The sequence below is a fragment of the Puma concolor genome, chromosome C1 (genome assembly GCF_028749965.1).
Source record: "Puma concolor isolate L17-30 chromosome C1, mPumCon1.1.hap2, whole genome shotgun sequence".
NCBI lineage: Eukaryota > Metazoa > Chordata > Mammalia > Carnivora > Felidae > Puma > Puma concolor.
The window spans coordinates 184,247,319-184,526,020 of NC_141674.1; the positions used below are offsets into that span (position 1 = coordinate 184,247,319).

General features: G+C 37.2%; 4 protein-coding genes, 1 non-coding gene and 1 pseudogene across 13 annotated transcripts in view; 1 reads left to right on the forward strand and 5 right to left on the reverse strand.

The window, feature by feature from the left end:
- The first annotated feature begins 1,616 nt into the window (after positions 1-1,616).
- Positions 1,617-101,867, forward strand: CCDC150 (coiled-coil domain containing 150). 8 transcript variants are annotated; one of them, XM_086719197.1, is made up of 27 exons: positions 1,617-1,806; positions 9,215-9,378; positions 10,598-10,818; positions 11,692-11,870; positions 13,697-13,765; positions 22,570-22,686; positions 23,320-23,449; positions 26,318-26,361; positions 28,088-28,180; positions 31,747-31,854; positions 36,712-36,836; positions 37,079-37,256; positions 37,809-37,877; positions 54,299-54,412; positions 60,731-60,814; positions 74,673-74,780; positions 81,295-81,423; positions 82,776-82,945; positions 85,507-85,600; positions 86,392-86,561; positions 87,725-87,851; positions 96,920-97,114; positions 97,517-97,585; positions 97,680-97,841; positions 98,763-98,849; positions 100,982-101,101; positions 101,489-101,867. In XM_086719197.1, exons 1-27 carry the CDS (start codon positions 1,795-1,797, stop codon positions 101,618-101,620), a joined length of 3,270 nt encoding a protein of 1,089 aa, XP_086575323.1. In that variant the 5' UTR covers positions 1,617-1,794; the 3' UTR covers positions 101,621-101,867. The 8 variants fall into 8 exon arrangements, 7 of the variants coding, with proteins under 7 accessions (XP_086575323.1, XP_086575319.1, XP_086575318.1 ...); XM_086719193.1 differs by having other exon boundaries at positions 101,512-101,867; XM_086719192.1 differs by having other exon boundaries at positions 1,645-1,723; positions 101,515-101,867.
- LOC112871807 (ubiquitin-ribosomal protein eL40 fusion protein pseudogene) lies at positions 34,771-35,407 on the reverse strand (annotated as a pseudogene).
- On the reverse strand, positions 94,586-94,656 carry LOC112849146 (small nucleolar RNA SNORD56). The gene has a single exon (XR_003222574.1). It is a non-coding gene; the product is annotated as a small nucleolar RNA SNORD56 (small nucleolar RNA).
- A 22,410-nt stretch (positions 101,868-124,277) lies between the features above and the next one.
- GTF3C3 (general transcription factor IIIC subunit 3) lies at positions 124,278-163,336 on the reverse strand. Its single transcript, XM_025935098.2, has 18 exons — positions 163,137-163,336; positions 162,179-162,290; positions 159,371-159,561; positions 158,367-158,490; positions 150,539-150,730; positions 149,844-150,009; positions 147,140-147,287; positions 146,519-146,591; positions 142,327-142,430; positions 140,824-140,995; positions 138,556-138,758; positions 137,906-138,007; positions 136,702-136,837; positions 134,103-134,340; positions 133,305-133,495; positions 131,144-131,268; positions 127,549-127,701; positions 124,278-125,655 (listed from the first exon to the last, which is right to left on the reverse strand). Exons 1-18 carry the CDS (start codon positions 163,236-163,238, stop codon positions 125,533-125,535), a joined length of 2,655 nt encoding a protein of 884 aa, XP_025790883.1. The 5' UTR covers positions 163,239-163,336; the 3' UTR covers positions 124,278-125,532.
- A 5,110-nt stretch (positions 163,337-168,446) lies between these two features.
- On the reverse strand, positions 168,447-174,613 carry CC1H2orf66 (chromosome C1 C2orf66 homolog). Its single transcript, XM_086715287.1, has 3 exons — positions 174,079-174,613; positions 172,388-172,586; positions 168,447-169,717 (listed from the first exon to the last, which is right to left on the reverse strand). Exons 1-2 carry the CDS (start codon positions 174,361-174,363, stop codon positions 172,407-172,409), a joined length of 465 nt encoding a protein of 154 aa, XP_086571413.1. The 5' UTR covers positions 174,364-174,613; the 3' UTR covers positions 168,447-169,717; positions 172,388-172,406.
- Positions 174,614-207,642: 33,029 nt separating this feature from the next.
- Positions 207,643-278,702, reverse strand: part of PGAP1 (post-GPI attachment to proteins inositol deacylase 1) — an 85,813-nt gene continuing 14,753 nt past the window's right edge. Inside the window, exons 4-27 of one of the 2 annotated variants that reach the window (XM_086719199.1) lie at positions 265,328-265,499; positions 261,928-262,085; positions 258,683-258,735; positions 257,810-257,876; positions 254,185-254,290; positions 253,188-253,243; positions 250,161-250,244; positions 246,220-246,266; positions 245,781-245,832; positions 240,385-240,462; positions 235,948-236,023; positions 232,837-232,910; positions 232,682-232,733; positions 232,132-232,198; positions 231,606-231,714; positions 229,917-229,955; positions 224,609-224,702; positions 222,706-222,796; positions 221,696-221,893; positions 220,459-220,594; positions 219,173-219,223; positions 218,509-218,696; positions 216,706-216,810; positions 207,643-215,378 (exon numbers count right to left, since the gene is read on the reverse strand). In XM_086719199.1, coding sequence (XP_086575325.1) covers positions 215,240-215,378; positions 216,706-216,810; positions 218,509-218,696; positions 219,173-219,223; positions 220,459-220,594; positions 221,696-221,893; positions 222,706-222,796; positions 224,609-224,702; positions 229,917-229,955; positions 231,606-231,714; positions 232,132-232,198; positions 232,682-232,733; positions 232,837-232,910; positions 235,948-236,023; positions 240,385-240,462; positions 245,781-245,832; positions 246,220-246,266; positions 250,161-250,244; positions 253,188-253,243; positions 254,185-254,290; positions 257,810-257,876; positions 258,683-258,735; positions 261,928-262,085; positions 265,328-265,499 — 2,292 coding nt within the window. In that variant the 3' untranslated portion in view covers positions 207,643-215,239. The remainder of the gene's footprint in view (positions 215,379-216,705; positions 216,811-218,508; positions 218,697-219,172; positions 219,224-220,458; positions 220,595-221,695; positions 221,894-222,705; positions 222,797-224,608; positions 224,703-229,916; positions 229,956-231,605; positions 231,715-232,131; positions 232,199-232,681; positions 232,734-232,836; positions 232,911-235,947; positions 236,024-240,384; positions 240,463-245,780; positions 245,833-246,219; positions 246,267-250,160; positions 250,245-253,187; positions 253,244-254,184; positions 254,291-257,809; positions 257,877-258,682; positions 258,736-261,927; positions 262,086-265,327; positions 265,500-278,702) is intronic. The other variant, XM_086719200.1, reaches the window with a different exon arrangement.

A 278,702-nucleotide genomic window follows, 5' to 3' on the forward strand; every position in this document is an offset into this window, starting at 1 on the left:
AACACATGGGGTTTCAGGGCCACTAACCCCCATGTTGTTGTTGGGCCAACTGTGATTTTTAAGATCACTTTAGCAGATATATAAAGGTTGCATTAGGAAGGGTGATCAGAAAACCGATTAGAAGTCTAATGTGGTATTTTAGTGAGAGAATATATGGTTTTCATGGAATCTCAAGCTTTCGATGACTGAAAAGACTTTTATCAATGGGTCAAGACATATAAAAGCCATTTATCACTTGAAAATCAAGAGTGAAATCAGACAAAATCTTAGGCACTTAAAAAAATAAAAACAGACTTTTTATATAATGAATTCTCAGGTATCCAAGACTGATTCTCTAGCAGATGAATTCGTTTATTGAAGAATTCAGATTCTGTTCTCTAACTTTGTAATTGCTTAAGTTCTTATATGGTTTTCCAGGTGGTAGAAAGAGGAAAAGAAATGAAAAACAGTAAATTTAATCAATTGGCTCCCTGACTGTTGCTTAATATGCAGATTCAGGAAGGTGAAAATGCTCATTACATTGAAGTGTGTGGATATCTGTGGAGGGCATACACATATAGCTCATCTCCGCAGATAAATCAGACATCATTGAAAATGTACATACTGAGAGAATAATTGGCTCTTTGTGTTGATGCTCTAAAGTACTCTCCCACTTTTCCTATTAAAAGCTTTATTTTGTCCCTCCACCTGAATAATGTATGCAGGGCTCATTTCTCTTTTACCAGACGGGCTCACAGTTTAATGAATACATCTTACAGCTGTGGTTTGATAGACATTCTTTCTATCTCATGTTGAAGCTTGGCTATCCGAATTATCAAAATAGCCAGATCATTTCAGTCAGGCACTTGCTTAGCAAATGAGGACTCATCTGGAATTTGACTGCATTCATTTGAGGGCTAAAGTTATTCTCAGCTGCGCCCCCAAGGAGATAAGAGAAACGCCTTAATTGCCCTGATGGTGGTAACAGGTGTTCTCTTCAGCTACCTAAATGCAAAGCCATGTTGTCTTTTCACTGGAGGCTTCTCGTCAAGTGTGAGTTCCCAGTCTTACAGCAAAACAACTCTAAAACGGCTGCAGTATTATTTTCAAATCTTTCTTCTTTCTTAGCTATTTATAGCCCTATTTAGAAATACCTATTCACTTCCCGGTTGACAAGGCAAGAAATAGATTATGCTGATGAAACAAAAGACAAGCGAACAGAAAACATGACTTTTACTCTCCGTCTGGCCATGGACGAGGATGAAGAAGCCCTTGGGTTTTCCTTCGAGAGAAGAATGTTTGAGTTTGTATTTTTAACATTTTTTTAATGCTCATTAACAAAGTCTGTTGTATTTTCTTATCGTTCAGAAGTTACTTGTTACTTTAGTCCTCCTAAAACTAAAATCATTTTCTAATCATGGATTTCTCCTGTTACAGGGTATGTTTGCCAAATTGCCTAAGTGCCGCCGGTTCACCCGGGTAGAACCAGTAATTCTGCCAAGTAGACAGGACAATCCGCGAGGTTGAGTGGGAGGAAACTACATATCCCGGCATGCCTCGCTCGCGAGCACAATGGAGCCCTGTCGTCATCCGGGGTCACGGGGCTGAGCGTTCCTTACGCACCGCCGGATTCCGGCCTGGGTCCCGCCCCGGGCGGAGGGCCCTCCTGGGCCGGGAAAACTGCAATTCCCGGCATGCGCTGCCACGGATGCGCCTGCGTACAGGAGCTACCGCGCCGGAGCGGGTTGGTTTAAAGCGCGTTTAGTTCCATGGAACCCCGCCTACCTGCTGCGGGACAGAGTTACAGGCGGATCGATGGACTGTGGGGTAAGGGTGACCGTGCAGTGGACCGGTTAATCCGGGAACGGAGGTGCTGGGCCCGCGGGGGAGAGCTGGCAGCTCACATAAAACCACCATCACCTGTCCCTTTTGCCCTTTCTCCTCCCTGACAGAGTTTAGTCTCGTCCTCTGGACGTCGGGACCCTGATTTACGGCGCTTCTGTGCTTGACGCGAGTGAAAACCGTTTAGGAGCCAAGTTTGCATTGGCCTGGCTCTAGCTGAGGGAAGGAGGATGGCTACCAGAGAGGGCCTCCAGATGAGCCCCAACACCACCTTTTCTTTATGTTTGGCTGGAGGTTATCGGTTCCTAGAAAAGCCATTTTGACGTTTTTGTTTGTTTGTTTTTAATTATAATTAATTATAACACCGGTTATATTCCCTGATCTGTTTATTAGAATGCAGGTGTCAGGAATTGGCTTTCGTTCATTGAAGTTTCCTCAGTGCCTGGACAGAATACATGTTCGTTAAATTTTTCCGAAATTTCCTCCTGTTTGTTTGCCATCTGCAGTGTCCCATGCACTGTGCTAGGCTCTGAAGATAGAGAGGGATTAATTTGACCCTACTGGGGAGAAGCTCACGATCTGGCTTGAACACCCACCCACTCCTCATGTCCCTGACTTGTGAGTCTTGGAGCACCCAGGACTAGATCCCTTAATCCTTTCTGTTATCTGTTAGGCAGTCTTGTGCCTTTACACACTACATGTGTGTTGAGAATTTAAGAATTTATATCTCCAGTCCACAACTCTCCCTTGAACTCTGTATCTACAAGTTCAGTCGTGTTGGTCGTCTTTCCGGTTTTAAATTTTACATTTCCAAAACAACTCAATCTTCCGACTAAAGCTAATTCTTCTGAAGGGCTTCTATTGTCTAAATAAATGGCAGCACCGTCTTCCAATTGCTTCCTTGCTCTCATGTTTTATATCTAATTCATTAGCAAAACCAATCTTTAAAATATGGTTGGACTCTGACCACTTCTTACTATTGTGTTGCTATCTATCACCCTGGTCCTATCCAGTGGCACCACCTGCCTGGATTATTGTAGCAGCTTCCCAACTGGTCTTCCTACTTCTGTGGTTGTCCTCCTACCATCGTGGGAGGGTATCCAGAGTGATCCAGTTAAAGTAAGTTAGATCACAGCACGCCTCAGCTCTGTACCCTCCAATGGCTCTGAGAGTCACTGAGAGTAAAGACCAAATCTTTCCAATAGCCTTTCAGGCCTAATATGATCTGGTCCCTTTATTACCCTCTGACCTCACCTCCTGTAGTTCTCTACTTCACTTACTCCTCTCCAGCCAGACTGACCTCCTTACTGTTTGTGAAGATCTTTGTACTCATCGTTCACTCTTTCTGGACTTCTCTGTCCCCTAGATGTTTACATGACTCACGCCTCCACCTCCTTCACAGGTCTTTGCTGAAATATCATCTCAGTGAGGCTTTCTTTGATCAGTCTGTTTAAAATGAAAGCCAGCACCACAGCTCTTATCGTATCCTCTTTCCTACTTTATTTTTCTCCATTGCACTATCAGCAATAAACAAACTATGTATTTTACTTAATGTCTGTGCTCCTTAGTTGGAATATAAGCTTCACTAGGGCAAGGAATTTTGTCTGTTCACTACTGTATTTCCCAGTGCCTATAACAGTTTCCAGCTCATGGTAGCATTCAGGAAATATTTGTTGGCTTTATGAGTGAATGAAGACAGTATTACTGAACACATTATTTTCCAATGGTTGTGATAACATCAAGTCCCTAGCCTGTTATTTTAGAACCGACAGCATGTAGTTGTACCTATTGCCAGGTGTAGGAATGGAGCCTATGTCCACTGAAGCAAGTGTCCATATTTTTTTTTTTTAAGAATTTATTTTTCAGTTATCTCTATACCCAATGTGGGCTCTAACAATCCCAAGATCAAGAGTTGCATTCACCACCAAGTGAGCCAGTCAGGAGCCCCAAGTATTCCCTTTACTGTCACCTGGCTTATACTAGGATATTACTTATAATATTAGTCTTATTCATGCCATCCTTTCAGTGAGGTAACCTACTTAGAAGCTCCTTAGAAATACTCTCCCTAGAGTGGAAAATGGGTGATGGGCATTGAGGAGGGCACCTTTTGGGATGAGCACTGGGTGTTGTATGGAAACCAATTTGACAATAAATTATATTTAATATAAAAAATAAAAATATGCTTATTTACAGTTATAAAAATAAAATAAATAAAAAAATATTTATTAAAAAAAGAAATACTCTCCCTAAATTAAGTTGATGATAATACATTTTTAAAAGTAGCTATGAATGAACTTTTTTAAAAACTAGAAGTTTATATCTCAGTGATTTTATTACTGTTACAATCAAGTATCAGGACTTAGGTTCAAGACTACAGTGATCTTTTCACCTTTTCAAAAGCAGCAAAGCACACATAAGTCAAGCCATAGTCTCTTTGCTAGAATAGTAGCAATTGGAGCTATATTCTTTTCTTGTAAGACTGTTCTTAGACTATGAGCTTTTGAGCTATAACTTCAGAAGATCTGCCAAGTGGCCAGTGGATTGTGTGTGGGAGCCTGCCAAATAAGGGAAGACAGACAGGTATGAATAACTGTAGTGAAATCAGAGTCTCTCCCAACTCAACAGATTTACTGGATCCCAGGTAGTTACCTCACTCTTTCTTTAACAGGCTGCCAGGTACTCAGGGACTCTCCCTGGTGGATATTAAGGCTGTCTCCCTCTTGCTATTCATCTACCATTGCTTCCTTGGGCTTTCCTGACCTTGACATTTTTTTTTTTTTTCTCTTTCCTATTGTAGGGAAGGTTTGTGGAGGGATGGTTTTCAGCTAATCCTGACACCTGTTTTTAATCATCAAAGGGTAGATTGGCTTGTTTGCTTTTCTAGTCAACTTCTTGGATGACTTGATCATGCTCATGAGTGATTCACTAAGAATATTTCAAGAACGCTGCCATGTTCACTAAGTAGCTTTATCCCTGCCTGCCATCAGTCTGTCCCAGGCACCTCAGTCTTCCCTTAGGGTGAATTTTCTGTAAATCTCTTCCCCCTCAGAGTCTAGGGGCCAAGTTTATTTCTTCCTTTTTGTTTATTTTTTTTCATCTCTGGAAGCCTGAGTAGCTCCAGTGTAGATCAAGTGGGTGTGAGTGATGATGCAAATCAAATTCTTAAACATATATGGACTTCCTCTTTTTTTAAAAAATGAAGCAATTTAATTTGAATTGTTTTCCATTTTGTTTTTATGTCTGAAAGAGCCTACATACTGTAAAATAAATGTGAGCATTTTATACATATAGGTACCTTAGGGACATGTCGGCATAACCGTGATTTTTTTCAACAATTACATGCAGAAATTTTAGGTGGCAACCTATATCCCATTCAAAATATGTGGGAAGCTTGTATTCCATTTCCTGTATTTTTTTCCCCTAAATGGACTAATGTTTGTATTAGTATTTTGTGCTTGGCTTCTGGTATAAATAAATAGGGATCATCCTTTGTATTATAACCGGATACTTCAGCCTAACAAGTTTAACGAAGTTGTCCTCCCCCCACTTCCCAGCACTGCTTGTCTTTTCTTTTATGGCCTCCTTCTACTTGTTTCTCCACCAGCTATTGCCTGGGACTACTGTGTATTAGGAATATCTTGTTGCAAGCAACAGAAAAAAGTGTTTAAAACAAAAAGTTTATTTTTCTTAAATAAGAAGTTTGGATGTTACAAGTTTTGAAAAAAAAAAGGCTAATTTGAGTTTCTCTTGCCTTTTCCTTGTGTTTCTCAGATGCTGGTGATCTCTGGCTGTTTATATCTAAAAGTGAGGTACTACATGACTGACTGAAAGAGAGTTCTCAAAACTCTGGGCTTCATATGGGGAAAGAAAGGACAGGTGCCATCATTTCAGTTTTTTTAATGGCAAAAACAAAACCCTTCCCAGAAGCTCCTTGCAAACTTTGTGCCCAAAGCCTCATTGGCCAGAATGTGTCCTATGGGTGTGCCAGTTGCAAGGGAGGCTGGGAACATGAACTTTTCAGCTTCTGTTAGGGAGAGAACAAAGGAGCCAACTATGTCTACCCCAAACCTTATTAAACACCTTTTACATTTTCTCCTCACTTCAGGCCTAGTTTATCTCTAGGTGGACAGTAAAGAGACAGCAGGTGACAGAAAATGCAATGGAGGGTAAATCCATGTGGTGTTTCTCCATTGTTACCGTTCCATTTTCTCCCTACCCCACTCTAGTGGTGGTTTCCCCAACCCTAGCCCTAGTTTCATGGAGGCTCTTCATTCTGTTACCAGAGAAATACTATCCTGGTTCCTGTGGTAACATGAGCAGGAGTCTCCAAATCTGGCTTTTTTCAGAAACATAGATGAACCTTACTTCAAATCTTTGTATATACATAGACCCCTTTACTACCTATATGTACCTTTGTCTTTCCCTTCAGAAAAATTGAAAGCATGGAAGGAAGTTAATAATGAGCTTCTCTACCCGCATATCCTTAAACTGATTGTTAACAGAAAATCTTTTTTAAAAATTGAAATTATATGTGTCAGAAATGCTTTCTACTTCATAGAGGAGGATAAAAGAGAGAAATCCTGGTCAGAAGCACTAAAATAAGAGTAAAAAGAAAATTTGTACCCTTTGACCTTTATCATTCCTTATCCCTCCCTCCAGACCATTCTATTCTGTTTCAGCCTTTTTTTTTTAATTCCACATATAAGTAATATATATAATTCCACATATAAGTAATACATATAAGTAATATCAGACAGTATCTTTCTTTCTCTGTCTTGTTTATCTCAGCTTAGCATAATGCCCTCTAGATTAATCCATGTTGTTGTGAATGGCAGAGTTTCCTTTCTTTTTACAGCCAAATAATATTTTATTAAGTATACACATCCACACACATCCACATATATATGTATATATATATATCACATTTTTTTAATCCACTTATCTGTTGAAAGGTAAGGGTATATAGGTTGTTTCTCTATCTTGACTATTCTGAATAATGCTGCTGTGAACATGAGTGAGCAGCCACTTCTTCAAAATGATGTCTTTGATTCCTTTGGATATATACCAAGGAGTGGGATTGCTGGACCATATGGTAGTTCTATTTTTAAATTTTTTGAGGAACTTCCATACTGTTTTCCATAATGACTGTACTATTTTATATCCCCACCAACAGTGTATAAGGCTTCTCCTTTCTCCAAATCTTCACCAACATTTGCTGTCTGTCTTTTTGATAATAGCTACCCTAATAGGTGTGAGGTGATACTCATTGTGGTTTTGATTTGCACTTCCCTGGTGGTTAGTGATATTGAGCACCTTTTCATTTATCTGTTGGCCCTCTGTATATTGTCTTTGGGGGAAATGTCTATTTAGGTCCTCTGCCCATTTTTTACTTGGATTCTTTGCTTTTTTGCTATTGAGTTATATTTTGGACATTAATGCCTGATCAGATCAGTGGTATGTAATTATTTTCTACCATTCTGTAGGTAACCTTTAAAATCAGAAGTTCTGAGGATCTAATGTACAGCATGGTAACATAGTGATCTGTTGTATAGTTGAAAGTTGTGAGTGGGTCTTAAGCATTGTTACCCCACAAACACACAAAGTTAACTATATTATCTATGTGGGGTGATGTGTTAATTATCTTGATCTTGGTAACCATTCTACAGTGTATATGTATATCAAATCATCACATTGTCCACTTTAAATATATTCAATTATATTCTATTCTCAGTAAAGTTTAAAAAAAAGAAGATGGAAAAGACAATAGGCCATTCTCTGGGACCTTTGGGAGGAAGATAAAAGGTGATTGGAGAGCTATTTCAGGATGAAGATATGTCGTTGATGGCTGTAGCACTGTTACATTGGCAAGAAGCTCATCCTTTTCATAGCTCCTCACCATAATTCTTGCCCCCTTAAATCTTGCCATCAGTTTTCCCACTTCTTTAATTCTTGCCTTGAGTGATGGAGACGACCTTCAGTGACTGGGACACTTCGACTGCCTGGGAGGTGAAGGGGAGAGATCTAATTATACAGTAAATAGGGGAGAAAACGTGTGTTCCTAATATCTGAATGGGATCTTTATGAACATGTTTCCATAGGGATACCATTGCTAGTAATGGTTAAGGTTTACAGGCTGGTTACTATAGAAATGTCTATACAGGATGGAGTTGCAGGAAAATGTCCTTAAAGTTTCTTTCCATCAATGATCTTGTCATGAACTTTGGGTCCATGATTCACTTATATGTTAAGACTGCTTCTTTGTTAATTCTGTCTCATTTGTCACTAACATTTCAAAAAGTAGTCTCGCTACTCGTTACTCTTAGACAATTTGGGGAGAGAAATCTGGAAATTTTATATCAATAGCTATAGAAGAGTCTTTGCTAGGCTTTGAAGTTAAGTTTGCGAATTATTTTTTAAAATTGCTGCTTTGGTGTAGTTAGTACATTTATTTTATAATAACTGCTCAGAGGGTGCCTGGGTGGCTCAGTTGGTTAAGTGTCCAATTCTTGGTTTTGGCTCAGGTCGTGATCTCACAGTTTTGGGAGTTTGAGTCCCACGATGGGCTCTGCACTAGCAATGCAGAGCCTGCTTAGGATTCTCTCTTTTGCGCGTGCACGCCCTCTCAAGAAAGAGACAAATAAATAACTCAGAAGTCTCAGTATAGGATTTTTTTTCTGATAGGTTGGTTGGAATATGTTTTATTCCTTTTTAAATTTATTTATTTTGAGAGAGAGAGAGAGAGAGGCCATGGGAAGGGGTAGAGAGAGAAGGAGAGAGAGAGAATCCCAAGCAGGCTCTATGCTTCAGTGCATAGCCAGACTCGGGGCCTGATCTCATGAACTGTGAGATCATAACCTGAGCCAAAACCCAAGGGTCAGATGCTTAACTGACTGAGCCACCCAGGTGCCCCAGGTGGGAATGTGTTAAAATGACAGTGGCTGGTAATGAAAGAGTGATAATTCCCTCAGCCAAGTCATAGGTCCTAGTGTGTGTCTAAAAGTAGCAGATAGGATAGACTAGATTATGATGATCGGACTAGTAGTTTGTTACAAAATACTCAACAATCTCAGTGGATGATAACAGCATTAAGTTTATTGCCCATTCACCATGGATGTCACGGACAGGTCATAGCTCTGCTTCATGTCTTCTTCATCTTGGCACAGGAGGCAGGCCCTGTCTGGGTGTTGCCCATCTCATGGAGGGGGAGAAAGGAGATGATGAAAGACAAGTTGGCTCTTAAAGCTTCCACCTGCATTAAATTGACCAAAGCAAAACACATGGCTGTTCCTGAGCTCAACAGGACAGGGATGTATAATTCTCCCATAAGAAGGGGCAGTGACTGTTTTGAACCATAGTAGAACCTACTATACTAATAATGTGATTTTAATCTCAGGTGCATATGGAAACTGCAATGTCCAGACAGGTCCTCTCTCCAACCCACATCAATGCTACAGCTTCTGAAACGTTCACGGTACTTCAACAAAGGATGAGAATAGTTGAGGAACAGACCAGTTCTCTGAGGGATGACCTAATAATGTTGGACTTTGGTGAAAAAAGGTAACACATGGAAAATGAACTAGATCTTTGTAAGTTGAAGAATTTTGCTTCACTGGTTATTAATAAGGAGTCGAATTACAGATGGTTTGGCTGATGAAATAGGTGTTTATGAAAGAATTGAGAAAAAAACAGTTTCCATTTGAACATCAATTAGAAAATATTTGCAAGATAATTGTTATCGTGTAAGAGGTACTACCACTATTACCCTAAATAGATATTTAAATTGTGCTAATTAGGTGCACAAACTTAGATATCCTGTTCACCTTCAAATCTTGATTGAAAACAAACATGGAATTTTTTGTATAATTAGAAAAAACTTGGTTCTTATTTTTTAAATCAGAAATAGTCTTTGATATTAGTTAAGGTGAACATTTAAACTTGATTCATGCCATTGAAATAGTTTTCATTTTCTTTCCCCAGACTTATTGTAAATTAAAAGAAAGGCTTTAAGTCTTTAAAAACCATTTTTCCCCAATGGCTAAAGAAGATATTGCCATTAGAAGTTGGATTATCAATGGCCTGAAGAATCTGGGTGACTTAGCAGCCAATATCAAATTTACTGGTGTGATTTTCTTTAAGATTACGTACATATTTCCTTTGTGTTTCTCTTGAAAACCTGAAATAATTATAATTGGTATTACAGCAACCAAAAAATAATTCTTCACTTAAAGATTAAATCTGTACAGATGTTGAGTATGTTAGAATAAAGTAGGAATGTTTAGGGGCACCTGGGTGATTCAGTCAGTTAAGTGTCTAACTCTTGATTTTGGCTCAGGTCATGATCTCACAGTTTGTGGGTTCGAGCCCTGTGTGGGCTCTGTGCTGACAGCGCAGAGCCTGGAGCCTGCTTCAGATTGTGTCTCCCTCTCCTTCTCTTCCCCTTCCTGCTCGCACTCTTTCTCTGTCTCTCAAAAATAAACATTAATTCTTAGTTTATAGATTCAGCACTTATCATGTTTTAGGTATCACATAAAAGTTTACAAAAAATTACATTAAAAGAAACAACCATTATAAAATCAGTGGTCTTTATCCATCTGATAATAGTCTCATCCTCAATACCTAATGGTGCCTTCTATACTTAAATTTGGAGAAGCTAATGGATGCTTGTTAACTAAGAATCTAATTTTCATTCTTGGTAGAATGTTACACTGACCTGATGGTTGGGATTATCATGGTACATTGCATTACATAATATTGTTAAATTGGGATCTTTGTCCAGAGGCCAATTGGAAGCTCCAAAATGTTTAGAAGAGGCTTTGAGCCAGAACATCATTAGTCCTATCCAAAAAGAAGTAATTTGTTCAGGAAAAACAGATATTCTGTGGAAAAACTGTGAGTTTCTGGTAAATCGAATGTGCCGTCTGGAAAGCCTTATCCAGTCTTTGAAGATGAACATCTTTCGTCTGCAAACTGAAAAGGATTTGAATCCACAGAAAACAGGTACAGAAAGGAGAGCATCATCAGAAATTTGATCCTATATGGGTGTTTAATGAGTTTTTGATCCTTTTCTTTTCCTGATCTTCTTTCAAATGCTTGATGACCTGTTGTAGACTCTGGGTCTGGAGTTCTCTCTTGTTCAGCAAGAAAGCGGTATGCAGGATTAAAAATGCGAGAGAGGCTAATGTCCAGGAGGGAACAAGATCCCTGAGTAAGGGTCCTTTTGCAGTTTTTATTAGGATCAGAAGGCTTACAAGCTTGATGGGCGTGCAGAGAGACGATGAAATTGTGAACATTATCTTACGGGCATGGGGAGAAGGGAATTTTGGAGATTTGTGGTGTTAGGGGTTTGGGTCAATACAAAACAAAATCCTGGTGCTGGGTGGAAAGTCTGTGGGGCAGACATGAGGCCCCACCTCTGTTTGCCTAAAGTGACCTGGGGGACAAGAAGTGCAGAGCATGCTACCTCAGGGCCAACAAGGCACCTTTCTTTTGCTAATTAGCTGCGCTCTGAGCAACTTTGCCCTGCTGTGGCCTATAGCCCTATTTACCTTTTTACCTAATTTGGTCCTTCCTTCAGGTGAAAGCAGCTTTCTGCTATTGTACTAAGTTGGCGGGCATTTCTGCCTGAATACCTAATCTTGTTTACCTCATTTTGGATGTTTTCCTCCTGAGATTTCCTTATTCCTATACCTTTATCCTATACTGGGGGCCTTTGCCCCAATTACCTAACCTTATTTACCTAATCTTGTTTACCCAAACTTGGGTGTGTACATCCTATGGCTTTCTAATTCTTTATGCCTTGTTAACCCATGTGCAAGCTCAGGGAATTCCTAAGCTTATACCCCACAGTGACCCTTCTCTGCTGTTGGGTAGCTCTTCTGAAGGATCAACTGAACGCAATACAGGAGAAGCATACCAAGGACCTGAAGCTGTTGCATCTTGAGGTGATGAATTTGCGCCAGCAACTAAGAGATGTAAAAGAGGAAGAAGACAAGGCACAAGAAGAAGTGCAAAGGTTGACTGCTACCCTGGAGGTTGCCTCAGAGACCAAGGTTTGAATCCAGATTTCTGAAATACAGATTCACTATTATCTGTTAACTGGAGGAGGCAACAGATCCATAAAATTGAGTTAAAAATAGGTGATGTGAGGATTCTTCACATTTCAAAGTTATCTACATTGATAACGTAAACCATTGTGTGCCATCAGTAATGTAATATTTATAGAGCCCTTACCCTATACACATGAAAGTGAAAGTCCAGAGATAGAAGTAGTGTCTCTGCTCTTCAAAGAGCTTACATGCTAGGTGGGAGAACAAGGAATAATGTGAAGTACTAAATAGAGAAAGAATAAGGGCATGGGAAATGATAAAGGGCAGTGTGGGACAATCAGTGGATATTGTAAGTGTTTCACGTTCAGGGGGTTTGAGAGGGTGAGTGTGCCCTATGTAGAGAAGGGGAAACTTCAAGAAAGAGATAAGACATGAGCTGAACCTTTAGAAGCTAAGATAGAGAGGTGAGGACATTTCAAGGAGTACATACTGAGGCAGGAAAGCATATAGAGTAGGATAATAAACTAACAATTTTGTTTAACCTCCTAGGGCTGCGCAGTATCATAGATGGTAAATATGTTATTGTGTTTAATTAAAAAAAAAAACACACATGACATAGGATATTATTGTCCCCATTTTAGTAATAAGAGTATTGGGGCCCAGAGAGAATTCATTTTCTCTAAGATCACACTTCCTTGTCTTCTTACTGTTAACCCAGGTTTGAACTTAGATCTTTCCACTGGTACAGTTAGAGGAAATGCACAAACTAGGCTGACAGCAGTGAGGATTTGTTTGGGGCAAATAAATTGGAACTTAGTTAGAGATCACATGGAGGATTTCAAAATCAAGAATAATCAATAGTTGGGCTTGATCCTATGGAGGGTGATTAACATTTTTGATAAGGAAGAAACATATCAAAAACAGGCAAACTAATCTGGCCAGTAGTGTAGAGTTTTGGGAAACCAGTTAGGAGTCCATTGTATGATTTGGGGCATAAGCCTTATTAGGTGTGACTTAAGGTTGTGGCATTTTGAAAAGAAAGATACTGTGAAAGATACTGTGAAGAAAGATAACGCTAGAATATGGTGCTGGACAGGAGCGGAGAGTAGGAAAGAAGGCAAAGATGACTGAGGTTTTACATCTTGGATTGTGGTGCCATTAATAGTGATGTAAAAGAATAAATAGTGAAAGCTGTGTTTGTTTTTGTTGTTGTTGTTTTATTTATTTTTGAGAGAGAGAGAACACATGTGTGCAAGCAGGAGAGGAGCAGAGAGTTGGGGACAAAGGATCTGAAGCAGGCTCTGTGTGGACAGCAGAGAACCCAATATGGGGCTTGAACTCATGAATTGTGAAATCATGACCTGAGCTGAAGGCAGATGCTTAACCAACTGAGCCACCCAGGCACCCCTGAAAGCTGTGTTTTTGATTCTCAGTTCCTAAGCATGGATAATATTTGAGGCCAGAAGAAATAGAATACTTGAAAAAAAAAGCAAAAGGAATATACCCTGTAAGGAAGAGTTCTATCAATTATACCAGGTTCTCTCATTATTGAGTGTTATGTGTAAAGTGAATGCGAAGTTCACTTTAAGAAGTTAATCACTTCTTTGGTCTAAAAGGGAAAATGAAAGAAGTCATGAATCAAAGTAATCAAATAACCTTCTTTTTAGATATCTTACCATAATTACTTCAGACACAAAATAGGTATTTATAACCATATTCAGAATAGCATTTATAGGTTGTTAGAAAAGAGTCTAGATTTAAACTGATGTGCCTATAGACAGTTTCTATCATTTCAGATTGTTTAGAACCTTTTCTCCTTGTACTTTTAGAAGAATGCAGCCATTATTGAAGAGGAACTGAAGACCACAAAACGTAAAATGAACCTGAGAATTCAAGAAGTAAGATAGAAAAGATGCTAGCGGGTGGAGGGGGCGTTGGAATTACTAAGAGGACGTCAAGAAAGTAGAAAAAATGAAAAACTTTGAAAAAGAAAATGTTACTATGTAGTAGGAAGACTTTTAAAATATACCACGTGAAATTCAAGTGAAAGTGGCTGCCCTTATTTGACACTAAGAATTCTTTTTGCCTCAATATGGTCATACAACCAGAAATACAATAAGTGCTCTGTGAACTACAAAGGAAATTAGTTACCACATATTCATATGCTAGAGCTAAGTGAACACCTTCATACAAAGACCTTTTAAAAAAATTTTTTTTTTCAACGTTTATTTATTTTTGGGACAGAGAGAGACAGAGCATGAACGGGCGAGGGGCAGAGAGAGAGGGAGACACAGAATCGGAAACAGGCTCCAGGCTCTGAGCCATCAGCCCAGAGCCCGACGCGGGGCTCGAACCGTGAGATCGTGACCTGGTTGAAGTCGGACGCTTAACCGACTGCGCCACCCAGGCGCCCCTACAAAGACCTTTTAAACTAAAGTATTTAAAACAAAAAGCTTTTAAGAAGCCTGTTCATCTAATTTTACCTTGAAACCTCCATTTCAACCTAAGTTTTAGTAGATAACAGATTGGGAATTGTGAAGTAGGTGGCTGCTAAAAGTTGCTGGACTAAAAATTGGCAGCTGAAAACAGTAGAAGAGTCAGGAGAATTAGTAATCCAACATACCCTGGCCTAAAAACCTCAATATTCCCTGACAGAATAATCATTTATGTTAATGCAAATCAAGAGGGTCAAATTATATTTAAAATATTCTATTACATAAAACAGAGAAGTAGATACACTTTTTAGGAAAAATTTCAAGAAAAGTTACTTTTTTATTTTTTTAAATGTTTATTTTGAGAGAGAGAGAATGAATAAGTAGGGGAGGGGCAGAGAGAGAGAAAAAGAATCCCAAGCAGGCTCTGTGCAAGCGCGACGTGGGGCTCAATCGTAAGAACCCGCAAGATCATGACCTGAGCTGAAACCAGAAGTCAGACGCTCAACCTACTGAGCCATCCAGGCACCCCTAAAGTTAATTTTTAAGTTATGGATTTTAGTGCTTACAGTGAGAAGTATAGCTATCTGAAAAATTCTCTTATATATATTTTATTTGCTACTAATTATTGATAAAAGCATGATTGTTCATAGTTCAAATGTGTTATGTTTAGCATATTTTTAGTTTTCAGATATTTTAGTAGACTATTTTTTAATGTGATTTTTTTTTTTTTTTTTTAATTTTAGAGAGGGAGAGAGTATGTGCAAGTGGGGGAGTTGGGCAGAGGGGGAGAGAGGAAGAATCTTGAATCTTAAGCCAGCTCCTTACTGAGTGTGGAGCCCGATGCAGGGCTCGATCCCACCACCCCTGGGATCATGACCTGAGCCAAACTCAAGAGTCAGACACTCAACCAGCAGAGCCACCCAGGTGCCCCAGTAGACTTTTTTTTTTTTTTTAAGAGAAGTTTCACATTTATAGAAAAATCACACAGAAAACAATTCTCATAAACCTGTTCTTCCCATCTCCACAGTTTCCTCTCTTATTAACGTCTCACATTAGTGTGGTACATTTGTTACATTTGATGAACAAATATTGATAAATCATAATTAGCTAAAGTCCTCAATTTATTTTAAATTCACCCTTTGTTGATTACAGAGGATTAAAAACGGCCCCCCTCTCTTCCTGAGCCCCTAGCAACCACTGATCTTCTCACTGTCTGTCGTTTTGCTATAGTTGAAATGATTCCGTGTGTGGTTATTTTGGACTGGCTTCTATCACTTAGCACATGCTTTTAAAGTACCTCCAAGTCTTGTCATGGTGTGATAACTCATTTTATTGCCTAACAATATTCCATTGTATGGATGTACCACAGTTAGTTTATACATTCATCTATTGAAGTACACCTTCGTCGCTTCTAAGTTTTGGCAATTGTGAATAAAGCTACTTGAAACATTCATATGCAGGTTTTTGTGTGGACATGTTATCTACTCATTTGGATAAATACCTAGAGCACAATTGCTGGATTATATGGTAAGCTTTTGTTTACCTTTGTAAGAAACTGCCAACATGTCTTAAAAAATTACTGTACCATTTTGCATTCACACCAACTAGGAATGAGTGCCTGTTGCTCCACATTCTCATCAGCAGGTTGTCAGTGTTTTGAATTTTTGCCATTCTAATATGTATGTGGTGGTATTGGTGTCTTGTTTTACTTATAATTCTCTAATGAAATATGATATTGAGTATCTTTCTATATGCCTGTTTGCCACCGTATATCTTATTTGGTGAGGTATCTGTTAGATCTTTTGCTTATTTTGTAGTTGGGCTGTTTGTTTTCTTATGTTGAGTTTCAAGAGTTCTTTGTGTATTTTGGGTATTAGTCCTGTATCAAATACATGTTTTGCAATTTTTCTCCCCTTCTGTAACTTATCTTTTGCAGAGCAGAAGCTTTTAATTTTAATGAAGTCCAACTTAACTTTTTTTTCTTTTGGAGATTATACTCTGGTGTTATATCTACTAAGTCATCACTGAACCCAACATCACCAAGATTTTTCTCCTGTGTAATTTTTGGAAGCTGTATAGCTTTTAAATGCTTGTTTGTGTATGTATGTATGTATTTAGAGAGCAAGTGGCGGTGGGGGGGGGTGGGGGGCAGAGAGAAGGAGACACAGAATCCCACACAGGTTCCTTGCTGTCAGCACCGAGCCTGATGTGGGGCTCAAACTCACAAACTGCAAGATCGTGACCTGAGCTAAAACCAAGAATTGCACACTTAACTGACTGAGTCACTGAGGCACCCCACAGAAACCTTATAATTTTGCATTTTACATTTAGATCTGTGATACTGATGGGGTTTTGGAGTGCTGGAGGGGCTCTAATTGTCATAGCCATTAACCCAGGAAATAAATGAGGGAGAAGCCCTCACATCTATTAGGAGGAAGAACAGTAAGAAAAAGTCTATGTCCCTTTTGTTAGGGATGGCCTGTCTTTCCTTCAGAAACCTGAGTTCTATCAGGAGGAGGCCTGTTTAGACATGCAGTTTGTTAGGAGGGAGTTTCCTAGTCAAACATGTTTGGGCCAAACACATTCTGTAAGAGACCTTTAGCTCCAGGTCCTGATTTAGAGTCATGAAGGCCTGGACCTAGGGTAACTCCATTTATTTGCCCTATTTCCTGCAGGAGAGATCTGTTAAATCCTACTAAAGCCATGCAATATTACAGGAGATCAGTCCTTTCTTAAATTTTGCAATCTGAATTATTTCCAGTGGGTTGAAAGGGCATCCCAAGAAAGAGTCCTTGAGGACTGTAGAAGAAGTTCCCATGTTCCCAGACAAGTAGGGAAGGACCATTACTAAAAAATCCCCTGACACCTGGGTGGCGTCCGACGCATAGGATATGTCAGAGGTTCCTGAGGTGTCAAAGCGACCTGAGGCATCCCTCGAACGAAATCACTATGGCCACAATATTACCTTGCCACTGAGGGCAATACTCCCCTGGAACGCCCCATAAAGGGCCCCCAGTGGAAGGGATGCCAGCATCCTTCCACTTCCCTGTTGCATCCTAGGCTACAAATGGGTGCCCGGTGTATGGACCGAAATACCATACCCTGAAGGCTGTGCCCTAAAAGGCCGTGCCTTGAAGAACATGCCCTGATTGTCATGCCTTGGTTTACCTGATCTTTGAAGAGCATGCCACAGAAGCTATGTTTTAGTTTCTTGAGGAAAACTGCTGTTTTTAACCCATGGAAAACACTAGAAAAGTTTTACAAGAGGCAATTACCCAATTTTGTAATTTAGGTAGTTAGTAGAGGACATTGACTAAAAACAGTAAAGATAGAAATCCGTCATGCTTTAAGTGACATTCAAACACATACAGTCTTCACAGCCAACTTCCCTAGAAAATGGTCCCTGTTGGGTTTTAATTCATTCGGGTACTGATTTTAGCCACCTCCCAGTGGAGGTCACGTGGCCAGAAGTGGCTAGACCAGAGATGTGGAGGGGATCACATTAGACCAGTGAGGAGGAAACCTCACACGGGAGTCTTAAGATTGGCAGCCATCTAGGTGGCTGTCCTGTGCTCAATACAGACAACTTTGTATAAGGACAGGAATAAGAGAAGGCATCAAGTTTCTGGGTCTCGTTACCATCCCAGCCAGGGTACTAACTTCCAGCCAGAAGGCAGGCTTTCTCCTCCCTGTAGTCATGGGCTAGAGGATTGCAGCCTGAGCAATCAACAGGAAAGTGTTCCAGTAAGATGATACTCCTCGAAAAGCCTCTGAAATTAAAGTAAAGGAGGAAAAGAGAAAGTACTCAGCAACTTTGCACTGAAACTCAGAATCTAGATGAAAAGAATCAGCCCTGTGTTCAGGCACCAAATGATGGGATTTTAGGGTGTTGGGGGTTCAGAGTCAATGGCCAAGAAAGAATTCTTGAAGACGTCTTTGGTGCAAAAAGGTGATTTTATCAAAGCACAGGGACAGGACCTGTGGGCAGAAAGAGCTGCACTGGGGTTGTGCAGAGTGACTGATTTATATATTGTGGAGTCTGGAGGAAGGTAAAGTCCAGAGGAAGTTTCTTAAAGGGATTTCCATATGCTGAAGAGGATTTACAGATTATTGGAGGCCTACCTATTTATTGTCAAGCTAAGGTTATTTTTCCCTGTAGCAAAGCATTATCATTAAGATAGTAGGAAGTTCCTGATGAGGCTATTGATGAGATATTTGTAAACTGATGGAGATTATCAGTTTAACCTTTTGTTTTCTGTCCTTTCCTTTGTTATTGGGCAGCCAGGAGTGCCTGAGGAATGTCACACACCCTGAGGTGAGGGGAGAGGGGAAGTTGATTGTGCTAACTTGTGCTTGGCCCTCAGCTTGCCTTATGGTCCCTCATCAATACATTTTGAATTAATGATGTGAAGTTTGTATCTAGATTCTTAGTGTGTGTATGTCCAGTTGTTCCAGCACCATTTGTTTAAAAGATTATCAGTGATTACCATTTATTATTAGTTTTTATTAAGACAGTCTTATTTCTGCTATTTCTGGTATAAGACAATCTTATTTCAAGATAAAATCTTGAGTTTTTATTGAACTCTGTCAAGAACCCATAGGACTGTCCTAGTCAAAATGCATTTTCATATTCGAGCAGAATGGGTGTAATAGCTTGCTAGTGCTGCAGTAACAAAGTAGTACCACAGACTGGGTGGCTTAACAACAGAAATTTCTTAAAATATTTCTGGAGATTTGAAGTCCAAGAGCAAGATGTCAGTAGGTTTTTGGTTTCTCTTGAGGCTTCTCTACTTGACTTGCAGATGGCTGCCTTCTTACTGTGTCCTCACATGGTCTTTTCTTTGTGCATATACATCCCTGATATCTGTTTATGTGTCCCAATTTCCTTGTCTTAGAAGGACACCGTTCAGGTTGGATTAGGGCCCACCCTAACAGTGTCATTATAGTTTATCACCTCTTTAAAGGCCCTGTCTCTAAATACAGTAACATTTGAGATACTACTGTTAGAGCTTCATTGGAGTAATTTGGAGGAATACAGGTTAGCCCAGATCAGAGGGCTGTATAAAGACAGAATAAATGTGGTATATATCTTCCTAAGAGATAAAATATATAAAATCTAGTTCTGATAAACATAAAGCTAATAGCTTTTAATAATGCTTCAGAAATACCTCAGTAGTATAATTATCAAATAAAGATTTCCTCTCGGGGCCCTTGTGTGGCTTAGTTGGTTAAGCATCCAACTCTTAATTTCAGCTCAGGTCATGATCTCACAGTTCATGAGACTGAGCCGTGTTGGGCTTTGCGCTGACAGCACTGAGTCTGCTTGGGATTCTCTCCCTCTCTCCCTAACTCGTTTTCTTTCCCTCTCTCTCTCAGAAATAAATAAGCAAACATTAAGAAAAAAATTTGCTCTACAAAGGACTTAAATTAGATCTTGAGTATATTATACTATATAATTTGATCCAGAATTTAGAAAAATGCAGCAATCTACCAAATGTAACAAAATAATTATAATCTGACAGTATAGTTAGTATCAGATTATTAATATAGCCAAAACCAAAAACTATGGCTCATTCTTACATAAGATTGTAATACTTAACTGATATAGAAGGAATTTCTAAACTTGAAGGGACAGAATTATAAAAAGTAGGATAGATTTGACCACATAAGAATTAAAAATTCTACGTTTAAAAAGAGCAAAAGCAAAACTAATAAAACCCAGCAAAACTAGATAGAGTTAATAATCTTACCTTTTAAAGAACTTAAAATTGGCTAAAAAAAAGACAAACAATATGAAAAAACAAAAACAGTGGTCAACTAACAGGTCAGAACATGTACAGAGCTTATAACCATATTAGAACATATTTAACCTCAATAGTAACCAGAGAAATGAAAAACTGTCAAGATGCTATTTTTCATTTATTAAATTAGCAAAGATTTAAGAAAATAATAATACATACTACTGATGGGATTTATTATTAATGCTATTGATAGGTGGCTAATATCTGAAGGAAAATTATATATCAAATATATCAAAGGTCTAAAAATTGTTTATACCTTTAATCTAGTGATTCCTCTTGTAGGAATTTATCCAGAGGAAATAGAAATGCAGTGAAAGATTTATTCACAAGCATGTTTAGCAGAACAATATTTAGAATAGTGAAAAACTGGAAAAACCTAAATGTTTATTAGGGGTATGATTAAGCATATTAATAAAACAACTCCAAAATGGGCTATCTTATAACAGTTTCATGCCAACACACTTTTCATGTCTTTCAACTGTTTTTAGAAACTTTTTAAACATTATAAGATATGTCATTCATAGAGAAAACACATATAAAATATATACAGTTTTGGGAAGGGCTATAAAGGCCTCTTTACTGGGGCTTAAAATAGAATTTCTTTTAAGTCATCCTCACTGGGGCTCAAAAATAGAATTTCTTTTAACTTAACATCACTTCGCAAAAGGAATAGCATTTTGCAAATCCCATTTAAGTTTAAAAGGGTCTCTTTGCAGGGGTGCCTGGTTGACTCAGTTAAGTCTGACTTCGGCTCAGATCATGATCTCATGGCTCATGGGTTCAAGCCCCATGTCGGTCTCTGTGCTGACAACTCAGAGCCCGGGGCCTGCTTCAGATTCCGTGTCTCCCTTTCTGTCACTCTGCCCATCCCTCGCTTGCACTCTGTCTCTCTCTCTCTGTCTCAAAAATAAATAAGCATTAAAAAAAAAAAAAAAAAAAGGTTCATCCTGATGGCCAACAGACACATGAAACGATTGATGCTCAACGTCACTCATCATCAGGGAAATACAAATCAAAGCCACACTGAGGTACCACCTCACACCAGTCAGAGTGGCTAAAAATGAACAAATCAGGAGACTATAGATGCTGGCAGGGCTGTGGAGAAACAGGAACCCTCTTGCCCTGTTGGTGGGAATGCAAACTGGTGTAGCCACTTTGGAAAACAGTGTGGAGGTTCCTCAAAAAACTAAAAATAGAACTACCCTATGACCTAGCAATAGCACTGCTAGGAATTTACCCAAGGGATACAGGACTGCTGATGCATAGGGGCACATGTACTCCAATGTTTATAGCAGTGATTTCAACAGTAGCCAAATTATGGAAAGCCTAAATGTCCATCAACTGATGAATGGATAAAGAAGATGTGGTTTATATATACAATGGAATACTACTTGGCAATGAGAAAGAATGAAATCCTGCCATTTGCAGCAATGTGGATGGAACTGGAGGGTATTATGCTAAGTGAAATAAGTCAGAGAAAGACAAATACCATATGTTTTCACTCATGTGGATCTTGAGAAACTTAACAGAAGATCATGGGGAAAGGGAAGAGGAAAAAAAAAAGATACAGAGAGGGAGGGGGGCAAACCATAAGAGACTCTTAAATACAGAGAGAAAACTGAGGGTTGATGAGGGGGGTGGGGGACAGGGAAAGGTGGGTGATGGGCATTGAGGAGGGCACTTGTTGGGATGAGCACTGGCTGTTGTATGGAAGCCAATTTAACAATAAATTATATTTTTAAAAAAAGGTTCTCTTTACCTCATGATAAAAGAGATTCTTTTGTAACTTTATCTGACTCATCATTTATTGAGAGAAAGTCAGTGTACCCCAATTCTTGAGTGGTAGTTTATCTGCTACTTAAGTTACTTTATTATTTGTTTAGACCTTTAAATTCCAAAACAGAATTGGAACAGCTTTTAGAAGTATGTTTATAATACTATGGGATAAAAAATATATAGATGAAGTAATGAAATACAGAAAAATGAGACTTAAAAATGAAAGCCAGGAAATTCAGAAAGTACATGTACCAAGGTATGATAATAGTGTTTTTCAGTCTTCTTTTTGGTAATAGTCCATTGTAAGATGTATATTTTATACCAATGCACCATACATAAATAATACAGACATTTCATGAAGCATTACTTACCCTTCCTTATTACATGCTGTGTGCTCTGATATTTTTTTCCCTTTTTCAAGTGCTGCTTGCGGCTTACTAATGCGTCTTGACCCACAATTTGGAAAAAAGACTTATACAATGGGAAGACAAGGGCAACAGATTTGACGCCTCATTTCTTAGTAGTTTATCCCTTAGGGGGAAACAAAAGCATGTTCCTGAGTAGTCATAAATGAACGAAGAATGGGAGTAAGGTGGCAAAGTGTCTGGTAAACTTTTCTTGGTGACTTTGATCTTTGGCAAACTGCTGTCATGTTCCCTTGGTCTTGCCTAACTGCAACTTGCTCTGTAGCTAAGGAGACAGCTGTCTCAGGAGAAGAACCTCAGGGAATCTCTTGAGAAATCTGGATCAGCTATGCTATTCAAAATACAAGAAATGGAATCAACAGTGGAGGTGGAACGGAAACAGGTAGATTTTTCTCTCCTTATTTGTGTCAAGGAAGTGAAACCAAAAGAGAAAGCTGACATACCTTGAACCCTATGGTTTTGCTAATTTTCTCTAGATTTACTAAATTTTTGCCTGTATTATTCAACATACCTACATGTAATTTAGACTATTCAATTCTAAGTATTGAAGGAAATTAATTAGTAGTTCCAAATTCTAATACCTGTAATTGGATTACATAATCTTTACTATTTTAACCAGTGGCTGTCCTTCATAACAGAATTAATTATGAAAAAGATCCTACTTAAAAAATTTGTAAATGATAATTTATTACTTACACTACCAGTATAGTAGCCACTAGCCACATATGGCTATTTAAATTTAAATTAGTTAAAATTAATTCAATTCCTCACTCACTCTGGCCACATTTCAAGTTTTCAGCAGTCATTTGTCACTGGTGACTGCTGTGGTGGGAGAGTGCATAGAAAGTTGTGCTGGATGGCCCTACTGTGAAACACTGCATCCTGTTGGGATCTTTAACCGTGACCTAGAAACTTTTCCCTCTAGTGATGTTAAGATTTGAAAATGTTCCTTACTGTAAGGTAGTTGGGTAGAAATTTGTACCTTAAAGAAAGGAGTTTTTCTTCTACATTCCAGGTGCAAATTTTGCAGCAAAACTGCATTGCCCTACGCAGTCATATACAGACCACCCAAGAACTACTGGCACAGGAGCAACAGAAAAAAAGAGAGTTGGAGACTACTATCTCGCAGCTCAAGTCTAATCTAAGTATGAAAATAGGTGCTAGAAATTACATTTGTTAGCTTTTTTGAGATTTCATGCAAAAACTCTTAAGATCCCAAATTTTTGAAGTGACTGTTACCGATATTTACCACAAGACTGAATATAAAAAATTGCTGATTTCCTTTCTGTCTGTGGCACGGGGAGAAAAAAAAAGAGTGCTGGTAATAAAATAGAATTTGATCCTCTTAACTGTGAACTATTCTCTATTTAGATTTTTTTTTCAGGTCTATTTAAGTGTTTGTGGACTTAGGAACATTGGGTTTCTAGAAATCTAGATTGACTATTGGATACTAGATATTAATAAGGAATTAAGGCCTTTGATATTTGCTTATCTACTGATTCTAGCCATTTATCATGTCAGACTCTCCATTTTTCAGGTTACCAGTCTATTGTCCTGAATTTGTAGCAATGGATGGTTGTAAGTTACCTTAGAGCTTAAAGTCCTCATTTTACAGATGAGTTAACAGAGTCCTTACAGGTGATTGAGCTAGGAAGTGGATGAGTCTAGATTTGGTCCCATGTTGTTCAGAATCAAAGTTCTTCCAGCCCCTGAGCCCTTACCATATTTACTGTTGTTAATATATAGTTGTAAAGCAATTTTCAGACAGTATCAAATAGATCACAAAGAATTATGGTGCATGGCCCCACATGAGTAACACTTCATGGTTTACCTAAGGCTTTCACATAAATGATCGCATGCAACATGCAAAACTATCCATACTTCCCAAAGTTAAAGCGAATAAATGGTGAAGTGAGGCCTGAACCTGTGTCTTCTAACTCCAAACGCAGTGTTCCTGCCAGTGTGCCTTCTGTATCTGGCTGTAATGAGGGTAGGGAATACCAAAAGGGAAATGAAAATTATAAAAAGCATACAGCAAAGAGTAATCATTCAATGTTTTGACCTACTGCTTTTAAGAGAAAGTACTCTTTTTCCTAATAGTTGTTAAGTAGTGAATTACTCTGGGGAGCTCTCACTGATAAGGCCCCAAGATAATTTTTTGTCTTCCTGTGACTGGGACTACAAAAATACATATTATATTTTATGGTGCTGCCACATTATCTCATTTGAACCTTACAACCTTGTGAGAAGATGAGAAAATATACTCCATTCTGTAGAAGAATAAAAAGATCTGTATCCACGGATCCACTGCAAATAGTATAGCTGGAACTAAAACACAGATCTTTCTGTCAGTAATTTTTTAATGTTATCTCTCATTGGATTAATGCTGTAGTTTCGAATTTCATAAAGAACATATGAAAGACCATTAAAATATAACAATTATACAACAGTAATTAAAAGTAACACGAGGAAAAGAAGCCTGCCTGAGTACCAACCATGTGCTTCTTATTGAATAGTAGACTCCTTACATGCATGCAATTTGATTACTATAAGGTACAAATAGTTAAACTAACTAGATGAGTAAACGGAATGCCTTTGTATATTTGCTGTAATGAATTTAAAAATGTAATTGTTTATTAGCAATAAACATTTGTATACACACCCACTAATTAAAGTGCTTAAATTATTCTTCCAAGTAAGATAAACATTCTCCTTTCATTCTTTTTTATTTATTTATTTATTTAAAAAAAATTTTTTTTTCAACGTTTTTTATTTATTTTTGGGACAGAGAGAGACAGAGCATGAACGGGGGAGGGGCAGAGAGAGAGGGAGACACAGAATCGGAAACAGGCTCCAGGCTCCGAGCCATCAGCCCAGAGCCTGACGCGGGGCTCGAACTCACGGACCGTGAGATCGTGACCTGGCTGAAGTCGGACGCTTAACCGACTGCGCCACCCAGGCGCCCCTCTCCTTTCATTCTTAACTTGATCGAGGAATTATTAGAAGAGATCTTATGGGTATCCTTTTTATCCTTCACATATTTTAAATTAGCATTTACTCTATTTGAAATGAGTCCTGGACTTATTCATTCAAAAAGCATAGTTTTTCTGAGTATATTCTACATAAAATGTGAGTTATATGTTTTGTAATTTTCTGGGTTTAGAATATTTAAATGAAACAAAACTGATCTTTGTGAATTGTTCATGAAACCAAAACATTACTCTCAGGGAAGTTTACTTTGGGCTACCAATATATAATGCCAAACTGTTCCTATTTCTGTTTGGTTTTATTATCACTGTATTCTCTCTGGGTAGTTTCACATCTTTCTTTTCCACACAAATCATCTTCCTTCTCCAGATAGTATCTTACTGTCAACTCAACATATCTCAAAACACATGTGAATACTTATCTATTGCAGTCATTCTTACTCATTCTGTCCCCTGAACTTGCCCCTTACCCTGTGTTCCCTATTTTGTTGAAGAGTCTGCCTCCCACCCCATTGCTGACATGTGGACACTAGATACTCTCCTTGACTTATCTATTGCCTTTACCCCACCAGGCAGCCACTGAGTCCTGACAGTTCTCCCTGCTTGTTATTTCATGAGTGTGTTTTCCCTCTGCATCTCCATTGCCAATCCCTTAGAGCCAGGTTTCATTGTTTTATACTTTGAGTACTACAACAGCTACTAAACTCCTCTTTTCCTTATGGAGCCTCTGTTAGAATATTCTAACACAGCTTTTGATCCTGTGCCTCTCCAGCTTAAAATCCCTCAGACGCATCATGGAGTAAAATATGACCTCATTTACTATAGCACATGACTGTGGACTATTTTCTTGATAATTTCATTATTTATTTTCCACTCTATTAAAATATAGTAGAAATACTTGCATTCTCCTCATTTCCACAACATACTAAAAAAAAAAAAAGGAAAGCTCAGGGAAAAGGTAATGTGTTGATCTCAGTTTAGTTGTAGTAAGTTATTATCGTAGTTATGTGGACTCTTTGTTTTTAGTTTCTAGAGATGACCTCATTTCCAAGTTGGCTAAAGAAAATAAGGTAAGTTTTGAGGTTGTAGAGTTCAGAGGTGATCTTTCCTCTCTTCACTAAGGAGTATCTCCTTACTCGTGTTGGTTTACAGTTCCTTTTTTTTTTTTTTTAAGTTTTTTTATTATATTGTGTGTGTTTGGGGGGGGGGGTGTTGCAGAGAGAGAGGGAGAGAGAGAACCCCAAACAGGCTCCGCACTGTCAGCACGGAGCCTGACAAACCGTGAGATCATGACCTGGGCGGAAATCGAGAGGCAGAGGCTTAACCAGCTGAGCCACCCAAGTACCCCTGGTTTACAGTTCTTCTGATTCTCCTAAAATTTTTATTAAAAAAAAGTTGCAGTATAAATAAGTTGTATATTCAGTCCTGTTGCAAACTGGGTATTAAGAAATCATTTCAGGCAGGTTAATATGGTTTGAAAAAAGATGAATTAGCAAAAATAGACTTATCTGCATCTTCTGCTTATTGGCAACTAATTTTTAAAAGGAAAGTTTTTTATAAAATGTAAGAAATACTAGTGATAGTGATGGCTGCACAACAATGTGAATATACTTAATGCCACTGAACTTAACACTTAAATATTTTTAAGTGAACTGTACACTTAAAAATGATTAAAATGGTAAATTTTGTTATTTATATTTTACCACAATAAAAAATGAAAAACAGGAAATATTGTAACTTTTATATCTTAATTCATTTCTAAATAAATCTTAATCCTGTTTGGAGTAATTTTTTCTGGGTTCTGTCTCATCCTGTATTATGTGATGTTTAAATCTTGAGATGCTTCTCAAAAGGGAGTGATTCTGTCTTTGTAGGGGGAGGACTTATCCTTCCCCATTTCAGCTACTACCTGTTAGGGAAAGCCCAACCCACAACTCCCATCCCTGCCACCTTTCTCCCATATTTTATTTTATTTTATTTTATTTTATTTTATTTTATTTTATTTTATTTTATTTTATTTTATTTTATTTTATTTTATTTTATTTTATTTTATTTTATTTTATTTTATTTTATTTTATTTTATTTTATTTTATTTTATTTTATTTTATTTTATTTTATTTTATTTTATTTTATTTTATTTTATTTTATTTTATTTTATTTTATTTTATTTTATTTTATTTTATTTTATTTTATTTATTTTATTTTTTATTTTATTTGCTTTTTTAATGGAAAAAAATTTCTAATGTTTATTATTTTTGAAAGAGAGCGAGCGAGCAGGAGAGGGGCAGAGAACGCATGTCAGGGTCTGTGCTGACAGCTCAGAGTCGAGCCTGCTTCGGATTCTGTGTCTCCCTCTCTCTCTGCCCCTCCCCTGCTCGCACTCTGTCTCTCTCAAAAAAATATTTAAAAATTTTTTTAATGGAAAATAAAGAAAATCACAAGATCTTACTGCTTAGGGAAAAATATTCACCTTAGCAGAATTTTCTTAAGTATGCTAAGTAAATATTTACATTATGGTTTTAGGCAAATTCTTTCTAGTTTGAAACTCAGTATGAGAACATTTTGTAAACAGCTTTTATAATTTGTTTAAAAAGAAGTTTGGGAGTTGAAGATACCAAGATTTTTAAAAATTCTTTGTAAGACACTTGTCTATATTGATCATTAGAATTTGCACTGGTGCTGCTGAAGGAAGCACTAGAACCTGAACTCATACTAAAATACAGAACATGTATTTTGGTAGAGATATATGTAATAGTTCTTATGTGTAAAAAAGGAGAGATTACTGTTTTTTCTCAGAATATGCAGATGTCTTTCAACAAGGAACATGAAGAAAATGCATATTTGAGGACTGAAATACTATCCCTTCGTGAAACATCAGAAAAAGCACAGGTAGATCTTATTGTATCTCTAACTTCTAGAGGTTATTTAATTTTGTTCAATTAAGGAATCAAGAACCAAGATTAACCCTAATTATATAAATTCATACCAACACCGTAGGTATAATTGGCATATAACATTGTATTTCTGGTTTCTGGTATACAACATAATGATTCAGTGTTTGTGTACATTGAAAAATCATCACCACGATAATTCTAGTTAACATACATCACCATGTGTCGTCACAAAAATTTTTTGCTTGTGATGAGGACTTTTAAGATTCACTCTCTTAACTTTCAAATATGTAGTACAGTATTAATGATAGTCACCATGCTATACAGTACATCCCTATGACTCACTTATTATATAACTAGAAGTTTATGCCTTTTGATCTCTATTACCTCTCTCCCATCTCTTACTTTTGTCTCTGGCAGCCACTTACCTCTTTGTATCTGTGAGCTTGGTATTGTTTTTTGGTGTTTTGCTTTTTGAAGATTCCACATATATTGTAAATGAGATTATATGGTATTTTCTTTCTCTGGCTGACATATTTCACTTAGTATAATGCATTCAAGATCTCACCATGTTTTTGCAAATAGCAAGAGTAAGTTCTTTTTTTTGTGGCTAAATAAATATCGATATGTATACCACATTTTCTTTATCCATTTATCTGTCGATGGACATTTAGGTTGTTTCCCGATCTTGTCTATTGTAAATAAGGCTGCAGTGAACATAGGGGTTCATATATCTTTTTGAGTTAGTGTTTTTTTTTTTCTTGAGATAAATACCCAGAGAGTAATTGCTGGATCCTATGGTAGTTTGATATTTAATTTTTTAAGAAAATTCGGTACTGTAATGCACAGTGGTAGTATCAATTTACATTGCCACCAACAGTGCACAAGGGTTCCTTTTCTCCACATCCTCCCCAATACTTGTTATTTCTTGTCGTTTTGGTAATAGCCCTTCTAACAGATGTGAAGTAATACCTTATTGTGGCTTTGATTTGAGTTTCCCTGATGATTAGTGATGTTAACATCTTTTCGTGTACCTGTTGGCTATCTGTATGTCTTTGAAAAATGTCTATTCAGGGGTGCCTGGGTGGCTTAGTTGGTTAAGCATCTGACTCTTGATTTCAGCTCAGGTCATGATTTCAGTGTTTGTGAGATAAAGCCCCTCATCGGGCTCTGTGCAGACAGAATGGAGCCTGCTTGAGATTCTCTCTGTGCCCCTCTCTCTGCCTCTCCCATGCTCTCTTTCTCTCAAAATAAACATTTTTTAAAAATGTCTATTCAGATCTTGGACCCATTTTTTAATCAGATTTTTTTGGGGGGTGCTATTGAGTTGTATAATTTCTTTATATTTTGGATATTAACCCCTTATCAGATATATTAATATATGATTGCAAATATCTTCTCCCGTTCAATAGGTTGCCTTTTCATTTTGTTGATGGTTTCCTTTGTTGTGCGTTTTAGTTTGATATGCTCCCACTTGTTTATTTTTGCTTTGGTTGCTTTTGCTTTTGATGTCAGACCCAAAAAATCTTGCCAAGACCAATATCCAGAAGCTTATCTATGTTTACTTCCAGTAGTTTTTTGGTTTCAAGTCTTACATTCAAGTCTTTGATCCATTTTGAGTTAATTTTTATGTGTGGTACAAAATAATGGTCTAGTTTCCCATTCTTTTGCATGTGCCTCTCCAGTTTTCCCAACACCATTTATTGAAGAAACTGTCTTTTCCCCATCAGAAAAAGCACAGGTAAATGTTCGCATTTCTCTGGTTTTCACATGTTATTTAATTTTGTTCAATTAAAAAACAAAGAACCACGATTGATCCTGATTATATAAATTCATACCATTGCCATCATCCAGATTTTTTATTTTCATGAAATCTATTTCATCTATGAAACATGATCACATTAACTACATCTCCCATTACCAAAGTTCTATGATACATCAGTATATGAGGTATACTGCTAAATAATGCACTAATTTACACTTTGCCTTTGTTTGCTTTATAATTTACCCATTGAATATATATAGTTCTCATCTCGACCTATGAACTTCTAAGCACTTGAGGGCCAGGGCCAATGTCTTACACTTTCCTTGTATCTTTTATAACAAGTAGCACAGTAGGAACCTCATAAATGCTTCCTGGATTGTAGAGTTATGTGTACTTATTTTCTGTGGGATGGTTATTGCCAAATTTAGCGGATGTTACGTGTGTGTGTGTGTGTGTGTGTGTGTGTGTGTGTGTAGGCAAACAGGTTATTTCTCACAGAGCCAAGAAATAGTATTAATCACTTAAAATAACTGTTGCTAGTTCAATTTGGTTACTTCAATGTTGGGATCATAATGTTGCTGTGCTGTCTTTATGATAAAGAAAATGCAAAATAAATGTGTTCTTTTATAAAATAATAATAAAAATTATTACTGCTACTTTTGCTGTAGTAGTGGTAATTAACATTTACCAAACCCATTCTACATTCCAGGCACAATTGTAAGCACCTTATGTTACTAACAAATTGTAATCCTCACAATAGTGCTACTATAGAAACTTATTGTTCTCATTTTAAAGATAAGGAAGTTGATATACAGAGAGGTTTAATAACATAGCTAATCAGTGACAGAGTTATAATTTGAGCTCAAGCAATCTGGCTCCAAAGAAATTAGCTTGTTCTTTTCAAGGTTCAAGAATTCACCTCTGTCTTATCCCACGTATTTCTTGGTGTATAACTTAGAACTTTAAAGTGCTCCTGAACATGTTCCTAACTTGTGTACTATACATACCACTTAGGCTTTCCAGAGAAGTTTTTATTTCTTTTTTGTTACCATTTTTTGAATTTTTTTTAATTGATCCTATAGAGTTATTTGTCCCCATCCTTGAAGAACTTGTTCATTAAAAGATAAGATCCTTAAAAAATAAAAAATAAAATTAAAAAAATAAAGATAAACCACAGCATGTTAAAAAAAAAAAAAAAAACAAGATCCGTGGCAAATACAGTTTGCAAAAATAACTGATAATTAGGATAAATGGTTTCCACAGGAATACAAATTTTACATATCAAAAGACAACAGAATTGTATGAAAGATCTGTTGTACAAAAGAATTTTGTTTTAGTTTGGATGATCTGTCTTGTGAAATGGTACAATTATCTATATTTTGCTTTTATGAATACTGTAATTGGTAGCGAAATAACTTAAAACATTTTGTGTTATTAGCCAAACAATTCAGAATGCTCATCTAAATTGGGGAATGAATTTCTATAATCTTGGCATCAACATTGTAAAGTCCATTCTGTAGATATCGTGCTGTGTCTGACCAGTGTCCAGAATTCTGAAGAAACTATTGAATGCTTCACTTGCTCCACCAGATGAACAAATTTCTCCTTTTGATTTAGAATTATGTGGGGTGTTGATTCCAAATACTGAAAGCATTATCTAATGAAATATCAATTGGAGGTAGGTTAAATAAATTAGTTTCACATACAGAGTGAAATACTATGCCATCATTAAAAATAATGGTTAATAAGTAAAAAATTATTTACTGGAGAGACCTGACATGCTGTACATATCACCTTAGGTTTCGAATGACCAACTGACTAGGAGGTGTTCAGAGCTGCACAGCATGCTTGAGACTGTTAGTATGGAAAATGCCAGAATTATTTCTGACCATCAAGCCATTCTGCAGGTATTCATTTAATACTAGTCCATCTCTGATAGAGTCAACAATAAAACTCCTTGGCTAAGAGATAAGGAAATAAGCATGACCAACTGAATAAATAAAATATTTTAACAATTCCAAGAAATGTTTTTGATTGGCAGTTTTCAGTTTTAATCAAGAGTGGTCATTTAGCCTTATACTCAATACTTTCTTTCTTTTTTTTTTTTTAATTTTTTTTTAATGTTTATTTATTTTTGAGACGGAGAGAGACAGAGCATGAATGGGGGAGGGGCAGAGAGAGAGGGAGACACAGAATCAGAAGCAGGCTCCAGGCTCTGAGCCATCAGCCCAGAGCCTGACGCGGGGCTCGAACTCCCGAACTGTGAGATCGTGACCTGAGCTGAAGTCGGACGCTCAACCGACTGAGCCACCCAGGCGCCCCTCAATACTTTCTTAATGGTTTCTTCTCAAATACTATTACTTTAGGAAAAGTAATTACCTGTCCTATTGTTTATAGAATCATAGAAAACACTATGACTGACCCTAAAATACTTTTTCCTTAAACACCAGTACTTTCCCATTTTGCTTATGCCATATTCCATCTGCTGAGAATGGTCTTTACTTCTTCAGCTATTTGAAATTCTTTTCATTCTTTAAGACTCACCTTTATCAGGAAGCTTGCTCATTCTAACCAGAAGGGATCAATTTTTCTGTTAACTTCTACTCCTGGGACACTAAACATCGTAATAATAGCTCTCACTCTTTTGGGAGTATACTTACTGTATACCAAGCATTGTGCTAAGGATTTTACATATATTATGTCCTTTGATTCTAGCAGCCATTATGTAAAGGAATATTATCTTCATTTTATAAATAAGGAAAATGAGGTTTAGAGAAATGTACAACTTGACGGAAGTCACCTAGCTAGTAAGGGGTAGAGCTGGATTGAAACCCAGGTCTCACTCCAGAGTCAGTGTTTTTAATTGTTACATTATGTTGCCTCTCTGTGCATTCTAGAGCAGTTTATATGTATGGCTCATTTCCTATATAACTTTGTGAGCTTCCTAGAACCAAGGACATTGTCTTCTATATCTTTGCTATTTCCCAGAGTGCTAACCACTGCACAGAAAGATACTCAATAAATATTTGTCATTAATTCAACAAGCACTTAGTGTTTATTCAGTGCAGGTATGATGCTAGGTCTAGATGGGATTATAGTGGTGAACAAGACAAAAATCTCTACTTTTGTGGACTAACAATTTAGTAGAATAATTAATGTGACATATGCAAGTAACACTGTCATAAGCATTTTTAAACTTTGGAATGTTACACATTTTATTTTCCAAAGTGTGAAGGTTTGCTTTGCAGTCAAATATTGTTAAGATAAAAGTGTTTTAAAATATGTTTACAAAAGTAATTATTAATATGTACTATACTTGCAAAAGTTTTGTATATTGTAGGTAGAGGGGATATGTGTAAAAATGTTATGTTTTGATAAGTCCAACATGATGAGCCAGAGAAAATAAATTCTGCAAAACAGTTACAGATATACATTGTGCTTCTCAAGTAATCACATTTTTTACAAATTGAAGGTTTGTGGTAATCCTGCATCTAGCAAGTCTGTCAGTGCCATTTTTCAGTAGCAATTTTCTCATATTGTGCCGTATTTTGTGCTCTGTGTCATATTTTGGAATATCTCACAGCATTTCAGACTTTTTCATTATGTTTGTTCTGGTGATCTGTGATAATTTGATCTTTGATGTATTGTAATTCTTTTGGGACAGCACAAACCATGCCACTATAAAATGGGAAACTTTATAAATGTTGTGTGTGTTCTGGCTTCTTTGATCAGCTATTCCCCCATATCTCTCCCTCTTCTCAGACCTCCTATTTCCTGAGATCCAACAATATTGAAATTAGGCCAGTTAATAATCCTACAATGGTCTCTTAAGTGTTCATGTGAAAGGAAGAGTTGTACATCTCTCACTATAATTCAAAAGCTAGAAATGATTAAGCTTAGTGAGAAAGCCATGTCAGAAGCCAAGAAAGGCCAAAAGGTAGGCCTCTGGGTACCAAACATTTAGCCAACTTGTGAATGCAAAGGAAAAGTTCTTGAAGGAAATTAAAAGTACTACAGTGAACACATGAATGATAGAAAGTGGTAAAAACAGAGAAGAAGGCAAACCGTAAGAGACTCTTAAATACAGAGAACAAACTGAGGGTCGCTGGAGGGCTGTTGAGTGGGCGTATGGGCTAAATGGGTAGTGGACATTAAGGAGGGCACTTGTTGGGATGAGCACTGGGTATTATATGTAAATGGTGAATTACTAAATTCTATTCCTGAAACCATTTTTACACTATATGTTAACTGACTTAGATTTAAATAAAATTTAAAAAAATAAAAATTAAAAAAGAAAGTGAAACAGCCGTATTGCTGGTATGGACAAAGTTTTAGTGGTCTGGATAGAAGATCAAACCATTTACAACACTTCCTTAAACCAAAGCCTAATCCAGAGCAAGGCACTAGTAACTCTCTTCAATTCTATGAAGGCTGAGAGAGGTGGGGAGGCTGCAGAAGAAAAGTTGGAAGCTAAGAGAAGTTGGTTCATGAGATTTAAGGCAAGAAGCCATCTCCATAACATCAAAGTGGAAGCAAGTGCTAACATAGAAGCTGCAGCAAGTTCTCTATGAGATCTAGAAGATGATTAATGAATGTGGCCACACTAAATGACAGATTTTCAATGTAGACAAAACATGCCATTGGAAGATGCCATTTAGGACTTCCGTAGCTAGAAAGGAGAAGTCAATGCCTGGCTTCAAAACACAGCCTGACTCCCCTTTTTTCCCCCACTCAGTGTAAAGGAAACTTTATGGAAGCTCCAGGGCCATAGGACTCAGGCAGGAGTCTGCCCTGCAGGCAAAGGAAGAGCTAAGGGAGGGGCCTTATTTGACCTTCCCCTTGGGTCACAGGTTGTTGGTGTGGCCGCATTTCTTGCAGCAGTTGACTGCTCAGGGGTGCAGGTGAGCATAACCCTTAAAGCAGATAATTTTGTCACAGTTGTATTTCTGAACGAGCTAGAAGAGGGAAAGAAGGCTCAATGCTGTAGCCTACAGACAAAGCACCAAGTGCAGGGTGAACTCTTTCTGAGTATTATAGTGTCAGAGAGTGCAGCCATCCTCTAGCTGTTGGTCTGCAAAAATCAGACACTGCTGGTTACAGGGGATGCTCTCCTTGTCTTGGATTTTGACATTGACATTCCAAATGATGTCTCTGGACCCATTCTAAAGGGTCAGAGTGAGAGTCAGGGTCTTCACAAAAATCTGCATCTCTGCATTTGTTGCTAAGCCACCTTGTTGAAGAGAAAGAGCCAAGCTGACTCTTGTTTGGGGCTAATGCAACGAGTGACTCTAAGTTGAAGCCAGTGTTTGTTGACCATTCCGAAAAATCCTAGGACCGTTAAGAATTTTGCTAAATCGACTCTGCCTGTGTTCTACAGATGGAACAAGAAAACCTGGATGACATCTGATTACAACATGATTACTGAATATTTTTATTTTTATTTTATTTATTTTATTTATTTATGTTTTAGAGTGTGCATGTGTGTGAGCAGGACAGGAAAAGAGAGAGAAAGAGAATCTTAATCAGGCTCCAATGCCCACCACAGAGCCCAAGGGCATGGGGCTTAATTTCACATCTGTGAGCCAAAATTGAGCCAAAATTAAGAGTCAGACACTTAACTAATTGAGTCACCCAGGTGCTCCAATTTACTGAATATTTTAAGCCCATTGTTGTGGCTCAGAAAAAAAATTCCTTTCAAAATATTACTGCTCACTGACAATGCACTTGGTCACCCAAGAACTCCAATGGAGTTGGACGAGATCAATGTTTTCATGCCTGCTTACACAACATCTATTCTGCAATTCATGAACCAAGCAATAATTTTAATTTTCAAGTCTTGTTATTTAAGAAATCTATTTCATAAGGCTATAGCTGCCATAGATAGTGATTACTCTGATGGATCTGGGCAAAGGAAATTGAAAACCTTTGGAAAGGATTCACCATTCTAGATTCCTTTAAAAACATTTGTGATTTGTGGAAAGAGGCCAAAGCATCAACATTCACAGGAATTTGGAAAAATGGATTTCAGCCTCACACAGAGCTCAGTTGATGGTTAACATTTTTTTTAGCAATAAAGTGTTTTTAAATTATGTACATTGTTTTTTAAGACATAATGCTACTGCACACTTAATAGACAACAGTATGGTGTAAACATAACTTGTGTATGCATTGGGAAACAAAATCATTTGACTAGCTTTATTGTAATATTTGCTTTATTGTCGTGGTCTGGAACTGAGCCCATAATATCTCCTAGGTATTCCTATATAGTACTTTTGCTATCATGGTATCTGGGTGCAATTTTAAATATTTTCCAAAGAATTCACACCATATTATTAACATGATTGTCCCTGAAAGTGGGATTATTTGATTGGGGTGGCGGGAGATATAGGTGTAGAGATCTTTTCACTTTATCTGCATTGATATTTTACTTTTCAAAATAATTGAAATTTTTCATATTGAAATTTTAAAGTACCAAAATATTAATAGAATTTTTTATCTAAAAATATGTTCATGTTGAGTTTTACAGATTTTGCAGCAAGCTGGGTAGACAATGCATCTTCACTCTTGGCTGGTAGAGCCATAAAATGATAGAACTGTGGTCAGGTCAGAGTGGCGACAGAGAGAGCTGAGCATTAAGTTATTTTTTAAAAAGGTTTTATTTATATAAAAATTTGTCTTTTGTAAGTTAATTCAGGATGATTGAATGATACCCCATCAAATGACTTTCTGGCATCTCAGCTTTTAATATTACTTTTAAAATTCAGATAGAGCAGAAAATGATGACACAGACATTTCAAGAACAAAACTTCTTGCTGGATGCAGCCCATGCCAGTATCACTACTGAGCTACAGAGTGTTCAGAATCAGAAGACCCAGCTCCAGGCATATCTGTAAGTAAATTATAGACAACTTCTTCTGTATCTTTTATTCTTGCCTTTGTATTTCTTATCTTTAATGAGAACATTTAATTCTGCATTTCTTGGGCCAGACACAAAGGTAAAGACTTTGCCCTCAAGGAACTAGTTCTGTTAGAACATTTTGGTAACTGCTGTCAGGCAGTATGCTCTCCAAGAAATGACTCTATTAAAGAACTCTCATTGAGTGCTCATGTCTCCTTGTTCTCTTCCTACAGGGACCATTTAATCCTTGAGCATAATCAGTGTTTCCAGAAAGCACAGGATGCTGAGAAGAGGGCAGCCTTGCAGAAAGAGCTGCTGGAATCAACTATTGCAAGATTGCGAGGTGAATTGGAAGCATCGATGCAAGAGAAGAAGTCCCTTCTAGAGGAGAAAGAAAGACTTCAGGAAGAGGTAGAAGAAGCAGATTTATATTACCTCCTGGTTGGGGTGGTGATCTTGTTCTAAAACTATTTTCAGTGCAAGATAAGAAAAGAAATACAGCCCACTCAGATGCAGTTTGTCTGAGTTGCCCATTAAAGAAATCTTTAGGTAGCTGATCTATGTTTTTTAGCATGTGGAGTAGTCTGTGCCAAACAGCATGCCCTTATACAGCGTTAGTGAATGTCAACTCATAGTTCACACATCCTCATGTTAGTGAAGGGGTCAGATTTAAAAAATTGATTTCCCCTGAAGGAGTGGACAATGGAGGTTAAGGGGGAACAGCTCTGTCTTCCTATTTAGGAAGGTACCATCAGAGTCTGACATGCAGACGTGTCTTTCTAATTTCAGGGCTATTTGTGAAGTCTGCTCTGCCTCAGAGACTCCCTGAGTGGCCCCTTTTCTGAGAGGATGTTCTATCTCTGCAGTGTAGGTATTAATTAACATGCAGGGTGTGTCTGCTATAGTAGAGACTGTCACCTGCTTTAAAATTGACCCATTTCTTTTTTTCCCCTCCTTGGGCAGGTTAATAAAACAGAGAAAGAAATAGCTCAAGAAAAATGCAGTTTGGAAAAGGAATTAGCTAAAAACAAGGTACTCCACATTTTATTTGTTGACATTTCACCGTATTTTATTTCCTTCTGTACCTCTGCCTCCTGTATCAGCTTATCTTACTGAGGAGATGGGTTATTTTGTTGAATACCAAGATGTGGAAGGACAAAGAAGCCCCTGGGCTGGATGCGACTCAGCACTCCAGGCACTGTGGCACAAGGCTGCTTCCAGGGAGCACTTGTTGAGATCTGGCGTTTGCCAGTGAGTCATGACCACCTCTGGCCCTAGTGTTACTGGGTATTTTAGCCAGGAAGTCCCTTAAGAGTGAGCTAATGGTCCTGTGGGAGGCAAAGAGATAATTGCTGACAGGGCTGGGTTTTTTGTTTCCTAAAGCCAATTGGGCTTCCTAAGTACCTATTAGCACCTGTCACTTCATCTGTGAGATACTCTTTTCTGGGTTCTAAAAAGATAAAATGGCCAGAGACACAATATAATTCTTATTAAAATAAAACAAAAACATAGCATCATTTTGCTTGTCTGATTTCATTTGTCTGAGCATCACCTAAATGTAAGTTCATGGGGCTAAAAGATATTTGTTCATTAGAGAAATTATATTAGGCCAAGTGATCATGCTTATACAGGGTCCTTTTCTTTTTTTTTTTTTGCCTAATTTGATATTTTTCAAATGTGTATTCATTGTAAAGCTATGTTTTTCTAAAGTCAGACCTATTAAGTTATAATATGCATAGTGAAATTCACTTTTTTTTAGTGTACAGTTCTGTGAGTTTTGACAAACACATACAATTATATAACTGTCATCACAATGAAAATACAGAACACTTCTATCACCTCAGGGAGGCCCCTCGTGCCTCTTTGTAATCAACCTCTTCTTCCACTTCCATCCCTTGACAACCATGGATCTGCTTTTCTGTTCCTGTGGTTATGCCTTTCCCAGAATATCATAAATGGAATCATACAGCATGCAGCATTTTAAGCCTGGCTTTTTTTATTTAGCATAAGGTATCTGAAGTTCATCCATGCTGTCATATGTATCAGTTGTTTGTGTTCCATTATATGGATATACCACAATTTCTTTACCCATTTGAAGGACATTTGAGATGGTAAATTTTGGCAGTTACGAATAAAGCCTGTATAAATATTCAAATATGAACATGTATTTTTATTTCTCTTGGCTACTTAACAGAATTTGGAATTCTAGATCCTATGGTAAATATATGTTTGACATAATAATAAACCATTTGACTGTTTTCCAAAGAATCTGTACTATCTTGCCTTCCCATCATTTTCTCTGCATTCTCACCAGCTCTTGGTATTGTTTGTCCTTTTAGTTTTAGCCATTCTGACTGGCATAGGGGGGTGTATTATTGTGGCTGTAATTTGCATTTCTCTAGTGATTAATAATATTGAGCATCTTTTCCTCTGCTTGTCACCCACAACTTGAAGTGTCTCTTCAAATCTTTTAACCACTTTTAATTCAGTTTTTCTTATTATTTTCTTACTGTTGTTTTTTTCTAGAGATTGTAAAACAGTCTTGTATGATTCTTATGTAAAAAATTCTTATTCTTGGGGCGCCTGGGTGGCGCAGGCGGTTAAGTGGCCGACTTCGGCTCAGGTCATGATCTCCTGGTCCGTGAGTTCAAGCCCCGCGTCAGGCTCTGTGCTTACAGCTGAGAGCCTGGAGCCTGTTTCAGATTCTGTGTCTCCCTCTCTCTGACCCTCCCCCATTCATGCTCTGTCTCTCTCTGTCTCAAAAATAAATAAACGTTAAAAAAAAAAATTCTTCTGTGAGACAAAGTACCAGAGACATCACTACAAGCATAAAACATACAGACATCACAATGACTCTAAACCCATATCTTTCTATAATAACACTGAATGTAAATGGATTAAATGCGCCAACCAAAAGACATAGGGTATCAGAATGGATAAAAAAACAAGACCCATCTATTTGCTGTCTACAAGAGACTCATTTTAGACCTGAGGACACCTTTAGATTGAGAGTGAGGGGATGGAGAACTATTTATCATGCTACTGGAAGCCAAAAGAAAGCTGGAGTAGCCATACTTATATCAGACAAACTAGACTTTAAATTAAAGGCTGTAACAAGAGATGAAGAAGGACATTATATAATAGTGACAGGGTCTATCCATCAGGAAGAGCTAACAATTATAAATGTCTATGCGCCGAATACCGGAGCCCCCAAATATATAAAACAATTACTCATAAACACAAGCAACCTTATTGATAAGAATGTGGTAATTGCAGGGGACTTTAACACCCCACTTACAGAAATGGATAGATCATCTAGACACACGATCAATAAAGAAACAAGGGCCCTGAATGAGACATTGGATCAGATGGACTTGACAGATATATTTAGAACTCTGCATCCCAAAGCAACAGAATATACTTTCTTCTCGAGTGCACATGGAACATTCTCCAAGATAGATCATATACTGGGTCACAAAACAGCCCTTCATAAGTTTACAAGAATTGAAATCATACCATGCATACTTTCAGACCACAACGCTATGAAGCTTGAAATCAACCACAGAAAAAAGTCTGGAAAACCTCCAAAAGCATGGAGGTTAAAGAACACCCTACTCACGAATGAGTGGGTCAACCAGGCAATTAGAGAAGAAATTAAAAAATATATGGAAACAAACGAAAATGAAAATACAACAATCCAAACGCTTTGGGACGCAGCAAAGGCAGTCCTGAGAGGAAAATACATTGCAATCCAGGCCTATCTCCAGAAACAAGAAAAATCCCAAATACAAAATCTAACAGCACACCTAAAGGAAATAGAAGCAGAACAGCAAAGGCAGCCTAAACCCAGCAGAAGAAGAGAAATAATAAAGATCAGAGCAGAAATAAACAATATAGAATCTAAAAAAACTGTAGAGCAGATCAACGAAACCAAGAGTTGGTTTTTTGAAAAAATAAACAAAATTGACAAACCTCTAGCCAGGCTTCTCAAAAAGAAAAGGGAGATGACCCAAATAGATAAAATCATGAATGAAAATGGAAAAATTACAACCAATCCCTCAGAGATACAAACAATTATCAGGGAATACTATGAAAAATTATATGCCAACAAATTGGACAACCTGGAAGAAATGGACAAATTCCTGAACACCCACACTCTTCCAAAACTCAATCAGGAGGAAATAGAAAGCTTGAACAGACCCATAACCAGCGAAGAAATTGAATCGGTTATCAAAAATCTCCCAACAAATAAGAGTCCAGGACCAGATGGCTTCCCAGGGGAGTTCTACCAGACGTTTAAAGCAGAGATAATACCTATCCTTCTCAAGCTATTCCAAGAAATAGAAAGGGAAGGAAAACTTCCAGACTCATTCTATGAAGCCAGTATTACTTTGATTCCTAAACCAGACAGAGACCCAGTAAAAAAAGAGAACTACAGGCCAATATCCCTGATGAATATGGATGCAAAAATTCTCAATAAGATACTAGCAAATCGAATTCAACGGCATATAAAAGGAATTATTCACCATGATCAAGTGGGATTCATTCCTGGGATGCAGGGCTGGTTCAACATTCGCAAATCAATCAACGTGATACATCACATTAACAAAAAAAAAGAGAAGAACCATATGATCCTGTCAATCGATGCAGAAAAGGCCTTTGACAAAATCCAGCACCCTTTCTTAATAAAAACTCTTGAGAAAGTCGGGATAGAAGGAACATACTTAAAGATCATAAAAGCCATTTATGAAAAGCCCACAGCTAACATCATCCTCAACGGGGAAAAACTGAGAGCTTTTTCCCTGAGATCAGGAACACGACAGGGATGCCCACTCTCACCGTTGTTATTTAACATAGTGCTGGAAGTTCTAGCAACAGCAATCAGACAACAAAAGGAAATCAAAGGCGTCAAAATTGGCAAAGATGAAGTCAAGCTTTCGCTCTTTGCAGATGACATGATATTATACATGGAAAATCCGATAGACTCCACCAAAAGTCTGCTAGAACTGATACATGAATTCAGCAAAGTTGCAGGATACAAAATCAATGTACAGAAATCAGTTGCATTCTTATACACTAACAATGAAGCAACAGAAAGACAAATAAAGAAACTGATCCCATTCACAATTGCACCAAGAAGCATAAAATACCTAGGAATCAATCTAACCAAAGATGTAAAGGATCTGTATGCTGAAAACTATAGAAAGCTTATGAAGGTAATTGAAGAAGATTTAAAGAAATGGAAAGACATTCCCTGCTCATGGATTGGAAGAATAAATATTGTCAAAATGTCAATACTACCCAAAGCTATCTACACATTCAATGCAATCCCAATCAAAATTGCACCAGCATTCTTCTCGAAACTAGAACAAGCAATCCTAAAATTCATATGGAACCACAAAAGGCCCCGAATAGCCAAAGTAATTTTGAAGAAGAAGACCAAAGCAGGAGGCATCACAATCCCAGACTTTAGCCTCTACTACAAAGCTGTCATCATCAAGACAGCATGGTATTGGCACCAAAACAGACACATAGACCAATGGAATAGAATAGAAACCCCAGAACTAGACCCACAAACGTACGGCCAACTCATCTTTGACAAAGCAGGAAAGAACATCCAATGGAAAAAAGACAGTCTCTTTAACAAATGGTGCTGGGAGAACTGGACAGCAACATGCAGAAGGTTGAAACTAGACCACTTTCTCACACCATTCACAAAAATAAACTCAAAATGGATAAAGGACCTGAATGTGAGACAGGAAACCATCAAAACCTTAGAGGAGAAAGCAGGAAAAGACCTCTCTGACCTCAGCCGTAGCAATCTCTTACTCGACACATCCCCAAAGGCAAGGGAATTAAAAGCAAAAGTGAATTCCTGGGACCTTATGAAGATAAAAAGCTTCTGCACAGCAAAGGAAACAACCAACAAAACTAAAAGGCAACCAACGGAATGGGAAAAGATATTTGCAAATGACATATCAGACAAAGGGCTAGTATCCAAAATCTATAAAGAGCTCACCAAACTCCACACCCGAAAAGCAAATAACCCAGTGAAGAAATGGGCAGAAAACATGAATAGACACTTCTCTAAAGAAGACATCCGGATGGCCAACAGGCACATGAAAAGATGTTCAGCGTCGCTCCTTATCAGGGAAATACAAATCAAAACCACACTCAGATATCACCTCACGCCAGTCAGAGTGGCCAAAATGAACAAATCAGGAGACTATAGATGCTGGAGAGGATGTGGAGAAACGGGAACCCTCTTGCACTGTTGGTGGGAATGCAAATTGGTGCAGCCGCTCTGGAAAGCAGTGTGGAGGTTCCTCAGAAAATTAAAAATAGACCTACCCTATGACCCAGCAATAGCACTGCTAGGAATTTATCCAAGGGACACAGGAGTACTGATGCATAGGGGCACTTGTACCCCAATGTTCATAGCAGCACTCTCAACAATAGCCAAATTATGGAAAGAGCCTAAATGTCCATCAACTGATGAATGGATAAAGAAATTGTGGTTTATATACACAATGGAGTACTACGTGGCAATGAGAAAAAATGAAATATGGCCTTTTGTAGCAACGTGGATGGAACTGGAGAGTGTGATGCTAAGTGAAATAAGCCATACAGAGAAAGACAGATACCATATGGTTTCACTCTTATGTGGATCCTGAGAAACTTAAGAGAAACCCATGGGGGAGGGGAACAAAAAAAAAAAAAAAAAAAGAGGTTAGAGTGGGAGAGAGCCAAAGCATAAGAGACTGTTGAGAACTGAGAACAAACTAAGGTTTGATGGGGGGTGGGAGGGAGGAGAGGGTGGGTGATGGGTACTGAGGAGGGCACCTTTTGGGATGAGCACTGGGTGTTGTATGGAAACCAATTTGACAATAAATTTCATATATAAATAAAAAAAAAAATAAAAAAAAAAAAAAAAAACAAAAAAAAAAAAAAAAAAAAATAAAAAATAAAAAAAAAAAAAAGAGAAAAAAAAAAAAAAAAAAAAAAAAAAAAAAAAAAAAATTCTTATTCTTTGTATATGTACAAATCTTATATGTGCTTTACATATTTTTCTTCCACTTTATGCCTTATTTTTTCGTGCTCTTTCAAAGAACAGAAGTTTTACATTTTGATGAAATCCAACTTATGAATTTTTAAATTTTTGGATCATATTTTTTGTGTCATACTTTTAATTTTGGATCATATCTAAGAGGTTTTTGCCTAACCTACGATCACAAAGATTTTCTTTTTTGCTCTCTAGACGTTTATAGTTTTGGGTTTTAGATCAGGGCTATGACCCATTTCTAGTTAATTTTTGGATATCATACAAGGTATAGTTTAAGGTTCATTTATTTTCAGATGGATTGATTGTTCTAGTCCTTTGTATTATTGAGATAATTAGTATATGATATATTCACCTTCTTAAAATATACAATTGAGCGATTTCTTAGTATATGCACAAGTCTGTGCACACATCATCACTATCTAATTCTAGAACCTTTTTATCACCAAAACAAAACCTGGTACCCATTAGCATTCACTCTCCATTCTGCCCTACCCCCAACCCCTGGCAACTATTGTACTTTCTGTCTCTATGAATGTGTTTATTCTCCCATTTCATATAAATAACATAAAATAGTATGTGGCCTTTTGGGTCTTGCCTCTTTACTAGGTATGATGTTTTCAGGTATGTCCTTGAAATAGTAGTAAATGTCAATATTTCATTCCTTTTAATGACGGAATAATATTATATTGTGTGACTGCACCAAACTTGACTCAGCGATTCATCAGTTGATAGAGATTTGGTTGTTCCCAATTTCTGGCTGTGAAGAATAATGCAGTGAACATTTGCATACAATTTTTATGTGTGTAAGCATATCTTTAGGAATAAAACTGGGTCATATGATAACTATCATTTTGAGAAACTACCAAAGTGTTTTACAAAGTGACTGCACCATTTTGCAATCTCACCAACAGTGTATGAAGATTCATGTATCTTCACATTTTCACCTACGTTTGTTATTTTCTGCTTTTTAAAAAATTAATATACCCATCCAAGTGGGTATGAAGTATCTCACGGTGTTTTTTTTTAATTGAGCTGAAATTCACATAATAAAAAATCAAACACTTTAAAGGGAACAATTCAGTAGCTTTATATATATTTGCAGTGTTATGTAACCACCACCTCTGTCTAGTTCCAAAACATTTTCATCACCCAGAAGGAAACCCCATACCCATTAAGTAATCATTTCCAATTCCCTCTTTCTTCTCCCCCACTGACAGCGACCAATCTGCATTCTGTCTGTATGGATCTGCCTATCTGGATATTTCATAAAAATGTATCATACGATAAGTGATCTTTTGTGTCTGGCTTCTTAGCATAATATTTTTGAGGTTAATTCATGTTTTTGTACATTTCAGTAATCCATACCCTTTTACTCCCTTTTACAGTTGAGTAATATTCACAGTGTATGTGTATGATGTATATATACACATACCACAATTTGTTTTGTTCATCTGTTCATGTGTTGATAGACATTTGCATTGTTTGCACCTTTGAGCTGTTGTGATTAGTGCTGCTATAAATGTACATATGTGTTGTGCATGTATTTGTTTGAGATACATACCAAGGAATGGAATTGCTGGGCCATATGGTAATTTTGTTTTAAGTTTCTGAGGAACCACCAGACTGTTGTCCACAGTGCCAAACTATTTTACATTCCCACCAGCAATGTACAAAGATTCCAATTTCTCCACATCCATACCAACTTTTTTATTTTTTTGTTTTTTAATAATAGCCATCCTAGTAGTTGTGAAAGTGGTACCTTGTTGTGGTTTTGATTTGCATTTCCCTAATGACTAACAACTAAAGATGTTGAGCCTCTTTTTATGTGCTTATTGGCCATTTGTATATCTTCTTTGGAGAAATGTCTATTTAGATCAGTTGCCCATTGTAAACTGGGTTGTTTTTTAATTGTTCAGTTGTAGGAGTTCTTTATACATTCTGGATGGTAGCTCCTTATCAGATATGTGATTTGCAGATATTTTTCTCCCATTCTATGAGTTCTGTTGTTTATTTTTTATTTTTTTAAGAAAGAGCGCAAGCAGGGGAGAAGGGCAGAGGGACAGAGAGAGAGAGAAAGAGAGAGAGGGAGGGAGGGAGGGAAAGAAAGAGAATCTTAAGCAGGCTCCATGCTCAGCCCGGAGCCTGATACAGGGCCCAATCCCATGACCCTGGGATCATAACCTGAGCCAGAATCAAGAGTTGGATGTTCAACTGACTGAGCCACTCAGGCACCCACTATGGGTTCTGTTTTTAAATTTTTAGATTTTTTGACATTCAGTTTACTTATTTATTTTTTTCGTTGTCTGTGCTTTGATGTTACAAAATCAAAGAAACTGGGAAACTGTTGCCTGATCCAAGATCACAAAGATTAACATTTTTTTATTCTAAGAATTTTACAGTTTTTCATATTACATTTAGGTCTTTGATCCATTTTGAGTTAATTTTATATATGGGTTGAGGTAGAGGTTCAACTTCATTATTTTATCTGTGGATATCCAATTGTCCCAGCACTATTTGTTGCAGAGCTGTTCTTTCTCTTGAATAGTGTTGGCTCCTTAGTCAAAACCCAATTTACCATAGATGGATGAATTTATTTCTGGACTTTCAATTCTGTTCCACTGGTTTCTATGTCTTTCCTTATGCCCATACCACACAGTGTTGATTACTGTAGTTTTGTAGTAAGTTTTGAAATCAAGATGCAAGAGCCTTTTTTTGTTGTTGTTGTTAAGATTATTGTGACAATTCTGGATACTTATATTTCTATATGAGTTTTAGGATCAGCTTTTAATTTTCTGCAAAAAAAGGGCAGCTGAAATTTTGATAGAGTTTGTATTGAATCTGTATCTCAATTAAGGGAGTATTGCAATCAATATATTTTTTCTATATAAGAATGTGTCATCTGCAAATAGAGATAGTTTTATTTCTCCCTTTCACATTTTCCTGTCTTTTCTTTCTTTCTTTCTTCTTTTTTTTCCCCCCTTGTGTAATTGCCTTGGATAGAATCTCCAATACAACACTGAATAGAAATGGCGAGAGCAGACACACATCCTTGTCTTGTTCCTCATCTTGGGAAAGCTTTCAGTCTGTCACCATGAAGTATGATGTTAGCTGTGGGCTTTTTCTAAACACTCTTTATCAGGATGAGGACATTTCCTTCTATTCCTGGTTTGGAGAGTTTTTATCATGAAAGTATGTTGAATTTTGTCAATTGCATATTCTATGTCTATCAAGATAATCTTGTAGATTTTGTCCTTTATTACTATGGTATATTACATTGGGTGATTTCAAATGTTGAACCAAGTTTTCATTTGGGGGATGAATTTTACTTGCTCATGATGTATAATCCTTTTATGTTGTTTCATTTGGCTTGCTTGTTGAGGATTTTTGAATTGTTATAAATAAGGGATATTGTTCTCTAGTTTTCTTGTGATGACTTTGGGTTTAGTATCAAGGCAATACTGGTCTCTTAAAATGATTTGGTAAGTGTTCCCACCCCTTCTATTTTTGGGAAGAGTTTTTGAGGCATTGGTGCTAATTCATCTTTAAATGTTTTATAGAATTCACCAGAAGCCATCTGGTTCTAGGTTTTTCTTTATGGGGAATTTTTTGTTTTATTTGTTTTTAATTATTATTACTGATTCAATGTCTTGTTAGAGATCTATTCACAATTCCCACTTATTTTTTTAGTTAATTTCAATAGTTTTGGTCTTTCTAAGAATTTTACCATTTCATCTAGGCTGTCTAATATATTGGCATACAATTGTTCATAGTAGCTCCTTTTCTTCATTTCTTTAGGTTCAGTATAATGTTCCTTCTTTCATTCCTAACTTTAGTAATTTGGGTCTTTCTTTCTCTCTCCTTTTTGCTTTCTTTTTTTTTCTTTTTTTTTTTTGTTAATACAGTTTAAGGTTTGTCAATTTTGTTCATCTTTTCAAAGAACCAACTTTTGGTTTTACTGACTGTCTCTTATTTTTCTATTCTCTTGTTTCTGCTTTAATCCTCATTATTTTCTTCCTTCTGCTTGCTTGGGTTTAATTTGCTCTTTCTAGTTTTTTTAAGATAGCAGCTTAGGGGGCGCCTGGGTGGCTCAGTCGGTTAAGCGTCCGACTTCGGCTCAGGTCATGTTCTTGCAGTCCGTGAGTTCGAGCCCACGTCGGGCTCTGTGCTTATAGCTCAGAGCCTGGAGCCTGTTTCAGATTCTGTGTCTCCCTCTCTCTGACCCTGCCCCGTTCATGCTCTGTCTCTCTCTGTCTCAAAAATAAATAAACGTTAAAAAAAAAAAATTAAAAAAAAAATAAGATAGCAGCTTAGGTTGTTGGTTTATTTTTTTCTTTTTTAACATAGTTTTCTACAGCTATAAATTTCCCTTTAAGCACTGCTTTAGCTGCATACCGTACATTTTGTCGTGTTTTCATTTTCATTCATCCCAAAGTATTAACTACTTTTGTGATTTTTATTTTTGGCTAATTGGTTATTTACAAGTTTTTTGTTTAATTTTCCCATATATGTGACTTTCCCAAATTTCCTTCTTTTATTAATCTCTAATTTTATTTCATTATGGTTGGAGAACACACTTTATATAATTCCAGTCCTTTCAGATTTATTGAGAGTTGTCCTGTGGCCTAACATGGTACATTGTGGAGAATGTTGCATATGCAATTGAGAAAAATACTCAAAAATTGAGTATTCTGCTATTGTTGGGAAGAGTGTTCTATAGCTGTCCAGTTGCTTTATAGTGTTGTTAAAGTCATCTGTCTCCTCTATGATCTTCTAATTGTTCTGTTCATTATTGAAAGTGGGATATTGAAGTCGCCAGCTTTGTTGAATCATTTATTTCTCCCTTCACTTCTATTAGTTTTTGCTTCATTTGTATTGGGACTCTGTTGTTGTTAGAGGCATATATATTTATAAATGTTATATCTTGATGGACTGACCGTTTTTCAATATATAATATCTCTCTTAGGCTCTTAGACCCAATTCTAACACAGCAGGGGTGCCCCCCCACCCCACAACACTGAGCAGTTTTTGGATACCAGCAGGGTGTCTGAGAATTCAACTCAATTCTTACAGTGTCTACCCAGAGATAGCATTAGATTTCACAGATTAAGGGTTCAGTCCTACAAGATTTCTCCCACCCCTGACCTCCCACTTCAGATGCCACTCACAAGCTCCAGGCTCTTGTGCTTCGGACCTATTGACTATAGATTGGAGGTTCCAACAACCTTCTCCTTAGATTCTTTTAATTTGCTAGAGTGGCTTACAGTATTCAGGGAAACGTGCTTACTAGTTTATTAAAGGATATGATAAATGATACAAATCAACAGCCAGATGAAGAAATACATAGGGTGAGGTATGGAAAAAGGACAACAAGTTTCTATGCCCTCTCTAGGCATACCACTCTCTCCAATTTCCATGTATTCACCAACTCAGGAGCTCTTGGAACCCAGTCCTTTGGGGGTTTCATAGAGGCTTGACTGCACAGTTATGATTGACTAGGTCATTGGCCATTGGATGATTCAATCTTCAGCCCTCTTTCCTCCCTGGAGGTTAGGGGCTAGGACTCAAAGGTCCAACCCCCTAATCACTTGGTTGGTCCTCCTGGCAATCAGCCCCCACCCTTGGGTGGGGTTCAGAAGTTACCTTCTTTATTAACAGGACACCCATTTCACCATTATGGCTCTGAAATGTTTTCAGGAACTGTGGATGAAGACCACATATATCTGAGAAATGTATTTTGGTCACCTGAAAGACCAAACATATTTCTTTTTTTAAATTTTTAAAATTTTTTTCAAACATATTTCTTATAAACCATTATATTATACTAGTCTTCTTTGTCTCACACATTTTTTGTCTTAATGTAGTTTTGTCTGATGTTAATATAGCTACTTCAGCTCTTTTCAGGTTATTGTTTACATGGTATACCTTTTTCCATTGTTTTACTTTCAACCCATTTGTGTCTTTGAATCTAAAGTGTGTCTCTTATAAATAGCATACAGTTGGATCTTTTAAAAGATGCATTCTGCCTATCTCTGCTTTTTTTGGTGGAGTGTTTAATCTTTTTATATTTAACATAATTACTGATAAGATAGGATTTACATTTGCTACTTTACTCTTTATTTTTTATGTCTTATATGCTTTTTGTTCCTGTCTCCATTACTGTCTTTTTCTGTGTTAAGTAGATATTTCTGGTGCACTATTTTAATTCTCTTATTCTTTCTTTTACTGTATATTTTTGCATTATGGGTAACCAAGAAAGTTACAAACAAAAAAATACGTATACAAACACCTTTTAGGGGTGTCTGGGTGGCTCAGTCGGTTAAGCGCCTAACTTGATTTCAGCCCAGGTCATGATGTCACGGTTCATGAGATCAAGCCCTGTGTCAGGCTGTGCACTGACAGCGCAGAGTCTGCTTGGGATTCTCTCTCTCCCTTTCTCTCTCAAAATAAATAAATATTTAAAAACCAAAACAAGAAAACACTCTTTTATATATACCTATATTGCTACCTTTATTGTAGCAGCTGTACTATTTATTTCTTTATGTGAATTTCAGTTATTATCTAATCCCTTTTTATTTCAACTTGAAGAACTCTCTCTCATGTTTCTTCTAGGACATTTTTTTCTAGCCCCATAGCCCCACCAGAGAGTGGACCCTGGTCCAGACCTACACAATTTTCATTGAGATTAAAGAGAATTGAGCAATCTCTATCAAAATAACACCAACATTGTTCACAGAACTAGAAAAAAAACAATCCTAAAATGTGTACGGAACCAGAAAAGACCCCAAATGGCCAAAGTAAATCTTGAAAAAGAAAACCAAAGCTGGAGGCATCACAATCCCGGACTTCAAGCTGTATTACAAAGCTATAATCATCAAGACAGTATGGTACTGGCACAAAAACAGACACTCAGTGGAACAGAATAGAGAACCTAGAAATGGACCCACAAACATATAGCTGACTAATCTTTGACCACACAGGAAAGAATATCTTCAGAAAATGGTACTGGGAAAATGGACAGTGACATGCCAAAAAATGAACCTGGACCACTTTCTTATACCATACACAAAAATACACTCAAAATGGTTGAAAGACCTGAACATAAGACCGGAAGCCATGAAAATCTTAGAGGAGAAAGCAGGCAAAAACCTCTTTGAACTTGGCTGCAGCAACCTCTTACTTAACAGATCTCTGGAGGCTAGGGAAACAAAAGCAAAAATGAACTATTGGGGCTTCATCAAAATAAAAGTTTCTGCACAGTGAAGGAAACAATCAGCAAAACTAAAAGGCAACTGATGGAATGGGAGAAGATATTTGCAAGTGACTTATCAGATAAAGGGTTAGTATCCAAAATCTATAGAGAACTTACCAAATTCAACACCTCAAAAACAAATAATCCAGTGAAGAAATGGGCAAAAGACATGAAGAGACACTTCTCCAAAGAAGACATCCAAATGGCCAACTGACACCTGAAAAAATGCTCAACATCACTCATCATCAGGGAAGTACAAATCAAAACCACACTGACATACCACCTCATACCTGTCAGAGTGACTAACATTAACAACTCAGGCAACAACAGATGTTGGCAAAGATGCAAAGAAAGAGGATCTCTTTTGCACTGCTGGTGGGAATGTAAACTGGTGCAGCCACTCTGGAACGTAGTATGGGGGTCCCTCAAAAAATTAAAAATAGAACTACCCTACGACCCAGCAATTGCACTACTAGGTATTTATCCATGGGATACAGTTGTGCTGTTTCAGAGGGACACATGCACCCCCATGTTTATAGCAGCACTATCAACAATAGCGAAAGTATGGAAAGAGCCCAAATGTCCATCGATGGATGAATGGATAAAGAAGATGTGGTATGTATGTATGTATGTGTGTGTGTATATATACACACACACACACATACACAATGGAGTATTACTCGGCAATCAAAAAGAACGAAATCTTGCCATTTGCAACTACATGGATTGAACTGGAGGGTATTATGCTAAGTGAAATTAGTCAGAGAAAGACAAAAATCATATGACTTCATTAATATGAGGACTTTAAGAGAAAAAACAGATGAACATAAGGGAAGGGAAACAAAAATAATATAAAAACAGGGAGGAGGACAAAACAGAAGAGACTCATAAATATGGAGAACAAACTGAGGGTTACTGGAGGGGTTGTGAGAGGGAGGATGGGCTAAATGGGTAAGGGGCACTAAGGAATCTAATCCTGAAATCGTTGTACCATATGCTAACTAATTTGGATGTAAATATTAAAAAATAAAAAATAAAATTAAAAAAAAATAGAACTACCCTGCAACCCAGCAATTGCACTAGTAGGTATTTAACCAAGGGTACAGGTATGCTGTTTTGAAGGGGCACATGCACCTGATGTTTATAGCAGTGGTATTGACAATAGCCAAAGTATGGAAAGAGCCCAGATGTCCATCGATGGATGAATGGATAAAGAAGATGTGCTACGTGTACACAATGGAGTATTACTCAGCAATCAAAAAGAATGAAATCTTGCCATTTGCAACTATGTGGATGAAACTATGCTAAGTGAAATTAGAGAAAGACAAACATATGATATCACTCATATGAGGAATTTAAGATACAAAGCCGATGAACATAAGGGAAGGGAAGCAAAAATAATATAAAAACAGGGAGGGAGACAAAACATAAGAGACTCTTAATTATAGAGAACAAACAGGGTTGCTCGAGGGGTTTGGGAGGGGAGTTGGGCTAAATGGGTAAGGGGCATTAAGGAATCTACTTCTGAAATCATTGTTGCACTATATGCTAACTAACTTGGATATAAATTAAAAAATAAATGAATTACAAAAAAAAAGAATTGACATTTTAGCAATATTGAATCTCATACATGAACATGACATATCTCTCCATTTTATTTAGGTTTTTAATTTCTCTTACCAGTATTTTGTTTTGAGCATATTAAACATTGGACATATTTTAGATTTGTACCAAAGAATTTCATGGGTTTCAGTACTATTACAAATGGTACACTTTTAAGAAATATCAATTTCCAATTGTTTGTTGCTAGTATATAAAAACAATAGAGTTGCATCCTCATATCCTTCAACCTTACTAAAGTCACTTATTCTAGTATCTTTTTTGTAAAGTTTTTGGGATTTCCTATGTAGGCAATCATATTTGTTATAAGTAGAGATTTTTATTTCTCCATTTCCAATTTCTATGCCTTCTATACTTTTTCTTACCTTATTGCTGATAAGGTGCAGATATCCTTGCTTTTTTCCCAGTGTTAGGGAGAAACATTCAGGTCTTTCACTTTTAAGATATTAGTTGTAGGGGTGCCTGGGTGGCTCAGTCAGATGGGCATCTGACTTGGCTCAAGTCATGATCTTACAGCTCGTGAGCTCGAGCCCCGTGTCCAGCTCTGTGCTGGAGGCTTGGCGCCTGCTTTGGATTCTGTGTCTCCCTCTTTTCTGCCCCTCCCCTGCTCACACTTTGTCTCTCTCTCTCTCTCTCTCTCTCTCTCTCCCCTTCAAAAATTAAATAAACATTAAAAAAATTTTACTGATAAATGATATTAATTGTAGGTGTTTTATAGATACACTTGATCAGGTAGAAATGGTTCCCTTTCATTTCCAGATTGCTGAGTTTTTATCATAAATGTTGAATTTTGTGAAATGCTTTTTCTGCATCTTTATAAATTGCCATTATAGTTTTTCTTCTATATACTATAGTCTAATTAATTTCAGGTGTTCAGTAAGGTTTGTATTACTGGGATAAACTTGGTCCTGGTTTGTTATCCTTTTTATATATTGCAAGATTCATTTTACTAGTATTTTTGCAGAGGCCTTCTGCATCTGTATTCATTAGCTTAAATTAATATTTAAGTAAATATCAAGTACCAGAAGGACTTCTACTTCTAGTATATGTGAATTAGGTAATTTGTCATAATCCTCCTGCTGAAGACAACTAGAAAAGCTGAAAAAATGTAAAAGAAAAGGAAAAAAAGTTTAAAAAAATTCTCAGAGCTGTCAGACTACAAATCCCTGCATTTAGACACAGGATAACATGTTCATACAATAACTGCTATTTTAGTTACAAATGTCATTTAAAAAATTTTTTTTTAATGTTTGCTTATTTTTGAGAGAGACAGAGCTTGAGCAGGGGAGGGGCAGAGAGAGAGGCAGACACAGAATCTGAAGCAGGCTCCAGGCTCCGAGCTGTCAGCACAGAACCCGACGCGGGGCTCGAACTCACAGACTGTGAGATCATGACCTGAGCCGATGTCAGACACCCAACCGACTGAGCCACCCAGGCTCCCCACAAATGTCATTTTAAAAGCAAGATAATGCTTTTGGATCTGGCATAAATAGATTTCTTTTCTCCTTTTGTGTTTCAAAGGTAGACATAAATACATTGACCCACAACCTACAGACTTTAGAGGAAAAGAATAAGCACCTGTCAGAACAAATGGCTTCCCTAGAACTTCAGCAAGTCCCTTCTGATTACAATGAGGTGGGTATAAAAAGGTCAGTCTAAATTAGGAATTAGTGACTAGTGTGTTTTAAAAAATCAGAAGTTAGGAGATGGATTTTCTTCATTTGTGTTTTAATAATTATCATTTAGCCCTGAATAACTCGGGCTGACTATGGCAGAGAGCCCTACAAGTGCTCAAACAGTAAAAGATTAATAAAACAAGAATTTAGGGCAGCTAATAAACATCTGCCTCCACAGATGATCTATAATACTGAAAAGTATGAATATTTCTAATGTTTTAAAATACTTCCTATTCCATAAATTATGAGGCAGAAGGCTGTATTTTTCTTTTCCTTTTTTGACATTTCCACTAGGCAATCAGTAATAAGTACGATATCTAAAAGCTGTTTGACACAGTCAGTGCAATACAAATAAATGGTAGAGTTTAGACCATCTCTAAGTGGAGGATATTTATTTATTTATTTATTTATTTATTTATTTATTTATTTATTTTTTAAGTGGAGGATATTTAAAGAGATGATCATTCTGTTAAGCAGCTAGTAAGTTTCCTGTGTGCTTTTGAGTACTTGAAAAAGAATTAGTTACTGCTTCTGTAACATGCAAATCACCTTTGAAAACTGCATAGAAGACCCTGGTGTGAGTCTGTCTTGATCTGAGTTAAATTCTTTCAGACTCTGTCATAAGCTGTACATTACTTCAGTTGTGAAATCCTAGAGAATAATCTAATACATTTTCATGGCCTTAGAGCCAGACGGCCGGCATTTCAATTTTGGCTATGACCTCGAGTGTGAGCCTTAACCTCTCTGAGCCTCAGTTTCTTAATCTGTCAAAGTGGGGGAAGTAATACCATTATTAGGAGGTTGTTGGAGGATTTAGTAAGTTAATACATTAAAGCATGTAGCAGATAACTAACATTTATTGAATTTTTAGTATTTGAACTGTCCCAGAAAAAAGGCTTTTAAGTTCCTCTTATAGCAACAAGGTGCATTAGCTCTAGTTCCTGGTACTATCTCAGACCAACCCTCCCTTCCCAAGATTAAAGATTTATCCATGTCCTCTGCTTGTTGGCCATGTATCAGCTAGACTTATCAGCCTACTTGCTCCTGGTCTTTCTGGAAGACTACATCTCAGTCTCTCTGATTCTTTCAGTGCCCCCCTGCCAGTGAGTAGGCCTGTGGCCTTACCCTGTTAGTGACTTTGACAGATCCTGCTAATGATTTTGTCAGTGTTGATTCTTGCTTTCTCACCACACCTCTTAAGGTCTCCCAATGATAAACCACACCTCAGGTCCAGCTTGTAGTTCTGTGTTTCCACATAGAATTTTCTCTGACCAGGCCTGCCTGGAAGTCCTCCAGTTGGCTGTATGAGTCTTGAGAAATGAGGTTGAGATGTCAGTATTTGTTTTTTAATCTCAGCAATATCATTAAATTTATCACCGTTCAATGCTGGCAGTGTATGTTTGTTCTTTGGGAATTCACACTTGAAATTCTCAATACGAGTTACCTTTCTAGTATAATCTGTTACTGGTTTTTGGAGATATGCTTATGAGTGTATGTTGTGTATGCCACACCACAGATTTGAAGTTCGACCTGGTTTCAACCCTCAAGGTTCCATTTACTGTGTGGCCTGGGCAGGGCTTAAACCCTATGGCCCTTGGGGCTAAGGAAATCTCCCTTAATCACAGCACATATCATCTGCACATATCAAAATGGTAACTTTGTGAATTAGAAATTGACCTGTTGATGCATCTGCCTTCACTGTCTTCTGATGCAAGAGCAGTAGTTACTCATCTTTACACTCCCTTGCCTAGCATAGCACCTAATACATAATAGGTATTTAAAAAATTTTTTTTAATTTTCTAATGTTTATTCTTGAAGGAGAGAGACAGAATGAGAGTGGGAGAGGAGCAGAGAGAGAGGAGACACAGAATTCTAAGCAGGCTCCATGCTCTGAGCTGTCAGCATAATCTGTGAGATCATGACTTGAGTGAAGTCAGTCGCCCAACCGACTGAACCACCCAGGCACTCCCATAATAGGTGTTTTAGAAAGATTGAGTAGAACACAAGGAGGGTCACGTCTGTCTTGCCAGTGCATGAGGATTAAATATCATATTGTGCGTAAAGTACCCATCACAGTGCCTAGCATACTTAATACATGTATAAACATTATTCTCTTTTCTTCTTCACACCAATTTTGGGCTTATTTTTATTATTTCAGCCTTTAATGATGGTATAATTTAAGTCTATTACTATAGTCAGTCATGCAGGGAACCACAGTGAGAAATGATCCAAATGGATTTTTTTTTTTTAAGCTGAGTGCATAGCCCGACATGGGGCTCAATCCCACGAACTGTGAGATCATGACCTGATTTGAAAGCAAGAGTCTGACGGAGCCACCCGGGTGCCCCTTCTTTTGGATTTTAAACATATTTTCAAACAGTAGCACTAAACAGAAGTATAGTTCCCTATGCAACCAGGACTTCAATGATTTGAAATTAAACCGTGAATTAAATGTAGTATTTCTTACACCTAGGATGACATTCAGTGCACACTCATGTAGGTGTCCAAGTTGGCTCAGTTTGCTGTGGCCCATGCAAAACAGTTGTTAAATATTTTGAATAAAATCCCTGCATACAGGGGTGCCTGTCTTAGTCAGTAGAGCATGCAACTCAATCTCAAGGTTGTGAGTTTGAACCCTCACTTTGGGTGTGGAGATTACTTAAAAATAAAATCTTCAAAAAAATCCCTGCTTACAATCTGCTCATAAAATAGCTTTATCAAGATGCTAGTATCTTTTGGTTTCATGTATTCTTCTAATAGCCTTCTAACTTTCACAGCTCATCTTAATTTTGAAAATGATTTTAGAAATCATTTTGTGGCTTACAATTGATCCTTGTCAACCTACCTTTTATTTCTTAAGATAATTTTATGTTTGCTTCCTGCTTTTCCAAGGAGTGATATCTTTGTATATCAATTAAAATGCATATTCTAACAATTAGCATTTTTCTTGGTATTCTAATTCTCAAGTGAGTCTCCAATTTCTCTTTTGCTTGCATATTAATGGTCTTTTTAGTATATTGCCAGGATTTTTTATGCAAAGGTTGATCTCTGGCCTTCCACAACTCAGAATCTGAGATATTCACTCATTTAAGTGCTCTCTAATTTCTGGTCTTCCGTTGATTCTCTTAAATATAAGCCCTATTTAAATAATCTGGACACAATAATTTAAACTACTGCTTTAATATCTGCTTTCCCTTAGCAACTGGAACAACTGGAACAACTTCTTTTCTGTTTGTTGTGAATTTAAATAAGTGACCTTGTGTCAAATATCACATTTTGATTTTGCTTAGACAGTTTACACTATCACTGCGTTAACATTCTCTTAGGTGACCAAAAAAGAGGAAATCATTTTTAAAGTATATTTAAAAGATTAATGGAATTTCTTTATGCCTTTGCCTAAAAGAGGGAACTTTATTGAGGTAAAAAGTGCCATTATTTAAAAATTCCTGGACATCTTTTATAAGAGACCCAGATCATTTAAGTTACTGCGAAAAAAAAAAAAGACTTCATATTCCAAGAAGACAAGCAAAGTTATCTTTGAGTGTTTGTTATAGCTAGCATATTTTAGGTTTAAATCTAGCTCTTGGTATTTTATATTGCACTTTATAGCACATGTGGCACCACAACTTACAGAACTTAGAACTGAATTTTAAATACCTATGCTTTTGTGGTTATGGTATAGTTTTGTTTTTGTAACATCATTGGCCATCCTTGTTTATTTTGCTGAAGACTTGGTCAGAACATTATCCCAAATGTTGTGTTCATGGAATGTTTTTACCTCATAGTTTCCAAAATAGAAAGTATTGTGGGAAAGGGGGACTGTATGTGTTACACTGACAGAAAATTAATTGATGATTAATTTTATGGTAATATGTTCTAACCTCCTATTTATTGATAACAGTCTATATTTCCGTTAGGTTATTTTGTGTGGTTTTAAAAAAAATTTTTTTAATTAAAAATTTTTTAATTAAATATAATTTATTGTCAAATTGGCTTTTTAATTTTTTTAATGTTTATTTAGTTTTGAGAGAGAGAGGTAGAGTGTGAGTGGGGGAGGGGCAAAGAGAGAGGATGGACACAGAATTTGAAACAGGCTCCAGGCTCCGCCTTACCAGCACAGAGCCTGATGCGGGGCTCCAGCCCACAAACAGTGAGATCATGACCTGAGCCGATGTCAGACACTTAGCCTGCTGAGCCACCCAGGAGCCCCACCTTTAGTTTATTTTGAAACCAATACTTTATTGGCCTGAATGCTTTAAAAAAATAATTTCCTTTGCCTTAGTGGGAACCACATATAGTGATTAAAATTGAAAGTTTAAGAAACAATGTATGAATATGTATAATTATGTATGAAAAAAATACTGGTCTGATAGGACAAACACTTAGATGGGCCATAATGGTTAACCCACTGATGCCAAAAATTGGATATAAATTTTTATATTGAATGTGCATAATTTGGGGTGGGTTGTATAGAAGAACTAATCACTCTTTATGGCTTTTCCATAGGTTTTTATCAAGCCTAGAATGTCTAAAATGGCCTAATTCTTCTAGCCAAGGCAACTACCAAAGGGAATACCCTCTTGTAGAACATATGCTATCATGAAAGTATTTTGAACCCAAGAAGAGATGAGTTACATGTTATTACATAGTAATCTAGTTTGGAATGTGTTTTTGCTTTTATTTGGAAAATATTCATAACACTTGAAATAAAGTGCACTACAAAGTGATAACTAAGGAATAGCTATAACAGTGTTGGAGATGGTGAGAATTATCTCTTGTATAAATTCATATCTCTACATATGTTGACATCTTTATTAACTTGCCTAAAGTTGAACATAAAACAAGTCTAAATTCTTTGGATTTAAATGCTGAAAAGGCCTCCTGGTCTATAGTAATTATGTCAATGTAGGATATTTACCAGCATTAATAACACTTCCCTCTAAAGATTTACTGCAAATGATCCATAGTGCAGCTCATTGGCCAATGTGATTAAGAATTTGCGTTCTCTTGGGGCGCCTGGGTGGCTCAGTTGGTTGAGTGTCCAACTTCAGCTCAGGTCATGATCTCACAGCTCATGAGTTCGAGCCCTGCGTCAGGCTCTGTGCTGACAGCTTGGAGCCTGGATCCTGCTTCAGATCTCTGTCCCCCTCTCTTTCTGCCCCTAACCCACTCCCATTCTGTCTCTCTCTCTTTCAACAGTAAATAAACATAAAAAAAAAAAAAAAAAAAGAATTTGTGTTCTCAGTTACATTTGCTTTTGTGTGTATTATTCTTGCAGTTTATTTGTGAAGATGATTTTGACATAAGGCAAATATCAGTATGTCTTGCTGTTAAGATATAACACTGAAATAGATCATGGAAGGTGAAAATTTCCATATTCAATCACTAATATGTAATCACTCCAAATTCAATCACTGGAGTACCAACAAGGACCAAAATTTAATCAAAATGAAACTGTATTTTATACTTATTTTTTCTGAAAAAGTCTGAGGAAAAAGAAATATAAAAAATAACTGTCATTATTAAAGGCTGTTTGAATGATAAAATATGTAATTTCTTGAAATATAGAGCCTTCAGTAGTGTTTCTCCAGGATAACACTGTGTAGAGTGCTTGATCAGACAATACTGGAATTTCCAATAAATGTTTCTTTTGTTCAGAGAGTTTCTTTTTACTCCCTCTTGCATGGTAACTGAAGTGTCTTCTGTCTACACAGCTGTAATGATTTGCAGCTCCTGTTTTCTTAAAGAAATATATAATCTTTAAACTGCATATCTGCAACCGCTGATACAACCACCCCACATCTGGGTTGGATTACAACTACAGGGGCGCCTGTGTGGCTCAGTCTGTTAAGCGTCCAACTCTTGGTTTTGGCTGGCATTATGATCTCACAGTTCGTGGAACTAAGCCCCGCATCCCTGCTTGGGATTCTCTCTCTTCCTCTCTTTCTGCCTCTCCCCCACTCATGCCTGCTCATGTGCTCGCGCTCTCTCTCTCTCTCTCTCTCTCTCTCAAAATAAATAAGTAAACTTAGAATAAGTAAGCAAAAAACTACAAACTCTGGGACATTTAAGGCACTCATACTTTCACTAGCAATCCTTTAATGTTGCATATTAGCACTATGATAAGCTATGTAGGGAAAAACTAAGAGGCAGCAAAGACAAATAAATATGAATCCTGGTTTCATCACTGTAGAAATGATAAGAGTATAAATGCTTGTTCAGAAAATGGTTGTTCCTTTCTCTGCCAAGGTACTGATACCTGTGTTTGCTTTCCCAGCTGGCTCAACAGCAGGTGGAAAAGGTCCTGGGAAGAATTACTGAGAGTAAAAATAAACTGGCCTATGAAAAGGGAAAACTCCAGGTATGAGATTTTATTTTCTGATTTGTGTTGTCTAATTTTTTAATGCCAATTATCAAGCTAAATATAATAAATGATGGATTTTGAGAGGACCTAGCTCTACTAATTCTCTAACTTTGGACAAGTTTTTGAACCCTCCTAAGTTTGTTGCCTCATTAAGTAAAATCAGGTGATTGCTGTTCACATATCTGTAATATAATACTGAAACTAAAATTGTGAAACCAGATCCCATTCTGTAGCTATTGAAAGTTGTATTATGATTGTTTTGTGCATGGCCACTCACTAAGAATGTTAGACAGCTCATGCTCTCTTTTTTGCTGAATTTTTATAGCATTCTTAAAAAGAAATAACCCTGGATATTGGGACTCAAAGGCAATAGACTTGAGTGACTGGGATGATACTATTCTTTTGCTTCCTGTATGTTTTATCTCTATAGTACCTACAGAGCAGGAAGCTGGCCACTGATACCCAACTCCAGTGGAAATGCTAAATGAAATCTAAATCAGTGGTTCACAGCCTTAGCTACACATCACAAATTGAGGAATTTTTTAAATACCTCATGCAGGGCAGTATATGATAGTCGCCATTTACTTGGAAATGAATCAGAAAAAGAAAAAACACTTTGATGGATAGAGGAGATTGATAGATGGATTGATATGTGATGAGCAAGTTTAAAAAAATTAATTGTGGAATTTGGATGGTGAGGGTACGCATATTCACAGTAAAATGAATTTTACTGTATATTTATAAAATACAAGGGGAAAATTCCCCATGGCAAGGCTTGCACCCCAGAGCAATTAGATCAGAATCTCAGGGAGTAGATCCTAGGCTTCAATACTTTTAAGTTCCCCAGTGATTCCAGTATGCAACCATACATGAGGACCACTGGATTCAATGGTACAAAGTCCATTTAGGCTTGGCAACCAAAGAGCTGATTTAATTAAGTGATCTCACTAGAGACATGTAAAACGTGTCAATGTTAATCTCATCTCATCTGCTCAAGGAGCTTATTATAGGGTTAGCAGATGAGATTGGCCTTTATGGCAGGCTATGTGAAAGATGATAAACCATGGTTGTAAACCGTATGTTGGCCACTAAAAACATAAGGCTATTTGGCCACAATTTGTGTGCTTTTAATTAATATTTTCTAGAGCCAATGATACATTTAAGTATAATATACATTTATACTTGTGTAACCTTGGGCGAGTCTTAATTTTCTTGAGTTTCATCTTTTTTAAAAAAATTCAGTTCCTTTAAAATGTTTTTATCAGGGGTACCTGGGTGGCTCAGTTGATTGAATGTCCAACTCTTGATATTGGCTCAGGTCATGATCTCCGGGTCATGGGATCAAGCCCCACATCAGGCTCCGCACTGAGTGTGAGGCCTGCTGAAAATTCCTCTCTCTCTCTCCCTCTGTCCTTCTCCCCTGCTTGCACGCTCTCTGTCTCTCAAAAAAAAATTAAAAAGTTCAATAGTAATTGTGATAATTTAACAGTTGTTTCTTTAGTGGTGCATTCAATAACAAGATCTAATGGTGTTCTTATAAACTCTATTAATTTCAAACTGGTGATAAGCACAAACAGCTTTTCAAGATATTTGCAATAACTATTCTATAATATGAAAATATCTGTGATGTCTATTGGAGACAAAGTAACAGGTTAGACTAATACTACTGTGGTTTATTGCCTACATTTAAAAATTTTTTAGGGGCACCTGGGTGGCTCAGTCAGTTGAGCATCCGACTTTGGCTCAGGTCATGATCTCATGGTTTGTGAGTTTAAGTGCTGCATTGGGCTCTGTGCTGACAGCTGAGACCCTGGAACCTGCTTCGGATTCTGTGTGTGTCGCTCTCTCTGCTCTTACCCCACTTGCACTCTGTCTCTCTCTCTCTCTCTCTCTCTCAAAAATAAATAAACATTAAATTTTTTTTTAAAAAAATAAAAAAATTTTAATTGAAGTATATTTGACATTCAATACTATATCATTTTAGATGTTTAACATAATGAATTGGTAATTATATACATTACAAAATGCTTACCCTAAGTGTAGTTACCATATGTCACCATACCAAGTTACTATAACATTATTGGCAATATTCCCAATGCTGTACTTTTAATCCCTGTCACTTATTTGCACGTCTTAATCCCCTTGACCTATTTCACCCTCCTCCCCTCTGACAATCACCAGTTCTCTGTACTTATGAATCTGTTTTTTTTTTTATTTCTATATACTATTTTTAATGGCTCAAGAGTAGGCTATCTTATGAATGCATCTTCTGAACCATTTCTTGCTGTTCAGTTATCTAGGAATATATCAAGCACTGTGCCAAGTGACAGTACAAGGAGGCAGGTACTGTAATTATGCCCATTTATAGGCAAGGAAATGGAAGCATAAGGAATTCAAGTAATTTTCGAAAGGTCTCACAGTTCTTGTGTTGCAAAGCCAGGATTTAATCTTAGCGGTCAGATTGTAGTCCCTAAACACCAAACAATTACACTATGTAACCATGATTTAACTGCTCTCATATTGTTGGACGTTTACGTTTTTTAATTAAAAAATTTATAAATCCTTGTTTAATCTTTGCATCCATGATGATATTATTAACTAGATTTGCTTTTATCTCATTCTACTATTTTTTTTTAATTTTCTATAATTTATTTATTTTTTTATCATTTACATCCAAGTTAGCACATGGTGCAACAATGATTTCAGGAGTAGATATCTTAAGCCCCTTATCCATTTAGCCCATCCCCCCTCCACAATCCCTACAGCAACCCTCTGTTTGTTCTCCATATTTAAGAGTCTCTTATGTTTTGTCTCCCTCCCTGTTTTTATATTATTTTTGCTTCCCTTCCCTATGTTCATCTGTTTTGTATCTTAAATTCCTCATATGAGTGAAGTCATATGATTTTTGTCTTTCTCTGACTGATTTTGTTTAGCCTAATACCCTCTAGTTCTATCCACATAGTTGCAAATGGCAAGATTTCATTCTTTTTGATTGCTGAGTAATACTCCATTGTGTATATATATATATATATATATATATATATATATATATATACACCACATCTTCTTTATCCATTCATCCTTCAATGGACATTTGGGTTCTTTCCATACTTTGGCTATTGTGGATAGTGCTGCTGTAAACATTGGGGTGCATGTGTCCCTTCAAAACAGCATACCTGTACCAAATACCTAGGAGTGCAATTGCTGGGTCATAGGGTAGTTCTATTTTTAATTTTTTGAGGAACCCCCATACTGTTTTCCAGAGTGGCTGCACCAGCTTGCATTCCCACCAACAATGCAAAAGAGATCCTTTTTCTTCGCATCATCGCCAACATCTGTTGTTGCCTGAGTTGTTAATGTTAGCCATTCTGACAGGTGTGAGGTGGTATCTCAGTGTGGTTTTGATTTGTATTTCCCTGATGATGAGTGATGTTGAGCATTTTTTCATGTGTCAGTTGGCCATCTGGATGTCTTTGGAGAAGTGTCTATTCAGGGGCGCCTGGGTGGCGCAGTCGGTTAGGCGTCCGACTTCAGCCAGGTCACGATCTCGCGGTCCGTGAGTTCGAGCCCCACGTCAGGCTCTGGGCTGATGGCTTGGAGCCTGGAGCCTGTTTCCGATTCTGTGTCTCCCTCTCTCTCTGCCCCTCCCCCATTCATGCTCTGTCTCTCTCTGTCCCAAAAAAAAAACGTTGAAGAAGTGTCTATTCATGTCTTTTGCCCATTTCTTCACTGGATTATTTGGTTTTTAGGTGTTGAGTTTGATAAGTTCTCTGTAGATTTTGGATACTAATCCTTCATCTGATACATCATTTGCAAATATCTTCTCCCATTCTGTTGGTTGCCTTATAGTTTTGCTGATTCTTTCCTTCCCTGTGCAGAAGCTTTTTATTTTGATGAGGTCCCAATAGTTCATTTTTGCTTTTGTTTCCCTGGCCTCCAGAGATCTGTTGAGTAAGAGGTTGCTACGGCTGAGTTGAAAGAGGTTTTTCCTGCTTTCTCCTCTAGGATTTTGATAGCTTCCTATCTTATGTTTAGGTCTTTCATCCATTTTGAGTGTATTTTTATGTATGGTGTAAGAAAGTGGTTCAGGTTCATTTTTCAGCATGTCACTGTCCAGTTTTCTGAGCCCCATTTGCTGAAGAGACTGTCTTTATTCCATTGGATATTCTTTCCTGCGTGGTCAAAGATTAGTCAGCTATATGTTTGTGGGTCCATTTCTGGGTTCTCTATTCTGTTCCACTGAGTGTCTGTTTTTACACCAGTACCATACTTTCTTGATGATTATAGCTTTGTAATACAGCTTGAAGTTGGGATTGTGATGTCTCCACCTTTGGTTTTCTTTTTCAAGATTTCTTTGGCTATTTGGAGTCTTTTCTGGTTCCATACAAATTTCAGGGTGTTTTGTTTTTGTTCTTGTTTTTGTTTTAGCTCTGTGAAGAATACTGGTGTTATTTTGATAGGTTTGCACTGAATATGTAGATTGCTTTGGGTAGTATTGACATTTTAACAATATTTGTTCTTCCTATCCAGGAGCATGGAATCTTTTTCCATTTTTTTGTGTCTTCAATTTTTTTATAAGCTTTCTATAGTATTCAGTGTATAGATTTTTCACCTCTTTGGTTAGATTTATTCCTAGGTATTTTATGGTTTTTGGTGCAATTATAAATGGGATTGAACCTTGATTTCTCTTTCTGCTGCTTCATTGTTGGTGTATAGCAATGCAACCGATTTCTTTGCATTGATTTTATAGTCTTTGACTTTGCTGAATTCATGGATCAGTTTTAGCAGTTTGGGGGTGGAATCTTTTGGGTTTTCCATATAGAGTATCATGCCATCTACGAAGAGTGAAAGTTTGACCTCCTCCTGGCTGATTTGGATGCCTTTTATTTCTTTGTGTTGTTTGATTGCTGAGACTAAACCTTCCAATACCATGTTGAATAATAGTGGCAAGAGTGGACATCCCGGTCTTGTTCCTGACCTTAGGGGGAAAGCTCTGTTTTTCCCCATTGAGGATGATATTAGTAGTGGGTCTTTCATATATAGCTTTTATGATCTTGAGGTATGATCCTTCTATCCATACTTTCTTGAGGGTTTTTATCAAGAGAGGATGATGTGGTTTGTCAAATGTTTTCTCTGCATCTATTGAGAGGATCATGTTCTTGCCCTTTCTTTTATTGATGTGATGTATCACATTGATTTGTGGCTATTGAACCAGCCCTGCAACCCAGGTAAAATCCCGCTTGGTCATGGTGAATAATTTTTTTAATGTATTGTTGGATCTGGTTGGCTGGTATCTTGTTGAGGATTTTTGCATCCATGTTCATCATGGAAATTGGTGTATAGTTCTCCTTTTTAGTGAAGTCTCTGTCTGGTTTTGGAATCAAGGTAATGCTGGCTTGCTGGCTTCATAGAAAGAGTTGGAAGTTTTCCTTCCATTTCTGTTTTTTGGAACACCTTCAAGAGAATAGGTGTTAACTCTTCTTTAAATGTTTGGTAGAATTCCCCCAGAAAGCCATCTGGCCCTGGACTCTTGTTTTTGGGAGATTTTTGGTTACTGATTCAATTTCCTTACTGGTTACGGGTCTGTTCAAATTTTCTATTTCTTCCTGTTTCAGTTTTGGTAGTTTATATGTTTTTAGAAACTTGTCCATTTCTTCCAGATTGCCCATTTTATTGGCATATAATTGCTCATAATATTCTCTTATTATTGTTTGTATTTCTGTGGCGTTGGTTGTGGTCTCTCCTCTTTCATTATTGATTTTATTTATTTGTGTCCTTTCCTTTTTCTTTTTGATCTAACTGGCTAGGGGGTTATCTATTTTGTTAATTCTTTCAAAGAACCAGCTTCTGGTTTCATTGTTCTGTTCTACTGTGTTTTTTGGTTTCCATAGCATTGATTTCTGCTCTAATCTTTGTTATTTCCTGTCTTCTGCTGGTTTGGGATTTTACTTGCTGTTCTTTTTCCAGCTCTTTAAGGTGTAAGGTTAGGTTGAGTATCTGTGACCGTTCTTCATTCTTTAGGAAGGCCTGGACTGCTATATACTTCCCTCTTATTACCGCCTTTGCTGCATCCCAGAGGTTTTGGGCTGTGGTGTTACCATTTTCATTGGCTTCTATGTACTTTTTAATTTCCTCTTTAACTTCTTGGTTAGCCCATTCCTTCTTTAGTAGGATGATCTTTAGTCTCCAAGTATTTATCTTTCCACATTTTTTCTTGTGGCTGATTTTGAGTTTCATAGCATTGTAGTCTGAAAATATGCACGGTATGATCTCAATCTTTTTGTACTTGTTGAGGGCTGATTTGTGTCCCAATATGTGATCTGTTCTGGAGAACATTCCATGTGCACTGGAGAAGGATGAATATTCCGCTGCTTTAGGAAGAAATGTTCTAAATATATCTGTTAAGTCCATCCGGTTCAGTGTGTCATTCAAAGCCATTGTTTCCTTGTTGATTTTCTGATTAGATGATCTGTCCATTGCTGTAAGTGGGGTGTTGAAGTCCCCTACTGTTATGGTATTATTATCAATGAGTTTCTTTATGTTTGTGCTTAATTGATTTATATATATGGGTGCTTCCACATTTGGAGAATAAATGTTTACAATTGTTAGATCTTTTTGGTGGATAGACCCCTTAATTATGATATAATGCCCTTCTTCATCTCTTGTTACAGTCTTTGTTTTAAAGCCTAGATTGTCTGATATAAGTATGGCTACCCTGGCTTTCTTTGGCTGACCATTAGCTTGGTAGATGGTTCTCCATCTCCTTACTTTCAGTCTGAAGGTGTCTTTAGGTCTAACAGTTTTTTGTTCTTTTGTTTTGCCTTTCAGATTCCACATAGAAGTGAATGGTATTTGTTTTTCTCTGACTTACTTCACTTAGCATAATACCCTCTGGGTTTGTCCATGTCATTGCACATGGCAAGATTTCATTCTTTTTTTATGGGTGAGTGATATTCCTGTATGTGTGTACACATTTGTGCCTTCTTTATATATTTTGGACATTTAACCTCTTATCAGATATACCATTTGTAAATATTTTCTACCATTCAGTAGGTTACCTTTTCATTTTGTTGATAGTTTCCTTCATGCATAAACTTTTTACTTGATATACTCCCAATTGTTTATTTTTGCTTTTGCTTCCCTTGTCTGCAGGTACAGATCCAAAAAAATACTGCTAAGACCAATATCTAAGAGTTTACTCCCTGTTTTTTCTTTTGGGAGTTTTATGGTTTCAAGTCTTACATTGAGGTCTCTAAATCATTCTGACTTTATTTTAGTGTATGCTGTAAGAAAGTGGTCCGGTTTCATTCTGTTGCATGTAGCTGTTCAGTTTTCCCCAGTACCATTTAGTGAAAAGACTGTCTTTTCCCCATTGTGTATTCTTGCCTCCTCAGTTATAGATTAATTGACCATATAAGTGTGGCTCTCATTCCATTCCATTGATCTGTCTGTTTTTGTGCCAGTACCATACTATTTTTATTAATATAGCTGCGTGGTATTGTTTAAAACCTGGCCTTGTGGGGCGCCTGGGTGACGCAGTCGGTTAAGCGTCCGACTTCAGCTCAGGTTATGATCTCACAGTTTGTGAGTTCGAGCCCTGCATTGGGCTCTGTGCGACAGCTTAGAGCCTGGAGCCTGCTTCAAATTCTATGTCTCCCTCTCTCTGTGCTCCTCCCCTGCTCGTGCTCTGTCTCTCTCTCCTTCAAAAGTAAATAAAATCATTAAAAAATAAATTAAAATAAGATAAAATAAAATAAAATAAAATAAAATAAAATAACATCTGGCCTTGTGATACCTCCAGCTTTGTTCTTGTTTCTCAAGATTGCTTTGGCTATTTGGGGTCTTTTGTGGTTTCATATGAACTTTAGGATTATTTATTAAGAGTTCTGTGAAAAATACTATTGGTATTTTGATAGGTATTACATTTAATCTGTACATTGGGTAAAATGGACATTTAAAAAGAATTTTTAAGTTTATTTTGAGAGAGAGAGAGCATGTACTCACAATCCGGGGGAAGGTGGTACAAAGAGAAGGAGAGACAGAATCCCAAGCAGGCTTCACATCATCAGCACAGAGTTTTCTCTGTGTTTTTGGGGTTTTGGGGGTTTTCTATATATTGCATTATGTAATATGCAAATAATGGCAGTTTACTTCTTCCTTACCAATTTGAATGCCTTTTTTTTTTTTTTTTTTGTCTGATTGCTGTGGGGTATGACTTTTATTACTATGTTGAATAAAGGTGATGAGATTGGATGTCCTTGTCTTGTTCCTGATCTTGGAAAGCTTTTAGTTTTTCACCATTGAGTATGATGTTCACTGTTGGTTTTTCATATATGGCTTTTATTATGTTGACGTATGTATCCTCCAACCCTACTTTGTTGAATTTTTATCACGAATGGATGTTGTATTTTGCTTAATGCTTTTTTCTGCATCTATTGAGATGATCGTATGGTTTTTATCCTTACTCAATGTATTGATGATATTTTTAATGTGTTGTTGGATTCAGTCTGCTAGTATTTTGTTGATGATTTTGGCATCTGTGTTCATCAGAGATAATGGCCTAGAGTTTTGTTTCTAGTAGAGTCTCTGTCTGGTGTTGGTATCAGGGTAATGCTGGCCTTGTGGAATAAATTTGGAAGTTTTTCTTCCTCTTCTATATTTTGGGGATAATTTGGGAAGGAAGAAGAGCCGTAAAAAAAGGATGAAATCTTGCCATTTGCAATGACATGGATGGACCTAGAGGGTACTAAGCTAAGTGAAATACATCAAAGAAAAACAAATACCACAGGATTTCACTTCTATGTGGAATTAAAGGCAAAACCAAAGAACAAAAAACTGGAAACAGATTCATAAATACAAAAAACTGGTGGTTGACAGAGGGGAGAAGGGTGGAGGAATGGGTGACATAGGTGAAGGGGGGATTAAGAGATATAAACTTCCGGTTATGAAATAAATAAGTGACAGGGATGAAAAGTACAGCATAGAGAATAATGTTATAATAACTTTGTATTGTGACATATAGTAACTACACTTATAGTAAGCACTTTGTAATATATATAATTATTGATTCACTGTGTTGTACCTCTAAAATTATATAGTATTGTATGTCAACTATGCTTCATTAAAAAATTTTTTTAAATGTAGGGGTGCCTGTGTGGCTCAGCCATTTAAGTGTGTGACTTCAGCTCAGGTCATGATCTCACGGTTTGTGAGTTTGAGCCCCACGTCAGGCTCTGTGCTGACAGCTCAGAGCCTGAAGCCTACTTCAGATCCTGTGTCACCCTCCATCCCTGCCTCTCCCCTGCTCACACACTGTCTCTCTCTCTCTCTCTCTCTCTCTCTCTCTCTCTCTCTCTCTCAGAAATGAATAAACATTTAAAAAAGTTTTCTTTTAATGTAGTTAATGAAACCACAGTAGTATTAGCAGAACCTGTTACTTTAAATGTTTAGAAGTCATCTATGAAGCCATCTGATCCTTGACTTTTATGTATTGGGAGGTTTCTTTTTTATTATTATTACAGATTCAGTTTTATTACTAGTAATCAGTCTGTTCAAATTTTCTATCTCTGATTCAGTTGAGGGAGATTGTATGTTTCTAGGAATTTATCCACTTTTTTCTAGGTTGTCCAATTTGTTGGCATTTAATTTTTCATAATGTTGTCTTATAATCATTTGTATTTCTGTGATATGGTAGTTATTTCTTCTTCATTTCTGATTTTATTTGAGTCTTCTTTTTCTTGATGAATTTGGCTAAAGGTTTATCAGTTTTGTCTGTCTTTTCAAAGAACCAGCTCTTGGTTTCATTGATCTTTTCTATTCTTTCAGTCTCTATTTTGTTTATTTCTACTTTAATGTTCATTATTTCCTTCCTTCTGCTGGCTTTGGGCTTTGTTTTTCATTTTCTAGCTCCTTTAGGTGTAGGGTTAGGTTGTTAATATGAGATTTTTCTTTTTCCTTGAGGTAGGCCTGTATTGTTGTACACTTCCCTCTTAAAAGTGCTTGTGTTGCACCATGTGTCATTTGATTAGAGCATTTAGTCCATTTACATTTAAAATAATTACTGATAGGTACTTATTGGCACTTTGTTCATTGTTTTCTGATTGTTTTTGTTTGAGGTTCATCTTATTCACCTATAAACTGAGGAGGGGAAAGCATACCTCTCATCTACTTTTCACTAGGAAAGCTAGTCAACATTACAGACTAGGTATATAGATTATTACAGACACAGAAGAGCCTTCTCCTTTGTGAAACTAATGATCTCATAAAAACTGTGACCAATGATTTTGACCTTTGTTTCTCTTTCCCAAGAGAAATTAAATGTATTGTTAAGTATATAAGAAAAAAAAACAAATGTTCATAGCCAACTTAAAGCCAAATTTTGGCTGGGAATAGGATACATTTTAAAATTAATTAGTGAGCTGATATCTATTTAACCTTTTAGACCTCAGTTATAACCTTAGAAGTTATCCTCAGAATCTTAAGGAAAATATTACTTTCTACTCCTATTCCTACAATAAGGGCTTAAAATTTTTGATAGTCTTTGAAAGCTGAAACACTTGAAACTATTGACTCACTGGTGTTTTTATGTCATACCTTGGGTTGGCACATTCCAGACTGACTTCATCAACCCAAGGGAAAGTGCTCTTAAAGCATAATACCCTTGCAATAATTTAAAGGAAGAGCTGCATACTAAGCATAATCAAAATAGTCTGCTGTGTTCTCTCTAAATTGAATAATTGATTAAAAATATTACCTATGAATCATTTGATAAAAGATTACATTTTAGAATTGACTTCATGATTGGTATAAACACTTGGTTTCAGGAGTTAATGTAGACTGTGTCAGAAACTGCTTTCCCTATTCAAACATGGTGTGAATTACATTTTCAGTGCTATATTCTATTCCATTTTATAAATATACCAAAATAGATTTATCCTTTCTTCTGTTGATGGATATTTAGGTAGTTTCCAGTTTCTTACAAACAACACTGAAATGATGAACTGTTGTACAGGTCCCCTTGTATTCATGTAAAAAATTCTCTAGCTAGTATAATTCTCAGAAGAAGAATTACTAGGTTGTAGGATTTACAGATCTTGAATTTTACTGGAGTTTATTTAATTTCTCCTGAAAGTAGTTATATCAGTCTTGAAAGCAGTCTTTTAAAAAAAAATTTTAATTATTATGTTTATTTACTTTGAAAGAGAGAGAGAGAGACAGAGTGTGAGTGGGGGAAGGGCAGAGACAGAGGGAGACACAGAATCCGAAGCAGGCTCCAGGCTCTGAGCTATCAACATAGAGCCCGATGCAGGGCTCGAACTCACAAACTGTGAGATCATGACCTGAGCTGAAGTTGGACGCTTAACCAACTGCGCCACCCAGGTGCCCCAAAAGCAATCTTTGAGTATAGAGTTACGTGTGCTAACATACATCAATTTTTTTTTTTAACATTTATTCATTTTTGAGAGAGAGAAAGAGAGGCAGAGTACAAGTAGGGGAGGGGCGGAGAGAGAGGGAGACACAGAATCCAAAGCAGGCTCCAGGCTCTGAGCTGTCAGCACAGAACCTGATGTGGGGCCTGAACCCACAAACCATGAGATCATGACCTGAGCCAAAGTCAGCTACCTAACCAACTGAGCTACCCAGGCGCCCCTAACATAGATCAATCTTATAAAATAATACTGTACACTGTTTAGGGATACATTTATGGTAAAATTATTAAAAAGGATTAAAAATGATGAACAAAGGACCTTGACCTAAGTTACTGCAGTTCCTGAGACTGGCTGATAAGCTAATAATGGAAGTTGCTTGACTTTTAATGACACAGAAAAACCAGATCTCTGAGCGGCAGCACGATTTATTTGCTTCTGTGTTCTTTCCCATGTGAATGTCCTGAATTAGAAATCATGCCAAATAAGACACTCAATACAAAATTTAAAGTGCTTGTAGATGAGAACATCCCATCTAAAACGTTTCAGGGCATTTTACTGTGTGCCCAGAGGCTGAGTTAGGGCAAATTATCTGAGAAATATTGTAGAATAAGGATATTCTCTTTGCTTGAAGAAAAGCAAATCTCAAAGTCTTCAGAGTTATTCAGCCCATTTTCCATTAGATTCTATGGGTTAACAGCAGCTTGCTTGTTTAAAATGAGAATAATTGTTGCATGAATACTTCCCTTTAGAGGCAGTCATTTTAATTCTGAACCTTAAGTGAAAGTCATGATTAACTTTTACTGATGGCTTTAGGGAGCCATAGCACACATTTTATAATGTACACTGTGGAAAAGAGCAACAGAAACAGGCAGAGATAAAAGAAGGATTCTGCTTGATAGAACAAGAGAGATTTCCTGAGACAAAATGTATTTTTATGCAGTCCTTCAAAAAAAAAAATACTAATATTAGCAATCAAAATTTAACAGTTCCTGAAAGTGTGCAGTAACTCCAGCCAAGAAGTGTTTTCCCTCCACAGGTAGGAAACAAGACACAGAGAAAGGAAAAAGTCGATTTAAGTAAAAAATTTTGGATGACATTTTGTCTGATTCAGGGATTCATTGTTGATTTGTATGAAAGGGTTGGATATAAAGGGAAGAAAATGTGGGAAAACACAATTTGGAGATTAGTGAGTAAATATTAATGATTTCATTCCCCCAAATGATCATTTTCTTTAAAGAGAAAGCCGTAATTATCTTTCTCAGTTAAAGTATAATTCATCATATAAGAATTTCATTTACTCAGATTTTATAATTCTGTCAGTAAAACACAAGAGTCTGTGTCATCTACTTGCACGTTGACAATTCTAATTATCCATAGCCAAAATGGTTTTTGAATGTTAGGTATCACAATTTTTTTTAAGTTGAAATTATTACCCCCAAAGTCTCACTGTTATATTCATAAGTCATGTTAATTTGGAGTTTCTAAAAAAATTCTTGAATGGGGGCGCCTGGGTGGCGCAGTCGGTTAAGCATCTGACTTCAGCCAGGTCACGATCTCGCGGTCTGTGAGTTCGAGCCCCGCGTCGGGCTCTGGGCTGATGGCTCAGAGCCTGGAGCCTGTTTCCGATTCTGTGTCTCCCTCTCTCTCTGCCCCTCCCCTGTTCATGCTCTGTCTCTCTCTGTCCCAAAAATAAATAAATGTTGAAAAAAAAAATTAAAAAAAAAATTCTTGAATGTTTATTTTTGAGCTAGAGAGAGAGAGACTGAATGTGAACAGGAGAGGGGCAGAGAGAGAGGGAGACACAGAATCGGAAGCAGGCTCCAGGCTCTGAGCTGTCAGCACAGAGCCCGAGGCAGGGCTCAAACTCACAAGTTGGGAGATCATGACCTGAACGGGAAGTTGGATGCTTAACCAACTGAGCTACCCAGGTGCCGCTGGAGTTTTCATAAGCAATAGAAACCAAATGAGTTATCTCAGTACGTATAAATGGCTATAGCCTACTTTTAGCTATTGAAATAGCTCTGAGAGTTGAAATAGCAATCTTTACATGATTAGAAAAACTTAGGATTGCTTCTACAAGTTTTAAGGATTCTCTGTGATTTTTCCAAACTCATGACATCTTTTTCCTTTTAAAATATGTAAATATATGGGGCGCCTGGGTGGCGCAGTCGGTTAAGCGTCCGACTTCAGCCAGGTCACGATCTCGCGGTCCGTGAGTTCGAGCCCCGCATCAGGCTCTGGGCTGATGGCTCAGAGCCTGGAGCCTGTTTCCGATTCTGTGTCTCCCTCTCTCTCTGCTCCTCCCCCGTTCATGCTTTGTCTCTCTCTGTCCCAAAAATAAATAAACGTTGAAAAAAAAAAAATTTAAAATATGTAAATATATATATAATTACTCCTTATTTTATTATTCTTCTGTTTTATCCTAGATAAAAGTTAAACAGTTAGAAGAACAACTACATTCTTTTACTGAAACCAGTTCACAGAATGACCATCTACGCAAGTTGAACAAGGCTCTAGAGGGCAGCTATATGCAGGTGTGATTAATAGCTATAAAACAAATTGCTGTTATATTGTTTTAATTAGGGTTTAAGAAATTGATGGCTTTCTCTCCACCTTACCATACAGTCCCAGAAAGATGAATATTCTTTCACTTGACTCAATTCAACAAACATTTTTTAAACACCCACAATGTACAAGGTTTTGCTAAACTGTAGAGAAATAAGCATACCTGAAGCAGGATTGGGATATTCAACTTATGTTCTAATTGGAGGCTTAAGAATATACTCATAAACTTTATTATAGATTTAGAAGTTAAGTCTTTCAGAAGCAAAATAGAGTGAGCGTTCATAGGGAGCATCATTATAATGAAAGCATTGAGAAACACTTTCATAGAGGAAATGGTTTTTTAATTATAGGCAAACTTAGAACTCAGTGGCAACAAGATAGAACTGCAGGAGACAGCTCACTTGAAAGAGGTGTTAGTGGTATAAATGCTTACTTGTCATCAGGGTGACTGCTGAGGCTACAATCCTTTTGTAAGTCACATAACAAACATTTTAACAAATGAATAGAGAAAGTTAGACAAACAAGATACAAAACATTTAGTGAAGAAAATAATCCAAGAATGTGTAACCAAAAGAAAGTGATTCATTTCAGTGATTTACAAATTTACCATGTGTGCATTTTTTTTTTTTTTTTTTTTACTCAAATATGTTTGACTTCTATTAGCTATACCCTTGGTAACCAAGGAGCTAGAATGTGTCTTCAAATAGAATACTGTTAGGGTTCTAACCATCTGACTACTGGAAAAGAGGGCCTCATTAGATATACTCTCCTACAGGGAATTTGATTTAAGGAAGGCTTGTTTCTTCACCAGGACGACTTTACAGTGTGATTTCTTCGTTCTGAAAGCAAAGGAACACATTTTCAAGTATATTTTCTATCACAGCTTCATTAGAACTTTGTGTTGTTCCTCTTCATAAAAGGAGCGCTCATTGAAAAATAACTCTAGGTTTAGTTGTTTTACTGTTTTTGATTGGTGATGCCTCCAAGAAAAAGGAAATCTCCGGAGAGGCCTGCATCTTCGAAATTCTTTGAAGGCTATAGGCCCCATGTAAACAATATAAAGGAAAGAACTTCATCAGTTGGTTTACCCAGTGTTATTCCAAACTCTGCACGCCGTGTGACCTTTGCATCTAACCTCACTTCTTTGAGAGCTTCTCAGGAGATTGGAGACTCTAGAATCTCTCTAAAGACTCTTTTGAATGCTATTAAAACCATGGAGGGAAGACTGGAAGGTAAAATAGACATTCTTGCTTCAAGACCATTAATAAATGAATCACCAAATTTTCTTAAACAGGATTCGGTAAGTGGAGACCACAAACTAAATCATAAGGAAATTTCAGATTTATACAACAATGAAGAAAAGTAGTAACAATTCAGAAAGATAATATATGGAGGTATGAGTAACAAGAAAGTTAGGTTCTTCACAGATAAGAAAAATTGACAATGTGGATTGAAACCATTATTTTGGTTATCACATGGTTAATTTTTAGACATAGGAAGATTTTGATTAACAGTAGCCATTGAGTTTTTTTAATATGATTTTGAGTTTTTACAAATTCAAAACATCCACCTGATCTTTTTTCTTAATAATCTCTCTTTTTTTTTTTTAAACGTTTATTTATTTTTGAGACAGAGAGAGACAGAGCATGAATGGGGGAGGGTCAGAGAAAGGGAGACACAGAATCTGAAACAGGCTCCAGGCTCTGAGCTGTCAGCACAGAGCCCGACATGGGGCTCGAACTCACGGACTGCGAGATCATGACCTGAGCCGAAGTCGGCCGCTTAACCAACTGAGCCACCCAGGCGCCCCTCCACGTAATCTTAATATTCATGGTAAAATGTTTCAAGCCTGATTTTAAAATAGAAATACATTAATCAAAGCCCTAAGAACTTGAACATTGGAGAAAAATTTTTTTGAGTATTATCTTAGTTTTAGGTTGTTTTTAGATGTGAACCTTACAGTATAGTCTGAATGCCTTAACCAAGTTATTGGTGAAAATTATCATAATAAAATTGAAAACAACAACTGCTTAATAAGAAAAGCATGAACCAACATTTATTGAGAGCCTATCATGTCTCAGGCTTTTCTTTATTTATGAGAGAGCATGTGAGCGGGGAAGAAGAGCAGAGGGAGAGAGAGGGAGAATCTTAAGTAGGCTCAGGGCAGAGCCCAATGTGGGGCTTGAACCCATGACCCTTGGCCAAAATGAAGAGTCAGAGGCTCAACTGACTGAGCCACCCAGGTGCCCCTAGAAATTATTTTTGAAAGAAAACCTTTGAGAGCGTACATCTTTACTTGATGTTTAAAAATAGAAAGTTCTGTATCTTGTCTTCTAGAGTTGGTGGCTATTTAGATCTTTTCTCCAAACATTTTTGCTAGTGACATTTTCATATGTATCTTAAAAACCCTGGTAAAAGTATATATCCTTCCTTGTGTCTGTTTCTAGAACAAAATTCTGTAGGTTTTCAGAGCCTATGAATTGGCATCCTTTGTAATATTCTTAGATCCTTAAAGAAAAAGTATTTCAAATGTTACAGGTAAAAAGTTTTAAGGAAGTGTAATGTTGAGGAAGATGTGGGGAAAACATATTCTTTGTTGTTGCTGTTGGAAGTGTAAAATGGTACAACTTCCTGTGGAAGACAGTTTAATATCTATCATTTCACCCCACAATCGTACTTCTAGGACTTTCTCCTTCAGATATACTAGCTTATACATATGACATGTTTACAAGATTACTTATTGAAGTATTGCTTGTTAATAGCAAAAGACTGGAAGTAAGCAAAATTTCATCAATAAGACACTAGCTAAGTATATCATGGTGTATTCATGGTTTGGAATACTGCTCGAACATATGTATATAGTATATACATACATATGTATGTATGTATTATTAGGTTAAAAGAACCAAGGCTCAGAAGAGTATACATAATATTTTATTATTTGTAGTAGAAGGGGTAGGAGAATAAAAAATATATCCATATGTGAGTACATATAGATATTTTCAATTATAATGCATAGAATATCTCTATCATGGATAATAATAATATAATAATAATAATAATTGGCAACATTATTTTTGAGGAGGGAAACCAGGTGACTGGGAAATTTTCCACTTTACCCTTTTGTATCTTAAGAGTAATGTGAAGGTGGGACACCTGGTGGCTTAGTTGGGCAGCCTGCTTGGGCTCATGTCATGATCTCATGGTTTGTAAGTTTGAGCACCACATTGGGGTGTGTCAGCTGTGCTGACAGCTCAGAGCCTGGAGCCTGGTTTGGATTTCATGTCACCGTCTCTCTCTGCCCCTCCCCCACTTGCGCTCTGTCTCTCAAACATAAAAATAAACATTAAAAATAAAGAATAATGTGAATGTGCTACCAATTCAAAATCATTTAATGAACATTTCATTTTCAACAAAAGTGAAGGTAGAGAAAGGATGATCTTTTCAACAAATGGCACTGGAGCAGTTGGATATCCATATGCAAAACCAAAAAACCTTTGATCCATACCTCACACTATATATAAAAATTAAAATGCATCAGAGTCCTAAATGTAAAATCTTAAGCTGTAAAACTTGTAGAAGAAAATGTAGGAGGAAATCTTTGTTATCTTGGATTACTCAGAGATATCTTAGATTTGACATCAAAAGCATGATCCCTAAAGGGGGGAAAAAACGGATGCACTGACACCTTATGCTCTTTAAAGTGTTAAGAGAATGAAGACACAAGCTATAGACTGGGAGAAAATATTTGCAAATCACATATCTGATAAAGGCATTGTCTCCAAGAATGTATTAAACTCTTAAAACTCATTAAGAAGAAAACAACTCCATGGAGCACGTGAGGGGCTCAGTTGGTTAAGCGTCTGACTTCGTCTCAGGTCATGGCCTCATGATTTGTGAGTTCAAGCCCCAAGTTGAGCTCTGAGCTGATAGCTGGGAGCCTGGAGCCTGCTTTGGATTCTCTGTCTCTCTCGCCGCCCCTCCGCTGCTTACGTGTGTGCTCTCTCAAAAATAAATAAATATTAAAAAAAAAAAAGGTTACAAAAAAGAAAACAAACAAAAAAAAAGATATTTGGATGATAAATAAGTAGTTGAAAAGATGTTAAACATCAGTCATTAGGGAAATGCAAATTAAAACTGCAGTGAGATACACATCTATTAGAATGTATAAAACTGAAAAACTGTTCATACCAAGTATTAGTGAGGATGTAGAACAACTGGAACTCTCATAACACTGCTGAAGGGAATGTCAGATGGTATAACTGCTCTGAAAAATGCTTTGGTAGTTTCTTTAAAAATAAAACACTACGTATAACCCAGCCATTCCACTTCTAAGCAAAGATAAATGAAAGCATATGTCTACCCAAGACTTGTACACAGCTCTTCACAGCAGCTTATATCTTAAAGCCGGAAGCAACTCAAGTGTTCAGAAGGTGAATGGATAAGTAAACTGTGGTATGTTCTACAATACAACACTCTTCAGCAACAGAAAGGATTGAACTACTGCTACATCAAAATTAATCTCAAAATAATTATGCTGAGTGAAAGAAGCCATACAAAAAAAAAAGAGTACATACAATATAATTCCATTTATATAAAATTCTAGGAAAAAAAACTATTGTGACAGAAAACAGATTAGTTGTGTAGAGGTGTGGGAACAAGGAGAGACAGAAAGGAGAGATTACAAAAAGGCATGAGGGAACTTTTTTTTTTTTTTTAATGTTTATTTATTTTTGAGAGAGAGAGTATGAGGGAGAAGCAGAGCGAGAGACACAGAATCTGAAGCAGGCTCCAGGCTCTGAGCTGTCAGCACAGAGTCCACTGCAGGCTCTAACCCACCAAACTTGAGATCAGGATCTGAGCTGAAGTCAGATTCTCAACGGACTGAGCCACTCAGGCGCCCCCATGAGGGAATTTTGAGATGATGGAAATGGCTTATCTTGATTATGGCTTCAAGAGCTTATACACGTCAGAACTATACTTTAAATATACACAGCTTCTTGCAGGTCATTTTTACCTCGGTAATGCTGATAAAAAAGAATAGTGTGAATGTATTACCTATACAAAAGTTAATTATATTAAAACGTTTAACATTTTTAAAATGACAGAACTGTAGAGATTTAGAACAAATTATTGGTTGCCGCAGGACTGGGGATGGGTTTGGGAGAGTGTGTATATACACAAAGAAGTAGCAAATGTGAATTCTTTTGTGGTGATGGAACGGTTCTGATTGTGATTGTGATGGTTCGTGAATAATGTGCACAACATCAGATTACATACAGCTATGTGCGCGCTCAGAGATGAATGCAGGTTTTTAAAAAAGTGGTGAAAACTGTGTAAGTTCTGTGGGCCAGTTAATCTAGTGAACAGTAATGCACCAAAGTCAGTTTCCTGATTTTGATGTTTAACTACAGTAGTGTAAGATGTCTCCACACCATTAGGAGCAGGGTGAAGAATACATGGGATTCTTTTCACTACTTTTGCAACATCCTGTGAATCTAATTATTTCAAAATTTTTAAAAAATAATATTTAAAATACTGTGATCATTTGAATGTGTAGAAAAAAGAAAAAAAGTATTTCAAGGATATAAAATTCTCATACTTCTAATTAGGATGCATTCTTCTATAACAGTATTTTCTTGACGCTACTTATTCATCTTGGCTTTTGTTATATTCTTTCAGTTGTTATACAGTAAAACCTTGGATTGTTCTGCGAGTGCTCTGCAAGACAAGCAAACATTTCTAAAAATTTTAACTTGATAAAGGAGCGATGTCTTGCAATATGAGTAGTGTGTGACGCCAGACATCACATGATCACAACTGAGCTGATGGTTCTTGAAATTTGCTTTGAGGGGCGCCTGGGTGGCTCATTTGGTTAAGCGGCCGACTTCAGCTCAGGTCACGATCTCGCGGTCCGTGAGTTCGAGCCCCATGTCAGGCTCTGTGCTGACAGCTCAGAGCCTGGAGCCTGCTTCCGATTCTGTGTCTCCCTCTCTCTCTGCCCCTCCCCCGTCCATGCTCTGTCTCTCTCTGTCTCAAAAATAAACGTTAAAAAAATTTTTTCTTTTTTAAATTTGCTTTGATACACAAGTGCTTTGGATTACAAACATGTTTCCGGAATGAATTATGCTCTCAAATCAAGGTTTTACTGTATTTTTAAATTCCAGGATAATCAGTCCACCACCCCCACCATTTTACATCTAACCTTCATAGTCTTATCTCCTTTATCACTTACCCTGTATTTTCATGGAGATTGACATATATTAGGTTTGCTCATGTTTATTCACACAGATTTTTTTTTTTTTTGCTTTGTAGTTTTCTTTAAAGGGAAAAGTAGCTAATAAAGTTGTTTTTTTTATTATAGTGGATGAGCATATTTAATTAAACATTTTAAGTTCGGTGTCCAAGTTGCTTTTTCTTATTCTAATTGCTGATTTATAGTGCTTTAGACAAATTATTTATCATTCCTTGTTTTCTACTAAGGTGAAATCCATTCTTGAAAAGAATGAAGAGGAGCTTTCCCGAGCAGTGAAGTGTCGTGATGCAGCCCTAAAAGAGAGTCAGAAGTTGAAAGGGGACCTTGAGGCTTTGGAGGACAGAGAGAGCAAGAAGGCAAGGCATCAATCCTTTTTGAAAGTTTGTTATTGAAATGAGGTGCTTAAGAAATCTTGCGCAAGTCAAGTCGTATTCCTTCATTTCTTGTTACCTTTGGTAAGAACAAGGATTGATCAGAGGAGCTTTTTTTTTTTTTAAGATAACTTCAGAAAAGCTGTAAAATATTTTCCTTAAAAATACGTGATTTAATTCCCAATTGTTTTTGTTTTTGTTTTTTATTATTTTTTTAAACGTTTATTTTTGAGAGAGCACACGAGAGCAGGGGAGGGGCACAGAGAAAGGGAGACAGGATCCAAAGCAGGCTCCACCCTGACAGCAGACAGCCCCACTTGGGGCTCTGACGCATGAACTGAGACCATGACGTGAACCACAGTTGGACGCTTAACAAACTGAACCACCCAGGTGCTCCTGTTTTTGTTTTAGAGAGAGAGGGAGCATGTGTGTACAAGCAGGAGAGAGGGGCAGAGGAAGAGAGCAGGAGAATCTTAAGCAGGCTCCACACTCAGTAGAGCCTGATGCAAGGCTGGATCCCGCAACAGTGGGTTCCTTACCTGAGCCGAAATCAAGAGTCAGACATTCAACCGACTGAGCCACCCAGGCGCTGCTAACTGCTGTTGGTTTTGGTTTTTATTTTATTTTATTTTATTTTATTTTATTTTGTTTTGTTTTGTTTTGTTTTATTTTATTTTATTTTATTTTATTTTATTTTATTTTATTTATGAATGAAAGAAAGAGAGTGAGCGAGCACAGGCTGGGGAGAGCCAGAGCGAAAGGGAGAGAGAGTATCTGAAATGTGCTCTGCCTTGACAGCAGGGAGCCCAGTGCGGGGCTCACACTCAGAAACTATGAGATCATGACCTGAGCCTTTTTTTAACTTCCAGTCTTGAAAGTCCTAATGTTTTCTATTGAAAATCATCTGACCTTGGTAACAGTAACCTTCCTACTATGTGTAACTAACATGTTCCTGATTCTGATGGGCTTCAGGTATGTTCTCTTCTGTCCCATGATAACTGATCAGGGCCAGAGCAGACCAGCCTGGGACCACATCTAGAACCAGGAAGTTGTTGATCCCATTGTCTGCAGTTAATACAGATGTTATGACATGACAAAAGTTGGGAAGTGCTGCAGAGTTCTCCACAGGGTGGCGGTGGGGGGCAGGGGCTAGTTTTCTTTTCTCAAAGTCACAATAACTTAAGATCTTAACAATAAAATACAATATGCTTCAATTATTCCTCTTAGCATTTTGCCATGCTTGGTTTCCATATTCTTGCCTAGAAGTAATGGGACTCAGCAGCAGTGGAATAAGGAGAAAGGATCAAATATCTTTGTATTGTTTCATTTTCTGTTAGGTGGGAAACTTTCAGAGACAACTGGCAGAGGCTAAAGAAGACAACTGCAAAGTTACAATTATGTTGGAAAATGTGCTGGCTTCTCACAGTAAGATGCAAGGTGCTCTGGAAAAAGTACAAATAGAGCTTGGGCGGAGGGATTCAGAGATTGCAGGCCTCAAGAAAGAAAGGTACTGGAGATTTTTTTTTTTTTTTTTTTTTGTCTTTGTGCATGTAATGGAGCATGTCTGCTCCATTATAGTAAGGAGTGGCATGCAGTCAAGAAACAAAGTCACTTCATTTTTTAAGTTTATTTATTAATGTTTGTTTATTTATTTTGAGACAGCAAAAGCATGTGAGTAGAGGCGGGGGGGTGCAGAAAGAGAGAGAGAGAGAGAGAGAGAGAGAGAGAGAGAGAATCCCAAGCAGGCTCTGTGCTGTCAGTGCAGAGCCCGACGTGGGGCTCAAACCCATGAACTGTGAGATCATGACCTGAGCTAAATTCAAGAGTCAGATGCTTAACTGAGCCACCCAGGCACCGCGAGAAACAAAGTCACTTTAAAATAAAGATCTAGCCCCTGTTTGGGGAAACATCTTAGGAATTTGACTGGAAAGCAAGGGATTTTGGTGAATGCACTAACCTCTGCCTCTAGACTTCCCAACCTGCTCTTCCCTGTAGATCCTGTACCTGAGCTGCGGCCTCCAGTGGGGTTCCCAGCCTGTAGCCCAGCCATCCCTGCTGCAGACTGCCTGTCCCCACAGCCCACACCCCTCTGTCCTGGCCATTTCTTCCGCCTAATGGGGTTTTGTGCTATTCGATGTTCTTTGTAAACCCAAGTTCTTATTTGTATAGTCTTTATTCAAGGGGAAATTTTTGTTTGAAATCAAGGACCTCCCTTCAGTCCTGAACAGGTTTTTCCTCCAATTCCAACCCAAAGGTTTACATATTTCCCTCTCCCTGTTTTACTACTCACTAAATGTATGAATCTGACAGTTCACCCCCTTTACTCTGTTGCTCTCTAAAAGTCCTCTGTTTTAGCTTGACATTTCAGAAGTAGTGAAATGTAGACCTATTCAGTAAAACATGGTATTATAAAAAAAATAAAGATCTAGAAAATTAGGGAGTATCTGGAAGTAGAAATAAACATGACTTTCAAAAATTCAAAATTCCCATATTTTGTAATGATGTAAAGGAGTATGTATTCTAGAAATTCATGTGCTATATTACTGCTACCCTTTAAACCTGTCCTTGGGTCTGCAGACTAGTAATTATCTAGATAATTGAAGCTCCATGCCTAGTTGAGTTTGAATTATCTATTTATTAGTATCCTATTTAAAGATTAATATTTTTAGATGAATCATTCTGAGACCTACTTCTAGCCATGTTTTAGAAGTAAACTCCCGGGCGCCTGGGTTGCTCAGTCGGTTAAGCAGCTGACTTCGGCTCAGGTCATGATCTCGCAGTCCGTGGGTTCAAGCCCCGCGTCGGGCTCTGTGCTGACAGCTCAGAGCCTGGAGCCTGTTTCAGATTCTGTGTCTCCCTCTCTCTCTGACCCTCCCCCGTTCATGCTCTCTCTCTGTCTCAAAAATAAATAAACGTTTGGGGCGCCTGGGTGGCGCAGTCGGTTAAGCGTCTGACTTCCGCCAGGTCACGATCTCGCGGTCCATGAGTTCGAGCCCCGCGTCAGGCTCTGGGCTGATGGCCCGGAGCCTGGAGCCTGTTTCCGATTCTGTGTCTCCCTCTCTCTCTGCCCCTCCCCCGTTCATGCTCTGTCTCTCTCTGTCCCAAAAATAAAAATAAAAAACGTTGAAAAAAAAAAATTAAAAATAAATAAATAAATAAATAAACGTTAAAAAATTTTTTTTAAAAAAAGAAGTAAACTCCTTCTTTGAAAGTTTCAAGTTGCATAAAAGTTTCCCCTTGAGGTTAATGAGCAAATGGTTTCAGTTTAACGGGTCCTCTGAAATATATTGTGATGGGTGTATTAGTGCTTATTGTCTCTCTGCTATGGGAGAACAAGTGCCAGTTTTATATTCTCCATTGTGCTTATCTTTGTTTTTTGCATATTATAAACGTGTATTGCCTCTGAACATAAAAAAGTCAAGGGGATGGTACTGCAAATTGTTCACCATTCACAATAAGATTCTGGGTAGCTATTGTATTTAGAAGCAAAATCTCAACAGCAGGCCCATCCATCTAGAAGCAATATATTTTTGTACTGGTGATATATGTATATAGTATAAAATTACCAGCTCATAAGTTAGTCATTGACAAGTATTGATAGCTAATGTATCAATCCAAATTGAATCATAGATGGGACAAAAAAAATTTTTTTTGATGTTTATTTTTAAGAGAGAGAGAGAGAGACAGCATGAGCGGGGGTGGGGCAGAGAGAGAGGGAGACACAAAATCGCAAGCAGGCTCCAGGCTCTGAGCTGTCAGCACAGAGCCCGACATGGAGCTCAAAATCACAAACCACAAGACCATGACCTGAACGGAAGTCAGACGTTCAACTGACTGAGCCACCCAGGCGTAGATGGGACAACTTTTTAATCCTTCGAGTCTTAGTTTCTTAACCTGAAGCTGAGGCTACTAATTGTCACCTGCCAACTCTAAGATATTCTGAGCATCTGTAGTTTATGACATATGCTATTTGAGCTTCTTGGAAGAAGAGTGCCCTGTAGCTCCCAGTGGTATCCTTCCTAGATGGTTCTTTTCTGTAGTCACTCTTTCTGTGTCTCCCATTTTCAGGGCTCTAAATCAACAGAGGGTGCAGAAGCTGGAGGCAGAAGTGGACCAGTGGCAGGCGAGAATGCTTGTTGTGGATGCCCAGCACAACAGTGAGGTAAAGGCCATTATTATAGATGAGAATATTGATATTTTTGGTTTTATTGGGACATTGCTCTTTTAGGAAAATGGGGTAAGTAATCAGGTAAATCTCTTTTTCATTCAAGTCTGAGTTATGTTTACAAATGGGAAGTGGGCCTGTAACCTTACAGTGAGTCATTTATTGGCAAACCAGGACCACAATTATGCCTAATTCTCTCTCTGATATAGTTTACTTCTTTTTACTTATTAATGCATAAATGATTGCAGAAGTTAAAGGCTTAGGGAATAATTTGTAATTTAAGTCAGAAGTAGCTGGAGTGACCCCACTATTAATAAGGAGACACACTTACATGTGTGTGCTCATGGATATATGCACACATGAATTTATAAGTATATATGCACATATATTAAAAAGTCTTTGATATTTCGTATAAATAAGCTTTTTCTGGAAGGACATACAAGGAATAATTTCCAGTTCTTCTCTCTTTAGGTAGTGACACCAGAAGTTATAAGATTGGAAAGGGGAATTTACTTTAAAATTTTTAAAATAAATAAGTTGGTTCCATTTTTCAAAGCTCATAGTAATCAGCAGAGCTTGCTTTTCCCATTGCTTTGTAAGAGTCTCCTAAGCAGTGTCTGCAGTAAATTCTCACATCTATATCCCAGGCATCTGGAATCTTTAGTTCTGGTTCTATCCAGTTATTGTCTCAATGGCATTTGATAAAAAAGTGTAAGGAGTATATAGTGTTACCGACTTCTTGAATCTATCTGTGACAGTAGAATTAAAGAGCGTCTTCTCTCTTTCAGATGGAGCCTCTACAGAAAGCTCTAGATGTAGCTAGAGAAGACAACAGGAAACTGGCTATGAGCCTGGAGCAAGCTCTCCAGACAAATAATCATCTACAAACAAAGCTTGATCATGTGCAGGAGAAATTGGAAAACAAAGAACTTGAGCGACAAAATTTGGAAACCTTCAAGTAAGGGCAGTAGCGTCACAGTGAAATTAGGGAAGAGCCTCTGGGAGAGTTACGTCCGGCTCACTTACCTAAACTGGTTAGGGGAGCCTGGGTGGCTCAGCTGGTTGGGCGTCCAACTTCAGCTCAGGTCATGATCTCAAAGTTCGTGAGTTGGAGCCCCGAGTTGGGCTCTGTGCTGACAGCTCAGAGCCTGGAGCCTGCTTCAGATTCTGTGTCTCCCTCTCTCTCTGCCCCTCCCCACTCATGCTCTGTCTCTCTGTCTTAAAAATAAATAAAAACATTAAAAAAAAATTTTTTTAAAAAATGCTCATCTTCTGCGTGGAACTAGTACTCCAGCAGAACTGTGTTAGGAACCAGGCATCCTGAGCAGCAGCAGCCGCCAGCAGGCTGGGGAATGCTCATGTGAATCTCCTTTTCAGCTCTCCCTTCATCTGGTGTCAAGCTGCTGCTCCACATGAAGGTAAAGCCAACATTTAAAGAATGTTGTATGTTTCTGCCAAGCCTTTTCTATCAAAAGCTAATGTGTCCGTTAGAAGCATGATTTGGAAAAGGAATAGCCTCAGCCTGGATGGGAAGAACCCATGGAGGAGTGGGATGACTCCACCCAGGCAGATCTTTAACCATTGTTTTCCTTTTGGGCCTAAGATTAGGTCAAATGCATCAAGTTCAAGTCAGGCCACCAGAGTTTTTTGTAAACTGCACCTTGGTAAATAGGATTTAGATATAAATAACGTTCCATGGAAACTTTTACCCAAGGGAAATGCAGTGTGCACGTAGACCTTTATGCCTTTCAGGTCATGAACATACGGATATGAGGAAGGTATAAGCTAAAGCAGAGAACGCATTTTTTCCTGTCCATGAGCTGTGCAAATTTTATCTAGTGAAATATTGCTGGCTCAAGACTGGTTGCTGGTTAAAACAAGAGTGTGTGTTTCACTCTTGGTTGGTTTTCTTGATGTTGAAAGACTTCTTGGCTTTTAATGCTACAGGTAAATGCTTTTCTTCCCTTTGTGTTAATGGGCTCCAGACCAGTGAGTTTCACCTGGTGCCTGATGTGCTTCTCATGTGTAAATCATACTTTCTGGACAGCTGCCCATGATCGTCCAGGCCTTCCTTACCTGCTAAGATGATTTCTAAGAGTGACTTATCTTTTTTTTAAACAGAGAACGGATGACTGAGGAATCCAAAGTGGAAGCAGAAATGCATGCTGAACGCATAGAAGCCCTAAGAAAGCAGTTTCAAACTGAGAGAGAAACGGCAAAGAAGGCAGCGCAACGGGAGATGACTGAGGTATGCAGTCGAGTGACAAAAAGGTTTCTAGATGTGAATCTTTTAAGAGGAGAACCAGTCGCAGGATTTCCAAGAATGGCTGCAGCTGTTCTTTGGCCCTTTTCATTCCTCTTTGACCAATAAGCCCAAAGTGATCAAACCATCTCTGTGCTCTTTGTAAATCGAAACACAGAAAGTTTCTGATAGACAGTTCTCTGCCCAGCGAAGGAATGTCTCAATGACAGCTTTTGCATTGGACAGTGATAACTGAGGGCTAGAGGAAGGAAGTGGCCATTGGGAGACATCCAATCATCTTGTCCCCTCAGTTCGCTTCACCAGCACCCATCACTCATCTACCTTCTCCTGAGAGGCATGTATGGTCCATGCTCTGGTGCGTGCTACATGACCTTTATTTCATTATGATCTCCTCTTTACAAAAGGAGACAAATAGTGTAAACAGCTGAGGACTTCTGTTGAGTAACTAGAGGCTAGGTACAATCTTGAAGGAATTCAAAGCAAGGGAAAGTTGGGGATAGAAGAAGAGAAATGAAAGTACACAATTGAGACAGAACCAGCAGGGCTGGGACACCCAGTATAAGGGGATGACCAAAGCTTAGAGAAATGAACAGGATGTGTGACCGAATGAATAGGATTTCTCTCTTGATCAGAGCAGACTTTGGGAAGTGTCTAAGAAAGAGTGGTCAGCTGAGATGGTACCAGCTGACCTTGACTGTCAGAATGGTAGAGGTGAACTTTCCAGTCAAAGTGGAGCCCCGTGAGTTTCTGAGAAAGGGATAGTGCACTGTAAGCACAATTTTAGGAAGGTTAGTCTGGTGGTAGTGGAGAATAGGCAAGAATGAAGGAGAAACAGGAGATAGGAAGACTCGAAACCAGAACAGTTATTTTGGGCTTTAGAAGACTAGGGCCAAGCAACATGGCTCAGGTGAAAATAGAAAACAAATCGAAAGGCAATTTTAATAGAAAAATCATTAAACAGACACTAAATGTTGTATCATCAACAAAGGAGAAGGAAGAATTGCAAATTACAAAACACTATGTAAATATTAAAAAGTTAGAAAGAGGGGCGCCTGGGTGGCTCAGTTGGTTAAGCGTCCAACTTTAGTTCAGGTCATAATCTCACAGTTTGTGGGTTCAAACCCCGCGTCAGGCTCTGTGCTGAGAGCTCAGAGCCTGGAGCCTGCTTCAGATTCTGTGTCTCCTCTTTCTGCCCCTCCCCTGCTCACATTCTGTCTCCATCTCTTTCTCAAAAAATGAGTATTTTTTTTAAAAAGTGTTTTAAAGGTTAGAAACAAAATTCTGTGGGAAACAAAAATGTGCCCTGAAATTAAAGGCACCTTTAATCAGAGATAGTTGTCAGAATACCTATAAAATGTAGATCCTTTTAACAAGGATCACTGGAGATTGTGACCTTGTGAGGAGACCAAGGGCAGAGTGAGTGTGTGATATCAGGGGTAGGCTCAAGGCATACCACTTAAGAGTCCCAGTTCTGCCTCTTACTAACAATGTGTACATTTACTGTCTGCAATAATTCCTGAGTCTATTTCCTCAGTCATAAAATGGAAATCATCATAACTACTTTTTGTTTTTAAGTTGGAAAATATATGTAAAGTCATTGTCACAGTGCCCAAACATATTAAATACAAAGTAAGTGATAGTTGTTAGGGCTTACCCAGTTTTGACAAAGCTATGATTAAAATAATGGCAGAATAGCTAACAAGAAGTTAGTTGAGTAGTAATAAAAGACCAGCACTGTGTCATGAAGTTAGTATCAGAAACAATGAGTTTGTGTAGAAAGAAAAGATACAAACAACTTTGCACGTTAAACACTATCACCCATTCAGAATACTGTGTTCTTATCTTCTCCCTTCTCTGCTGCCACCTTTTCCTAAAAATCAAGCAGCACTAAGGGCACTGGAGGAGGAAGGGAGCTCTGTAAAATGATTTAAGTAATGTTAAAAGGTAAACTGAGGCATATTTAACATTTTAAGAGTTTGAGCAAAACTCAATTCGAATCAGGTAGTGTCCAATCTAGCAGATAAAAAGGAGCTTCAAGGAGCTGTACAAAATGAGAGGCTTTCATTCATGGAAGGGAACAGGAACAACTTACATTAGGTATAAAAGCAGGTTGGTTACTGCAAAGTACTTTCCTCTAGGGGATGGCAGGTCTTATACAGGCAGATGACCTAACTGGTACTGATCAAACAATTCCTGATGGACTGGTTTAAGAGTCCATTTCTGGAATCGCTGAAGCATTAAGTCTCAGTTTGGTGACAGAGAGCTGACTCCATTTTGGGCCTGTTTTTTTTGTTTTTGTTTTTGTTTTTGTTTTTTAACAATTTCCCCTCCCCTTTTTAAAGTTTATTTATTTATTTTGAGAGAAAGGGAGAGAGAGAATCGCAAGCAGGCTCTGTACTGTCAGCGTAGAGCCCGATGTGAAGCTCAATCTCACGAACCGTGAGATCATGACCTGACCCAAAACAAAGAGACACTTAACCGACTCAGGCACCCTGACAATTCCCCCTTTTGATCAGACTCTCAGCCTGAGAGAGGTCATTAAAGTTTAAGGCATTATCTACTCCCAGCTACTACTCGGGAGTTCTTGAAGTTTTTTTGCTGAATTTCTGTGTGGTATTCATAGGTCATGCTTTTTGTTGATATTCTTCGTGGCATTCACAGGCCATGACATTTTAGATTCACATTTTTTAAGTCCGTCATTCTCTTCATTTCTGTTCTGACGTTCTAGTCTTAGATCATTTGCTTGGTGGTTAGCAACTGTGAACATGTGTTTCAAGGTTTTGAGAGAATACAGCACACTTAGGGAGACCACTGAGTTTATTATAAGCATGATAATTCCCAACATCTAGAGTGTCCTTTGGAGCCTTGGTCCCCAAGACCCAAATCAATCAGACAGTCAAATAAGTGAAGGATTCTGTTGAAGGAGTCCCTTTCTCAAGCCAACTAGCTTAGCTTGTTCAGCGATCTTACATAGGCGAGTCCCAGCCTCCCCAGAAGTGTCCGTCTGAGTACAGCATGTGGTGTTGTACACAGAACAAACACCTCTGTGTTCAACTAAAAGCTGATAGGGCTGTCCTGTTATCCAGAACAACTTCAGACAGTCTAGTGGTTTTTGTTGGGCAGCTGTTACTTTATCAGTAGATTCCGCAGTACCTTCAAGAGTTAAGGAGAGGTTTCTGATGGTATTCCCATTTGTACTTACTCCTAGCCAAGACAGTAGGGATCTGCCAAAGGAAGTGAATTTTGGATCATGAGCGCCTCCTGTAAGTCCTGATTTCAGTCCATGGCTCAGGATTAGAAAGGCGACAGCCATGAAAGCCAGTAAAATTCACGAGTCTGTAGACCACAGACTGTGCCCTTGCCTATGTCCGTTTCTTTATACAGAGCTTGGATACAAGATTCCCCTGGTTTGGAGTTTTTAGCCAGAGGCAGAGAAATTGACCCCTAGGAGTAGGGAGTATGATACAATGGAGAGGGAGCAGTTTGGTACAGAGAAACAAGCATTGGAAGTCAGGGAGAAATGTGTGATGGGCAGAGCTATAGAATTACCAGCATCATGGCAAATCCACCAGTTGTTTGGAGGTTACATTACCCCCTTTGCAATGGCATCATCTTTGCAGGCCAGAGCAAGGCAAAACATGGGCAAAACAATCATAAAGACCTTCAGGATATAAGAATTAGGATAATGATTGTCAGAGCAGCAAGAATAGAAAGAAACAAATAATTTTTGATCTGACGTCTTGGGAGGAAGCAGTCTACCTCAATGTCAGCTACTTGTCAGTTTGATTTTGAGGCCTCTGCAATGTCTTTACATAGGACCACATGTCAGCTGGGCCTTCTTCAGTTGTAAAATATGCACCCAAGGTTTGATACCTACTGATATCTACTGATACCTACTACGGCAGGGATGTCAGTGGTCAAGAGTACCTAGTAGGCTCCTTCCCAGAAATCTCCCTTTTGCAAAAGTATCAGAGTATAACAGTAGCTGTCTATAAATGATAAAAAAAAAAAACCTTAATATGCTCATGTTTAAAGATCTGATGAGAGTTCATTATAATAGGATTGACAAGGAAATTTGGTTATATCCATGATATACAACATTTGAAGATAAAAACTGAAATTATGACTCAAAAGGATATATCAGATTTTTAGGAATTTCCTATGTTTTCTAGAACACATATTAATAACACACATTGTACGAATATTATGTAAGGTTTATCATCACTTGACAATGCTTCCCATGTAATTTAGCATACCAAATAAGCCTGATTAGTTTAACATTTTTCTCTTACAAGGTGAGACACAAATCCTTTGAGATTTTCCAAGGACTATCTGGGAAATCTGCAAGTTGCTTTGAGATCAGAAAGACCCCATTTAGAATTTGATTTGGGGAAGTTGTCAAAACATTTGAACATGTGACTAAATAAGATCACAAATTATTACGAAGTATTAGTTAAACTGATAATGGAAAATTTTAAAGGCAAATACAGAAGGTTACATGGTTGTGAACAAAACTTAGCTCTTAACATTGACAAGACTAGGTTTTCTTAAGTAATCACAGACTTAATAAAAGACCATGTGAAGCACGGTAAATTATTGTGCTCAGTTGCAAAATCTTTATCTTTCAGGTAGATTACCCAAAAGGTTAAAAAAACACTTTCATAAAATCTTATCAAGAACAGACCAATAGTCCAAGGAAACTTTGTCTTTACAATGAAGAAAAAAACCAAATTCTAATTTTGCACCAAATTCATTCCTTAGAAACTTGAATAAACCAGTTCTAACTTAGCCACCTTGATCCCACAGAAAATTCCTTTCTTAAGATTCCTTTTCCACAAATCTTCAATTTTTTCTTTTATCCATTCAGATTTTGTTTTGTGTCTTTTCCTCTTTCTCATTCTAGAACAGTCCATCATTTACTTACTACTTTTCATACACAGTTGTTTCCTTTCACCCTTGTTATTTCAAAGTAATTATAATTACATATATTGATTAGAATTCTTAACCCTTACAATCCTCATATCTAGTAAAACCTAGGAAGTAAGCAGTTGTGGAGTGTGTTACACTAACATTCTGTGGGTTGGCCAGTCTGTAAATCCATTAATTTCTAGAAGCCTATTCTTCTTCATAGTAAACTTCTAATGTAGCACAAAACAGCTTTACTAACAGACCCAAATACCTTTAGTTCCTCTGTGAAAGGAAGCCAAAAGTGGATAAACCTGTGTTTAGTTATGTTTTGGTATTTTATCTTACTTGGAATTAATCTAGATATTCAGTGAGTACCCATCATTTCATTTATTTTAGTGTGATTTAAAAGTTTTCAAAAAGATTTTGGAAACTTATCCTCCATTTAACAATTACATTTAGATTACTCATGAAAATTTTATGAGACATGAAATCATCTAACCATGATCTTAAATTATCTTTCTTGCCGACAAATTCTGTGACAGACATAGATAAGCTTCTTTGACTTTTAGTAAACCTGGGTAAAATGGAAGTATTACAGCTAATGTTGATAATTCTTAAGACATGGATGTTTTAATTAAAAGGTAGCTTCAGGGGCACCTGGGTGGTTTAGTCGATTAAGCATCCAACTTCAGTTTAGGTCTTAATCTCACAGTTGGTGAGTCCAAGCCCCGCATTGTGCTGTCTGCTGTCAGCACAGAGCCTGCTTCAGATCCTTTGTCCCCTTCTCTCTCTGCCCCTCCCCTGCTCATGCACTCTCTCTCACAAAAAAAAAAAAAAAAATTAAAGAAGGAAAAAGGTAGCTTAAGTTCATTGTTTGATTTGTTGATGATTATCCTAGATCATGTGAACTTGAAAATCATATGGGTTAGATTTTCTATTTCTTAGAGAACACTGAATACGTATAAATACTTGTTTGTCTTTAAACCAATTAAATAGAGCTCTTTACAAAGTCATTTTGGCAATACCATTCAAAGGTAGGAAAAAAGTCTCTAATATGTATAAAAGACATACAAACAGGTCTTACAGGTTTCATTTTATAATTTTAGTCTTGAGACAGGTACAATACAAAACTCACTAGTTGATAAAAGAACAGTTAGATCCAAATTGTGTTCTTGGCAAATGGAATAAAATTAAGGTTATTTGTTCAGATGGCTAAAGCTTTTAACTAATATTTTTAAAGGTGACAAGATTTTCATGGGCCTAGTTTTCCAAATATCTTTTCTCCCTACCCCCCACTCATACGAATGGTCTTCGTTCATGGAGAAGACCAAGTAGAACACTTTTATCTCAAAAGGCACAGAAAAAGGGAACAAAAGTCCCCTTGGTGGAACTTGTATTCTAAGTCCAGATCTTTTACACTATCTGCAAACATTAGATGAATAGAGAGGTTTGGGGATCAGTAAAAAGAACAAGAGGGCTTTGAATTGTTTTTAGAGCTGAATTTCTGTTCTTGTACACTTGATTTATAAGACAAGTACAGTTTTTAATTTCTCAAAGAATTGGGTTGCAACCTTTAATTCGTGGGCTGGCCCACTCACCCAACTACATTATCTTTATTTGCTTCTTTACACCAGGGAGAAGATCTTCAACTAAGGTGGAAGTCAAAAGATTCTTAGGTTCTAGATTCAGAGCTGTGTGTCTGGAATGTCTAGTAAATCCTTCCCCAGAGGCTTTACAATGTTTCTCTTTCTCTCTGGGTACATAGTTTCATCTTAGCTCAGGGGAGAAAACTTTTTTTTTTCCCCTCATCTTCACTCAGACCCAAAGGATCAACAAGCAGGAGGTGAACTGCTGTTGACCAGTAATAGTGTCATCATTGCAGAGAGGAGAAAGGAATTTTTAAAAGTCTGTCAGGCTCGGGGCGCCTGGGTGGCGCAGTTGGTTAAGCGTCCGACTTCAGCCGGGTCACGATCTCGCGGTCCGTGAGTTCGAGCCCCGCGTCGGGCTCTGGGCTGATGGCTCGGAGCCTGGAGCCTGTTTCCGATTCTGTGTCTCCCTCTCTCTCTGCCCCTCCCCCGTTCATGCTCTGTCTCTCTCTGTCCCAAAAATAAAAAATAAACGTTGAAAAAAAAAAAAATTTTAAAAGTCTGTCAGGCTCTGGATATGGCCATCTTCTGACCATAGAACTCCTTTAAATTCTTTCAGATATCTTGCCAAGTTTCAGCCAGGACAAACAGTAAATATTCCTAGCAGTATTAAACCCTTGAATATAAGAGAGATCCCCAAAGAGCACAAAAGATACTACCCTCCCAAGATCAGAGCCACTCCCAAAGTAACCAAAAGAAAGAGAATTGTGTTGGGGGTCAGTAGGTCCCTAGCCATGAATGGGATGGCACCCCTATTTCTATCCAGCCTCTGACCCGATGGTTGCCTTGCCAGGTTCTCAGGACATAAAGCAAGATAAACAAGAAGGCAGTAGCTGTCCCTGGGTGAGAAAGGATCAACAACCAGTGGGTACCCAAAAGCAGATTCACAAGATACAATTCAAAGATTAATTCTTACAGCTGTTTTTTGCCTATCAATCTGAATTTGGAAAGGAAAGGACAGTGTGAATTTTTTTACTTTCTTCTCTCAGCCAGACATCACAGACATCTGAGAAAGCTGACTTTGCTGAGAATTCTCACTCTTTGTTAGCTTCTGCTAGTTGTCCCAGATCCCATCTGGAGGCTCGTGTTCCAGCATATCTCATTCTAGTCCCCAGAAACCACAGAGAAAGGAAAATAATTTTTCTTTTCCCTTTATGAGTGCTTGGCTTTGCTTTTCTAGAGCACCTTCTCTAGAGCACCTCGTACATGGATAAGCATATTTAGGTTAAAAGTTCTCCACTATAGCCATTGTAATTCAAAAATATCTGTTCAGCCTTAAAAGTTTTATTCACCTGAGACCTCACACTGGAGCGACCCAGTCCAGAAAATGGAAGGCTTAACGTCTGAAAGCTGCTAACTCGAAAGCTGCAGAGCCAGGATCCAAGAGAGATGTAACCTGTGGCCTCCAAGGCAGTGATGGAGCGGGGAGCTCAGTGGGCACTTACACCAGGCAGCTCACTGCTCCTGGGGACCAGTGCTGTCCTTCAGTTTAACAGTTCTGGAATCAGAAAAGTTTTAATATGCCTTAGTTTATCTTTTAAGAGTTTATTAGAATGCAAATTTGTTCGAATGGGGCATCATCTAGTCTAGCAGATCAAGAGCTCTAAGGAGGTGTACAAAATGAAAGCCTTTTTATAGCAAAAGGGAGCAAGAACAAGTTCTACTAGACCAAAACTTGAGTTGGTTATTGCAATTTCTTTCCTTTTAGGGGATGACAGGATCAGGCAGATTACCAAACTACTGCTGATCAGGTAATTCCTGATGGACTTGTTTAAGAGTTCATTTCTGGGAAAGCCAAAACCGTAATTCAGTCTCAGTTTGGGACTGAGCATAAGGGACTCCATTTGAAATTGTTGTCTGGTTTTTAACAGTAAGCACTATGCTGTTTTTCCACTAGACAATTTTATTAAAATCTTTAAAAACTAAAAGCAGTATTCTAAAAATATATGCAGTGGTAGTAACTGGCAAGTATTTATAGAAATTACCATATAATTTTCAGTTGCCCAGACATGAGGTCACAAGTGACAGGAAAGAAAAGTTTAATGATCACTGAGAAATTACCATATGCCAGGCTCTGCTTTCTTTCTCTACTTTGTCTTATTTAACTAGGAACCCTATGAAATAGGTTATGTGCATACTTTGCCAATGATGAACCTGAGGCTTAGGGAAGTCGGTTATCCAAAATTACTTGGCTAGTAAGTGCTAAAGCTGGGATTTGAACTGGGGTTGGACTCCAAAGTCATGCTCTTGAAAAGAGAATGACGAACATTACATACATTCTGTTCTTTAGTGTTAATAGTTATGAAAACAAAAGATGAAAACCACTTAGTGTGTTGCTCCACAGGTCTTCTTAATCAAACGTCATTATTATTGCCTCACTTTCCCTTCTTGTTAAAAGAAAGTTCCAAAGAGAAGGAACTAAGTATGGGGACAGACCTACTTACAAGCTTCTCTTAATGAAAGGTAAAAATGGTTGAATTTTCCCTTTGTGTTCCACAGCTGAAGAAAGCCCTTGACGAAGCCAACTTCAGATCAGTGGAAGTAACCCGGACCAACCGAGAGCTGCGGCAGAAACTCACAGAGCTAGAGAAGATCCTGAACACTAGCAAGGAGAAAATAAAGAATCAAAAGGCCCAAATTAAGCTCCACTTGTCGACTAAGGCGAATAATACTCAGAATGTAGAGAGGATGAAGGTTGTATGAAAAATGCTAAGTCTCCCTTACTCCCTGTTATCTGATGAGGATCCATGCAGGCTGTGGGGTCTGGCGAAGATAGTTCCAGAGTACTAACAGCAGCATGTGTGCTCCGGGAATTACAGCCACACCTGGGAAGTGGGCAGATTGCAGGGGGGTGGACAGACTGTCTTTCTCCAGCAGAGAGAGACACTGCTGTGTCAATGTTTGATTTCTCTTCAGCTGCCATGTCACCTTCTGGCCCCCCCATCTGCCTCTCCCACAGTGATCGTACAGGATTTTGCTCTTTCAGGGTCAGTGGGCCAGACGGGAAGGAGAGCCCAGCAGGGGCTGGTAACTGTGGGTCTCTAATGGGATTCTCCACTGATCATCTTTCTATGTTATTTCCACATTTACTTTCAGCAAATAGAAACAGAATTGAGGCAAATGGAGCTAATTAAGGATCAGTATCAGAAAAAAAATTATGAACAGGTAGATGATTTCCACAAACTCTATGTTTACTATTCACCTAAAATCTCACACTTGGACAGGTTCACCAACTGCTTCCCTCTTTGTGCCCTCCCAGTCACTGAGTATCCAGAAATTTGTATCTGAAATGACTAACCTACAGAAAGAGATGCAGCTGTTGGCCAAGAGCCAGTATGAGACCTCAGCACGGAATAAACAGCAAGAGCTGCGCCTGGAGGCAGAGCGGAAAGTAAGGCAGGAACTGGAGAACCGGTGCCAGGTAAAAAGTTCCCTCAGGTTCATCTCAGATTATCAGCAAGTGACATGCACCGAAACCCACCATCAGAGCATCTACGTTTTCTAGATTCTGTAGAAGAAACATAAGTCTACAAGTAGGAAGAAGCCTATAGCTTTGAATGTGGCCCATGTTCTCAATTTTCAACTTAATAAGATATTCATTCTTTTTTTTTTTTTTTAATTTTCTTTTTTCAACGTTTATTTATTTTTGGGACAGAGAGAGACAGAGCATGAACGGGGGAGGGTCAGAGAGAGAGGGAGACACAGAATCGGAAACAGGCTCCAGGCTCTGAGCCATCAGCCCAGAGCCTGACGCGGGGCTCGAACTCACGGACCGCGAGATCGTGACCTGGCTGAAGTCGGATGCTTAACCGACTGCGCCACCCAGGCGCCCCAAGATATTCATTCTTAACAGCTACAGCTCACATATGCAAAATACTGGTTATTAAATAAGACTTCTGAACTGAATTTCATAGTCTTTCAGGCACTTTACGCCCCTTGCTTCTTCCCTGAAGCTTAGATACACCTGTTGCTATGACAGGATTTTTAGCTCTTCCCAGCCTCTGGAAAAGCATAACATTTTATCACTGCAAAAGGACTTCAAGAGATCATTAAGCCCTTGCTTTCTAGCAGAAATTGTCTCCAATGAAAAAGTATTCCTTCAGTTCTGGAAAGAGCTATTAATCACTTTTTCTTCAGGAGAATCCATAAATCAAAATCTATGATCATATACATCTGTGGATACTACTAACACTTTTCATCTTATATTTTGGTGGCACCTGAAGTTAGAAAGTGTACTCCATCATGCTTTCATAATTTGATTGCCCATTTATAACAATATGGAAGCTCTTTGTTCCATATGGGACTGTGGGAATTTGTAAAAATCTTTGTATCACGTTTTCAGGAATTGGAAGAAACCATCAGACACCTAAAGAAATGCAAAGAGGCAACAGAGCATAAACTCAAAGAAGCCAGTGTGGAATCAGAACAGGTAAGCCAGACCTAGGGACATAAAGACTTAACAAGTTTCCTCACACACAACAATTTTAAAACACTCAAGTCAGAGTAAAATGCCTCGTTAACATAGTTGGGAGCGTAACAGGCAAGAACCATTATGACTTACGAAGTATAATCTCCATTATGAAGAATGATTTTTAGGTTGAGACTGTGTCCTGATAAAAGATAACAGAATGCCAAAATACTGATTAAGTCCAAGTCTTTACCACTTAATATAAGAAGGGAAGACCAGCATGTGTGTAGATTTTAATGCATTATTACTCAACATCACTAATAAAAGTGGAAGCTCTTTGTTCAGTCAATAAAAAAGTTAAGTAGGCCTTATTTTTTAAGTTTTTTTTTTTTTTTTTAATTTAGGTAATTTCTACATGCAACGTGGGGCTCAAACTCATGTCCCTGAGATTGAGAATCATATACTCTTCAGACTGAGCCCGTCAGGTCCCCTGAGTAGGCCCTCTTACTTTGTGATTTTCCTTTCTCTAATCTCAAATTGGCCTATTTGAAGGTATTTAAAATTATACATTTTTTAGAGCTGGAAAGGGTCTTTGAAATCATGGTCTGCCACAACCATTCCTCATTTTCCAGATAAGGAAAACAGCTTCTAAGGTATCACAGTGATGTTTTTGTCAGTTGGTCATGATGTGTGTGCCTTTTACAGCCACTAAATTACAAGACAACATGACTGTCATAGTGGGATATTAAAGGGAATATGGACTCAGACACACATGAGTTTGAACACTGTCACATGAGTTTGTCACACTGTGACACAGTGCCCTTAAGGAATTTACATTTACTTCCTTTAACTCATCAGTTACCCCATCTAGAAAAGTCAGGGTATTGAGACTTACCTTTCCGTTGTTCTGTTAGATGGCTCAGAGTAAGTTTCAGTAAACGGTGCCTCCCTTCTCATTTACCAAACAAGAGGAGATAGGATGGATGTACAGGGCCATTTCAAGCCTCTTTCCCTCCACTCCTGGTAAAGAGTGCTGGACACTGCCTTTGGTGGGGGGCAGGGTGTGAGTATCACCGGCATTAGGGTATACAAACAGACCTGGAAAATATTTGAACTTTGTAACTTTCTAAAAGTTAAATGCCAGGGGAGCTCTATTTTTTTTTACCTCACTATTTTGTGCCCACACTGTGAACTGGCCGGGCTAGGACAAATACATAGTCGCACGTATTTACTGTGGACCTGTCATATGTTGGGCGCTGTCCTAGGTGATGGAGACACAAGGTGAAACAAGCCCGACGAAGTCCCTGCTCTCCTAGATCTTGCCTTCTCCCAGGCAAGACAGAAATACCTCTCAAGACTTGAGAATCAAAAAACGAAAATGCTGTCCATGAAACAAATAATCAAAGGGAAGAAAACAGTCATTTTGCTTTTTATTCTAGAGGATATGTTCTCGAGCTGTTTTGAAGCAACCATTATACCACAGAAAAGCCTGTTGGCCCTACCTTAAAATACCATAGTATCCCAAACACACATAAAAGTGCCAGGCACACAGTAGATATTTGTCAATTAAATGAATACGGAGTCCAGATCATCTTCAAAGGCAGCGACTAGAGGGACCATTTAAGTCAATCTGACAAAGGTGATTTCGAAGTTTGTGCTTAGGAGCTGAAGTCTAAAATATTTTGATGATAAAGGAAATAAAGAGGATGCAACTTACGCTAAGCTGGTTCCGTCTTTTACTAATTCAGTTTACTTTCATAAAGCACAACAGAAAAATCTAGTGTAGGGACTTTGGAGAAGTATTTAGTCTTAGAGAACAGAACTCACAAGTCCCAACCATGGTTTGCACTACCACGTTCACTTGCAGCGCTATCTTATCCCGTCATTCTGATTTTTCCCCGGGGTTCTCTTACCTTAGGTCACGCCCAAGAAATAGGAACAAATGCATGAAAAAGCAGCAGGCTTGCAGGCATCCCTCAGCTCTGCATTCAGAAATCTCTCTCATCTGTAGAATGGATATTATGCAAATAGGTTACAAGGACCTTGCATTCAGAATTTGGGTCTTTTAACATCTAGGTAAAAAGTCTCTTGAACTAATACACAAAAAACTGTTTCTTTGTTGTAATGTTTAATGGTAACGCTTGTATGTCCAGATAACAGCTAACCTGGAAGAAGCTCATCGCTGGTTTAAGTGCAGGTTCGATGGCCTGCAGCTTGAGCTGACGAGAAACCGGTTGCAGAGGCTTCCCCGAGAAGACGGGTGGATGGAAGAGGTAGGGTATTTGGACATGGCTGTCGTAAGCAATTTTGGATTTGTTCCTTCTCAGATTTCTTTTTCTTCAGCATGGAGCCCACTTCAGGGCTCATACTCACAAACCGTGAGATCATGACCTGAGCCGAAATCAAGTCGGACACTTAACCGACTGAGCCACCCAGGTGCCCCTCTTCAAATTTCTAATTACAGAAGTTCTCTCTTCATCCAGCTACTCTCCCCGCTAATCTGTAGATTTCTTTAAACTGCAAAGAAAACAAATGAATTAAATTTCTTTCTTAAAAGTTCTACATTTCCCAACCTGTCTAGATTAGAACCACTCACCTTGATGAATAAATTATATTCGTAAAGACAAAACAGGGCCTCAGCTGTGCAGTTAGTTTTGCAGTGTCGGGTCTGTTTTCTTTCCAGCAGGACCAAGGTAACAAGCACGACGTGGCATCCAGCCAGTCTGCTCTACATCGGTGGGAGAATAAACAGCGTCTTAGACTTACGCCCAAGAAATGTCATTCTGAACTAGAGAGAGATTGATGCCCTTGACAGAGGCACTTCTTCATCGATAGCTACACCACCATAATTTCCAGAGCCCAGCAATCAGGACTGGCCTTTTCCACAGTCATCAGAACATCAAGTCTTTGATGTGGGCTGAAGATTTTTGGACTTGAGTTTATTCTTTCAGGAACTTGCTGATATCAGTACAGAACCACCCCATCTTTTTTGTCTCTTTCCCCATTTTCCACCCAATAAATTTATATGAATTTGTTGTATGATAGAAATTACTGTTGTATGATACTTGTCTATTTTTCTAAGTACATTTTATCAAAAAGCATTTAGTGAGGTACTAGATGTACAGCCACTAAATGATAGGATATTTTGTTTCGATAAAATCCCCTAGTCTAACACCCAGTAGATAATCCTTGAAAATGGGATCACCTGGAAAATGGTAAAAACTTTTCCACATAAAAAAAAAAAAAATACCCTTTTATGCTGGGTAATTACCAGCACATCTTTAGTAGGATTAGATCTCTTTTCTTTATTTTTTTAAATTGTTTTAAGTAAGCTCTATACCCAGTGTGGGGTTTGAACTCACAAACCCGAGATCAAGAGTCATGTGTTCTACCAACTGAGCCATCCAGGCGCCCCTACAGCTCTATTCTTATATTAGATATCTCAGAGATTGTATTTATAACTTCCTCAGATGTTTACAAATCAAATTATTGTATACAGCAGACTGCTCTGCTCCAGGACTATGCCTGGCCCATGTAGCTCTTCCTTACTATAGTAAGCAATAAATTCAGCTTTATATATATGTATACTTTTTATTTTATTTATTTTTATTTATTTATTTATTTTTTTTAATTTTTTTTTTTCAACGTTTATTTATTTTTGGGACAGAGAGAGACAGAGCATGAACAGGGGAGGGGCAGAGAGAGAGGGAGACACAGAATCGGAAACAGGCTCCAGGCTCCGAGCCATCAGCCCAGAGCCCGACGCGGGGCTCGAACTCACAGACCGTGAGATCGTGACCTGGCTGAAGTCGGACGCTTAACCGACTGCGCCACCCAGGCGCCCCTGTATACTTTTTATTTTAGATAGGGAGCGGTAGAGTAGGTAATCCAGACTTAATGAACATAAACAGCTACCATAGCACCTGGCTTTATTCATGTTCAAGTAATGGTAGCTACTGATGATACTATCAGGACCTAAATTGAGTGAGCATTGTGAATTGGAGGGAATATCATTAATAAGACTCTCAGAGGTTGAAGAGCCTACCATTCTTCTTATATAAAAAAGACAAAGCTGAATTTATAGCTTAAACTAAGCCGTAATAATTGAGGAAGAGCTCTGTTGGTCAGGCAGAGTCCTCCCTGATCAGAGCAGACTGCTGATCTTATATAACGTTTGGGGGAAACACGAAGTTCAAGAATCGCAAGATTTTCAGAGACCTTGAGGGTTGGTACCATCTGTAGAAGTGTAGTTATGTGGGTAAGGTTGGTAATTGGTATTCAGGGGGCACCTGTTGGAATGCATCTATTTCTGTGTGTCTGACTTCCAGAGGTGAGGGTTCACTGATTGGCAGGCTGGGAAAAGCCTCCCCAAGTTATCTAACTCCTACAGAATTTATCCCTTTAGACTCTTCATAAGAAGATAAAGTTATTTTAAGGTACCAGAGAGTCAATCTTGAAATAGTCTAAGCAAGAACCCCACAGAACAGTTCCTTTGTCCTGAATTCCTCATAGGACAAAAGATCCCAATTACTGTGGAGAGATAATCAACCTTATTGGGTTGTAAATACACCGTTCTTGAGTGTTGTCATGACATGACCGTTACTGGCCAAGAATATGTTTATCTTCTTCATCCAGAGCAAGGACATTTTTCTCCACTTGTGTTTTGTTCTCAAAGAGTATCATTATTGATAAAGTCAGTGTAACCTTATGTCATTTTTTTAGGTTGGCTATACTAAACCTTAGCTTGGGAGAAGTGAATTATAGCATTAGATTGGTGATCATTTCTAGTAAAACCTATATTTAGAACAGCCTGTTTAGAGTGATGAATTTGCTGAAGTGTTTCTATAGTACTTTTATAATGGTCTACTGTATACTAGGTTCTATTGTGGGCCTGTACTTTCATCTGAAGCTACCAAAACACAGACAAAATATCAACCAATGGTTTTTAAGACACCAGACATTGTGCAACAAAGAACAGTACTCCCTGAGAGAAAGGGAACAAATGAGGTGAACCCTACCATCACCCCGCCTTCTAGCCTTCAGACAGTTCATGCACCTGGTCCTGAGTTAAGGAGCCAGAGTCCAGGGAGACCAGGACTGCTAGAGTTCCAGGACCGAATACCGGAGAGGAGAGTGCTACAGAGGGAGAATTTCAGAGATGTCCCGAAAGCCCTCTTGAGTATTAGCTGAGCACATGCATGTGAGGAAACCACCTCAAGCTGGAGAAAGAATCATCCAAAAGGGTTTAAGTTAACAGTGGCCAACACACACACACACACACACACACACACACACACACACACACACACACAAAATACCAGCTTCCATCAGCCAGCATGAGAAACATCATGATTTGCAGGGCATTGGGTGGAGAACACTGAAGAATACTTGTCTCAGAAGTAGAGAATAGGTAGCCCTACAGCAAACACTGCTCTAGTCCCACCCAGCGAATCTGAAACGGAAGACCCCAAATGATCTATTCCAAGTAACTGCATTCCAAAACAGCTTAAGGATATTTAGAGGAATACAAAAATATATGGCACCCATCAAGGTAAAAATCACAATTTGTGGTACCAATCCAAAGCAGCAGGAAAATTTAACCCAGATTAACAGATGTTAAATGTGACAGTGGGCCGCCTGGGTGGCTCAGTCTGTCGAGCATTCAACTTCATCTCAGGTCATGATCTCACCGTTCATCAGTTCCAGCCCTCCGTCAGGGTCTGCTGACATCTCAGAGCCTGGAGCCTGCTTCGGATTCTGTGTCTCCCTCTGTCTCTGCCCTCGTTCTCTCTCTCTCTCATAAACATTAAAAAAAAAAGTGACAAACAAGGACATGAAAACAGTTACCATAACTATATGTTCAAAGAGTATTAAAACAATGGATGGTAATAGAAAAATTGAAAAGAATTCATAATTATTAACTAGTAGAAAACTGATAGTTTCCTTTAGCAGTAGAGACTGACTACATGTAGGAACATTGGATTTAAAGGGGATTCCAATACAAGATCTGAAGATGTTTTAATTTTTTGATGACTGCAGTCGTTCTAAAGCAAGGAGACTGAGCTGTGGCTCCTGAATTAAGGGATAAGCAATGGTTCTATTAATTGTGCTGTGTTGTTAACACCCATAGAGCATGACCTAACCTTTTCTTGTGAGTACAAAAAGTGATTTGTGAAAATCTAGGAAGAACCCATCTGGACTGTGACTTTGGTCCAGGTAAACTGTCTATGGAGTCATTTGCCCTTGGGGATTCTGACACTATAGCTGTTTGTTTTGGTCAGCTTTATTAAGGTACAATTGACAAAACTGTAAGTTATTGAGGGTGAGCATCATAATGATTCGATACACATTGTGAAATTATTCCATCTGTCACCTCACATACTTAATTTTTGATGAGGACATTTCATTTTTATTCTCAGCAAATATCAATTATATAATACAGTGTTAACTCTAATCATCATATTATACATTTGATCCTCAAACCTTACTCATCCTGTAATTGAAAGTATCCTTTAACAACTTCTATTTCCCCAACCCTTCAGTCATTGCCAACCACTTTTCTGCTCCCTGCTTCTAAGAGTTTGATTGTTTAAGATTCCACATATAAGTGTCTTTGGTGATTTTTTGAATTTTTTTTAAGAGTTTATTTTTAATCTCTGCACCCAACATGGGGTTCGAATCTACAACCCCAAGAGTCACACGCTGTACCAACTGAGCCAGCCAGGTGCTCCAATTCTTTGAGGTATTTCTGGAGACTACCATAAATATCCTAATGTCATAGCAGCTTTAATCTGATCACATGTATGGGCTACAGCATATTTTATCTGGAAGTAGATCCTACCTATTAAATCTCTGTGTCCTGAAGAAAAAAGGACTGTTTCTCTGACAGTGATCCCAAAGAATCAGATACAGGTTGAGACTTAGGAAAGGACTCACAATTGTTCCAAGTTCTCATTTTTCAGAGTGATTTTAGTAAAGGAAAGCAAAGTTCATTGCCTCTCAAACTTCTATAATTACTATACATTTTCAGTTTTACCTTTTATTACCATCTTTTGTCGTAAAGTCATTTATAAGATAATACTCTCTCACACTAGAAGTCATTTTGCTTATCTGTTTGCTTCTTAGACAACTGTAAAATTTGGGTCTGAAGGATCTGATATTCAGAGTAGTAGGATTAATTGTAGGTAACGGTAATATCAAGTACTGTTCTGTTCCACTTTGGAGTTTAGAGGGAAGACACGGACTTGTGGAGTAATGTCTCCCCCAGGGTGGCATCATTGGACTTCAGATGGTTGTCCTTCAGCTTCTTAGCCAGCACTGGGCAATTATTAGCTCAGTGATCTTTTTGCTTGCAATTTCTCTAGTTTCTTTACCAAAGACTTCCAGTTCTTAACAGAAGATATTGGGCCTTGTTTTTATCTCAGGACCAGTTGTTTTAGATAGACAGCCAGAGCCTGTTTACTTTCTAAGGCTCTCTAGAGACATCTAGCTACAGATTACTGGTTTTCCAAAATAGCTTGTTTTTCTTATTAAAGTCCCTAGTTTTTCAATTATTCCAATTGTTTTTCTTATTAAAGTCCCTAGTTTAGATAATGAGCCCATGAACAAAAAGAAGACAAGGCCCTTACTTCAGCTGCTGGGTCTGCCCCAGGATACCATTTGAAAGAAGAGCAAAATATTTAAGAAATTTGACTTTTTGATGGTATTTGGCATCTCTCTTCTCAAGAGCATTTATTCTGGGCTCTTATCTCGTGATCGATCTCATTTCATTGGGCAAGATGGCTTTATGTTCACACTGGTCTACATCATCATATGTTCTCCACCTTGGACTTCTTTGGGCAATAGGGATTCTACACCATTTGTTAATGTGAGCCTTTTTATAAATGGTCAGAAACAATGTACAATATATAGAAGACTAGAACAGACTGAAATATTTTCTGCTTACCAATCCAGCAGAGATTTCTTAGAGCTCTAATAAATCCAGGATTGAGTCTCCTTGGATGGGCTGATCACATGCCCACCCTCAATTAATCACTATCACTTAAGAGAGAGATTATATACTAATTGGCTAGGCCTAGATATGTCCATCTCTGAAACTGAGATTAGTTCCCCAAAGGAAATCTCAGTGATGTTCCTAGAAGAACGGGGAAACAGGTAAGTCAAATCAAAACCGTAAATGTCTATCACAACAATCTTAAGATTGTAAGCAGAGAAAATACACCAACACGGTCACTACTGAACTTCATTAACACAGAGCTCTGAGTAGCTGCTAGATTCCTTTCATATTGACACTCCTTTTCCTCCAAAGCATTTATAGGAGACACAAGCTATCAGGTTCTACCCGAGCTTTTAAAACGGATTCTTTAATAACCTATATAGAGACTTTGAGGCAGCTGCTTAGTCACCTACCTCCTAATGTTTCCTTCACAAGCAATATGAAACAAGAAAGGAAAGGTGAATTCTACATAAAACCACACTCAGCGTAACTTGAAGGCAGACAATGTCAAATCTTTAAAAATAACTAAGTAGGGGCGCCTGGGTGGCGCAGTCGGTTAAGCGTCCGACTTCAGCCAGGTCACGATCTCGCGTTCCGTGAGTTCGAGCCCCGCGTCAGGCTCTGGGCTGATGGCTCGGAGCCTGGAGCCTGTTTCCGATTCTGTGTCTTCCTCTCTCTCTGCCCCTCCCCCGTTCATGCTCTGTCTCTCTCTGTCCCAAAAATAAATAAACGTTGAAAAAAAATTAAAAAAAAAAAAAAAAACTAAGTAAAATGAGAAAAATCACCAGATCCCAGTGTGTGTTGTCTCACACTTCTGCCCCACCTCACTAGAAGGTTTGTAACAGACAAAGGCAAACGGAGATGGAAAAAGGAAGCTAGTGAAAGGGTCTCAGTTTCACCGGACACTGTTACCACAAGGACTACATGTATCCTAAACCTGGAAATACTAAAAAAAAAAAAAAAAAAAAAAGTGTCCAGGCAGATCAGAGTATGAACTACAGGAAAGGAACTTCTAAATACACATGGTTTAAAGGTGCAGGCATGATTTAAAGGGGCACTGTTCAAAATGTGGATCTGCTAGGGGAACAAAAAAGGTAAAGAGGAAAAGACCTTATTGCAAATTGGATTGTTACGGGGAAAAGAAATTGAAGTTTTAGGACCAATAACAAAAAGAGAGAAGCACAAAATTGAAGGACTCATAACCCTCCCCACAACACAAAAACCTCCCCACCAAATCACAACACCCTAGAAAAAGCACCTGGACTTTGCTATACTGACCAGTGAGGGCTCAGTAAACTAGAAATATTGCAAAACAACCCAATAGCACAAATGTGAATAAGAGGAAAGTTAAGTCTATACAGAGTACTGCAGAAAGTCGGGAATAAAATTACATCTCAACTGAGGAAAATTTCTCCCAATAAACCCTTATGAAGGAAAAGAAACTTCAATATGTTTCAAGTTTGAAGACAAACTTTTCAGGATATGAGAACCACTGTGAAACAAATTTAAAAACTAAGGACATAAATGGACAAAAATCAGAGAAATGAAGAGTGTTGTTTGCACTTAGAACTGTGGAAGAAAAAGACAAAATTATCTCAGAAACGAAGAATAAGTTACAAGATGCCCAAGGGAGAACCAATTCAGATCAAAGTAAGAGACACTGAAGAAAGGCAGGAAAACAAGGAAATGAAAATGGCATTAAGGACTAAAAAAGTCTGGGGCACCATGGTGGCTCAGTCATTAGAGTGTCTGACTCTTGATTTTGGCTCAAGTCATGATGTCACGGTTTGTGGGATCAAGCCCTGCATTGGGCTCCACACTGATAGCATGGAACCTGCTGAGGATTCTCTCCCTGTCCCTCTCCTGTTCTGTCTCAAAATAAACTTGAACAAAATAATAAAAGTAAAAAAGTTCAGAGAAAAGGTAACAGAATGGAATACGGGCAAAGAAGGAATAGTATTTGTGTTAATTGGAGCCCTTATGGAAGAAAAAAGGGTAGATCAGAAGTAATATTTAGAACTACAACCCATAAACACTTTCCAAAAACAGAAAAAAGTGTATCTGAATCTACATATTGAAATAATTCACCAGGAAGCTGGAAAAAAAAAAATCAACTTCAAGACACATTCTAATAAAACTATAGATTTCAAAGTATTCTCAAAGTGTACAGGCAAAAAGATCAAATAACTTACAAAGGCAAAAGAAACTGGCCTCACATTTATAAACCAACACACTAAGCAAGGCAACAATGGAGCAGTGTGGTTGGCAGAATTCTAGAATAGGGCCCAAGATGTCCCACCTTCAGGTAGACATAACTGCATCATCTCTTGGACTTTAAAAATGATGGAGTTCACTCGTGATTAGATTATAGGTCACAGTTGACTTGAAGGAAATTATCCTAATCAGATAAATCCTTTAAGAGCCATTTTCTCCCAAATGGTTGCAGAAGGGGAAGTCTGCGATTTGAAGCACAAGAAGACTTTTTGTGCCCCTGCTGGCTAGAAGAATAAGGCTGCATAGCAAGAAATGCAGGTGCATCTACAAGCTGAGCACCAGCCCTGGCTGGAAGCCAGCAGAAAAATGGAGACTTCAGTCCCAAGACTGCCAAGAACTGATTTCTGCTAACAACCAGAATAAGCTTCAAAGTAGTTCTTTCCCCAGACCTCCATAAAGGAGCACAGTGCTGCCAACAGCTTGGTGTCAGTCTGCGAAATCCTGAGATTCTAGCCCCGCCCTGGATTCCTAACCCACAGAAACTGTTAGTTAAGTTTGTATTTTTTTTTTAATTTTCTAATTTTTCATTTTTTAAAGTAAGCTATACACCAATGTGGGGCTTGAACTCACAATCCCAAGATCAAGAGTTGCGCACTCCACCAACTGAGCCCAAGTTTCCATTATTTTAAGCCCCTGAGTGTGTGCTAGCAGCAATAACAAAAAATTAGCACAATTGGCATTTTTTAAAAACTCAAAGAATGTGTGTGAACCAAGGATTCTATATTCAGTTTTCAACTATCAAAACTACAGAAACTTGGATTTGAAGCCAGGCTACCATTGCCAGAGGGTGGGCCAGCCCCTCCCTGTTCCAGGGCCCCTCCCACCTGGTTGTGTAACCATCCCCACCCCCCCTCTCCAAGGCCCCTCACCTGGGAATGGGGAGGTTCACCCAAAAAGATAAATAGAATAAATAAAACTACAGAAAAATGGTTATAAACATATAAGAACTTACAGAATTCTGCATCCATTAGCCCTTCTTGACGAATTTACAAGAGCAGAGATCAGCCAACTTTTTGTGTAAGGATGAGACAGTAAAGGTTAGAAGCTTTGAGGGTCAAATAGAGTTTATGTCCCATATTATTGGGTTTTTTTTAATGTTTATTTACTTTTTTTTTTTTTAACATTTATTCATTTTTGAGAGAGTGCAAGCAGAGGGGGGGCAGAAAGAGGGAGATACAGAATCTGAAGCAGGCTCCAGCTCTGAGCTGTCAGCACAGAGCCAGACGTGGGGCTCAAACTCACAAACTGAGATCATGACCCTAGCCAAAGTCCAACGCTTAACTGAATGAGCCACTCAGGTGCCCCAGTGTTTATTCACTTTTGAGAGAGAGCGAGAGAGCAAGCAGGGGAGGGGCATAGAAGGGGACAGGGGATTTGAAGCGGGATCTGCGTTGACAGCAGACAGCCCAATGTGGGGCTTGAATTCTCAAAACTCTCAAGATTATAACCCAAGCCAAAGTCAGAAGCTTAACCAACTGAGCCACAGGTGCCCCGTGTTGTTGTTGTTGTTGTTGTTGTTGTTGTTGTTGTTGTTTTTAACAATCCTTTAAAGTGGTATGGAGGTGGGGGCGGGGATTCTTTGCTCATAAACCACACCAAACCAGATTAGGAGCCAGATTTGGCCTTCAGGCCTTATCTTCATAACCCCTGTGTTAGAGAAGAAGCTTCATCCAACTAAGTAGTAATTGAAAATTTCAGGCAAAGGATTGATGGGGTGAAGTTTTAAAAATATATAATTATGTATAGCAATGTATAAGGCAAAGGTCAAGATAAGAGTGGAAAACTGATGTACAAATGTCACATATTACGATAAAGTAGATACAAAAATGACAGAGAGTGGGGGGCACCTGGGTGGCTCAGTGGGTTAAGCACCCAACTCTTGGTTTCAGCTCAGTTCCTGATCTCACGGTTCGTGAGTTAGAGCTCCACATCGGGCTCTGTACTGACAGTGCAGAGTCTGCTTGGGATTCTCTCTCTCTCTTTCTCTCTAAATACATACATACATAAATAAATAAATAAATAAATAAATAAATAAACCTTTAAAAATTAAAAAAAAAAATTTTAGCGACAGAAAGAAAAGGGAAATACAAAAGTAGAATACAGTTGCTGTATGGGCCACAGGAGGGCATTAAAGGATAATGGAATCTTGATAAACCAGGTGGTCAATGGTTAAATAAGTAAACAGGACTAAGCGCTTTAAAAAAAAAAAAAAGTACAGGTGAGGGGCGCCTAGGTGGCTCAGTCGGTTAAGCGTCTGACTTCGGCTCAAGTCATGATCTCACGGTTCGTGTGTTCGAGCCCTGCATCGGGCTCTGTGCTGACAGCTTGGAGCCTGGAGCCTGCTTCGAATTCTGTGTCTCCCTCTCTTTCTGTTCCTCTCCCGCTTATGCTCTGTCTCTCTCTCTCTCCTTCAAAAATAAATAAAAAACATTAATAAAAAAAATTAAAAAAAAAAAAGTACAGGTGAGGGAGGTGGTGCAAGATGGTAACGTACAAAGATCCTGAACTCATCTCTTCCCGAGGTCACACTGAATCTACAGCTACAAATGGAACAATTTCTTCTGAAAAAGACCTGAAAACTAGCTGAGCAACTTCTTATCAAGCAAATGAGGAAAAACCACGATGAAGAGGGTAGGAGTCTGAGACCCAGTCTCACCATAAGCCTCACCCGTGACACAGTGACCCATAATCCGGAGAGAATTTACAAGCTTGGAACTTCTCCCTGAGAAGCAAAGGCTTCATACCCCAAGTTTTAAGACCTGTGCCCAAGAGATGAGCCCCCCAAACCTGGCTTTGAAATCCAATGGGGCTCACATCCATGAGATCCAAAGGGCTATAGCAAAAGGAGAAAAGGCTTTTAAGGGACACAAATGAACTCACCACAGGGCCCAGCAGAGAAGCCCAGATTTTATGTGAGATTGAATAGCTAATCCTAAAGAGTGGGCAAGAGAGGCAGGGGGTCTTGGGATACTCTGTGGGGACAGATGCGGGCCAGCACCATTTTCACACCTCTCCACCTTGCTAAGGCTGGCAGGCATATTTTCTTTCACGCTAGTCCTTTCCCCCTCCCCCACTCGCATGCGCTAGCTTCACTTTCTTCCTCTGCCACACTCCAGAGCACCCATGGGACTGTAACATTCAGAGAGACACTTCTTGGCCAAATGCCTTCCAGAGCACCGCTCAGATGGCAGGCTGAAACGCCCCCACCCTTTCTAAGATGCCTATTTATTTGTCCAGGAGCTTTCTTTTCAGCTTAAATATTTCTTGTAAGGCTCGTTTGAAGTGATGAACTGCTTTGGCTTTTTTGTTTGCTTGTCTTTAACTCTTTAGTTTGCCTGCTGAAGGGCAGGCTGCTGGTCTGGCACGTTTCTAGGGGCCTGTGGAAGTGGTCTCAGGGAATAGAGCTAGTGGATGCAGTCTTGGCACTCTCCCTCTGCTTCACTTCGGCTTGCTGGGATCTCCTAAAGAGGAGTTTATACCCTTGTATTACACCCACATCTTTGTGACTCCTGCCTGGGGGACCTGGCCGTACTGGACAGCAGGGTTTATGCTTGTGGTCCCACACAACTATATACATTTGCGGTACTTTAAAATGCACTGCCTGAGGATCTGACTTCCAATCAGCCTGTATATATAGGTGCTGACTGAGATAACACCCCCTTTGGGACACTGACAGTAGGGGCACACCTTCAACCACTGGGAGCTACTAAGCACAAACAGGCTGCTGGAATAAGCACAAAGGTCTGAGAGATAAGAGTTACAGCCAGGATGAACAATAAGGTTCATCTCCTATGTGAGACCACTCCTTCAACATTGAGAGAGGTGGCTGTTACATCTACGGCATAGAAACCAACACAGAGAGTGAAGCAAAATGAGGAAATAAAGAAATATGTTCCAAATGAACAAGATGAAACCGCAAGGAAAAAACATAATAAAACGGATAACTAACCCGATAAAGAGTTCAAAGTAATGATCATAAAGATGCTCACCACGGAGCGCCTGGGTGGCTCAGTCTGTTAAGTGTCCAACTTCGGCTCAGGTCATGATCTTACACCTCGTGAGTTTGAGCCCTGCACTGGGCTCTGTGCTGACAGCTCGGAGCCTGCAGCCTGCTTCAGATTCTGTCTTCCTCTCTCTCTGACCCTCCCCCGCTCACATTCTGTCTCTCTCTCTCTCTCTCTTTCTCAAAAATAAACACTAAAAAAATTAAAAACAAAAAAGATGTTCACCAAAACTGCAAAAATGAACAGTCAGAACTTCAAAACAGGGAAAATGTAAGAAAATACCAAATAGAAGCCACAGAGCAAAAGAATACAGTAACTACTGACAAACACAGTAAAGGGGTTGAATGGCAGACCACTTGAGCAGAAGAAAGGATTAGTTAACTCTAAGTCAGGGCAATATAACTACCCCATCAGAGCAACAAAGAGGAAAAACAATGAAAAAAGTAAAAATAGCTTTAAGGAACTTAGGGACAACATTAAGCATACTAATATTCACATTATACAGATCCCAGAAGGAGAAGAAAGAGAGAAAGTGGCAGGAAACATTTGGAGAAATAAAGCTGAAAAGTTCCCTAACCTGAGGAAGAAAACAAGACATTTAGACCCAGAAGATCCAAGAGTTCCAAATAAGATGAACCCAAAGAGACCTACCTGAGACACATAATTAAAATTTCAAAAGTTAAAGGGGAGAATTTTAAAAGCAAAAGAAAAACAACTTGTTACATACAAGGGAAGCCCCATAAAACTATCAGATTTTTTTTTTAATGTTTTTATTTATTTTTGAGAGGGAGACAGAGCACCCGCAGGGGAGGGGCAGAGAGAAAGGGAGACACAGAATCCAAAGCAGGTTCCAGGCTCTGAGCTGTCAGCACAGAGCCCAATGTGGGGCTTGTTCCCATGAACTGCAAGATCATGTCCTGAGCTGAAGTCAGATGCTTCACTGACTGAGCCACCTAGACACCCCAAAACTCAGATTTTTTTGGAAGAAATTTTGCAGGCCCGAAGGGGGTGCCACAGTATATTCAAAGTGCTAGAAGAAGAAAAAAAGCAATTCCAATCTACCTGGTGAAGTTAATCAGAATAGAAGGAACGATAAAGAGTTTTACAGACAAAAGCTAAAGGAGTTCACCACCAAATTAGTCTTACAAGAAATGTCAGACTACTTTAAGTTGAAAAAATAAGGGGTGCTAATTAGTAACAAGAAAACATATGAAAATGTAACTCACACTGTTAAAGTTAGATATATAGTAAAGGTAGTGGATTAATCACTTATAAAGCTCATACAAAGATAAAAAGAAAAAAATAGTAAAAATAACTAAAATGACAATAGTTGATGGATACAAGGATAAAAACATGTAAAATGTGACATCAAAACCATAAAATGTAGCGGGGTGGGGGTGGATAAAAACAGATTTAGAATGTATTACAATTAATCAACTTAAAATAGACTGTTATATGTATAAGCCTCATTGTAACCACAAAACAACATCAGGTAGATACATAAAAGATAATGAGAAAAAGGAATCTAAGCATCCCACCCAAGCAAATCATCAAACCACAAAGGAAGAGACCAAGAGAAGAAAAAGAACAAAAAAGAACTACAAAAAACCAGAACACTGCCAAAAAAAAAAAAAAAACAAAAAACAAAACAAACAAAAAAACAAAAAACAACTACAAAAAAGCCAAAAAACAAAAATGTAAATAAGGCCAACAGTACCTATCAATACTTACTTTCAATGTAAATGGACTAAATTCTCCAATAAGAAAAAAAGTGGTTGAATTTAAAAAACAAACAAGACCCATCTATATGATCCCTACAAGATAATCACTTCATACACAAAGTGAGTGGATGAACAAAGACACTCCATGTAAATGGAAACCAGAAGAAAGCTGGGGTAGCTATATGGATATTAGACAAAATAGACTTTAAAACAAAGACTGTGTTAAGAGACAAAGCATTGTAAAATAAGGGGTCAAGCTCACTAAAAAGGATATAATGAGGAAGTATTTATGCACCTAAATATAGGAACATTAAATATATATAGCAAATATGAAGAGACCAAAAGGAAGAAATTGGCAATACAAAAATAGTAGGGGATTTTAGTATCCCACTTACATCAGTGGAGATCAGAAAATCAGTAAGGAAATACTGGCCTCAAATAACACATTAGGGGGCACCTGGGTGGCTCAGTCAGTTAAGCGGCCGACTTCGGCTCAGGTCATGATCTCGCGGCCCGTGAGTTCGAGTCCCGCGTCAGGCTCTGTGCTGACAGCTCGGAGCCTGGAGCCTGTTTCAGATTGTGTCTCCCTCTCTCTCTGGCCCTCCCCCGTTCATGCTCTGTCTCTGTCTCAAAAAACAAATAAACGTTAAAAAAAAATTAAAAAAAAAAAACACATTAGACCAAATGGACTTGATATTTATAGAACATTCCATCCAAAAGCAACAGAATATACATTTTTCTGAAGTACACATGGAATATTCTCCAGGATAGGTCACATGTTAGTCCACAAAACAGGTCTTAATTTATTTAAGAGGACTGACACAATATCAGGCATCTTTTCCACCAAATGGTAGGACGCTAGAAGTCATTACAAGAAGGAAACTGGAAAATTCACAAATATGTGGAAGTTAGCAAACATGCTACAGAACCACCAAGGAAGCAACAAAGAAATCAACAGAAATAAAATACCTTGAGACAAATGAAAATGGAAATAGCACACCAAAATTTATGGGATGCAGCAAAAAAGTTCTAAAAAGGAAGTTCATAATAAATGACTACCTCAAGAAACAAAAATCTCAAAACAACCTAACATCACACCTCAAAAACTAAAAAAAGGAGACCAAACCAAACCCAAAGTTCATGGAAGAATATAAACAAAGATCAGAGCAGAAATAAATGAAACAGTTAAAAAAGGACCAATGGGAAAGATCAATGAACCTAAGAGCTGGTTCTTTGAAAAGATAAAGACTAAAAAAAAATAAAATAAAATTTTTCAGAAATGAAAGAGGAGCTGTTTCAACTGATACGACAAATACAAAGGATCCTAAGAAACTACTATGAACAATTATATGCCAACAAATTAGACAACCTAGAAGAAATGAATAAATTCTACAAACATACAAGACTAAATCATGAAGAAATAAAAAATCTGAGTAGACCAATACTAGTAAGAAAATTAAATCAGTAACTGAATACCTTTCAATAAACTAAAGTCCAGGATCAGATGGCTTCACTGGTGAATTCTACTAAACATTCAAAGAAATAACACCAATCTTTCTTAAAATCTTAAAAAAAAAAAACAAAAAAAAAAAAAAAAAAAAACAAACCAACAACCAGAAGAGGAAGTAGTCTTCTGTACTCATTTTATGGGGCCAGCATTACCCTGACACCAAAACCAGACAAAGTTCCACAAGAAAATTACAGGCCAGTATCTCTGATGAACATAGATGCAAAAATCCTCAACAAAATATTAGCAAACTGAATTCAACAATACCTTAAATGATCATAACCCATAATCAAGTGGGATTTATTCCAGGAATGCAAAGATGGTTGAATATCTGCAAATAAGTCAATGTGATACACCACATTAAGAAATGAAGGATAAAAATCTTATGATCATCTCAATATGTGCAGAGAAAACATTTGATAAAATTCAACTTTTGGGGCGCCTGGGTGGCTCAGTCGGTTAAGCGACCGACTTCGGCTCAGGTATGATCTCTCGGTCCGTGAGTTCATGCCCCGTGTCGGGCTCTGTGCTGACAGCTCAGAGCCTGGAGCCTGTTTCAGATTCTGTGTCTCCCTCTCTCTGACCCTCCCCCGTTCATGCTCTGTCTCTGTCTCAAAAATAAATAAACGTTAAAAAAAATTTTTTTTTAATTCAACTTTCATTTATGATAAAAGTTTCAACAAAGAGGTTATGGAGGGAATGCATCTCAACATAATAAAAGCCACATGTGACAAATGTACAGCTAGCATCATACTCAACAGTAAAAAGCTGAAAGCTTTTTCTTTAAGATTGCAAATAAAACAAGGACACTTATTCTTGCCTCTTTTAATCAACATAGTATTAGAAGTCCTAGCCAGAGCAATTAGGCAAGAAATAAAAGGCATCCAGGGGTACCTGGGTGGCTCAGTTGGTTAAGTGTCTCTTTGTTTTGGCTCAGGTCATGATCTCATGGCTGATGAGTTTGAGCCCCATGTCCGGCTCTGTGCTGACAGCTCAGAGCCTGGAGCCTGCTTTGAATTCTGTGTCTCCCTCTCTTTCTGTCTCTCTCTCAAAAATAAAATAAACATTAAAAAAAGAAAGAGCATCCAAATTGGGAAGGAAGGGATAAAACTGTCACTGTTTACAGATGACATGATATATATAAAAACCCTAAAGACTCCACTAGAAATCTAATAGAACTAATAAATTCAGTAAAGTTGCAGGATAAAAATATTAATTTGAAAATACCAGAAAGAGAAATTAAGAAAGTGATCCCATTTAAAAGTGCATCAGAAAGAATAAAACTTAACCAAGGAAGTGAAACACCTGTATAATGAAAACTTTAAGATGCTAATGAAAGAAATTGAAGAGAGCACAAATAAATGGAAAGATATTCTATGTCCATGGATTGGAAGAATACTGTTAAAATATCCATCCAAACTACCCAATGCAATCTACAGACCAGTGAAATCCATCCCTATCAAAATTCTAATGGCATTTTTACAGAAATGGACACATGATCTTAACATTTGCATGTTTTTACTTTTAAGTAAACACTACACCCAACTAGGGGCTCAAACTCACAACCCTGAGATCAAGAGTTGCATGCTCCACTGACTGAGCCAGCCAGGCACCCCAATAACAACATATTTTTTAAAAAATGAAAAATCTCAGGAGTTTCTTTTGCCTCTTGAGATAACCTGAAGTTGACCCACAGCTGTCAGGACTCACTTGACCCCTGCCTATCTCCACTGCCTTTTTTTTTTTTTTTAATTTTTTAAAATATTTATTTTGGGGAGAGTGCAAGTGGGGGAGGGGCAGAGAAAGGGAGACAAAGGATCTGAAGCGGGCTCTGCTGACAGGCTGAAAGCAGCAAGCCCAATGTGAGGCTTGAACTCGTGAACCACGAGATCATGACCTGAGCCAAAGTCGGACACTCAACCGACTGAGCCACCCAGGTGCCCCTCTAGTGCCTTTAACAACATGTAAGTAACTTCTTGATTCGTTCTAGAGAAGACTTCTGGCTTCAGGATGAAACTAGAGTCATTTGTGTTGTAAGGCAAAGCCAGAAATTTGCTATATGAAGCTCTTAAGTAGTCAAGCACATGGACCACGTACCCTCTCTGTATTTTTAATCTTTACAACATCTCAAAGGAGAACCTTGCAAATCCTTCAAAATCCGCCTCTGCCTCTAAGTCTCTAAGAAGTCTAGCCATATTTATTTCTCTAGCTGCTTCTCTGTCCCCCCAGAATCCACTCTCTGTGCCCAGAACCTGTTCACTTTCCACCCAGGCTACTTCAGTGGTCCTACTCTTTGTTCCCTTGTTTCTGTCCAGATGGAGATGGGGCTGGTCTGCCTTCTGCTGTGATCTTCCTAAGAACTCTGCTTGATTTTCCAAGATCTTCCTTACTTTGCTAAACACTTTCTTTTGAAGTCTCATATTGGCTATTAAAAAAAAATTGAGATTTACAAAAAGACACCATGAAGTGAAAAACAAATGACAAAGACTTAAGTCCAGATTAAATAAAGAGTGCCTACAATTCCATAAGAAAAAAATAGGACCCAGTATGTTTTTTGTTTTTTTTTAATGAGCAAAGGAGAGGTGCCTGTGTGGCTCAGTCGGTTAAATGTCTGACTTCAGCTCAAGTCATGATCTAACCGCTCATGAGTTTGAGCCCCGTGTCAGGCTCTGTGCTGACAGCTCAGAGCCTGGACCCTGCTTGGGATTTTGTGTCTCCCTTTCTCTCTGCCCCTCCCTTGCTCATGCTCTGTCTCTCTCTCTCTCAAACATAAACATTTAAAAAAAATTTTAATGGGCAATGGATGTAACAAAAGCAATTCAAAGAAGAAAAGGATTCTGAAAGGTCTATAAGCATATGAGAAGATAGGTTTCAACTTTACCCGTATGCAACTGCAACATCCATTTCCCACCTATCAATCGGGGGAGAAAATATGTTTGAACTGGGCCTGGGGAAAACAGGTATCCCCACACAATTGGTAAAGCCATCTGGGAGAGCAACTTGGTACCCATATTAAAACTGTGCTGGTGCCCTACAATCCGTTAATCCTGACTATACACAGATCTTTTCTTTTTCATCTGGGAGAGTTAAATCAGATCCTACAAAACTTACACATTGTTGGGGGATAGCCCGATGGAGGTGATCCTGACTGCTCCCAGCGCGAGCCTTCCTGCGTGCGGTGGGAACTTCTGTGACTAGCATACCCCCTCTAGTGGTCAGAGCTTCTACTTTTCTCTCCCAATCAGGAAAGCACCTGAGATGGAGAAAGTGCAGGATCAGCCTCACTCACACCATAAACTGAGCAAGTCTCTGTCCAAGCAAGACAGAACTAATCTGTAAAGCGAGTAATTACAAAAATACTTCTTTCAGCTGTCTATAGTTATGAAGATATGCTTCAATAAGAAAACTTGTTTCATTACAACACTAGCTTGAGAAAAGAGGGAACGGACAGCCCTAGAACTCGCATCAGAACTGACTTCCACCTGTCCTATGCAGCTGTGGGGCGTTGAGCCAGAGGGACCTGTTTGTTGGCTTTCTCTTTCCTCTCTTCACTTGTTTGAACTCCTTTTGCTGAATATAAACACCTGACTCTCTTTACTGAAATGCCAGCTAATTCGGTGCTAATTCGCATTCTACGCTTGCTTACCTTGAGTCCACAAACAGGGTAAATGCCGGGTACGATCTTCAGCGTATCATTAGAAACTTTTAGTGCAGGAAGAGGTTACCCCGATATCTTCTAGACATTTTTTTGGGTCAAGGCCAAAAAATGGACGAGAAACATACGTTAGGGTTCCAGCTGCCCTTTCCATGCTGACGGAGAGCAGTGCAAAGGGACAGAGTTTTGGACGTCATTGCCAAAATGTAGAGAATACTGAATTATTTCTATTCAAATAAATTTAAGCTTTTTGGAGGAAAATGTTAAAAGCTGATATGATGAATGATGAAGTACACTTCTAAATTATAGAAATATACTGCAATGTGTTGCGTATAAAAAAATCATTGCAGGGGATACCTGGCTGACTCAGTCAGTAGAGCACTGGACTCTTGACCTTGGAGTTGTGAGTTGGAGCCCCATGTTGGGCATAGAGCCTACTAAAAAACAAATAAATAAAACTAAAAAAAAAAATCATTGTAGGACTTTGTTCCTCCTATAGGAATTACTTATAACCAAACACCGTGAAATGTAAATGACTTTATAAGGGGCGCCTGGGTGGCTCAGTTGGTTGAGCTTCCGACTTCAGCTCAGGTCATGATTTCAGTCCCTGAATTCGAGCCCCGCGTCAGGCTCCTTGCTGACAGCTGGGAGCCTGGAGCCTGCTTCGGATTCTGTGTCTCCCTCTCTCTCTGACCACCCCCCCTCCCGTTCATGCTCTTGTCTCTGTCTCAAAAATAAAAATTTAAAAAAATAAATGAATTTATAAGATATGGTAACTGCCACAAAGAACTTCTCATTTAGATTGTTTTGTAGCCTTTAATTTCCTTATCTGAAATTTTCTTCTCAAATTTTCCCTTTTTTCTTTTTAAAAGTCAATTTCCCCAATCTTTTCATTAAATTAATTTCAGCAGTTACATTTTTGATGTCATAAGGCTCTCTTAAACTTTGAATATTTCTTTTTATAGCATTCTTCTTTTCACAGATACAATATTTTCTTTTTTTTAAATGAGAGCACACGTGCGCTACGTGCACATGAGCTGGGGAGGGGCAGAGAGAGAGGAAAAGAGGATCCCAAATAGCCTCTGCGTTGTCAGCACAGAGCCCGACACAAGGCTCAGTCTCACATTCTGTGAGATCATAACCTGAACTGAAATCAAGAGTTGGTCGCTTAACCAACGGAGCCACCCAGGCACCCCATCATCTGGGGATATTAATTACATTTTATTTCTCTACTTCCTGTATTGTTTTCTTTGAGGACCCCTCCTCCCCTGCCCATTTGCTCATATGGATCTCTGCATCTCAGAAACTATCCGCAAACGCCTAATGCTCATGAGCTGTCTGTTCCTCGGATAGCTGACTGGGGCCAGGTGGGAGTGGGAGGGTTCGCCCATTGGCAGGCTCCTGGCCAGGACCAGGCTGTTTCACTGGGGACCTGAAACTGTAAGTCTCTATAGGTCTTTTTTCTTGGGCCGGGTTTTTCTCAGAGAGGAACCCTCTAATCCCCTGCTTGGAGGATATAACTTGGCTGCCACTTTTCTGGGAGTCAAATAGGAGGAGGCCAAGGTCACTGTTCAGTGTGCAGACTTTCACTTAATCCGAACACTCTGCCTTCAGCTACACCTGGTGTTCCGGAATCCAGAGATCAACAGAAAATAAACCACCAGTGTTCTGTAGGGCAGGGGTGAAGTGGTAACATGCTCTGAGTGAAGAGGGTAACTTCGAAGATTTTTTTTTTTAACGCTGGCATGCTTTTTTGTTTTTCTTTTTTTAATGTTTATTTTGAGAGAGAGAAAGAGCAGAGGAGGGGCACGTAGGGAGAATCCCAAGCAGGCTCCACACTGTCAACACAGAACCCAACCCGGAGTTCGAACTCACCAATCTTGAGATCGTGACCTGAGCCAAAATCTGAGTCAGACGCTTCACTGCCTGAGCCACCCAGGCACCTCCTGCCTGCTTCTTAACAGACTTTCAACTGCTTCACCTGTTTTTAGCCCAACCTCAGCTGCCTTTGGAGATACCGAATGTTTCTCTTATGCATGAGCCTCTCTGAGCTTGAATCAGCTTGCTTCTGGCTGCCTACTGCCACCACCTGTGGGCACTTAGCTTTCACTCTTCTCTGGTTTATTTAGTTGCTAATTGCCCCTTTGCTTTTTAGCTTCTAAAAACTTTTTTTTTTTTTTCAATATTTAAGTAAACCCTACACCCAACATGGAGTTCGAACTCACGAACCCAAGATCAAGAGACATACGATCTCCTGACTGAGCCAGTCAGGTGCCCCAACTTCTAAAATTGTTTTGTCATTTGCCTGTTTTTGGGTTTTGGGCAGTTTTTTGGTCTTGAAACTTCTGGGTAGCTCTGTAAACAGGGATGTGGTTAGTTGACTGCCTTCAACCATTAGCAACTATAAGCTATGCCTTAGCTTCTGAGCAAGTCTGGAATACAAGGGCCTGGCCATGCCTGCCATCATGGGACTCCTCCAGTAGGTAGTCTTTGGTCCACTGCAGATCAATAAGTCACATTTCTCCATTCAACCCACAAGCATAGCCCAAGAGACGTCCTCAAATACTCTGCTGAAATCCAGATACATTCAAACTGTAGTAGTCCTCTGGGCTACCAAGTCCCCTTCCAAGGAGACAGAGTAGGTCTCCTAAGGAATATAACTTCTATGTGCACTTGAGTCAGCTAGAGTCACGTCAGGAACATCATACTTATGTGTTTCCCAGGATCCACCTTTTCCCCAAATATTGTTTATTTATCATTTCCTTCTTTAAAAGTCCTCAAAATTATAATTTTCAGTTTCATAACCTAACAGCAACTGGATTTGGGACTATGAACTTGGAAATGAAACATTTATAGGTCTCTCTTATCACAGCCTCAGGATTTACTGCTTCTTTTCCATGCTTTTCTACCTCATCCTGTTTGAGTACTGTGCTTTTATAGTGTTAATTACCCCAAGCACAGAAATTGAACAATTCTATGGTCTTACTGTTGACTTTACACCACCAGACCATAGACACATTCCTACTGTTCTTGCCTAAAGTTTTTAAAAGCCTCTTTGTTGTGGATTAGACTTAATGACACTACTTATAACTCTGGGACATTGTCCCTGGTTGCTATATGCCCTTCCTTCTTGTGAAAATAGCTAGAACACATGAATGCTCAATGAAAACAAAGAAGGAATGATAGCTTATCAGTTAGGACTATTTTTGGTGCAAATAACAGAACTCCAGCTAGTATAAAGTGGAATTATAGAACTGGATATATTTATAGAAAGAACCCAAGGGTTGGAACTCAATTTCAGAAAGCATGGGAATGGAAAACTGGAAAATCTTTAGGAACACACAGCATTCTCTCCATCTCTCAACTCTGCTTCTCTTAATGCACAGGCTCTATTTTTCTTTCTCGGCATAAGGGGTTAACTGCTGGTTGGCCCACAGGGAAAGCAGAAAATGTCCTCATAGCTTTCATGTTCCAACCCTACAGCAAGACTTCATCTCAATTCTAAAATTCCCAGAGAAGGATTGAGGAAACTCAATTGGCCCAGCTTGGTATAGGAGCAGACTCCCAGCTGAATCAACAGTGACCAGTAGAAAACAATCTCATTGTATTAAAGTGGCTGTCAGAATTCCAAGGCTGGAGTGAGGATGGTAGATAAGAAAGTGAGTATCAGCTTTTAAAAAGACCCCCAAAGATGTTTACTACAGGGGCTTTTAATAAGCTGAAGTCCTGGAGGATAGAAAATATAACTGCCATTCTCCTTTTTCTTTCTAAAATAAATTTATGCCCAATTTTTATGTTGTAACTCTGAACTGGAATTGTGTTCCCATGAAGGAATGTCTCTGAGCAAGGAGCTTGCTAGTGATCTTCAACATGCTACTTAATTTCTCATCTATAAGATGGAGATGATAATAGTAAGACCAACAATAACACCTACCTTGCAGGTGATTCTCTGAGAGGACCAGAGATCATGTATCTAGAGTATCCGGCACTGTACTTGGCACAGAGTAGCGTAGTAAACACTCAGCAATGGTAGCTATGACTTTAAATGCTAAACAAATTCATGCAATATCAACTTTTTTTTTAGAAGACTGCTAGAGAGATTTATTATTTCCTCCAAGGCTGTTCAGGAGATCAACTGGAGTCACAGCCAGTTGAGTTTAATTCAAGAGAAAAACTCAGAACACAGAATACTCAATTCCCTAAGATTCCAAGATGCAAATCTAACTTATACTCTATCAGTTAACTTCATCATTACCTGCAAATGGCATGAAATAAAATATATAAGCATGTGAAACAGTTATAAAAATACAATTTATTTAAATTATATACACATTTAAATACACACACACACACAGAATACATGATACATTTACTTATTATATACAAATTTTGCTTTTCAACTACTTTGTAGTGGTAAGAATTCCTAAAAAGCCCTCATACTATTTCTTTGATCCTAAGTCTCATACGTGTTTCCCTCTCACAATTAGAATACGTCATACAATCCAAACACACACTTATTACAGCATTTTTTCCCCTAAAAAGAAACTCTCAAAAACTGTTAGTAAACCAAAAGTATATCTTAAAACTATTGTTATCTTAGATTCAAGAACATAACGTATTTAAGTAAAAAATTTTCATCTATTTTTTTAACTTTATCACAGCAATACTTTACTCCATACATAGAATTCTCTAATCTTCCTACATTCCTAGTGATCTTGAAATGCAAACTAGGTCATATTATTAAATGTGGTCCTCTCTTTTCTACATTTTTTTTTGTCAGAAAGCCACCAACATTTGTAATGCATTTTTTAATTTGTCTTGGAACAGGATGTTCTGAATTATGCCCAGCAATCTATACAACTAAGACACATGGAGGTGAAAAGTAAAAGATTAACTCAATTATGTGTCTTCCTACTATATAACCATTTCAAATAATTTTCTTAGGAGCTAAGTCAATTACATAATTGTGCTGATACGAGAAAGAGTCCCAACTTGTCTTTCCTTCAATAACATCCTTTTCTATGTACCTGATAAACTGCCCATGCAATAGTAACAGGGCACTAAGAAATGGAAAGGTCAATGATAATGTAGGTAGAAATGTAGCAAACATTTCTTTCAAATGAATATATTGCTCAAGTTCTGTATTTAGAGAACTGTATTGAGAGGTCACATCTGTCTTACTATATTCCAAGGTACATAGGTGTTTAATACATAGTAATGAATGCACAGATGAATAAATGGTATGAGTAAAAAATGAGCACATTTAGCTCAAAGCTGGCTTAAAGGCTAACATTCTCCATTTCACCTTTGGGGACAATTTTACTAAAAATAATGCTAAAAGAAAATGATAGAACAATGTACAAACTCTTGGAATGATACTTTTGCATATCTATCAAAAGATCATTATCACATATTAAAAATTAAATACAATGATAATTCTCAAACTGTCATTTCTATTTCAGGTTAATACTTAGTTAATACTTAGCCCTTAGACAGAAAATATTGGTCCACACACAGCACCAATGCTTCTTTCTCAGCTGAGGTACTTTATATACAGCAATAGGTATACAAAAGCTTTTGAGCCATTCCAATATTCCCACTGCTCTGATAAATTAGAGACAAGTTGTAGGCAATATCTCTTCGTAAGTCTAACTGGTCAACTTCTATACCCTACGAGGAAAAATACATGAATAAATTATATACTGTTATAAACAGTTATATATACTGTTTCATTAAGTAGAAGTATTCAAAAAGCTTAACATTCATGATACTAAAAAAAAAGTACAAAACTAGGCATATATACCTTGGTTCTAAATTTTTACTAGGTAATACTGATTCAGTTAATCACTGTAACAACTATAGAATTAAATTATTTTAAATGTCTAACCAATAAGTTAAAGAAAAAGTCTCATCCATAGCAGAATAAAATTCTGAAAAATTTTAAAAAAGCCATAGCAGAATAAAATTCCAAATGAATTAAGCATTTAAGAATAAACAAATGAAACCATAAAGGAAAAAAAATATATAGTGGAATAATAATATAATCTTGGGTAGGAAAGGCCCTTCTAAGTACAATGGCAAAAGTAGAAACTATAAAGGAAAAAATACGATTTCATTAAAAAATGTAAAACTTATGCATCTAAAAAAGAAATCATAACACAAATGACCAGATGGGAAATACCTGTACTATATAATAGAAAGCCATATAAAGAATAAGTCTAGGAAGGCATACAGCAAATTAATAATAATAATTACCCTAGGGGTGTTATTACCTTTTTTTCTACTTAATAGCAAAGCAATGAACTCAATGGAGTAGGTTAGATCTATACTAATCTTCCCCAATACAAAGTTTTGGAGTCAACTGTAAAAATATCTGCAACAATTAAAAATGATACCTATAAAGCTTAAGGAGCAATACTTAAAGGCATTTATGAAATAAAAAATACAAAAGTGTATGCATTTCATCAGCGTAACTAAAAAAATATGTATTTATTTGTTTAATGACTAACAATGGACAAGGGTAATAGAAAACAGTTGTGAGGGCATGTGAGGATTACGAATGCAACTTAAAAATATTAGCAAGTAGGGGTGCCTGGGTGGTTCAGTCAGCTAAGTGTCAGACTTCGGCTCAGGTCATGATCTCACAGTTCGTGGGCTCAGGCCCCGCGTTGGGCTCTGTGCCGACAGCTTGGAGCCTGAAGCCTGCTTCAGATTCTGTGTCTCGCTCACTCTCTGCCCCTCCCCCACTCGCACTCTGTGTCTCTTTCTCTCAAAAATAAATTCTTCAGAAATTAAAATAAGAATTAGACTTTAAACACAGATTGTCATAGTATTGGCAACACTTTACCCTATACAGTATCTTAAAACTAAATTCATACTGGCCTTTCACCTTTATAAAGAAATATGTTCGTTACACTTGAACTTTGAAATGAACAATGGCTATATTACTCAACATTCAGGCTTTCTGTCTCCCAGCTCATACCGATAACCACAGAGGCTACCTTAGGGTAACTGAAATGGTCACCACAAGTCATATGTGTCCACATGGTTGCTGATCAGGTCATAACATAAGAATGTCAAAGATCTACTTGTTGCTAAATAAACACATTCAATATGGACAAAATGCATTCTTTTTTTTTCTTTTTTAATGTTTATTTGAGAGTGAGCATGTGCATGCATGAGCAGGGGAGGGGCAGAGGGAGAGGGAGAGGGAGGGGGGGAGAGAGAGAGGGAGAGGGAGAGAGAGAGGGAGAGGGAGAGAGAGAGAGAGAGAGAGAGAGAGAGAGAGAGAGAGAGAGAGAAAGAGAGAATACCAAGCAGTCTCCACACTGTCAGTGCAAAGCCCAGCACAGGGCTTGATCTCACGACCACAAGATCATGACCTGAGCCAAAATCAAGAGTCGGACGCTTAGCCAACTGAGCTACCCAGGTGCCCCTGGAAAAAATCCATTCTAATATGTAATTTATTTCACTAGCTGGACCACAACATAAGCTAACTGCACTTCTCTCTAGATGAAATGAAATAAAATGACTCCTCAGTTTTTAAAGCAAATCATACAATACCTCTACCACAAGTGGAGGGAGATCCAAGGCCTTCTGATAATAGTGGATTGCAAGATGAATCAGCCCCAGCTGGTGAAGGCCACGGCCCAAATTGTAGAATGATTCCTGGCAAGGCCCACGTATGCTGAGGTATCGATTAAGAAAGGAAAAGCCCTACCCAAAAGAAAAAGATAATTCATTATTATTCTCATTTGACCGGTATATATTTGAACAACTATATGTGCCAGGTATATTCTGTACAGAATACAAGTATTTAAAAAAGGGCGCCTGGATGGCTTAGTCAGTTAAGTGTCCAACTCTTGATTTCAGCTCAGGTCATGATCCCTGGGTCATGAGACCAAGTCCTATGTAGGGCTCTGTACTGGGCGTAGAACCTGCTTGCTTCTCTCTCTCCCTCTCCCACTGCCCCTCCCGCTTGTGCTCTAAAAGAGACACAATCTCATCCTGAAAGAACATATGTCTGTGGCATAGTGCTATATCACAATTTAGTCTAGAGCTCTTCTGAAGATATAAAGGAAAGATTTATTTTTTTTAAGGACAAAAATATTTACAGAAAACAAAGTCCAATGTTAAAACTGTCAAAGATCCATAATCTTTAAGAACACAGGATTGTTTTTAAGGTTCCAAGTTGGCTTTTGTGACATTAGAGGCCAATAAACTTTTTTTTTCTTTTTTTGGGGGGGGAGGGTGAGAGAGCACACATGCATGAGTGGGGGAGGGGCATAGAGAGAGAGAGAGGGAGAGAGAGAGAATCCCAAGCAGGCTCTGCACCATCACTGCAAGATCATGACCTGAGCTGAAGTCAGATGTTTAACCAACTGAGCCACCCAGGTGCCCTGAGGCCAATAAACTTCTTGATTCAAGATGTCTAAAAGCTTGAGCAAAATATAAAATCTAAGCTCTTAAAATGGTAATTTTAGAAAGGTTTCTTCTCAGGGACAAACTCACTTAAGTATACCTAAACTTTCTGGGTCAATGGTACCTTTTTTGTAAGTTACCTCTCAGGACCTTAATAACCTCTTAACCCAAAAAATTTGATTCTTCCCCTGAAAGCTTCTGACTCAAAGACTTTATGGAAAAAATATCAGAACACAGATAGAATACTGCAGGCTCCACGTGTGTCACAGTGTCCAAAAAGCACCTGCTTCGTCTCTTACTGTATTCATTTTCCCCTTTAATGCATCTTCAAGTTACCAGCTGCAGAAAGTTACCGACTGCAAAAGTGCAAGTGTCCTATGTTAAGTAATTAAATAAATATAATCTCCAGCTGTGAGCGTAGACTATAAAATGCAACTATTTCCTGGGTGATCTGCTTTCTGATAAATGGTCACAAATTTTTCTTCATAAAAAAAAATAAAAATTAATGAATTCTTTAGAATTAATGCATTTTAGGAATAAAAATAATTATGTTCACTAAACTCATACTTTCTGCATAATAAAATAACCCATATTTATAGGTGACTATAACTTCTACTCCACTGAAAATCATGGTTCTGTTAAGTAAAGCAGACAAACTATTAGTCTCAGAGAATTAGCAAATCTTCCTAGTTTAAGATGACAAATTTAAAGATAAAAATTTGAGAAAGAATAATAAGCCCAGATGAATTACTGCAACCCAAATAAACTTGTAGGTCTTCTGATACAATAACAGGATTTGAATTACCTGCTGCATTTTAAGAAATTTTTAACAAACTTAGGAGACCACTGAAACACTATTCAAATATTTAGTGATTTAAAAGCTAGGTAATAGAGACAGCCACTTTATCTCTTAGGCGATAAGAGTTTTGACAAACAAAAAATTTAATGGAATAGAAATAAAAGAGTCCTTTTTACATTAACTGTGTTACTTTCAAACTTTTTGTCACATTATTCACTAAAGTGTCCAAGTAATATACACTGTACATAAAATATTAAATACGGGCAGAATTATAAGATTTACTTTCACAGTATAATAAGAAGGTAGGAAAGATAGTAAAACATATGAAATTAGTTTTTTTTATTTGAAATTAGTTTGTTTTTAACTACTCCAAAGGAAAATTAATTATGATCATGTAGCATAAGGAAATAGATTCACAAGAAATTAAAACAATTTAAGAATCACGTTTACAATGAAACTTGTTTTTAGAAACTTTTTTTAATGGAAAATGTTTATCATACACAAAAGTAGACAGATTAGGACAACAAACCCCCATATACCCATCACTTCTTGTTTTATCTCAATCTCCAACCAATTAAACACTGCTGTTTAAATATACCAGTGATTTGAAAGTTAGCTTCTAAATTACTGTGCAGTACACATATTTTTTCCCTACCAGGCAAAAACTACATACTTTAACTATTTTTTTTATTTACTTATTTAGAGACAGAAAGAGAGCATAAGTGGGAGAGAAGGGCAGAGTAAGAGAAACAATCTTAAACAGGCTCCATACTCAGCATGGAGCCTGATGTGGGGCTCGATCTCACAACCCTGGAATCATGACCTGACCTGAAATAAGAATCAGACACTCAACCAACTGAGCCCAGGCACCCCTATTTTAACTATTTAGTAATAAGTCAATCCATAAAAATTTCCTATTAATGTTTACCAGAATATAAGCTTCATGAGGGTAAGGAATTCTGCCTGTATACTCATTCACTACTATATCCCCACTCCTAGCACAGTGGGTGCTCATTATATATTTAATTTATAAACAATCCTACGTTACCTAAAACAGCAAAAGTATCCATTAAGAGAGAAAAAAACTTAGAGCAAGAGGTGGATAAATATCACAATTGTCTTTTGGTTTTGGTTTTACTTTTTATTATGAAAAATTTCAAACATACAAAAGTAAAGAGAACATTATAATGAATCCCAACACCTAGCTTTAACAATTATCATCATTTGAATTTAGGCTTTCTTTTAACCATTTTACTTTAAAAACCAAACCCACATGAAAAATTCCTTTACTAAATCCTGCTATTCCATTCAAGTCAACATTTTTTTCCTTCCATAACTACTTAAAAAACATGTCTTTACATGAGTCAAACATATAAAAACAACACAAAAGTACTAAAGATACAGTGGTAAACAAGACAGATAGAATCCCTGATCTCTTGGAGTTTACATTCTTATTAGAGAAGACAAACTATATAAAAAGTAAACAAGAAAATAAAAAGACTACAACCATGAAAACTTTAAAAGAGCAATTTGTTGGTGGTGATGTAAAGAAACAGTCAACACAGTCACATATTCATACATTACTAGATATATATATTATGTATTTTTAAAACTGATTTACAATAAATCAGTCATCAGGACCTAGAAGACTGGAGGTCTTAGGGGCTCCAAAGTCTTAAGGAAGCCTTCAGACTCTTCTGTGTCCTCTTTGTGATCTGGCTGTGTACCCTTTCTACATGGCTACATAAGTCTTAGCCAGGAGCACCACCACTAGATGTTGAGTCCATGCTGAGTGCTAAACAGAGGGATAGGTGTTGGAACTCCCAACATGTATGTATACTAAGCAGGTATTCCTTCTAAAGCAGGATAACAAAAGCATTAAGTATATTCATTTTTAAAGAACATAAAACCAAGTAATGAGAAATCTAAATGAATTACCTGCACAGTAAGAGCATGTCTCCTTAATACATACTTCTGAGAGGCCATGTGAATAAACGTTAGGCCTATACACAGACTATAGAGAGGTTCATGGGGATGGGTGCGAAAGGCTTGCACATATTGTCCTGAAAAAAGAACAGTGGTGTCAGATGGGTGTGACAAGAGCATAGTTCCCTATTTCTTCAGTTATTCAAATATACTTTATTGCTAAACAGTACTGATTTTTAACATATGCAAGGTGTACATTTTAAAATATCAATCAGATGCACATTAATTTGAAATTTTAAAACAATGTATAAAATATAACAAAATTAGGAGGATTTACCTATAAATATATCCTCATCACCCAGATTAAATATGAGCAACTAAAACCTTTTTTTAGGCACAGCTAGACATTTCCATGTAGAGTAATACTTCCAAAATAATTTACCAATTGTGATCGTAAGTCTATTTTAAGATCTTAAATCTATTTTAAAAGAAACAAGGGAATGTGTCTTTGGTGAATTCTTTTGTTATAAATTCAAATGTGATGGATCATGGAGATGAAAAAAAGAAAAATAGCTCTGTTTTGTTTTTTAGGATTATGGGTGTTGTTTCCCAAATGGAGCACTACTTTGTTTTTCCTGAGAAAAACATGTTTTCCTTGTTTCCATGTATTTACATATGTAACTGCTTCATGTCAAAAGTTTATCCATATGAGACAGGGGAATTTAAGCAAAATTTTTATTTTTTTGATAAGCAAATTTTTAAGCAAATTTTTTTATAAAGGGATGATCTATAATTTATCATACACAGGTAAAAACTTCTATTCTTTCCGGCTCTGTGCCAGAAGACATGGCACCACAGAATCTCTTTAGCAGCACAGATGGTAGACTGCCATTTGCACTTTCTATTTTTACCTTCTGCAAAAGGTCCTAAATATAGGAAAATAATATAAATCTGTTTTATATTTTCTTACCATTAAACAAACAGTTCCAAAACACACACACCAGAGGTAAGTTTCAACATCTGATGTTCAAGGTTACTGTCAAGTGAGTTGGGCAACACTAGCTCTTAGGCAGCAAGAGATACATGCCTCATTTTAAATTTAAACATTTGACCAGGTATTTTTCTAATTTGCTTCTGATTCCCTATTATAGAAAATTTCAAGTGACTAATTTTCCCTGAGTTTAATTAGAATTAGCAAGCACAATGTAAATAAATCTTGGTATAAAGACTTGTCTCCTTAAGGAACAAACTATCAGCAAATCTTAAATCCATTTTTGTACTATAGCCAATTAAAATCAGGTAGCAAAGAATCCACACACACACACACACACACACATTTTTTTTTTTAGACAGAGACTGCATGAACCAGGGAGAGGGGCAGAGGGAGAGAGAGAGAAAGTCTCAAGCAGGCTTCACGCTCCACACAGAGCCTGACACAGAGTTCAATCCCATGACCTTGGGGGATAATGACCTGAGCAGAAATCAAGAGTCAGATGCTCAATCGACTGAGGCACCCAGGCACCCTGCAAAGCATCCATAATTAATGAAAATTATTTAGAAAACAAACTAGTCTAAGCAGGAGAATTATTGGCCTTTAGAATGAATTATAAAACTTACTTCAGCCTTTTGAACCAAAGCTTTGTAAAAAAAAATAAATACTAATATTCATTATTATCATTACTGCCAACACAGCTACTTACTGTATGTGCCAGGCATTTTTTTTTTTTAATGCTTTACATTAACTCATCTAATTTTCACAATAATTTGTAAGGCAGGTCCAATTATTACCTCCATTTCAGAGATAAAGAAACTGAAGCACTGGGAGGTAGAATAACTTGCCATGAGGGAGCTGCTATTTAAACACAGGTAGGGGCGCCTGGGTGGCTCAGTCGGTTAAGCGTCCGACTTCAGCTCAGGTCATCATCTCACGGACCGTGAGTTTGAGCCCCGTGTCGGGCTCTGGGCTGATGGCTCAGAGCCTGGAGCCTGCTTCCGGTTCTGGGTCTCCCTGTCTCTCTGCCCCTCCCCTGTTCATGCTCTGTCTCTCTCTGTCTCAAAAATAAATAAACAAACAAACAAAAAAAACCATAAACACAGGTAGTTTTCTGCTCCAGGCCCGGCTGTTAACCATCATACCATCCACACTTGACAAAGTCACATACAGGACACTTACCAAGCGCGTGCTTAAAACTACCAGATACAAATGCATTGTGTCCATTCAAGACACACAGGGCATGATTATCTGGGTTTTTCAGCATTAGGCGAAGACAGAAGCGATGATGTCGTACCTCTTGGGAGTGCATGGTAACCTGATTGAAAATGTTCCAGAGCTGAGGTTTATTGACATTTTCCATTACCATCACCCTAAAATTGCAGACAGAGAGGGAGGGTAAAAAATAATGTAAAAAGAAAAACTTCTGATTCTAAGAATGAAATACTTCATTCAGCGCAGCAACATTTTCCTACAATGAAAACCAGACTATTGCAACATATTTAAGCATAAACACTCACACAGTGATTTTTCCCAGAAGATGCTACTTGAGTTAGTATTTCTACATCTTGTTTGTTCTTTTTAACAAAACTTTTAAGCCAAAAAAAAAGAATCAAGTAGTTTGTTTCACCTATTCTCCCCCAGCCCACTACAGCTCCAGTACAATGAACAGTGAGTAACAGCTAATAACAGTGTGTGCCAGACATTGTTAAAAGGCCATATCTATAATAATTCACTTAACTCTCATAATAATCCTACAAGGAGGTAATATTATAATATCCATTTTATAAATGGGGAGACTGAGGTACAAGAGGTTAAATATATGAGAGGGCATGCCTCTGAGAATCATCAATGATTTGAATTTACCTGTAAGCCACAAGAGAGTTAAAACAATTTATTAATTCTTGAGTATGAGAGACTAAATCAAAGTAAATACACATCCTCTTTCAAAGAATCTAAAATAAGTTATTGGAAAATTACCTGATATAGTTGTATGCCTTTCTGAAATTTTTGTCCAGTATTGCAGCAGACAGACCAAAGTATTCTAATTCTTTGCGTTTTTGCCTGTCATCATAAAATGAATAATATTCCAGTGAAGAATCCACAAGTAACTCAGCCTCTTGATATCGGGATAGGTCGCATAAGGAGTATATGGCCTTCAACAGAAGGTTCCACCAGTCATCTTTTGTCAAGACACTTGTGAGTACAGCAAATATTGCTAAAATGATACCAGTGAAAATCAGTTAGGACACTGTATTTTCAGAAATAACAATATTAGAAAAATCCGTATGATCAATTTTAAGGCTAAATTTAATACACACATTCCTATGGGCCTGAATTCTTGCCAACACTCTTTAGACAATGATGAAGTGGATAGTTTTCTGCTTACGCTACTTCAACACCAGCCCTCTGCTCTGCCTAACAATCCACAACCCCAGGTAATTCTTACTTCTGGTTTGTCCTCTACAAATTCCAGCTATGTCATCTGTATCTGTCAGTGCTAGCTAGGATATATGGTCCTCCAGGGCAGAACAAGTAAGTGAGTATTCCATGACTGAAGTCAGATACAGGATTCTGCACATACAAGGAATTCAAAAGTTTGCTTAGCAAAGGACTTCAAGATTTAGATTGTTCTTGATCTTTTTATAATCTTAATATTTTCTCTGCCTCAAAATTTCTTTTCCTTCAAAATCTTGTCTGTAAGAGCGTCCTTTTTTATAAATTTATAACTCGAGAAATATCAAAAGCTATAAAAATTTTTTAGTCTTTGACCCAGTAATTCTCCTGAGAATATATCCTATACAAATAGTCAAAAATATGGATAAATGCATAGTATTATTTATAAAAGAAAATTATCAGAAACAACCATATATCAAAAAATAATAAGGGAATAATTAAATTATGGGATTGCTATCCAATGGAGTATTAAACATTCCTTAATGATAATAGCTATGAAGAGACCAGCATGAGAAAACATATGTGAGAAAATGTTGAGTGAAAAAATCAGAGTACAGGCATGCCTGGGTAGCTCCATCAGTTAAGCATCTGACTCTTGATTTCAGCTCACAGTTTGTGAGTTCAAACCCGCACTGGGCTCCGTGCTGACAGCGCAGAGACTGCTTGGAATTATCTCTTTCCCTCTCTTTCTGCCTCTCCCTCACTTGTGCTCTCTCCCTCACTCATGCTTTCTCCAAAAAAATAAATAAACTTAAAAAAAAAAAAAGTACAAAGATGCACGTAACATAAAGAGACCTTGTTCATCCTATCCTGGTACACAAATGTAACATGATCCCTACCATGATGAAATTAACAAAAAAAACCCTTTATGAACCTAAGAAAAACCAACAATGGACCTGAAATGAGAAAATACTGAAAGAGAAAACTTGACAGAATCACATATAGAGAAAAATATAAGAAAATATAGTCTTAAACACATGAAGCAGAGTCTACCTTTGAGATGGGCCCAGAATCCATGAGCTGTAGAGATAGGCTTCTGAGGCATTTATATCTAGATTATGAGCAGCTGATCCTCATTCCTTTCCTGACTCTCCTCCCCTGCAAAACCTACTTATGTTAGGTCCTCATAATGTGCTTACAGAGATTCAGCTCTTCTGGATTTTAAAACCCTTTTCCATTGCACACTGCACACACTGACAGACTGATACCTCCAGTTTAGACTCTTTTCAAGTTTCTCTTTTCAACCTCACCCAAACATACTTGAGGCATACTTGAGGCATTACTAAATATAGACACCTTTTAAAATCAAATTACTCGAGACTAGGTCAAAGCAATTTATTTTAGAGTTTCTATGACTATTGCTACATTTATCAAAAATGAATTTAACAGAGAATGAAATACATGTAATTGAAGTGACTGGACAAATATAGTAATTTATATTGCCATCTAATCTTCACAAATTTCTTAAAATAACATATTTTCTTCTTAAAAGGTCAAAAGTTCTGTTTAGTTTTTTCACAGGGAGATCCAAGCAGATGGTTTCCTTCTAATTTTTAAAAAGTAAAGTATTTACATGTAGCCTTCCTTTTCTTCTTTTAACATCAAATGAGTTTATTATACTTGAAGGATCTGGATTAGAAATTTCATTTTATTTGAAAATGGTGTATTTTCTTTTTTTCTATGAGAGAGAGAGAGAGAGCAGAGGAAAGGGGCAGAGGGAGAGAGGAAGAGGGAGAGGGAGAGGGAGGGAGGGAGGGAGAGGGAGAGGGAGGGAGGGAGGGAGAGGGAGAGGGAGGGAGGGAGGGAGGGAGGGAGGGAGGGAGGGAGAGGGAGAGGGAGGGAGAGGGAGAGGGAGAGGGAGAGGGAGAGGGAGAGAGGAAGTGAGAGGGAAAGAGAATCTTAGTAGGATCTATGCTGAGCGGGGAGCCGGATGTGGGGCTCCATCCCACAACGCTAAATCATGACATGAGCCAAAATCAAGAGTCAGATACTCAACTGACTGAGCCACCCAGGTGCCCCAGAAAAGGGTATATTTTCAATTAAGTTACTATCAGGTATTATTTCATGAATATTTTTTGAATTCAGTCACATTTTATGCAATAAAGCAAATGAAAGTAATTACCTTTTGCATCACAATTTGCGGTCTCTTGGTCACTGTTGTCTGATATTTTGTCTCTTGACACTTTTATAAGGTAGAGATGCCTCTCTCCAGATTTGGAGCTAGATATCAAACAAACTTGAGCTCTATTCATTGCTACCTGAATTTAAAATAACAATTTGAGATTTTTTTAGTCATATACTTTAATATTTTAAGTAATCTCCATACCCAACATGGGGCTCAAACTCACAACCACAAGATAAAGAGTCTTGTGCCCCTCCAAATGAGCCCGTCAGGCACTCCAGTCATATAATTTTTTTAAAGAAAATCTATGGGTCACAAGTACCACAGGTATACCTGAAATCTTCTTTAGTAGGGGAAAAAAAAGGCCAAATTACTGTGTATTTAAACACCTAAAAGAGAACAGACTTATTTTTTTCTTCCCAAGGGAATTTAGATCACACTGCTTACCTTAGCAGGGAAAAAGAAGGCAATTCACATTAATTTATAACATATGTACATGCACACATAACCACTTCCCTGAAAAAAAGCTAGACTTGGAAATGATGTCACACATGGAAAACATTTTTGCAAAGTGAACAATTTTGGCACGTGGTACTGTCTACAAAGCCAGTAACTGATAACACTATGGTTCTCACTTTTCTGAATTTGTACTAGCAAAGACTTTATTTCACTTACTCTACCTACAGTCAAGTTTACACTTTCATGTAGAACTTTCAGTTACAGTCAACCCTTGAACCATACAGGTTTGAACTGCACAGGTTCACTTATACATGGGTTTTTATAGTACAGTACTATAAATGTATTTTCTCTTCCTTATAATTTTCTTAACAACATTTTCTTTTCTCTAGCTTCCTTTATTTTAAGAATACAGTATATAATACCTTTAACACACAAAATATGTGTTAATCACCTGTTCATGTTATCAGTAAGGCTTCCAGTCAACAGTCGGCTAGTAGTAGTTATGTTTTGGGGAAGTTAAAAGTTATATGCGAATTTTAACTGTGTTAGAGTTGATGGTCCTAACTCCCATGTTGTTCAAAGGTCATACATACCAGTAACCTCTAAGTCTTTTGTCTATATCTGACTTTCATTTTCAAAAGTTTGAGAGTAGAACAGTTATAAAATAGCTATAATCTATGTTTAAATCAAATTCTAAACATTTAAACAGTCAACAGCACTAACATAAGGAAAGACCATTACCCACCTTTAAAAGCATGGCTAACATGGTAAGTAAGGTATCCACATAACCATACGTTTTGCCTTGGGAAAACAATAGAGTAGAACGATGAAGCAATAACTTCAGTTCCTAAATAAATAAGCACATGATAATGAATGTGACAAGATTCCTTTGCTGTAAGTTGTTTTGTCTGCATGGAAGAGTTTTTTTTTTTTTTTTTTTACATTTATTTATTTTTGAGAGACAGAGACAGAACACAAGTGGGGGGAGGGACATAGAGAGAGAAGGAGACACAGAATCTGAAGCAGGCTCCAGGCTCCAAGCTGTCACGGGGCTCGAACTCACAAACTGTGAGATCATGACCTGAGCCGAAGTCAGACACTTAACCAACTGAGCCACCCAGGTGCCCCAGAAGAGTTTTGTTTTAGAAACCAAACCTTAACAACATTTGCTTTATGATCTTTCACAACTTAAGATCCAACATTTTAGACACATAACTTACAGTGTCTAACAAGAGGCTGAAACTTAAATTCAAAATTACTCTTCAAAAACAGTGAATTTATTAATACACTAAAATAAATCTTTTGGATACAAACCGTATACACATCCTTAACGGAGGAAAAAGTTCAAAAACACAATCCACCAAGGAAAACTTCCTTTCACATGACATGGCCTACCTGCTGTGCAGCATTTGCATCCTGTGCTAAAGTATCTGGATCATACATTGGTTCCAGAGCTTCCAGAGCTTTCTCAGGACGGCCCAGCTGCTGCTGAAGGGTGGAAAGTGAAATTCTTGCATCCAAATGAAGGGGGGCCAGATCAACCACTTTGCCATAGCTTTCCGCAGCGCGTTCCATATAGCCTAAGGCCTTTAAACATTCTAAGATGATGTTAAAATAAAGCATAATAAATATGATCTACAGATTTGTAAGCTTGCCAAAATTATTTTTCCACTTTAAAGAAATATTAAATATTTCTTATATTAAATATAAAATTAATATAAAATATAATATTAAATATAAAATATTCCACTTTAAAGAATTATAAAAATGAAATGTCTGCATATTTCTAATACTTTAAAACAGCCATTCCTTCTAATCTCCATCTACTGATTGATCCATCTATTGATTTCTCTAAATCCAAATTGCTACAAGGATGTAATCAGCACATACATACACTTTGAGGTTCTGCTTTATTTAGTTATTAGCATTATACTTTCAACATTTCCCACATCTTCCTTAGCATTTTGAATGGTTATAACATTCAACTATTTATTTAACCATATTATCTGATATTTAGGTTATTTCTGAATTTATACTCTAATACATAGCAATGCAGTAAACATTTTCATGTATATAAGCCATGTCTAAAAATTGGCAAACCTATTTAACCCACAGAGGTGTTTTGTTAGGCCACAGTGCTGTTAAAAACAATACATGGCCTCCATTTTTTAAATTTCGGATTCTTATGAACTCTAAGTTACCGGATTCTTTTGACAAATCTGAATTGGCAACACTCTCCTGTTCCCACATGGCACATCAGCCTATGCTGAGAAACAGCAGCATCCTCTGGAGAGGGCTCTCCAGTTCTCCCCCCAAGCCCTGCGCCTCTTCACTTGCCCACTTCACTCATTTTCGTTATTTGCCAGGCTCCTGAGTTTTGTGATACCCAATATAAACTACCTCCCCTCATCTCACTCAATTATTTCCTCAGGGTAAGTTCTCAGAAGGGAAGTTACTGGGCTCTATTCCTCAAACTTTATGCCAATCAGTCATTAAATCCTACCAGTTGAACTCTCCAGCGACAACACTAATCTAGGCCTTTTCCATCTCGTTCCCTTTTCATTACAATTACCTCCTAAAATGGTTCTTTCGCTTTCAAATCCTTTCTCAAATCTCAAATTTCTCAACTCTCTCCCGAGTATCATCTTTAGGTTAAACTTTGATAGTAAGCAATAAAAACTCCATCTCCCTGCTCATGTCTTTTAAATTCAAATATCACAAATAATGTTTTTATGATGGTTATTACATTTGTATTCATGTTCACTCATCCAAACAGTAAAGAGTTATCTTTAAGTGTTCTTAGCAATTTCATATTGTGATAGGTCTCAAAATAACCCAAATTGTCAATCAATGCTTCTCTAGTTATAGAAAACTTTCTACCATTATATAATATTTTAAGAACTATTAGAACTTTCTGCTATCATGTAATATTTTAGACAAAAACTATTCAACTTTTAATGCATCTTTTATGTTGATTCAATACAAAATCCCCTTAGAATATTTTTGGATTTCATACATTTAAGAAATTTAGTTGTTTTTCTTAAGCTATTTTTTTTACTTTAAATGATTTATTTCAGATTATTATAAATTTAGATACAATAAAATGAAATGATTCATAAAACCCAATCTTGAGCATACATTTGCAGTTCAAAGAACACTGCAAATACATGAAATTTTTTCTCAAAATAAAATATTAAATATAAATCCATAAAAACTCTTTCAAAATTAGACAGCACCCCAAGTCTGACTATTACTAGAAGTCAGAGCCTATGGTTAAGACAGGTAAATGACTCGTATAAAGTATTTTTACCAAGGACATGGTTAGTCCTACTTCATTCCGGTAGCATTAAGTAAATTTTTCTTCCAAAGCATTAATGTGGGGGAAATCATATAGTGGCATACCATGACAATTTAAAATACTAACATTCATAGGGTTGCAGAATCACTATGTTGTACACCTAAAACTAATGTAACACTGTGTGTCAACTATACTCAAACAACAAGCAGACAAAAGAAACTGATATTCAAAAAACTGCCCTGAAACTAGAAATACTTTCACTTTTACCAAGACATTAATATTTTAAATAATTATTACCATTTTGGAAAGTAAGTTCTTGCCTGTTTATATGATTAAAACTTCTCCCTCCCACAAAGAAGTATTACCTGCATGCCGAAGCCAAACTACTGCGAGGTTGTATCTTTCAGAGCAGACTAGTGCACTAAGGAGGGGAAGTGCAGAATTATATTCACCAACATCCAGAAAAGCTTCAGCAACATCTAGATAGAGGTCTCCCATATCTTCAGGATTCTGTTCCACTAGTGTTGTCAAGAGAGGCTAGACCCCAAAATAAAAGTCTGAAGTCAAACAATCATTACAAATATGGACATGAAGGTATATTTCTCTTTTCACATGTCTATCAGTTATTTGAAGCAAGCCGAAAAGGAGCAAGGTTTAATGAAAACAGCTTTAAATAACCATTTTTCTATTCATTTCTGAATCTCTATTTCTCTATTAGAAAGAACTCATACTACCATCACTCATTCAACATATTACTTTTAAAGTATTTTTTTTTAATGTTTATTTATTTTTGAGAGAGATCAAGCATAAGTGGGAAAGGGGCAGAGAGAGGGGGGGACAGAGGATCCGAAGCAGGCTCTGCATTGACAGCAGAGAGCCCAACGTGGGGTTTGAACTCACAAACTGTGAGATCATGACCTGAGCTGAAGTCAGATGCTCAATCGACTGAGCCACACGTTACTTTTGAAGGCCTGGTGTAAGCAGACATGGCAGGAGCTAAGATAACACTGACTTGCTGTGCTCTTTCTCTGCTAAGACAAACATACCCAAGCTTCAGGGCCTCTGTGTTTGCTGATATTTCTGTCATTATTCAAAGGTCACCTTTTCAGAGAGGGCTTTCCTGACCACCCTCCTACTCCCAATATTCTCTGTTCTTCACTGTTTGATTTTTTCCAGAGTATGTACCACCAACTAACATCCTATATTTTGCATATTTATTTTGTTATCCATTTACTCCCATTAGAATAAAAGATCTATGAGGGCAGGGTTTGTGTATTATATTCAATACCTTATCCTAAGGTCTGCAAAGCAGATGCCCAATAAATTTTTTTATTCAACGAAATACTCCAAAGCTGGCAAAAGGGAAGAACTTTCAGAATTTACCAACTGTCTAAAAAGTCCAATCTCAAATTCTGATCTCTGGATTGTTCTCATTTAAAAAGGAAAACAAGGGGCACCTGGGTGGCTCAGTTGGTTAAGCATCCAACTCTTGGTTTTGGCTCAGGTCATGATTTCACAGTTCGTGGGTCCGAGCCCCCCACTGGGCTCTGCAATGACATTGCAGAGACTGCTTAGGATTGTCTCTCTCCCTTATCTCTTTCTGCCCCTCCTGAGCTCACATGCGCACACTCTCTCCTTCTCTCTCAAAATAAATAAATAAACTTAAAAAAAGAAAAGAGAAACAAATTATTACAAGCCCAGTTCAGCTTTTGTAAGATATTCACACACAAATAATTTGATGCTTATGGTGACATCCTGGGTTACTGAAAAATGTGAAATCTAGGGTAAACTTACAATTACTTGTCATCTAAAGAAAATAATGTGATTTTATCTGAAGTATCTCAAGTGCAGATCTTAATGTTACTTACATTAAGTGGTTCAAGAATGTTGAGATGTACAAGGCAGACCATCAACTTCACTGTGATATCTATTGGCACACCATCAGGTATAGTGCAGGTAACATTTTCACCAGCTATGGATTAGAAAGACAGGCAAAAAGCAGTTCCTATATGCAAGCTTAGAATGTAGGGCAAATGAAGCAAGCTCTATATCTTCTACATAAGATCTCATTTACTTCATTCAGAGCAAATGATTCTGTAGTCAATTCTAAGTTGGACCAACTCTTATTACTAGGTTTTTATATTCTCTTCAGTCTGTCCTCTGGTAGCAATTATCCTTCCAATTCTTTTCCTAATACTTTATCCACTTATCTGAAACCTACAGAAACTCCCACACCTTCTATCAAATCTACAGAGAAAAAAAAAAGAGAAAGACAAAAATGACCAACAAGAATATATACACTCTTTCTTTTTGAATTCAAAAGCCTCTTTTCAGTCTTTATGATAAAGAGGCTAAGAAAGGAATAAATTAAATGTTGTGTTATTTTCTAAAACTTCATTAAGGTAAAAGTTAAAAAAATTTTAATGTTTATTCATTTTTGAGCAGGGGAAGGGCAGAGAGAGGGGGAGACAGAGACTCTGAAGCAGGCTCCAGGCTCTGAGCTGTCAGCACAGACAGAGCCTGATGTGGGGCTCAAACCCACAAACTGCAAGATCATGACCTGAGCCAAAGTCAGACACTCAACCAACTGAGCCCCGCAGGTGCCCCAAAGTAAAACAATTTTTAAAGCCCTGAGAAATCAAAGGAATTTTTATCCACATTTAAAATATTTTGTATTTTGTAAAGTCTAGTAAGTTCCGAGTAAGTTTCCATTTCAGAACAAAAAAAAACAAAACACTGAAGCATAGAGAAACATCAGAGATTGATCTTAAGTGGTAGAATAAAACCTACAATTATATTAAAATGAAATAACTCATGTTTTATAGAATTTGCCATATAAATTATAGAATTCCCTAAAACTATGAAGTCCTGGAAGGATTTGGACAAGTTTAATTAAGAGATTATTTTTATCTCTAAGCTCCAATATAATAACTGTTACAGGAAACCAACTTAAGACATTTATTTTCCTCAAACAGAGTCCTAAAATTTAAATTTACCTAGACCATAAGCTCCATGAGGATAAGGACTAATCTGACTCACAACTATATCCACAGCCTATTTCTTCTGTAGACAGTGGCTATGGCATACCTATTAAAGATATAGTGTGTACAGATGTGTAAATCAAAAATTTGATTTCAAGAATAATCACAAAGTAAAACTCAATGTTATGTTGAAAATAAGACACATGCTTGAAATCATATAACTCAGGAAGGTTGAAAACAAAATGGCAAACCAAAGATACAATAGGCAAATGAAAACAAAAAGAAAGCAGGGGTCACAATCTCATCAGACAAAGTAGAATTTGGATGAACTATATTTTAATAGAAATAAGAGGGTCACTTTATAATGCTATAGGACAGGGGTGTCTGGGTGGCTCAGTCAGTTGAGCGTCCGACTTCGGCTCTGGTCATGATCTCATGGTTCATGAGTTTGAGCCCCGCGTTGGGCTGTGTGTTGACAGCTCGGAGCCTGGAGCCTGTTTCAGATTCTGTGTCTGTCTCTCTCTCTCTGCCCCTCCCCACTTGCGTGCGCTCTCTCTCTCTCAAAATAAACAAATATTATAATGCTATAGGACAGTGCCACTCAAAGGGAAGTCTGAAGCCTATAGTGGTCCACAAGCGGTTACCAGTTCTATCAGGTAAGTACAGAGATTGAGAATAATTATTTAGACACTTTAGTGGCAATTTGACAATGCTAAAGAAGGCAGTAGGTATTATTTACAGCCCCTACAGTTTAAATAATAGTTTATCAACTAACATATAGCAGCAGTATCTTTTTTTTAATTTATTTATTTTGAGAGAGAGTGTGTGTGTGTGCATGAGTAGGGGAGGAGCAGAGAGAGAGGGAGAGAGAAAATCCCAAGCAGGCTCCGTGCTAAGAGCAGTATCTTTTAAACCTCATTTTATTGTGAACCTCAATGGAAATGCTTTTTAATCCACCAATAAACGTTCTCATTTTCAAAAATGCATATGAAAAACAAATTTTGCTTACATTGAAAGTGTTTTAATGTCCTAGTTGTCTGGATTATCTCTTTCTTTAAAGTTATTTTATCAACTCTAAGATGCCCGATTTCAGATGCACCATTATTTTATATACTAAGAGAGACAAACACCACTACTTTAACTGTGACATGTTGTTGATTTATGTTAAGATGTTTCCTGAATTCAGATATGTTAAATCATTAAGAAAGAAAGGAAGGGAGGGAGGGAGGGAGGGAGGGAGGGAGGGAGGAAGGAAGGAAGGAAGAAGGAGGAATGGCCAATGAAACTCAGCAAAATATATTAAACAAAATGACTAACAAACATATCTACAATTAAAAGTTGAACATAATTCTATTTTTCCTTAATATTTTCAAAATAATAGCAGTATATTTCAACATGACTTAATTTTTTAGAAGAAAGATCTCAAACAGAGGCGCCTGGGTGGCTCAGTCAGTTGAGCATCTGACTCTTGATTTTGGCTCAGGTTATGATCTCTCGGTTCATGGGCTCGAGCCCCGTGTTTGAGCTCTGTACAGACAGCGCGGAGCCTTGGAATTCTTTCTCCCTCTCTCTTTCTGCCCCTCCGCCACTCATGCCTTCTCTCAAAATAAATAAACTTAAAAAAAAAGAAAAATTATGGCTGCAAAACAACTTAACTGAGACTCAACTCTAGTTTAGGCCAGGTCCAAGAAAACTATCAAAATTGACAGAGTCCTTCAGAGACCCTAATGCATGCTCTCATGCCATTATAATTCCTACTCTTTACTACTCATTCGCTACTCATTCATTATCCAAGATCCTCAACCAAAGCAACTTATCTAATCCTGTCCATACCAAGTAGTGCTCCTACAACCTGGGACCTCAGTCTGATATGCACCTCCTCTTGGGTGTTCGCTTAAATTATACTTCTAGAAACCTCCTCTGATCTTAGTATATTGCGTTTCTCTATTTTCCCATAATGTCAGGTTTACTACAGAGATGATCACACTGTTCTTATTAAAATTAAATTGTATACATTTCATTTGAATCCCACTCCCCCATGTCCTTAAGGGCAGGAAATATACTCATCCTCTGTATATTCCCCACACACCCAGCATAGAATCTTATAAGAAACTCTTATTGAACTGGGCTCTTCATTCCCCAACAACTTTTCACTTCAATATTTATCTTTCCCATGTCTTATTTGTGCCTTGTTCTCTATGAATTAGCACACAAATTGACTGTAAAAATGAATTACTACTTTACATTAGGATAGATCCTTTAAAAAAAAAAAAAAGGCTTTTGTTTTTGAATAATTATGCCTTAACCCAAAGGATTATATAATGATGGAATTTTTAGGCTTCATGACTGCCAGGGAGAGAAGTATTTTGAAGCAGGCAGTACTCAGGTAACAAGTGTCTTCCCACTTCCCCACCACCACCAAAAGCCTCATGGGGTAGAGGTGGAAGGTACTACATAGGAATTTCCTCACAAGAAAAGGGACATCTATTTTGCCCAGAGTTCAATTTTATTACAACCTCAGACAGGGTCTTGCATGCTAATATTTGCACAGAACAGGTTAATGGGTGTGATACAAAGGAAAAAGCTGAAAGAGATACTGCAAGCCATACTTCAGGTATGACTTTCTAGCCAGATCCCTAACTACATATTTTAAGTTTTCAAAGATAGTAATCATATCAGTTTCTACTTTTTATGTGAATGCTTAAGTTTGAAGTAGATTTTTTTCAAGGAGAGTATTTTAAGTCCTTCCTAAAAATTAAATTGCTTTATATCCAAATGTTTTTGATAGCTGTTCAGTAATCCACTCTTTGTTCACGTTATCACTAAAAAGACCTGGATCAATGAGAAATGCCATGTTCAAATGGATGTACTGAGAAGTAAAAAGGGACCGAAAACAATTTTTTAAAAAGATGTCTTGTGAGTAAATATCCATAGGAAAAGGATATGAAATCTCTATAAAGAAAAAAATGCTTCTGGGACAACTTGTTATGAGAACATTTAACTATCAATTTCTAAATGCCACATTATAAAAAAGAGAGGATTATGTATACTATCCACTCTATGCAGAAGGAACTACAACCTTTATTCTCTTCTGAAGTGCCTTCTTCTGTAGTTTTTTTTTCCAGCACAATTCCAGAAAAATCTGTTATTACCTAAAAGAATGGAAGAAAAAAAGGAAATGATATAATAGATACATATGAAAAACCTTTTCACAATGCAAAGATTTGTACAGTTAATTCAAATAATATATAGTTCATCCTAAATGAACTATAAAAAGCATCAACAAATCTCTTTAAAATAAGGAACCACTGTGATATATTAACATTTTTATATCATATTAACTAAATGTTTAACAGAAGATACATAATTCCCCTATATCAAACCAAACTACTGTTCCCAACAGCTTAGGAATGGAATCACAGCAATTAGTCTGGCTGCTCAGTCCTGCTACCCTGAAGTACAGGCTACCTGGCACCTGTGATAATGGCGAGAGCTTTTATCATATAACTATACTTTACCTTTCATATGGAATTACTATAGAATCTAGAAATCTGTTTCCATATAGACTTTACAAATATAACTTAGTATATAAATAATTTAATTTTTTATAACTCAAGTGAGGAATTGTCAATTTGTAAGAATTTCTAAAATGCAGAAATGTGTCCTAAATCTAAGAGAGAAACACATTACATGTTCCTACCTCCAAAGCTCTGTCATACTGTTTGTTAGAAATATATAGTTCAGCTGCTACATTAACATCTTCCATGGAAACAAGACCCTGATGTTTTGAAAAAGCTTCTTCAATTATGTTAATAGCTGAAGTAACATCATTGGCTTCATAGTAACTCCTGAAAAAATAAATGACAAAATGGATGAATACTTATTTAATTCAGATTATAAAACTCACATCCTTGCTCAGACCATCCATTACCTATGATGTCCATTGTCTTAAAATCAGAGAGGAGAAAAAAACTTTTCCTTAAAATCATAATCATAGCTGATCCAGAGAAAAATGGGCAATGCCCATTCGACAATGCCATCATGTCAAGCCCCTCACTCTACAAAAGCTACGTCATACCATTCCAGCTCATCCTATCACCCAATTCCAACAACTGTTCCACCTCAGTGGGGTCTACAAAGCATTGATCTACCTGTTTCACTGTCCTGCGGCCTCTTGTCTTCACTTTCCTCCTTCTCCATAGACCAACATTGTAATTACTCCCTTGTGCATCTCCTCACTTCTCCTGTCCTTCTGTCCCTTCTGATAAAGTCATGTGATAAAATCCCAACCCTTGTTAATCCAAATATGCCTACTCTTCACAACCACTTGTCAAGCTGACCATGCTGACTGGACTCACTCTAAATTAATGATCACTAGCCTCAAGTGGGCCCATGGTGCTATCAGCAGTCTTGCTACAGTTACCTTGTGCAGTACTTTTCAAACCTGAATATGCATACAAAGTAACTGGGCATCTTGTAAAAAGGCATATTCTGATTCAGTAGAGCTGGGGCAGGACTGAGATTCTAATTTATGACAGGTTCCTAGGTGATACAAATGCTGCAGCAAGGCCCCAAAGACCTAGACAACCGCTTCTCATCTCTCCCTTCAAACCTCCAAAACTCTCTGATCCTCACTGTCAGCTGATGACCTTGCTTCTTAGTTTGCAGAGAACCAGATCATGACATCCCACACACTCCCAAAACATCTTCCTACTTACACACACCCATGGCCATATATTCCACATTCTCCACCTATAAGGCAAACCCCCAACTAGATCCCATTCTCTCCAACCTACTCAAGGATATCACTCAAGCAACTGTCCCTTCTCTCATGAATCTTCAGTGTGTTCCTCAATTGTGGATTACACCAGCTGAATACAAATCCACTGTAATTTTTCCCAACTTAAAAATTATCTCTTACCCCTACAACCCATTCTAATTATCCTCTCATTCCTCTGCTCCCCTTATAAATTTCTCCAGAGCTGCCAATACTCCAGGAACCCTCACCCCATCTCCAACGTCAATACTCAGTCCTCATTTTACATGCTCTATCTGGACTACTTCATCCCTCCTCCTTGCAGTGCTTTCTTCAATACATTTCTAGTATATCAGGTTCTCTTAGTTTCTTCCTACTTCACTGCCCCTTTCCTTTCAGTCTCCCTGCTGCTTCCTCCTGATTTTCCTGATTTCTAAACACTGGAGTGCCTCAGGGTTTAGTCCTAGAACTCTTCCCTTGTCTGTGTGTGTGTGTGTCTCCCTCTCTCTCTCTTTCATACACACACACCCACCCATCTCCTATTAGAAAATCGTTGAGTTCAGCCTTAAAATACACCCAGAATCTGATTACTTCTCACCACCTGCACTTTTATCCTGGTCCAGCATCCCTTCCACAGATTACTGCACTAACCAGATCAAGATGGTTGATCCTAGATTGAAACACCATTTACAGATACCTCTAGAAAAGAGAGCTTACAAGACATTATTTAGCCAAAATGTTTCCTGCTTTGCTTTGATGTACAGCATGTCAGAGAAGTAAATTAGCATATAATATTTTATCTTTTATTTTTATTTTCAAATTTTTATTTAAATCCTAATTAGTTAACATATAGTGTAATATTGGTTTCAGGAGAATTTAGTGATTCTTCACTTATACATAACACCCAGTGCTCAACATAAGTGCCTCCTTAATACCCATCACCCATCTAATCCATCCCCCACTGACCTCCCTCCATCAACCCTCAGTTTGTTCTATAACGTTAAGTCTCTTGTGGTTTACTTCCCTCTCTTTTTATTCCCTTCTCCTTTGTTAATCTGTTTTGTTTCTTACATTCCACATGAATGAAATCATGGTATTTGTCTTTCCCTGACTGACTTATTTCACGTAACATAATACACTCTAGTTCCATCCACGTCATTGAAAATGGGATATTTTAAAATAAAATATATACCACAGTCAGTGCTGTGTCAACCACAAAGAAAAATTTTTGTTTTAAGATGTTATTCTAGTACTAACTAAAGATACAATTATAGAAAACCCCAGACCACAAACATTTCAATAGCATATTTACAACTAATCTAATATTATTGCAAATGTACATCAACTAAGTTATGGAAACCTAGGAACCTAATCATCCTTTTAGAACATGCCCCATTTTTAAACTTCAGAACACTTGAAGGTAACTGTATATACAAATTTTTCTAAGTAATCACACAGTTGACTCGGAAACAGAAAATTACTGAAAAAAAAAAAACCCACCTCTATATTTAGGCACAATATAAAATATAGGAAATAAAACACTTCTTTTAACCTCAATAAAAAATATATTCTACTTCAAATATGTGCTTTGACGTGTAAAATAAGATGATTATCAGGAGCATCTATATATACTTCACTCCAAACTTACTTTGCCATATCTCTAGTCAACTGCATAAAACGTTCTCCATCAGATGGAGATAAAAGGTTTAAAATACGCCTATAACCATCCATTGCCATTTTATGATCCCCCATTTGTTCATAAAGGCTTGATCGCTCCCACAGGTAACGGACATTAGTAGGTTCATATTTAAGAGCTAAAAAGAAAAAAGAGAATACAAATTATGGATTTATCACAAAAAGGTGTTCATGATACTTGGGTATGACCAATTCTCTTTTCGGAAAATTAAATGAACGCTCTAAACTAATTGTCTAATAGAACTAAGTGGGTTACTCTGGAACAAATCTATCTTCACAGGAACTCTCAGTTAGGTTTACTCTAAGACCAGACAGAACCTGAATCTCTACATTAATCTTCATTTGGTAACTTAGTGTGATGTTAACCCTCAAGGAACAGCTTAGAACCAACAATGATCTCAGTAGGAAATTGAAGGTAGTGTTCTACCAACTTTTGTGCCATATTAGCTCACACTATAAAGTTGCTGATAAACATGAAAGCAGACAGGCTCCAAATACTTAACCCTGGGATGACAGAATATAGGGATGACAGAATACAAGGAATAAATACATTTCAGCTAACATCACCCCAGAGTAGCAAGTACAATTATCAAAAAATATATTATGTAACATTTTTATCAAACAAAATAAGAAAAACATTTTAATTACCTTTTGTGTAGCAAAAAATAGCCTGCTTAATATTATCTTGTTCCAGAGACATTTCTGCCAATCTAACCCATTCTTCAGTGTCACTGGGATTTAAATGTGCAGCAATCAACTCAAACTGCAGAGACTTCTCCATGTCACCTTGGTCCTCATATATCATGGCCAGAGTAGAGAATGGCTCATAAGCCAGAGGAGCTATAATGAATTAAAAAAAAACAAATTCCACTGACTGAGGAAAGAAGCATGAGATGATGCAATTATCATCAAATTACATCAAATTATGATCTTGTAATAATTAAACTCTTTTAAACACCCTAGCAGAATTATACAAACTACTTGATGGAATTTAGAAGGTATCATTTCATGAAAAACTCTATTCTCCACTATGTGCTCCTTATGAAAATCCCCCTTTGCTAAGGCTAAACATGGCTTAATAACTGAGTGAATTCATCCCAATGAGCATCAGCACATCAGTGCTGAATCTTCATGATCCAACAAACACAGGCACATGGAATGAATGGACTGAGGATATCTAAACTGCACCTAAATCCAGGATATCAAAATGAATAGTTGATCTGCATTTCTGAAATGTTTCTGAAATGAAGTTCTAAAATCACAAGGAATTAAAGTCAAAGTTATTGTCAAAAATAAACAACTATAAACTAATATAAAGGAAAAGATAATATTGCAATGTAGGAACCAAACAAAATATTCTCAAGAAAAAAGTGTGGTTAATCTTGTTTCTCAGATAGAAAAGAAAAAGCAGTGACCTCAAGTTATCCTAAAAAGCAATGCAGGAAATTTTTAAAGTAAACTGTATGTCCAATGTGGGGCTTAAACTCACAACTCCAAGATCAAGAGTTACATGCTCTACCAACTGAACCAGCCAGGTGCTCCAATCCAGGAAATGTTTAACAAGCCTTCGGGAAGGTTGGCTGGGAAGACGGTAGAGTAGGCGGACCCTAACCCCACTTCATCCCATGGATGCAACTAGATAACACTGATATCAGCATAAATTATCCAGAAAACGATCTGAAGACCGGTAGAACAAAAACCACAATAAAAGGTATAGAAGAGGTCACAATGAAGAAACTATGAAGTGTGAAGACACAGTCTGGGAGACAGAGAGGGCCGTCTGCAACAGGAAGGAAGCCAGTGGTGCAAAGAAGGAACCTTCACACTGGAGAGCCCACAAATGGTGAGGTGAATCCCCATAATATTTGCCTTTGAAAGCGAGAGGAGCCGAGTTTCGTTAAGTTCTTATAACCAATGGGACTTAAAGTCTGCAATTTTAAAAATCCACCAGCATGGCTCCAGGAGACCCGAGAGGATATTAGCAAGCAAAGTCCCTACCCTTAGATAGCACAAAAAACAGGCCATGCAGATACCATGCAGAACCAGCAGCTTGAAAGACACCAGGGGCAGATGGAAGGAAGAGTGATTTGTTCATCTCAGAGCACGTTCCAGAGAGACAGGGATCATGGGGAGACCCCTCCAGGAACAAAGGAGCTAGCAGGCGTCATCTCCCTACCCATCTACCCCCAGCATAAAAAACAACCACCTGCAGGAACCAACACTCGCTACCTAACTTGTTTAAAGCAAGCCCTGCCCCCTTGCACTTTGGCAGATCCACCCTTCCTAGCCAAGCTGGCCTTAGTCCCCGTTACAGGCCCTTCCCCCAGAAGATCAGTGCAAACCACAGACACCACATCTCCCAACCTGCAAGTTGTGTGGGACTTCAAACGCGGCAGCTGCAAGTGGTGGCAGGTCTCATTTTGCAAGCAGACCACTGCACACCTTGTTAAAATGCAATCCACTTCTGCTGGGGACCAAACAATGCCCACAATAGGCAAAGAGAGCCTCTGCAGACAACTGAACTGAAAGAAAAAGAGGCCAAGACTCAACAGCAGAGCACACAAGACACATATAGGAGACACTCCCTGAAGCACGAGGCCCTGGGGAACAGGGGACACTGGACTACAGTGCACTACAGGACCTCTTCTTCATAAGGATATTATCGTTAAGAGCAAGAGAAGTAGCTGATTTTCCTAACATAAAGAAACAGACACAGAAAGTCAGACAAAATGAAGAGACAGAGAAGTATCTCCCAAATGAAAGTATAGAACCAAACCACAGCAAAAGACCAAAGCAAAATGGATACAAATACGCTTGATACAGAATTTAAAGTAATGATCATAAAGATACTCACTGGACTTGAGAAAAGAATGGAAGACATCAGTGAGACCCTTAACACAGAGCTAAAAAAGAATCAATCACAGATGAAGAACATAATAAATGAAATTAAAATACACTTAATGGAATATCAGGCTGGATAAAGCAGAAGAACAAATTAATGACCTAGAAGACACAGTAATGGTAAGTAACCCAGCTGAGCAAAGGAGAGGAAAGAAAATTATGCAAATTGGGAAGTATTAAGAAACTCAATGACTCCATCAACCATAACATAGTAACATAATAACATGTGTATTATAAGGATCTCAGAAGAAGAGAGAGAAAGGGGCAGAAATTTTATTTGAAGATATAACAACTGAAAACTTCCCCAATCTGGGGAAGGAAACAGATCCAGCTCCTGGAGACACAGAGATACCTCCAAAAATTCAATAAGGAGGTTCACACCAAGACACATAGTAATTAAAATAGCAAAGTGCACTAATAAGGAAAAAATATAAAAATAGCAAGAGAAAAGAAGACAGTTACACACAAGGGAAACCCTATGAGGCTATCAGATTTTTTAGCAGAAATTTTACAGGCTGTAAGAGAGTGGCATGATATATTCAAAGTGCTAAAAGGGGAAAATCTGTAGACAAGAATACTCTATCCAACAAGGCTATCATTCAGAATGGAAGAAGAGATAAAAAGTTTCTCAGACAAACAAAAAATAAAGGAGTTCATCACCACTAGACCAGCCCTACAAGAAAATTAAAGGGGACTCTTTGAATGCAAATGAAAGACCCTACATGAAAGTATGAAAAGTAAAAAACACAAAAGTAAAAATATTTCTGCAAAAATAAGTCAAAGCATTCATAAAATAAAAGGATGTGAAATATGACACTATGTATCTAAAACATGGAGGGGAGATAAGAATGGGCTTAAGCGACCATCAACTTAATATAGACTGCTATTTGCAAAAGATTTTATATGCGAACCTAATGCCAAACACATAAAAAACCAGTAATACATATGCAAAAAAATAAAGAGACAGGAATCAAAGTATATCATTAAAAAAAGCCAACAGGGGCGCCAGGGTGGCTCAGTCGGTTGAGCGACCGACTTCGGCTCAGGTCATGATCTCACGGTTTGTGAGTTCGAGCCCCGCATCAGGCTCTGTGCTGATGGCTCAGAGCCTGGAGCCTGCTTTGGATTCTGTGTCTCCCTCTCTCTCTCTGCCTCCCCCCCACCCCCCACTCATGCTCTGTCTCTCTCTGTCTCAGAAATAAACATTAAACAGTTTAAAAAAAAAAAAAAAAGCCAACAAACCATGAAAGAGCAAGAGAAGAAAGAATCAGAGAAAATATGCAGAAACAACCACAAAACAAGTAACAAAATAGTAATACATATCTATCAATAATTACTTTGAATGTAAATGGACTAAATGCCACTATCAAAAGACAGTGTGACAGAATGGATAAAAAATTAACACCCATGTATATGCTGCCTACAAAAGACTCATTTCAGATTGAAAGACACCTGCAGATTCAAAGTGAAGGGATAGAGAAACATTTATCGTGCAAATGGATGTTAAAAGAAAGCCAGGGTAGCAAGACAACAGACTTTAAAACAAAGAGTTTGGGGTACCTGTCTGGCTCAGTCACTAGAGCATGCAACTCTTGACCTCGGGGTTGTAAGTATGAGCCCTACAATTGGTGTAAAGATTACTTAAAAAAAATAAAATCTACAAAAAAATATATAATTTAATTTAATTTAATTAAAAAAAAAAAGACCATAACAAGAGACAAGAGCTTGAGTGGCTCAGTTGGCTAAGGATTCAACTCTTGAATTTCAACTTAGGTCATGATCTTATGGTTTGTGGGTTTGCGTCCCACATTGGGCTCTGCATTGACAGTGCAGAGCCTGCTTGAGATTTGGTCTCCCTCTCTCTCTGCCCTTTCCCTACTCACTCTCTATCTCTGTCTCAAAATAAATAAAAACATTTTAAAAAAATTTAAAAAGAGGCAAAGAAGGATATTATATAATAATAAGGGGGCCAATCCAACAAGAGGATATAACAATTGTAGTAGAGGATGTAAGTGATGTCCACTTATAACAATGGACAGATCATCCAAACAGAAAATCAGCAAACAGTGGTTCTGAATGACACACTGGACCAGATGGATTTAACACACACATTCATAATAAAACAGCAGAATACACATTCCTTTCAAGTGCACATGGAACATTCTCTAGAACAGATCACATTTTAGGCCACAGAGAAAGTCTCAACAAATTAAAAAAAAATTGAAGTCATACCACGCATCTTTACTGACGACAAAACTATGAAACTAGAAATCAACTGTAAGAAAAAATCTGGAAAGAGCACAAATACATGGAAGCTAAATAACATGCTACTACACAATAGGTGGGTCAACCAAGAAATCAAAGAAGAAATCAAAAACTACACGGGAACAAATGAAAACACAATGATCCAAAATCTTTCGGACACAGCAAAACTGGTTCTAAGAGTGAGTTTATAGCAATACAGGACATCAAGAAGCAAGACAATTTTCAAATAAACAACCTAACCTTATATCTAAAGAAGCTAGAAAAAGAAGAATAAAACCCAAACCCGGCAAAAGGAAGGAAATAATAAAGATCAGAGTGGAGGGGCACCTGGCTGGCTCAGTGGGTATACAATACTCTTGATCTCAGATTGTGATTTCACGCCCCACACTGGGTACAGAGATTACCTAAAAATAAAACCTTAAAAAAAAAAATTAGAGCAGAAACAAATGATAAACTAAAAAAAAAAATAGAACAGATCAATGAAACCAGGAGCTAAGTTCTTTGAAAAGATCAACAAAATTGATAAATCTCTATTAAAATGATCAAAAAAAGGAAAAAAAAAAAGTGAGAGGACCCAAATAAACAAAGTCACAGACGAAAGGAGAGAAATAACAACCAACACCACAAAAATACAAAAATTGTAACAGAAGATTATGAAAACCTTTATGTCAAAAAATTAGACAACTTAGAAGAAATGGATAAATTCCTAGAAACATATAACCTACCAAGACTGAAGCAGGAAGAAATAGAAATTTTGAACAGACCAATAGCAGTAATGAGACTGAAGCAGTAATCAAAAACCAAAAAAGTCCAGGATTAGACAGCTTCAGAGGTAAATTCTACCAAACATTTATTTTTTTTTATGTTTATTTATTTTGAGAGCAAGTGTGCATGCACACACATCAGCAGGGGAGGGGCAGAGAGAGAGGGAGGTAAAGAATCCCAAGCAGGTTCCATGCTGTCAGCACAGAGCCTGATGCAGGGCTGGATCTCACAAACTGTGAGATCATGATCTAAGTCGAAACCAAGAGTTGGACACTTAACCGACTGAGCCACCCATGTGCCCCCTAGCAAACATTTAAAGAAGAGTTAATACCTATTCTCCTCAAACCATTCCAAAAATATAAGAGGAAGGAAAACTTCCAAATTCACTCTATGAGGCCAATATTACCCTGATACCAAAACAAGATAAAGACACCACAAAAAGAGAGAACTACAGGCTTGTATCTCTCATGAATACAGATGCAAAAATCCTCAACATATTAGCAAACCAAATCCAACAATACATTAAAAAATCATACAACACAATCAAATGGGATATTCCCAGGATGTAAGGGTGGTTCAGTTTTCACAAAAAATCAACATTATACATCACATCAATAAGAGAAAGGATGAAAACTACATGATCATTTCAACAGATGCAGAAAAAGCATTTGAAAAAGTACAACATCCACTCATGATAAAAATCCTCTGCAAAGCAGATCTAGAGGGAACATACCTCAACATAATAAGGGCCTTATATGAAAAACCCACAACCAATTTCACACTCAATGGTAAAAAACTGAGAGCTTTTACCCTAAGATCACAAACAAGACAAAGATGTCCACTCCCATCACTTTTATTCGACATAGTACTGGAAGTCCAAGCCACAGTAATTAGACAATATAAAGAAATGAAGAGCATCCAAATTGGTAAGGAAGAAATAAAACTCTATTTGTAGATGACTTGAAGACTCCACCAAAAAACTATTACAACTGATAAATGAATTCAGTAAAGTCACAGGATACAAATCAATGTACATCAATCTGTTGCATTCCTATATACTAATAATGAAGCAGCAGAAAGTGAAATCAAGAAAACAATCCCAAGGGCACCTGGCTGGCTCAGCTGGTAAAGCATGTGGCTCCAGATCTCGGAGTCATGAGTCCAATGTAGGGTGTAGAGCTTATTAAAAAAAAGGGGGGAGGGGGGCAGACACCTGGGTGGCTCAGTGAGGTCGGCAACCAACTCTTTGATATTGGCTGAGGTCATGATCTTGCAGTTGTAGGATCAAACCCCACATCAGGCTCTGCACTAGGCATGGAGCCTGCTTGCAATTCTCTCTCCCTCTCTCTCTGCCCCTCCCCCACTCACTTGCTCTCTCAAAATAAATAAATAAACTTTAAAAATAAAATAAAAACAGAACTACCCTATGACTCAGTAATTGTATTACTGAGTATTAACCCAAAAAATACAAAAACACTAATTTGAAGGGATACATACACCTCAATGTTTATAGCAGCATTATTTATAACAGCCAAACCATGGAAACAGCCCAAATGTCCATCAATAGATGAACAGATAAAGAAGATGGTGTGTGTGTGTGTGAGTGAGTGTTATTTGGCCATAAAAAAAATGAAATCTTGCCATTTGCAATACGGATAGAGCTAGAGAGTATAAAGCTAAGTGAAATAAGTCAGTCAGAGAAAGACAAATACCATATGATTTCACTCATGTGTGGAATTTAAGAAACAAAACAAATGAGCAAAGAAAAACAGAGGGAGAGAGAGAAACCAAAAAACAGATTCTTAATAGAGAACAAACTGATGGTTACCAGAAAGGAGGTGGGTCAGGGGATAGGGGTGAGTAAGAGGGTATAGGGATTAAAGAGTACATTTATCATGATGAAAAAAATAAAATTAACAAAGAAAAAAACAAAGACCTCTAAAAGGACCCTTGCCCAGATAAGATGAAATGCCAAAATACTGAAAAGATAAATGAACAGTTCACTGTATTACAATTACCCAAGCCACTACGCAGGTCACCATTTGGCAACGCATCAGGAAAACAAAATGACAAATATAAGTGATTAATCAAAGAATCACTTCTGAAGATATCCTTCAATGAGCCCAAGATTTGCAGTTTAATGAAAAATGATATATGTAAATTGTGTCTTTTACCAAAAAGTAGATTAAAATAATCTAGCTCTGCCTAATCTGGAAAATGAAAGAAAAAAAAGAACACTTTTTAAGTGGTTTCAACACGTGTCATATTTAAAAAACACTAATGCTCCAAAAGTCTAAAAACCCCAAAATGAAACATTAAAAAACAAACAAAAACCAAAAAAAGGCTATATGAGTTCAATACTCTATGATTTTCATTTTCTTGGTAATGATATCTACTGAATATGAAAAATGGCAAATCACTATTATCACAATCATTTCCAAGCTTCTGAATATTTTTTCCAAATAGTACAGTGAAGTGCTCATCCACTTGTTTTAAGGTACACTATTAAACTGCTATTGTCAATAATCCCCCCTACAGAAAACACCTTGTCTTATGATTTCCATGCACATCAATATCGCCTCCTCCCGTTCGCCTCGAGCAAAGCGAATGTTGGCTTCACCCATGAGACCCCTCAGAGCTCTGGGAAGTTTACTTCGAGGTCTTTTCTCCTGTATAGAAAAAAAAATGACATTTAGACTAAAATATAGTAGTGTCTTAGATTTCAATTCCAACCAAATTAATAAATGCAGAACATAATGAAACTGAAATTTCCCTTTAAAATTTCTCAATATTCTAAATTGAGAAATAAGGACTAAATGACTATAATTCTAACCCATTAATATTAAAGTCTATATTTCAGGAAAAAGTCTAAAACTAATCTCAAGAAGAAAAAGAAATATTGTATAACATTCTCCAAAAAGGAACACCTCAGAAAACTAAAACAAACTTCCTACAGTAGAAAGTTCAAACCACAGTGAAGTATATAAAGAAAGTAAAAATCAAAGTGGTCAAGAATTATTAATTACTAACTAGAATAATAACAAATGTAGAACCTGATGTTGCAAAATGGATTTATGTGCCGCTAAACTTATAACCTACTGAAGATCCTCCTTCCTTCTAATTTATCTACTCAGAAGAAAGTTGGTTAAAAAGTTATAATATGGAACTTTTAATAGCAAAACTATAGCATATTTTGACACATGCAATAATTAAGGTTTTACATTTTAAAAAATCTCTATGGTGAAACATAAGAAAGTAGGTGACTCAGTCAGTTAAGCGTCTGAATCTTGGTTTCAGCTCAGGTCATGATCTCACTGGCCTGTTTCGGATCCTCTGTTTCTGTCCCTTCCCTGCTCATGTTTACAGGCTCTCTCTCTCTCAAAATAAATAAAAAGAAAAAAAAAAAAGAAACGTAACAGTTGTCTCATGATATTTCCTTTTTTACAGTTTGAATTCTTTCCGAATATACGTATAATTTAAAGATTTCTTTTTCAATTACTATGTCACATTTTTACATTATGTTTATAAAGACTAAAATAAATTATTTACTTTCATCATCTTCTTGGTTTCACGATTGAGAACCATCTCCAATACAAACACATCGCCTGCAGTGGGTTGCTCAGGTGTTTCTTCTTCCTCTTCTTCTTCTTCTTCCTCTTCCTCCTCATCATCTTCATTCTCTCCAAGCATGGAAGCAAAGACCTTGTGAACTGATTTACTGACTCCATCTGACGTTTCTCCTGAAGAAAGACACATGGAGATTGCCAACAAACAAACAAAAACCCATTAGAACACTCGGTAGTCAAAAGGGAAAAAAAATAATCCAGTATTTTCTGGAAGTAAAAGTAGAGAACAAACATTCCAAAACACAACCCAAAGAAGAAATCTGTTACAAAGTCATATATTTTACTCTGTAGGAACTGCTGACTCAACCTTTAGGTCTCATTAAGATGTACAGGAGAATTAAGTGGGAAATCAGAAATGTACATAGTTAACACTTAAAAGCAGAGGGGAAAAAAAAATAAAAGAACTGTAAGACACAGACCTAAAAACTAAACAAGTCTGATGGTACACACCAGGTGGCATAGCATAGTGATTAAAGATAAGGCCTCCAGAGTCAAGCTGTCTGATTTCAAACTTCATCTCCAATTATCACTAACTGTATAACCTTGGGTAAATTACTGAAGCTCTCTGAACCTCAGTTTCCTCATTTGTAAAAGAGGTTAATAATAATGTCTGACAGGGGCATTTGGGTGGCTCAGTCGGTTAAGCGTCTGACTTTGGCTCAGGTCATGATCTCATGGTTCGTGAGTTCGAGCCTCACATCGGACTCTGTGCTGACACCTCGGAGCCTGGAGCCTACTTCAGATTCTGTGTCTCCCTAGTCTGTTCCTCCCCCACTTGTACTCTCTCTCTCAAAAATAAATAAAGATTAAAAAAAAATTTTTTTTTAAATAATAATGTCAGAAAGACCAAAGAACTCTTGATCTTGGGGTTGGGAGTTCAAGCCCCATGCTGAGCACAGAGCTTATATGCATACATACATACACATAAACACACATAAATAGTGGTTGTACCATTTAAATAAATAGGTAGATAAATAAATACAGTACCATAATAATAATGTCTGCTTTAGGCTTACCCTAAGGATGAGGTGAGTTTTTATATATATGCACTTAGAATAATGCCCAGGATACAGTAAAAGCTTAATAGATGCTATTATTAAAATAGTATTATCATTTCAGGAACAAAATAATATGACATAATTCATTTTTATCTGAGGATGCCACTATAGTACAATAATTTTTGCAAGTTCATAATGATAACCTTAAATGATCATGTAATGCTTAAGTTTGAGGCCAATTTTCTGTTAAAGCAGAGACATGTAACATATTTTAGAAAAACTCCAATGAAACAGTTAAAATTTTATATACATTTTATATAATTTTACATAATTGTATTAAAAAACTTGCAAGCTTATTCACTTACATGAAATACGTCAAATCCCAAAGATGCTGGATAGACAAGATAGTTAATATGTTTGAGGAAGGACAAAAATTTTTAAAAACCCACATATTCTGAACAACAAATAAGTAATCATTCTTAAAAAGTCATAATGACCAGCTTCAAGAATTGTGAACATCCTAAATAAATGTAAGAATATGTACACAGAAGATCCAAAAGAATATACATACATACGGCCAGAATACATGAATTAAGCAAGGTTCCTGGATACAAGGTTAATATACAAAAATTACTCGTAGTTTTCTATCAGCAATAGAAACCTCCACTTGGGGGGCGCCTGGGTGGCGCAGTCGGTTAAGCATCCGACTTCAGCCAGGTCACGATCTCCAGGTCAGTGAGTTCGAGCCCTGCGTCGGGCTCTGGGCTGATGGCTCAGAGCCTGGAGCCTGTTTCCGATTCTGTGTCTCCCTCTTTCTCTGCCCCTCCCCCGTTCATGCTCTGTCTCTCTCTGTCCCAAAAATAAATAAACGTTGAAAAAAAAAAATTAAAAAAAAACCTCCACTTGGTCCAAGGAGGCAGGAATAAAGCTGGTTTTCTGCATGTAAACTCCGTGTAAAAAGAGTTATTCACAGGGAAAAGAACCAGCCTCTACTTCTACCCCCTAGAACTAGAAAGTTTAATTTAGTTCTCATTCAGATACTATACACAAAGCTACATTCTAATTGACATTTCAGTATCCCACATAACTTGTCATCGGTAAACGGATACTATGAACTATTATCAGTATTCTGTTCACGAGGAAGGTATGTCAATCACTGGAAATTAATGAATTTGCAAACTAGTTCATCAATTAGACTCTGATGGCTGTAATTAGATGGGACTAACCAAATCTGGTATCTGCACTTGCAGAGCTGAGGACTGGATTCTCGAACGAGGCAGCATACCAAGAAATCTATACTGTGTGTAAGGACCCATCTGGGGCAGCCAACTGGACTTCCACACTGGCATTTTTTTATCTTAACTCCTATGACTAATGCAGTGGTTTGGAAGCTACTTTGTTTAGAAGCATAAATCATTACCATTGGGGGAGTATAGTCTGGAAATATTAGTAACCAAAAGGGCCAGTTTAAAAAACAGTGACTCTACAAAGGCTCCCAAATACTGATGTCAATTTGAAATACTTTTCCACAAAAATAACCCACAAAACTAACCATCACCATATTTAAAACCTCATCAAATATTTATTGAGCACCTATTATATGCCACGCACTATTATTATGCTACTGACAAACTAGATAATCCAGAATACCACTGCAATGAAAAAACAATGTTTTCATTAAATTATTAGGTACTCGTAACATTTAATGCAAGTAGCAAATGATTTTAACATACCTTCATTGACCTCATTGTCCTGCGATTTGCTGGAGTCAATTCCTGATGATGATGGAACTTCAGAGTCATGTGGATTTTCTTCAACTGATAACTTTCCTTTTTCCTGAACACTCTGTGATTGAAAATTAATAATTCCAAAAAATAATGCAGATTTAGTTCTCTACAGATGGGAATAGGGCATTTGCCTCATTTTCTATTTCTTTAAAACTTGAGCTTTGCATAAGTTTGAATACTGTCAAAGCATTTCATAGTCTCATCCCTCACGACTGTCTGAATCAGTCACTTGTAAAAAATAATTTACTACATCTGGATTATTTCATGAATCTACACAGTATACCCTAGCTTTTTAAATGAAAAGAGATGGGTCTTTATTAGGTGCATGAATTAGGAACGAATCCACCAATTAATTTCAAAGAGTGCGATATTTGTTTTCCCTCGAACTTCTTATAAGTGAAAGGATATGTAAAGTTCAGATATTCTAAAGTATCAAAAAATATGAGTGAAGATTTTATCAGAAAAGAAAACTCGCTTTCTTGTGGAAGATTACATCACACCACTGGGAGACTCCTCAGAAATGGGAGCTCGAACCCCTCGGTTTAAAAGTAAACTGAGGCCTAAAGAAGAGAGGTGAGTTGCTCACCCGAACACAAAAAGAATCGGTGGCAAAACTACTAGAATCAGAAACACTGACGGGGTAGGGGAGGAGGGGGTTGGGGGAGGAGGGAAGAGAGAGAAGAGGTTACCACAAAGACAAGCTTTTTGGTGGGAGATATTTCTTAAGAGGAGATTAACACAGGGATGAGAGGTGAGAACCCGCATTTGGGTAAGAAGGGGAAGAAGCTGCTAGGAAGTCCCGGCCCGCTCCATCACAGCGAATGGGGTCGTCTGGGTCCCCCACATCTAGCTGCATTAGGGCGACACGACAGTGAGGGGCATCCTGGCCTGGCCATCGCCTCACTTTCTTCTCGCGGGTTTTTCTCTCTTCTCTCCGCCTTTCGAACTCCTCAAAGGAGATCTTCCCTTCCAGGTAGTCGATGAGCTCTGGGCTGAAACCCGACATTCCTGCTTCGGGGTGCGAATACGCAGCAACAAGAACCAGGACAGAGAACCGGAAAAAGCGAGACTTCCTAGATTTTACCCAGCTCCCGGGCGCGAGAAAAGCGACCCGGCGTCCTCCTGAGAAACGGGCCCGGCCTGCGCCGCAGCCGCTGCGCTCAGGTTCCGCAGGCGCATATGGTCCGGCAGCCTTCGAGGCGAGAGAGGGGCGGAGCCGGCCGCTCGGGTCCTCGCCTGCTGCCCTGGCTCAAATGTATTGTTTAAGAGGGTTAGGGAGTTAAAAAAAAAAAAAAAAAAATGCTTGAAAGAAATGTTCCTTAATCTAGATCGTTTCCCTCAATTCTTCATTCTCCTAATCCGCTTCCTTTTATGAATGTTTGTTCTTTAAATTAATGTGATCTTTTCTCTGGTGCATTATTTTCTTGATTTAACCAACTGCACTGCCACGTGCATGTTTCATTTTCCATTTTTCTCCTGCCACAGAAAGCTAAAGTCCTCTCCCAATTTGTGCTCTGAGTCTCATCTCCTCCACCATTAGTTTTCCCGTCTTCCACAAATTCTCAAACTCTCCCTTTCCTCAGGGCTCCTCAGTCTGTAAGTAAGTTTATCGGGACTTCACGTTCCACCTATCACTCCCACCCAAGTTTTCTTTTCTTAACAGTCAAACTTTTAGAAAGAATCAAATGCTTGATGTGGTTAATACACACTCTTGCCCATTTACTATAGGTCATGTACTGGCTTATGCATATTACATACATAGCTCAAAATAATCCTTAAAAATGGATGTTGCTTTCATTTTATTTTTATCTATCTATCTATCTATCTATCTATCTATCTATCTGTCTATCTATTTTGAGAGAGAGCGAGCAAACTCGTGCTTGTGCCGGGGTGGGGGTGAGGGAGTGGCAGAGAAAAAGGAAGAGAGAATTCCAAGCAGACTCCCCCTGCTGCGGGTGGGAGTGGTGGGGGGCGGGGGTTAATCCCACAAACTGTGAGATCATTACCTGAGCTGAGATCAAGAGCTGGGCTTAATAGCTGACCACCCAGGCACCAGAGGATGTTGCTATTATTAATGCCAAAGTCCTATATCTAATAAGTAGCAGAGCCAGGATGTGAACCCTGATCTATCTGACCCCAAATCCCATGCGTTGGAATTAATATGACATATGTCCTCCCCTCAATGGAACTATTCTTCACTTGCTGAACACTCCTGTGGTTTATATTTTACCTTGTGTTATAAATATTTCTCTGCTGTCCTATTCTAGACACACTGTCTGTCAACATCTTGAGAACAGTACTACCTGATGCATCTTTGTGAATTCTAGTATCTGTGCTTAAAACACGTTTATGAATTAAACTGGGTGGAATTGAGAGTACCTTAGAAATGAGCAAGAGTGTTTAGGTACAGACAATGAAGCTCGATATAAAGCTAAGGTTAGAGACAGGTTACAGGGAGCCTATCACTTAGCCATTGGTACCTCTTTGTTACAATCTAGATGAGGATAAGAACAGAAGAATGTCAGAATGACAGCTGTGACCCCAAGACTTCTAGATAAGAGGGGAAAAAAATCTCACAGCTAGAAATCATCACTTTCTCATGATGAAGGATCCTCAGGACTCTACCTGGGTGTAAAATATGGGGGCCAGTAGGAAAGGTTGGATTAAGGAACTCAACAAAAATCACTTGTAGGGAAATTCTCCCTGCCTTCTCCCGGCAGTCAGGGAGCTGCATCTAAGAAGTCAAAACTCTGGTCCTAACTCTCCTAGGGGAAAAGAAGGGAGTCAAAGGCAAGAAAGATGGTACCTCATAAGGAGAATTCTCTACTAAGACCCAGATGGTTTAGACTAGGTTGTTTCACTATCACCTGCCTGGAATATGGAATAACAGTTGTGCAGCTATCCATTCATGTTGGGGGAGAATAGGGAACAAGGAGAAAGAGATAAAAGGATAGTTTTCCCAAAATCACTTGTGCTAAAACCACATCAGGAACCAAGACTTAATACATAATTTAGTTGCAGTTTCAACCTCTCTTAGGAGTGGTCAATCTGGAATTACATGGTCAGCGCTAGTGAGGTAATAGACCTCACTGCATGATAGACCTCTGCTGTCCCCTAAAGGGAAGTGACCTTGCCACAAACAATCCACTCTCTGCTTGGTGACTTCCTTGTCCCACCTTCTTCTAGCTACAAAGTCTTTCATTTTGTACAGCTCTTTGGAGCTCCTTTCTATTTGTTAGATGATGCCCAATTCATGGTTCATTGAATAAATCCAATAAAATCTTTAAAATCTACTTTAAAATTTGAATTTGGTTTTTAACACTGCTATGGAACACCTTGTGACATGAAAGTTCTTTTACAGGTCACATTGTAGCAATATATCTTAAAATTGTAATCTTTCTGTTTTTCTTTTATCCACCTCCTTGAAAGTGATTTGTACCCTGGTGAGTCAGAGGCATCCGCATTACTTTGAGAAGAAGTGAAATTGTTACAACGGTAATAAAAATAGCAAGAAGAAACTTTTCAGACTTTCTGACTGATTTTTGAGGAATCAAAATGGAATGTCTGAAGGAAGCAGAACATTGAATGGGTGCCATGACAGTAGAATTAAGAGTACACAGGGAGGAGACGACTCCATCCTTTCTCCTTTTCAAGGGGTCGAACCACAATGGGATGTGACCCTTTTGGGGAGACAATTTTTCCATAGTTCTCTCACTTTTCTGCAAAAGTTTTTGACAACTTTCAATCTGGGCTATATTTCCAAAGATGTCTGTAGAACAAACAACCTTGAAAGACAGACATATTGTCTTTCTCTGTGATAGAGGACAGATTTGTTTTCTGGCCAGTGCAATAGATATAATGCTTCCATCTGGGGCAAAGATTGGGCATGTTTGCTAGTAGCCCCATATAAAAGTGGGGATATCCTAAGTTTGGGGTTCCTCAGCACAAACACACTCATGTGCAGCAGGTGCTTGGATTCACCTCCATGTGGCTCCCATGATACTTCGGGTATAAGGAGAACCAATGTGGATGTACAACTCATGCTGCCTGCAGCACCATGAGTAATAAAATGTGCTGCCTCAGACCCAGGGGTCTCATGTGTCTATTAGAATCTGTGAAACTGTAGTAGGATAGTGTGCGGCTTACAAGTCACACTTCTAAGTGTGACTTAGAAGTCACACTCTTAACAGTTCTTTTTTTTAAAAAATTTTTTTAATGTTTATTTATTTTTGAGACAGAGAGACAGAGCATGAACAGGGGAGGGTCAGAGAGAGAGGGAGACACAGAATCTGAAGCAGGCTCCAGGCTCTGAGCTGTCAGCACAGAACCCAACGCAGGGCTCGAACTCACAGACCGTGAGGTCATGACCTGAGCCAAAGTCGGACGCTTAACCGACTGAGCCACCCAGGCGCCCCTCTTAACAGTTCTTGACTACCCTAGTTCTGGGGTAGGGGACAACAGGTCATGGCCTGGGAATGTGGGACTCATTAAAGAGGAGCAGAGTCAGTGTTGAAAGGCTGTCAGAGGACTATGTAGAGAATTACCATGGGCCCTGGAGAGCCTGGATCACTTGCAAAGCATTGAATTTCACTGGAAGAAACATGACATTTCTGCTGTTTACCTAGCAATGGTTCTCAGCCAAGAAAAAAATCACTTCCCAAGTGGGCTTTTAGAAATGTGTGTAGGGAAGTTTTGGTTGTCAAAATAATAGGGTAGGGGTGGGGAAATGACTGACATACAATGTCTGAGGACCAGGTGTGCTAAATGGTCATACAAGTGGAGACTTGTCCTTCCCCAATGGCCAATGGCATCACCACCAAGAAACTCCAGTCAGTATGGAGTGTAGGTCATCCATCAACAGCTATCTCCCAATGTGAGTTTTCCAGCAGAAGGATGCATGCTCCTGCCTTGAGACTTTGCAGGCTCATAGTTAAAAGTCCGTGTGGATGCTCTTCCTTTTCAAGGCCCTGAAATTAATAAGTATTCCCTTTGTGGCAGTACTGACACCCAGAACAGGGCTGGTAAAAGGAAAGGAAAACCAGTCACTGCTACTTGAGTGGAACTAGAGGGTGGTACAACACTCCTTACTTCTCTACCCTTTATTTGAATACTTTATTTTTTATGAGGAATAGCTCATTGTCAGTAATTACTTACGTCTTTTATTTTTACTTATTTTTTTAGTGAGTGAGAGAAAGAGTGAATGTGAATAGGGGGGGCAGTGAGAGAGGTATAGGGAGAGAGAGAAAACCTTCAGCAGGCTCCAAACCTAGCGCGCAGCCCAACACAGGGCTTGATCTCACCACCCTGAGATCATGACCTGAGTCTAAATCAAGAGTTAGATGCTTAACTGACTGAGCCACCCAGGTGCCCCTAGTTCTATCTTTTAAATGGTTAAACACAGGGGCAGCTGGCTGGCTCAGTCAATTAAGCACCCAACTCTTGATTTGGGCTCAGGTCATAATCTCATGGTTCGTGAGATCAAGCCCCACATTGGGTTCTGCTCTGACAGCACAGAACTTGCTTGGGATTCTCCCTCACACTCTCTCTCTCTGCCCCTCCTCTTTCTTTCTCTCTCAAAATAAATAAATAAACTTAAAAAAAATTTAAACACTAAAAAAACCCCCCATAATCTTGATATAAACTAGAAGCAGCTTCTATTACCATATAATAGCACAATAGCACACCTTCAGTTCGACACATATTAAACACTCGCTACATGTAGAGCATTGTGCTAGGTGCTGGAGAAATAAAAATGGCTTAGATATGATCTCTGCTCCCAAAGACCTCACAACCCTCCAGAGAAAAGACAACACACACACACACACACACACACACACACACACACACAACTAGTTAAAACAGAACAGATTAAACCAGATGCAGAAATCTATTTTTCCATAAATATTTTATTATTGATATTCAGTATCAATCATCCACAAGAAAGCCACAGAAGACTATCGTGAAAGGTACAGACTAATGTTCCTAGGATGCCAATGTTTTTGCATTCTAGTATAACGTTCGTTTTTCAAGAATCACAGAGAAAATGATGTGGCTCTCCACAATGATACAGGAAAAGCAGCTATCCCAAATGAAAATATGAGAGTCAGAATATTTCAGCCTAAGCTGGTGGAGAGAGGAGAAGGTCAGTTGGTTGTAAAAAAGGGACCTGTTTCTACTCCACCTGTTTCCACTCGCCATTCTTTTTTTTTTTTTTTTTTAAATTTTTTTCAACGTTTATTTATTTTTGGGACAGAGAGAGACAGAGCATGAACGGGGGAGGGGCAGAGAGAGAGGGAGACACAGAATCGGAAACAGGCTCCAGGCTCCGAGCCATCAGCCCAGAGCCTGACGCGGGGCTCGAACTCACGGAGTGCGAGATCGTGACCTGGCTGAAGTCGGACGCTCAACCGACTGCGCCACCCAGGCGCCCCTCCACTCGCCATTCTTAAGAAGCTGTGTGTGCAGAAGAACCAGAGCTGAGTGCAGCTGGGATATTTGGTGTAACACAATGTCCACCTCTGAACGATGGCAAGGAACATCTCCTAAAGACTCTAGCAACTCCTAGAATTCCCAGTGCCTTTGCTTTCCATTTCAACTTAACTGTGGATATTTATCACTTCCTCTCCCTTGGTGTGAAACAAACATTGTGAGGTCTTTCAGTGGCATATGCTGAATGTGGGAATGCAGCTTCTTTTCAGGAAAAAGAGCAATTTTAAGCCCAAATCTCTATTATATATAATGAACGATACTAAAAATGAGCAGAGTCCCTTTCCAGTAAAAAATGTTTATTGATAGGGGCACCTGGGTGGCTCAGTCGGTTAAAGGTCTGACTTTGGTTCAGGTCATAGTCTCATGGTCTGTGGGGTCCGTGAGTTCGAGCCCCGAGTCGCGCTCCGTACAGACAGCTCAGATCCTGGAGCCTGGAGTAGAAACAGGTCCCTTTTTTTACAACCAACTGACATTCTCCTCTCTCTACCAACTTAGGCTGAAATATTCTGACTCTCATATTTTCATTTGGAATAGCTGCTTTTCCTGTATCATTATTCTGTGTGTCTCTCTCTCCTCCCCTCCCTCGCTCATACTCTGTATCTCTCTCCTTCAAAAATAAATAAACATTAAAAAAAAATTTTTTTTAATGGTTATTGATAAAAGGTAATAAGCACACAAGCTTGAAAGACAAGCTTAAAGGAAAGGTAATTTGAAAGATCATCATCTCTTTGGACTCTACAGTATTTTTGTAACTCTTAGAAATATGTCCAGTGCTCTACATTGATGTTTATGGTTTATAGAATGGAAAAAAGACTCCAAAAATATGCACATAAGTCACTAATGTCCCAAAGCTCGACCCATTTATATGTAAATCTGGAAATGTAGAATAAAACCATTATAAATTGACAAAAGTGGAGGGGGAAAAGGTTTAGCCATGACCATGATTGAATTTTTCTGATGAGAAGCTTGATCTGTAGTTTTATAATAGCCAGACACCTGAAAGAACAAGAAAATGTTATCATGAAATAGAAAGTGAAGACTCTTCAAGCAACGCAATGACCCAAAGGGCAACATATTTCAACAAAGACTCTTTTTGTTTTTCTTTTCTAATCAGAGATGTTAGGAAAGGAGCGCATGTAATTATGAAATATTCTCCTGGGGCGCCCGGGTGGCTCAGTCGGTTAAGCGTCTGACTTCGGCTCAGGTCATGATCTCACGGTCTGTGGGTTCGAGCCCCGCGTCGGGCTCTGTGCTGACAGCTCAGAGCCTGGAGCCTGTTTCAGATTCTGTGTCTCCCTCTCTCTGACCCTCCCCCGGTCATGCTCTGTCTCTCTCTGTCTCAAAAATAAATAAACGTTAAAAAAAAATTGAAATATTCTCCTAATAGAAGCTTAACTTCTCTCACAAAGTTGAAAAATTCCCATCACATTACAATACTACCAACTTGGTGTTTTTTCCGTTTCCTGCCCTTAAACATTACCTCATTCCATGCTCACATGACACTATTTATTTGATATTTTCTCTGATAGTATCTGAGTTAGAGATCAGTGTCTGCAATTTATAAATGAAGAAACTAAGGCTCACAACCAGATTGCATGCAATTCTGTCTCATACTAAAGCAGATACTGTGATATTAATAACTATTCTTTACTTTAGTGTTTAATAGCCTAGGGCCCAAGAGTGAATATTAGTCAAGGTAACCCTTCCATAATGGCTTCCTGTTCATTCTATTTCATTTTCTCATTGTAAGAGCTTTCAAGCACATATGCCACATAGTAAATTGCATCTTCCATTTAGAATAACAATCATTATTTAAAAAAATCATCACATTTAAAGGAACTAATAATCAAAATGCTTTCCCATACACAATAAAGTACAGCAATAGTATGTATGTTCCTCACAATTTCATCCCTACCCATTGGAAGAATGGGAGTGGATTTTAATCATGATTCAGTTCCCTTTATTATTTAGCCAAACAAAAAGTTAATAGACTAGAATCACATTGTGTTTTCTTGGAGTACACCATACCTGTTTGTTGTTTCTTTTTCCTCAATGGTAAATATTTATTTGATAGGAATGCTCAAGTAATAAGAATAGGGGCGCCTGGGGGGCTCAGTTGGTTAAGTGACCAACTCTTGATTTCGGCTCAGCTCATGATCTCACTGTCATGCTCCACACTGGGCGTGAGCCTGCTTGAGATCCTCTCTCTCTCACTCTCTCTCTCTCTTCTCCTTTCCTGCTTGCTTGCACATGTGTGCTCTCTCTCTCTCTCACTCTCTCTCTCTCAAAAAAAAGAATAATAAAACACAAATTTTAAACATAAATAAATTTCTAATTTTTTTCCATGAGGAAAGTGCCATCTTTACAATATTTTACTTTTTTCTTTAGGTGAGGAAGTTCAAGCTCAAATATATGTTTATTACTTTTTTCCAAGAAGACAATTTTTTTAACTTTTCTTTCTATTAAATCCAACTGCACAATTTGACATTTTTAAAGTTTATTTATTTATTTTGAGAGGGTAGGGGAGGAGCAGAGAGAGAGAGAGAGAGGGAGAGAGAGAAAAATCCAAGCAGACAGCTCAGAGCTTGAATCCAGGCTTGATCTCATGAACTGTGAGATCAAGACCTGAGCCGAAATCAAGAGTTAGATGTTTTTAACCAACTGAGACACCCAGATGCCCCACCTTATTTCTTTGTATACGATTTCCACATAACTAGCTATATGACCTGGTATTCAAAAAAGATAGGTAAAAGTGTGTGATATTCCACTATATTTACTAATCCTATTAAGAGTGATAATTCTAGGGGCGCCTGGGTGGCGCAGTCGGTTAAGCGTCCGACTTCAACCAGGTCACGATCTCGCGGTCCGTGAGTTCGAGCCCCGCGTCAGGCTTTGGGCTGATGGCTCGGAGCCTGGAGCCTGTTTCCGATTCTGTGTGTCTCCCTCTCTCTCTGCCCCTCCCCCGTTCATGCTCTGTCTCTCTCTGTTCCCAAAAAAATAAATAAACGTTGAAAAAAAAAAATTAAAAAAAAAAAAAAAAAAAAAAGAGTGATAATTCTAGGGGCACCTGGAAGGTTCAGTTCATACACCAGGTGACTTTTAACCTCGGGGTTGTGAGTTAAACCCCATGTTGGGCATACAGACTACTTTAAGTTTAAAAAAAAAGAGTGATCATTCTATTTTAATATATCTCTTCCCAGAAAACTATGCTTATAAAATTATAAACTTTCATTTCTTTTTTTCCTTTTTTTTTTAAATTTTTTTAACGTTTATTTACTTTTGAGACAGAGAGAGACAGAGCATGAACAGGGGAGGGGCAGAGAGAGAGAGGGAGACACAGAATCTGAAACAGGCTCCAGGCTCTGAGCTGTCAGCACAGAGCCCGATGCGGGGCTCGAACCCACGGACCGTGAGATCATGACCTGAGCCGAAGTCGGACGCTTAACCGACCAAGCCACCCAGGAGCCCCAACTTTCATTTCTTTTTAAAACCGGGCAGCGAAATACATGAACCAAATCCAAATATTAACGGTGATGAGTATCATCAGAACTGAGCACATATTTCTATGAGGAAATAAAATCATTTTTTCAAATAAATACTTTCAAAATCTCTTTATGACTGAGTTGTTATAATTGGACAGATCCTGGGAATAAAGGGATAACTTACCTGTGTTCAGAGGAAACATTCAGCTTTTGATGTAATTAGGAAAGGAGTTTTTCTGCTCCTCATAATCTGCAAATGCAGAAGCAAGAAGTTCTGATTGGAAAGAGAGGGGTCTGGGATTCTCATTCATGGAGAAAGTGTTCGGAAATCTCCCAAGATCAAGACCTCTTCCCTTAAGATATGCCTGAAGGGTTCTGAAAAACTGAAGAGAGAAAGAAAGTGTTCAATGCGGTATGTAAATTAAATATAAAAAATATTCAGAGACGGATATATTCCCCCTTTTTTTTTCCTCCGTGAATTGACTTTAGGGCTAATCTAGGAGGCAGGAGGTAGAAAATCCAGAAATACAAGTACAAACTTTAGCTACTTCTCCTACTTCCCCTCCACTGTCCTTTACCCTGCCTTGTTTTTTGTTTTTGTTTTTTTTTAATTTTTTAAAATGTTTCTATTTATTTTTGAGACGGAGAGAGACAGAGCATGAAAAGGGGAGGGTCAGAGAGAGGGAGACACAGAATCCGAAGCAGGCTCCAGGCCCTGAGCTGTCAGCACAGAGCCCGACGCGGGGCTTGAACTCACGGAGTGTGAGATCGTGACCTGAGCTGAAGTCGGACGCTCAACTGACTGAGCCACCCAGGTGCCCCTACCCTGCCTTGTTTTTGACATTTCAACCCTAAACAAGATAATTCAACACTCTTGGTGGAGATTGAGAGAGGAACATCAATTATTTAATAGCATCACGGTCAGAGGGTCCTTTGTAAACCAGCTCTGAACCACTTAGGTCAGAGATTAAATGGAACTTCACAGTGGTCAAGCTCTGGGCCTCCTCTCTGAAGGTGAGATCCTGGCCATTGTCTTCTGCACCAATTCTTTCAGGCATGCGTTTTTCAAAAAGCTTTCCTTTATAAAATGGATACATAGAAGCTTGCAAAGGGCTGCTTGGTTGTTTTAACCCTATACGGTCATATTTCACATCATTTTCTTTAGGGAAACTATTTTTTGAAATAGTAATGTCAGCATGTTTATTGTATTTGGCATATTTTCAAAAGAGAATTTTTACTGATGTTTTGAATTCTATTTCCTAGATAGATTTATCTTGAAAATAATGCTTGGGGAGCAACTGGCTGACTCAGTTGGTAGAGAGTGTAACTCTTGGTCTCAGGGATGTGGTACTGAGCCCCACGTTGGGTGTAGAGATTACTTAAAAATAAATCTTAAAAAAAAATAAAGAAAAGAATGCTTGGTAAATTGAAAAGAATGCAGGTCAACTTTCAGTTGTTGTAATTGAGTTCTGCACGTGTTGGTCATATGAGAATTGATTTTATTATCAGTTCAGTCTGAGCTATGCAAAAATCAATTCCCCACGATACTCTTGATTTTGTATATGTGTGAGAAATACAGGCTATAAAGTCAATGTGTATGTACGATCATTTACAAATGTAAGGTGTCGTATGTACATAAAATCATTTCTATATATAAATTTGCTTCTCCTTACAGGACAGATATAAATTGGGCAGAAGAACAATAGGATACCAGCTACTAGGCTAGCAAAGCCCTTGACCAGATTTCTCGGCAGGAATCGCCTTGGCACTTGGTAGCCTCCTCACCACCGTGCTCCAACAGAGTGCAGTGTGCATAAATCCAGAGAGGTGCCAATTTCACCCTGCAGCCCAGCATGCCCCAGGGTATGCTCTTACCAGCTCTCTGTTCCGGGGATTGTTGAGCGGCTTCCATTTCTCTCCGTTTCTCACTGTGGCTCCAGGCACAAGCCCAAGTAGCACCAGGACAACACACAGCAGCAGGAGTGCTTTGGGCATGGTGGAACTAAGCTGAGTGGAAGGCAGGATCAGGGAGATATCAATGGTCTGAGAGACAAGAGGGAAAGAAAAGAAGAAGGAGGAGTTGGAGGGGTAGGAGGAAGGTGAAGGAAGAGGGAGGAGGAGAGAAGGGAGGGCGAAAGTAAAAAGAGAAAGAGGGAACATTTTTAAAGAGAGACAGGGAGGAAAAAATAGTATATTGGTGCACCTGAATTTTGCAGCCCTCTTCTTTCCCCATGTTTATTTGCAAATGAAGACCCCCAAATCCAGTTTATTAGCTTAAAGGAGTCTATGATGATAACATTATACAGTGATGAGCAAAGCAATTATGAATACAACCCAGAAAGTCTGAGTACGCTTTTTCATCTTCGAAAAAAATGCACTTTGTTGTCTCCAAAGAAAGTGCAAGTCTTAAAAAAAAAAAAAAAGCATACGTATGTATTAAGATAGCAGTCTCAATAAACAAAGGAGGAGGAGGAGGAGGAGGAGGAGGAGGAGGAGGAGGAGGAGGAGGAGAAAAAAGAAAAGATATACCAAAAACTGAGAAATGCACCTTATACACACATCTCAGACAGACTCACACCACATCAGCATAAGTATGGATTGTCTCTGACTCCAAAATGTGAAATGGAAATGAAATACACAGAAAGGGCTAATAAAGCTTACCAGGAGTTTGGCTTTGCTGGTCCTGGTTGGCTACCCTGCTTACAATCTGCAAGGCCATTTATGGCTACTTATAACCAATGGACCGGCTGCAGGTGGGAGTCAATGACGTGAGCAGGGGAAGTTGAAAAATAATGATTCCATTTTCATCCAAGGCACCAAACACCCCTGAGAATCATATCTTCAAGTTTCTTCAGGGGTGACAGTGAACTTATTTGTCTTATAAATACAGGAGCCTCTCCTCCAACCACTGACCATTTTATGTGGATTTTATAAAACACGCAAGGCACTTGTACACAACAAAGTGGATTTTTACTTTTTCATTCTTAAGAGAAGGGTATACACAGCAGCTGGCAATATGATGATGATTACCCACCTAATAGAATGCTTTTTTGGAGGTATCAGCTTTTCAAATTAACATCATTTTTTGAACAGGAAATCCTATTGCAAGAGATAAAACTGTTCTTTGTGATCTATGCCTTATATTTCTTCTGAGAATCTCAAAAAGCTTTACAAGTTTTAAATAGCGGCATGGTTTATCATAAAAAAAAACCCTTCGAAATAGAGCAAAAAGATAGCATGTATTTCTTGGAAAAAAATTGCTATACATATCGCATCTCCTTGCTGCATAAATTCCATCCTTAGAAAATGGTAGGGTCGAGAAATTGGACATGAGTTGTGAAGTTGCTTTGGTTGCAGTAATTCAGAACAATTGAGGACAAGGTCTTTGTGAGAAGGCTAGTAACATGGACTAAAATTTAGAATACCTGGCCATGGTCTGTCTTGCTATATCGATCCTGGGCAAGTCACTAATGACCTTCATTTATTCATTCCTTTGTTAATTAATTCAACAAACTTAAAAAAAATTTTTTTAATGTTTATTTATTTTGAGAGAGAGAGAAAGAGACAGAGCACAAGCAGGGGAGGGGCAGAGAGAGAGGGAGACACAGAATCTGAAGCAGGCTCCAGGCTCTAAGCTGTCAGCACAGAGCCCGACACGGGCCTCAAACCCATGAACTGTGAGATCACGATCTGAGCCAAAGTCGGATGCTTAACTGGCTGAGCCACTCAGGTGCCCCAATTCAACAAACTTTTATTGAGTGCCTACTATGTGCCAGGCACTCTAATAGGCCTTTTTTTTTTTTAATGTAATGACCTTATGTATTTAAAAATTTTTTAATTAAGGTATAGTTGACATACAACATTATATTAGTTGCAGGTGTATCACATAGTGATTTGACAATTACATTATGAAAAGCTTACCACGATGAGTGTGGTCACCATCTGTTCAAGTAGGCTTTGAGGATCAAATGGTAAGAAAAATAAATATTGGCTCTGCCTTTATTAAACTAATACATTAGAGGGCAAGACAGATTAATCAAATCATTAAACAACAAAATGCATAAATACGAATGATGATAATATCTATGAAGAGAAACTGGGTGCTGTGAGACTGTAGCAGAGGGGGATATGATTCAGTTTCAGGGGTCAGGAAAGGCTTGTGTGAAGAAGTGACCTTACAGCTAGTAGGTGAGTAGGAGTTACCTAGGCAACCTAGCAAAGACAGAAGGACTAGAGTTTCAAACAAGACTCTGGCTGAAAGCAACATGGCACATAGGAGCAACTGAAGATAAATTACAATGCCAGAAAGAGAGGGGGGACTGTGCTGTGAGATGGGGTTGGAGAGGTAGTCAGAACACGATCTTTCTGCCACAAGCAATGCTGATTGAAGGGTTTTAAGTATCCAAACAGCTTGCTCAGATTTGCAGTTTTAAAAGATTTTTCTGCTTGCAGTGAGGGCAGATAGAGCTAGAAAAGAGGGATGTGAGAGAACAGTTGGGTGCCTATTGCAGTAATCCAGGCAGGAAGATGTTAAATTGGATTAGGATGGCGTCACAGATATAGAGATGTGGCTGGATCTGAGAGATATTTTAGAAGGTACTGGCAATGTCCTGAATACTACGGAAGGCAGAACTCAGGGGAAGAGAATTTCAAGAACAATCAGGATTGTATAGCTGAATGGATGACAGGGCGATTCACTGAGATATCGAACATTGGCATAGAGGGACAAAGATCATGAGTTCCATTTGGGACATGTGTTTGAGGAGACTTTAAGATCTCCAAGGAGTGGAGGGACACCTTGGGTGGCTCAGTCAGTTAAGCATCTGGCTCTTTTGTGTGTGTGTGTGAGAGAGAGAGAGTATGTGTGCACATGCAGAGAAGTGCGAGCTAGGGAGGGCAGAGGTAGAGGGAGAGAGAGAATCTCAGGCAGGCGGCACACCCAGGTCAGAGTCCATGGAGGTGCTCGATCTCATGACCATGACATCATGACCCGAACCAAAATCAAGAGTCACTGGCTTAATTAACAGATTTAGCCATCCAGGAGCCCCAAGTGTCCAACTCCTGATCTTAGCTCAGGTCTTTTTTTTTTTTCTTTTTTCTTTCTTTAAATTTTATTTGAAAGTATATTTTGCACTATTTTGTTTTTTTAAATTTTATTTTTTATTTTTTTAAATTTACATCCAAATTAGTTAGCATATAGTGCAACGATGATTTCAGGAGTAGATTCCTTAGTGACCCTTACCCATTTAGCCCATCTCTCCTTCCACAACCCTTCCAGTAACCCTCTGTTTGTTCTCCATATTTATGAGTCTCTATGTTTTGTCCCCCTCCCTGTTGTTATATTATTTTTATTTCCCTTCCCTTATGTTCATCTGTTTTGTCTCCTAAAGTCCTCATATGAGTGAAGTCATATGACATTTGTCTTTCTCTGCCTGACTAATTTCACTTAGCATAATACCCTCCAGTTCCATCCACGTAGTTGCAAATGGCAAGATTTCATTCTTTTTGGTTGCCGAGTAATACTTCATTGTGAATATACACCACATCTTCTTTATCCATTCATCCATCGATGGACGTTTGGGCTCTTTCCATACTTTGGCTATTGTTGATAGTGCTGCTATAAACATGGGGGTGCATGTGTCCCTTCGAAACAGCACACCTGTATCCCTTGGATAAATACCTAGTAGTGCAATTGCTGGGGCATAGGGTAGTTCTATTTTTAGTTCTTTGAGGAAACTCCATACTGTTTTCCAGAGTGGCTGCACCAGCTTGCATTCCCACCAACAATGCAAAAGAGATCCTCTTTCTCCGCATCCTTGCCAACATCTGTTGTTGCCTGAGTTGTTAATGTTAGCCGTTCTGACAGGCATAAGGTGGTATCTCATTGTGGTTTTGATTTGTATTTCCCTGATGATGAGTGAAGTTGAGCATGTTTTCATGTGTTGGTTGGCTATCTGGATGTCTTCCTTGGAGAAGTGTCTATTCATGTCTTTTACCCATTTCTTCACTGGATTATTTGCTTTTTGGGTGTTGAGTTTGATAAGTTCTTTATAGATTTTGGATACTAACCCTTTATCTGATATGTCGTTTGCAAATATCTTCTCCCATTCTGTCGGTTGCCTTTTAGTTTTGCTGATTGTTTCCTTCGCTGTGCAGAAGCTTTTTATTTTGATGAGGTCCCAGTAGTTCATTTTTGCTTTTGTTTCCCTTGCCTCCAGAGACGTGTTGAGTAAGAAGTTGCTGCGGCCAAGATCAAAGAGGTTTTTGCCTGCTTTCTCCTCGAGGATTTTGATGGTTTCCTGTCTTACCTTGAGGTCTTTCATCCATTTTGAGTTTATTTTTGTGTATGGTGTAAGAAAGCGGTCCAGGCTCATTCTTCTGCATGTCGCTGTCCAGTTTTCCCAGCACCACTTGCTGAAGAGACTGTCTTTATTCCATTGGATATTCTTTCCTGCTTTGTCCAAGATTAGTTGGCCATACGTTTGTGGGTCCATTTCTGGGTTCTCTATTCTGTTCCATTGATCTGAGTGTCTGTCCTTGTGCCAGTGCCATACTGTCTTGATGATTACAGCTTTGTAGTATAGCTTGAAGTCTGGGATTGTGATGTCTCCTGCTTTGGTTTTCTTTTTCAAGATTGCTTTGGCTAGTCGGGCTCTTTTCTGGTTCCATAAAAATTTTAGGATTATTTGTTCTAGCTCTGTGAAGAATGCTGGTGTTACTTTGATAGGGATTGCATTGAATATGTAGATTGTTTTGGGTAGTATCAACATTTTAACAATATTTGTTATTCCTACCCAGGAGCATGGAATCTTTTTCCATTTTTTTGTGTCTTCTTCAATTTCTTTCATAAGCTTTCTACAGTTTTCAGGATATATATTTTTCACCTCTTTGGTTAGATTTATTCCTAGGTATTTTATGGTTTTTGGTGCAATTGTAAATGGGATCGATTCCTTGATTTCTCTTTCTGTCACTTCATTGTTCGTGTATAGGAATGCAACCGATTTCCGTGCGTTGATTTTATATCCTGCAACTTTGCTGAATTCATGGATCAGTTTTAGCAGTTTTGGGGTGGAATCTTTTGGGCTTTCCATATAGAGTATCATGTCATCTGCGAAGAGTGAAAGTTTGACCTCCTCCTGGCTGATTTGGATGCCTTTTATTTCTTTGTGTTTTCTGATTGCAGAGGCTAAGACCTCCAATACTATGTTGAATAACAGTGGCAAGAGCATACATCCCTGTCTTGTTCCTGACCTTAGGGGGAAAGCTCTCAGTTTTTCCCCATTGAGGATGATATTAGCGTTGGGTTGTTCATATATGGCTTTTATGATCTCTAGGTATGCTCCTCTATCCCTATTTTCTTGAGGGTTTTTATCAAGAAAGGATGCTGTATTTTGTCAAATGCTTTCTCTGCATCTATTGAAAGGATCATACGGTTCTTGTCCTTTCTTTTATTGATGTGATGAATCACATTAATTGTTTTGCGGATATTGAACCAGCCCTGCATCCCAGGTATAAATCCCGCTTGGTCGTGGTGAATAATTTTTTTAATGTATTGTTGGATCTGGTTGGCTAATATCTTGTTGAGGATTTTTGCATCCATGTTCATCAGAGAAACTGGTCTATAGTTCTCCTTTTTAGAGGGGTGTCTGTCTGATTTTGGAATCAAGGTAATGCTGGCTTCATAGAAAGAGTTTGGAAGTTTTCCTTCCCTTTCTATTTTTTGGAACAGTTTCAAGAAAATAGGTGTTAACTCTTCCTTAAATGTTTGGTAGAATTCCCCTGGTAGGCCATCTGGCCCTGGACTCTTGTTTTTTGGCAGATTTTTGATTACTAATTCGATTTCCTTACTGGTTATGGGTCTGTTCAAATTTTCCAGTTCTTCCTGTTTCAGTTTTGGTAGTGTATATGTTTCTAGGAATTTGTCCATTTCTTCCAGATTGCCCATTTTATTGGCATATAATTGCTCATAATATTCTCTTATTATTGTTTTTATTTCTGTTGTGTTGGTTGTTATCTCTCCTCTTTCATTCTTGGTTTTATTTATTTGGGTCCTTTACTTTTTCTTTTTGATCAAACTGGCTAGTGGTTTATCAATTTTGTTAATTCTTTCAAAGAACCAGCTTCTGGTTTCATTGATCTGTTCTATCGGTTTTTTTGGTCTCGATAGCATTAATTTCTGCTCTAATCTTTATTATTTCCTGTATTCTGCTGGTTTGGGGCTTTATTTGTTGTTCTTTTTCCAGCTCCTTAAGGCATAAGGTTAGGTTGTGTATCTGAGATGTTTCTTCCTTCTTTAGGAAGGTCTGGATTGCTATATACTTTCCTCTTATGACCGCCTTTGCTGCGTCCCAGAGGTTTTGGGTTGTGGTGTTATCATTTTCATTGACTTCCATATACTTTTTCATTTCCTCTTTAACTGCTTGGTTAGCCCATTCATTCTTTAGTAGGATGGTCTTCAGTCTCCAAGTATTTGTTACCTTTCCAAATTTTTTCTTGTGGTTGATTTCGAGTTTCATAGTGTTGTGGTCTGAAAATATGCACGGTATGATCTCTATCTTTTTGTACTTACTTAGGGCTGATTTGTGTCCCAGTATATGGTCTATTCTGGAGAACGTTCCATGTGCACTGGAGAAGAATGTATATTCTGCTGCTTTAGGATGAAATGTTCTGAATATATCTGTTAAGCCCACCTGGTCCAGTGTGTTATTCAAAGCCATTGTTTCCTTGTTGATTTTTTTTATCAGATCTGTCCATTGCTGTGAGTGGGGTGTTGAAGTCTCCTACTATTATGGTATTACTATTGATGAGTTTCTTTGTGATGAATTGATTTATATATTTGGGTGCTACCACATTTGACACATAAATGTTTACAATTATTAGGTCTTCTTGGTCTACAGACCCCTTATGATATAATGCCCTTCTGCATCACTTGATACAGTCTTTATTTTAAAGTCTAGATTGTCTGATATAAGTATGGCTACTCTGGCTTTCTTTTTTTGACCATTAGCATGACAGATGGTTCGCCATCCTCTTATTTTCAATCTGAAGGTGTTTTTAGGTCTAAAGTGGGTCTCTTGTAAACAGCATATAGATGGATCGTGTTTTCTTATCCATTTTGTTACCCTATGTCTTTTGATTGGAGCATTGAGTCCATTGATGTTTAGAGTGACTACTGAAAGATATGAATTTATTGCCATTTGATGCTTGTAGAATTGGAGTTTCTGGTGGTGTACTCTGGTCCTTTCTGATCTTTTGTTGGTTTTGGTATTTATTTATTTTTATATATGTATTTTCATCTTTTCTCCCCTCAGAAAGTCCCCCTTAACATTTCTTGCAGGGCTGGTTTAGTGGTCCCAAACTCCTTTACTGTTTGTTTGTCTGGGAAATTTTTTTATCTCTCCTTCTATTTTGAATGACAGCCTTTCAGCTCTGGTCTTAATCTGAGGTTGTGTTGGGCTCTGTGCTGGGCATGAAGCCCCTACTTAAAACAAAACAAAACAAAACAAAACAAAACAAAACAAAACACCAAACAACAACAACAAAAAAACAAGATCTCCAAGGGGTGGAGGAGTGGAAAGTATACTGTGGGATACATAGGTCTGCAGCTCAGAGGGGAGGTCTGGGGAAAAAATGTAAATGTGGGAGTTGCTAGCATATAAGTGGATGAGATTACCTCAGTAAAAATTTAAAAATTAGAGGGGTGCCTGGGTGGCTCAGTCAGTTAGGCATCCAATTTTGGCTCAGATCATGATCTCATGGTTCATGGGTTGGCTCTGTGCTGACAGCTAAGAGACTGGAGCCTGCTTCGGATTCTGTGTCCCCCTCTCTCTGCTCCCTCCTCACTTGCTCTTTGTCTAGCTCTCTCTCAAAAATAAGTAAACATAAAATTAAAAATTAGAAAATGAGAAAAGGAGGTCTAGGACTTGAGCTTTGAGAAGTTTTTACACAGAACAGCCATATGCAGCAATCTACACAAGGAGACCCTTGTGTAGGGGAAACCAGGATGGTATTGAAACAAGAGAGGAAAATGTTTTAAGAAAGGATGAACTGGGTAAAATGAGGGCTGAGAAGGGTCCATGGGGCATTAGTGCTGGTAGACGCAGGCAAAAGATTAGGAGTGAGCAGATGAAGAGGAGGGATGGTACAAGTGCTTGAGAAGGTTAGCTGTGAGAGAGAGGAAAGAAAAAGGAAGTAACTGGAGAGGAGAGTGATGGGAAGGGAAGGTGTCCAGGGAGAGACTTGAATTTGTTTAAATGTCAGTGGCTAAGTGAGTAAATGAATACCCTGGAATTCCATTGCTTCATCTGTCCTTAAAACTCCAGGACTTTGAAGTTAAAGCACCTAATGATACTGAAGTGTTAAATTGTTAATGAGATTACAGCAAAGTCACTACATTGTAAACTCCTTAGACAGTGCTCACCCTTATATTCCCAATGCCTTGCACATTGAGCCCAATATTTAGATGATACACTTTTTAAATTTGGAAAGAGTGAATAAATTAGAATAGATTTTCATAGCCATTTATCTGTGAATAGTTTTTTAACTTTATCTCCATTTGTATAAAAACACAGCTAATTTCCCCCCTTTTCATTTCTTAAATTAAGTATTTACAGGCATACCTCAGAGATATTGTGGGTTAGGTTCCAGACCATGACAATAAAGTGAATACCACCAGAAAGTGAGTCAAATGAATTTATCCATTTCTCAGTGCATATAAAAGTTATGCTTACACTATGCTATAGTATATTAAGTGTGCAAGATCATTATGTCTAAATAACAATGTACATGGCTTAATTTAAAAATGCTTTATTGCTAAAGAAGAAAAAAAGGGTACCATCATCTGAACTTTGAGCGAGTCATGTTTTTGCTGGTGGAAGGTCTTGCCTTGATGTTGATGGCTACTGACTGATCAGGGTGGTAGTTGCTGAACTTTGGGGTGGCTGTGGCAGTTTCTTAAAATAAGACTAAAATGAACTTCATCATATCAATTGACTCTTTCTTTCAACTGATGATTTCTCCACAGCATGTGATGCTACTTGATAGAATTTTACACACTTCTCAAGTTTTTTTTAAACGTTTATTTATTTATGTATATATTTATTTAAATGTTTATTTATAATTGAGAGACAGAGACAGAGTGCAAGCAGGGGAGGGGCAGAGAGAGAGGGAGACGCAGAAACCAAAGCAGTCTCCAGGCTCTGAGCTGTCAGCACAGAGCCTGATGCGGGGCTCAAACCCACAGACAGTGAGATCATGACCTGAGCTGAAGTCAGACACTTAACCGACTGAGCCACCCAGGCGCCCCAATATTTATTTATTTTTGAGAGAGAGAGACAGACTGTGAGTGGGAGAGGGGCAGAGAGAGAGGGAGACACAGAATCCAAAGCAGACTCCAGGTTCTGAGCTGTCAGTAAAGAGTCTGACGTGGTGCTCAAACTCACAGACCATGAGATCATGACCTGAGCCAAAGTCGGATGCATAACCAACTGAGCCACCCAGGTGCCCCCCCGCCCCCCACTTCTCAAATTTTATCATGAGAGTGTAGCAACCCAGTCACATCTTCAGGCTCCACTTCTAATTCTAGTCCTCTTGCTGTTTCCACCACATCAGCAATAACTTCCTTCACTGAAGTCTTGAACTCCTCAAGGTCAACCATGAGGGATGGAATCAACTTCTTCCAAATTCCTGTGAATGCTAATATTTTGACCCCTTCCCATGAATCACGAATGTTCTTAATGGTATTTAGAATGGTGAATTCTTTCAGGAAGGTTTTCAATTTACTTTGTCCATATCCATCAGAGAAATCACTATCTATGGCAGCTATGGCCTTATGAAAGGTATTTCCTTGACCCATTGGCTGCAGAATAGATGTATTAGCAGGCATGAAAACAACATTAATCTCATGGTACATCTCTATAAGAGCTTTTGGGAGACCAGGTGCATTGTCAATGAGCAGTAATATTTTGAAAGGGAGCTTTTTTTCTGTGTAGTATGTATCAACAGTGGGCTTAAAATATTCAGAAAGCCATCTTGTAAACAGATGTGCTGTCATCCAGGCTTTTTTGGTCCATTTATAGAATGCAGGAAGAGTAGATGTAGCGTAATTTTTAAAGGTCCTGGGATTTTCAAAATGTTCCATGAGCATTGGCTTCAACTTAAAGTCACCAGTTGCATTAGCCCCTAATAAGAGAGTCAACCTGTCCTTTGAAGCTTTGAAACCAGGCATTGACTTCTCTCTAGCTATGAAAGTCCTAGAAAGCATAGTCTTCTAATAGAAAACTGTTTCGTTTACATTTTAAAAAATGTTTAGTGCAACCACCTTGATTAATTATCTTAGCTGGATCTTCTGGATAACTTACTGCAGCTTCTACATCAGCCCTTGCTGCTTCACCCTGCACTTTTATATTCAGGAGATGGCTTCTTTCCTTAAACCACATGAACCAACTTCTACCACGTTCAAACTTACTATTCAGCTTCTTCAACTCTCTCAGCCTTCATAAAATTGTAGACAGTAAGGACCCTGCTCTGGGTCAGGCTTTGGCTTAAGGGAATGTGGTTGGTTTGGTCTTCTATCCAGACCACTCAAACTTTCTCCATATTAGCAATAAGGCTGTTTTGCTTTCTTATCATTTGTGTGTTCAGCGGAGTAGTACTTTTAATTTCCTTCAAGAACTTCTCCTTTTCTTTATAACTTGGCCAACTGGAACATATCTTAACCTAGCTTATGGCTTTCAATATGCCATCTTCACGTAGCTTAATCATTTCTAGCTTTAGATTTAAAGTGAGAGATATGTGACCCTTCCATTTGAACACAAACGGCCATTGTAGATTGTTAATTGGCCTAATTTCAATATAGTTGTGTCTCAGGGAATAAGGAAGACTAAGAAGAAGGAGATAGGAGAACAGCCAGTTAGTGGAACAGTCAGAATACACACATTTATTGAGTTCACTCTCTCATGTGGGTGCAGTTCGTGGTATACCAAAACAATTACAATAGGAACATCAAAGGTCACTGATCACAGTTCACCGTAACAAATATAATAATAATAAAAAAGTTTGAAATATTGTGAGAATTACCAAAATGTGACTCAGAGACACAAAGTGAACAAATGTGTTGGGAAAATGGCACTGATAGACTTGGTAGATGCAGGGTTGCCACAAACCTACAATCTGTAAAAAAACAAAGTATCTGTGGAGTGTCATAAAGTGAAGCACAGCACAATGAACTATGCCTGTAGAGTTTCTCAATAGAGAAATGTGCTAAAGGTAACATACACATATTATCATCTTATTCACAAGGGCTGAAGTTTTCCAGGGGAGCCTAGGTGGCTCAGTTGGTTGAGTGTCTGACTCTTGATTTCAGCTCAGGTCATGATCTCACATTTCATGAGTTTGAGCCCTGCATCAGGCTCTGCACTGACAGTGCAGAGTCTGCTTGGGATTCTCTCTCTTTTCCCTCTCTCTCTGCCCCTACACTACTTGCTCTGTCTCTCAAAATAAACAAATAACTTTAAAAATTTTTAAATAAATAAATAAACTTAAAAAAAAGAAGACTGGAGTCTTCCCGATTGTTTAAATAAATTATAAGAGTGCTTGGGTGGTTCATTCGGTTAAGCGACCGACTTTGGCTCAGGTCCTGATCTCGTGGCTCTTGAGTTTGACCCCTGCATTGGGCTCTGTGCTGATAGCTCAGAGCCTGGAGCCTGCTTCAGCATCTGTGTTTCCCTCTCCTTCTGCCATTCTCCAACTCACATACTGTCTCTCTCTCTCTCTCTCTCTCTCAAAAATAAACATTAAAAAAATTATACATTTAAATAAAACTAGTGTTTTTTACCAACAATGAAGCTACAGGAAGAGAAATCAAGGAATCGATCCCATTTACAATTGCACCAAAAACCATAAAATACCTAGGAATAAATCTAACCAAAGAGGTGAAAAATATATATCCTGAAAACTGTAGAAAGCTTATGAAAGAAATTGAAGAAGACACAAAAAAATGGAAAAAGATTCCATGCTCCTGGGTAGGAATAACAAATATTGTTAAAATGTTGATACTACCCAAAACAATCTACATATTCAATGCAATCCCTATCAAAGTAACACCAGCATTCTTCACAGAGCTAGAACAAATAATCCTAAAATTTTTATGGAACCAGAAAAGAGCCCGACTAGCCAAAGCAATCTTGAAAAAGAAAACCAAAGCAGGAGACATCACAATCCCAGACTTCAAGCTATACTACAAAGCTGTAATCATCAAGACAGTATGGCACTGGCACAAGGACAGACACTCAGATCAATGGAACAGAATAGAGAACCCAGAAATGGACCCACAAACGTATGGCCAACTAATCTTGGACAAAGCAGGAAAGAATATCCAATGGAATAAAGACAGTCTCTTCAGCAAGTGGTGCTGGGAAAACTGGACAGCGACATGCAGAAGAATGAGCCTGGACCGCTTTCTTACACCATACACAAAAATAAACTCAAAATGGATGAAAGACCTCAAGGTAAGACAGGAAACCATCAAAATCCTCGAGGAGAAAGCAGGCAAAAACCTCTTTGATCTTGGCCGCAGCAACTTCTTACTCAACACGTCTCTGGAGGCAAGGGAAACAAAAGCAAAAATGAACTACTGGGACCTCATCAAAATAAAAAGCTTCTGCACAGCGAAGGAAACAATCAGCAAAACTAAAAGGCAACCGACAGAATGGGAGAAGATATTTGCAAACGACATATCAGATAAAGGGTTAGTATCCAAAATCTATAAAGAACTTATCAAACTCAACACCCAAAAAGCAAATAATCCAGTGAAGAAATGGGTAAAAGACATGAATAGACACTTCTCCAAGGAAGACATCCAGATAGCCAACCAACACATGAAAACATGCTCAACTTCACTCATCATCAGGGAAATACAAATCAAAACCACAATGAGATACCACCTTATGCCTGTCAGAACGGCTAACATTAACAACTCAGGCAACAACAGATGTTGGCAAGGATGCGGAGAAAGAGGATCTCTTTTGCATTGTTGGTGGGAATGCAAGCTGGTGCAGCCACTCTGGAAAACAGTATGGAGTTTCCTCAAAGAACTAAAAATAGAACTACCCTATGCCCCAGCAATTGCACTACTAGGTATTTATCCAAGGGATACAGGTGTGCTGTTTCGAAGGGACACATGCACCCCCATGTTTATAGCAGCACTATCAACAATAGCCAAAGTATGGAAAGAGCCCAAACGTCCATCGATGGATGAATGGATAAAGAAGATGTGGTGTATATTCACAATGAAGTATTACTCGGCAACCAAAAAGAATGAAATCTTGCCATTTGCAACTACGTGGATGGAACTGGAGGGTATTATGCTAAGTGAAATTAGTCAGGCAGAGAAAGACAAATGTCATATGACTTCACTCATATGAGGACTTTAGGAGACAAAACAGATGAACATAAGGGAAGGGAAATAAAAATAATATAACAACAGGGAGGGGGACAAAACATAGAGACTCATAAATATGGAGAACAAATTGAGGGTTGCTGGAGGGGTTGTGGGAGGGGGGATGGGCTAAATGGGTAATGGTCACTAAGGAATCTACTCCTGAAATCATCGTTGCACTATATGCTAACTAATTTGGATGTAAATTAAAAAAAAAAAAAATTAAAAGAAAAGAAAAAAAAGAGCCCATCAAAAAAACCCTAGTATTTTTAATTCTTTTAATTGTTTATTAATTTTAAATTTGTTTTATTTTTATAGCTATTCAAAGTTTATTTACTTTGAGAGAGAGCATGGGCAGGGAAGGGGCAGAGAGAGAGGGAGAGAGAGAATCTCAAGGAGACTCGGGGCTGCTGGCGCCGAGCCTGATGGGGGGCTCAATCTCATGAAGCATGTCATCATGACCTGAGCTGAAATCAAGAGTTGGATGCTTAACCGACTGAGCCACCCAGGTGCCCCTAAATCTCTGCTTTAAGAACAGAATGTATTATTGATTAAGCTAATGATGACATTTTCTCCAGAATGTATTAGCATAGCACTAAGTAGATATTTTGCAAGTATTTGTTCAATGAATTCAGTTGGGAGAGGAGAAAAAACCCTGGTAGTTTAAAGAAGAAAAAAGACCTTCCTCTGTTTGTAACATGTTACTGCTATTTTTACTTCTTCTTCTTCCTTTTTTTTTTTTTTCCAATAAGCTATTTATTTATTTTGAGAGAGAGAGAGAGAAAGAGAGAGTTAGAGAGAGGGAGGTTAGGTTCCCAAACTATTAGTTTCAGGTCTAAGTGATCCCATTTAGACTCGTCAATAAACAGGGCATTTATAAAAGTTGGCAGTTGGAATATTCTAGGCAAAAGACTCTTCCACACCCAGAGGCATCTGAATGCAGACCTTTACTGGCCTTTCTCTATTAGAAATTGAGGAGAAAATAGCGTGCTCAGCACAGGGCTACACACATAAAAGAAATCCAATAAACATGTGCTGAATAAATTGTAAACTTAGATTATAAATTCAACGTGACGGGAAGGGTAAGGAAAGGATGCTAAACAAAGAGGATATTGTAGGAGGCACGGGAGGTTTTAAGATGATCTCTGTTGGACTATACAACCCTTTCAAGTCCTTCTGGTCTCTAATAGGTAGAAAAAGACAGAGCTGACATAGCTCTTTAGCTGTATAATGAACAGGGACAAGAATTTAATCTCCTTTTTCTTTTCCCCACTCTGAATCAGGGAAAGGGAAAATTATTGTCTATTGACTGCTTCCTCACTAATGATGAGAACTTCAAAGATAGTGAAAAGGTTGCTCATGTGATTAATAGAGTAAACCAGGCAGCTTCTGCTCATAGCAATCATGACTATTTTTTCTGGCAGTGGGCAGATTTCAGTTTGAAGGAAGACCAAAGAGAAGAGGGGAGAAGAAGCACAGGCCTCTTGCCAGACACAGAACAGAAGCGAAGAAGCGTGCTCAGGGGAGCCACGGTGCCCATGCTGTATGGGACAAGAAAGCCTCACCTCTCATCCTGGAGGCCTGTGAGATCGTTTCCAGATCCTGTGAGACCTTGGAGAGGTGTGGGAAGGCCCAGAAACCAATGAAATTGGACTCCTTCCCTCCTCCATTCAGATAGGGGTGACAAAATTAGTTTTAAAAAATCCGTGACATTCTCCACACTCCAACACCTCCACAATACGATTAACCCTTTGTCTCGTTCTGGCATTAGTGACATTGTATAAAATATCTCTGATTCTATCAAGTTGACCTTCAGAATTCTCTAGTCATTCACCATGCAGAAATCTCTTTAATTCTTTGCTATGCTCTGCTTTGTTTTTAAATGCTTTTAGAGGGGCGCCTGGGTGGCGCAGTCGGTTAAGCGTCCGACTTCAGCCAGGTCACGATCTCGCAGTCCGTGAGTTCGAGCCCCGCGTCAGGCTCTGGGCTGATGGCTCAGAGCCTGGAGCCTGTTTCCGATTCTGTGTCTCCCTCTCTCTCTGCCCCTCCCCCGTTCATGCTCTGTCTCTCTCTGTCCCCAAAATAAATAAACGTTGAAAAAAAAATTAAAAAAAAAATGCTTTTAGAATGTCAAAGGGGTGGGGTGTCTGGGTGTCTCAGTCAGTTAAGCATCTGACTTCAGCTCAGGTCATGATCTTGCAGTTGGTGAGTTCGAGCCCTGTGTCAGGCTCTCTGCTGACAGCTCAGAGCCTGGAGCCTGCTTCAGATTCTGTGTCTCCCTCTCTCTCTGCCCCTCCCCTGCTTGCACTCTGCTTGTCTCTCTCTTTCTCAAAGATTAAAAAAATGTTAAATGCATATGTTTAAGAAGACAAAAAATCTTCCTCTGTTTGAAATAAGTTACAGTTGTTTTTACTTCCTTTTTTTTTTTTTTTTTAAGTTTATTTATTTTGAGAGAGCGCAAGAGCACAAGTATGTCAGCGCAGAGCCCAGCTCGGGGCTCAAACTTGCAAACAATGAGATATGACCTGAGCTGAAATCAAGAGCCAGACGCTTAACGAACAGCCACCTAGGCACCCCTGCTTTTATCTCTGAAAGACCAGAGTATGAGCCAATTCTAGGAGCCTGGATCAATAAAGGAAGGGGACAAAGGCCAAGTGGGGTGGCAATCCTTCCTTAAGAGCATTGCTCTTGCTGCCTGGCCTCAGGAACTCTGCTTTCATCAGGTGTTTCTTGTCACCTGCTGGGGCTTCAGCAGCAGCCTTCCCTTCTGCCATGGTCCCTCCTCTGGCCATCTTCCTCCCTGGCACCAGCCTTCCTGAGAAACAAATGCTAGTCACAAAGGGCCAGCCAGCACATACTTTTCAATCCTACCCTAAGTTCAAGCTACTTCTCCTTTAACTAAGATGAAGGAATGGAGGCAACAAAAGGTAAAAATCATGATAATGATGCTTGATCTGAAGCCAACTTGGAGAAACAGCAGGAAAGCAGATATCTAGATTCACACAGTGCCTGCGATATAAACCAAATTCTCTCAATCTGGATTTCCCTGTCATTCCAGGCCAGTATCTCCAAGGTCATAATAAAGGAGTAAAGGAATTTTCCTAAAATATAGAAAGCTAAACAATTCCTTAGGACTTTGCAAATAGCTTTTCTGTAGTCAGTCTGCTTTTGCAGCAGAGAGTCTGAAGTTGCTGGCAGTATCTTTGGCTTTGCAACTGACCCTGGAGCAGAGGCAACAGAAAAACAAGGTCACACTGATAAGTAAAAGCTTACAAGATCACAGCCGCCTTTAGTGGCTTCTTGATGCTCATAAGATAAACTCTAAGCTCTTGACCATTATGCAAAGGCCCTCAATATATCCCAATCCTACCATTCCAGCCATGTGATCTTTCCAGGGAACATCATCCATACTTCTATTTCAGTGCCTTTGAACTTGGCTTTTGGTTCTGCTTGGAATGCCTTCTCTAAGCCTTGCATACCCTCAGAACTTATCCCTGACCTTCAAGATTCACCTCAAATGTTACTTCTTCTCAGAAAAAGAAACCACTTAGTCACTTCAACAGCTCTTACTTTGTTGAATTAGAATGACTAGATTTGCTTCCACATGTTTTACTGTTCCCAAGGCTAAGCTCCTTGAAGGAGGTACCAAGTCTTTTTTATCATAGCTTCTTCAGTCTTTATCACTGGCATAATGCCTGATATACAGTAGGCAAACATATCACAGATATTTATGGAATTAATAATTCTTTAGGTAAAACTGAAGCTTAGCTTATTATAATGTTCTTTTGAAATTTAAGCTTTGTTACATTTCTATTTGTATTGTTAATCTAAAGATTTATAACTTGTCATATTTTAATGAAAAGGGAAGAGATAACTATAGCTGACCAATAGATATTTATTGATTTGACTTGAATACTCAAAGGACCAGTAAACCATAACTTAATATTCAACCTACCTGTTGCAAAAAAAAAAAAAAAAAGGAAATATTGTTCTGGAGTTGAGACCACAATCCAAGGATGCATGCAACCACCAGAAGCTCAAAGAAAGTAACTGATTCTTCCCTACAGTCTCCAGAGGAAGACTCCTCCGGAGGTGGAGGGCCTCCTCCAGGGCCTCCAGAGGTGTGGCCCTGTCCACACCTTGATTTTGGCTCACTGATACTGATTTCAGACTTCTTGCCTCCAGAACTATGACAGCATAAATTTTTGTTGTTTTAGGCTACCTACGTCTAGCAGTCTGTGGCAGTAGCCACGGGAAAACTAATACAAGAGGTGTTAGGATGTCGGGCCAATCATGAAGGAGGAAGACCCAATAACTCACTATAACTGTGTTAGCTTCTCCTGAATACATTGAACATGGATAGACATAGAAGCTGGATCTAAATTCTTTATTCCCTTTTGAGAAAGGTGGAGCTTCTTGTCATCCAATTCACAATACAAAATACATTTGGATTGAAAGGTCTATTAGGAACCTGAGTTTTATGTGAATAAAACTAGATGTTGTGGGTTGTTGTTTTTTTTTTTTTTTTTTTTTTGATACAGAAGGAATGAAAATAAGGATCCATCTTAGACCATTAAATTAGATAAGACCCCATCCATGAGTCACACGATTTTGTAATGGACCACATATTTTAACCCATTAATAAAATTAGGTAAGTATTTGGAAGAAAAGCCATTCTTAAAATATTACCTAAATTTCCAGGCATATATTTCACATGATAAAGAGAGTAGTTTCAGAGAAGGGAAAAATAGAGGACAATTTAGATGAGCATATCTTTGGATGTTTTGGGGCATAATGGGCAAATGATTCTCTTCTTGGTGCTATTCATCAATTGTGAGCTCTGAAATAGAACCAGTGAACTGTTGTTCTATTTTTTAAAAATCAACAAACTCTCTTCCCTCCAAAAAAAACCCCAAACAGCTCCCCACCCCCCAAATGTTTAGTTCCTAGTATTCTGGGAGCTTTTTATTAGTACTCTAGATGCATAAGATATCATCCAGTTATTTTAAGCAAAATTGAATAGCAAAACTTTTCCTCCTCCCTTCAAACGTGCATTCATTGGGTAAGTCTGGCCCTGAGATAATCTACCCGAAATCTTGGCATCAGAGATGATTTCACCTTAATCCTCCCACAATAATGTGCTCCCAAGTGGCAGTGAGGACATTCTAACTTTCTGCTAAAATATTTCCTGATGACTTTAAAAAAAAATTCCACTTGTAAAAATTGGGTTATTTGAGGTTCTATGATAGAGTTACATAAGTATTTTACATATTCTGAGAACAATCCCATTATCAGAAGTATGTTTCTCTGTCTGTGGTTTGCCTGTATATTTTCTTTCTTTTTCTGCTTTTTTTTAAAGTTTATTTTTATTTATTTTGAGAGAGAGATAGAGAGCAAGCAGGGAGGGGAGGGACAGAGAGAGAGGGAGACACAATCCTAAGCAGGCTCCACACTGTCAGCACAGAGCCTGATACGGGGTTCGAACTCACCAACCGTGAGACCATGACCCAAGCCGAAATCAAGAGTCAGACACTTAACTGACTGAATCATCCAGGTGGTTCAGTATATTTTCTTAATGATATCTTTTGATGAGAAGACTTTAATTGTGATGAAGTATAATTTGCCAAATTTTAAATCATGTTGCTTTCTTTACTGTCTAAGCACCTTTGCTTTCTATCATGTCACAAATTATTCTTATATTTTCTTCTAGAAGCTTTTAAGTTTAGTTTTTACATTTATATTTATGATTCACCTCAGATTACTTTTGTGTGTGATGTGAGGAAGGATCCACGTTTATTTTTTCCTCCCAGGTGACTGTCCATTTATTCTAGCACTGTATGTTGAAAATCGACTCTTTCCCCCCATTAGTGTTTTGGCACCTTCGCCAAAATCAATTGACAATAAAAATGTTCTGTTCCGCTGTTGTATTTATCCTCTCCCCGACACCAAACTGCCTTGATTTGTGTAGATTTACAGGAAGTCTTGAAATCAAGTAGTGTGATTCTTTTTTAAAATTGTGGTGACTATTCAAAATTGTTTTTCCGTATAAATTTTAGAATCAGCTTGTAGATTAAAAAAAAAAAAGCCTGCTGGTATTTTGATTGAGACTGCATTTAATCTACATATCATTTTGGAGGAAAATGACATCTGAAAAATAGCGAGTCTTCCAATCATTGAATACTATATTTCTCTTTATATTAGTGTTTTAAATTTTTCTCTAAGCAATATTTTGTAGCTGTTGGTGTGGAGGTCTCATACATATTTTAATTTATTCCTCTGTATCTTATTTTTGTGATATATAAATGGCATTTTATTAAAATTATTTTATAATTGCTTGATCCTTTTTTTTTAAGATTTTATTTTTTTTAAGTAATCTCTACACCCAACATGGGGCTTGAACTCACAACTCTGAGATCAAGAGTCACATGCTCTATTGACTGAGCCAGCCAGGTATCCCCAATGCTTTTAATGTATACAAATTTTTTTTGGTATGTTGATTGACCTTGTATTCTGTGGTCTTGCTATATTAAATTATTAGTCTTAATAGTCCATTTGTACATTCCTGAGAACTTTTTATATATTGCTGGATTTGATTTGCTAGTATTTTGTTGAGGATGCTCACATCCATGTTAAAAAGGAATGCTGGGGGCGCCTGGGTGGCGCAGTCGGTTAAGCGTCCGACTTCAGCCAGGTCACGATCTCGCGGTCCGGGAGTTCGAGCCCCGCGTCGGGCTCTGGGCTGATGGCTCAGAGCCTGGAGCCTGTTTCCGATTCTGTGTCTCCCTCTCTCTCTGCCCCTCCCCCGTTCATGCTCTGTCTCTCTCTGTCCCAAAAATAAATAAACGTTGAAAAAAAAAATTTAGAAAAAAAAAAATTGAAAAAAAAAAAAAAAAGGAATGCTGGTCAGTAATTGCTGTGTCATGCTTTGCTTTTAGGCTACAGTTGCCTCATAAAATGATTTGGAAAGTGGCATCTTCTCTTTCACTTTCTGCAAGAGCTGTACAACATTGGTGTTACTCAAAGTTCAAGAGACTTGAAAGTTCAATATAATTTACCACTGTAATAATCTAGTCCTGGAGTATTCTTTGTGGGAAGTTTTAATTTCTTTAGTCAGGCTTATTAAGATGCAACTTACATATTATTCTTAATAAACAGTTCCCTGAATTTTAACAAATGCTTATAGTTTTGTAACCATCATCACAATCAAGATTTAGAACATCTCCCTCACTTCCTCAAATTCCCTCAAGCCCTTTTGGAGTCCCTGTAAGTTTTAATTTCTTTAGTCAAGGCTTATTAATATGCAACTTACATATTATTCTTAATGGACAGTTCCCTGAATTTTAACAAATGCTTATAGTTTTGTAACCATCATCACAATCAAGATTTAGAACATCTCCCTCACTTCCTCAAATTCCCTCAAGCCCTTTTGGAGTCCCTGTAACCACTCATCTGCTTTGTTTGTAGTTTTCCTTTTTACTGACTGTCATAAAAGTAGAATCATCCAGTATGGGATCTTTCACTTACCATAATGTGTTTGACATTCGTCAATATTATTTCATGTATCAGCTGTTCACTTTCCCGTTTTTTGGGGGGGTGAAGTAATGGTCCATTTTAATGGGTGTGCCACAATTTTTCTACCCATGTCCGAGGTGACAGATAACCTTGCTTGCTTCCTGTCTGGGGAAATTATTAACAAAGCTGGTATAAATATCTACATACAGGTCTTCATATGGACATAGGTTTTCATTTCTTTTGAGCAAATATAGGAATGGTATTTCTGGTTCATATGGTAAATGCATGTTTAACTTTATAAGAAATTGCCAAACTTTGTACAAAATGACATAACATTTTGCATTCCCACCAGCAGTGCGTAAGAATTCTAGCTATTTCAAATCCTCACTAGCACTTGGTATTGCCAGTTTTTGAAACTTTCTATTTTAGGTATTGTAGTTATCATTTGCATTTACTCCATGACTATGTTGAGCATCTTTTCTTTCTTTAATTTTTATTTTTTATTTTATGTATTTTTTTTAGAGAGGGGGGACAGGCAGAGGGAGAGAGAGAGACTCTTAGGCAAGCTCCACACCCAGTGCAAAGCCTGACATGGAGCTAGATCCCACAAATCTTGAGATTATGACCTGAGCCAAAATCAAGAGTTGGACAATTAACCGAATGAGCCACCCAGGTGCCCCATCTTTTCATGTGCTTACTTTGCGATCCATATATCTTCTCTGTGAGGTCTACTTACGTATTTTGCTAATTTTACAAGACCAATGCTCTGACCCCTGAGCGATGCAGTCTTGTATTTTGTTAATTATAAATTGGTTTATTTTCTTATTGCTATACTTCAAGAGTTCCTTATATATTTTGGATGCGAGTTGTTTATCAGGTATGTGTTTGTTTTCTTCGCACTTGTGAATTATCTTCTCATTTTCTTAACATGATATTTTGAAGAACAGAAGTTGTTATTTTTGGTGAAGTCCAATTTATCAAGTTTTTCTTTATGCTTTGGGCTTTTAAAATATTTTTAAATTTCTATTTTAACTTCTCCACTAGCATCTTAGCTGTACCTATTTGGATTATTATTTTAGTGGTTGCTTTTGGGATTATAATGTATAATCTTACACATATGGATAGCCACAGATAATAATCCATTAGAATTAGCTAGGGTAATTGATAAAAGAAAAACTGTTTTCAATTACTTCTATTTTTTTAAAACTAAATTTATTTTTTTAAGTTTTTATTTAAATCCCACTTAATAAACAGTGTTGTATGTTTCAGGTGTACAATATAGTGATTCATCACTTCCATACAACACTCAGTGATCATCACAAGGCCACTCCTTAATCCCCAGCACCTATTTCACCCATCTCCCCACCCAATTCTCCTCTGGTAACTGTCAGTTTTTTTCCAGTTAAGAGTCTGTTTTGTGGTTTGCCTCTTGCGCTCTCTTTTTCCCTTTTGCTCGTTTGTTTTGTTTCTTAAATTCCACATGAGCAAAAACACAGTATTTGCCTTTCTCTGGCTGACTTACTTCACATAGCATAATGCACTCTAGCTCCAAACATGCTGCAAATGGCAAGATTTCATTTTCTCATGGCTGAGTAATATTCCATTGTGTATATATACCTAAATAAATTACTCAGAAATAAATTTAAAAAATAACTTCTGAGTTTTTCTAAATATATTTTTTTTTTATAAATTTTTTTTTCAACGTTTATTTATTTTGGGGACAGAGAGAGACAGAGCATGAACGGGGGAGGGGCAGAGAGAGAGGGAGACACAGAATCGGAAACAGGCTCCAGGCTCTGAGCCATCAGCCCAGAGCCCGACGCGGGGCTCGAACTCACGGACCGCGAGATCGTGACCTGGCTGAAGTCGGACGCTTAACCGACTGCGCCACCCAGGCGCCCCTAAATATATTAATCTACTAGTGAATATAATATTTAGACCATAATTATTTTTTATTATATTAAACGCCAACATATACAAAGGTAAAGAGAATAGAATAATGCAAACCCATGTTACTTATCACTCAGCTTCAACACTTACCAACACATAGGCAATTTGTTATGAACATAATTGTTTTTTATTAAATTAGGTTTTTGAGGTATCTTGGGTCATTGTTACTATTGTTTATTAAAAAACATTGAGCAGGGGTGCCTGGGTGGCTCAGCCGGTTAAGCGACCGACTTTGGCTCAGGTCATGATCTCACAGTCCGTAAATTCAAGCCCCACATCAGGCTCTGTGCTGACAGCACAGAGCCTGGAGCCTGCTTCAGATTCTGTGTCTCCCTCTCTCTCTGCCCCTCCCCCACTCATGCTCTGTCTCTCTCTGTCTCAGAAATAAACATTAAAAAAAACTTAAAAAAATATTGAGCAAATTTCCACGATGTGAAATATGCATTGCTAAGTGTGGGAATACAAAGAGGTGGCATATGGAACGAGATAAAATTCCTGCCTTCTAGGATCAGACAATCTACTTGGAGAAATACTATGGTGTGGTAGAAAGGGTTTCAGAACCAAATTTAACATGCTCAAAACTGAGCTCTGCCATTCCCTGGCAAATTATCTCATCACTCTGCACCTCAATTTCCTCATTCATTTAGTAATCTTACTTTGCAGCGGTCATAAAAATTAGAAACGATGCATATAAAGTTGGGAGCACAGCACCTGACATGTAGACGTCAAATAAATGTCACTATCAAGAGCTGCACAGAAAAAGCACACAACACCTAATGTGATGACTCTCACAGGGTATGGAACTATGACAGTAAGAGCTGGAAGTAGGGACAAGTAGATTAGTTCTGACTGTAGCACTTGATGATTTTTGTGAAGAAAAATTTGACAACAGAGTTGTGGGAAGGTATAAAATTTTTTTTAGTGTTTATTTTTGAGAGAGAGCACGAGCAGGGGAGGGGCAGAGAGAGAGGGAGACACAGAATCCGAAGCAGGCTCCAGGCTCTGTAGCATAGAGCCTGACATGGCGCTTGAACTCATGAATTGCAAAATCATGACCTGAGCCAAAGTCTGGCACTTAACTGACTGAGCCACCCAGGGGCCCCGTGGGAAGGAAGTTCTTAAGCAAAAGCAGAAAAGTAGCAAAAGGCAGCAGATACTTAAAGAAGATACAGTAGCCCACTTTGCTTGTGTGACAGATCCTACTTGTTGCTTCCTTTTATCCCTTTTGCTACGGACTGAATTGTGTTCCCCCGAAATTGATATGTTGAATCCCTAATCTCCAATACGCCAGCACATTGATTTTGGACTTTCCAGCCTCCATAACTGTTGTTTTAGGCACCCAGTCTGTGGTATTCAGTCATCGTAGCCAAACAGACTAACACATCTTTCTTCTTAGACGTATTTGTTTGGGGAGGCAACATAGCCAACTTAAAACTTGTTTCCAGTCTCCCTTGTATTCCTTAGTGGCCATGTGATATCATTCTGGCCAGTGAGCTGTAGACAGAAGTCTCTGAGGTGGAAAAGGGATGAGAGAGAGAGAATCTTTTATAAATAAAAGCAGAGCTCCTTTTGTTCTTTTCCCCTCCTTCCTCTTCAAATGGAAATATCATGTAGCCACCATTTTGTCAAGAAAGCCACACATTAAGGATGGAGAACTAATGGCTACAAGGAGCTTTAGCTCTTGATGACTTCAGGGAGACTTATCCTCAACTTTCTACTTGAAGCAACTGTTTGTCAGATTTTCTGTTTCTTGCAAACTAATCCTAACTCAAACAGTTTGTGTGGGGAGGAGATGGGTGTCTGGAAAATGGCAGAAGGACTGGAAATGTAGATTGGCCAAGTGGCCAAAAGAAGGAGTTTGTACTGTAGCTTAAAGAACATAGCGGGAAGAATAAAAGGTTTTACACAAGAGTGATAATACTAATTTGCTGTTTAATAAAAGATGAATGGTAAAATAACATGCAGGTTAGAAGTAAAGTGTGTGAGACAAGGAGAGAGATCATTTATGAACCTGCTGTAAAATGTGGAATGCTGGTAATGACAGTCGGAATGACAGTGGGAGCCACAAAGGAGTGTACCAATATAAGGGTGACCCTAAAGTGGTGGATTGATTAGGGCTTAGTAACTGATTGCACGTGGTAAGCAATGGAGAAATTATTGCACATAGTAAACAAGAAATCAAAATAAGTGGGTTTTCAATTTGTGTAAATTGGGAAGATTTAACAGAAATTTGGAAACTAAAGAGTTGCTAATTAGGGAGGGAAAGAAGTTGTAAGGCTAAATTTCAACAGTGAGTTGAAACGGATTTGTTTAGTTTAGAGAAGCTAGAGATTGGAGAACTAGGAAGAAATCACTGATCATTTCTCTAGCACCCACTAGGTGTCAGGTACATTTGCCTATTATCTCACTTAGTCCTCATGCCAGGTTTGTAAAATATTACTAGCCATAATTTAGGGATGAATATTTAGTCTCAGGAGGGCTAAATATACTGCCATTGACTCAGAGTTACTTAGATATGGAGTTGAGGGGAAAGTGTCTGATTTGGTGAATCATCCATCAAAAAAATGTCAGACTCACAGAGTTAGAGGAAATCTCTAAGGAAAAGTATAGGAAGAGTAACAAAGAAGGCTGGGGAAGGCACTTGGGTGGCTCAAACAGTTCAGTGTCCGATTCTTGGTTTTGGCTTAGGTCATGATCTTAACAGGTGTGAGATTGAGCCCAGAATCAGGTTCCACAGTGGGCACGAAGCCTGCTTGGGATTCTCTCTCTCCCTCTCTCTCTGACCCCTCCCTTTCACTTGTGCTCTCTTTCTCTCAAAATAAATCAGTAAACTTAAAAAAAGAAAAAAAGGTTGGGGTAAGATCATTGGAAACTTTTGTCTCCAAGGCAAGAGGAATCACTAGTAAGGTCAGGAAAGATTCTGAGTAGGAAGTGAGGATTAATACGCATTGCACATCTTCAGTGGAAAGAACTCTATTTCTTAGATAGACAATCTGCTTTGAATTCTATGATGGGTAAATGGTTTCCTCTCATACTAGATCCTTTCCTGTAATGTGGGGATAATCATCTTCCCTCTAAGGGAATGAAATGAGAAGCTAAATGTGAATGTGTCTGGCACGGATTATGGTACAACAGGTACTCAATGAGTATCTGCTAAAAAGATAAATTATAGGTGACAAAGCAGTCTGTAACAAACCCCACAATACAGTGTGGAATGTTTTTAGTAAAAAAAAAATCACTTATTTCCTTTAATTTTCCTATAATTTCTTCTCTTTTAAAGTTCAATTACATCATATATTTCTGATTAAGGATTCCAGTTAGTTGTATTCTGGCACCTGAAGAACTTACTGCCTTATAGTCTCACTGGGACAATGGGCTTCTTTCTTTAAAAAGTTAATTTAAGGGGCGCCTGGGTGGCGCAGTCGGTTAAGCGTCCGACTTCAGCCAGGTCACGATCTCGCGGTCCGGGAGTTCGAGCCCCTTGTCAGGCTCTGGGCTGATGGCTCGGAGCCTGGAGCCTGTTTCCCATTCTGTGTCTCCCTCTCTCTCTGCCCCTACCCCGTTCATGCTCTGTCTCTCTCTGTCCCACAAATAAATAAACGTTGAAAAAAAAATTAAAAAAAAAAGTTAATTTAAAACTGTATGGTACTGGAACAAGATGAAGAAAGAACAAAATGGCAATTCAAAAAATCCACTCTTCACTCCCTCCCTTGTAGTTACGGTACCTAAGATCTTGTAGATAATGAAAATTAAGATAGGCCGCTGGCTGGCAGCATCTTACATTTTAATTGTTAGTGGTTCTTCGTGTCATGTGAGTCTGGCAAGGTCCTAGGTTAAACGTAACACGAAGAGAAGCTTGCCTACCACATCTAATTCGTTGCTAAGCCCTAAAAAGTCCACCACTTTATGATCATCCTACACTGGTGCACTCTCCTTTCTGGCTACTACCCCAGTTTAGACCACTATTAGTAGCATTCCAAAAGTTTTTAACTTTAATATTTTTTATTATGTAATTTCTACGTCCAACGTGGGGCTTTAGCTCACGACCCCAATATCAAGAGACGAATGCTCTACCCACTGAGCCAGCCAGGTGCCCCACTAGCATTCCAAATTTTATAGTGGCCTCATAAACAATCTCCCTCTCCTTGCCTCATCCATTTCCCTTCTATCCTGCATACTATATTACCATGAATCTTTTTTAAATAAAGATTCTTATAAGCTTCAGTATTAGAAGACCTCCTCAATGCTGGCTCCACCAGTTTCCTTCCTGCCTACTGTACCCAACAGAGCACCACTGGAGGATTATATGTCATGACACTCAAGTTGTCCTACTCAATTCATCTGGACATTAAGTGTGCCTAAAAGTAATGCCAGGAGTGAGTGAGGCATTATTTCCATACCCCGCTAAGACTATTAAGGCAACAATGCTTCATGAATATTTCCATGTTTCAACATAATTTGGCTTCCTGAGCAAAAGAAACAGACACGCTATAAAGATAATGTCTCCTTTCCCCAGAAATATCTACTCTTCAGTGCTCCATTTCTCCTTGCCTCCTGTTTGGTATAGCCACATGTTTACATTTTATGGGGAGATAAAACCTGAAGCCATTTGTTTACCTTCCAGAATTGTAAAACATTTGGAAGCAAAGACTTTTCTTCTCTCAGGAGGGGAAAGGAGGCAGTGTGTAGCTTATATAAACTTCCAGATTCCTAATTTCAGGGTTCATCTCCCTGGTTCAAAACAAAACAAAACAAAACAAAACAAAACAAAACAAAACAAAACAAAACAAAAAAACCCTTTTGCATGTACGGCGTTAACCTGGCTCTCCTCACATTGCCCTGAAGGAGAAAGAATGGGGCAAGAAGAACGAATGTGTATACTGCTTTAAGTAAGAATAGTCTGTTCCTGATCCAGAAATCTCATTTTTGCTTTCATGAGAACATAAATATAGATATTAAAACTTACCAAAGGCAACCTCAAAGGGTTACGAAATATATTCTAAACTAAGTTTCTCCAAAGGGGGTTGTGCGCATTAAGTGGTGTGCAAGACAACCCAGTGGAATGTGAGAGGAAAACCAAATTCATTTTCAGGTTTTTTTTTTTTTTTTTAAATTTTTTTTTTTCCAACGTTTATTTATTTTTGGGACAGAGAGAGACAGAGCATGAACGGGGGAGGGGCAGAGAGAGAGGGAGACACAGAATCGGAAACAGGCTCCAGGCTCTGAGCCATCAGCCCAGAGCCTGACGCGGGGCTCGAACTCACGGACCGCGAGATCGTAACCTGGCTGAAGTCGGACGCTTAACCGACTGCGCCACCCAGGCGCCCCCATTTTCAGGTTTTTAATCTAACATTAATATAGGGACATTTTATACAAGGATTGCTAACAATGGCTTCACAAACTTTATCAGAGCAAATTATAGAAAGTGTGTGGGATATGTGCTGGGAGAAGACGAGGAATTCTACAGCACGGATGAAGGTGACAGGGCACATTACTAGTTGTTTCATTTCTTCATTCACTTCAAATATTTTATAACATTGCAGTATATGTGAGCCAGTTAAAGGATTCATGGATTATGTTATTAAATACTTATCATGGTATCTGCTTTTAACTATCACAAATAAGGAGCTTAAAAACACTCCTTATAAGAGATTACTACTTACAACAAAAAGTTGAAGATGATACTAGAATGTGAACACAAACCAAGAAAAGAAAATATCAGTGCTAACATTTCTACCCTCTTATCAGGCTTATTAGGAATTAAAAATAATAAGATTTGACAAAAAGTTACTCCTTTCTACAAAAGACACCATACAGTCAAGACAATCTTGAGAAAGAACAAAGCTGGAGTTATCATATGCCTGGATTTCAAACTATACTATAAAGCTATAGTAATCAAAACAGTATGGTACTGGCACAAAAACAGACATGATAGATTAATGAAGAGAATACAAAGCCCCAAAATAAACCCATGCTTACATGGTTAATCTATGACAAAGAGGGCAAGAACATACGATGGGGAAAACCAGACAGCTCCAAGCAAAAGAATGCAATCTGACCACTTTCTTATACCACATACAATAATAAGCTCGAATGAATTGAAGACTTAAATGTGAGATCTGAAACCATAAAATTCCTTGAAGAAAATAGAGTAGTAAACTCTCTGACATCAGTCTTAAAAACATTTTCTTAGATTTGTCTCCTCAGGCAAGGACCACAAAGACAAAAATAAACAAATGGAACTACCTTTTGCACAGTGAAGTAAACTATCAACAAAATGAAAAGGCAACCTACTGAATGGGAGGAGATGCTTGCAAATGACATATTCAATAAGGAGTTAACATCCAAAATATTTAAAGACCTCATACAACTCAGTATCAAAAAACAATCCAACTAAAAAGTGGGAAGTGGACCTGAATAGACATTTTTTCCAAAGAAGACATACAGATTGCCAACAGGTACATAAAGATGGTCAATACCACTAACCATCAGGAAAATGTAAATTAAAACCACAATGAGATATCACCTCATACCTGTCAGACTGGTTATTATCAAAAGACAAGAGGTAAGTATTGGTAAGGATATGGAGTAAATGGAACCTTTCTGCATTTTCGGTGGGAATGCAAATTGGTTCATTCATTATATAAGATAGTATGGAGGTTCCTAAAAAAAATTAAAAATAGAACTGCCATATGATCCAGCAATTCCACTTCTAGATATTAAAAAAAAAAAAAAACCACTAATTTGAAAAAAAGTATGCACCCCTATGTTCATTACTTACAATAGCCAGGATATGGAAGCAGCCTAAATGTACACTGATAGATGAATGCATAAAGGAGATGTGATATATACACATATGCATATATGAGAATATTACTTAGCCATAAAAAAGAATGGTATCTTGCTATTTGTGACAATATGGATGGAACTGAAGGATATCATGTTAAATAAGTCAGAAAAAGACAAACGCACATACACACAAGGGAATATTACTCAGCCATAAAAAGAATGAAATCTTGCCATTTGTGACAACATGGAAGGACCTAGAGGGCATTATGTTGAATAAAGTAAGTCAGAGAAAGCCAAATACCCTATGATTTCATTTATATATGGAATCTAAAAACAAACAAACACACACACAAAAAACCCCAAAACCCAAATGAACAAAACAGGAAGAGATTCATATACAGAGAACAAACTGATGGTTGCCAGTGGGGAGAGGGGTGGGAGGATGGCCGAAATAGGTGAAGATCAAGAGATATAACCTTTCTGTTATAAAATAAGACATAAGGATGTAATATACAACACAGTGGATATAGTCAATAATATTGTAAAAAATTTGTATGGTGACAGATGGTAATTAGACTTACTGTGGTGACCATTTCATAATGCATAGAAGTATTAAATCATGACCTTGTACACCTGATAACTAATATCATGTACAACAAAAAATTACTCTTTTCATTTAAAATTATCAAGGTTTAGGAGCACTTGGGTGGCTCAGCTGGTTAAACGTCCAGCTTAGACTCAGGTCATGGTCTTGTAGTTCATGGGTTCGAGCCCTGCATCGGGCTCTTTGTTGAAGTGTGGGGCTTAGAGCCTGCTTCGGATTCTGTCTCCTTCTCTCTCTGCCCCTCCTTCTGCTTGCCCTCTGTCTCTCTCTCTCTCAAAAATAAATTTAAAAAAATTAAAAAATTACTTTAAAATAATCAAGGTTTGAAAAAATCAACTTATATTGACTGTTGCCATGAATATATTTTCTGCCTTGAGATATTAGCTATTGATATTATAAAGCTTTAAGTAGCAATACATTAAAAAATGTCATTCTAAATTTTCTATTTACATATTAGTATAGTAGTATTTTTGCGGGGGAAGTTCAAAAATTTTTAACAATACCAGTGTTTAATCAAAGTTTGGAGATCATTGTCTAAAACAACCACATTTCCTTTTACAGTACTCTGTGGATCTGTAATTTATGACTAATTTTTTTATTAATTCCACTTAAATATTTGTTAGGACAAAGATTTTTTTTAAGTGTTTGTTTATTTTGAGAGCGAGCATGTGTGCAGGAGGGAGGGGCAAAGAGAGGGGGAGAGAGAATTCTGAGCAGGCTCTGCACAGCCCAATGTGGGTCTCAATCTCACCAACTGTGAGATCACAACCCAAGCCAAAATCAAGAGTCCAATGCCCAACCAGCTGAGCCACTCAGGTGCCCCAGTTACAACAAAGATTTTTAAATGCAGTGAATGCTACACATTCCTATTTTAAAATTCAATTAGAGAGTATAGTTTCTTTCCTAAAAGGTGTAAACCAAGTTTCTTTCTTTTCAAACGTATGTTTATTTATTTTGAAAGAGAGAGAAAGAGAGTGAGCATGTGAGCACAGGAGGGGCAGAAAGAGGAGAGACTGAAGCCTGCTTTGGATTGTCTCCCTCTCTCTGCCCCTCCCCCACTCGCTCTCTCATGAATGAATAAACAAACAAAAAGAACTATGGGGCATCTGGGTGGCTCAGTCTGTTGAATGTCTGACTTCAGCTCAGGTCATGGTCTCCTGGCTCATGAGTTCGAGCCCTGCCTCAGGCTCTGTGCAGTCAGCTTGGAGCCTGGAGCATTTTTTGGATTCTGTGTCTCCCTCTTCTCTGCCCCTCCCCTGCTCATACACTATCTCTCTCTCAAAAATGAACATTGAACTTATTTATTTACATTTATTTATTGTTGAGAGACAGATAGACAGAGCATGAGCAGGGGAGGAGCAGAGAGAGAAGGAGACAGAATCTGAAGCAGGCTTCAGGCTCTGAGCTGTCAGCAGAGCCAGATGCAGGGCTCGAATCCATGAATCACGAGATCATGACCTGAGCCAAACTCAGACACTTAACCGACTGAACCACCCAGGTGCCCCTGAACTTTTCTTTTTAAATAAAAAAAAGAACTATGGAATCAAATATTACTTAAGTATAGCAATTAGGAAAAAGACTTTTGTTCCTGGATAGGCATGCTAGGCAGACTTCTAAAATGGCCCCAAGATTCTCATCTATTAGTGCACCCGTCTTCTATCATCCATGTCCCTTGAGTGTGGATGGAACTTGTTGAGTATGAAGGGAATAGGAATATGTTATCTTATGTGGCAAATGGGATTCTGCAGGTGTAAGGTTGGCCTCTAGTGAATCAAAAGGGAAACTACCACAATGGATCTGAGCTACTCACATGAGCCCTCTCCATCTGGGTCTAAAGGTCAGAGAGAAAGTTGAAGACACTCAAAATGTTAAAGTAATTCTACTCATCTTGAAGGCGCAAATTGCCATTTTGTGGAGGGCCACATAGCAGGCAGACTGGGGAGCTCAGAAAACAGCACTCAGCACTCTGTCAACAGCCAGCAAAAAGAGGAACCTTAGCCCTAACAACCTGAATATACCAGATAGGATAACTTGGATAGTCCCAGCTGATACCATGGTTTCAGAAGTTTGATTTTGAGCAGAAAACCCAGGTAGTCTGTACTCAGACTTCTGACCTAGATAATTGTGTGCAAACAGGTGTTGTTGAAAGCCATTAAATTTTTCACTGCTATGCAGCAGTGAAAGGGAGTGAAGATGAAGTGGTTATTCAAAAAAGGGAGAAAAACTAGTGGGAATGATTTATGAAGCTTTCATTTTGTATACTCCAGTGGCCTCTACATTTGGTGGTTTAAAGACAATCCTTTAAAGGCCCAAGGGAAACTATTAAAACTTCTAGCTGTATATTTCTCATTTTTAAAAATTTACTTTTCAGGGTTTATTTAGTAATAACATATACAACGTTAATACATGCAGATGATTTGTAAATGTTGATATATGCAGAGATGCTGATTGTAAGAGTTTAGAAAACACTCTTCTCATCAGAGGGAGAGTGTACCACTTGTCCCTCAAAAGATGTCCTGCCTCATTTTTAACTCCTCTCACCCATTCTTAGTGAAGTTTAAATCTATACTAAACTCTCAAATTATGTAGTGTCTCTTTTGGCATCTTATAATCCTAAGTCTTTCTAGATGCTTCTAGGAGCCTAGCAAGTTAATTTTATTGACTAGAGCAAAGTTTAAGAATTACTATTTGGGACACAAAACAGAATCCCAGGTTTCTTCCCTACAGATCAAATTTAATAGTGTTAGGGTGACCTGGGAATCTGTTTACAAACTGTTTAGATCATTCTCATTTTCATGTAATTTGAGAAAATGGTCACTTAAGAACATATATCAAGTTAGCATAAGAAAAGCTGAAAGCATGATCTTTGGGAGAAACCCGTATTTGGGAGAGATTGTGACTGTTCAATTCCTTAAAAATGGAACATGAACCATGAGATGTCCATACAAATGCTACAAAATACCAACTTGGGAAATCTTAGAATTTATCTGGCTTCCAATATTTACCTGTAATGTGTCATTACGTGCCATGCATAGGCCTTCAAATTTCTGAAATCCAGATGTGCTGTAAAGAAGTAATCTTGAAGGATTTTCTCCTGAGATGGTATTGAGGAGTATGTGAACTGGCAAACAATCTCTGCACCACATGCCCTTGTTCACCAAATTTATTGTTGAACATTCAGAACACCAGATTATGACAGATTTAAAAAGAAAGCACCAAAAATTGCTACACATTAATACCTGAGGAAAGACTGAAGGCAAATATTCATTAAACTCCACACCATAATGCCGAAACACACATGAAAACATACACAACACTCCACAGAGTATAATAAATAGCACTTTTTGTGAATTACAACCAGTTAAATGTAATAATGTTACTTGTATCATTTAAAAAATACACACAAAATCACATTTGTGTATTTCATACACCATATATTATACAAAGCACTGGAGAAGATCAGGCATGCTTAAAAGGAAAAATCTGCAAGGTGACAATCATTTTCCAGTATATGCCATAGGACAAATTCCTTTGCACTAAGTATTGTTACTATACACTGCATTTTCTGGACAAAAGTTATCAATTTGCAAATAAAATATTACTGAGTCTATCTCAGTATAATACATAGTCTGTCCTTTATAAATTTTTAACTATACTATAAACACAGATGCAGGTTGACAGCCATGTATTTTATTACATTTCCTTTGCAAACTACTTTCACCTCAATTTTACCATGTTCTAAGGAAAGACATGTTTTCTTTCTACCTATTTTTAGAGAATCCTAGATTTTTGTCTCTGGGTGCAGGTAGTGAAGGTGAAATGGGAAGAAGAAATGTGTTGAGTTTACATTCAAAATTGAAACTGAAAAATACACAAAAATTCTGAGTACACAGAGATGAGGGTATCTTTTAGCAGAGACCATGATATCCTCTGAATGGAATAATTTGTCTTAATAGAAATTATTTTAAATAAGCACAGTAAAAATCCAAGTTTTTACATTAAAAAATAAAAACAAAAACAACTAGAGCCAGTTCTTTCTTGAGATCTTAAAAATAAGTATTAGGAAGGAAAAAGAAAAAGAGAAAAGGGGGAAAATAATATTTAAAAATATACTCCATGAATCTGAGTTTAAGTACTAAAAAATTGTTATTGGGTAAACTAACTCTAATATTCAAGTATGAGCCTCAATAATCTGAGGAAAAGTAAGTACAGGTCTTACTTTATGTCTTTGATAGATTATTCATTAAAAAGACAAAGAAATATACTTGAAGATTAATTTTCCATGTGTAAATAAATACAAAACAGAAGTGCCACCACATTTTCCTAAAATAAATTTATTTTCAGAAACTTTAGCCAAACTTACTTGCTACACCTATGAAATGTAAGTCAATTTTAATTCAAAATGAGAACTCTGGAAATTAAAGGTTTCTAGAGCAAAACAGGAAATGCTAGTCAACTTTAACAATTTTACTTAACCAACTTCAAAGAAAAAAATTTGGTGCCAGGTTGAGAAGATGACCCATAATAAAATATAGTTATAAAACTGCAGGGCATTCTTTCATCATTTTAAGGCACAGTCTGTTTTATCCCAAACAACTAAAAGTTCAAGGTCACAGTGATAATACGCATCCAGTTTTGGTCTATTTTCTCGTGGGTATGTTGCTACATTTATGTAAGCATTTATGTAAGCAAGTTAGTCACGTAAGTTTAAGAAACTGTAATACAACTACTTCAAAATAATACATTTAAAGTCATTTATATATTTTTAAAAATATAAATACACGATACAATTTCATAAATTATATACACTAAAAATTGAAAGTTTCCCCCTCTATAGTGGAGGAAGAGTTTATTTCTACCAATATTCCAACAAACACATATTTAATTCTGTAGACAGCATAGTTATATTAAAATACAGGTATTTCCTACTTAGGATAAAATTATTTAACACAGAGGAAAAATTCATTCCAAAAAACAATGTTAACTGAAATTTTAGGTCTTGTACATCATCTTTTTACTAATATCCAGTCACTACCAGATAATTGGATAAACCGTCACCACAGTCAAACATTTTAATATTTGGTTTTCTCTTGCCTCTTTACTTCCAAGGCTACTTTTGCAAACTGCATCAGCATTACTGGGCAGAGAAACAATAAATGATTAAATCAATTACATGATTCAATGGGAAAAACTATAATATGAAGGAATGAAATTCCTTTTGAGAATTTCCAGAGGGAAGAAATTAAAGAATTCGAATCAGATAAAAATGTTTTTGAGTCTATCATTTTTCTACTTTTCTCTCATGAATATAACACCCATCAATGTAACACTTCAGCATTAACACCATTGATTGTTTATATTTTCTGTTAAAATATGTGTTTTGAAATGTTTATCTCATTGGACTAAGTTAGGATCTAGTAGGTAATTTTCCCCTTTGAAACATGTGATTTAAAAAGGGAATGGAAATACACAGAAGACAAAACAAATTTCACAGTAAGCACTGTTACATAAATAAGAGACACCTGTACCAAAAAATGATCTGTACAACAAAACTTGAAGTTTTACAACACAGAATGAATCTGTGATAAATAAAGCAAGATTACTTCAAATGCTTACTTCAATTAATTAATAAAAGATCATTATTGGGTAAACTAACTTTTAAAGCCACTAAAACCAGAGAACATTATCCCAGAAATCAGACAAAATAGAATATACTATGGTACATTACATGTTTTCAAAGAAACATTAGAGTATGGAATATAAGTTTTGAAGATTTACATATTTAATATAAGTCCTAGATGTAAAATACTGAAAATAATATTTCTGCTTTAATCCCAATATGTTAAGAAAAATTCATTGGCACAAATATCTGGAGGTATTTTACAGTTTCATTTAGCCTTTGGTGGCAAAGCATGTTTTGCTAACCATACGGATATAGTTATATTTTTCAATGTAGTGTTTTACGCTCAAAAAAATTCAAATGTGTTTTTTTCCTGTAAAAGGGATGCAAAAAGTCCAATATGAAACAAGTACAACATGAAATACAAAATATGCCTATAATTTAGGCTTTTGAATAGTTAATAGTTCTATGCTTTGTCTATAAATCTTTTACTGGTGCTAGTAATATTACCACTATACAAATACTAAAAGCAAAAATAACATTGAAAAATAGCACACGAACTTTACAAAAGTGGCTAATTTTTAGACTTCCTAAATTAAGATTAAATTCAAATATGCAAACAAATTTACACTGTTTTTTACGAGTGTTCAAAGTTACAAGGTACAGAATCATTACAGAATAATTCTGACTCATACATATCAGGTTCTATACAAAATCGTCAGAAATTGGTTACTTGGCATTTCAAACCATAGTCATTTTTGACAGCATAACATGCCAAAACAAACACTTTTAGAAAGTCCTGTACTTGACTCAGAATCTTCAACTACAGACAATGTAATCAAGATGTACGTTAGAATATCATCTAACTTTTGAAAGACATTATTGATTCAGGTGTACTGTTACGTTTATACTATTAATATAACAAGTTAGTCTATTCTCACTATTTCCAAACTTCATTCTGTTCTAAAACTGTTATTAATATACAAAATCCAGTCTTCTATATTCATAATATAACATCACAAAATTGTGAATTCTTGAGCATTTACAGTACACATATTCAGATTTGGATTATTGGCCTGACTTTTCTTTCCTATCATCATTATTAAACGTAAAGGACATAAATAGCCTCCCAGACTTCCTATTTTCTCAGGCTGTTGAAACTTACTGTGAAAAAATGCATGAGTAATATGTAAAAAAAGAAGTCCATTACAGACTTGGTAATGTTGTCCCCTCTGTTCAACAAGAGTGAGATGAAATTTCAGCTCCAAATCATCTGTTTTATAAAAGTACCTTCTACATTTACATTGGGAGGCAAGGAAGCTTTCTGTCAGGGTCTAATTTAGTAATATAAAGATATCCTTTTTTTTTTTAAAGATTTTATTTTTAAGTAATCTCCACACCCAATGTGGGGCTCAAACTCACAACCCTGAGATCAAGAGTTGCACGCTCCACTATCTGAGACCGCGAGGCGCCCTGCATAACACAAAGATACTTTTATTACTTCCTGGAAGTGTGTCATGCTCTCCCCGAATTGACTTCCCCCTGAAAAACTGCACAAGGTATCTAGTTTCCTAGGATAGTAACACTGAAAAAAAAATGATGAAAAATAATCAACAGATGCCTCATCATGAAAAGTTGCAACACACTAAAAATTTTTTTCCCAACTGATTTTAATAACAGGTTCCTAAAATTGCAAATGCAGCAAGGTAAAGTTTTGCACTAAACCTCCTAATAAGCAAGCTGTTACACTCAGACCTAATGCCCAAGATGAAAATACAGGTCAAATTAATTATCCTGGGATTCAGGAATCAATTCCTCCCATTTTCCCTACAGCTTTCTAGAACTAAACTGAAAATCAGTTTTATCTCCTTTTATTTCCCCTGGCCACTAGTGTAAGAGGTGCTAATGAGCAGTGAGGTGATATAAATATACTGTGTTATGAATGACAAGTCTGAAGCATTAAGAAAAGTGTAAAACTAGAGAATGAACAAATTAGATAATCTGCCTTTATTAAGTATGTGTGTGTGTGTGTGGTGGAAACGTGTACCATCTGTACAAGTGATAGGAAAATCAACAACAAACAAATTTACTAGGCCTAGTATATAGCTCTTTATTTTTCTTTACTGTATAATCATGTAGATTGTAGTGTAGTTCAATCAAGAAAAGGTATTCCATTATATACATGTGAATTTATCTGACCAAAATATGAAATAAAAAAATTAACGACTAATCAATACATGATCTATATATACTGAAGAGACTAAAAATCAATGTGAATGAGGCACACATGGTTTTTTAGGACCACTGTTCTAAATATTTTCATTCTGGTGACAACCAAGAAGAGTTAGCAGAACCTGTTTAATTTCTGGCAAAAGATCCAGAAAAAAGAGGTTAAAGTTTTCTATTGTATTATCAGTTCCAAGTTATAATAGTAACTCCAACTGAGGCTTTAGAAACACTGAAATTACTCAGTATTTTTACTATTCGGTCTATATGTTTGATGCAGTTATCAATGATAGGGTCCAAGAGTAATTTTTATAAGCACAAAACTTACTCAAAACTCAAATTCTAAATAAAAATGTTATAGTACTAGAGCTCAGAAGTTTGCCGAATTGGACACACTGTAACTGCCAATAAACAGCTTCATTTTTAGTAACAGTGCTAATAAAGCTGTGCTGTTTTACTAGCTAATAAAATAAGCTGCAAGCATGATAGGAGCAATGTATAATTGAGAGGCAAAAGGACCTTCATTTTCTCAAGTGACAGAAACATCAATTTCCCTAATCTTCAGACAGAGCCTACCTTCTCATCTCTGGTAGTTATTTGGGTTTAAAGTGCATCAGGATTTGATAAAGACTCTGTCAAAATGTGTGTGTGTGTGTGCGTGCGCACATGCGTGTGTGTATCTGTATATATATGTACCCATAATGGCTAAAGACCCAACCTGTTGTTTATAAAATGTTTAATTAGAATCCTTTTTATAGCCCTAAAATGAAATATTCTGTTAGAATAAATAAGACTTTAGGACTTGATAACTACACTTACATGGAAATTGTCTAGTGAGATACAATATGCCTAGTCTGCTGCTTTAAAAAGCTAATCTCCTACTCACAAATGAGAAATTTAAGCTTGTTATATTTTAGTCATGAACGGTCCTGACTGAACAAGAAGACTTTATATCATGTAAACACCATGATTATGGCTGTCAATAGAAGATCCAAATTAATGAATTTTCTAAAGTTCTTTCTGTATATAAATATGTTTAAATTCAGAAATAGTTAAATGACACAATTAACCTATAACTTGAAATACATCAGTGAAAAAAACAAAGATACAATGTACATAAACTTATGGGTATATGAACAGATAAACATGGGCACATGTGTCCTTATTTAAATATACATGTGGTATGCCACGGGACATCTTTCCTTTCAGGTACTGAACAAACAAGCATTTTGCATTTTATCCCTTTGCTACCTCTCTCAAATCAACAAGAACCTGAAATATTTGCCATGTCTTACTATGAGATTATCACTTCCTTTTAATGATCTTCGTAAGTGAAAATATAAATACTGAACAACAGGCATGAGGCTGGGAGAAACAACGGAATCAAACAAATTTACAAACCCTCACAGATGACACTGAAACCTCAAATGATGCCAAAACAGCAAGGACCTGAGGAATAACTGAGAAGAGAAGTGAGGTAACCCTCCACAGGCAGTAACAGCTGAGAGACCGTAATGGAATCCAGATGCAAGAGCCGATAAAAAGAATCTGGTACTCTAGGACATTCCTGGGTACTAACAAAGACACAAGTTCGCAGGTACTACTGGGAGTTAAGGGCTTTACTTAAAAAGGTTTTGGGTATGTAGAGCATATACATCTAAAGGAAAGGCTCCATGAGCCAAGTACACCTCAGCCTGAGTTTATTCTATCTTAAGGCAAAATACTTAGCTCTATTACCTACTCTTTTGTAGTTAAAAGTGAGCTGAAGTCTGAAATGAAAGAAATATTACTTTCTTTTCTGTGAAACAGTAATCATCTTGGCAAATTAAGATTCCATTGTTAAAACTAGTGGCTAAAACCTCCAATCTATTTAAGTATATTGTTTATACATTACGCTATTAATGGAGTAGTGGTTATTCCGTTAATAGTATAATTTTATTTATCAAATGTGGTACAGCACTTAATCGTGCTTTTTCTCTACAGTAGACAAAACTTGTGCAAACCTGGAGTTTTTTCTGACCACTGGAATTTAGTTATGTTAACAATCCACCATAATCTGAGGCACTTTTGGCAACCATGGGGTCAATGAATTAAATAAAATGGCATATGCTGGACAACTGTACTGCTCCAATGCTAGTAAGTAAATATTTGGGAGAATTCTCTTTAAATTTAACAACAGATTTCTTTAATAGTCTCCTGATGTTTACCAAGAGTACAAAATAAGATCTGCATTTGAAAAGCAGCAAGAAAATTTCATTGAATTTTGAGTTTAAATTATGTTAATTAATCTTGCATTGGTTACCAAAAAAACATGTCTCCTTAAAATTAAAAGTTGTATTTTCATAGATGTAAGAAAACAAAAGATATGCCTTGATCACTGTGGCTGCCAAAAACTGACCAAAGACTTTTTGTGGTTATTTCATTTTTGGGAAACCAAACAGTTGTGAATTTCATCAATCTTTTAAGACTGATTTCTCAATATGCATACTGTAGCAAATACAAAGCAATCTACTTTTCAGAAGAAAGTTTGATGAAATGAGCAGAATGCTTGAGTTGAGATTACAAGCAATGCTACATTTACTCAGTGTTTAGAAGATCCCCAGTATGGCCAATCAAGCAGAATAGCTGCTATGCAGAGAAGTCCTCAAAAACAGTGGCCACCATATCCTTTTACTAATTTTTCAAAAATGACTAGTACTTAGATGCCATACCACAAAACTAAACCATGCTTCAACTATTTTCCTCAAGCATTATAAAACTAATTTCCTATTTTCAATATTGTAAAAATAGACCTGTCTTCTCCAAAGGATCTTGTCATCCACATTCATGGATGTGTGCATTCCCTCTTAACACTGACTCTAATGATATAAATTATTTTTATCATTCCTTAAATCCAGTCTTACATAAAGTTACATAACGCATGGAGTAAAAGAGGAATGAAAACAAAGCATGGAACCCTGTATAAGTGTGCTGACCCAAAAGCAATTACACCAACAGCCAGAGGAAGTGGAAATTGTGAAGTAGTCTTCAACAATTTACTGTAAAGAGACAGAGAAATATATATTATGCAAACAACATTGTAGGCAAAACCAGAATATGCTGATATTTTATACAGTTCTGAGAAAGTATTCTAAATGGTATTAGATGGTGTAATTTTTCATATAATGAATTTAACCATACGTAATTTTTAAAAAGATCAATACAAGCTATATTCTAGCCAGAGAAAAATACTAGCTGAACTTTTATTCACCAATTCTACCTCTAAAAATTTACCCTTACAAAAATAATATTTACTAAGACATACCTATAGAAATATTTATTTTAACCCTACTTGCAATAGCAAACAAAACAAAAAGCCTCAACCAAATAAAAAGGGAATGATCCTTAATTACTAACAGGAACAGTATTAACATGACACCAAATCTTATTAAAAGAAAAATACAGAAAAGACTATTACTTTTTTATTCTGAAAACAAAAAACTGGGATAGGAGGGGTTAAAGAAATTTGTCTAAGGACATAGGGCTATTAAATGGCAGGCCAAGATTTAAACCCCAGGTCTGCCTTATTTTACAATGCCTACAAACATCTGCCAGAATCAACTGAAAACAGGCTCGTAGAGGAAACAACCAGGCAATGAAAACTCAAATTTTATTATGGAGAACTTTAAACATATGTATTAGTGAACTACTAATAGTATAATGAACCTCATGTACCCATCACCCAACTTCAAAAAGTATCAAGTGATGGCCAATCTTACTTCACCTATAATCCTATCCACTTCACTCCTTCTGTACTTTTTTTTAAGTTTGTTTATTTATTTACTTACTTACTTACTTACTTACTTACTTACTTACTTATTTATTTATTTATTTATTTATTTATTTATTTATTTATTTATTTATTTTAAGAGAGAGAGTGAGCATAGGAGGAGTAAAGAGAGAAGGAACAAGGGAGAATCCCAAGCAGTCTCCATGCTGTCAGTGTGGAGCCTGACGTGGGGCTTGAACTGGTGAGATCATGATTGTGCCAAAATCAAGACTAAGTCACTCAACTGACGGAGCCACCCAGGTGGCCCTCCTTCCGTACTTTTTGGAAACAAATCTTATTTGACATCATATATTTTAAGGGCTAAATTAAAAAAAAAATCATTATATCCTAACAAGTAAACCTGATAATTAAGAAAACAAATATAGTACTTGCATATAAACTACATCTGCATACAAACCATAATTACTCTACAGTTATAGCTTTAACTTTAGGAACAGTCAAAATAATTAGAAATAAAGAACATGTTTCAGGCATCAAAGAAAGAGTGATAAAGACTAGGAAGAGATGTAAGAAAAAGAAAGATTGAACTACTATACCTGGATTTTATTGAAACGGTGTGAGTATTTCCAAGAATTGCCATAGTTGGAATAAGGATAAATGCCAAAGGTTTACACGGATCAGGACTAAGTTTAAAGTAATACCTACATCAAAGAGAAAAAACAAAAACAAATCAACAAAGTATACTCAATCATTTTAAATTATCAGATTCAAACAAGTTAATTAAATTTCATAATACTGCATTGATATGAGAGCTCTAAACAGCTCATGAAATTTTTGATAAATAATTTTTGCTATAGATCATCTTTATACCTAAGGCTTTATATTGAGAATTATGTTCAGAAACTACTAAGGGAAATGAAAATATCCAATATGGGAGCACTTCCTTTTATTTTATTTTTATAAAGTTTATTTATTTTGAGAGTGTGTACATGTGAGGGGGAGGGGCAGAGAGAGAGAGAGAGAAAGAGAGAGAGAGAGAGAGAGAGAGAGAGAGAGAGAGAGAGAGACAGAGTCCGTCCCAAGCAGGCTCTACACTGGCAGCATGGAGTCCAATACAGGGCTTGATCCCATGAGCAATGAGATCATGACCTGAGCTGAAATCAACTGACTGAGCCACCCACGGACCTCAGCACTTTTTTAATAATAGGTATAGGGGCACCTGGGTGTTTCAGTAGGTTGGGCGTTGACTCGGTTTCAGTCAGATCATGATCTCGCAGTTCCTAGGTTTGAGCCCCACTCTGGGCTCTGCACTGACAGTGTGAAGCCTGCTTCGGATCTTTCTCTCCCTCTCTCTCTGCCCCTCCCCTGCTCACTCACTCCATCTCTCTCAAAATAAATGAACTTAAAAAAATTTAATAATAGGTACATGTATGTCTGAAAGGTCATACAGAAATAATGTTTTTATAAAACAAGTTATTCAAAATATATTAAGGCTGCTCTAGTTTATAAAAAAGATGAAAAAAATGAAGATTTATACAAATTGTCTCTTATTTTCTTTTAAATCTAAATTCTCATCTCTGGCATTTACTGACAGTGAGACATCTGTAGCCTTTTAGAATCATAAATTTATGCTCCTCAAATAATTTTCTCCCCAAACCTTTGAACAAAAAACTGGATCGTGACTAAAATTAGGGACAAAGGAAGAATATTAACATCTGGTAACCTGTTGATTTATCAAACTTTGACTTTTCAAAAAATATACTTTCAGTATTTAGATAATTTGAAATTTTTATATTGTTTCTAAAAACTATATTGAGTAGGAGTTCAATTATTGGACGATGTGGCCTATTTTTCAAAAACAAATTATAACTAAATATTCTAGAAACAATCTTAGAGGGCATCTCAGACTCTGATTTAACCTAGAATAGTTACCATGTGGCAAGGCAAACGATGGTCATTTATTTTAGTTTAATGTTTGGTGCTCATTAGAAAAGTATACTTTTTTTTCATTATTTCCAATATTTTTAAATGTAAGCATCTTCTTCTTCCCCAATTTAAGGAAACATAAAACTGATCATGAATTGAAAAATACTTAAAGCACTAGCATTATGAATACCTTGGGTCAGCAAAACAAAGCACATTTTCACATATGTCTAGACTCACAGAAGGTTAAAGGTAAAATAAATAAAACACAATTCCCTCTTTTGGGCAGATTTTGAGGAAGTTTATATTCTTACAGTAAGGGAAAAAATGTGATTGTATTGAAAATAAATTTCAGGTGATATATAGCTTCCTGTTCTTGAGGACGTTTGATGGATCATTAGGAATCTGGCAAGTCTCTACTTACAGACATTTATTGTTTTAGCCACATAAATTATAATTATATAAATAAAACACACCTGAGATTCTTTAACCAGTAAATTAAAGATGGCATGCTGAGTAATACAATCCATGTTAATAAGTTAATCACAGTATTGTGCATACGAAGACTATCTTCAGCATCATTGGCAGATAAATGAAGATAGTGTACTGTAGAGTCTTTATGGTGATTTGATTTTTTTTCATTTCTTCTAGAGTGTTTGAGATTCTACAAAGCAATAAAGTAAAAATACTAAGGTATTGCATAAAATTTAAGTTTATTATTTTACTTAGAATCACTCCATTATTTAACAGCTAAATAAACACATCTATTACCAAACTGATATAAAATACTTTGCTCAAAGTATAAATTACCTTGCTCAAAAGTAATCTAAAGTGGTTATCATTATAAAACTTTTGTTCCTTTGACTTGCTATTTCCACTGCTGAGAATGTATCTTCTAAGTAATTACTTAAAATTTAAAAGATAATTTGTAACAATAAAAATGACATTTACTGACAAAGATCAATTTAAAATTAGACAATCTAATTTCTAGGTTCACTTATCTTAAAATTATTTAAATTCATGACATCTTTTTTTAAACACTGTAAAATCCTAACTTAAAAAAAAACACAAAACAATTTTTTTTATTCCCTCATGTTCTTTTATATTAAAGTGATATAGAGCTTTGAAAATAAAACTTACCACAGTCTGGCTATTTTTAAAAGTTGCTAGGCTGGCTTGCAGATGAACAATCTAAGAAAAAGAAAAAACTGTTTAATTTCACTTTTATTTTGAAACAAAAAACAACCATTTTTATTACAATTGAGAAGTATTATAATCTGAAATTTAAAGAAATCTAGAAAACTAAAAACACACTTAAACATTTACAAACAGTCTTTCAGAAAAGGTAAATAATAACTACACATACTTGCTATCATGGATTAAAAAACAGAAAAAAAAATAAGAACAAATTTTCAGAGTATGATAGGGCCAGGATATATTGTTATACCTCCTATATTCTGTGAGACTATATTTGAATAATGCTTTGCTCTAGGAGCTTCATGTCCTGTGAGTAAAATGTTTGATTATCTTCATTATAGCATAAGGAATTTAACATGTTTCACACATTCCACATCACTGAAAATCTGAACTTGGTGAAATGTTTATAAGAACCTGAGAAAATCTTTTAATTTGCTATGTTTGCTTAAGCTAAGTATTTGAGAAAATTTTGCTTACTGGATCAATTATTTGAGACATCCAATTTGAAAAGCTAAAAATATCATATTTATAAATCAAAGTAGTAAACAGATTTTTCTGATAGACAAAATTCCTTTGGAAAACTGAAAATAATGTGTATGTATTAGTGTTAAAAACAGACATAAGTCAACTTTGTTTAAAAAAAGAAAAAAAATATGATCCATTCTGTTATCAACCGTCTCTACATGAGCCTCATGTGGAGAGTATGCAGTTGTATAACCTAGATTTTCCTGCAAAGCTGTCAGCCTTCTTGGAAGTGTTTTTTGGTTTCCCAGTAAAATTATCAGACTATTTTATCCTTGCCTTCTGATTCTCCAGCAACATCTGTTAACATTCTACATTATCTCAGTACATTTGATAGCTTGATCCCACTGACATAATTTTTTGTTTACTACCCATGTTTAAAGAGGTGTGAATAAAAACTGCTCTAGTAAAATATTTTTTAAAAAGCTAACATTACTTGTAAGAGCAAGAAGCAATGTGAAACAGGTTATATCTTCTTCCCCCTTTTTTTAAATACACTAACCAAACTCAGATTAATAATTTCAGCTTTACAGTGAACTACGTATTTTAAATAATTAAGATGTTTAAAAAAGCCTTTTACACTTAAGCCTGTTAGAGAATAGAAGGTTACTACAGCTGTAATTCAAATTTTTGTTAACAACAGCAAAGGAAATTCTATGCCTGCCTGACCCAAAGCCCAGCCATTCTGACTTCATGATGTGACATACCTTAAACACATAATAAAGATAAGTAAGAAGTATGGCAAATGCTCCACAAGTTGTCCAACTAACTATGATCAAAACAATGGTCAAAAAGGGCAAGTCTAGTGATATCATCTTGATATCTTTAGGAAGTTCAGGGGGCCTGGAAAAAATAAGAATAAAGCTTTTACAAGTATATTAACAGTTACTTACATGGTCACATATAAGAAGAAAACAATTCAGTACTCTGCCAGGCTTTTCTGCTTATTAATATGCAAGTACCATAAGGTAAGCAGTAAAATGTTTTTTCATAAAGGCAAGGGATGACACATATTTGATTGTAAATTCTGTAATACACTGTGATAGCTCCTCTTTCACTTAGATACACTATGGCTGATACTAAGAAAAAAACATTGCTACAAATAATCATTAATTATAGGCTCTGTGCCATGTATTTCTGATCTTGATTAAGAGGAAAAACAGTTTTCTATTTCTTAAAGTCTTGAGATCACTCAGACAATGTGATGCTAGTAGTGTCTGAAGCATCTCAGAAGGGTGAAGGAAGAAGGCAGACCATAATCCCCTCTGTGACAGTATATCATATAATATGTCTGGTGAGGAGCAGTGGCAATGGAAACTAGGTCAGTGGTTTATCAGAAAAGCCTACCAGTAACTTCAAACTTTGTCTATGGGCCTGTAATAAAACTCTAGGCAATGTTTTTGGAATTTTTATGCATTTCACCTAATCTGATCTTAAGTATCTTGACTGGAATCTATTGCCCCCAAGTATCTTGACTGGAATCTATTGCCCCCAGGTTTGACTGAAAGTTAGCATATAAAAGCACTGCCAGAGAAACACTTCTTCCTTGGAAAGATTTACAGCCATGAACATTAAAACTACTTCTGTAATCTGTCAGTATTTTTTTTAAGTAATGTCAACCCACAATATGTGGCTCTAACTCATGACCCCAAGCTGAAGAGTTACACACTCTACCAATTGAGCCAGCACAACATCCCTCTGTCAAACTTTTTTGATTAACTCCTGGCATTAAGGTCTAACTCAAATATAGCATTTATCTTGCGATAATATATTTTTAACAAAAGTTTTATTTAGATATAGCTTTGAACATTAATCCATGTTTTTCTAGTCATACATCTTTCCTTAGAAATTACAGTTTAGTGAAAGCAAATTAATATTGAGGATCCTTATCAAAATATAATTTTTTCCTTAAGAGCAATGAGAAAGCTTTTGGTCATTCTTTACCTTTTCAAAGCTAGCCACAATGAAGAAAGGAGTCTCACAGATGTAGAAGAAAGTAGACCACCCCAGTAGGCAGTACATGTTCCAAACAGAAAGAGAATCAAGGATACAAGGGGGAAACACATACTCTGACTAGTTAAAACGATGGCATCTAATTCTGGCAACAATAACACATCCCATAATTCCTTAAACCATTTATATCTGTGGATAAAAGAAAACATACAATAAAAGCAAAAAAAAAAAATCAACAACTTTTAAATATTTAATGTCTGAGGTGTTTGACCATTTACTACAGTCCCCAAAGTTCAATGATACTCAACTCATAATTATACTGAAAAACACATTTCAATTCCTTGTAGAGAAAAAGTCATTTATCTTCCAAGTAAGTCTACTGATCTTCAAGGATCTGAATCCTGAGTCTCAATATAACTCCACTGCTCTCTATTGATCATTGTAATGAAGTAACAAGTGATCTTTTTTTAGGTTAGAAAACCAACAATTGTTATGACAGAAGAAAAGAGATCTAAGTATATTGCTTCTTAACTAAAAAACCCACAAAATGTGAATAAATTAAAAAAGGAATGTTACGTGTGGTAGAGAGATCCAAAATATACTTGTATGGGAAGAAAAAGTGATCCGAGACATCATTTCATCAATACTCTATAATGGTTTGTGTTCATGAATCTGGGATACTCAGAGATCATGGACCATGTACATCCATTTGCAAATGTTAAAAGTCTGGTATATTTACAGACTAAGTTTCTACAATTGATACATATATATATATATATATATATATATATATATATATATATATATATATATAATTTTAAAACCTTTGAATTGGTTATAGTATTAAAGTAAATGTTGATATACCAATTAGGCCTCTGCCTAAGAGAAAAACCTCATTTAATAAAACATATTTTTATGAAAATTTATATTATGTTATGGGGCCAAACATGTTTTATATATATAAAACAATTAAAATCATTTTCACAGATAATAAAACTTACCCCAACAGAAACTTAATCATAAGTACAAAAGGATCAACTTTATATGGCTTGGCTTGTTTATCCAACATAGTAGCATATTCTAAGCAATGACCTGGTGATTAAAAAAAAAAAATTATATGTAGTAAAGAATTCATAGTGATTAAGTATAGACTTATCATACACTGACTGCATTACCTGTAAGAGCAATATATTTCTTGTTACAAAGCAAGGGTCATTACTATCAAAGACCCTATCTTCAAAAGATTAAAAATCACTGTAATTCAACAGATCTCATACAAGAGGACACAATCACTTGTCAAACAGCTTCAGGAAGCCAAAGCTGGGGTTTTACCATTTGTATTTTCACAAAGCTCCAAAGGTGATTTAAAAAAAACAACTCTATAGAGATGTGATTCTTATACTACACAATTCATTCAAAATATATGCAATCCAGTGGTTTTAAGCATTCACAGATATGCCTTCCTCACCACAATCAGTCTTAGAATATTTTCATTACTCCCAAAACGAACTTTGTTCCCTTAACTGTCACCTCCAATGTCTCCTTATTCCCAGGCAACAACTAATATCTTTTCTGTCTTTATAGACTGGCCTATTCTGAACATTTCATATAAATGAAACCATGTAATATGTGGTCCTTTATGATGGGATTTCACTTGGCATGTTTCCAAGATTCATCCATGTTGTAGCACCTATCAGCACATTTTACTTATCCATTTATCAGCTGATAGATATTTGGGTTGTTTCCACTTTTTGGATATTATTAACAGTGCTCCTGTGAACATGTACGTACAAGCTTAGTATGGGTGTATGTTTACATTTTTCGTGTAACCAGGAGTACAGTTCCTGAGTCATACTGTAACTGCCAGACTAGTCTCCAAAACACCTATACCATTTTATATTCCCAACAACAGTGCATGAAGGTTAAAATGAATACTAAAAGTAGACTTGAAATTTTAAGTTATTGAAAGGGAATGAGTAGCTGGAGAAGGATTTGGCAAGATGGAAATGGTAAAGGTTATTTCTGGACAGCTTTTACGTATTTTGGTCCTACTCTCTTCCTATCTCTTACTATCCAAGCCCAACAAGTGTGTGAGGGCCTTACAAAGTAGGCTCCTGGGAAACTATTCTAATTGCAATAGACTAGGGAAGGTTTTGTGCAATGTAGTGTCTATTCTGTATTTGCCTCTCCAGATCCATTCCATCGCCACCCTTTACTTTGCTCTGAATTCTGGGAGGCTGACTTCGGTTCAGTGAATGATAGGCACTGGAAGATAAGAGGAAATAAGGTTAGTGTACTTACTTCCCCATCTTTCTCCCTGCTGACAGTGGCTGGAGCTGCAGTAATGCTGCCCTCTCGTATAGCTCTCTCTAGGCTTGCTCCCTCTCTTGCCCTAGTCCTGAGGAGTATCAGATGGATCTGTTGCTAATCTGGCATTTTATCATTTCTTGTTGGTTTCCCCTAACCCATCACATACCTTTCAAATAGTCCCTTTATTAAGATTAACTCTCAATTATTCCATTCAGTGTGCCAGAACCTGATACAGCTGATAACAGCCCAAATAATATGCTGAATGCCTACTATGTGCTTGACACTATGTTAGGCACCAGGAATGGAATGAAGAACAAAATCCCCATCAGTGAGACTCCACCTGTTAAGACATCCTCAGAAGAAAGGGAAAAACTTCAGACACAAAAGTATCTTTTCCTTACTGGAAAAGCCCAGTAAGGAATCTTCTTGAGTATTTCCTAAAACTAGAGGATCTCAAACCCTTGTAAACTTAAGAGATAGGTCATAAATTTTCAAGAAATTGAGGTATTCCTTAACCACATGACAGATAAATAAGTAGAAATGAAGCACTAAAGAAGAAAGGGAGAAAGAGAGGAGGAATAGAAACACTCTCACCTGTTGAGAAAAGAGAGTACAACTGTCCTCCATAAGCAAGAAGGATACTAGATGTAACATAAGCAGGAAGAGCTCCACCATGAAATCTAACTACCTAGAAAACAGGCAAATCAAAAGGCAACTTTTGAATATTTGTGTTAATGAAATAAATGTACTTTCACATGAAATAAAAATGTCTTTCTTCATTTTATCTTTCCTGACATTGCCAGTGGTATACTTCCAGTAATGGATACCAAAACTCTAAGTAAAATAAATGTGAAGAATATACAGCATGCTAGAAACATGTTATCAGATTTTTTTCATAAAGGTGTAACAAAAAATATATATAATTAAGCAGCATATGTATGTTACAAAGTTTTCTTACAAGGTACATTTGGTGAGCATGTATTTAATATGTTTCAGGTTTGATACTAAACATTTTATATGCATTATCTCATGTTCTCCTCCTAAAAATCCTTTGAGGTAATTCTTATCCCTGTTTTACAAATGAAGAAATTCAGGCACAGGGAGCCCAAGTAACTTGCACAATTAAAAACATAAAAGACAAGCAAATTACTTGTTAACTCAATGTTCTCATCAGTAAAATGGAGGCAACAGCAGTACTTACCTTATAGGTGTTTTCAGGTTTAAAGATGTTCATTTGCGTAAAGCATTTAGAATATTAACTTAAACATGAAAAGCTATCAAAAAATATTAGCTATTACAGGCATACCTCACTTTATTGTTTTGCTTCATTGTACTTTGCAGATAATTGTGTTTGTGTTTTGTTTTTTTTCTTACAAATTGGAGGTTTGTGGCAACTGACACTGAGGAAGTTTACTGGTACCATTTTTGCAACAGAATTTGCTCACTTGGTGTCTGTCACTTTTGATAATTCTCACAATATCTCAAACTTTTTCATTATTATGTTTGTTATAATGATCTATGATGATTAATGACGACTCATGGAAAGCTCAAATAATGGTTAACATTTTTTAGCAGCAATAAAGATTTAAAAATTAAGGTATGCATAGTTTTTTTTAGACATAATACCATTACACACTTAATGGACTGCAGTATAGTGTAAACATAACTTTTGTATGTACTTTTATGTCATTTGACTTGCTTTATTATAATATTTGCATTATTGTGGTGGAACTGAACTCACAACTCCAAGTATAAGCCTGTTGATATTTCTTAAATAGGGAGCTGTTTAAGGGGGGAAGGGAGGGATGAGCGGTTTTTATGTAAATGGAACTAAAGTCAAAAATTATTCATAGATAAATGACTATGAAAATCTAATTTATTTGGTCTTTCTCAATTTAGAGAGTGTTCCATCTATGTACTGCGCTCAATGTGCTTGGCACTGGGAATATAAGGGTGAGCACTAAGGAGTTTACAATGTAGTGACTTTGCTGTAATCTCATTAACAATTTAACACTTCAGTATCATTAGGTGCTTTAACTTCAAAGTCCTGGAGTTTTAAGGACAGATGAGGCAATGGAATTCCAGGGTATTCATTTACTCACTTAGCCACTGACATTTAAACAAATTCAAGTCTCACCCTCAGAACAGTGACAACACCTTCCCTTCACTCTACTCCCCTTCTCTCTCTAGTTACTGCCTTTTTCTTCCCTCTCGTTGCTAAACTTCTCAAGAGCTTGATATACTATCTCTCCTCTTTATCTACCCCTAATCTTTTGCTTGCATCTACCAAAATAACACTAATGCTCCATGGACCCTTTTTCTGAGGTATGCCTGCATAAGGCTTTTAGGTCCTTTAGTGTCTTTGGAAATTGTGTGGAATGGGATTTAACTCAGAGACTAAATTCATAACCATTATGTTAGTGCCTCAAGACATTCTATCAGCTAATCTAATTTTTATAAAAATATATAAATACAACAAAAAGAAAGTGTTAAATTCTTTTAATGTTAAAGTTTTATTTTTCAGCATAAAAAAGATTTATTCTTCTCTGTAAGCACCTTTTAATGTTGAAGTTTTAAAAGAAATTTACCTTAAAGCATGTTTTCCAACCACTGTATTAAAAAAAAATGTATAGACTCTCCTGGCAATCTGATGAAAGCCATGGAAATGCATGTTTACACAAAATGGCATGTAAAATTTCAAGAAGCTCAAGGTCTCCCTGAATCTCCTTCATGGATTTCCAGGTTAAGATTAGAAAGACTCAAAAAGAAAACCCCACTTACTGCCTATACTCATAATTTACAATTATAGCTTTGAGTGGAAGGAGAAGAGTTGAGCAAAGGGGAAAAGGTCATTTTTCTATTACTAAGTGATACTCAATGCCTGCTAATGACATGCTAGGAAATATATAGCATTCTTTAATTATCAATAGCATAGAAGGAAAGTTAAGCAGCATTCAGCCTTAGAGTCAGACTCCTGGGTTTAGACTACAGCTCTGCCTCTCACTAGTGCTGCGTCCTTGGGCAAGTTACTTTACCCCTCTTTTTCTCTGTCTTTATTAGTAAAATGGAGATAAACAGCACTTATCTCACAGGGAGTTTGAGGCTTAAATGTGTTCCTCTGTATAAAGTATTTGGAATAGTAACTGGCACACATAGGTGGATCAGAAAATATTAGCTGTTATTATTAACCTTTAATGCTCTTCACTATCTTTGGAAATCTAAGACTTCTTATATAGTATTCTGAATATAACAGTTCTTTGTAGTGACTGTCATTGTTGAGTATTAAGTATTATACTGGGCCACAGATATAGCTCATATAAAATATAATCCAACAATCTTAAATTGGCTTTCATGGATCATATTTAAATTGTAGACATGCTTCATTTGGTTTAGTATTTGGCACAGTATTTCTTTACATTTCAAATTAGAGGCCCACATTAAACAATTTTTTAAAAAGGGGAACCCTGGGTGGCTCAGTCAGTTAAGCATCTGACTTCTGCTAGGTCATGATCTCTCTGTTTGTGAGTTCAAGCCCCATGTTGGGCTCTGTGCTGACAGCTCAGAGTTTGAAGTCTCCTTTGGATTCTGTGTCTCCCTCTCTCTCTCTGTTCCTCCCCCACTTGCACTCTGTCTCTGTCTCTCTCAAAAATAAATAAAGATTATGGGGCACCTGGGTGGCTCAGTCAGTTAAGAGTCCGACTTCAGCCCAGGTCATGATCTCACGGTCCGTGAGCTCAAGCCCCGTGTCAGATTCTGTGCTGACAGCTCAGAGCCTGGAGCCTGCTTCAGATTCTATGTCTCCCACTCTCTGCCCCTCCCCTGCTCATGCTCTCTTTCAGTCTCAAAAATGAATAAATGTTAAAAAATAAATAAATAAAGATTAAAAAAATTAAAAAAAATTTTAATCTAAAAATCCAGACTTCCAGCTTCTCTTAAGACCTAAAGATTTGGCAACATTAGACTTTATTCCTACACCAAAATGATTTACTAATTTATATAATTCTGTTGAGAAAGTAACTTCTGGTTTATTTTTTGTCCTCTCTTTCATTAGAGTAGACTAAAGAGTATGTAAATAATTTTCTCTTTCCTTTTTCTGGAAAAAAAATTAGTTTTACGGAAAACTGTCTAATCAGAAGCTAAAGATTCTCTCAAGCAAGCTTTCTCTTTATTCTTCTTCTCAGTCTTCTTTGAATCAGCAACACTGAAAATATGTATGAATGATATATACAACTTCAATTCATTCTCCTGTTCTCAAGCTAAATTTTTAAACAAACATGAAGAAAGAGCATCTGGTATCTTTCCAGTAATCTGAGAACTTAATTACCACAAATTCTTTGACATTTAAAAAAAGTATCCACCATTGATTCTGTAACACCTACATATTTTTTAGATAAATTTCCATGCCTAAGCAAGAATACTAACATATCCTTCTTTGGTGGACAGATAATTATGCTTTGCTATCAAGTATCAAGCTAACTTGATTTTTTTGGTCACTAATCTGAATTATGAGCCACGGGGATGACATGGGTAAGAGAGTATGTTGTATACTCAGCCTATATCACTGTATACACTAACATGCCTTCTGGACATACTAAATATACAACAGCATCAATTCTTCCCCTATATTCCAAGGCATAATTTTCCTTAATAAAGGTCCCTTAACAATCTAGACTATTTCTTAGAACTATCATCCATGATGCTATTTTCCAATTTATACCAACGTTTAATCTTCTCTTCCTAATGTAGCACATTTGACACATTAACTTAAAATTTCCAATGATCACAAATTTAAAAATAATTACAATTTAGCTCTCACCAGGTTGCTGTGAGAATCAGATGAGATAATCCATGTAAAAAAATTTTGAATTTAATTTTGGTTTGTAAATTTTATAAATATAGAATGAGTTAATAAGTCTTAAAAATTCTGCTCTGCCCGAATTACAAAACACAACAGACCAAAAAATAAAGTAAAATTAATAGAAGGCACAAAAAAATTTTAGTCAATTTTAAAACCACTATATAATTTTTCTGACTAATCAATACTATTATTTATGTTATACATAAATATAACAGGTTATACAATTCTGCAAATTATAATGATGCTGAATAATTTAGTAGCTCTGTTACTTGATAAGTTATTTTTGTAACACTATTTGCTTATGAATTATACTCACCAAAAGAATTTAAAATATTTCAACATGTTTTTATTTATTTATTAAAGTTTATTTATTTTGAGAGAGTGAGCACATGTGTGAGTCGGGGAGGAGCACAGAATGAGGGAGAGAATCCCAAGCAGGCTGTGCACTGTCAGTGCAGAGCCTGACATGAAGTTCGCTCTCACAAACCAGGAGATCAAGACTTGAGCTGAAATCAAGAGCTGTGCACAACCCGACTGAGCCACCCAGGCACTCCAACATATTTATTTTTAATATAATTTACTTTTTATTTTTTACAAACTAAGCACACACAACATAAAAAGTCATTTGAAAATGTTTGTTTATATGAGAGTCTAAAATTTTATTGGATTATGACTTATAGCACAGTATGAGCAACATAAAATCTTTATAAGACATTCATTTAGCCAAAAATATTAGTTTGTTAGCAAATCAAGAATCAGCTCTCAATTCTTAGGAATGAAACCATCACCTTAAAGCCAGGGGTGGCCAACTATGACCTATCTGTGAAGAATGGTTTTTGGATTTTATTAAAGCAGGAGAGAGAAGGAAATGGAAAAAGATGGGGGGGGGGGGGGAGGAGCAACTGTAGCAGTAGCAGCAGCAAGAGACCATATTTGGTATGTTAAAATATTTCATTATCTGGCCCTTTTATAGAAAAAGTTTGTAACCTATGCCTTATAGTATCTATTTACAAGGCAATCAATAATCAACCAGGAATCTCTTACCTGTCCAAGAATTTGTGAAAAGGAAGTCTTAACTGTCACCTAGTTTAAAATAATCATAAAAAAAGAGGTTATTTCTCCTAAACTCTTCTAGTTCACATTTTATTAAATTGAACACTTCTGCACATCTCTAAACACAATCGTTAATTTTTTTATAATAACCAACCTAAAGGCACTTACAGTCTTAAAAGGATCCTCTGAACCAGAAATTTTAACTTGCAATAAGTATAGTTTTATTATTCAATATATTTTCCTTCTAATTCTTTGATAATTGGATGAATGCTATGGTACATGTGATAGGTAACCCTTTACTAACTAGAATTTTTGATTAACCAGAATCTTAGTATTGGGTCATATAATCTAAAGGAATTTACTGATTGAGTCCAGAAGCTATACATATGTCTGAACAATTAAGCACAAATTAACCTACTACATAACTGATATCTTAAAAACCTCAAACCTACAACTGTACAGCACTAAGTATAGTTAAGCTAAGCCAATTCTGAGTAAATTTCATAAAAACAAGTTTCACATGATATAAGACAAGGAACAAATGGAGTGTATTTGGTAAAATTTAAGCCAAAACAATGTATTAAAAAAATTCACCATTAATTATCTCTATTATAAATATACCCTTTTTGATATTAGCAAGTCTGGGAAAAGGAAATATGTATTTCATAAGGAAATTATAAAATGGCTATTTATAATACTGACTTTTTAAAAATGTAAAGTAGTTAAAAAATATTGACATTTTCAGAGTGTGCAGTACATGGAGCCAAATTATTATGCAATTCTCACTATCACTATTAGAACTATGAAGACATGTTAAAAACCATTACAGCCCTACAAAATCCTTCAATGTTAGAAACAATGAAGATATCAAACCAGTAATAAATTCCATGAAATCTAAAATAACTCATAATTTAGGTTCAACTGAAACTTGTTGCTACGAACAGATTCTATTCATGTAACCTACCAATTCTAGTTTACCCCAAGAAAGTCAATTCTAATGAAGAATCCAAATAAGGTTGATTGAAAGGAATTGCATGGAAAGAAGTTATTTCACATAAACCGGAAACCACCATTAAATGTATATATACTTCAATCCCTTAAACCTGGAATCCTTAGAACCTGGCATATTTGGATACATAGGGACTCTTGTAGTTCATGAGTCCATAAGGGTAAATGTTGCTCAAGTGTATTTCCCTTCTCTTATAGCAGAGATCTGTTGGTTGTTAAAACAAACACTAGGCACTACATTGCACATTAATGACTAACAGATTTAAAAAGCTAATGAAAAGGAAAGAAGATTCTTAAGCCTATCCAATAGAGCTGGAAACCAATACACATCATGTCAATTATTGCAGAAAAGCCGTGTCAGCTGATTTCATGATATTCTTCAATTTACAGAGGATTTTGGACCTTGGGTTTCTAAATTTAGGAGGTTAGTCTACAGTCTCAATTTTTTGCTTATTTTCTACTATTTATTAAGATGTATATTTTTAATAGTCCACCTAGGAAAATACTAGGGTGGTGCTAACAGGCAAAATGCAGAATATTTAAAGCATCATAAATGTCTATTTTGTGTATTTATTGGCTTCCACATTGCCATATATCCGAGACTAATATAAAAATATATTTCCTATTTATTCTATAACTAAATCTTAAAAAGTAAGCAAACATACAACTTACTTCATACTCACAGTCTGAAGATGTGTACATTTTTAATAATGCTACCTGGCTCTCATTGTCTGGTTGCGCAATATGGAGTTTCAGAGAAATTTCTGTGGAAGATGGTACCCTGAAAAGATAATTGAAGTATCATTTCTCAAATACAAAATACTGTTAAATAACCATGGCTAAGTCAATCCTTGCAGAACACAATGACAGAATGGAGAGGAAGACACATGTCAGACATGTTATTAAAAATGGGACACTTTTCCAATCCTATCACAGTCGTTTGCTCATTCAACTAGGAGAGAAGTTGGAGGATGGTCTAGGAAGGGGTTGATGTTCCAAGCAAGTAAGGTTTAAATTCTAGATCATTTAGGTAAGAATACTACGTTATCTTATGAGCACAATGCTACATAAAGGATAGTTACATTTTATTAAGAGGCACTTAGTTTCATTAAAATTTCACTATGATTTAAATAAAATAAACAGAATATGTATTATTCAAAAACACCAAAGTTTAAGATAAATTCTTTAATATACTTACTGTGCAATAGTTAGTGAATCCTCATAAGACCAAGGAATATGAAGTTTATAGATACTAGTTATTTCTTCTGTGAAAACATAAAGGAAATACATGTTACTAACCTTATGTTACATTAAATGTTACATAAACTACTATAATACCTAACTAACTACAGTTACCCATTTCATAAAAAATAACCAGTAAGAATTATATCACATAAGAAATTATGGAAAATTATTAACTAATAATGTTTAATTAGACTTACAAAAGATATTAAAGCATATGGGAAATACTAAGAAACTGAAAAAAAGCTAAACCTGAATTACTATAGTGAGACAGAAAGATATACAGTATTTTTAAAAAATGTGGATATTTAAACTGATACAGTTGAAGATGCTTAGTGTTAACAAAGGGTCTGTGTTAAATCTGTTGGAAACATAAACAGTTTTTCTACTATCATTTAATTTTAATTCACATAAATACACAAAATAATAAGCACTACAGAAAATTCAAGTAAAGACCTACTGATTCTTCAAATGACAATACTATTCTTCTCAGAAAATACACTTACCTTTTACTCCTGAGCACTTGCTCACTACGTTGATTATAAAAGCTTGGTATATCTAATAAGCGTATGACCACAAAAACAAAAAAGTAAAAGTTTATTTGTTTGCTTAATTACATAGTAAAGTAAAATCAAATCCTTGTTATAATCAGGATAATTACCTGTCCAAAGTTTAGAAGTTCTATATTATAAAACAGGCCACTTGTATTTAATAACACTTTCCTTGAAGAGAGTCCTGTTGAATTGAAAGCATTGTATTACTTAGAACACCAAAAAATTTTTTTAAAAAGTACTGATTGCTTAATAATGTTAGCACATTTTTAATCTTAAAAAAAGAGTGTAGGGGCGCCTGGGTGGCGCAGTCGGTTGGGCGTCCGACTTCAGCCAGGTCACGATCTCGCGGTCCGTGAGTTCGAGCCCCGCGTCGGGCTCTGTGCTGACGGCTCAGAGCCTGGAGCCTTGTTTCAGATTCTGTGTCTCCCTCTCTCTCTGCCCCTCCCCTGTTCATGCTCTGTCTCTCTGTGTCTCAAAAATAAATAAACATTAAAAAAAAAAAATTTAAAAAAAAAAAAAAAAAAAAAGAGTGTAAAGATTTTTATTTCTGGTATGGAGGAGTGAACTAAAAATCCTATCCTCCTTCAATAAACTCTAGATAACATTTATAATGTATGTATTTTAAAAAGTCAAGTATAAACTTCCAATTTCAAAAAGGTATGCTTTCTTGGTAGATCTCTTAGAAGTTTGTTATCTTTAATGAGATGAGTGATTCAGAGTTTCCTTTTTACCAAAAATAAATAAACAAACAAATAAATAAGGTGGGTGAGGGATAAAAATCTAAAGGAAAAGGAAGTTTCCTCTCTCAAGTAACAGATTCTTTAAACAAATGGAATACTAAAAAAATATATTTTAAGAATGGGTCATGCCAAAAGGGTAAGGAGCCAATCTAAAATGAGCTCTTAATATCCAATACTGGAACAACTTAAAAAAAAAAATGTAATGATAGTATTAAATTATAATCCAATGAGCCTGGGTGGCTCAGTCGGTTAAGCAGCCGACTTCAGGTCATGACCTTGTGGTTCACGATTTCTAGTGCCATGTCTGAGGCCTGTTTTGGATTCTGTGTCTCCCTCTCTCTCTCTGCCCCTCCCCCGCTTGTGCTCTTTCTCTCAAAAATAAATAAAAACATTTAAATATAATAGAATGAATAAAGTAAATATCCATGAGTCATACTGACATAAATAAAAACTGAGTAAGTAAATAGAGAAGGGACAACTTTACTTTCACAAAAATTATAATACAGAATACCAGTAATAATTGCCTCAGACTAGAAGAACCAGGGGTGCCTGATGGCTCAGTTGGTTAAGCATCTGACTTCGGCTCAGGTCATGATCTCGTGGTTCCTGAGTTTGAGCCCCACATGGGACTCTCTGCTGACAATGCGGAGCCTGCTTGGGATTCTCCCTCTCCCTCTGTTTCTGCCCTTCTCTCTCTCTCTCTCTCTCTCAAAATAAATAAACTTAAAAAAAAAAAGGATGCTAAAATTAGTGGGTTATTTTGAAGATAAACAGGGTACTTAAATATTCTCAAAGTAGTCCCCCCAAGATATTTATTAAATACAAAAAGGAAACGAGTAAATTTACAGTGGAGAAACCTGGCAGACACTACCTTAACCAAGTAATCAAGGTTAACGTTGCTAGTTATGTGTGCAATGATATGATACACTGAGATGTACGCATCGCTTTGGTGATATGTTTGTTAAAAAAGCACAATCTTAATCTAATCATAAGAAAGCATCAGACAAATCCAAATATTTGATATTCGATATTCTATAAAACAACTGACAACTACTCTTCAAAAGGTGTCAAAGTTATGAAAGACAAGGAAAACCTGAGGCACTATCAAGACTAGAAGAGATGATGGGGTGCCTGGGTGGCTCAGTCGGTTGAGCATCTGACTTTGGCTCAGGTCGTTATGTCATGATTTGTGAGTTTAAGCCCCACATTGGGCTCTCCGCTTTGGACCCTCTGTCTCCCTCTCTGTCTCTGTACCTCTCCTATTCACGCTCTCCCCCTTAAAAATAAATAAACATTAAAAAAAAACAACAAAGACTAGGGGTGCCTGGATGGCTCAGTCAGTTAAGCGTCTGACTCTTGGTTTCAGTTCAGGTCATGATCTCATGGTTCATCATTTAGAGCCCTGTGTCAGGCTCTGTGCTGACAGCTCAGAGCCTGGAGCCTGCTTCAGATCCTGTGTCTCCCTCTCTCTCTCTGCCCGTCTCCCTTTCACACTCTCTTTCTCTCTTTCAAAAATGGATAAACATTAAAAAAAAAAAAAGACTAGAGAAGATGAATAGGACATGACAACTGAATGCAGTGTGGGAACCTAGAGAACAGTGGTGGAAAAACTGATGAAAACCAAATAAAGCCTGTAATTGGTCAATACTATTGTACTAATTTCTTAGTTTTGAAAATTGTATTATTTATGTTAAGGTGAATGAAGGACATATAAAAATTTTGTGCTCTTTCTATAACTGTCCTGAGTGTTCAAAATTATTTCAAAATAAAATTAAAAAAAATATTTAGTTATGTGTATTTTACCACAGTAAAAAAAAAAAAAAAAAAAAAAAAAGAAAAGAAAAGAAAAGAGAAAGAAACCATAAAAGAATTAGAGAAATCTTAAAACTTCCATACGGCAGGAAGCTATTTATACCTTACAATAAACATTAAAAATTTTTTTAAATTTATTTTGAGAGAGAAAGAGCATGCGCACAAGGGAGAGGCAGAGAGAGAGAATCCCAAGCAGGTCCACACTGTCAGGGGCAGAGCCCACCACAGCGCCTGAACCCATGAACCATGAAATAATGACCTGAGCTAAAACCAAGAGTTGGGGGCTTAACCGACTGAGCCACCCAGATGCCCCTAACTTATAAATAAACATTTTATTAAAAAGGCCAATATGTAGTATAAATTCATGGAAGAACACACACACACACACACACACACACACACACACACACACACACACACGATTACCAACAAATGTACATGATTAGGGAGAAAATTAAAGTTTCCATTTTCAAAAGATGCCTGCTGGCCCAGTATTAAATAAGAATCAGAACACTGAACCACATCATATATTTATTCTAAGAACTATACTTCAAACACACAACATTTAATGTTACAGTCTCTCCATTACTGCAACTGACTGGCATAAAATAAATCACTGTTAAAAATAAAAGCAATTCTTAAGATTTCCAAAATCAAAGTACTTACCAAAGGAAAAAAGATGAGTTACAGGAAGCTGAATGGTTCTCGTCTCTTTTTTAAAGAATTCACAATCCACAACAAACTAAAATATAAAATATTGATTTATTAGAAAAAAATAGAATTAAATTTATAGTCAAATATCTTCACTTGATGTTTAAGTGGAAAATAAAAGTCTATAAACTAGCTTTGCAGAAGTTATTACCTATCACATTCTAACTCTGGCTATACTTAGATGGCCAACAATTACTCAAGGAGGGATACTAAACTAACAAAATCTGATGCACTATCTTAATTTCATAGACAAATTATTGGAGGATCATTTGTGTAACAGCTGATGTATAGCAGTTTTCTTCAGGTTACTTTTAGGTGTTCATAGAAGAAGGACTTTAAAGGATGGATCAAAGCATTAAGAACCAAGGTTAACTCAAGATTAATTAGAGATTTAAATAAAAATCTCTGAATACTTTCAAAGTCAAAAAGAAATGATTTTGTTACATTTACTTTTGTAAAAATCCCATATTTATTATGTATCTACAACACTTTAATTAGACTACAAAAGACTTGGAGACAGATATACTACCATTCATCTACCAATCATTAACGCTATTTGTATGATTATTTCAGGTTAAACAGTGATTGGAATAAATGGAAAAAAAGGTTTAGTATGTATAAAGCAAGAAAAAGAAATGCTATCTTGGGGCACCTGGGTGGTTCAGTTGGTTAAAAGTGTCTAGCTCTTGATTTCAGCTCTGGTATGATCTCATGGTTCAGTTCATGGGATGGAGCCCCGTGTAGGGCTGTGCACTGACAGCATGGTGCCTGCTTGGGATTCTCTCTCTCCCTCTCTCTGCCCCTCCCCTGCTTGTACACTCTCTCTGTCTCAAAATAAATAAACTTTTTTTTTTTTAAGTTTAAAAACTTGAGAGAATCCCAAGTAGGCTCTGTGTGCTATTAGCAAAAACCCCGATGTGGGGTTCGAGCCCATGAACCATGCAGGAGATCATGATACAAGTCAAAATCAAGAGTCAGACACTCAACCAACTGAGCCAGAGGTGCCCCTAAATATACCAAAAAAGATGCCATCTCAAAAAAAGTAAAATTAAAATGTTACATTGGCATGATTACAAATTTTTGTAATGGCATTTCTTTTGTAATAACATTTCTATAACAGCATAAAGGAACTTTGCCCTAAGCTGTCTGCAATTAGAATGTTATCATTAAAATAATTTCCAAAAGGAAACCAAATTTTTTTGGTCTATAGGAGCCAAAGAAAAAAATTAATCTGATGCTTAATTGTAGTGAGCAAGTAGTTTGCTGTTGATAGGAAGTAGAAAGCCAGTGAGGTTTATCCTAGGGTTTTCCAGTAAGTGCACCTTGGATTGTGCTTGAAGCTCAATAGATTGTTATTTTGTTTGCCTCTTAGGTGGATTTTTTGTTTCTGAAAGTGAAAAGCAGATGTGGGAAAATGCTATTTGACTACAGTGCACACAAGGGAATAAAAGGAAATACTTGTCAAGGGGCTTTGCTTCATTCCCTGCTTCTATCCTTACATGGCCAAGAATACCATCAGACACTTTCCTTATAGAAAACCACCGTTACAAGGTTAGGGCAATCATTTACTGAATAGGATTATTCATCTTATTTTTAACAAAGCATTTTTAGTGAGACATTGCCTCAGAGAACCATTTTAACTTTATAATTTTTTAAGTTTGTTTATTTTGAGCGAGAGCGCATGCGAGAGAGGGAGGGGCAGAGACAAATGGAGAGGGAGAGAATCCCAAACAGGCTCTGAGCTGACAGTCCAGAGCCTGATGTGGGGCTTGATCTCACTAACTGTGAGATTATGACCTGAGTCAAAATCAAGAATCTGACATTCAACCAACTGAGCCACCCAGGGACTCCAACAGAGAATTTTAAATCACTTTGTACGGGTATTTAAAATATGGGGCGCCTGGGTGGCTCAGTCGGTTAAGCATCTGACTTCGGCTCAGGTCATGATCTCACGGACTGTGAGTTCGAGCCCCGCGTCGGGCTCTGTGCTGACGGCTCGGAGCCCGGAGCCTGCTTCGGATTCTGTGTCTCCCTCTCTCTCTGCCCCTCCCCTGTTCATGCTCTGTCTCTGTCTCAAAAATAAATAAACATTAAAAAAAAAAAATTTTAAATAATATAATTTTTATTGTTGCTTTAAAAATTTGGCTATGCCCTTTAAGATGGAATAAACCCATACCCAAGAAAAGAATTCAAGGTTCTCTTTCTAATGAACTTAATTATTTGTTTTCTGTCATCAAAAAAATGTAATTCCATATTTATATATTGAAAATTGTATTATCAGTTGACTGAAAAATAAATTCAAACTATTTAAATATATGTATCCTTCTGATGATGGGTTATAACAGATATAGAGAAATTATGAAAGGCCTAAATTAACATTTTATAAGACTGGGTGTGTAACAGTACAGTCAGCAAGTGGTACTTTCCAAAGAGCATTAAGACATATTAAATATTCATTAGGCTGCTAAGGCTGCCTATTTGTGAAAGGCTCATTCATTTCTTGGAATAACCAGAGACGGCCTTTCCAAGTTTGGGAAAGATGTTTAATTCATTCAAAACCAACTTACCTGACAGAAAACCCCCTAAAGAGAGCTTTTAGAATTGAAGATGTTGAATTATCTCTCACTTGAGCTAAGCAAAACAAAACAATCAATTATAAGGTACTTCTAGATTCAGTCTTTGAGTTAATCTCTGACTACATCCCCTTTTCCTTTATCTTTAAAATTTTCCTAATGATTTTGGCCTCAAATCTCTACAATTTTCTCATTCAAAAAACATTTTTTGAGCATTTATATGGTAGTGAGTTGCTAAAGGTTGAGGATGCTGAGTAGAATAAAATCTATCTGGTCTTAGTCTCAAAGAATTCACAATATGGTGGTGGGAATAGAGACATAAATTATAATTCAGTGTAATAAATCCCTCAAAGTTAAAGTGTCATGGAAGCAAGAGGTTGCCTAAAGGAGTCATGAAATGGAAAACAGGGGACACTTAAGCTAGATTTTGAAGGATAAATTTGTTGGGTGAAATATGGAAAGGGGAATAGAGGGTCTTTTACCTTCATTTTCTTGCTTCTCCCTCCCCCAACTTCTCTTAAAAATCACCATCTCTACCAAGTGGGAGCATTTCTATTCCCACTTCCATATTTCAAGTCCTCATAACCCCTTATGAAGTATCTTGTCTGTTTCTAATCCATCATATTATAGATTCATCTTCCAAAACGGCTGATTCCATTTCTGAAAACCTTTCAGCTGTCTACTAACTCGTGAATTCTATAAAGTCCTGAATCTTCCAATCAAAGTCCTCCACAATATGGCCATGGACTACTTTCCCAGACTTTTCTTCCACCACTATTCTACCCATGGTGGCCAACTTTTTAAAATTACTGTTTACTTATTCATTGTTTTCCAAACATCCTACACTTTCACACTTGCATACTTGGATCTATTCCTTTGACCCAGCAGTGCTGGTCATTATAACTTTCTGCAATGATGTTACTATTGAGCACCTGGAATGTGGCTAGTACAACCAAGGAAATGAATTTTTTATTTTATTTAGTTTTGTTTTTGAATTAAATAGCCACATGTGATCATAACACCCATACTGGATAGCACAGGTCTACAATGTTCATTCTACCCATAAAAATCTTAACTATCCTTTAAGGCATTTTACTTTATTATTTAAAAATCTTTTTTTCATTTTTATTTATTTGAGGGGGAGAGAGAGAGAGAGAGAGAGAGAGAGCGAGTGCACGCAAGCAGGGGAGAGGTGCAGAGGAAGAGAGAGAAAGAAAATCCCAAGCAGGCTCCATATTCAGCCCAGAGCCTGAGGCAGTGCTCGATCCCACGATCTGAGACAAAATCAAGAGTCGGATGGTCAACTGACTGAGACACCCAGGCACCCCAGGGCAATTTTAAATATCACTTCATAATAAAGCGTTTCTTCATTCCATCATTCAGAGATAGCTCCCCTTCTTATACTTATTTATTTACTATATTCTGATTTGTATTATATTTTTGGGTATCTCACTCTTCCCTCTGCTTCCAAATGTTTCTCTCCCCTACCCAACAGTACGTAGCTTTTTGAGAATAAGATTGATTTGTGGGCCTCCTATAATTCCTGGCAGAGTCTTAACATAAAAGGGTACTCAATAATGAATAGATTTTGAAAGAATAATATATAAATTAAGTTCCCACTTTGAACACAGAGACTTAGGTTTATTCTACTTAGTTCATGTTAGAATAGATGATCCTATGATTTAACAGTCTTAGGTGGATCACTGAACTAGCCACTGTTTTAGATAAGCATTACACTAATGAAGTCATCAAAAAATAACTTAAATATTTAGCATGAGTATCCATAAAACATTGATAATAACCTTAATCCATTTGTTACCTTACTTCCATGAATAGATGGTACATAAACCACAAGATGAGACAAAGAAGGATAGTCTTGAAGTCTTAATGTCAGAGACTAAAAAAAAAAAAACAAAAAAAACCCCACAATATAAAGAGCTGATTTCTGATGGTACACAGAGCTTAAAGCATGTTAAAAGATAAATTACAAACACTAATTTCTTATTATTTTGTTATTAAAGAAACTGATTTCAAACTTCACATTTAGGACTTCGTAAAACTCCCATATTTACATTTTCAGGTTAATAATCCTGCTGAAGTCAAATTCCTGACAATTTTGTAAGTACAGACTACCAAAACTATTCCTTGAACTATATCCCTTCTTGTAAAACAAATGACAGTTAATACTAAATTTAGTGGTTTTACATAATTATTTCCAGATATGGTATCTTTTATAACTTGTCCATTTGTTTTTTTATAACATATGATTTCTACATTTATTTTGGTGGTATATGACAAAGAGCATTCAATGAATGAATAAATGAATACTAAAAATAATGGAAGAGTTGCAACTTAACCTCAAATGATTCTGATCTAGCCCAAGCAGTAAAGACTTGCCATCTAATGATGTATATAAACATCACCTCCTGGAAATTATTCAGCAAATGACATGAAGACACAATACGACTAATAATGTACCTTATCAAATGAACATCTCTATTTTCAAAATTAAGACCAGATCCTTTAGTTAGTCCATATTTTGAGGAGTGATTAGATAGGAGACTGGTCCATTTAATGAAAAACGAAGCCACCATATACAGGGATTTTTTTTTTTTAAGTTTATTTATTTTGAGAGAGACCACGAGCAGGAGAGGAGCAGAGAGAAAAGAAGAGAGAATCCCAAGCAGGCTCCACGCTGTCAGTGCAGAGATCACTGGGGAGCTCAATCCTATGAACCATGAGATCATGAGCAAAAATCAAGAGTTGGACACTTGATCGACTGAGCCACCCAGGTGCCCCCAAATATAGTTTTTAAATCCATTTTTTTTTTCCTGGAAGTAGGAGTGGGGATGGAAGTAGTTATATGTGGTAACAATTTGTATGCATTAAGAAATTTCTGCAGACAGTTAACCTTCTCCAGTGTTTTTCAGAAGCACATATGTGGGCAAGTTGAACAAAGGTGCTGAAGCTACAGAACTGTTAACAAGTGGCCCTCTAACAACCTGACCAGATTCACCTGTGAGTATTTTTAAACTCCTAGGCTTCACCTCTACTTGGCAGTCTCAACAAGACTTAATACATTCTACTGTAAATGAAAAGGCCTTAAAGAGGTCTCAAAAATCACAGTGACAGGCAATTGAGACTACCCAGACAAATGGTAGATTAATTATGAAAGATTAATTAGAAAGAACCATGGTTACTTTGTGTAGTTATCCAAATAGCTTTTGTTATTAATTTGCAAGAATAATTTTTTCTCAAGAATTATTTTTAGGATCAGAATACTCTGAAAAGGTAACAGTGCCAAAAAATTTCCTTATAAAATTCTCATATAGTTATAATGTTAGTAGGTATGAACAATATAATAATTCATGCAATTGTTATATTGACAAATAAGATTAATATGAAGCTTGGAAATTTTTCAGTGTTTTAAGGGATTTTATTTATTTTTGGGACAGAGAGAGACAGAGCATGAACGGGGGAGGGGCAGAGAGAGAGGGAGACACAGAATCGGAAACAGGCTCCAGGCCCTGAGCCATCAGCCCAGAGCCTGATGCGGGGCTCGAACTCACGAATCGCGAGATCGTGACCTGGCTGAAGTCGGACGCTTAACTGACTGCGCCACCCAGGCGCCTGGTGTTTTAAGGGATTTTAAAATGCCCTTAATGCTGGGACAATAGACACTGGAAATCAAACACCAAGTTTTGGGGAGCCTGGGCAGCTTAGTCAGTGAAGTGTCCAATTCCTGATCTCAGCTCAGGTCTTGATCTCAGGGTCATGAGTTCAAGTCCCACATTGGGCTCCAAGTTTTGATGTCAGAAACCCTCTAAGTTCTGCTGCTGTTTGCAGAGCAAGGCTATGATGCTAAAGTATGATTAAGGCAAAATGGTGACAAGATAGTTTTCTCATATAAGGTAGGTATCTTTAGAAAGTTAATTTTTGTGTTTGTTTTCAACAATAAATCCATTTTGGCTTACCAAATTCTTGGCCTGCTGTGTTGTGTTTTGAAGAAACTTCTTCATTGTACCCATGGAAGAAAAATTCCATGGGATTGGCATTTAAAAACTGAATTTACAAGTGCTATGCTGGACTCTTCTATTTATTACAATTCAGTCAGCAGCAATGCTAAAAGTGGTATGATTCTATGAACCTAACATTGCTTTCATTGAGATGATATAAATAAAATCCACAAAATCTTATTAATCTTTTCCCTTCAACTTGATGACAAAATAATTTTGTGTTCTTTTTACAAATGGCTAACACATATATAATTTTGATTTTCATGAAAATGGAAAAATTTATGTTTAATAATTATAATCCTCTTCAGATGAGAACACCAAAGACTGAAGAATATTATAATCCTTGTTTTCTAAACTTCCTTCTTCCATTTTCCCCATTCTAAATTTCAGTAGGCTTTTAATATTGTCTGACAACCTCTTTCAGCATTCACTATAAACAGCAGCTGGAATAGCTTGTTCTCCTGCTGTTCAGCCAGCTATTTCTTACATTTAGAAGAAACACATAGGGGTCCAGAACTAGATGAATACATTGTTTAATCTTTGAGATCAAACATATATTATAAGGATATTATTAAGAACTAACTTTTTAAAAATAGGAGCAAAGTAATATCCTATCAGGGTTTTCTTTTTTTTTAAGTTTACTTAGAGAGAGAGCCATGAGTGGGGCAGGCGTGGAGAGAGAGAATCCCAAGCAGGCTCTGCAGTGACAGTGGACTTGAAGTCATGAACTGTGAAATCATGACCTGAGCCAAAAATCAAGAGTCAGACGCTTAAGTGAGTTACCCAGGTGCTCCTCTATCAGATTTTAATCATTTATTTCCTCCGAACTCTTAAATAACAGATTGGTGGGGCGCCTGGGTGGCGCAGTCGGTTAAGCGTCCGACTTCAGCCAGGTCACGATCTCGCGGTCCGTGAGTTCGAGCCCCGCATCAGGCTCTGGGCTGATGGCTCAGAGCCTGGAGCCTGTTTCCGATTCTGTGTCTCCCTCTCTCTCTGCCCCTCCCCCGTTCATGCTCTGTCTCTCTGTGTCCTAAAAATAAATAAACGTTGGAAAAAAAAAAATTAAAAAAAAAAAAAAAAAACAGATTGGTTAGGATATCCAAATTGGAAATTCAAGGAAAGATGTATGAATGATTATGAGTTATACCCTAATACTTTTGTTTGTTTTGCTCCTGCCTACATTAAAGTAGAATCCGTGAGAGACATTAAAAATGTTCCTGTGAATGTAATCGCTTTCCTATAATACTTGTCTCTTAAATACAAAGCCACATGACTGAATATGCACAAAGTAAGGATGACCAAGGTGACAGAAAAAATTGCAACCATTTCAAAGTCAAGTGTGAAGTAACTAGCAATTATTCATTCTGTCATTCCTCTCTGTTAGTAAAGTTGACTATACATAAAAATATAAACATTCATGAACACAAATTAACTAAACTGGAGTGGGAGATGACTGGGACCAACCAGATGGCTTCACTTTCTTTTTTAAAATTTATTTATTATTTTTTAAAATTTATTTATTTATTTTAAGAGAGAGAGAGAGAGAGAGAGAGAGACAGAGAGAGAGAGAGAGAGAGAGCAGAGGAGGGGCAGAGAGGGAAGGAGAGAAATTCCAAGCAGCCTCCACACCATCAGCCCAGAGCCAGTTGTCAGGCTTGAACTCAAGAACCATGAGACCATGATGTGAGCTGAAATCAAGAATCAGAAGCCTAACCAAATGAGCCACCCAGGTGCCCCAGATGGCTTCACTTTCAAGTTTATGAGGCTAGGATTCATTATGAAAATACATTAAAAAAAATTTTTTTTTGATGTTTATTTTTGACAGAGAGCTCAAGGAGGGGAGGGACAGAGAGAGAGGGAAACACAGAATCCAAAGCAGGCTCTAGGTTCTGAGCTGTCAGCACAGGGCCTGACGTGGGGTTGGGACCCAAGAACTGTGAGATCATGACCTGAGCCAAAGTCAGAAGCTTAACAGACTGAGCCACCCAGGCGCCCTTGAAAATACATTTTTAAAGTATAAATTTACTTGAAGACTAAAAATTACCAATCCTGATATAATATTATGGGTTATAATAAATACAATTTGGAAATTACAATGGATATTTTCATCAAATTTTAGAACTGTTTTATTTTCCCAATAATATTAACCTTTTGTAAAAAGACTTGCTGACCTGTCAGAGTTTAAGAAATCACTAACAATTAAATAAATCCCATGGAGTACTAGATAAAGTAGAGTTATCCAAGTGCTTGACCACAAAGTGATGTTGAAGTTGATCTGGAAAATTACTTTGCACCTCTTTAAGATGCTCACTTCCCTACTGTAAGTCCTCTCCAAAACTCAAACTACTACTCAGCTTCTATTTTAAGATAGACCATTCCAAACATACTCTCAAATTCAATTTTAAAAATTTATCTAGCTCTTGGTATGATGCTATAATATACAGATTTAATTTTATTAATTTTTTTTATTATTTATTTTTGAGGGGGAGAGAGAGAGAGAGAGAGAGAGAGAGAGAGAGAGAGAGACAGAGTGCAAGTGGGGGAGGGGCAGACACAGAATCTGAAGCAGGCTCCAGGCTCTGAGCTGTCAGCACAGAGCCAGGCGAGGGGCTAAAACCCACAAACCGTGAGATCATGACCTAAGCCGAAGTCAGATGCTTAACCCAGACGCTTAACTGACTGAGCAACCCAGGCATCCCTAAATTTTATTTAGAAAAGTGTTAACTTACAGTTTTTAACCTCTGAAAGTAAAAAAAAAAAAAAAAAAAATTCATGTTATTCTCCATTAAATATATTACCAGAGAAAATATTTCTAGGGGCGCCTGGGTGGCTCAGTCGGTTGAGCATCCGACTTCAGCTCAGGTCACGATCTCACGGTTTGTGAGTTCGAGCCCCGTGTCAGACTCTGGGCTGATGGCTCAGAGCCTGGAGCCTGCTTCCGATCTGTGTCTCCTTCTCTCTCTGCCCCTCCCCCATTCATGCTCTGTCTCTCTCTGTCTCAAAAATAAATAAACATTAAAAAAAAATTTTTTTTTTAAATTAAAAAAAGAAAATATTTCTAAAATTTATGTTAGCAAATCTCAAGTTTACTTAATACTTAGATGAATTCATAGAAGACCATACTCTAAAATGCCTATAGACGCAAGTCTTTTTAGTATTTTTTTCCACTGGATATTAAAATTCTAAGGCCATAATTTACCTTAATTGTTGGCAGCAGTTCAGCTTTCCATGATAAATCAATCCCTTGCCGGCTTTGAAATGAATATGAAAATATAATTAAAGAACAAATATATTAAAATACTATAATTTATAAATAAGCTTCAGAGGAAAAAGAAACCAGCTACAGACCTATCAGTGAAAGTTCTAATGAAGTTAAGTCCAGTAAATCTAATCCAATATACTCTTATCTATAAAGACTTTAGGGTACAAAAAAAAAGTTTTTCCTAGCAACTAACTATTTCAATGTTTGCAAATATTATTGGTGTTAATTTCCTTTCTTTTTCATTTTAAAATCTATACTACAATTTAGTATAGCAGCAAAATGAGTTTAATAATGTATGAAGCTATTCTAAAAAGTGCGGTGTGATTTGTATTATTTATATTGAGAAAAATGAACAATCAAGGTTCAAAAGACTTACCACATAGAAGTGCTGTTTATGCAGCCAAATATCCAACTATTTGTATCCTGTTGATTAATAACACAAAGCACATAATATTATAGAAAATAACTATATAAAATAGTCAGCTTTAACATTTTACTGTTATGTTACAGGGTCAGTAGGCACAATGGAAACATAAAATAGCAACTTGTTATTGAGAAACATTTCCAAGCAGTTGTCAAAAGTCATATAATATAGGTCAAGGGTAGGCAAAGACGTCTGATGTCAACAAAGATAGATAAGCAAATAACCTAGAACAGCAGTAAGAGAAAGAGTGACCTCTGAACAGCATATTGCCTAAGTAATTCTAATTTTTGAACCAACACTTCCAGAGTTCAGAAATGTCCATACTTTAATTAGGTAGTTACATAGTAAGTAACCTACATTTTAAGTAAAAACAGAAGAATGATCACCTAGAGGTGGACTTTTTTTTTTTTTAGTTTTTTTTAATGTTTATTTATTTTTGAGAGAGACAGTGACAGAATGCAAGTGGGATAGGGACAGAGAGAGAGGGAGACAGAATCCGAAGCAGGCTCCAGGCTCTGAGCTGTCAGCACAGAGCCCAACACGGGGCTTGAACTCACGAGCTGTGAGATCATGATCTGAGCCGAAGTTGGATGCTCAACCGACTGAGCCACCCAGGCGCCCCGAGGTGGACTTTTATAAAAACAGAAAAAAAAAAAATCCAGAGCCAAGTAATTAAAAATAGCAATTATTCTAAGTATAGCTTGTTAGTTTATTGTTGGGTACTTATTTGATTATCATGCAAAACTTCTATGTAATTGAGAATGTGTTTGGGTTGAAGCAAAACTGCAAGGGCTCAAAACAAAAGCTAGTTATTACTTTATCTGGGTAGCAGGGGAATGCTGCAGAGATGGTAGTGATAGTTTAACAATATTACGTTATTTATCTTCAGTAGTTTAAAAGCAGTAGGACTAAAAGACCAAAGGAAGTAGTAAGAGCAATGTTCCAAGATGTGATGATCCAACTACTGAAATCCTACACCAAGGTGTAAGAGGATAAAAAACACTGCTCAGGTAGCTACATAAAATTTGCTTTAGTAAACAGAGAGGACAATGAAAAAGAAATTAATCCCTTCATTCAACCAGTATTTACAAAATCCATTCTAGAACTGTGGAATCATGCTAAGCCTCCAAGGAAAATGATAAATGAGACAGACACCATCTCTGCCCTCATGGGGCTTAAATACAATTTCAAGACATTTTCCAACAATACAGAAAAGAAAGCTGAAAGGAAACAAAAAACAATGTGGTATTTGTCTGCTCTCCACTGCAGGCAAAATACTTACCGAACTTCTGTATCAGGTGCCTGTGTTTCCCAGAATAACGTAATATTAAAAAGGCAAAAAAAAAAAAAAAAAAATCTGCATAGCTTAGATAAGAAAAGTCCAGCAAGCTCTAAAGATCCAACCCACTTTTGTAATGGGTTTTTGCAGGGAGCCTATCCTAAGATAACCCTTAATATGAAAGTTGCTAATATTCCACACTATTTACACTTCAGTGTATAGTGAATTCTGACTTATTTATTAACAAATTGAAAAAGTATTATTCAAGCCCATCCTAAAACACCATGTTGATATAATCTATAAGGTGTCAAAAGAACAATTTCAGGTCATCTAGTAAGCATCCCTAACTCAACTAATTATAAAAATTATATTAAAAATCTTAGAAAAAGTCACTCAAAAAATGCCAACTAATTCCTAAGGTATACAGAAAATGCTACTTGATCATAAAATTTATAGATCTAAAAAGAAATACATCTACAGTAAAAAACAATGCTCTCAATGGCTGCTAAAACTGTTAGGTAAAAAATTGATTAGGAACTTTATAAAAGATATATCATGCTGATACCACCCTAGTCCACTGATAAGTCTTTAGGTCACTAAAGTGGGACAACCAGATACTATAGATCTTCTAATAAGTACACAGTTCTATTTATAAAACATTCTTGCCACAAAAAATGATAATCAAAAATCAAAGTTCTCACACAGAGCCTGCTTTCGATCCTCTGTCTCCCTCTCTCTACCATGCTCATGCTCTCTTTCTCTCTCTCTCAAAAATAAATACACATTGAAAAAAAAAGATACCATAAGAATACAGTCAGCTAGGGGTACCTGGGTGGCTTAGTCGGTTGAGCCACTTGATTTCAGCTCATGATCTCATGGTTCTGGAGACTGAGCCCTTGAGTTGGGGGGGTGGGTAGAGTCTCTCTCTTTCCCTCTCTCTCTGCCCCACCCCCACTTGGCTCTCTCAAAATAAATAAATAAACTTAAAAAAAAAAAAGAATACAATCAGCTAAACCCAGATTATGGGAATTCTGTAGAACATATAACCCACTTTCTTAAATAAATGGTGGGGGGGGGGGGGAGTAAAGAAGGGCTGTTATAAGAGACTTAGGATCCATGAATCAAATGCAACATGTGTACTTTTTAGATTCTGATTCAAATAAACCAATGTAGAATTAATTGAATGAGAGGAAAATTCAACATGGACTGGGTACCACATGATATTAAGGTATTAATAATTAATTTTATTGGATGAAATAATGGTATTATAGTAACATGCACAATTCTTATCTGTTAGAAAAACATACTGAAGTATTTAACGATGAAATGATAAAATGCCTAGAATTTGCTTTAAACATGGTTCAGTCAAAAAAAAAGTGAGGAAAGTATAAACAAGAATGGCAGTGTTGCTATAGCTATGTGATGATTATGTGAGATTTCATTATTATATTCTATTTTTATATGATTGAAAGAAAACTTCTATAATACAAATTGAAAATATTTTAAAAATTCACTACATGACTTTATCCTAATTAATACCCATGGACCTTAATTACAGAAAAGAAATCCTCCAATAAGTCAAATGGATAATTTGAACTTTGGCAAGGATTTTTCTCAATATAATACTAAAACTGTCATTTGGAATTTAGTATTAAGTGAGTTTGGATATTTTAAGACAGCAGTCTAAGGGCTAGATTCTCCTAAGATAAACTGCCCATACAGATTTTAGGCTAAGAGATGCTAGTCTCTGTGAGAGACACAAAACTCTGGTCATCCCACTAAAATTAGTTTTCATTAGCATCTAGCCCACAATGCTTGCCTATAATCTTTTCTAAAGATTTTACAAAATATCAAATGGCAGTATTTACCAAGAAAGTGACACATGAGATTCTAGTTCTAAAGAATACAAACAATCCAACAAAAGGGAGAAGAGGAAATAAATTATGAAAAATGCATAGACAAAGTGAAGAATCCTGGGAAATGAAAAAAAAAACTTTTTTCAAAAAAAGAGGGAAAAGAACCCAAATTGGGAAACAAGTTCCCGAAAGTATGCTGATAAATTATTACTTAAATATTCCTAATATAACAAAGGCATGCTATAGCATTTAACATATTTTTTACAATGTCTAACATAGTAGGTACTCATTAAAAAGAAACAAGAAAAATAATCATTTTGTTAACTCTTTGTCTAGGTAACACTGTAACAAAGTTATTATTTTAGAAAATGTTTGGTATAAAAAACCCTGCAATTTTAGTGTGGTAGCCAATGGAAAACAGTATTTACTTCATACAGAACAGTTTTGCTTAAATATATCTGTGAATTTTAAAATTAAAGGAGATTGAACTGAATTCCTTCATCCTAAATACAGTGAAAGTAAGGCAGAAAAACAATGTGAAAGACCTAAACTAGAACCAAGAGTATAATTTCGTAGTAAATTATCAGTCAAAGGAACAATGATTAATATTTTTTAATCAAAACTCCGTTCCAGACAAATATTTTTCAACTTATTAGATTTGATTAATAGCTCATAGCTAGAGGATATCTACTAGATATTAGTCAAATCTTTAAAAACCTAACCTTTTAAATTTACATAAAATGTGCCAATCATCTTACCAGCATGGTGCTCTGACAATATACATGAGTGTAGATTTTTCTATGATTTGCAAGAGGAAACGTAAAATATATCTTATCAGATTCCTAAAAAAAAAAAAAAGGGGGAAAACATAATAAAACTATTAAGAGAGTAGATAAATTCATCATTCAAATATCCAGATAAAGCAATGAGTAATTATTCTAGTTTTATCATTCTTGGTATTGTTAAGAACCAACATTCTAGGAGTGGGAAGATGTAAGACAGATATAAGACAGGGGTATCAAGTACCCTGTAGTCCCGAATTTGTCCTGGAAATATTGTTTGGGTTGAGGTTTTGGCCTTATGATCAAGATAAAATACATTTCTTAACTCTGTCCACTGAAAAGGCCTAGAAATGCTAACCCACTAGCCATAAACATCTCTAGTGCCCAAATTATGGTTTTTAGACACCAAATAATATTAAAAGCTCCTGAGAGAAAAAGCTGATTCAAAGTATGCGGCAGGAAATGTGCAAAATGAGCTCAAATATCTTCTCATACTAGATAGGGAATAAACTATCAAAGACAACTAAAGAAAAGCTTTATCAAAAAGATTCAGAAGCCTAACTTGAAATGCCTTCCACTGGTCAAAGACAGAACGACTTTAATAGTTTAGATGGAAGTGCAAACATGTTTGAAGTATGAGTTCATAATAATACTAGAAGAAAAAGTCCCCGAAACCATTTATGATTGCTGATTGAGGAGGCTTGTGAGCCAACTAGCTATTCTGAAAACCAGAAATATAAGACCCAAAGATACAGGCAATTTTAATTTTTTCCTTTTGTGATTATGTTCCACTTCTGATAAATTTAGATGAGAAATTTCCCCATACAGTGCTCTATTTAATAAAGAAAAAGTAATCAAATTAGAGTGCCACCATTTTTGCATCCCCCTAAATGAATTAATGACTCTAGGCATTCTTCATCAATAGCTGCTAACATCACAAAAAAAAAAGAGTAGCCAAAACAAAAGCTGACTCTGATCAAGCAACTGAATCTGATCCACAAACTAAGTCACCAGAAGAGTAGACAAAGGAATATATAAATGGCATGCAATGGGGAATATAAGGGAATGCATATAAGGGAATGCAATCAGCAAAATCAAGACTGTGAAACTCCAGAGGACGAATGACTTGTTTTTTCAACAAATAAGCTGCAAGGAAAGAATGGGGTAGAGGAAGTATGAGAGATTAAAAGAGGAATAAGAGACATATCAACAAATGACAATATGTGGACACTTGTACTCTCATTTAAACAAACTGAGAAACAAAAAATTTGACAATTATGATAAAAGTGGATAACTGAACACTAACTAGATATTATTAAGGAATTTTCATTAAATTGTTTTAATGTGGGAAAATGATATATAGTGATATATATCACTATATATATCATATATATATATATGTCTTTTTAAAAGAGTCTTTAACTTTTATTTTTTTTTATTTTTTTTTATTTATATATGAAATTTATTGTCAAATTGGTTTCCATACAACACCCAGTGCTCATCCCAAAAGGTGCCCTCCTCAATACCCATCACCCACCCTCTCCTCCCTCCCACCCCCCATCAACCCTCAGTTTGCTCTCAGTTCTCAACAGTTTCTTATGCTTTGGCTCTCTCCCACTCTAACCTCTTTTTTTTTCCTTCCCCTCCCCCATGGGTTCCTGTTAAGTTTCTCAGGATCCACATAAGAGTGAAACCATATGGTATCTGTCTTTCTCTGTATGGCTTATTTCACTTAGCATCACACTCTCCAGTTCCATCCACGTTGCTACAAAAGGCCATATTTCATTTTTTCTCATTGCCACGTAGTATTCCATAGTGTATATAAACCGCAATTTCTTTATCCATTCATCAGTTGATGGACATTTAGGCTCTTTCCATAATTTGGCTATTGTTGAGAGTGCTGCTATGAACATTGGGGTACAAGTGCCCCTATGCATCAGTACTCCTGTGTCCCTTGGATAAATTCCTAGCAGTGCTATTGCTGGGTCATAGGGTAGGTCTATTTTTAATTTTCTGAGGAACCTCCACACTGCTTTCCAGAGCGGCTGCACCAATTTGCATTCCCACCAACAGTGCAAGAGGGTTCCCGTTTCTCCACATCCTCTCCAGCATCTATAGTCTCCTGATTTGTTCATTTTGGCCACTCTGACTGGCGTGAGGTGATACCTGAGTGTGGTTTTGATTTGTATTTCCCTGATAAGGAGCGACGCTGAACATCTTTTCATGTGCCTGTTGGCCATCCGGATGTCTTCTTTAGAGAAGTGTCTATTCATGTTTTCTGCCCATGTCTTCACTGGGTTATTTGCTTTTCGGGTGTGGAGTTTGGTGAGCTCTTTATAGATTTTGGATACTAGCCCTTTGTCCGATATGTCATTTGCAAATATCTTTTCCCATTCCGTTGGTTGCCTTTTAGTTTTGTTGGTTGTTTCCTTTGCTGTGCAGAAGCTTTTTATCTTCATAAGGTCCCAGGAATTCACTTTTGCTTTTAATTCCCTTGCCTTTGGGGATGTGTCGAGGAAGAGATTGCTACGGCTGAGGTCAGAGAGGTCTTTTCCTGCTTTCTCCTCTAAGGTTTTGATGGTTTCCTGTCTCACATTCAGGTCCTTTATCCATTTTGAGTTTATTTTTGTGAATGGTGTGAGAAAGTGGTCTAGTTTCAACCTTCTGCATGTTGCTGTCCAGTTCTCCCAGCACCATTTGTTAAAGAGACTGTCTTTTTTCCATTGGATGTTCTTTCCTGCTTTGTCAAAGATGAGTTGGCCATACGTTTGTGGGTCTAGTTCTGGGGTTTCTATTCTATTCCATTGGTCTATGTGTCTGTTTTTGTGCCAGAGTCTTTAACTTTTAAAGATAAACAGTTAAATGTTTTTATAGTGATATATATCACTATATATATCATATATATATATATATCTTTTTAAAAGAGTCTTTAACTTTTAAAGATAAACAGTAAAATGTTTTTGAAAAAAAAAGTAAAAAAAAATCCATTGATGGTATACTTACATTATAAGCCACATAGGTCCATTTGGACACTTTTACTGGAACCCACATAGATGTCCCTAAGGTAAAGGAAATTAATTTTGAAACATTAAACAATTTCTTTTACTGAATGCTCATGAAATATACTTCTTTTTTTGAACTACTTCTCAATTACAGCAGGATTTGAAAAACAGGGTTTCCTGAACAATGGCTATTTTATTTATTTATTTTTTAATTTTTTTTTTTTAATTTTTTTTTTCAACGTTTATTTATTTGTGGGACAGAGAGAGACAGAGCATGAACGGGGGAGGGGCAGAGAGAGAGGGAGACACAGAATCGGAAACAGGCTCCAGGCTCTGAGCCATCAGCCCAGAGCCTGACGTGGGGCTCGAACTCACGGACCGCGAGATCGTGACCTGGCTGAAGTCGGACGCTTAACCGACTGCGCCACCCCGGCGCCCCAACAATGGCTATTTTAAAACAAAAAATCCAGTAAGATGTTATCTATATGCTCATTAGCAACTAGCATTCACATCAAGGAAAGCATCTTAAATCTATCTGGTGTCTTTAACTCTAAGAAAGTATCAATAAAAAGGAAATAAATTATTTCATTTTCCAAACTGAGTATGACAGGTAATATGTTAACAGCAAAAGATACGCTGTTACACTAAAAGAAGACTGAAAAATGACTGATACTGAAAACCTAAGTAAAGATTAATTATTTTATGGGACTGTCAGGAGAATAGAGACATTTAACTCTATCTTTAAGTTTTTTCTACTTGTCATGTTATTTTCAGGACAAAATTTTTATCAGCCACATCTTATAAATTGTTTTTTCTACTCTTTCCCTTCCTTAACCAAGAACCTCATCAGAAACTATCACAGAAAAATTAATAAGATATAACAGAATTACAGTACCTGAAATACCAAAGTTTCAAAGACTTTGTCTGCTAATAATAAATTTACCTAAAAATAATAATCAAAACTTAATTTAAAATAAAAACATGTTATTACCACCAACCTGTTAAGTCAGAAATTATTGCTGGATTTTCCTCAAAGTGTTTTGCTGGATGTCTTATAAAGTGGTGATTCAAAACTGACAATTTCTTCTTGGGATTTTGAGTTATCTAGAAAGAAGGATACATTCTGCATCTTTTTGTATCCATTGTGATAGTTCAATAAAACTTTGCTTCAAATAATAACAATAAGAACCAAGAGTTATTTACTCTGGGTCAGGCACTGTTCTAAGTACTTAATATGTTATTAACTCATTTAAGCATCACAAGAGCTCTAGGAGATAATAACCTTTACATTTGCATTTTTACAAAGAAACCAAAAGCAGACAGAAATTAAGGAACTTGCCCAAGGTCACATTCCTATTCAGAGTCTGGGTCAGGATTCAAACCCAGGCAGTCTGGCTCCAGAACCCATGACATTAATCATTATGTAACAGTACCTCTTAAGTAACAGTTAAGAATAAAATATACAAAGGTGTATAGAGTCAGATGGGAACTTAAGAGATCCACCCGACTAGTGATTCCAACACACTGATTCCAAACTCAGGCCAGTGCCAATCCCACAACAAATAATTCACTGGTCATTAGAGAAAATATGAATTGCCAACTGCACTTCCTTAGAAACTACTTTACTTTGTCCTACTTACTTTCATTGTGTCTAAATGTCCTTTCTTTCATGAAATGAAAATGAGAGCAGAAAATAGGATTTTTTTATTGCCTGTTTTAAAATACCATAGCACAATAAATATCTACAACTTTATACCAGTTTCTCCCTTAAAGAAAAAAAAAGTACTGGGTATAAAATCCATTTAGAATCTACCACTATTTAATTCTCTAATTTAAGCACTGAGGCTCTGACAGGTAAGCGATTTTCTCAGTAACACAGTGAGAGAATGAAAAAGAAACGACAGTGAGGACCCATGTCTAGTAAATCTTTTCAATCCCTTAGGAAGTCACCTTTTGCTTGAACATTTATTTCTAACTTGCTCTTGTGGAAGCTAAAGCTAGTACAACCCGATTTCAACAATTCTTATGGGGAATGGTCTGCCAAATCTGACTCCTTGTTACTTTGCTATATGAAGTTAGAGGCCAGCCCTTCAAGAAACTGAAGACCAATAAAACATTTCTTTACAGATTAAACAATTTCAAAAACAAAACAAAACAAAACAAAACACATCAACTGTTTTTCACAGATTTCAAACCCTCACCACCCTGACTGCCTTCCCTGAATAAACTCAAGTTTGTTAATGTCCTCCTTATGATACAATATATAAAATAGAATATAGTTCTTCAGATATCATATAACTACAGTAGAGGACACTGAAATTTTATCTTCATTGATGCAAACTCAAGACTTCAATCAACTCAATCTAATATAAGACTAATTCTGACTTTTTTTTTTAAGCAGCCACATCTGTTTGCAAACATTAAAAGTAATAGGTCTTTTTGCCAAAAATTTTAGTTAAGACAGGACTCTCCCATCCTTACTTACTCTGGGGAATCCATCCATTCATAAGTTTTTAGCTATGTCTTTCATTTTTAAAAATTTTTTTAATGTTTATTTATTTTTGAGAGAGAGACAGAGAGAGACAGAGCGTGAGTTGGGGAGGGGCAGAGACAGAGGGAGACACAGAATACAAAGCAGGCTCCAGGCTCTGAGCAGGCTCTCAGCACAGAGCCCAACATGGGGCTCGAACTCCCAGACTGTGAGATCATGGCTTGAGCTGAATTAGGATGCTTAACCGACTGAGCCACCCAAGGGCACCTGAGCTAGGTCTTTTATGATAACCATCAGAAATTATTCTCTAATTCTGATTTATTCATACCACATGTTTGGGACTAAAGAAAGGTAGCAATCATATCCTAACTTTTTAATTGTCTAATATTTAGTCCAGTCTATTATATATAGTGAGTTTGTGAAATAGAACTCAGTTTCAAATTTTGATTCTTAGCAATATTAGTTATCAAAAATTTCTCATTTGTCTCTTAAAAATGTGTCTGTAAAATACTTATCTATCCAGAATTATAACATATTACATACTAGTATTAAAATTTTCTCATCTCAGGACTTAATGGAAAACAAGATTTATTAAACTTAGTTTTATGTAGTGTGTCAACTATACTTCAGTTAAAAAATAGATCTATGCACAATTTTTAAGGATTAAACCTGTCTATTATTGTTCTTCATGGGCTGAAATGGTTTTTTCCCTAAGACTACCAAATGTCATTCCAAATACAACCTGGTCTTGCAATTTCAAGGGATTCTATTATTATATCTAGTTGCACTCTCTCAAACAAACTCAAAGACATTGACCATAGTTAAGACTCATAATTAAAACAAGGTTGAAAACTAAAAAATGTTTACATTCCATGACCAATTCAGTGTTAATACTATAAAGCTGATTTACTTTAATAAATATACTAACTTGAATATGGTATTTTGTGGCTTAAAATGTAGTAAAACAAAACAATCTGGGTCTCCCTTTTTTTTGGGGGGGGTCCCTCTTTTATTGCATTCTTCAGGAGAGAGGTAAGCATCTCATCTACTAGTAGTTCTGCAGCTTTCTGAAGGGTTAAGGAAAAAACACAAACACTACCCCCACTTCCAACAGAGAAAGCAAAAGAGCAAAGTTCTAAACACAATAAGGAAAGCATTACCTAGAGATCTATTGATAAAGAGCCACACATACTAGACTCTCAAAGAATTGGAGCCTTCAAGAGAAAGAATCCAAAAATATCTGAGCTGAATACTTTGTCATAATGAAAAAAACTACCTAATACACAAGGAACTTCTTCTCCAAAAGGAGAAGCCACAACCATAGTTCTCAAAACATGTTTCTATAAAACAGTGAAAGACTCCAAGATGACCTGAGGTTAAAAAAAGAGCTGCTTAAGATGAAAAACAGCAGTATGTTCCCAATTCACAGAAAAATATGTAAGTTCATTCCCTGAATTTTGCTGGAATCCTTGGTGCCCACTACTATATATCTGCTGGCAGACAAGAAAGAGATGAAAGAGCAATACTATAAAGGGCACTAGGACTTCCAGGTGTCCTGCTAATTGAACAACTTGGTAAATCACTGGCCTAGAGAGTTTATAAGTGAAATCTCATTACAGAAAAGATTCAACTTCTAGAAGTACATAATTTAAGTTTTGGCCAGAGTGGGTTATTCAATGAATTCAATGATAGGAATAACTTTTCTTATCAGAAAGGTAAAGATGCTTTTTAAAAAAAATTTAAACAAAAAAAAATTTAAACAAAAATGTCTAGTAAGATAGATCATGAAGTCTACAACATATTACTAAGAAAAAAAAAGATAACCTTGTAGTAAGTATTTTCCTTAAAGTTAAAAGGATATATATCAAATTTTAAATGAGTAAAGGTGAAGAATTAGGGGGAAGATTTAAAGTATCCTTTCACTTTTTCATTTTCACTGCATTCAATTAATTATTCATAGTGATCAAAGTATTATCAGATACAAATAAAGAGATTTCTATTTTGAAACTAATTAGTTATATAACATAAGGCATCCACTTTTATGAAAGTAAAAAAAAATGTATTAAATCCTTCCCTGCTGTAACAAAAGCTTTTACTTTACTGAAGTAATATTTAATTTTAAAAATACATACTTGTTTAGTATCAGCATCAATAAGATCAAAGAATGCTCGAATTGTAGTCAATTGCAATTGCTTACACCTAAAGAATAAAGTTACAAATGAAATGTTCTTTAAAAGTATACTTTTGATACAAACATGCACAATTCTATTATTTAATGAAATATCTGGGTTTCCTTTACTGCTCTAAACTCTAAAAGTATTTAACAAATCATTATTATTAAGTATATATCTTAAAGTTGAAACATAAAAATAAAGCAAATTAAATCTTCCTGGATGTTTGACAGTGGAACTATCAGGGTCCTTCTGTTTTCCCTGAGTCTCCTTGTCTACCCCAGCTATAGACAATATCTGCCCCATCTTTCTATGCCTAAACTGTTGTGCTTCTTTCAGACACCATAGACTACACAGCCAGAGGAAAGTGAAAAAAGAATCTTTAAGCCAAATCATATAGAGAGAAGATAACTAGGGTCTACATATTTCTTACTCGTAATCTATTTATATAAAGGATAAATCTAACTGCTACTTGGCTTTCCATGTACTATTCTAGAATAGTCAATGCTACATTAATCAAGTTCCTGAGTTTGGTGACTGGACAAGAGCTCAGTGGTCTTATCGCAAATACCTTTAATTTTGCTAAACTATGACAAACTCGAAAATTTTGATATTTGAGTCTAGCTTGAGACTGATGCTATTGGTTCTTCAAGAAATGATTTTACAGGCTGCCAAAGGAACCTTGGTCATACTGAGACAAAAACCAAGGTTAGAGTTCTAGGTACTTTAGTCAATCTTTCTCCCATATTATTATTTGTGGATAAAGTTCTAATCAATGCACTGATGAGAAAAAAGGAGCACCACAAATCACCAAAATAAGTTATATTAACTTACCACACAATGGAGAGGTGGTCTGTTGAGACCCAGGTCTTAGGCACTGCTGAACTCTAAAAGGACAGGAAAAAAAAATCCAACTTAAGAAAAGCACATTTGTTATTCTCCAAAAGGTTTGAAATTCCCAGAAGCTAATATTTAGAAACACGTAACATTAGTTTCACTACTTTATGATGCATAGACATATTTAAATGATGCATTATTATAAGAGGTGATCCAAAAATATTAAGGTAGTCCCTGCATAAAATCATTGTCATTACTCCTTAGTTAAGCTTAAATTACCCTTTAAAAATTATTTAAGTATCCACAGATTCCTTACTGAAGTTTAATGTCTAACTCTATTACTCTATTAAGAGGCTGTTTATGATTCTTTAATAAATCACAATTATTTTAGTAATTGCAGTTCTGACTATCCTTTGATAAAGTCTAAGATGTTACTTTTTAATCAGGTGTGCTTAAGAAATACCCAGACCTGGGGAGATTTTTCAAAATTAACATGCCTGACCACAATTCCAAAACTATTAAATCAGACTCTTAAAAGTAGGGCCCAAGGTTACTTATTTTGAAAAAAATCCCTAGATTAGGATATGTATTACTAGTTAGAGACGGAATAGCAAAAGGCTCCTAAAAAATGTAAGTATTTGAAGAAAACTTCCTGACAATGGCACAGTACCCCCTTCAAGAACTAGACTCCTTTTCATACCAGGTAATGACTTCCTTCCCTGTGAATAGCATCTTACATACAATGGGGAAACATTAAGTAAATCTGATTATTATTTTTCACAGTGTCTCTCTTTGCATTCAAGAAAGGGTTGTTTACTGTCAGCCTGGGTCCCTTAATGGGACTCCTTCAAAAACCATCCACCAACTTAAATACATATTTAGGGCAGTTACAGGAGTAAAACGTAAACTTGTCTAGTGTTTAAGTGCTAGTTCTGTGTGAGTGTATATCACAGCATTTCAGCCTACTTTACTAATACAATCGAGGTCTCTAACTTAATTTTTCTAGTTCCAATGGATGTAAATGTCAATTAACTATTCTTGAGATAATCATTAAAAAATTGTTACTTCTTAAGAATTGTTTTTTAAAGTAAACATACATGCAGATATATAAAAGACTATAAACTATTTAGGGGCTAAAATACTAAATAAAATTCTGACAATAACCAGCTTTGAGAAAATTCCATTTAGAGACAAAATATTTTCATCAGAGATACAGAATTACAAGCTCCTCAAACAACAAATTATCAATGCATCAGAAAAGAGGGACACGGACACACACACACACACACACACACACACACACACACACACTTAAAGAAACCAAAGTTCTTTAAAAGATAAGCTGGAGGGGGGCGCCTGGGTGGCGCAGTCGGTTAAGCGTCCGACTTCAGCCAGGTCACGATCTCGCGGTCCGTGGGTTCGAGCCCCGAGTCAGGCTCTGGGCTGATGGCTCAGAGCCTGGAGCCTGTTTCCGATTCTGTGTCTCCCTCTCTCTCTGCCCCTCCCCCGTTCATGCTCTGTCTCTCTCTGTCCCAAAAATGAATAAACGTTGAAAAAAAAAATAAAAAAAATGTTTAAAAAAAAAAAAAAAAAAGATAAGCTGGAGGAAAGGACACCAATAGAGCATCATGCCCCAACCAAGTCTAGGAAATAAGACATCCAATTATATATATATTTGTGTTTTACTAAAGAGTTGATATTTCACGTTTTGAGGACTTCAAGCAAATATCTGCCCAAAATATTCAACACCAAATTACAAGATTCATACTAATAATGAGGTCTGATTTTCCAATTTAGTTGCAAAGCTATTATATGGTTATATCACAACTCCTCCAGTAATAAGAAAATGGTGGGTAATTGCAGAATGGCTTAATAATTTTTGTTTTATGTGTGGCAAGTATTCAGTAATACTTGTTCAATAAATGAACAGTAACCTAAGGTGGGGCAATAGATGAACTGAGCAAGGGAGTTATGTATGAAGAGAACAACCATGAAACAAAGCACGATCTCTTAAAAAGCAAAAAGAACTCTATGCATTTTTTTTAGAAATTAAGTTATATGGGGCACCTAGGTGGCTCAGTCGATTAGGTGTCTGACTCTTGATTTTAGCTCAGATCATGAATTCAAGGTTCATGAGTTTGAGCCCTGCATTGGGCTCTACACTAACAGCACTGAGGCTACTTGGGATTCTCTCTCCCTCTCTATGCCCCAACCCCGAGTGCACTCTCTCACTCTCAAAATAAATAAACTTAAAAAAATTATTTAAAAAAAGAAATTAAGTTATATTTGGAAATGATGTGTAGTATACACATGTATACATACTACTTACAATATCTACACACTGTGTAGAGTTAAAAAGTTAAGATGATAACTGAAGACTTCAAGGTAAAAAATATAAGAAATAATATAAATCCTAATAGAAAACTTGAACTCACTTTACAGAGGCTATGTATCCCAGTTAAAGACGAAATACTTGATGTCCTAGCAGGGAGAATAATTAGCAAATTAATCAATCAGGGTTCTGTTATACTATAAAAGCTACTTTTTTAATTTTAAAATTGGTAAACCTTAGAGTGCCTGAGTGGCTCAGTCAGTTATGCATCTGACTTCAGCTCAGGTCATGATCTCACAGTTCATGGGTTCAGGCCCTGCATAAGGCTCTGTGCTGACAGCTCAGAGCCTGGATCCTGTTTCAGATTCTGTGTTTCCCTCTCTCTCTGCCCCTCCCCTACTCACACTGTCTCTCTCTCTCAAAAATAAACGTTAAAAAAAATAATAAAAATAATAAAATTGGTAAACCTTTATTCAAGTTCAACACTCATAAGTATGTGATATGCTTGATATTCGACTTCCATTATAAATAGCACACCACTCAGATGTAACAAGGGGCCCTTGGACTTCAGTCCATAAATTCTTATGGTTAAAACTCATCAATGAGCAGATACTTATTTTGAACAAGAAACAATTATTCTTACGAGTCACCTTCATAAATAAGTCATTTTCACAAGCTTTCTAAGATCCTTTTCACTTTCTGTGGACATAAGCACTATGCCTCTGCCTTCCCAACATATTCATTTTTTCATATTCTGTCTCTCACACACAAATGTGCACACACACACACCCACACACACATAGCACTACACCAACTCAGTAGTCATTTTCAAGCAAGTACATATTTTTCCTTTCATACCCCATTGTATCCATCCTGTTACTATTTCAGTAGAATCTTAAAAAAAGATTACCACAACAGATAAGGCACTGGTATGATGGCTTAATTTTGGAAGAAAAGTCAGTCCTGAACGAACTTGGTAATCCCGGAATCCTCCAGCTACAGAAAGCGTGGTTAAATTTATGTGTCTAGCATTTAGAATCCAATAGTTGTTTACAGTCATATAAAAATCTGGTAGGAAATAAAGACACATATTAAAAATTAGTAGTCATTCCCTGCAACAATAAAGTATCTATGATACTAATACTAAACTGAATTTCTGTTTAAGCCATACTGAATTGCCTACAAACAATGTTATTCACGTTTCTCATTTTTGAGTAGTCAGTATCTTTATACATGGTCTATTTTCCTATTAAATCAGAGTACAAATACTAAGAGTTACTAAAGGTCTCAATAAAGAAAAAAGATATTCAAACTTCATTAGTTTTGTCAAGTCCATACACAAACAGGTCTCTACATCCCACAAAGATGCTGCTAGACCATAAGCCACACAGTGTAATAAGGAGAAACCCCTAAAATTCTACCAAAGATAAAGTTCGCTATGCTAAAAAAATTGTAGATCTTCCTAATCATGGCAGTATGAGAGCTTAGCAGCTCTCTACTGTGGCCAGTTACCACTATACAAAGTACTATTTAAGTGATTAAAATACAATCAGGACAACAACAATCATTTTAGTCTTGAGACTCGATGCTGCTATGGAAAACTCTAAGGGTTAAGAGGGTTCTACTCAAGGTACTCCTGGGTGGCTCAGTTGGTTGAGTGTGTGACTCTTAATTTTGGCTCAGGTCACGATCTCACGGTTTGTGAGACTGAGGCTCACGTCGGGGTCCGTGCTGACAAGGTGGAGCCTGCTTGGGATTCTCTCTCCCTCTCTCTCTCTCTCTGCCCCCCCCACTCCCTACTTGTGTGTCCTCTTTCCCTTTCCTCTCTCTCAAAATAAATAAATAAATAAACTTAAAACAAAAAAAAAGTAACTCATTTAGTGTAAGTAACAAGTAGCTCAAAGGGAAGAATCTGCAATTTTTCCATTTTATCTATGGAAGATGAAAACAATACAGTGTCAAAAATTTGAGGCCAGGGCAGGGGAGTTCTCCTTTCCTTTCTGATTATCAGAACTTAATGTGTTTTTACCCTGGCATTTGATCCTATTGAGGGCTTCAAACATTTTGGAACAGCAAACTTCTCCCATTAAAGATCTCAGCAATATTTAATTAGAATATGACTAAGCAGACCCATTCCTAACATCTACAGGTCCTAGGACAAGAGGACCAAGGAACACATGCTATATGTGTATATATGTCTAAATATTTAACAGTAAAAATTCCAGCTAAGAAACTGTTAAATCAATTATCTCTGCCTATCTTGACAAATATACATCTTCCAAATAACCTGGAAGACCAAGTTCAAATAACAAGTTCCAGGACATCTTAGAGACGGACACTAGATGATGACAGCATAGGAAGAGCAGATCTCTAACCCATCACTGTACTATCCTCTCTTCCCATCTCAAATTTCATCCTGCATTACAAGGATGAAGGATACCCAAGCTCTATTTGTACCTCATGCAGAGCCATCCCTTAGCCACAACTCAAGTTTATATACCTGCCCTCAGAACAGATCCAGGTAAGAGGCTCACACAGGCCATGGAAAAGCCTGGAGGCGGGGTTACCTGGATCATGGTCCAAAAGTAAAGGCACAGCTGCAAATAGGGAAGCTGCTTGGCCTATATACTCCTTGCCTTGTGGTAAATGGCAGTGCCAGGGCAGGGACCCCTAAAGTGCAGAGCCCAGTGCACAGCTTCCATTCCCCTACTGAAGGGCAGTATTTCCATCAAGTATAAACAGGGAATGCACTTCTGGAGGTGATATGGGTCTCCTAAAAACCTCCTAAAAAATCTGCCACCCCTAGAACTTTTGTTTTTTCATTCTAATTTTGACTTAATGAAATATGAAATAAATACAGAATAAATAAGAAAGAGGGTTGCTAATTACTGGAAAGGCACCTAACATTAAGAATTACTTTCAGCCTGAACCTTTCAGAGACAGATCATCAGTAGCCTTCAAAAACAGTAAAATTGGACTCTTTTGAAAGCTCTTTCCTCAAAGAGTTTTTTAAGATGTATTCTGAGTAATTCTAACTTAACATACATGGCTCATTGACATAAAATGTAATAAAAAAGTTCTCAATTGTGATGACAAGTATTATTACTAGTCTATGCCTTTGAATTTTTTTCTAAACCTATAGGTCATTTGTAATTATTAGAATTAATAAAGCAAATTTAAGCAACTTCATTAAAACTAAAAATTTATACTGAAAGATTTCTACAAGCAAAGTTTTAAATGTAATAAGGGAAAAAATTAAACTTCACTGTAGGTACTGTTGCACCAGATATTCCAGCAAATAAATTACCCCTTGGCAATGTTATGTTAAAATGGGTACTTTGGTTTGGAGTCACTAAGGTATATTTCTCATTTTTATCACAATTAAGATAATGCAAATTTCGATAAGGTAAGAAGTGGCATAAATTTATTGCTCAGGAAAAAGAATTCTTTTTCAAAGACTTTCTTCTGTCATATAACATTTCAATAAACAGTGAAGATAACACTTCTTTAAAAAATATTTATTTATTTACCTTGAGAGAGAAAGCATGAGTGGGGGAGAGGTAGAGAAAGGGAGACAGAGAATCCTAAGCAGGCTCCATGCCCAGCACAGAGCTGGACACAGGGCTCGATCTCCTGACTGTGAGATCATGACCTTAGCCGAAATCAAGAGTGAGATTCTCAACCAACTGAGCCACCCAGGCACCCCAATACTAGACTTTTCTTTGAACATGCAGATAATAATGGTACCTATCTCACAAGACTGCTCTAAGTCTCAAGTGAAATAATAATACATCATGTAAAGTCCTTAATACAACACCCAAAATATAGCAAAGTATAGTAATAAGTATTAGGAATTCTATCGCAAATTCTAAATTTGTTTAAAAATTTATTTAAAATTTACATGGTGACCTATTTATTTTAAAACAAGGCATTTCTACTGTTTTACTTAAAATATAAGCTTATTTTGAATAGAATACTGTAAGAGTTAACAAAACACAGGAAGTTTAACAAACATACTTTAAGAGAGTCATCTCTAAGAGTAACTAAACTGAAGCCCAAGTGTCTAGGGATTATAAGATACATGTTCTCCACAGTAAGATGCTACTGACAGAGAAAACAAAACTTCCAATTATTAGCCTAAGCTGAAAGTCACAAAGAAAGATGCTCAGAAATGGAGGTGTTAATTTGAAACTGAGCTGCTTCACACATGGATAAATCTATAGCACACTCTAAAGAAAGTAGGAGCAAGGATTTGTTTAATCCTGAACAATAATGAGGAGGTCAGTTAGTGTTTATCTAATAGTACTTACCTGTTATGAAACGATCCAATGGCAACACAGGAGCAACATGAGGTGTAGCTTGTGTAATAAGAAGATTTATCAGATCTTGTTTAAAATTCTTCAATGTAAGCAATGCTCTTGCAACAAGGCCACCCATAGAGTGACCAATTATTGCCACACTTTTTGGAGCAAATTCTTGACCCTATAAAAAAAAAAAAAAATCACCAAGGCATAATGAAGGCTTATCATAACAAAAATTCCAAATACTTACCTGTCTATATGAGCAATTTTATAGAAAAAAAGAAAATTAAACTACTTACATAAACTTGCATAAGATACAGAAATATATTTTCATTTACTTATAATTGGTATATGCTACCATTTTGTATCCTGCCTAATATTTTTAATGGCCATGCTTTGGTTTTCTGAACCAAAATCAGAACTCTTCGTCTACCATATCATGTCTTACCATTTGTTACATTGGATGTAAAAGGTGTAATTATATTTGGTTTATTCCAATATTAGATTTTATAGCACAGAAGTCAGATCATTTGAAACTGAAAACATCACAAAAATTCAGAACAATTATGGTTGCCATAACAATATGATACCTCATCATATTGATATATCTTATCAAGTTACTTCTCTATTGTGCACCTGGGTTGAAAAAGAAACCAGCATTCCAAAATATTTATTCACTGACAATTACATATTTTATTTTTAAAATAAGCATTGCTTTTACAAAAATCTTTTGTCTCCATATAGTATCCTTAGTTTCACTGCCAAACTTTTGCTTATCACTCTCCACACTAATCCTTCATCTATGCCTTCTCTCATAACTATGAATAAATCGGGCTTTTTACAGAAAAGAATTAACATAGTAAGCCTGAGACTGTTATCTTATAATGGACTGCATATAAGTTGGCTCTGGGATACAGTCTGGAACCTTAGATTCCTGGATTTTCCCATAATTTCCTAAATGGAAGAATGGCTCACTATGCTGAAACTGTTTTGCAAATAATACAGTTTATACTGCATACCTGCTGTCCTTCTGGTTGGGATTTTAGTACACGGTAGGCACAGGGTCTCTACATGACCAGCCCCCAGTAAATACTATGGGCACTGAACTTCTCATGAGCTTCTCTCACAGACAACACTTCACACATCACAATTCATTGCTGTATGAATTAAATGGATCCAGTGTAACTCCCCTTTAAGGACATTTGGAGGCTTGTACCTGGCTTCCTCTGGACTTCGCTCCATGCACCTTTTCTTTATTGGTTTTGCTCTGTATCCTTTCATTGTAATAAATCATAACCATGAATACAAGTACATGCTGAATCCTATGAATCGTTCTGGACAATTATCAAGCCTGGGGATGGTCTCGGTGATTCCCAACACAGAGCTGATCTTAAAAAAAAGCCAAACTCTCCATTTGTGCTCTGAAACCCATCCCCTTCTGCCTTCTCAAGTACATCACTCCAGCAATTCTACTTTTTTCTTGCATTGTTGTTTCTCGCTCTCTACCAGATCATTCTTGCTAGTATAAAAATATATTATTCTCCCTTAAAAAATAAAAACTACTCTTTTGACACCAACTTTACCCTGAGTGAGCACATCTTTCTCTACATCTCTATAGTGTAACTCACTAAAATCAACTGCCTATACAGTACTTGGTCTCCAATTTCTCAACTTCCATACACTCTTACACCCACTCCAATCACACTTTCACTTCAACACTCCTCCAAAATTATCAAGTCACCAAGGAATCTAATGGCCAATTCTCAATCCTCATCTTATATGAACTATCAACAGGATTTGACATAGATCACTTCCTCCTCTTTGAAATGATTTGTTCGGATTCCTTGACAACGTATTATCCTGGTTCTCCTCTTACCTCACTGGCTACTTCTTTTTAGTCTCCTGCTGTTTCCTTCTCATCTCCCCCATGTCTTTTTTTTTTTTTTTTTTAATGTTTACTTTACTTTTGAGAGACAGACAGAGACAGAGTGTGAGCAGGAAAGGGGCAGAGAGAGGGAGACACAGAATCCAAAGCAGGCTCCAGGCTCCTAGCTGTCAGCACAGAGCCCAGCACAGGACTTGAACTCATGAACAGATCATTACCTGAGCTAAAGTCAGATGCTTAACCAACCCAGGCACCCCACCCCCCATCTCAATAAGGTAATGACTCAGGCCTCAGTCCTTAGGTCTCTTCTTTCATATCTTGACTCCATAGTGATCTCATCCAATCTCATGGCTTTAAATACATCCATATACTGGCAAGCCTCAAGTTATTATCTCCAGACTGGACCTTTTTCTCTTGAACTCTAAACTTAAAATCCAATCGCATCCTAACTATACTTGGGATATCTAACATGCATCTTAAATCAAACCGGTCTAAAACTAAATTATTAATCTCCTCCAAATATATTCTTCTTACATTTTCCCCCATCTTAGATAATGGCATTTCAATCCTTCTAGTTGTTCAGCCAAAAACTCTGGGTCATTCTCAACTCTTTTTGTTTCACACTGCTCCTCCATATCTGATCTGCCAGCAAATCTTGTTTCCTTTAAGATTTATACCAATCTATTTCTTATCACCTCCAATGTTACCAACTTGATTTAAGCCACCATTATTCATGCCTGAATTACTGCAATGAGCCCCTAACTGGTCTCTTTACTTCTCTCACATCCCTTCATTTATCCTTGAAACCATCCACAGAATAATATCATTAAAACCTAAATCAGGACATGTCACTCCTTTGCTCAAAAATCTCAGCAGTGTCTTTCCCTATCATTTCAAATAAAAGGTAATATTCTTAAAATTGCCTACAAGGCTCTATCATTTGTCTCCCCCTGCCAAATTTTCCTTTATTAACTTATTCTATCTACTCCAGCCATACCAGTCTCCCTGTTTTTCTTCTAATACAGCTCACATGTGCTGGCCTCATATATTTTACTTGTTTCCTCTATCTGAAATACTTTCCTCCTAAATACCCTCATGCCCTCTAATTTATAATAAACTGTCTGCTTCTCAATAGAGATCTTTGCTGGGGACCCTTATTTGTAATTGTAGTCCTCTACCCTTTGCTCCCTATGTCCCTTTCCTGTTTTATTTTACTTTTTGGCATTTATCACTCTGTAAGATAGTATATATTTTTATTATTTATGTTTATTATCTGCCTCTCCTGACTAGAACATAAGGTCCATGAGGGCTTAGATTTCTGTTTTATTCACTGCTATAACTGCATGTAGATTCAGGTGCTGAATAAATGAGGTTTCCTCCATGTGTAATGTCCTCTCACTTTCTCACACTCAAATCCTGTCCATTCAACAAAATTCAGTTGTCTCGAATTCCTACAGTACCTGGTTGTAAAACGAATCTTATGTTCTAAAAGCCTCAATTTAAAAGCGAGTTTATTAGCTCTATTATAAATTTAATATGTAGTCATTAGGGAAAATATGAAAACAAAAATACAGAAGGGAAAAACTACCTAGCATAACACATTAAAGATACACTTATTTATTGTGAATGACATTTATGGAGATAAATCTCATTCTGTAAAAACATATTTATCTTACCCAATATATATCAAATACTTAAAAGGTCCTGCACCTAATTTCGCTTGTCTCCTATATTATCCAGTACAGATTTAAGCTTAAAAAACACTTGCTATTGAAGTAACTTTAAAATGCTAACGCAAAGAACCATGAAGTCTAAATTTCATTCTCAAGATGCATAAGAATATCATACTGCTTGAATTTTACTATAGCTATATAGTTAAGTCTTCAAATTAGGCAGTGCAAGTTCTCCAACATTGCTCTTTTTCAAGACAGTTTGGCTTTTTTTGGGTACTTTGCATTTCCACATAAGTTTGTAAATTTTTACAAAAACACCTCCTGGTATTTTCATTTGTATTGCATTAACTCTGCTGCTTAATTTGGAGAGAATTTATCTCTTAATTTTAAGTCTTCTAATCCTTAAAGTTGGTTCATTTATTTGGATTCCTTTCCCTCAGCAAGTTTTACAGTTTGCAGTGTACAGATATTGTATATCTCCCATTAAATTTATCCATAAGAATTGTATTTTTATATTATTGAAAATGCACTTTAAAATTTCCCCTTCCATTTGTTCAGTGATTTTTGAATACTGACCATTTGCCCTGAGAAATTGTTAAATTCACTCATGAATTATAATTCTCTGTAAATTCCTTTAAATGTTTCTGTATATTTGTATCATCTTTAAATGTTTCTGTATATTTGTATCATCTTGTGATCACATCTTATTTATCTCATCCAATAAACACCTTTATCAGATACAGAAACAGTTCTTAACCTAATAGCTTGTTTCCTCCTGTAATGCATAATACTTAATTTCCTTGGGTTGAGAAAGTTTGCATCTGTTCCTAATGCACTGAATTTTGTGGGTTTTCCTTAAATCATGAATGGGTACTGAATGTAACCAAATGATTTTCTTCATCTATTAAGATGATCCTACGATGAATTACACTGATTGATACTTAAATATTAAACCAACTTTGCATTCTTGGGATAAATCCTATCTAGTCATATTATAGTTTAAGATATTGCTGGATTTCATAGCCTAATTTTTTGTTGAGAATTTTACATCTATGTTCATGAGGAATACTCTCTATTTTTTTTCCAAACAATATTAACTTCTGATTTTGATAAGGTTTGCATGTTTCTTAAAATGAACTATAAGTATTATCTCTTCCTCTATTTTCTCAGCTTGTATGAGATGGGATTATTTCTTTCTTAAATGTGTCATGGATTTTACCACTGAAGTCATTTAACTCTAGGGTTTTCTTGGCAATAAGATTTTTAGTTATAAATATAAAAAATGTTAAACATATAGGGCTAGTCAGAGATTCTTTCTCTTGTGTCTGTTTTGTAATTTGTTTCAAGAGATTTGAGAATTTCAACCAAGTTGTCAAATTTATTGGTGTAATGTTGTTCATAATAATCCTTTAATAGCTTCTTACTATCTGTAGGCTCTGTAGAGATGTCCCTTCTTTCATTCCCAGTATTGTTAATTTGTATTCTTTTTTTTCATCAGTCTAGATAAGGGTTTACCAATTCTTAGATCTCTTAGAAGAATAAGCCATTGGTATAATTTTTCCCCCTTTGTCTATTTTCTGTTTCCTTGATTTCTATTCCCTATTGTTTCCTTCCTTTTGAGTTTTACTTTGTTCTTTCTATAGTTTAGGTTGAAAGGTTGGATCACTGTTTTTAAACCTTGTTCTTTTCTAACATAAGCATTTAAGACTAGAGTATTTCTTCTAACCACTACTTTAATTTTATAAATTCTGATGTATTTTCATTTTAATTAGGTTCAAAACATCTTCAAATTTCACCTGTTAGTTTCTTTTTGACCTGAGTTGTCTAAAAGTAATCTCTAAATATTTGCTGATTTTCCAGATATGTTTTTGTTAATTTTAAATTTAATTCTGCTATGTTCAGAAAATATACCCTGTATGATTTGAATCCTTTGAAATTTACATTGACTTATTTCATGGCCTAGCATATGAAATTTTTTGTAAATGTTCCTTTTGCATTTAAAGATAACATAGCTAGTGGGGTAGCTAAGATGACAGCATAGTAGGAGGACCTTAAGCTTGTCTCGTCCCTCGAATACAACTAGATAACTATCAAATCATTCCGAATACCCAAGAAATCGACCTGAGGACTGACAGAACAAACTGCACAATAGAGGGAGAAATGAGGCCACATTTAGGAAGGAAGAAAGATAGGAAGTACAGAAACATGGTTTGGGGGAGAAAGCAATTGCTGGTGCTACAGAGAGAAGGGAGCCCTGGTCCTGGAGCAAGGCAAGAGAGGATGGAGCATACAGGGATACACACAAGGAGAACACTGGAGCCACTGGCTGAGAAAACGAGAGGGGCTGACTTTCATGAGTTTTGCAAGTTAGCAGGGCTCAAAGACCAAGTTTTAAAGGTCTGCAGGCTTGGCTGGGAGAGACCCCTGAATGCACTGCCATAAACCTGGAAAGAAGGCAAACAACCCCAGGGTAGAAGACACGATCTACAGATCACTTAAGGCACAGTGGGAGAAACTATTCGTTCTTCTAGGAGTGCATCTGTGGGAGGGGGCATTCAGAGAGATGCCTCTCTGGGGACAAAACAGCTGGCCGGTGCCATTTCCTTCCCCTGCCCCTCATATAGGCACAGAGACACCTGCTAAGGGCAGCTAAATCGGACACTGGCTGTTTAGCCTGCTTTGCTCCTAATCCCATATCCCTGTGCTCTGTGCACAACTGCCCTTCTAAGTCAAACCTGTACCTATCCCAGCACAGTGAAACTCTACCTCAAAAGACCAGCACAGGCCACTGCCACAGCACATCCCTGAAGTCTGATGTTTCAAAAGTCAGCAGGCTTGGCTGGGATAGAGCCCAAAGTGCACTGCGCTTGTCTAGGCAGGCAAGCAACCCGAGGCAGACAGCATGAAAAACACCTGGGAAAAACAAGGGGAAATTGTTTGTCCTTCAGAGTGCTTCCCTGAGAGCACAGCAAGCGCAGGAGAGGGGTCTCCAGGGACAAAGGAGCTGGCTGGTACCATTTCCCTTTCCCTCCCCCCACTTAGCATAAGCACAGAACCACCTATAGTAAACAGCACAGCACCAACACTGGCTGCCTAACCTGCTTACACCAACACGCGCCCGGTACCAGCAGAGTGGGCCCATTCCCCAAAGATCAGCACAAACCCGACACATATGAGGTCTACCAACCAGAGAGTTCTGCAAGGCTTCAGTACTTGTGGAAGTAGTACCAGGTCTGATTCAATAAACAGATCAGAACACACCTAGTTAAAACTTACCACACTCTGGCCAAGGTCCAAAAACTGCCCACTGCAAGCAAGGAGAGCCTCTGTAGACCACTGGCCTGAAGGAAAGAGCAGCCAAAACACAGCAGCAGTATGCAGGCAGCACACACCAGAAACATTCCCTGAAGCGCCAGGCCCTGCACACTAAATGACCTCTCCCCCATAAAGCCATTACTCTCATGAGCAGGAAAAACAACAGGCTTTTCCAACACAGAGAAGACCGAGACTTAGACAAAATGCCAAGATGGAGGAAATCATACCAAAGGAAAGAACAAGAAAAGATCGCATGGTCAGAGATCTAATCAAAACAGACATAAGTAGTATGCCTGATGGAGACCTTAAAGCAATGATCATAAGGACATTCACTGGCTTGAGAAAAGCATAGAAGACATCAGAGTGACGCTGGCTGCTAAGATAAAAGAATTAAAAAAACAATCAGAAGTGAAAACGGCAATAACTGAAATTTGAAACAGACTGGATAATACTAATCCACAAGAATAGAAGCAGAGGAATGAATAAGTGATATAGAAGACAGAATAACGGAACATAATGAAGCTGAACAAAAGAGAGAAAGAATTATGGATCACAAGAATAGACTTAGGGAACTCCATTACTCCATTAAATGTAGTAACATTTGTATCATAGGAGTTCCAGAAGGAGAGAGAGAGAGAGAGAGAGAGAGACACGGAGGGAGGGAGGGAGAGGGGGAGGGAGGGAGGGGGAGAGAGGAGAGAGAGAGAGAGAGAGAGAGAGAGAGAGAGAGAGAGAGAGAGAGAAAGGAGAAGATTTATTTGAGGAAATACAGCTGAAAACCTCCCTAATCTGGGGAAGGAAACACACATCCGAATCCAGGAGGCACAGGGAACTCCCATTAAAATCAGGCAAACATCAAGACATACTGTAGTTAAATTTGCAAAAATAGTGATAAAGAAAAAGTCCTAAAAGCAGCAAGACAGAAGAAGTCCCTAACTTTACAAGGGAAAACCCATAAAGCTAGCTGCAGACCTCTCCACAGAAACTTGGCAGGCCAGATGGGAGTGGTATAATTTATTCAATGTGCTGAATGGGAAAAATCTGTAGCCAAGAATACTCTACCCAGCGAGGCTATCATTCACAACAGGAGACAAAGGATTGCCCAAATAAAAACTAAAGGAGTCCATGACCACTAACTCAGCATTGCAAGAAATATTAAAAGGGATTCTTTGAGTGGGAAGGAAAGACCAAGAGTGACAAAGAAGGAAGAGAAAATCTCCAGAAGTCACAACAAAACAAGTAATAAAATGGCACTAAATACATATCTATCAATAGTTACTCTGAATGTAAGTGGATTGAACACTTCAATCAAAAGATAGAGGGTGTCAGAATGGATAAAAACCTAAGACCCAGCTATATGCTGCCTACAAGAGACTCATTTTAGACCAAAAGACACCCACAGATTGAAAGTGAGGGGATGTAGAAATATTTATCATGCAAAGGAAGTCAAAAGAAAGACACTGTAGCAATACTTACATCAGACAAGCTAGATTTTATTTTATTATATTTTTTTTTTTTAATTTTTTTTTTTCAACGTTTATTTATTTTTGCGACAGAGAGAGACAGAGCATGAACGGGGGAGGGGCAGAGAGAGAGGGAGACACAGAATCGGAAACAGGGTCCAGGCTCTGAGCCATCAGCCCAGAGCCCGACGCGGGGCTCGAACTCACGGACCGCGAGATCGTGACCTGGCTGAAGTCGGACGTTTAACCGACTGCGCCACCCAGGCGCCCCTATTTTATTATATTTTTAATTTAAATTTTAGTTAACATACAGTACAATACTGGATTCAGGAGTAGAATTCAGTGATTCATCACTTATATACAACACTTAGTCCTCATCAAAACAAGTGACCTCCTTAGTACCCATCACTCATCTAGCCCATCTCCCACCGACCTCCCTCCACCAACCCAGTTTGTTCTCTATCATTAAGAGTCTCTCGTAGTTTGTTACCCTTTCTTCTCCTTTTCCACCCCCCTACCCATATGTTCATCTGTTTTGTTTCTTAAATTCCACATATGAATGAAATCATATGGAATTTGTCTTTCTCTGACTGACTTATTTCACTCAGCATAATACATTCTAACTCCAACCACGTCACTGCAAATGGCAAGATTTCATTCTTGTTGATGGCTTAGTAATATTCCAGGGTGTGTGTATGTGTGTCTGTGTGTATACACCATATCTTCTTTATCCATTTATCAGTTGATGGACATTTAGGCTCTCTCCATAGTTTGGCCATTGCTGATAATGCTTCTACAAACATTGGGGTGAACGTACCCCTTCAAATCTGTATTTTTGTATCCTTTGGGTAAATACCTAACAGTGCAATTGCTGGATCATATGGTAGTTCTATATTTACTTGTTTTGAGGAACTTCCATACTGTTCCCCAGAGTGGCTGCACAGTTTCACACAAGCTAGATTTTAAACCAAAGACTGTAATAAGAGATGAAGAAGGATACTATATCATGATAAAGGAGATTATCCAACAAAAAGATCTAATAACTATAAATATTTATGCCTTCAATACTGGAGTACCCAAATATATAAAACAATCAATAACAAACATAAAAGAACTCAAGATAATAATACAATAATACTAGGGGACTTTAACACCCCACTTACATCAATGGACAGATCATCTAGGCAGAAAAGCAACAAGGAAACAATGATTTTGAATGACACACTGATATAAAGAACTCACCAAACTCCACATCTGAAAAACAAATAATCCAATGAAGAAATGGGCAGAAGACACGAATAGACACTTTTCTAAAGAAGACATCCAGATGGCCAACAGACACATGAAAAGATGCTCAACATCACTCATCATCCAGGAAATACAAATCAAAGCCACACTGAGATACCACCTCACACTGGTCAGAGTGGCTAAAATGAACAAATCAGGAGACTATAGATGCTGGAGAGGATGTGGAGAGATGGGAACCCTCTTGCACCGTTGGTGGGAATGCAAACTGGTGCAGCCACTCTGGAAAACAGTGTGGAGGTTCCTCAAAAAATTAAAAATAGATCTGCCCTATGACCCAGCAATAGCACTGCTAAGAATTTACCCAAGGGATACAGGAGTGCTGATGCATAGGGGCACTTGTACCCCCCCAATGTTTATAGCAGCACTTTCAACAATAGCCAAATTGTGGAAAGAGCCTAAATGTCCATCAACTGACGAATGAATAAAGAAGATGTGGTTTATATATACAATGGAATACTACTTGGCAATGAGAAAGAATGAAATCTGGCCATTTGTAGCAATGTGGATGGAAATGGAGAGTATGATGCTAAGTGAAATAAATCAGGCAGAAAAAGACAGATATCATATGTTTTCACTCATATGTGGATCCTGAGAAACTTAACAGAAGTCCATGGGGGGAGCGGAAGGGGGGGGAAATGTTAAAGAGAGGGAAGGGGGCAAGCCATAAGAGACTCTTAAATACTGAGAACAAACAGGGTTGATGGGGGGTGGGGGAGAGGGGAAAGTGGGTGATGGGCATTGAGGAGGGCATCTGTTGGGATGAGCCCTGGGTGTTGTATGGAAACCAATCTGACAATAAATTATATTTAATATAAAAAAAGGCAAAAAATAAAATATTTACTGAGTCAAAAAAATAAATAAAATAAAATTAGGTTTAGTAAACATAAAAAAAAAAAAGAATGACACACTGAACCAGATGAACTTAACAGATATATTCAGAATATTTCATCCTAACACAGCAGAATAAACACTCTTTTCAAGTGCACATGGGACACTCTCCAGAATAGATCATATATTAGGTCACTAATCAGGCCTCAACAAGCACAAAAAGACAAATCATACCATGCATATTTTCTGACCACAATGCTATGAAACTGGAAGTAAACCACAACAAAAAATTTGGAAAGACCACAAATACATGGAGGTTAAACAACATGCTACTAAAGAACGAATGGATCAAACAGGAAATCAAAGAAGAAATTTTAAAAATAGATAGAAACAAATGAAAATGAGAACATAACGGTCTGAAACCTTTGTGATGAAGCAAAAGCATCACAAAGAGGAAAGTATATATCAACACAGGCCTACCTCAAGTAGCAAGAAAAATCTCAAATAAACAACCTAACTTTATACCTAAATGAGGTTGAAAGAGATAAATGAAGGCTAAAGACAGAAGGGAAATAGTAAAGATGAGAGCAGAAATAAATGACACAGGAACTAAAAAATGGTAGAACAGATTAATGAAACTGGGAGCTGGTTCTGTGAAAAAATTAATAAAATTGATAAATCTCTAGCAGACTTATCAAAAAGAAAAGAAAAAGGACCCCAATAAATAAATTCACGACTGAGAGAGATCATAAACAACACTACAAAAATACAATTATAAGAGAATATTATGGAAAAGTATATCCTAACAAATTGGACAACCTAGAAGAAATGGATAAACTCCTAGAAAATATAAATTACCAAAACTGAAAAAGGAATAAAAAACTTGAACAGACCGATAACCAGTAAAGAAAGTGAATCAGTAATCAAAAAACTCCCAACAAACAAAAGTTCAGGAATAGATGGCTTCACAGGCAAATTCTATCAAACATTTAAAGAAGAGGTAATACCCATTTTTCTCAAACAGTTCCAAAAAAAAAAAAAGAAATGGAAGGAAATCTTCCAAACTCATTCCAAAACCAGAAAGACTCCACTAAAAAAGAGAAAACTACAGGCCAATATCCCTGATGAACATGGATGCAAAAATTCTCAACAAAATACTAGGAAATTGAATCCAACAGTACATCAAAAGAATCATTCACCATGATCAAGTAGGATTTATTCCTGGGCTGCAAGGGTGGTTCAATATTCACAAATCAGTAAATATGAAACACCACATAATAAAATGAGACAAACCATATGATCCTTTCACTAGATTCAGAAAAAGCATTTGACAAAGTACAACATCCATTCATGTAAAACCCCTCAACATAATAAAAGCCATATACAAAAAACCCACAACTAGTATCATCCTCAATGGGGGAAAACTGAGAGCTTTTTCTCTTCAGTCAGAAACAAGACAGGGACGACCACACTCACCATTCTTATTTAACATAGTACTGGAAGTCCTAGCCACAGCATTCAGACAACAAAAAGAAATAAAAGGCATCCAAATCAGCAAGAAAGAAGTCAAATTTTCACCATTTGCAGATAACATGATACTTTGTGTAGAAAACCCAAAGATTCCAGCAAAAAACTGCTAGAGCTGATACACAAATTCAGTAAAGTTGCAGGATACAAAAACAACATACAGAAATCTGTTGCATTTCTATACATCAATAATGAAGCAGCAGAAAGAAAAATCAAGGAATCAGTCCCATTTACAACTGCACCAAAAACCGTAAGATAACCAGGAATAAACCTAACTAAAGGATAATGTACTCTGAAAACTATAAAACACTGATGAAAAGAATTGAAGATGAACAAAAAACATAAAATATTCCATGCTCATGGATTGGAAGAACAAATATTGTTAAAATGTCTATACTACCCAAAGCAATCTACACATTTAATACAATCCCTATCAACATACCCCCAAGCATTTTTGACAGCTAGAACAATCCTAAAATTTGTATGGAACCACAAAACACTCGAACAGCCAAAGCAAACTTGAAAAAGAAAAGAAAAGCTGGGGGCATTATAATTCCAGACTTCAAGCTATATCACAAACTGTAGTCATTAAGACAGTACTGGCACAAAAACAGACACATAGATCAAAGCAACAGAATAGATAACCCAGAAATGGACCTACAACTATATGGCCAACTAATCTTCAAGAAGGCAGAAAAAGGGGCGCCTGGGTGGCTCAGTTGGTTAAGCGTCTGACTTCGGCTCAGGTCATGATGTCACAGTTCGTGAGTTCGAGCCCCGTGTCGGGTTCTGACAGCTTGTGCTCTCTCTCTCTCACTCTCAAAAATAAATAAACATTAAAAAAAAATTTTTTTTTAAGGCAGAAAAAGTATCTAATGTAAAAAAGATAGTCTCTTCAACAAATAGTGTTCGGAAACCTGGATAGCAACATGCAAAAGAGTGATACTGGACCTCTTTCTTTCTTTCTTTTTAAATTTTTTCAATATTTACTTCTGAGAGAGAGAGACAGACAGAATGTGAGCAGGGGAGGTACAGAGAGAGAGGGAGACACAGAATCTGAAGCAGGCTCCAGGCCCTGAGCTGTCAGCACAGAGCCTGATGCAGGGCTTGAACTCACAGACTGCGAGCCATGACCTGAGCCAAAGTCAGACACTTAACTAACTGAGCCACCCAGGTGCCCCTGGACCACTGTTTTATACCATACACAAAAATAAATTCAAAATGGATAAAAGACCTAACATAAGACAGGAAGCCATCAAAATCCTAGAGGAAAACATAGATAGTAACCTCTTGGACATCAGCCATAACAACTTCATACTAGATACATCTCCTGAGGCAAGGGAACAAAAGCAAAAATAAACTAGGTATCACTTCACAGCAATCAG

Excerpts from the sequence above, each read along its gene's own strand:
- CC1H2orf66 (XM_086715287.1), bottom strand. The coding sequence starts at position 174,363 with ATGTTCCCTCTTTCTCTTTTTACTTTCGCCCTCCCTTCTCTCCTCCTC. Across the intron at positions 172,587-174,078 it reads ATCCCCGGAACAGAGAGCTG|TTTTTCAGAACCCTTCAGGC; the intron begins GTAAGAGCATAC and ends TTCTCTCTTCAG.
- GTF3C3 (XM_025935098.2), bottom strand. The coding sequence starts at position 163,238 with ATGTCGGGTTTCAGCCCAGAGCTCATCGACTACCTGGAAGGGAAGATC. Across the intron at positions 142,431-146,518 it reads CACTTCAGAAGAGAATAAAG|CTGGTGAAAATGTTACCTGC; the intron begins GTTGTAGTTCCT and ends TCTAATCCATAG. Across the intron at positions 136,838-137,905 it reads TGTTAGCCATGCTTTTAAAG|GTAGCAATGAATAGAGCTCA; the intron begins GTGGGTAATGGT and ends TTTTAAATTCAG.
- CCDC150 (XM_086719191.1), top strand. The coding sequence starts at position 1,688 with ATGCGCCTGCGTACAGGAGCTACCGCGCCGGAGCGG. Across the intron at positions 31,855-36,711 it reads ACCATCAAGCCATTCTGCAG|ATAGAGCAGAAAATGATGAC; the intron begins GTATTCATTTAA and ends TTTAAAATTCAG. Across the intron at positions 85,601-86,391 it reads ATGCCCAGCACAACAGTGAG|ATGGAGCCTCTACAGAAAGC; the intron begins GTAAAGGCCATT and ends TCTCTCTTTCAG.